The sequence below is a fragment of the Saccoglossus kowalevskii genome, chromosome 21 (genome assembly GCF_978046115.1).
Source record: "Saccoglossus kowalevskii chromosome 21, keSacKowa6.1, whole genome shotgun sequence".
In the NCBI taxonomy this organism is placed as follows: domain Eukaryota; kingdom Metazoa; phylum Hemichordata; class Enteropneusta; family Harrimaniidae; genus Saccoglossus; species Saccoglossus kowalevskii.
Genome location: NC_140661.1, coordinates 21,199,221 through 21,427,934, shown reverse-complemented (window position 1 = coordinate 21,427,934; position 228,714 = coordinate 21,199,221). Strand labels below are relative to the sequence as shown.

The 228,714-nt window shown below is 35.9% G+C and overlaps 11 protein-coding genes and 2 long non-coding RNA genes across 17 annotated transcripts; 7 read left to right on the top strand and 6 right to left on the bottom strand.

Moving 5' to 3' along the window:
* Positions 1-20,402: 20,402 nt before the first annotated feature.
* LOC102802210 (von Willebrand factor-like) lies at positions 20,403-23,657 on the bottom strand. Its single transcript, XM_085494891.1, has 8 exons — positions 23,525-23,657; positions 22,726-22,744; positions 22,267-22,410; positions 21,979-22,102; positions 21,677-21,741; positions 21,182-21,426; positions 20,803-21,089; positions 20,403-20,673 (listed from the first exon to the last, which is right to left on the bottom strand). Exons 1-8 carry the CDS (start codon positions 23,582-23,584, stop codon positions 20,664-20,666), a joined length of 954 nt encoding a protein of 317 aa, XP_085351017.1. The 5' UTR covers positions 23,585-23,657; the 3' UTR covers positions 20,403-20,663.
* Positions 23,658-31,536: 7,879 nt separating this feature from the next.
* Positions 31,537-46,935, bottom strand: LOC102803903 (zonadhesin-like). Its single transcript, XM_085494801.1, has 8 exons — positions 46,671-46,935; positions 37,633-37,651; positions 37,177-37,317; positions 36,910-37,042; positions 36,660-36,724; positions 36,186-36,430; positions 35,894-36,077; positions 31,537-33,288 (listed from the first exon to the last, which is right to left on the bottom strand). Exons 3-8 carry the CDS (start codon positions 37,244-37,246, stop codon positions 33,179-33,181), a joined length of 807 nt encoding a protein of 268 aa, XP_085350927.1. The 5' UTR covers positions 37,247-37,317; positions 37,633-37,651; positions 46,671-46,935; the 3' UTR covers positions 31,537-33,178.
* A 2,385-nt stretch (positions 46,936-49,320) lies between these two features.
* On the bottom strand, positions 49,321-52,530 carry LOC146729792 (von Willebrand factor-like). The gene is made up of 8 exons (XM_085495070.1): positions 52,424-52,530; positions 51,639-51,657; positions 51,180-51,323; positions 50,892-51,015; positions 50,589-50,653; positions 50,093-50,337; positions 49,721-50,007; positions 49,321-49,591 (listed from the first exon to the last, which is right to left on the bottom strand). Exons 1-8 carry the CDS (start codon positions 52,481-52,483, stop codon positions 49,582-49,584), a joined length of 954 nt encoding a protein of 317 aa, XP_085351196.1. The 5' UTR covers positions 52,484-52,530; the 3' UTR covers positions 49,321-49,581.
* Positions 52,531-53,828: 1,298 nt separating this feature from the next.
* Positions 53,829-54,844, top strand: LOC144364009 (uncharacterized). The gene is made up of 2 exons (XR_013422793.2): positions 53,829-54,053; positions 54,552-54,844. It is a non-coding gene; the product is annotated as an uncharacterized LOC144364009 (long non-coding RNA).
* Positions 54,845-70,865: 16,021 nt separating this feature from the next.
* Positions 70,866-109,015, top strand: LOC144360029 (leishmanolysin-like peptidase). Its single transcript, XM_085494944.1, has 16 exons — positions 70,866-71,010; positions 74,619-74,747; positions 75,647-75,729; positions 76,409-76,523; positions 91,046-91,233; positions 91,779-91,884; positions 93,213-93,307; positions 94,685-94,802; positions 95,652-95,759; positions 95,974-96,161; positions 96,556-96,688; positions 100,174-100,263; positions 100,669-100,738; positions 101,558-101,688; positions 104,261-104,483; positions 105,047-109,015. Exons 1-16 carry the CDS (start codon positions 70,885-70,887, stop codon positions 105,142-105,144), a joined length of 2,001 nt encoding a protein of 666 aa, XP_085351070.1. The 5' UTR covers positions 70,866-70,884; the 3' UTR covers positions 105,145-109,015.
* Positions 109,016-110,541: 1,526 nt separating this feature from the next.
* Positions 110,542-125,808, bottom strand: LOC100370136 (GTP-binding protein 4-like). The gene is made up of 14 exons (XM_006823839.3): positions 125,709-125,808; positions 122,906-123,076; positions 121,660-121,763; positions 119,645-119,882; positions 118,813-119,055; positions 117,932-118,039; positions 116,893-116,982; positions 116,621-116,731; positions 115,500-115,793; positions 114,821-114,867; positions 114,426-114,513; positions 113,513-113,572; positions 111,627-111,758; positions 110,542-111,047 (listed from the first exon to the last, which is right to left on the bottom strand). The coding sequence occupies exons 1-14, from the start codon at positions 125,754-125,756 to the stop codon at positions 110,895-110,897; spliced, it is 1,887 nt and encodes a 628-aa protein (XP_006823902.1). The 5' UTR covers positions 125,757-125,808; the 3' UTR covers positions 110,542-110,894.
* Positions 125,809-126,021: 213 nt separating this feature from the next.
* Positions 126,022-136,898, top strand: LOC100370286 (chromobox protein homolog 5-like). 3 transcript variants are annotated; one of them, XM_002740566.4, is made up of 6 exons: positions 126,022-126,131; positions 126,804-126,846; positions 133,570-133,735; positions 134,443-134,593; positions 134,978-135,075; positions 136,605-136,898. In XM_002740566.4, coding segments are annotated over exons 2-6 (558 nt in total). In that variant the 5' UTR covers positions 126,022-126,131; positions 126,804-126,845; the 3' UTR covers positions 136,747-136,898. The 3 variants fall into 3 exon arrangements, with proteins under 3 accessions (XP_002740612.1, XP_002740610.1, XP_085351289.1); XM_085495163.1 differs by lacking the exon at positions 126,022-126,131 and adding an exon at positions 126,503-126,544; XM_002740564.4 differs by lacking the exon at positions 126,804-126,846 and having other exon boundaries at positions 126,031-126,131.
* Positions 136,899-142,520: 5,622 nt separating this feature from the next.
* On the top strand, positions 142,521-144,071 carry LOC146729791 (uncharacterized). Its single transcript, XM_085495069.1, has one exon. The coding sequence runs from the start codon at positions 142,521-142,523 to the stop codon at positions 144,069-144,071; it is 1,551 nt and encodes a 516-aa protein (XP_085351195.1).
* A 245-nt stretch (positions 144,072-144,316) lies between these two features.
* Positions 144,317-144,883, top strand: LOC146729790 (uncharacterized). Its single transcript, XM_085495068.1, has one exon. The coding sequence runs from the start codon at positions 144,317-144,319 to the stop codon at positions 144,881-144,883; it is 567 nt and encodes a 188-aa protein (XP_085351194.1).
* Positions 144,884-145,986: 1,103 nt separating this feature from the next.
* On the bottom strand, positions 145,987-167,985 carry LOC102802573 (src kinase-associated phosphoprotein 2-B-like). 2 transcript variants are annotated; one of them, XM_078014276.2, is made up of 7 exons: positions 167,775-167,985; positions 167,522-167,650; positions 164,714-164,833; positions 157,825-157,902; positions 157,261-157,457; positions 150,374-150,452; positions 145,987-148,539 (listed from the first exon to the last, which is right to left on the bottom strand). In XM_078014276.2, the coding sequence occupies exons 1-7, from the start codon at positions 167,812-167,814 to the stop codon at positions 148,091-148,093; spliced, it is 1,092 nt and encodes a 363-aa protein (XP_077870402.1). In that variant the 5' UTR covers positions 167,815-167,985; the 3' UTR covers positions 145,987-148,090. The 2 variants fall into 2 exon arrangements, with proteins under 2 accessions (XP_077870402.1, XP_006823917.1); XM_006823854.3 differs by having other exon boundaries at positions 164,714-164,836; positions 167,775-167,984.
* Positions 167,986-180,014: 12,029 nt separating this feature from the next.
* Positions 180,015-182,782, top strand: LOC144341576 (uncharacterized). The gene is made up of 2 exons (XM_078014271.2): positions 180,015-181,496; positions 182,255-182,782. Exons 1-2 carry the CDS (start codon positions 180,015-180,017, stop codon positions 182,780-182,782), a joined length of 2,010 nt encoding a protein of 669 aa, XP_077870397.2.
* Positions 182,783-190,647: 7,865 nt separating this feature from the next.
* LOC100373336 (IQ calmodulin-binding motif-containing protein 1-like) lies at positions 190,648-211,746 on the bottom strand. 2 transcript variants are annotated; one of them, XM_085495354.1, is made up of 12 exons: positions 211,538-211,746; positions 208,357-208,519; positions 207,478-207,704; positions 205,084-205,183; positions 204,067-204,237; positions 197,697-197,805; positions 197,454-197,563; positions 196,844-196,986; positions 195,556-195,704; positions 193,816-193,947; positions 192,717-192,873; positions 190,648-191,098 (listed from the first exon to the last, which is right to left on the bottom strand). In XM_085495354.1, exons 1-12 carry the CDS (start codon positions 211,638-211,640, stop codon positions 190,896-190,898), a joined length of 1,767 nt encoding a protein of 588 aa, XP_085351480.1. In that variant the 5' UTR covers positions 211,641-211,746; the 3' UTR covers positions 190,648-190,895. The 2 variants fall into 2 exon arrangements, with proteins under 2 accessions (XP_085351480.1, XP_085351481.1); XM_085495355.1 differs by lacking the exon at positions 211,538-211,746 and adding an exon at positions 208,603-208,623.
* Positions 211,747-211,980: 234 nt separating this feature from the next.
* Positions 211,981-215,742, top strand: LOC102810189 (uncharacterized). The gene is made up of 2 exons (XR_438580.3): positions 211,981-212,087; positions 215,587-215,742. It is a non-coding gene; the product is annotated as an uncharacterized LOC102810189 (long non-coding RNA).
* Positions 215,743-228,714: the final 12,972 nt, after the last annotated feature.

Below are 228,714 nucleotides of genomic sequence, written 5' to 3'. Positions count from 1 at the left end.
AGTCCGAACGCACTTGATTTGGCGGCGGTCCCAATGAGTCGTACTCGATCAAAACTTCAACTCGAGAAAAACGCGAAAAACAGTTTGGGTTAATAAAACACTGTAGATTTGCTGCATTATTATAAATATACACTAAAAATGGCCAAACATATTAACCACTGATATCATAGAACTCATAAAGAGTGTCAGATAATGAATAATTTCAAGCTCGAGCGTGAAAAATGAAGAAAACTGCTGGCATTTGAGTCCGTACTCAGGAACGTTCGGGTTTTCCATTGTTATGCAAACGAACAACGAAGGATAATCCTCTGACAAACATTACTGTCCCACTGTACACGCTGACAGTTTACAAACAAGCTAATCCTTCAAGTGTCTCCGATAAGACATCTAATAAAACGGTTTTCATGGTGAAACAAAATGGCCGATGTTTGAAAAAAATTGCTGTGTCAGAGTGCGACACTGAGTGGCAGATTTTTCTTTGCCTCGTCTGTCAACGCTTTCTTTCTTTTCTTCGCCATTGCGTTAGAAAAAAAATGTATTAGTAAAATAGAATATTGACTTGGAAAATAAAACGATTTAAAAGAAAGTTGTGCAAAGTTACAGTACTCCTTTCGCACAACCTCCCACCCGCTTCCGCTTTCCAATCACCTTTTTCTCTCGCTTTTGCGACCGCTTGTTGAATTCGACCGGACAATTTCCGCTTTATTTTCGACCGCGCAAACCCTGAAATATCACCGCCCACCTGCTCGCTCGCGCGCATTTAAAATTCGGACTAACAGAATAATTTCCGAGGTTCATATTGTCTTATAATTGTCTTTCTGTTTTTTATAGATGTTGAACAGCTGACAAAAGTTCAAATACTTTTTGTTTTAACTATCTATAATTATATGCACGCAACCTGACCCTTTGACCTCGATTTGGCCTGGACTGAATATTTTATTTTAAACAATATTCTGGCGTGAAATACAAAATGCATTTCAACACAAGTACGACATGGTTGTCTGAGGTTTCTTTCCTGATTGTTGAGTCTTCGCAATGTGTTTTGTATAACTATTGTTGTTTCCCCCCGATGCTGAAGGATCGTAAATCTAAATGGCAGTTACATGCATGGGCTGAGTGAAAGAAAATATTTCTAAGCCTAAAATAAAACCTAATAACTTCTTTGTGTATTTGTTAATTTTACATATGTTTGTCATGACAGTATGTTTGTAAATATCTAGAAAAATCTCGTCTTTCGTTGATAATTTCGATTGTTTGTTTGGAATGTCGATCCCCGTTGGTGTCTCCATACTCAGGCTGAGTTTAGGAAGCGGTCCTACTATTTAACGCCCGGACACGCGAGGGAGTGTCCGGGCACGCGCGGAGGCGAACAGGGGGGAATACCTAACGCGCGGGGCAGCGGCAGCAATCCTTGTACTGTATAATATTCGTTTATGCTCAAAATTTGAACCGGAGTGGCGAATTCGAGCAGCTAACCACACTTTTTATGATCGACGCCCGGGCATTCCGGCGAGTCGAGTCCGCCATGTTGTTTACTAATTTTGGTTAGCGTTTAACAATAGGACAATACCATTCGATCCATGGGGGTGACGGTACGGTAAATATCGTTTTAGTTGACTTGTACTTATTTTTAATAAAAATATTTTCTAAAAGGGCGGTTTGTTTACTATACATGGTTTACAGTGGGCGCAAACAAAGCGAGACTTTCTTAGCGGCACTGTTTTGAAAACGATTTGCTACATTTTGCGACAATCTCACTTTTTCTTGCAACACTCGATTATCGACAAATTATGTTTGGTCTCGATACGTATTATGGCTGAGTGGTTGTCTGTTTTCACATTGTAACATTATAACACAACCACGAAGCTCTTGGATGCTAGCCCTGAATACAGTGCTGTGTGTACGGGAGCGCGTTTGGTTGATAGACGACCCCACCACAGCCCGGCGTACCTCCATAGACTGTACGCAGGACTACCTAGATCCATGATACGATACAATATAGCACAACAATGAGAAACATGCTTTTTTCACATGAGGTAAATAATTTCCGCGTAACTACGGGAGTCTCGCCACACTTGCACAAACTTTTCCTGTCCTTGTCCTTCGACAATGTCGGCACATTCGTAGGACTGTCACCCCCATGGATCGAATGGTATTGTCCTATTGTTAAACGCTAACCAAAATTAGTAAACAACATGGCGGACTCGACTCGCCGGAATGCCCGGGCGTCGATCATAAAAAGTGTGGATAGCTGCTCGAATTCGCCACTCCGGTTCAAATTTTGAGCATAAACGAATATTATACAGTACAAGGATTGCTGCCGCTGCCCCGCGCGTTAGGTATTCCCCCCTGTTCGCCTCCGCGCGTGCCCGGACACTCCCTCGCGTGTCCGGGCGTTAAATAGTAGGACCCTTAGGAAGAGCGTCGATCAACACCGTGACAATCAGCCGAGAGAAGACAAACATTGACCGTAATTCATGGGGATCATGTCCGTAATTTGTGGGCTGAAACCCCAAATAATTAAACAAGTATTATTATATAAATAGTATTATTATAGATAAAACCTCTTATTCGTGTACAAAATGCAGCAGCCCGCCTTGTCACTCGTGCTCGAAAATATGACCACATTACAGACATTTTTATTAAACTTCATTGGTTACCAGTTGTACAAAGAATCAATTTCAAATTACTTTTACTAGTGTATAAATCTTTGTATGGTTTTGCCCCAAATTATCTATGTGAATTAATCGAATTTTATGTACCTAGTCGTAGTTTAAGATCTGAATCAAAGTTTCTTATTAAAATTCGTCAGGTGTGTAGTAAAAAGTCCAAGGTGTTATACAAAGACCGTGCTTTTGAAAATTTAGGTCCTAAACTTTTTAATGAATTACCTCTGTCTGTTCGTTCTAGTCCTTCAGTAGACATTTTTAAATCCAGACTGAAAACGCACTTATTTAAATGTGCTTTTAATATTTGACTGATTGTTTATTGTATCAGCGCCTTTGATCTTCATATGTTGGAATTGTTGCGCTTAATTAAATAAAGTTATTATTATTATTATTATTATTATTATTATTATTATTATTATTATTATTATTATTATTATTATTATATATTTTATTTTACATCGCAAAACTAAACCATGCAAAAACAGAGCTAGAGTTGTTCGCGGTGAAACAACCGCATTGAAGACAATGCAACTTCAACTAGCCATTTCTTACCTTGAAATAAAAAAAAAAAAAAATTCGAAGAGCATCGGGGAAAATATTAATAATCATCCTTATCAATCGCTTGCTTTATTTTATTCGAATCTATGAAATTCACGATTTTTTTTTACATTTGTTGGCAACTTCCGCGCTAAAAAAGTTATGGCTATAACTAAATTTGACACGTTAATTAAATAAATAAATTATTCATATATGTCAAGCTCTGTTCGATTCTTTCAGGGCATATGGCCGTTTTTAGTCGAAAATATTTGTTGTGGGAACACGGTATAGACCGAACTCGTTCAATGATCGTGACTTAATTTTAAAAATTCAATGTCAAATTTTACCAGACGTGGACCGATGTGGATTCGGTATCGTTATTTTTGGAATTAATCACTAACATTTCCTCGTTTCTCTGCTCTCTCAAAAGGAGTTAACTAGGCTTTTTTCACGTAACTGTCTCATTAAAAAAAAAATATTACATCTAGAACAAGCACCCAAAACACGTAACAAGAGGTCCCAGTTCAGTTGTTTTCACGATACAAGTGTAATACAACTATTAGATTTGAAGTGTCGTTCAGAATGTAATAATAGTTAATACTAGTTGTATGTTCACACTTTACTATCCAAACCACCATATCGACCACCCATGTGCCAGTGATCAGTGTTTGGGCGAGCGGTCAATGTTTTCAATGAGCGAGCGAGCGAGCGAAAACAAAACGCGCTTAAAATGCGGTCGGTTTCCGGTCGGACAAGACCGCGTGGTCGGAAATTAAGCGATAAGCGGTCGATGTAAAAGCGGAAGGTTGGGCGAAATGAGTACTGTATGACCATGTTTCTCGGTCGAAGTCTCGACTGACAATAATGCTGACAATGGACGTTAGATAAACACGCATTGTTTGCAACTGGAAGCTTATCACCCGTTATATCAGAATCGTCAACAACAGAGTAAACAGATAAGATGTTATCATTTAAACCCTTTCAAAGATAAACATTATGCAAATATCCACGAAACGCCAGTTGTAGTCTTTTCTGCTAGTGTTTTAAAACACTAATTTGAGCAACGTTATTTCGCAATTTCGATCTTTTGTAAACCTGGGGTGATGTATCAAGGTCTAAAGTAACCGTTTTATCAATTTGTGAAAAATCAAGAAAAAAGTGAAAATTTCCCTTCTCGCTACCTTAAGTACTGTAAAGGGGGTAATTATTCACTGGGTTTTAATTTAGCTTATTTCGCTGACTGGAAAAATGCGCTAAATTAAAATCCAGTGAATATGTAAAATTTAGCATAGAACACATTATCTAAATGACGAAACCGTGAATTTAAAACCCACTGAATATGCCTGAAATGGTAAATCAGTGAAGTTTAAACCCAGTGAAAATTAGTCATTTTACAGTATAGCTTTCCAAAAAAGCCTCTAAACACGTATTGGTTTTTGAAATTATTTTAGTGGAGAAACTGAAAATAGATAAAATCACACTGTTTTTAAGTTGAGGTAACATGAATTCATGAGATTCCTCTTTTCACACCTCATTTCTATATTCGAAATTATATCCGGCTTCAAGTTCCAATATGATTTACAAGCAAGCTATCATACAATAGAACCAAGTAAAAAGTGAAAAAGGATAACATTACAACATTTATGCTACATCAAATGTAAGTCGACCCTTTATTTATATATTTTTTAAAATATTCGACCCTAAACACGCGTATACGCGTCAGATAATAATAATAACAACCTTTATTGATATCGTATCCCTTCTGGGATCTAGATTAGAATACAATAAGGATTTAAGGAACAATAAAATACATAAGTAATAATAATAATAATAATAATAATAATAATAATAAAGAAATAAATAAATAGTAATACTGTGAAAATATTATTATATAAATATTTTTTGGTGTTATTTTGAGGCAGCTGGTAAATTGCTTTTCATGAAATTCTCATTCAGATAACTAAATAACACTTTTACGCGTTTTTTTTTACTTCAGCTTGCGTACCATATTTTATTCAGAGACGCCCCACCCCCTTTGACTGGCCTAGCTGCGGCAATTATATGTACATTTTTTTCTTAAATTTTGCTTTAATTTCTGAAAATAGGCATTTTCACATTGAACCAAAAAAAAGAAATCCAAAATCAAATTGTTCAATTTTTGTGGCAGACGACCGGCCCGTGTCTTTCATGCATTACGCGAAATGAACGGAAAATCACCCACAGCTTTTCGTTTTATACTGTTGTATATGAAATTTATTTTCACTGAACTCTGATTAGTCGAATGTCAAATATAGGAAAAAGGTTTATCCACTGGCTTTTATTCCCACCGATTCATCCCTCCAGCGAAAAAAACATGCACGTGAAAATAATGTACTTTACAGTATAGGATAGAAGAGAAAAAAAAAACGCGACATTGTCTTTTACCGTTATCGAATAATACTATCGTCTATTACATCGATAATGTAAGTATAAATAACCTGTTGAATAAATATAAAATATGGGACTTCCATTAATATACCTAACTGTTTCTATTATATCTTATTATAATATAATACTAGATTGAATTTACATTGGTGTTAGATGGTGTGGGATCCAATAGAGAATATTATTAGTACCTGCTTCGAATTCGCATAGGGTAGTTATTCTCCGATAATATTGGATAAAGTTCGATGATAAATCGAATGGGTTCTATTAGATCGAATAGAGAATATTATTAGAGTCATCTCCTAAGTCGCCATGCACAGACATGATTAGTTTTGTGGCCATGTATGTGCATATAAATTAGCTAATTTGCATATTAATTATTTCTTTTCAGCCTGCATAAGCAATAACTCGAAAACTTCCTAGTGAATTTTGATCAACTTTAGTACATAGGTATCTTGGGGCAATGTGCAGACACAATTATTGTTTGTAACAAGATATAATACAGCTGAGATGTAGAAAAACACGATCGTGTACTTTAGATCAAGTTACGGAAGTATCCGTTATCTCGATAAAACATCTTTTTTTCTTTGGTGGGATTTTTCTATAATATAAATTTTATGATTATAATCCTTTGGAGTATGTAAGTGATAGTCGGGTTACCTGGGTTTCGCCATTTATACACTTCCATATATTACTTTATTGAAAAAAAACACACAACACAAACAAAAAACTATATACAGGTGCAGTGTATCAGCTTCCATTAGTATGCAAATTAAGTCACTTGGCCTGGTTATGTAAATGTACGGTGGAATGTTTACCTACGAAAAAAAACAAGAATTGAAATTACGCATCAAATGTATTGTATTGTATTTATTTACACCAGAAAATGAAAATATACATAACACAATTAATTTTTCCTTTTTACCACTGCAAAGGATTCTGGTGTGGGTCATGGAAATAGCTTATTTGAGCTAGTCGAGTCCTTTGACCCGGAATAAGAAATAATATTGTACTGACATGAGGATTATTATAAAATTATCATATACATATATTTATATCGTGATATGGCGCAAAATTATAGTTCAATTACTAGATCTCAAAATTAAATAAATAAGTCATTGAAATTGCCGAGTGAATATGAACACTATTTGTCTCATAATGAACAAATCACTAAATTTAATAAACTAATCACTAAACTACAAAATCAAGCAAACAATCAGTCAGTCGATCAAACAAATATCACAAGGTAATCATATATATGTATACGTGATTTTTATGTTCTATACCGATATGGTGAACAATCATAATTCATTTGAATAAATATGTCACTTAATTGCAAAATAAATAGATTAATATTTTTCTAATCGTAAAACAATCAATCACATTGTACAAACTATCAGTCAATTAGTCGGCTTTTCAATCAGTTAATCAGTCATTCCGTAGTGAGTTGTCAATCAATACACGCTTGTCCTAAATATGTACCCACAAACTGCACATATCATGACATGTCATAAATACTAAAAAAACTCATTTGTAGTAATGTTCCACTTTATGTAAGTTTAGAGCCTTTTTCTTGTTAATTTGATTCGGGGAAAATTACCTTTGATGAATTTGATGTAACTAATGTTAGTAAGGCCGGGGATATATTTTTCTGTTACTTTTCAACCTTTATGTAGATAAAGTATTAAGTACTGTGCCAACACAGTTCATAGTTCATACAAACTATTTAATTTATGCTGATGATGACCGTCATGAGGTGAAACTATTAATTATTACAAATGAACAATATACAGCTGATCATGCTAATATATTAAACATTTACAAATATGTTTGTATTTATATCCTTTCTAATCAGATGCAACTTGCAATGTGTATCTAAAGTTCTCTTTGTTATCAATTGTAAACGAGTGTTTTCCTAGGATTATTCTTTGACTCAGGATGGTACTCATAATGATTCTATAAAATAATATGTTTTCGTAAATTTTATAAATGTTCTTGTGATGCAAAATGTACTGTATGTAGTTATTGTTTTAATATATACTGTAAGTACTTCGGCTCTTTTTACGGCATATGATCTTTCATAAAGAAACAATTTGACTATGAGGTGAAGGATAAATGATGGCTGACACATGAGGAACATGAAGTGCCGAAGTGCCAAATCATCATGCATCACTTTCTTTATACCATGGTGTTTATAGATATTTTAATTACTAATTTGACTATAATGTCTCAAGTATATATCAGTTCTTTTGCTCTGGAAGATTTTTGTCGTTTGCGGTCAGTCATTTACCTATATTGATATATGATTGAGTATTATTTTCAGTTTAATTATATTTTTTGTGTGTACAAATTACGTAACAAAATCGTGCTCTGATAGCTTTTGGGATTCGAAGTGGATTGTTGTCATATTGACATACCAAGCATCATGTGGAAAGCATCTACTTGCAATTGCTTAATGTCTAATAGTGATTGTTGACACTAAATACAAACCATCGCAGTTGCAACATATTGAAACTCAAACATGCGCATTTCTACATTTTTGTTATTGAACTAACCTTGTTTAGCAGTACATGTTTTACTTATCTACTAATTTCTCGAAGATTATGATCAATCACGTGTTATAATGCCATTAGTTATAATACCCACACTGCCTAACTTCAAATCCAAATATCTGAATTGTTGTGTATTTCACATATAACCATCACAAGAAAATGCCGAAAAATATAGATTTCTAAAAACTAATCTGGCTGTAACCATGCTTGTCCTTTCGTCAGTTGTGGAATTCCTAGAAACACCTATAACATGAGAATACAAAAAATGGATTAGCTTTATGAATTGTCAGAATACTGAAATAAAACTTATCTTTATAATATCTCAAAATAATGTTTAATAAATGTTCGTGGAGCATTCACTTTATTTAATATACAGAAATATACAAAAAACTTACTTTTTGTCATTCACTTTCCAGCTGTCACCAAATTCAAGAACGTCTTTGGCAATGCTACCATCTGGATTTTGGAAGTCATTGCGAGTATCACCATCTGCATTACCCATTAGACCGCATATCTTTCTGTTGTAAAAGGAGCCATTGTAGGATACATCCAATGTATGATTTCGCAGAGTCCAATTAAAAGTGAATGTCGTGTCTTTCGAAGTGAAGTACAGTTTAATATTATTATCCCCTTCCTGGATTGTTATAACTTTTGAGTCAGTCACCTGTCCACCTGTACTTCCCTGTGGATTGAATAATTCAGTATCATTTTATGATCGTTAAATTCAGTTATATTGAATGCAGTAGCTCTTGTTCTAACTTATTCTGGTGTACTATCTTCTCTTGGTTCAAACTTAGTTGTGACTTCAAAACGAGACTTTTCGGTGCAGTCCTTGAACAGAGTGTACCAGCATGTGCCTTGGAATGTATAAGCACGCCCATCAAATGTCCTCAGATGAGGATCACCTCTCAGACCACTAGGAGAGCCTAATAAAACATTAACGCACACGTTATGTATAATTGTTCTGCTTCTGTACATGATACAAGTGAAACACAAGTGGAAAACAAATATAGGTTTTTTGAAAATGTTATTCATAACATAAAACAATCAATCAATCCGAATGTATGTTACAGAAATGATTTATTTGACAAAGGCTTGGGTTGCCACCAATATATTAGAATGATATTACAACTGACATTATTGTGGAGATAAATCAAACACTATACTCACACTCGCAGATTGCACCATCGTTATTAAGAGCACACATATAGGTACCCCATGATGAATCGCTAACCCTACAAATATAAGTTCATTGACTGCATTATAACTGTATAAGCTACAATAAATCACCATACCGTCTTTCGTCATTTGGAAATGTTTTGTACCACCGAGATTGCATTCGTGGTCAATCGGTTATTGAGTAATATATTGTAATGCAGAAACAAACAGTCACTCCAAACGATGATTTGTCAGCATTATTCTTAACTATGACCGCTCCATATTTTAGGTGACATTACCATTACTCACCTAATCTCAACACAGTGCCGGTTAGAGTATTCTGAATTCACAATATTGTATACGTTTTGGCCATCTGTGTAGTAAGTGAATCGCCCTTCATGGTCCTGATCGGTTACCCCGATCCAAAAATAACCTAATGAAATGAAAATAAAACTAGGCAAGTGAAAGCAATTACCGGGGTAAAAATACAACGTAACACACTTGTAAATAAGTTCTATTGTTTCATTATTAATAACCTTAATTCACAACGGCTAGGCTTGCTACAATTACGACAAATCTATGCCTGTAAATATACCTGTCCCAGGCATTACTGCTATCATAGCGTTGTTTTCTTCCGCTGATCTTGGTTCTGCTAGTATACAGCCCATAGCTTCACATCTATCTTTACCTTCATACCAGGTTATGTGGCCTTTCACAACTTTATATTTACTCGTGAGACCTGCAACAAACATGGTTAATGGTTAATGACATACCGATAAATTAATATCCAATGACAACAAAAAGAGTAAATATTCGGTGTAGCTGCTGAAAATGTTGATAATATTTCTGATTGTGTTATAAATAACCAATACATCTGTCTTGATACAAAGTGATACAGTAACAGTATTAATATGAATATCACACGATAGAACACGACAGCTTAAATTGAAGCATTGAAAACTGTCGCATACGACTTATTTACCACTTCCGTGTCACTGAGAATGTTCTAGAACCGTACTGTGTCTGGGTGGAATATTCTAGATTCTTTTTAGAAACTGGTTGAATAGGTAATAGAACACTGTAGGAGGCAATAGAAGGTAATGGAACATTCTAGAAATTTATAGTAAATTCCAGACTCATTATGTATGCTGATGTAATGGTCTATTTATAGACAGTGTGGGTATATATAGGGGAGTTGTTCTGCACTGAGATCAGATCGGAGATCTCTTTGAATTGTATTGGAGTTTAAGTATCTAGTTATTGGAGTAGTGGAGTTTTACCGCGTTATTGTACTTGATGTTTGCAGAGTATAATAATACCAGTACCAGTTCGAACAGTTCCGTGTTCGTATTTTATCATCGCTGCCAGGGAAGTCTTTCTGTTACTGTTGCCATTTTGGTATTTGAACCATCACACCTGTACTATACCAATTACGGTAATATTACGTTGCGTGTGACATCTGGGGGCTCGTCCGGGAACAGTGAAGACATATAGAAGACAACATGGCCAGCGAGATGAAAGATATATCGAAACAAGAGTTGATGGAATGGGCGGATGAACTGAGAATGACTGGAGAAGACAAAAGGAAATTTATTTTGGAGCAATTGAGTTCTCAGCGGGCTGACAGACAAGCGGCGAGGGAAGAGAGAAAGGCAAAAATGGAAATAGAAGCAGAGGTGAGGAAAATGGAGATTGAGGAAAGAAAGGAAAAGTTACGGCTGGAAGCGGAAGTAGAACAGCGAGAAAAGGAAAAGGAAGCAGAGGTAAGGAAAATGGAGATTGAGGAAAAAAAGGAAAAGTTACGGCTGGAAGCGGAAGCAGGCGAAAGAGAGAAATTGCGAATGGAAGCAGAACAGCGAGAAAAGGAAAGAGAATTTGAGTTGAGGAAATTAGAGCTAAAAGCAGCAATACCGGGGTTCCAACAGGCTGATTTTGGCGGTCAACGAAATGTGGTCAGTGATGCACAGTCACCAAAGCTGCCTGCATTTGTTGATGGTAAGGACGAACTTGATAGTTATTTATTGCCGTTTGAGAGGTTTGCAACAAATTCGAGTTGGCATAGAGATGGATGGGCCACAAAATTGAGTGCGGTAGAGCACTGGAAGTATATTCCAGGATGTCCGACACTGATGCAGTTGACTATGATCGTGTGAATGTGGCGCTGGATGGATGGCGATTTCACAGAGGATGGGTACAGGAAGCCATTCCGTGAAATTAAATCTGAAAGTTCCGAGAGTCCTGACCAGTTAATTGTGCGGCTTAAGAATTATTTTGCTAAATGGGTTAAGTTGTCAGGCACTGCAGCAACATATGATGGTGTTACCGACTTGATGGTGAAGGAGCAGTTTATTGGTGCCTGTACAAGAGATCTTGCAGTTTATCTTAAAGAAAGAGCACCCAAAGATTTAGATGAGTTGGCAGTAATAGCAAAGCAGTACCTAGTGGTACTTGTTGTTGGCATCGGGGGAGCAGTTAAAGGTTGTGAATGGTGCATGTATGGATCGAAGTGGTGTTGTGGAGGACAGGACTTTGCCTGTCGGTCAAGGGAAGGTTGGTGACACAGCTGTGACCATGTTGAGAGACACTGGGTGTAATGGCATTATAGTCAAGAAGGGCTTGGTACCAGATGACCAGTATACAAAAAAGATGGGTCATATATTGATGGTTGATCGTACTGTAAGAAGGGTTCCAGTCGCCATGGTGGAAATTGATACGCCATATTTGAGAGGCACGGTTGAAGCATTATGTGTGCAGGACCCAATCTATGAGTTAATTGTTGGGAATGTGCCCGGAGCAAGACCACCAGATGATCCGGATCCAGTGTGGAATGTGAGTGGAGCAGTAACAACCAGAGCGCAAGCGAAGAAATCTGGTAAGGTGAAGCCGCTCAAAGTGTGTGATGTAAAGACTGGAGCACATGTAACAAAAGACAAATTAATCGAGATGCAGCAAGCAGACACATCGTTGAAGAAGTATTATAATAAGAGAGAACCAGAAGTGAGAGGGCACCATACAACCGAGTTCCAGGTATATGGAGGCTTGCTATATTGTGTGTATTGGGATTGTTCAGTTCCAGGAGGCAAGACGGTACGTCAAGTGGTTGTGCCGAAACTGTTGAGGACTCGTGTTATGGAGATTGCCCATGATTCAATATTTGGTGGACACATGGGGATAAAGAAGACAGAAGACTGGATTGTGACTAGCTTTTATTGGCCTGGGCTACATCAAGATGTTACCAGTTTTTGTAGGTCGCGTGATGTGTGCCAGAAGGCTGTTTCAAAGGGATCAGTTGTGAAGGCCCCATTAGGTAAGATGTCTTTAATTGATATGCCATTCAAGCGTGTGGCTATAGATTTGGTTGGACCAATTACGCCAGCCAGTGATGGGGGTCATCGATACATCTTAACTATGGTGGACTATGCTACACGGTATCCAGAGGCGGTTCCACTTAAAAATATAGATACAGTGACTGTAGCCGAGGCGTTGATTGACTTTTATAGCCGATTGGGGGTTCCAGAAGAAGTACTAAGTGACATGGGGACTCAGTTTGTGTCAGAATGCATGCAAGAAGTATCAAGATTGCTCAGCATTAAGAGACTGACGTCTACGTCCTATCACCCCATTTGTAATGGACTGGTGGAAAAAGTTTAATGGTACTTTGAAGAAGATGTTAAAGCGGTTGTGCCATGAACAACCAAGGCAATGGCATCGGTATATTAGTGCTTTACTCTTCACATATAGAGAGGTACCACAGGAGTTAACTGGTTTTTCCCCATTTGAGCTGTTATATGGTCGAACGGTTAGAGGCCCAATGAAGATCCTTAAAGAGTTATGGACCAAAGAAAGCGATACTCATGAGATAGTTAATAGTTACCAGTATGTGTTTGAGTTGAGAGATCGGCTAGAACAGACTTTAGAGATTGCTCGAGAGGAATTACAGAAGGCACAGAAGCGATACAAGTGTTACTATGATCGTAAAACGAAGAAACGAGTGCTTAAGGAAGGAGATAAGGTGTTAATTTTGCTGCCAACTGACAACAACAAGCTGTTGATGCAGTGGAGGGGTCCTTATGTGGTGGAGCAGGTAATAGGTGAAAAAGATTAGCGAGTGAGGGTAGGTGACAAAGTGAAGACGTATCATGTAAATATGTTAAAGTTGTATGTTGAGTGGGAGACGTCACCTCAACCAGATGGAAGTGAGGCAAGTTACTCACCAAATACGGCCATAGACCTGATGAATGCTGTGCGTGCAGCTACAGCGGGGTGCAACGAGTCAGATGAAGAGAATGCTGTAGACGAAGATGATCTTCTAGAGTTAGGAACTTGTAAACCCAAGGAGTCAGGTAAAGATGTTCAAATTGGTACAGACCTGACGGAACACCAGAGAAAGGAACTGGTGGGTTTAGTCAATACCTATGATAAGGTGTTTACTGACTTGCCAGGAAAGACCAAGATAATCAGTCATAAGATTGACCTGACAAATGATACACCAATACGATCTAAGCCATACTCACTACCATATGCAATAAGGGAGAACCTTAGGCAAGATATTGAAGACATGCTAAAAATGGGAGTAATCAGGAAGTCCACATCACCCTATGTGTCACCGGTGGTGATTGTAAAGAAGAAGGATGGATCAAATCGCATATGTGTAGACTATAAGAAATTAAATAAGGTCACTGTAACCGACCCTGAGCCAATGTTAACAACAGGGGACATATTTCAGAGGCTACATAATAGTAAGTTCCTGTAAAAATTGATTTAAGTAAGGGTTATTGGCAGATACCAGTGGCTGAAGAAGATATACCAAAGACAGCATTTGTCACCCCCGATGGAACTTATGAATTTTTAAAGATGCCATTTGGAATGAAGAATTCAGGAGCTACTCTGGTGCGGGGACTCAGGAAATTATTGTCAGGTATGGAGGGGGTTGGAAGCTATATAGATGACCTGATAGTTTATTCAAGCTGCTGGGATGAGCATGTTCAAGTATTATCTGAGTTGTTACGAAGACTAAGGGCAGCGGACATAACAGCTAGACCATCCAAGTGTGTTCTGGGTGCAACATCGGTAGAATTCCTGGGTCATGAAATTGGACACAATTGGGTGAGTCCAAGTCATGACAACATGGAGAAAATACGAGAAGCGCAAAGTCCAGCGACCAAGAAAGGTGTCCGATCACTCGTTGGGCTGGTCAATTACTACAGAGACCACATCCCCTTATTCGCAACTATTACAGCACCCTTGAGTGACCTACTAAGGAAAGGACAACCTAACAAAGTTGTATGGGGAGAGGCCTAGGAGAAAGCATATAACACTTTGCGGGAATACTTATTGGGCAAACCAATTTTGAAGTTGCCAGACCCACAGAAACCATTTGTGTTGCGGACGGACGCGTCTCAGGTAGGAATTGGAGCAGTACTTATGCAGAATAATGGTGAGAAGCTTTATCCAGTTGCTTATGCAAGTAAGAAGTTATCCGATGCAGAAAAGAAATATTCAACTGTAGAAATGGAATGTTTAGCCATTGTATGGGGCGTGAATAAATTTCGCCTATATTTAGCCGGTGTGGAGTTCATTTTGCAGACGGATCATAAACCATTGTCTTACCTGGATAAAGCCAAGTTTGCAAATGACCGAGTGATGAGATGGGCGATGACTCTGCAAGGATATGATTACCGTGTTGAGGATATTCCTGGACGGGACAATGTGGTAGCGGACTACCTGAGTAGATTGATGGACTGAGAAACTTTTGAACAGTATAGTAGAATGTTATTCGTTTATGACTATATTTCATATTTTATTATATTCTACTGTATGTGATTTTCGAATTTATGTACTCAGTGCTTTATTCAGTTCGATTTGATATATATATTGTTGTTTTATTTGAAATTGTTATCGTATTCGTATTATTGACGTCGTTGCTAGTCATGTAATATTATATGTTATAATATTCTTGAGAGGGGAGGCATGTCGCATACGACTTATTTACCACTTCCGTGTCACTGAGAATGTTCTAGAACCGTACTGTGTCTGGGTGGAATATTCTAGATTTTTTTTTAGAAACTGGTTGAATAGGTAATAGAACACTGTAGGAGGCAATAGAAGGTAATGAAACACTCATTATGTATGCTGATGTAATGGTCTATTTATAGACAGTGTGGGTATATATAGGGGAGTTGTTCAGCACTGAGATCAGATCGGATATCTCGTTGAATTGTATTGGAGTTTAAGTATCTAGTTATTGGAGTAGTGGAGTTTTACCGCGTTATTGTACTTGATGTTTGCAGAGTATAATAATACCAGTGCCAGTTGAAACCTCATCTGTTGGCTCCGTGTTCGTATTTTATCATCGCCGCCAGGGAAGTCTTTTTGTTACTGTTGCCATTTTGGTATTTGAACCATCACACCTGTACTATACCAATTACGGTAATATTACGTTGCGTGTGACAAAAACGTTGTATTCTCCAACACTATGCACAAATTTGCAGTAAATTTAAACACGATATGGCACTTTCAGTGATTTGCTAACACAGAGGGTGTACTTACTCCTCTTCTCAACCAATCTCTGTATACAAAAAAAGAAAGAATACGTGTTAGGTGTTAATCGCAAGTGACCATTGTAATTCTGTATCGTTTCAACTTCTCATCATTCAATTCTCTATTGGCGATGCAATAATTTACGTGAAAATTAACCAACACAACATTAAGACATAAACATGGTAAAACGTTTGTTTGATCTGAACAATGGTGTTTACATTAATTTATATATTTGTGTATTTGGCAAAGACATTGTACGTTTTACCGTTTAAAATAGTTTGCTCAGCAATAATACTTGTATTAGAAACAAATTTGGTTGAAAATGCTGAAATTCAATTCCATTATGTTATGCTACCAACCCCTATTAAGAAATTAATTCTGAAACCAAATATTGCATGTAAAAAGTGTGCGACAATGGACTGCGGTCGTTGATTTAGTGGTGTAAATGTATATTTTAAATTGCATTTAGAACATATCAAATGAACAAAATAAAATCTACATGAATGTTGCACACTTTTGATGTCACAAATCAACGTGTACGTAACATGAATTGTTCTAATTTGCTTAATGTTATTGTTTGGTTTGTATCACGTCATTACGTGTCCACAAAGTAATAATCTGAATACAAGTTAAAACCATAAATTTCCATAATGTAAGATTACAATTGGTGAACGCATACTCTTAACGTCACTAGGAGTTGTGCTGTCTAGTCGAGGAAGGATGGTATAAAACCGAAATAATGCTGGTAACGTGGCAATAGTGATGATAGGTGAACATACACAATACATCGTAGATTAATAAAAGATTAAACTTACCTGGTGCGGGGCTGCTAGCGTCAGACTGATAACAGCAAGGTTCAATAATAATCGTCACTGTCATGATCACTGCCAACACCAGCATTTATGTTTATCGCCATGAAATAATATGAGGTTACGAGGAGGATACCTCAAAGTATGCACGAAGACAGTACTTGAGGTGTCCTCTCTGGTGGGACCCATGTCTGTTTTTTATTATTGGAGGACGGTTACACGCGTAATCATTCCATATTTGGGATTCACATTTCTTATATGGTAGGATGAAAATACCCAGTAAAATACCGCAAAATTACGGCACGCTGTAACGTATGGCGTTACGGTGACCGATGTATAATAATATCTTAGGACAAGACATTAATAGGTGAATCTCTACAAACTGACTGTGGATTTTCATGGACGATACCACACCCATCTTTCTTTTCTCACTTGTGACAGCCACTCACACTTGCATGTAAGTGTTGATGGACAGCCATTTCATCCGATGACTTTCTTCGTCACTGAGCGAATCACCTTAATCCAATAGTGCACGAAGTTTCCCAGCTACCCAGACATTTTACTAGTCTTAGAATTATGGAGATAAGGGCGGTATTCATGAACATCGTATTACACGTCATATCTTCATCTATTTTGAGGGCTAGATATTCGATATTTATTTTGATCGTGAAGAAATCATACACAGCATATTATAGTATTATAGAAAGTATTATTAAAAAATGCAATGAAATGAATTAAAAGATAAATTGAGAACACCATATTTAGAATAGAGGAATAGTGTAGCAAAATAAATTAAATTTGCCATATATGCCTTCATTGCTAAACGAGCTTGCTACATTTACCATTGACTTCTGGAGGTAAAGGTTTTACATAATAAACGAGTTTGATATTTTCAAAAGAAACTGCCGATCGCTCATAAATCAAACTGTACGCATACACAGTATGTAGACATTATAACAGGTGGTTGCAAGCTGCCTGCAGACATGTTGTATTTATTCCGATTACGTATTCCCTGATCACAGCTCACCTTTGTCGCATCTGTAGATATTGTTCGACAGATTTCAATTTCGCTAGCAAAACCGTGCAACGATGGCGGAAGATCCAGTAGCTGCTGTTATAAAACGAGAACGATGTTGAAGAAATGTCACGGGAAATATGTTTCCACTTGACTGACATCAACACTCATATGTTCACATTTATTGAATTAACCTATATTCTCATAATCACTCATCAAACAATCTCGCTTAGTTTATTCATCATTCCCTCAATTGCAAAAAATAAATAAATAAAAAGCACAAAAATAAAATGAATGACAAATAAATAAATAAATAAATAATAAATGAAAACAGGAATAAAAATAAAAAATAAATCTTTAGTAAACATTCTAATTGGCGATTTTTTGTTGCGCTGATTTTTGCCTATCATTGTTGATAGCTGTACGACAATGAACTCTTCTTGTCGTACGTATTATGTAAATTGCATGTTTCATATACATTCTTTATGTTCATGTAAATTATAAAACGTGACGTCAGAGGTGATACATAGCGCATCAAAAAATGTCATAACTATAATTTCATTGCACTATACACCTTAAAAAGTATACACTCACATTGGGCACACATTAACAGGGACCGTTAACAGATTCTCCGTCTTGGTAAAATATAATAATAAATTACCAATGTGATTAATGTATGAACAATAGGTTTTTTTTGACATTAAGACGATATGTCTGATTGGGATCATATATCGTAATTTGGAATACATGTTTTTTTCAGTTTCAAAGACAATCATATTTCGTCCCGCATTGTGTCAAAAGAATTATCGTTACATCGAATGTGTAGTCACGGAATACTAAATAATTTGTATTTATTGCCTGGTTTCATTGCAAAAAGGGCTAGTTACATTTATTATTGTTGGAGGTAAATGCTTTAAATAATAAAGGAGTTAGATATTTTCAAAAGTGTGACATTTAACTGCATATCGAAATATAAATCAAACAGTGCACATACATATTGTGGTAAACAACACAACAGCTGTGTGCAGATATATTGTATATATACCGATGCCGTTTTCCCTGATCGCAACTCAACTTTGTCGCATCTGTTGTTGATATTTGTCAAAGGATTCCAATTTTGCTAGTCGACCGGAACCGTGCATACATTTTTTGGCTTGGTTTACTATTATAAGAGCATTAACATATATTTTCACCCAAAATGACAACAACTTCGCTTAAAATAGAGATTTGTCAATTATTGTGAATAAGTTCGGGATATTTTCTTTTGCAGTACAAACGTTATGTAGTTGATAAAAACCGTTGAAACCTTACAGTGCATGCTGTATTGAAGGGATTATTCTGACAAAACATAGATATCCCGACTTGCTGTGAAACCGTTTGAGGGATAAACTGAGAGGACCATTTTTGTATACACCCTATAGCGTAATATTAATCTCTATGCTTCCATCGGTGCAAAAGGTAAATGATTCAAACTACATGCTTCTTAAAACATACTGGTATGAATTGCATTTTAGAGACTGTCAACTAATTATAAAGCAGCCAGCAGCAGCAATACAAAACATGCATGATTAAAATACTCCATACATACACGCTTGTCCTAAATATGTACCCAAAAACTACACATCATGACATGTCAGAAATACTAAAAAAAAAGTCATTTGTAGAAATGTTTCATTTTATGTTTAGTTTAGAGTTTTGTGGGATTGGTATAGAAACAAGTCTTTTGCTTGTTAATTTGATTTTGGGGAAATAACCTTTGATGAATTTGATGTTAACTAATGTAGTAAGGGCGGGGATATATTTTTCTGTTACTTTTCAACCTTTATGTAGATAAAGCATTAAGTACTGTGTCAAAACAGTTCATAGTTCAAATTTATTAGTTATTACAAATGAACAATATACAGCTGATCATGCTAATATATTTAACATTTACAAATATGTTTGTATTATACCCTTTCTAATCAGATGCAACTTGCAATGGGTATCTAAAGTTCTCTTTATTATCAATTGTGAACGAGTGTTTTCCCAGGATTATTCATTGACTCAGGATCGTACTCATAGGTGAAGGATGAATGCTGGCTGACACATGAGGAACATGAAGTGCCAAATCACCATGCCTCACTTTATATATAACATGGTGTTTATACATCTTTTACTTACTAATTTGACTATAATGCCTCAAGTATATATCAGTTATTTTGTTCTGGGCGATTTTTAGTTGTCAGCCAGTCATTTCCCTATACAGATATATGATTGCGTGTTATTTTCATTTTTATATTTTTTTGTGTGTACAAATTATATAACAAAATCATGCTCTGACAGCATTTGGGAAGGAGGTTCGGAATGACATAGTGTGAATAGTTCTTCTTCGAAAGTATGCAGTATATCAACTACCGCATCACCAGAAACAGTGTGAGTTATCACTTATCGACGTACATGCTATCTGATAGTCAGACTCGCGGCTTGTAGTTGGAATGCTGCGTCCTCTCAAAAGATACACAAAATTGTTGATTCCATTTGACGTTTTTTTCCTGTTTTTTGGCGTGCTTTTCGAATGATCAGTGGATTGTTGTCACATGACTGTTGAATACCAAGCATTATGTAGAAACCATCAACTTGCAATTGCTAAATGTCTAATAGTGATTGTTGACACTAAATACAAACAATCGTAGTTGCAACATATTGGAACTCAATCGTGTGCATTTCTACATCTTTTTATTGAACTAACCTTGCTGAGCAATACATGTTTTACTTATCTACTAATTTCCCGAAGATTATGATCAATCACGTGTTATAATGCCATTAGTTATAATACCCACACTGCCTAACTTCGATTCGAAATATCTGAATTGTTGTGTATTTCACATATAACCATCACAAGTAAATGCCGAAAAATATAGATTTCTAAAAAACTAATCGGGCTGTAACCATGCTTGTCCTTTCGTCAGTTGTGGAATTCCTAGAAACACCTATAACATGAGAATACAAAAAATGGATTAATGGATAAAATTATCTTTGTAATATCTCAAAATAATGTTTAATACATGTTCGTGGAGCATACATTTTATTTAATATACAGAAATATACAACAAACTTACTTTTTGTCATTCACTTTCCAGCTGTCACCAAATTCAAGAACGTCTTTGGCAATGCTACCATCCGGATTTTGGAAGTCATTGCGAGTATCACCATCTGCATTACCCATCAGACCGCATAGCTTTCCGTTGTAAAAAGAGCCATTGTATGATACATCTAATACATGCTTTCTCAGAGTCCAATTAAAAGTGAATGTTGTGTCTTTCGAAGTGAAGTGCAGTTTAATATTCTTATCCTCTTCCTGGATTGTTATAACTTTTGAATCAGTCACGTGTCCACCTGTACTTCCCTGTTGATTGAATAATTATTCAGTATCAATTTGTGATCGCTAAATTAAAAATTTTCTTTACAACATCACAATACTACATATTGACAACTCACTGTAGTAACATCCAGTCCATTAACGATCGCGTATTGGTTTCCAACAGTTATATTGAATGCGGTAGCTCTTGTTCTAACTTGGTCTGGTGTACTATCTTCTCTTGGTTCATACTTAGTTGTGACTTCAAAACGAGACTTGTCGGTGCAGTCTTTGAACAGGGTGTACCAGCATGTACCTTGGAATGTATAAGCACGCCCATCAAATGTCCTCATATGAGGATCACCTCTCAGACCACTAGGAGGGCCTAATAAAAACATTAACGCACACGTTATGTATGATTGTTCTGCTTTTGTTCATAATACAAGTGAAACACAAGTGGAAAACAAATATAGGTTTTTTGAAAATGTTATGTTCACTCATAACATAATTCAATCAATCAATCCGAATGTAAGTTACAGAAATGGTTTATTGGCCAAAGGCTTGGGTTGCCACAATATATTAGAATGATATTACAACTGATAGTATTGTAGAGATAAATCAAACACTATACTCACACTCGCAGATTGCACCAGTGTTTTTAAAACCACATCCATAGGCACCCCATGATGAATCGCTAATCCTACAAATATAAGTTCATTGACTGCATTATAACTGTATAAGTTACAATAAATCACAATACCATCTTTCGTCATTTGGAAATGTTTTGCATCACCGAGATTGCATTCGTGGTCAATCGGTTATTGAGTAATATATTGTAATGCAGAAACAAAACAAACAGTCACTCCAAACAATGATGTGTCACCATCATTCTTAACTATGACCGCTCTATATTTTAGGTGACATTAACAGTACTTACGTAATGTCAACACAGTTGTAGTTACGATGTTCTGAATGCACATTATTGTATACGTCTTGGTCGTCTGTGTAGTAAGTGTATCGCCCTTCATGGTCCCGATCGGTTACCCCGATCCAAAAATAACCTAATGAAATATCAAAATAAAACTAGGCTAGTGAAAGCAATTACTGGGATACAAATACAACGTAACACACTGGTAAATAAGTTCCATTATTTCATTATTAATAACCTTAATTCACAACGGCTAGGCTTGCTACAATTACGACAAATCTATGCCTGTAAATATACCTGTCCCAGGCATTACTGCTATTATAGCGTTGTTTTCTTCCGCTGATCTTGGTTCTGCTAGTATACAGCCCATAGCTTCACAACTATCTTTACCTTCATACCAGGTTATGTGGCCTTTCACAACTTTATATTTACTCGCGAGACCTGCAACAAACATGGTTAATGGTTAATAACATACCGATTAATTAATATCCAATGACAACAAAAAGAGTACATATTCGGTGTAGCTGCTGAAAAGTTTGATAATATTTCTAATTGTATTATATATAACCAATAGATCTGTCTTGATACAAAGTGATAGAGTAAAAGTATTAATATGAATATCACACGATAGAACACGACAGCTTAAATTGAAGCATTGAAAACGTTGTATTCTCTAACACTATGCACAAATTGTTCAGTAAATTTAAACACGATATGGCACTGCCAGTGGTTTGCTAACTAAGAGGGTGTACTTACTCCTCTGCTCAACCAGTCTCTGTATACAAAAAAAGAAAGAATGAGTGTTAGGTGTTAATCGCAAGTGACCATTGTAATTCTGTATCGTTTCAACTTCTCATCATTCAATTCTCCATTGGCGATGCAATAATTTATGTGAAAATTAACCAACACAACATTAAGACATGAAAATGGTAAAACGTTTGTTTGATCTGAACAATGGTGATTACATTAATTTATATATTTGCGTTTTTGGCAAAGACATTGTACGTTTTACCGTTTAAAATAGTTTGCTCAGCAATAATACTTGTATTAGAAACAAATTTGTTTGAAAATGCTGAAATTCAACTCCATTATGTTATGCTATCATCCCCAATTATGAAATCAATTCAAATATTGGGTGTAAAAAGTGTGCGACAATGGACTGCAGTCGTTCATTTAGTGGTGTAAATGTAAATTTTAAATTACGTTTAGAACATATCAAATGAACAAAATAAAATCTACAGAAATGGTTCACACTTTTGATGTCACAAATCAACGTGTACGTAACATGAATTGTTCTAATTTGCTTAATGTTATTGTTTGGTTTGTATCACGTCATTACGTGTCCACAAAGTAATAATCTAAATACAAGTTAAAACCATATATTTTAATAATGTAAGATTACAATTGGTGAACGCATACTTCTAAAGTCACTAGGAGTTGTGCTGTCTAGTCGAGGAAGGATGGTATAAAACCGAAATAATGCTGGTAACGTGGCAATAGTGATGATAGGCGAACATACACAATACATCGTAGATTAATAAAAGAGTAAACCTACCTCATGCCGTGCTGCTAGCGTCAGACTGATAACAGCAAAGTTTAATAATAAACATAACATCGTTGATGTATTCGCTGCAATACTCTTCAAATGTTATGCCAAGAGCAATTGTGCAACTGGTAGATTAGATCCGCTCGTTCGATTTTAAAGATTATTTTTTGCTGACGCGCGTTTGTATAATCCCTCCATTTGTCAGAATTTCCATTGGCCAAATAAAATAGTGGACATGCGAGTGATTTAATTCACGCATGCTCAGTTTCATTCTTTACGCGACGAAGGCTGGGAATGGTGGATAGTCGAGAACATAGAGTAATGCACACTACTAGGTAAAACAATATTCATACACAACATTTGTACTTATTATTTTGTGCTACGGATTGCTTTTAATACTGTATATGTTATGGTACAAACATTTTGTCAAGATTGAATGAAAATAAGTCTCCATGCATTTCTATATGTACGCCAAATAAATCCATCTTCCTTTCACTGCGACGATATGAATCGGCATCTTCAATAATTGTTTTTTTTTCTCAGATTTTGTTTTCAATATTTGCCGACCATGTACATTTCCCTGATACGTTGAAATAAATTAATCAAATTGCCTACTCAAAATATCAATATTCAATATCAATGATTCGAAAACCGTTGTATCTACCTTCGGTGGATTTGTTTCTCGTGATGTATGAAGAAACAAACTTTAACATATCTATTAGTCTACAGAGTTTGGTATATTATGTAGTATTTAAATTAAACTTGTGGAAAACCACAATGTCAGTTCAATTGAATTTAGTTGTAAATTGGTGTAGTGGAATCTTTCTTTCAAACTGCATTAGCATTACTTACTTACAACACTTATGTTTATCGCCATGACATAATATGAGGTTATTGGGAGGATACCTCACAGTATGCACGAAGACAGTACAGTGGGAGCCGTGTCTGTTTTTATTATTAGAGGACGGTTACACGCGTAATCATTCCATATTTAGGATTGGCATTTCTTATATGGTAGGATGAAAATACCCCGTAAAATACCGCAAAATTACGACACGCTGTAACGTATGGCGTTACGGTGACAGACGTATAATAATATCTTAGGACAAGACATTAATAGGTGAATCTCCACAAACTGAATGTGGATTTTCATAGACGTACCACACCCATCTTTCTTTTCTCACTTGTCACAGCCACTAGCCGCTAAGCGAATCATCTTATTCCAATAGTGCACGAAGTTTCCCACCTACCCAGACATTTTACTAGTCATAGAATTATGGAGATGTATTCATCAACATTGTATTACACGTCACATCTTCTTTTATTTTGAGGGCTAGATATTCGATATTTATTTTGTAAAATACAAAATAAAAACAAACGTGCAGAAATCATACACAGCATATTCGAAGAAGTATCATAGAAAATGAAATATATAGTAAAAACAGTGAAATAAATTTTAAAAAATGCAATGGAATGAATTAAAAGATAAATTGAGAACACCTTATTCAGAATAGAGGAATAGCGAGGCAAAATAAATTAAATTTGCCATATATGCCTTCATTGCTAAACGAGCTTGTTGCATTTACCATTGACTGCTGGAAGTAAGGGTTTTACATATTAAATGAGTTTTATATTTTGAAAAGAAACTGCCGATCAGTCATAAATCAAACTGTACGCGTACACAGGTGGTTGCAAGCTGCCTGTAGACATTTTGTATTTATACCGATTACGTTTTCCCTGATTACAACTCACCTATGTCGCATATGTTGATATTGTTCGACAGATTGCAATTTTTCAAGCAGAATCGTACAACGATGGCGGAAGATCCAGTAGATGCGGTTATAAAACTAGAACGATGTTGAAGAAATGTCACGGGAAATATGTTTCCACTTGACTGACATCAGCACTCATATGTTCACATTTATTGAATTAACCTATACTCTCATAATCACTCATCAAACAATCTCGCTTAGTTTATTCATCAATTGAAAAAATAAATAAATAAAAAGCGCAAAAATAAAAAGAATGACAAATAAATACAGGAATAAAAAAAAATCTTTAGTAAACATTCTAATTAGCGATTTTTTTGTTGCGCTGACTTTTGCCTATCATTTTTGATAGCTGTACGTACGTATTATGCAAATTGCGTGTTTCATATATATTCTTTATATACATGCAATTTATAAAACGTTACGTCAGAGGTGATACATAGCGCATCAAAAATGTCATAACTATAATTTCATTGCACTATACACCTTAAAAATTATACACTCACATTAGGTACACACTAACAGGGACCGTTAAAAGATTCTCCGTCTTGCATGGTAAAATATAATAATGAATTACCAATGTGATTAATGTATGAACAGACACATCAATAGTTCTTTTTGGACATTAAGACGATATGTCTTATTAGAATCATATATCGTGATTTAGAATACATTTTTTTTCTCAGTTTCAAAGACAATCATATTCCGTCCCGCATTGTGTCAAAAGAATTATCGCTACATCGATTGTGTAGTCACGGAATACTAAATAATTCGTATGTCTGGTTTCAATGCAAAACGGGCTAGTTACTATTATTATTGTTGGAGGTAAATGTTTTAAATAATAAACGAGTTAGATATTTTCAAAAGTGTGACATTTAACTGCATATCGAAATATAAATCAAACAGTGCACATACATATTGTGGTAAACAATACAACAGCTGTGTGCAGATATATTGTATTTATACCGATGCCGTTTTCCCTGATCGCAACTCAACTTTGTCGCATCTGTTGTTGATATTTGTGAAAGGATATCACTTATTCCCTATTTTAAGCAAAGTTGTTGTCATTTTGGGTGAAAATATATGTTAATGCTCTTATAATAGTAAACCAAGCCAAAAAATGTATGCACGATTCCGGTCGACTAGCAAAATTGAAATCCTTTGAGAAACATCAACAACAGATGCGACAAAGTTGAGTTGCGATCAGGGAAAACGGCATCGGTATAAATACAATATATCTGCACACAGCTGATGTGTTGTTTACCACAATATGTGTGTGCACTGTTTGATTTATATTTCGATATGCAGTTAAATGTCACACATCTGAAAATATCTAACTCATTTATTACTAAGGTAGCAGAATAGTTTTTTGGGCACTTTTCACATTTTTTTTTGAAAATCACACGAATAGCTCCCTAAGGCATGCTACATACATGGGTGTATTTATTTTATTGAAAAAAAAATATCTTGTACAAGTAAACTGATTTTTTTCTAGTGTGCAAACAAATGGCCAAGTTTTTGTTTATCCAGTGTACACCCAACTAGTGCATCTCATTAATATGCATGGTTTACAAACATAACTGAACTGAGGGTAAATAGTTTTAAGTTGGGCCACTTTCTTTATTTGCTATTTACAAACAACTGATAAGATATCTGTTTGTAGTTTACACACAGCTGATAAGATGTGTGCACTGCTGCCTTTCTAGACAGGAAGTACAGCAAAGACAAAACAATCGCTTTAGAAACAACAAATTTTGAATAATCAAAAAAAGTACATGAATGTACCACTTCAATGTAATTATATGTTAACAGAATAAAAACTTACAATAAATTTCTGTAATATTTTTTTCTTGGCTTTGTCATTGAAAGGTGTCTGACCACGGGGTTACTTTCTTAGTCCAGAAGTAATGCAGTTACATTGGGAGGGGGCTCCCTTTTACAAAATATGGTTGCAAACAATAAAATACGGCCATCTGTGGTGGCTATGCATTGCATGAAAATTCAGGCCACAAACTACATGTAAAGGTTGATCAATGATAAGAATATGCTTGGACCTGGTTTATATAATCCATTTTTCAGAGGAGTTTTCACCAAGTAGCCATACTTGCATGCTTAGGTTTTTCTAAATTCGTAAATTATGTTACATGTAATAAATCTGTCTGATAAATACTTGGTTGTTTTATCTAATGTACTCATGCGAACAAAATGCACGGCAACGAAATAGTAGCGTGCCATCCCCCCCCCCCTCCGCCCGGGCCGACGTCTTGACATCGGATAGTGGGCCAGTGTTTCACGCAAGGCAAGGGTAGATCTAGGTAGTTTTTATAGATGATAACAGTGAGTCCGGTTACAATTAAATTTTGAAGAGATTCATCTACAAGTATAAGACCTGAGGTTACTGCGACGGTTAAACGGGGTTTGATTTTTAATAGCACAGGAAATGCTACATGCCGGCATACATCACTGGGTCACATTTTACAATTATTATCAGTAATTCTTTAGTTTAGTTGTCATTCACTAATTATGGACGAGATAGTAAGCACGCGAAAATTTCCAAGAAAAAGAAAGCGAGGAAGAAAGAAGAAAAACATCAAAAGAATGATCACTCCTGTCAAAAAAGATTGTGAAAGAGACGATGCTGGGTTCGTACAGAACGGATTTCCCCGTCGAAACCAGTGTCAGCCATGAAGTGGGCGAAGAAAGTTTTACCGTGACACTGGGAGTCCGATGAATCAGACTTCGATATAGTGGGTGATACTCCTGTTCAAAACGTTCGAGAGATGTCTGTATCTCGCAGGAAAATATTGTTAACTTCCGACGTAGAAGAAGAAAGTGAGAGTGAATGTCACGGCCGATCGTTTGAAGACGGCGAGATTCGACTCGTTGACATGTCACTGTTGAATGGCGCCCTAGAAAAAGAGATTTGTCAATTTTGCAAAGTAGGCAATATCTCAATAGTGGAGCGCAGGCGTCACGGTCTAGGCAGTTGTATTCGATCGAAACTGAGCCAGCCTAGCTTCCCGTCATCTCGAAAGAAGGGAGCAGTTTTCTAAATAAATAAAAAGGCTGCCATTGGAATGCGAGCGATTGGAAAGGGACGGTGCGCTCTGGTGAAACTGTCAAGCTATTAGGGGTTACCTCAACCAGTAACGGGTCCGCCCTTTCGCCAGTATGTACGAGCTGCCTCCAGGAGACTCCGAAACTCGTGGCATGCTTGAACTAATAAGTTTACAAACACAACGGCCCAAAAATAAATACACTGTATTTGTAAACACTTCAACTGCCAAGTGTAGTCTCTGTATTGTTTGTTACTCGCAAACAGAACCGCCCACTTTGCATAATCCAAGCTTTAATGAATGACGTCACCGTTCGTTATCAGCACAGACCGTCACAAAACTCCATAGCGTGAAAGAAAACGGCCAAAAAACAAAGTTTTTCACAGATATAAATGTCGGTTCATGATTTTTCTCGAAAACAACTTTCAAAGCATTTTATTTACAGTTCGGTTTTTGGCAATTACCGTTGACCTAATTTTAAATGGCGTTTCACTGAATAGCGCTACGATGTCGCCGTTTAGATTTTCTTAATCTTTGATATGTTGGCTTCATATCCGTATTTGCATATTTGCAAAATTCTGTTGCGTTTTTTCACAAACCTCGCGCAAACCAACGGTATACTCTAACTTTAACACCAAAAAACGTGCTTGAAATTTGTGATTTTCGGAAAGAAAAAAAAAACTTAATGCAAAAAATAGAAATACGGATTTAAACTTCATATCCTTTGCTTCAAAACAGTGTAAAGTTTTTGATCGCATGAATGACTGTAGAGATGACAATTAAAATTTTATTTACGTTAGTTAAATTATCAGCCCCGCTGATTTTCAGAATCACGTGACGCTAAAACAAACACAATGTTCACAAAATATTAATAATAGGAAAATACAAGTCAAGAGCTTTCCAAACATATATAGATTGTATGGTTTCTTGTAAAATTTATTCCGATTATAGGTGTTTACATTTTTCATGCAAAAAAACTATCCTGCTACCTTAAAACATTTACCTCCAACAATAATAAATGTAACTAGCCCGTTTTGCAATGAAACCAGGCATACAAATTATTTAGTATACCGTGACTCCGCACTGTTTTGGTGTAACTATAATTCTTTTGACAATTTGGGACGGAATAAGATTGCCTTTCAAACTTTCAACATGTATTCTAAATCACGATATAGGTTCATTGTGTACAGCTATCAAAAATGATAGAAAAAATCAGCGCAACAATAAAAATCGCCAATTAGAATGTTTTTTTTATTCCTGTATTTATTTGTCATTCATTTTATTATTGCACTTTTTAATTATTTATTTTTTTAATTGGGGAAAACCAAGCGAGATGAGTGATTATGAGAATATAGGTGAATTCAATAAATGTGAACATATGAGTGCTGATGTCAGTCAAGTGGAAACATATTTCCAGTGACATTTCTTCAACGTCGTTCTCGTTTTATAACCGCAGCTACTGGATCTTCCGCCATTGTTGCACGGTTCTTCTAGCAAAATTGAAATCTGTCGAACAATATCTACAGATGCGACAAAGGTGAGCTGTGATCAGGGAAAACGTAATCGGTATAAATACAACATGTCTGCAGGCAGCTTGCAACCACCTGTTATGTTGTTTATCATACTGTGTACGCGCGTACAGTTTGATTTATGAGCGATCCACAGTTTCTTATCAAAATATCAAATTCGTATAGTATGTAAAACTTTTACCTCCAGAAGTCAATGATAAATGTAACAAGCTCGTTTAGCAATGAAGGCATATATGGCAAATTTAATTTATTTTGCTACACTATTCCTCTATTCTAAATAAGGTGTTCTCAATTTATCTTTTAATTCATTCCATTGCATTTTTTTAAATTTATTTCACTGTTTTCACTATATATTTCATTTTCTATGATACTTCTTCGAATATGCTGTGTATGATTTCTTCACGTTTGTTTTTATTTTGTAATTTACATAATAAATATTGAATATCTAGCCCTCAAAATAAAAGAAGATGTGACGTGTAATACAATGTTGATGAATACATCTCCATAATTCTAAGACTAGTAAAATGTCTGGGTAGGTGGGAAACTTCGTGCACTATTGGAATAAGATGATTCGCTTAGCGGCTAGTGGCTGTGACAAGTGAGAAAAGAAAGATGGGTGTGGTACGTCTATGAAAATCCACATTCAGTTTGTGCAGATTCACCTATTAATGTCTTGTCCTATGATATTATTATACACCTGTCACCGTAAGCAATATGTTACAGCGTGTCGTAATTTTGCGGTATTTTACGGGGCATTTTCATCCTACCATGTAAGGAAATGCGAATCCCAAATATGGGATGATTACGTGTCTAATAATAAAAACAAACATGGCTCCCACCAGAGAGGATACCTCAAGTATGCACTCAGACAAAAGGCGTCGGTCGATACTGCTGTACTGTCTTCGTTCATACTTTGAGGTATCTTCCTAATAACCTCCTAATATTATGTCATGGCGATAAACAGAAATGTTAGTGTTGGCAGTGATCATGACAGTGACGATTTAGTAAGTAATGCTAATAACACCAATGGCAGGTAAAAGAAATATTCCACTACACCAATTTCCATTTTTCATCCCAATAGACATTATTGACATATTTATCGATAAATATATATGAACGTCCAGCGATGTATTAACACTCAACCAACTACGGAACGAATAAAACAGTGTGAAGATGGACTGAAATCTGCTTTAACATATTGGAATCTTTCGACATTATACAAGTATATGATAACACCACATTCCGACAAAAGCCTTCAATTTGCATATTTTGAGGTATAATCTACAAAATAACTAGCTCAGAAAATAGCACTTACTCATTTTTACCATTAGTTCATATAAACTACTAAGTGACAAATTTCCGCCCCCTTACAATACAAAACATAAATGAAGGTTATTCATTCTGTAAACAATGGGCTGACGACCTCCGCCGAACACATAATATAAATGCAGGAAGACAGAGAGTGTTTTTGCTTGGCAGGTACATATCCTTAGAAATACGATGAATTATATCATCTTTTAACGTATGTATATATTAGATCTCATTAACTGTCTCACACATTCTATATACTTGTAACTATTGTTCAAGTGCATTTGACAAGACACAGTGAACATTCAAATATACACTGCATCTAAACCTATCTAAGACAAACATTAAGCAAAAACACGGCAGTTCTAGTTTGTTTATTTTTTTCAAACATCCATTTGAATAGCATCTTAATGTAATTTAGATTTTTTAATTACCTATAGTGATTCATTGAAGTTTAAAGAAATGTTTTAATGTGTTTAAAACAAATATTAGAAAAACAATGTCCCCCCTTACCTTAAACAATTTACCCTTTTTGTGACCGCCGAAGCTCTTCTAATAAAAGAGCCTGACACAAGTTTCTGTATACTGATATTCCGAAATTGGCGAGGACAAATTAACAGAAAAGTCAATCTATTTCCACAACACGTTCACTGGTAGTCAAAACAAACTGCAGTGTTCATAATATAAAAGTGGAAAGAACGTAAAAACTGAAATACATGAAAATACAAAGTCATAAGTGTAAATTACAAGGCAAATGAGCAAAATTAGAAATGACGCAATCTTTGTACACTATATGTGAAGCTTGTCAGGAATTTGATTGAAATATTCACATAAAGCTAGCCATATTTCAGAAATGGTTGTCAAAGTCATAATTACCTCGCTGGCGACCTATAAAGATTTCGGGATCGGCAAAGTCGAAGATTCAAATGCTGCAAAGACGAAAATACGAGAAGTATGAGTACGAGCCATCCATCTCAACAGATTCTTACGAAAATGAACGGAGTAACATGAAATTCGTAATGAGTCGGTCACATGTACGTTTTTTCTCCAAAATAAAACAAATTAAGAGTCACAACAAACTTCAAAAAATACAACTAGTCATCCCGACATGGATTCTCATAAAGAAAGTGTATCCGTGGCATCAAATCTCTCAACGAAACACAGGAACTACTTTACGTGTAAGTATACAAGCGCAATAAGACGACATACTATCCAAACTGCCTGCATGGTGCCCTCTATAGCTAAAACAAAAGTTTACTTCGCACGGCGACAGCCACACTTTCACCAGACGCATACACATCTTGTCAACATAGGATTTACCGAGAGATCTGGTATATGGTACGTTTTATCAATGACGCATGAAATATATATATATATCTGTTTAAAGATCCAATGGCAGTGCTGTTGAGACACTATTCTCACAAGTTAAGCATATTAGTGAAGGCAAGTTAATTACGACTCACTGGTCACCAAAACCCTATTTGTTAAATTGAACAAGTAGATTTGAATACTGGAAGTATACACTGGCCAGCTTGCTATCCATTTAGTCCCAGCAAGCTTCTGTTTGTCTATTTGATTAATTGTATCAATCTAACTGGAATATGTCATGAAACCTGACACACTGAAGCTAGCCAGGAATTTGTGAATTTTGTACGGTAGTCAGACAGTACATATTCAAATTTCATGAAAATAAGTCCCTATATCCTAGTTGGTTCAATTGTAAACATAACTGAAATACATGACAAATATTTATGCCAGAACATCTATTTCTAAGAGCACTTTTCCATGTTGTTTTTAAAAACCATATTATCTTTATTTATCAGTTATTAATTATGCAGAGGCTCGTTCAACCCTTCTTATGTGGTGGCACATTTTTGGTAGATGGTCACGAGACGCAGATTACAGAAATGTGCCACTGCATAAAATGACAGCAAATCTTCCCAGAGTGGGAAAACATACTAGTTTAATAATATCAGTGTATAATCTTGATGCATCTCAATGTTAACAAGCCTTCCACATATATTGGTGAAAATGCGTCTTCAACCTCTGCACTGGATTCTTCAAATTGTTTTGCACTCCCATGTAAAACACTTGTTCGACTCCAGAACAAGCTGAAAACAAACAAAAAATGTTTTTCAATAAAGATATGAAGAGTCTCGTAGTAGAGGGCGCGACTTATTGGATTTTCAGGTCACCAACCATATCGATACTTACAGAAATTACGTGCCACTATTATTGTCATATTATTCAATCTCAGTGTTGTAGCTACTTTTGTGATGTAATGTTTTACAATGGTTTGTGTTTCGTCGCTAGGGGGCGCGATATATTACCATACACCCATTTAGAGAGTGTACCAGCGATGTCAACTCCCAATATTTCTACAGTACCAGTGTTTTAGAATTGGCTTAATGTTTAGAACTTTCAATTTATATGACGACCTGTAAAAATGGAAGAATCTCAACATTGATATTCTGCTGAGATTATACTCAAACAAAAATAAAATGACAAAATACACGATATTTACTAGCTTCTAGGTTATAGAATATTGCATACAGCATCACACTGGTGCAACAAATCGTTAAATAACGATGCAACAGATGCTGCTGTTCTTATAAACCCTTCCATCATAATGATATGTCTGTGTTAAATATTGTCTATGATTGTATACTATGTTCTGATTGACATATCGATTAATTATAATTACAAGGACGTTCAAAATATCTAAATACTATCGGTGGTTTCATGCCCCACTACTGAACCACCAGATGAGGCAGATATGCAGTCGTGTTAACAAGCGATATAATGAAGTTAAAAGGAGAAATAGATGCGATTTATTACAGAAAAGTCGCAAAATAAAAAGGAGAGAATAAGTAACCCATGTTTACACGATTCTTGCATTGGGGAGACTTGAAAGGCAAACTTATAGTTTAAGTTATTGTGTATCGCTGCACAATCTCCATAGAATGTATTGTCTTAAGACAATAATTTCAATCGAAAGTTGTTTTGCCAGATATAAGTTTGGGGTAAATACAATAACACTCACAAATATGATTTCATTTAACATGAGTGTCACTTGTGTGGAGAAACAATTTGGCTATGAGGTGAAGGATAAATGATGGCTGACACATGAGAACATGAAGTGTCAAAATCGTGCTCTGATAGCATTTGGGAAGGAGGTTCGGAATGGCATGATGTGAATAGTATCACCAGAAACAGTGTGAGTTAACACTTATCGACAATAATGAAGTACATACTGTCTGATAGTCAGACTTGCGGTTTGTAGTTGGAATGCTGCGTCCACTCGGAGGATACACAAAGGTGTTGATTCCATTTGACGTTTTTTTGCTGGGATACAAAAAGATTATTTGGCGTGCTTTTCGAATGATCAGTGGATTGTTGTCATATGACTGTTGCATACCAAGCATTATGTGGAAACCATCAACTTGCAATTGCTAAATGTCTAATAGTGATTGTTGACACTAAATACAAACCAACGTAGTTTCAACATATTGAAACTCAAACGTGTGCATTTCTACATCTTTTTATTGAACTAAGCTTGCTGAGCAATATGTGTTTTACTTATCTACTAATTTCCCGAAGAATGTGATCAACCACGTGTTATAATGCCATTAGTTATAATACCCACACTGCCTAACTTCGATTCGAAGTATCTGAATTGTTGTGTATTTCACATATAACCATCACCAGAAAATGCCGAAAAATATAGATTTCTAAAAACTAATCGGGCTGTAACCATGCTTGTCTTTTCGTCAGTTGTGGAATTCCTAGAAACACCTATAACACGAGAATAACAAAAATGGATTAACTTCATGAATTGTCAGAATAGTGAAATAAAAATTATCTTTGTAATATCTCAAAATAATGTTTAATAAATGTTCGTGGAGCATTCACTTTATTTAATATACAGAAATATACAAAAAACTTACTTTTTGCCATTCACTTTCCAGCTGTCACCAAATTCAAGAACGTCTTTGGCAATGCTACCATCTGGATTTTGGAAGTCATTGCGAGTATCACCATCTGCATTACCTATCAGGGGTAAAATCTTCTTTCTCGAGGTTCTCCACACGTGTCAGGGGGGGAAACTCGTCTCGTCTCTATATCTCGTCCCCTTGAGGTACGGGATCGGCAATGTCACTTATACTTTATAGTCAAATAAGGCACACACAACGAAATACGTTTCAACTCTCGTCTTAGTCGATCTTTTGGAGCACTCTATAAGACACAGCGCCCTGGGGAAAAGTCCCCAAGACTCTCACAAGGCTGAACCAAGACTCGCCCAAGACTGGACTGCGTCAAAGCTCGCCCCAAGACTCTCGGCTGCCCAGGACTGCGTCTGTCGTGGAGTATTCGCCAAGACCAACTCAAACTCTCTTTATTCATTTTCACAACTCTAACCAATTACAAAACAGTAAAAGACTCTAGGGCGTAACCTTCAATCATAAAGCCAATCACACTAAGTACTGAATACGTCATATCTTTTGATTAATCGTTCACTACATTAATAACTACGGATACCAACTGTCAGAATGAGTAGTCTAAAAAGCTATCTGGTAATTAGTTCCAAATCACTGAGCCAAGTTCCGTCCAAAATTTCAAATAGGCCTACACGATGACAGACATAACACAGCAATTCGCTAATAATCAGTTAATTAAGTCGGTTAACAGATACGCAAAAACAAATTCATGACATACCCATCAGACCGCATAGCTTCCCCTTGTAAAAAGAGCCATTGTAGGATACATCCAATACATGCTTTCTCAGAGTCCAATTAAAAGTGAATGTCGTGTCTTTCGAAGTGAAGTGCAGTTTAATATTCTTATCCTCTTCCTGGATTGTTATAAATTTTGAGCCAGTCACCTGTCCACCTGTACGTCCCTGTTGATTGAATAATTATTCAGTATCATTTTATGATCGCTAAATTCATAAAAAAAATTAAATTGAATTTTGTTTGAAACATCACAGTGCTACATATTGACAACTCACTGTAGTAACATCCAGTCCATGAACGATCGCGTATTGATTTCCAACAGTTATATTGAATGCAGTAGCTCTTGTTCTAACTTGGTCTGGTGTACTATCTTCTCTTGGTTCAAACTTAGTTGTGACTTCAAAACGAGACTTGTCGGTGCAGTCCTTGAACAGAGTGTACCAGCATGTGCCTTGGAATGTATAAGCGCGCCCATCAAATGTCCTCATATGAGGATCACCGCTCACTCCAGGAGGACGGCCTAATAAAAACATTAACACACACGTTATGTATAAGTTTTCTGCTTCTGTACATGACACAAGTGAAACACAAGTGGAAAACAAATATAGGTTTTTTGAAAATGATATGTTCATTCATAACATAAATCAATCAATTGTATGTTACAGAAATGGTTTATTTGGCAAAGGGTTGGGTTGCCACTAATATATTACATCTGATTATTATGGAGACAGATCAAACACTATACTCACACTCGCAGATTGCACCATCGTCTTGAGCATCACAACCATATGCATACCATACGAAATTGTCACTACTACAAATATACGTTCATGAAAGACTGCATAAGCCACAATAAATCACCATACCATATTTCGTGGTCTCTCAGTTATTGAGTAATATATATAGAAACAAAACAAACAGTCACTCCAAACAATGATTTGTCAGCATTATTCTTAACTATGACCGCTCCATATTTTAGGTGACATTAAGATTACTTACTACATGTCAACACAGTTGTAGTTTTCGGAAGCTGTTGTTACCACCACACTATTATATACAATATCTTGGTCGTCTGTGTAGTAAGTGTATCGCTCTTTATGGTTCTGTTCGGTTATCCCGATCCAAAACCAACCTAATGAAATGAAAATAAAAAAAATAGCAATTAATGGGATACAAGTACAACGTAACAAACTGGTAAATAAATTTCATCATTAAAAACCTTAAATCGCAGCGGTTATTCTTGCTTCAATTACGACATATCTATACCTGGTGGTAATACAGCCTTTATAGCGTTGAATTCTTGTTCAGATTTGGGTTCTGCTAGTATACAGCCCATAGCTTCACATCTATCTTTACCTTCATACCAGGTTATTAGGTCTTCCACAACTTTATATATACTCGTGGGACCTGCAACAAACATGGTTAATGGTTAATAACATACCGATAAATTTATATCAATTGACAACAATAAGGGTACATATTCGGTGTAGCTGCTGAAAATTTTGATAGTATTTCTGATTGTATTATATATAACCAATACATCTGTCTTGATACAAAGTGATAGAGTAAAAGTATTAATATGAATATCACACGATAGAACACGACAGCCTAAATTGAAGCATTGAAAACGTTGTATTCTCCATTACTATGCACAACATGTTCAGTACATTTAAACACGATATGGCACTGCCAGTGGTTTGCTAACTAAGAGGGTGTACTTACTCCTCTGCTCAACCAGTCTCTGTATACAAAAAAAGAGAATAAGTGTTAGATGTTAATCGCAAGTGACCATTGTAATTCTGTGTCGTTTCAACTTCTCATCATTCAATTCTCCATTGGCGATGCAATAATTTATGTGAAAATTAACCAACACAACATTAAGACATGAAAATGGTAAAACGTTTGTTTGATCTGAACAATGGTGTTTGCATTAATTTATATATTTGCGTGTTTGGCAAAGACATTGTACGTTTTACCGTTTAAAATAGTTTGCTCAGCAATAATACTTGTATTAGAAACAAATTTATTTGAAAATGCTGAAATTCAATTTCATTATGTTATGCTATCATCCCCAATTATGAAATCAATTCAAATATTGGGTGTAAAAAGGACTGCAGTCGTTCATTTAGTGGTGTAAATGTAAATTTTAAATTACGTTTAGAACATATCAAATGAACAAAATAAAATCTACAGAAATGGTTCACACTTTTGATGTCACAAATCAACGTGTACGTAAAATGAATTGTTCTAATTTGCTTAATGTTATTGTTTGGTTTGTATCATGTCATTACGTGTCCACAAAGTAATAATCTAAATACAAGTTAAAACCATATATTTTAATAATGTAAGATTACAATTGGTGAACGCATACTTCTAAAGTCACTAGGAGTTGTGCTGTCTAGTCGAGGAAGGATGGTATAAAACCGAAATAATGCTGGTAACGTGGCAATAGTAGTGATAGGTGAACATACACAATACATCGTAGATTAATTAAAGAGTGAACCTATCTCATGCCGTGCTGCTAGCGTCAGACTGATAACAGCAAAGTTTAATAATAAACAGAACATCGTTGATGTATTCGCTGCAATACTCTTCAAATGTTATGCCAAGAGCAATTGTGCAACTGGTAGATTAGATCCGCTCGTTCGATTTTAAAGATTATTTTTTGCTGACGCGCGTTTGTATAATCCCTCCATTTGTAAGAATTTCAATTGGCCAAATAAAATAGTGGACATGCAAGTGATTTAATTCACGCATGCTCAGTTTCATTCTTTACGCGACGACGGCTGGGAATGGTGGATAATCGAGAACATAGAGCAATGCACACTACTAGGTAAAACAATATTCATACACAACATTTGTACTTATTATTTTGTGCTACGGATTGCTTTTAATACTGTATATGTTATGGTACAAACATTTTGTCAAGATTGAATGAAAATAAGTCTCCATGCATTTCTATATGTACGCCAAATAAATCCATCTTCCTTTCACTGCGACGATATGAATCGGCATCTTCAATAATTGTTTTTTTTTTCTCAGATTTTGTTTTCAATATTTGCCGACCATGTACATTTCCCTGATACGTTGAAATAAATTAATCAAATTGCCTACTCAAAATATCAATATTCAATATCAATGATTCGAAAACCGTTGTATCTACCTTCGGTGGATTTGTTTCTCGTGATGTATGGAGAAACAAACTTTAACATATCTATTAGCCTACAGAGTTTGGTATATTATGTAGTATTTAAATTAAACTTGTGGAAACCCACAATGTCAGTTCAATTGAATTTAGTTGTAAATTGGTGTAGTGGAATCTTTCTTTCAAACTGCATTAGCATTACTTACTAAATCGTCACTGTCATGATCACTGCCAACACTTATGTTTATCGCCATGACATAATATGAGGTTATTAGGAGGATACCTCACAGTATGCACGAAGACAGTACAGTGGGAGTCGTGTCTGTTTTTATTATTAGAGGACGGTTACACGCGTAATCATTCCATATTTAGGATTGGCATTTCTTATATGGTAGGATGAAAATACCCCGTAAAATAACACAAAATTACGGCACGCTGTAACGTATGGCGTTACGGTGACAGACGTATAATAATATCTTAGGACAAGACATTAATATGTGAATCTCTACAAACTGACTTTGGATTTTCATGGACGACACCACACCCATCTTTCTTTTCTCACTTGTCATAGCCACTTACACTTGCATTTTAGTGTTGATGGACAGTCATCTTATTCCAATAGTGCACAAAGTTTCCCAGCTACCCAGACATCATATTAGTCTTAGAACTATGCAGATAAGGGCGGTATTTATAGATATCACATCTTCGTTTATTTTGAGAGCTAGATATTCGATATTTGTTTTGTAAAATACAAAATAAAAACAAACGTGCAGAAATCATACACAGCATATTCGAAGAAGTATCATAGAAAATGAAATATATAGTAAAAACAGTGAAATAAATTTTAAAAAATGCAATGGAATGAATTAAAAGATAAATTGAGAACACCTTATTCAGAATAGAGGAATAGCGAGGCAAAATAAATTAAATTTGCCATATATGCCTTCATTGCTAAACGAGCTTGTTGCATTTACCATTGACTGCTGGAAGTAAGGGTTTTACATATTAAATGAGTTTTATATTTTCAAAAGAAACTGCGGATCAGTCATAAATCAAACTGTACGCGTACACAGGTGGTTGCAAGCTGCCTGTAGACATTTTGTATTTATACCGATTACGTTTTCCTTGATTACAACTCACCTATGTCGCATATGTTGATATTGTTCGACAGATTGCAATTTTTCAATTTTTCGTACAACGATGGCGGAAGATCCAGTAGATGCGGTTATTAAACTAGAACGATGTTGAAAAAATGCACGGGAAATATGTTTCCACTTGACTGACATCATCACTCATATGTTCATATTTATTGAATTAACCTATACTCTCATAATCACTCATCAAACAATCTCGCTTAGTTTATTCATCAATTGAAAAAATAAATAAATAAAAAGCGCAAAAATAAAAAGAATGACAAATAAATACAGGAATAAAAAAATCTTTAGTAAACATTCTAATTAGCGATTTTTTCTTGCGCTGACTTTTGCCTATCATTTTTGATAGCTGTACGTACGTATTATGCAAATTGCGTGTTTCATATATATTCTTTATATACATGCAATTTATAAAACGTTACGTCAGAGGTGATACATAGCGCATCAAAAAATGTCATAACTATAATTTCATTGCACTATACACCTTAAAAATTATACACTCACATTGGGTACACACTAACAGGGACCGTTAACAGATTCTCCGTCTTGCATGGTAAAATATAATAATGAATTACCAATGTGATTAATGTATGAACCGACACATCAATAGTTCTTTTTGGACATTAAGACGATATGTATTATTAGAATCATATATCGTGATTTAGAATACATTTTTTTCTCAGTTTCAAAGACAATCATATTCCGTCCCGCATTGTGTCAAAAGAATTATCGCTACATCGATTGTGTAGTCACGGAATACTAAATAATTCGTATGTCTGGTTTCAATGCAAAACGGGCTAGTTACTATTATTATTGTTGGAGGTAAATGTTTTAAATAATAAATGAGTTAGATATTTTCAAAAGTGTGACATTTAACTGCATATCGAAATATAAATCAAACAGTGCACATACATATTGTGGTAAACAACACATCAGCTGTGTGCAGATATATTGTATTTATACGGATGCCGTTTTCCCTGATCGCAACTCAACTTTGTCGCATCTGTTGTTGATATTTGTGAAAGGATTCAAATTTTGCTAGTCGACCGGAACCGTACATACATTTTTTGGCTTGGTTTACTATTATAAGTACATTAACATATTTTTTCACCCAAAATGACAACAATTTCGCTTAAAATAGAGAATAAGTGATATCACGGCGAAAGAAACAAATCTGACAGAGATCCGCTTAAGGTAATATTTGTTACCATAAGTGAAATGATCGACAAAAATAAAATGATAATAATATCGTCACGAAATAAACAAATCGGACGATAATGTAATTGACGACAGATAACGGACAGTCACCTATATTAATATAGGTGACTGTCCGTTATCTGTCAACAATTACATTTGTAAATTCTTTTTAAAATATACCAGCTCGATACTGGTAGTCGCGTAGTTTGGGTAAGCTTTCGTCTGATGTGTTTATTTCGTGACGATATCATTATCATTCTATTTTTGCCGATTAGTTCACTTATGGTAACAAATATTACCATAAGGTAGAGATGCAGGTTGGGAGACTATATTTCTAATTGGCTCTAATTACTGTAATTACATGAGTAAAATATACTTTTTACCCATCAAGTTATATATCATTTGAAATAGCTTAATTTAAACTTTCGAGTTTTATGGTTTACAATAATGTACTATGATACCATATTATGTGGTGTTGATTTTGGGTTAAAATCATGCACTTTAGGTGAAAGTGCACTTAAAACTATTTAACTTTTGAATGCATATCCTGATTTTAATTTAAAAACACTTATTTAAAACTTCTGTTTACTAGGAACATAATGGCTTATTTAGTGTTTCCATTGAAAAGTTTTTACACAGTGCTCTTTGAAACATTCGCATTTTATAAATCGTTCACAGTTAACAGAGCTGCTAATTGGCAGCTCTATTTTTTCTGTTCCAGTGAAGACAGTGAAACCAAAACGAAGTCATTTAATCAGGATATACCTGAATAATGACCCCTGAAAATGTCATTGAAAACAAATGAACCGTCTAAAAGTTTTAAAGTTGAAATTTTGAGTAAAAAATGAAACTGAGATAATCGCCATTTTGTAAAAAAAAGTTTTAAAACGAACCATTCGCTTCATATGTGTAACAGAAATTCCTAGAAATACACCATACACCGTAATTTGCTGATGTTAAATCGTCAGGTAAAAAATAAAATAAAAATATTTACAATTCGAGGGAAACTGACGAAAAATCGTCCGCGAAGTCTCAACCTTGCGTGAAAACTGTCATAGCGTTGTGTTATCAATTCCACTGAGGGAGGGACACAATGGATTACGTAAAGCCGATGAGATATTCATACAGTTATATAAACATAGCGATCGCCATTGGGTGGATTGAGTCTAAATTTACCTTCCCTCAAACCTTTAAAAAATACTTTGTATGACGCAGTTGCCGTGGACAGTGAGAGGTTAGACGACCAGGTTGAAATGGACCCTAATATTTTAATACACAACGACTATTCGCAAACGCCGGTGAAACAAATTCGAAATAAAGTCACATTGGAAAGAGAACTATTGTAAATCGATGCAGGTTTCATTCAACTACAGACGACACAGGTCGATGCAAATTAATAAACCCTGACCACTGGAAATACCTCATTCATAGAGTTCCTTGGTACCAGAGGTCGCCGATCACGGCCATACAACGTAGTTTGCGACATCGCTACCGGTGCATTATTTTATTTTTAATTAACCGAGCATTTTATGTTTGTGTATTTTGACACTGAAAAGTTAGTTATCGCTGACAGCAACAGCTGTGTTGTTTGTCAATTGCATCGCAATTCTATCAGCACGATAATCGTTACAGCGAAACGAAAAATGTTTACTTCAGTGTTAAAATGCCGTTGGAGTAAAAATGGTTGGAAAATTTTTTTAGTTTCGCCCACAATGCGAAAAAGCTTGAAATCTATGCACCAAGAAAACAAAAGAAATTGTGGTCTTGTTTTGCGCGAAAATTAAAACGCCCTATCGACGCTACCTCCTATGAAAATGAATGAAAAAAATTCTGCTTGCATGCTGGAAGCGTCTACGTCTTGTCTGTTTGTGTAGTTTGCTAGTTGATCGCGCTTGGGGTAAGTAAACAGAGAGGCAGGACAGGAAATCGCACACCGGCTGCTCCGTAACTGAGACCAGCAATCATTTGCATATAACATCAACGCAACGCAAACAAACTTTCAGGACTTTTAATCACATACGCGTGCCTCGGTTCCCTATATTTTAAAATTGATTTTTGAGTATGTTACGACAATAACAATGCTCCGAAATTTTAACACTGTCTAGCCAAGACTGTCTGGGTAAGAAAAAGCAAAAAAAAAATTCACTCTGAGTGCCCATGAACCTGCATCTCTACCCTAAGCGGATCTCTGTCAGATTTGTTCTTTCCGTCGTGATATCACTTATTCTCTATTTTAAGCAAAGTTGTTGTCATTTTGGGTAAAAATATATGGTAATGCTCTTATAATAGTAAACCAAGCCAAAAAATGTATGCACGATTCCGGTCGACTAGCAAAATTGAAATCCTTTGAGAAACATCAACAACAGATGCGACAAAGTTGAGTTGCGATCAGGGAAAACAGCATCGGTATAAATACAATATATCTGCATACAGCTGATGTGTTGTTTACCACAATATGTGTGTGCACTGTTTGATTTATATTTCGATATGCAGTTAAATGTCACACATCTGAAAATATCTAACTCATTTATTACTTAAAACATTTACCTCCAACAATAATAAATGTAACTAGCCCGTTTTGCAATGAAACCAGGTATACAAATTATTTAGTATACCGTGACTCCGCACTGTTTTGGTGTAACTATAATTCTTTTGACAATTTGGGACGGAATAAGATTGCCTTTCAAACTTTCAACATGTATTCTAAATCACGATATAGGTTCATTGTGTACAGCTATCAAAAATGATAGAAAAAATCAGCGCAACAATAAAAATCGCCAATTAGAATGTTTTTTTTTATTCCTGTATTTATTTATTTGTCATTCATTTTATTATTGCACTTTTTAATTATTTATTTTTTTAATTGGGGAAAGCTAAGCGAGATGAGTGATTATGAGAATATAGGTTAATTCAATAAATGTGAACATATGAGTGCTGATGTCAGTCAAGTGGAAACATATTTCCAGTGACATTTCTTCAACATCGTTCTCGTTTTATAACCGCATCTACTGGATCTTCCGCCATCGTTGCACGGTTCTTCTAGCAAAATTGAAATCTGTCGAACAATATCTACAGATGCGACAAAGATGAGCTGTGATCAGGGAAAACGTAATCGGTATAAATACAACATGTCTGCAGGCAGCTTGCAACCACCTGTTATGTTGTTTATCATACTGTGTACGCGTACAGTTTGATTTATGAGCGATGCACAGTTTCTTATCAAAATATCAAATTCGTATAGTATGTAAAACCTTTACCTCCAGAAGTCAATGGTAAATGTAACAAGCTCGTTTAGCAATGAAGGCATATATGGCAAATTTAAATTATTTTGCTACACTATTCCTCTATTCTAAATAAGGTGTTCTCAATTTATCTTTTAATTCATTCCATTGCATTTTTTAAAATTTATTTCACTGTTTTTACTATATATTTTATTTTCTATAATACTTCTTCGAATATGCTGTGTATGATTTCTGCACGTTTGTTTTTATTTTGCATTTTACAAAATAAATATTGAATATCTAGCCCTCAAAATAAAAGAAGATGTGACGTGTAATACAATGTTGATGAATACATCTCCATAATTCTATGACTTGTAAAATGTCTGGGTAGGTGGGAAACTTCATGCACTATTGGAATAAGATGATTCGCTTAGCGGCTAGTGGCTGTGACAAGTGAGAAAAGAAAGATGGGCGTTGTACGTCTATGAAAATCCACATTCAGTTTGTGCAGATTCACCTATTAATGTCTTGTCCTATGATATTATTATACACCTGTCACCATAAGCAATATGTTACAGCGTGTCGTAATTTTGCGGTATTTTACGGGGCATTTTCATCCTACCATGTAAGGAAATGCGAATCCCAAATATGGGATGATTACGTGTCTAATAATAAAAACAAACATGGCTCCCACCAGAGAGGATACCTCAAGTATGCACTCAGACAAAAGGCGTCGGTCGATACTGCTGTACTGTCTTCGTTCATACTTTGAGGTATCTTCCTAATAACCTCCTAAAATTATGTCATGGCGATAAACAGAAATGTTAGTGTTGGCAGTGATCATGACAGTGACGATTTAGTAAGTAATGCTAATAACACCAATGGCAGGTAAAATAAATATTCCACTACACCAATTTACATTTTTCATCCCAATAGACATTATTGACATATTTATCGATAAATATATATGAACGTCCAGCGATGTATTAACACTCAACCAACTACGGAACGAATAAAACAGTGTGAAGATGGACTGAAATCTGCTTTAACATATTGGAATCTTTCGACATTATACAAGTATATGATAACACCACATTCCGACATAAGCCTTCAATTTGCATATTTTGAGGAAGTATAATCTACAAAATAACTAGCTCAGAAAATAGCACTTACTCATTTATACCATTAGTTCATATAAACTACTAAGTGACAAATTTCCGCCCCCTTACAATACAAAACACAAATGAAGGTTATTCATTCTTTAAACAATGGGCTGACGACCTCCGCCGAACACATAATATAAATGTAGGAAGACAGAGAGTGTTTTTGCTTGGCAGGTACATATCCTTAGAAATACAATGAATTATATCATCTTTTAACGTATGTATATATTAGATCTCATTAACTGTCTCACACATTCTATATACTTGTAACTATTGTTCAAGTGCATTTGACAAGACACAGTGAACATTCAAATATACACTGCATCTAAACCTATCTAAGACAAACATTAAGCAAAACCACGGCAGTTCTAGTTTGTTTATTTTTTTCAAACATCCATTTGAATAGCATCTTAATGTAATTTAGATTTTTTAATTACCTATAGTGATTCATTGAAGTTTAAAGAAATGTTTTAATGTGTTTAAAACAAATATTAGAAAAACAATGTCCCCCCCTTACCTTAAACAATTTACCCTTTTTGTGACCGCCGAAGCTCTTCTAATAAAAGAGCCTGACACAAGTTTCTGTATACTGATATTCCGAAATTGGCGAGGACAAATTAACAGAAAAGTCAATCTATTTCCACAACACGTTCACTGGTAGTCAAAACAAACTGCAGTGTTCATAATATAAAAGCGGAAAGAACGTAAAAACTGAAATACATGAAAATACAAAGTCATAAGTGTAAATTACAAGGCAAATGAGCAAAATTAGAAATGACGCAATCTTTGTACACTATACGTGAAGCTTGACAGGAATTTGATTGAAATATTCACATAAAGCTAGCCATATTTCAGAAATGGTTGTCAAAGTCATAATTACCTCGCTGGCGACCTACAAAGACTTCGGGATCGGCAAAGTCGAAGATTCAAATGCTGCAAAGACGAAAATACGAGAAGTATGAGTACGAGCCATCCATCTCAACAGATTCTTACGAAAATGAACGGAGTAACATGAAATTCGTAATGAGTCGGTCACATGTACGTTTTTTCTCCAAAATAAAACAAATTAAGTGTCACAACAAACTTCAAAAAATACAACTAGTCATCCCGACATGGATTCTCATAAAGAAAGTGTATCCATGGCATCAAATCTCTCAACGAAACACAGGAACTACTTTACGTGTAAGTATACAAGCGCAATAAGACGACATACTATCCAAATTGCCTGCATGGCGCCCTCTATAGCTAAAACAAAAGTTTACTTCGCACGGCGACAGCCACACTTTCACCAGACGCATACACATCTTGTCAACATAGGATTTACCGAGAGATCTGGTATATGGTACGTTTTATCAATGACGCAAGAAATATATATATGTCTGTTTAAAGATCCAATGGCAGTGCCGTTGAGACACTATTCTCACAAGTTAAGCATATTAGTGAAGGCAAGTTAATTACGACTCACTGGTCACCAAAACCCTATTTGTTAAATTGAACAAGTAGATTTGAATACTGGAAGTATACACTGGCCAGCTTGCTATCCATATAGTCCCAGCAAGCTTCTGTTTGTCTATTTGATTAATTGTATCAATCTAACTGGAATATGTCATGAAACCTGACACACTGCGGCTAGCCAGGAATTTGTGAATTTTGTACGGTAGTCAGACAGTACATATTGAAATTTCATGAAAACAAGTCCCTATATCCTTGTTGGTTCAATTGTAAACATAACTGAAATACATGACAAATATTTATGCCAGAACATCTATTTCTAAGAGCACTTTTCCGTGTTGTTTTCAAAAACCATATTATCTTTATTTATCAGTTATTAATTATGCAGAGGCTCGTTCAACCCTTCTTATGTGGTGGCACATTTTTGGTAGATGGTCACGAGACGCAGATTACAGAAATGTGCCACTGCATAAAATGACAGCAAATCTTCCCAGAGTGGGAAAACATACTAGTTTAATAATATCAGTGTATAATCTTGATGCATCTCAATGTTAACAAGCCTTCCACATATATTGGTGAAAATGCGTCTTCAACCTCTGCACTGGATTCTTCAAATTGTTTTGCACTCCCATGTAAAACACATGTTCGACCCCAGAACAAGCTGAGAACAAACAAAAAAATGTTTTTCAATAAAGATATGAAGAGTCTCGTAGTAGAGGGCGCGACTTATTGGATTTTCAGGTCACCAATCATATCGATACTTACAGAAATTACGTGCCTCTATTATTGTCATATTATACAATCTCAGTGTTGTAGTTACTTTTGTGATGTAATGTTTTACAATGGTTTGTGTTTCGTCGCTAGGGGGCGCGATATATTACCATACACCCATTTAAAGAGTGTACTAGCGATGTCAACTCCCAATATTTCTACAGTACCAGTGTTTTAGAATTGGCTTAATGTTTAGAACTTTCAATTTATATGACGACCTGTAAAAACTGGAAGAATCTCAACATTGATATTCTGCTGAGATGATGCTCAAACAAAAATAAAATGACAAAATACACGATATTTACTAGCTTCTAGGTTATAGAATATTGCATACAGCATCACACTGGTGCAACAAATCGTTAAATAACGATGCAACAGATGCTGCTGTTCTTATAAACCCTTCCATCATAATGATATGTCTGTGTCAAATATTTTCTATGATTGTATACTCTGTTTTGATTGACATATCGATTAATTATAATTACATGGACGTTCATAATATCTAAATACTATCTGTGGTTTCATGCCCCACTACTGAACCACCAGATGAGGCAGATATGCAGTCGTGTTAACAAGCAATATAATGAAGTTAAAAGGAGAAATAGATGCGATTTATAACAGAAAAGTCGCAAAATAAAAAGGAGAGAATAAGTAACCCATTTTTACACAATTCTTGCATTGGGGAGACTTGAAAGGCAAACTTATAGTTTAAGTTATTGTGTATCGCTGCACAATCTCTATAGAATGTATTGTCTTAAGACAATAATTTCAATCGAAAGTTGTTTTGCCAGATATAAGTTTGGGGTAAATACAATAACACTCACAAATATGATTTCATTTATCATGAGTGTCACTTGTGTGGAGAAACAATTTGGCTATGAGGTGAAGGATAAATGATGGCTGACACATGAGGAACATGACGTGTCAAAATCGTGCTCTGATAACATTTGGGAAGGAGGTTCGGAATGGCATGATGTGAATAGTATCACCAGAAACAGTGTGAGTTAACACTTATCGACAATAATGAAGTACATACTGTCTGATAGTCAGACTTGCGGTTTGTAGTTGGAATGCTGCGTCCACTCGGAGGATACACAAAGGTGTTGATTCCATTTGACGTTTTTTTGCTGGGATACAAAAAGATTATTTGGCGTGCTTTTCGAATGATCAGTGGATTGTTGTCATATGACTGTTGCATACCAAGCATTATGTGGAAACCATCAACTTGCAATTGCTAAATGTCTAATAGTGATTGTTGACACTAAATACAAACCAACGTAGTTTCAACATATTGAAACTCAAACGTGTGCATTTCTACATCTTTTTATTGAACTGACCTTGCTGAGCAATACATGTTTTACTTATCTACTAATTTCCCGAAGATTATGATCAATCACGTGTTATAATGCCATTAGTTATAATACCCACACTGCCTAACTTCGATTCGAAATATCTGAATTGTTGTGTATTTCACATATAACCATCACAAGTAAATGCCGAAAAATATAGATTTCTAAAAAACTAATCGGGCTGTAACCATGCTTGTCCTTTCGTCAGTTGTGGAATTCCTAGAAACACCTATAACATGAGAATACAAAAAATGGATTAATGGATAAAATTATCTTTGTAATATCTCAAAATAATGTTTAATACATGTTCGTGGAGCATACATTTTATTTAATATACAGAAATATACAACAAACTTACTTTTTGTCATTCACTTTCCAGCTGTCACCAAATTCAAGAACGTCTTTGGCAATGCTACCATTTGGTTTTTGGAAGTCATTGCGAGTATCACCATCTGCATTACCCATCAGACCGCATAGCTTCCCATTGTAAAAAGAGCCATTGTATGATACATCTAATACATGCTTTCTCAGAGTCCAATTAAAAGTGAATGTTGTGTCCTTCGAAGTGAAATGAAGTTTTATATGTTTATCCTCTTCCTGGATTGTTATAACTTTTGAGTCAGTCACCTGTCCACCTGTACTTCCCTGTTGATTGAATAATTATTCAATTTGTGATCGCTAAATTAAAAATTTTCTTTACAACATCACAATACTACATATTGCAACTCACTGTAGTAACATCCAGTCCATTAACGATCGCGTATTGGTTTCCAACAGTTATATTGAATGCGGTAGCTCTTGTTCTAACTTGGTCTGGTGTACTATCTTCTCTTGGTTCAAACTTAGTTGTGACTTCAAAACGAGACTTGTCGGTGCAGTCCTTGAACAGAGTGTACCAGCATGTGCCTTGGAATGTATAAGCGCGCCCATCAAATGTCCTCATATGAGGATCACCTCTCAGACCACTAGGAGGGCCTAATAAAAACATTAACGCACACGTTATGTATGATTGTTCTGCGTTTGTTCATAATACAAGTGAAACACAAGTGGAAAACAAATATAGGTTTTTTGAAAATGTTATGTTCACTCATAACATAAATCAATCAATCAATCCGAATGTAAGTTACAGAAATGGTTTATTGGCCAAAGGCTTGGGTTGCCACCAATATATTAGAATGATATTACAACTGATAGTATTGTAGAGATAAATCAAACACTATACTCACACTCGCAGATTGCACCAGTGTTTTTTAAACCACATCCATAGGCACCCCATGATGAATCGCTAATCCTACAAATATAAGTTCATTGACTGCATTATAACTGTATAAGCTACAATAAATCACAATACCATCTTTCGTCATTTGGAAATGTTTTGCATCACCGAAATTGCATTCGTGGTCAATCGGTTATTGAGTAATATATTGTAATGCAGAAACAAACAAAAACAGTAACTCCAGACAATGATGTGTCACCATCATTCTTAACTATGACCGCTCTATATTTTAGGTGACATTAACAGTACTTACGTAATGTCAACACAGTTGTAGTTACGATGTTCTGAATGCACATTATTGTATACGTCTTGGTCGTCTGTGTAGTAAGTGTATCGCCCTTCATGGTCCCGATCGGTTACCCCGATCCAAAAATAACCTAATGAAATATCAAAATAAAACTAGGCTAGTGAAAGCAATTACTGGGATACAAATACAACGTAACACACTGGTAAATAATTTCCATTATTTCATTATTAATAACCTTAATTCACAACGGCTAGGCTTGCTACAATTACGACAAATCTATGCCTGTAAATATACCTGTCCCAGGCATTACTGCTATTATAGCGTTGTTTTCTTCCGCTGATCTTGGTTCTGCTAGTATACAGCCCATAGCTTCACAACTATCTTTACCTTCATACCAGGTTATGTGGCCTTTCACAACTTTATATTTACTCGTGGGACCTGCAACAAACATGGTTAATGGTTAATAACATACCGATTAATTAATATCCAATGACAACAAAAAGAGTACATATTCGGTGTAGCTGCTGAAAAGTTTGATAATATTTCTAATTGTATTATGTATAACCAATAGATCTGTCTTGATACAAAGTGATAGAGTAACAGTATTAATATGAATATCACACGATAGAACACGACAGCCTAAATTGAAGCATTGAAAACGTTGTATTCTCCAACACTATGCACAATTTTTTCAGTACATTTAAACACGATATGGCACTGCCAGTGGTTTGCTAACTAAGAGGGTGTACTTACTCCTCTGCTCAACCAGTCTCTGTATACAAAAAAAGAAAGAATGAGTGTTAGGTGTTAATCGCAAGTGACCATTGTAATTCTGTATCGTTTCAACTTCTCATCATTCAATTCTCCATTGGCGATGCAATAATTTATGTGAAAATTAACCAACACAACATTAAGACATGAAAATGGTAAAACGTTTGTTGATCTGAACAATGGTGTTTACATTAATTTATATATTTGCGTTTTTGGCAAAGACATTGTACGTTTTACCGTTTAAAATAGTTTGCTCAGCAATAATACTTGTATTAGAAACAAATTTGTTTGAAAATGCTGAAATTCAACTCCATTATGTTATGCTATCATCCCCAATTATGAAATCAATTCAAATATTGGGTGTAAAAAGTGTGCGACAATGGACTGCAGTCGTTCATTTAGTGGTGTAAATGTAAATTTTAAATTACGTTTAGAACAAAATAAAATCTACAGAAATGGTTCACACTTTTGATGTCACAAATCAACGTGTACGTAACATGAATTGTTCTAATTTGCTTAATGTTATTGTTTGGTTTGTATCACGTCATTACGTGTCCACAAAGTAATAATCTGAATACAAGTTAAAACCATATATTTCAATTATGTAAGATTACAATTGGTGAACGCATACTTCTAAAGTCACTAGGAGTTGTGCTGTCTAGTCGAGGAAGGATGGTATAAAACCGAAATAATGCTGGTAACGTGGCAATAGTGATGATAGGTGAACATACACAATACATCGTAGATTAATAAAAGAGTAAACCTACCTCATGCCGTGCTGCTAGCGTCAGACTGATAACAGAAAAGTCTAATAATAAACAGAACATGGTTGATGTATTCGCTGCAATACTCTTCAAATGTTATGCAAAGAGCAATTGTGCAACTGGTAGATTAGATCCGCTCTTTCGATTTTAAAGATTATTTTTTGCTGACCCGCGTTTGTATAATCCCTCCATTTGTAAGAATTTCAATTGGCGAAATAAAATAGTGGACATGCAAGTGATTTAATTCACGCATGCTCAGTTTCATTCTTTACGCGACGAAGGCTGGGAATGGTGGATAGCCGAGAACATAGAGTAATGCACTCTACTAGGTAAAAAAAATATTCATACACAACATCTGCACTTCGTACTACGGATTGCTTTTAATACTGTATATGTTATGGTACAAACATTTTGTCAAGATTGAATGAAAATAAGTCTCCATGCATTTCTATATGTACGCCAAATAAATCCATCTACCTTTCACTGCGACTATACGAATCGGCATCTTCATTAATTGTTCATTTTATTCTCAGCATTGTTTTCAATATTTACCAACCTTGTACATTTTCCTGATACGTTGGAATAAATTAATCAAATTTTCTACTCAAAATATCAATACATATGCATACATACATACATACATACATACATACATACATACATACATACATACATGAAAGTCCATAGTTTGACCATTAATGAGCCGCTCACAACATCAATGGAAAATAATTTTATGTCTTTGTGTTTATTTGTATGTATGTAATTAGCATTGACACGTCGTTGTCCTGAGCTCCAGAAAAATCTACGATTTTCACCTTTCAGACATCTAAGTAGTTATTTTTGTTGGTTCTATTGGTTTTGCAAATACTTTGTGATTCAAGGCACTACCTTTATTTTCTAATTCAGCATAAATCTACTGCATTTTTTGGTTGTTTTCCTTTCTGTGTTTTGGGGACTTGCCGGTACAGTGAGCCTGCCAAGATGGCCGTTTCCACGGCAAGCCCTACAAATTCACTGACACGTGGTGTGAAGTGCGAGTCGATTGACGGAGTCTCAATTATATTATTATTAGGACTTCAGGCATTGTTGAGTCTAAAAATGTTTAGGTGCCTCTAGAGCAAATAGAAGTGTTTTAGTTTTTTCTTAGTTATGTTTCATGCGTTGACCTGGTGTGAGCTCCAGGTACAATAGGTCACACATTTATTTATGTTGAGCCGTTAGTGAAACCGGCGACCAAGTTCATTCTCTCTGGTGTACCGCCTTTTATTAAGAATGATGTACTTGAGCCAATCTGATTAAAATCTGATGTAGTGTACGGGTTTTAATTATTTTGCCTATAAACTTATTTTAATTTTATTTTTTATTACTTTTGTTATTAATGCCCTTTTATTTTATTATTTTACTTTGATTTTGATTTTGTGATTTTTTTTAATTCCGCCCTACCTACATCTGACCCGATGCCTATGTAACGAGATTTCAACGAGACCCACTATCGACGATTTTAGTCAACGAATCACAGACCTCCTTCTATAGCGCACATGATGACGTCACCGGGCGGAGTCGGGTGGCAAACACACTCAAATAAAATGGCGGATTTACCGACGTTAGCGACCGAGAATAACACGGTTTTTCGGTAAGTTTATCATTGTCAAATGCAAAGAAAGTCATTTTTATGTTAATATTGTGGCTCGAATGGTTCGACTTTAGATCGTTATTTTGCATAGTTATATTTTGGGAGTGACGATTTTGTTTCCACCGTTTCGACCGAACACGAGTGTCTTTTTCCAGTCGCCTGCCCTGGAGACGGGTGATTTTTTTGTTGACGATCGGGCCAACATCGTCTACGGTATTGAAGCCGTAGCTGTAAATATTCATCAAATTGTATCAACATTTTGTACATTATACAATAACTCTTTACTAAGGTAATTGAGCTGATTTGGACTGGAATAAAATATTTTTTATTGGAACACATCGCAATTGATCAGGAAATATTTTTTTGCTCCAATTTTTTTGCGTCGATGCCGTGGGGCGGTGACCGTTATACAATTTAAAATCAGTTTGCATTGTTTACTATAGCTGTTTACAGTGTTCTAATCATTATGATTTACTTATTTTTTTGCTTCCATTCTAGATAATTATGCTCAGTGATGTAAAATTGAAGCGATGACTGAATGAACGAACCTTGGCTGGCGAAGATGTATCTGGAAGTGCACACATTTGTTGGAAGTGAAAAAAATATTCAATGTAATTACAAAAATTGTAAAATGCTGTGGAATTTCTTTTGCAAATAAAAATATACTAGCAATTTTCTATTAATGGTTCATTCAAGTGGGCACAATATAATGTACAGAAAGATTGCCCGTAGAGTGTCGCTACACTGAAAAGTACTAGTAAGCAACCGACAGCCTGTATAAAAGGGGGACTGTGATTGGCTGTTACTTACGCGAGATTTGAACGGGACTTACATAGGCGTCGGATCAGATGTAGGTAGGGCGGAATTAAAAAAAAAATCAAAATCAAAGTAAAATAATAAAATAAAAGGGCATTAATAACAAAAGTAATAAAAATAAAATCAAAATAAGTTTATATTGAAAATGATAAAACCGACACAACATCGGAACATGTAATAATACAAATGATATAAATGACATAACTGCAAATAATACTGATGAACACACTGATACAATTATAACTGCTGATAATATTATTGAAAATGTACACGATGATACTGATGATAAAAATACAAATAATCTGAAAAAACGACATCGACGCTATAAACACTACAAACTTTAGAAGCACTAATAGAATTGATGAATTGATCACGACTATGGATACTGGTGTTAAAGATTATACAGCTGTTGTCACGCGTGTCATACCTGATTTCCAATTAGGTGGCACGCGTACTGATCATTGTGATGATAATACTAGGTACCAGGTACTATTGTTTACAGTGATGAATTTTCACGATTATCTTCTAAAGAAATTGACGAGCAAAGGGTACGAACCCCTTACTCAATACCCCTCCCTCGGAAGACACACCGTCTCCTTCACATCTTTTACATCCACCTGATCCAGGTGAATTACACGATTCTAAAAGTGTGGATGTGTTTGATTCAAAGTCGATAGTGTCGGCCTATGATGGAGACGACAATGAATTTGCTATGTCCTATATATCAGACATGAGTGTTGCTTCCATTGAAGATGGGTTATCTGAAGAGTCATTGATGGTTTTTCATACTATACAATAATGAATAAACATGGCAGCACGGTTACTAAAAAGATTTAGTAACAGTGATGGCAGCTACAGTTTGAAATCAAAATCTCGTTTTTTTGTTTTTTGTAGTGAATATGGATTTTAAACTATACGCGCATTTTCACGAAACCGATATAATCACACAGAGACTTGTAACTTCGAATGAAATTTACCGACTTTGCTTAAAAACACTCAATATTTGTAGACGTAACACAGAACAGAAATGCTTCAAATGAGCCCAAAGAAAATTTTATGACGTCACCGCTGTCTCCCCAAGACGCACTATACGCGGGACTACAAAGCTGATTACATCTACCCTGGGAAAACACCCTTCTCAGTAAACAATTGATAATGTGAGCAAGGAGGCGCGCAATAATATTGACTGAATGGATAATGTTTTGGAGTGGATTTGGTCCTGACCAGCAGATTTATTTTGGTCCAATTTAGTGATTTCAGTTAAAATGTCAGCCACACAAACAGGGTGAAAATAGAATGAATTAATTTGATTATTGTTAAGATATTTTCTAAAATCACCAACATTAGTTATATTAGCTGCGAGGTTAGGTTGGTGAAGAATTCATTAAATTCCTCACCAATATCGATATCAGCACTACTGATCAGGGGCGTACCGTCTGCTGGATTTAATATAATTGAGTGGAACTACCTTTACTTTTGTTTAACATTTCATTAATTACTTTCCAAGTTGTATTGGTATTGCCGTGAGCAAGTGAAAATTTATTTGAGTAATGCATTTTTTTGGCTGACTTGAGAAGCTTGGTAAGTAAATTTCTGTACGATTTATAATAATTTATATTTTGGTGGTTTCTTTTCAATTTGGTTAATGAACTACGTTTTTTAATTGATTTAATGAGCCTTTTCGTTAACAAAGGCTTAAGAGCTGAGCTCTGGTGAGACCTTCGAAGAGATGGCATAAAATTGTGTATATGCCATATTTGGGTAAAAACAATCATACACCTTTTGCCAGGAAACCTTGCCCAAGTCAGTCAAAAATGCGTCCACATTGTAATTCTAAAAATCGTATTTAAATACGGTATTATCTTGTCTGAAAATATGAGCAAGGATCTTAATTATGCCAAAATGGGGAAATGATCGGTGATGTCAGAGTGTATATATATAATACTACCACAATCAAAGAAATAGTCCTAGATATTAGTTACCAGATGGTCGATGGTTGTTTATATAGTACCAGTAACCTTTGTAGGCGTTGTAGTAATTTGAGCGAAGTTATATGTACTGAGGAGGTTGAGATAATTAGTAGCAGATGTAAAGTTAACTGAAATATCAATGTTCACGTCACCAAGGATTAAACAATGCTCACCATTAGTGGACAGCTGGTTAAGACATGCCTCTAAACTGTCAAGATATTCATGATATGGCGTGTTCGGCTTACGGTACTTAACACTAATGATGAGTTTGCTATTGTTGATTTCAGTTCCCACGGAGATTGAATCACAGTGCATAATTTTAAAGGCGTTAATCGTTCAAAAGACAAAGAGCTGTGAATATATAGTGTAACTCCCCCACCTCGTGAGCCTTCTTTGTTACAAGTGATTAGATTACAGTTTGGTATATTATAAAGAGGCAAGTTTGAATGAGAGTTTAACAAAGTTTCACTAAAGTTATGCTTTAAAATGTTTAAAGTCATCGAAATTTTTGGTTATGGATCTAATATTTGAATGTAGGAATGAACATACATTCTGGTGGGCTATTATGGAATTAAATTCATCACAAGGGTAAGAACTGCAGTGATATTGGTGTTGGGATGGCGGGTAAATGTTCATGACTATGCATGGGCTATAAATTAGAGATGGTTACCATATAAAATAGAAAATAGAAAAAGAAAGGCAATACGCTGCACATCTTGAAGGAGTTGATTTTCACTGCAGGAGATCCATTTTCTTTCCTGGCATAAATTTTCCCTCTCTCAGTATCTACAAATATTGCCATTTTGCCGACTTGCGTTTAATATTGTCTTCGTAGAAAAGTTTCTTGTTGTTGTCAGTCAGTTTTTCATTTATGTAAATTCCCTTATTTGATTGACGTAGTTCTGGGATGTTTAAGTGCGATGCTGTTTTGCTGTATACATTTTACTTTGCCCTGTATAATTTATTTCTGATACTTCTACGCGTGAAACTCACGATGATACTGGATGACTGGTCGTGTTTTTGTGATAATCGATGTGGCTGATATCGATGTCGGTCTCGGACATTTGAACACTAGCTAATTCGGCAACTTTGATTATAATATCATCTGCGCTCTCATATTGTCTTTCTCGTATTCCTTGGATAATTAAATTATTGTGTCTAGTGTAGTGTTGTAGAGATTCAACTTCACTTTGCACCACTTTCAGTCTGTCCTCAGTTGACAATAGCTTCCTATGCAACGCCTTATTTTCACTTTTGATATCTGCCATCTGCTTCCTGTAGGTCTCAAAGAATGAATTCATAACTCTTCTGGTTTTGTTGACACAGAAATTAAAAAATCCACCTTTTCGACCAAAAAGGCAAACTTTTCTTCAATAGTTGGTGGCCTTGCTTCGTCCGCCATTTTGCCTTTGTCTGTCCTGTTTTTCTCATTGCGAGGAAAAAGTTTTGATTCCGTGTGCGTAAGGGTGCCTCTAAAGGTGGTGGTTTCGCGTTCACCCCACCCTTCGCAAAACTATTTTTTCCAATTTATTTTATAACAGAAAAAAATCACCACAGCTCGGCCAGTATAGTCTGGGTGATTTCGCGGTTACAGGGGATTTCGCACCACAATTTCGCTATTTTTTCATTTAATTTTAAATTTAAAAAGAAAAAAACGTCCAGACTGTGCCAGTCTACTGATTGTATACAATGTTTTGTTTTGATCACCCGCAAATATGGACAGTGTGTCGTCCCCTATTCCATATCCATATATGAAAATATAATCTTAAGATCTGGTTTTTGTTAATCATACAAAATGGGGTGACAGGTTGCTTCCCATAACACTCGGCATGCCAATCAAACCATTGTTTACCCTCACAGACAATATAGTCATAATATCATTATGCTAGCTGGTTTAAATTACAGCTGTACCCCGATTAACAATTCAGCGCACCAATATTCTGTTATTAACAATATTTCAGAACCAGAGGTTTAATTTTATAATCAAGAAACTCTGTAGTGTTTGTGTGTGTAGAACTGGACACTATTTTAAAAACGTATAGTATAACACTGTCATTATTGTATGTACTTATTCTGAAAAGCTGATATTGTACAGTTTAGATTGACTCGACAACGGAAACTTTCCCAATTATTTTACATTCCCAAACCTGTACACAATTACAATCGTTTTCACTAAACATTGGACAATCAGATTGTGGTAAATGTTGATACATCAGAGCAAGTACCTAATAAAATTGCCACTGAATTTATCCCAACTAATCAAAACATTATAACTGTAGCATAAACATTTTTGATACAATGTATACCTGTCTGAGTCCAAGGCGCCATTTTCTCTTTTATTGTTTGCGCAAGACATTTCGTTTTTTTAGCTTGAACAGTGTGAATTCTGACCAGCATTGCTGATTTACAATGCTCTTTGGACAATGGCTGAATATCTTTTCAAGCTACATTTTACTTATTACACGGAGGACAGAATTGTTCCCATCTATGTTAAAGAAGACGAGTTTATGTGCATGTCATATCAAATTTTTTTTGACTATCTATGCGAACAGATTGCTTTTTTAAGGCGAATGCAGGCTATTCGTCTGCAAATCATCAAGGAAATACAAGTGAACATATATTGTTTTAATACTGGTACAAGTTGCCTTCCATTTCAGTTCGTATTGACCTATTTTTGGCGGAAAGCAAATCACACTTTCTCTATCAAAAATTTGACTTGCCCCGGGCGTGATGTGACCAATGGCGTCTGCTGTAGCAAACTCAGTAAATCTATAGGAAAATTCCTGGTTTCCCCCCAAATACGATTTTATAGACCGAAAACATTGTTCACAGATATTATACTCGGGATTGTATGGTGGTTGAAAAATTAGGTGCACTCCTTGCTGTTGTAATAAATGTTCCAAATTAGGTTCGACAATCCTGGCGTGATGAAAACCACAATTATCCATGATTACACAATCTCCTGGTGCCAAACAACGATTTCCAACGTGGTCTTCTACATTGACTGCTTCAAAGAAAAAGTTCATCATTTCTATAGCATTGGAAGGTCCAACAATGATATCAGATTGTTCGACACCAAATATACTTGTAAGCAGGTTTATTGTGTAATTAATATTAGACGCAAACCGCTGTATTTCTGTCGCCGGTGTACCAATTTCTGTATGCCCGTAAGGGTGTATGGAAAACGAAGACCCTGGAAAACGAAGACCGAAGACCTAAGACCCTGGAAAACGAAGACCATGGAAAACGAAGACCCTGGAATGTTCCTATGACGCCAATGATACACGAATTCGCCCAATATCGGGCATTTACATATGTTACATATGTTTAGTAAAATGCAATTATACATATACGTATTATTTCGCATTCAATATACGCACGTTGTGAGTTCACAACGAAAATAAGTACTTCACGTTGTAATTTCACAATTAAAAGTAGTTAGTTTAATTTATTATGAAGAATTTCGTACGGGAAGTTAGTTCACAATGAAAGTAAATGCCCGATATTGGGCGAATTCGTGTATCATTTGCGTCATAGGAACATTCCAGGGTCTTCGTTTTCCAGGGTCTTCTTTTTCCAGGGTCTTCGTTTTCCATGGTCTTCGTTTTCCAGAGTCTTCGTTTTCCAGGGTCTTCGTTTTCCATACACCCATGCCCGTAACGCCGGTTTCCAGTAGACTAAGTACGAATGACAGACGCCTCGTCAAACCAGTGCAGCTGTTCTGGTCTAAAACCAGAAATGTTATCGATAAATTCAAGCATTCGTTGTTCGTTAATGTCAGTCGTTAACTTTGCAGCAATTACAAGGTCGTAGGAAGCAAAAAATACTAGTGTTTGGTCCGGCCATCCATCGAAGGCCGTAGGTCCGAGGCGTATGTTGACGTGGGCCTAAGGACCACGTCTGCTAGGGGGCGTGCAGAAGTGGTCCGGCCATAGCCGGTATGGCCAGTACGGTTCCTACGGCCTTGAATTATAGGTTTTAACTTTTTCCTCGTCATGTTTAGGTGGTGAACGAGTAAACCGTGGATGAACTAAGGACATGTGGCACACATTATCTTGGCGTAACTTTGACCGAATTTCACGCCGATAAATACAAGGCTGTCGCCGTTTATAAAATTCAATATGCTGTAAAATATTGCCAGTCAAGTATGTTCTGTTACCATGTTTTCGTCCGTGCTTCCCAGCTGAAACATCACCGCTAGTAATAAGTTTAGTGCATATATTATTCGCAGTACTTTTTGACACCCTAGTTTGTTGTGCAAATTGACTACACGACAGCCAATTTAAGTAAAGTTCAACAATTTTCTGTCGTACACTAAATTGTGTGTCGAATTATGAGACTGCATTTTGTCAACAAATTACATGTACTCCCGACTTTCCCGCGTTATATGCTCTGGGTGTCTGGACACACTACTGGGACACACACAAACGTAACATTTTATGTAAATGAGTTGAGTACAGACAGTTATACATTGTATCAAACATGTTTAGGCTACAGTTATGATGTTTTGATTAGTAGGGATAAATTCAGTGACAATTTCATTAGGTACTTGCTCTGATGTATCAACATTTACCACAATCTGATTGTCCAATGTTTAGTGAAAACGATTGTAAATCGGGGGAGTCGTCGCCTGCGCATGCGTCAGATGGCCATAGCGTGTGTTGTTGTCGTCGCTTGGAACTCAATTCCCGTGCGTGCGCAGGTGACGACCCTCCCGCTTTAATATGAAATTCACTATTATTATTATGTTTATAATCACCATCTTTGGCAAATGTCTAGGTAACTAACATTCAATAATTAGTTCTCTACATAACTTGCAATGTTTTGAAATTCTCTTTCAGCATTTGCTAGGAAAGTATATTTTGTTCTAAACAGTCCACGTGACAGTAAATTCGTCGGCGAGGGCGCTGTATCCCATTTCATGCTTTTGTTTGAGTGATATGCCGCCAGCCGGTTCTGGTGAAGTAAGAACTCATGAGTATTTGGATAAAGTCTAAACATACTCGCACAAGTTACTACCCCCCCCCCCAAAAAAAAAAACACACACACACCACAGTGAGTATGCTCCCACACGACCTGAGGAAGTCTCTATTGTGTCGGACCTCAAACTGCGCTCAGCTCTCGCTAAATATGGCTTATTTTACCGCTTCATATCATATGGATATCAATCTAAACAACAATATTACACACTCAAACAGCACGTTGTCGAATGGACATCTGATGATCTGATGCTACAAAATTTATCATAGTTGCTGTCGATGAGGATCTGATTTTAAATTTGTCGTAAGCCTCAAGCTTTTCCTCCTCGTCAGAACCTATAATAATAATTAATAATAATAATAATAATAGACTTTATTCAAAGAGAATAAAAACATGTTAAGCCAAAGGCTTATCTCACCTCACACATGGTCCTCAAAAATTAGTACAAAATACAGAAATTAGTAATACATTTTTAAATAAAGGAGTACAGAAATATAACATAACAACTAAGTCTTTGACATGGACCATTTAAAATAGTTACTTTTAATGGTACGAATTGATAGAGGTATTTTATTCCAAAATTCAGGAGCCGAGAATTGGAAGCTATCTGAATATACTTTAATAATTTTACCAGGAGTCAAGTATAATTTGAAACTGTCTGAATTTCTGGTAGTCCTAGTGCTGACTTCTCTGGTCAATTTAAACATTTGTCTCATATAAGTTGAAGCAAGATTATTTAATGATTTATGACAGAGCGCCGGTAATCAACACTATCCATCACAGTCATCCATCTCAATTTTTGAAATAGAGGTTTAGTAGGAGTTCGCGAAGGGAGATTAAAAATCATCCTAGCCGATCTTTTCTGTAGTGTATATAGTCTGTTTAACTAGTCTGATCCCCTAACTGTGCTACAGTAGTCCAAATGGGGAAAGATGAAAGCATGACAAAATTTGATACGGATAGCTGTGGAAAGATACAGTTTTATACCCCTAAATCGAGCTAGAAGCATACTCACTACTCTATGAACTTTATTAATATGATCTTTCCATGTTAGATTTTGATCTACCATGACACAAAGTAGTTTTTCTGACTTGCTCTAATTTTGAATCATTTACTGAAATGTTAAGTTCCTTAACAGGTAACTTATGATATTTTTGAGAAGTTGTAACTAACATTGTTTTACTTTTCTCACTATTTATGATCATCTTATTAGTTTTACACCATGCTTCTACATTAGACATGTCCGAGCCCAGTTTCTGCTGCATAAGTTCTACGATTTCTCCAGAAGTAGTGAAAGTACTATCATCGGCATACATGTCGAGTACTGACTGTTCCGTTTCCAAGGCAAGATCATTCATGTATATTATAAACAGCATTGGACCTAGTGTTGGAAGTGACTCAGATGTGGCTCTTTTAAATTTAACAAATTGTGACCTGTCCGTTAAATATGATTTGAACCACTGTAGTGATTGGTCACTTACTGTATACAAAAATAATTTGTGTAATAAAAGATCATGATTGATCATGTCGAAGGCCTTGCGTAAGTCAAGAAGGACCAATCCTGTCAAGTCACCCTTGTCTATATTGGTAGCCCATTAGGATGCCATCTTAGCAAGGGCGGTCTCGCAGGAGTGAAATTTCCTGAAACCTGATTGAGCCAAATGTAACAGGTTATAGTTAGTTAAGAAATTATACAATTGGTTGTGTACATGTTTCTCCACTATTTTAGAAAGTATACATAAATTGCTGATAAGTCTGTAATTAGACGTTACATTAGAGGGGTCACTCTTGAAAATAGGGCTGATTCTACCTTTTTTCCCATTGGGTTTGGAAATCGCTTAGTAGTAATACTTAGATTAATAATCTTGGTTGCACCATCAGCAATTATGGGTGCAGCAATCCTGAATATCTTGGAAGACAACCCATCTGGTCCTATAGATTTTCAAGGATCTAGGTCCTGTAAAGCTTTCAGAACGAATTCTTGCGTGATTTGGAGAATGGTAAAAGTAGCAGAATTGGGAACTTTAGATGTAACAAAATTTGTCAACTTTTTGAAATCAGGTTGAGATGGGTTGACTTCCGCGAGATATTCAGATACAATGTTGCTAAAGTAGTTGTTGAAAAACATGGTAATCTCATTGGGATTCGTTAAGACTGCCTCCCCATCTTTAAGTTTGAGTGGAGGGGGAATAGTGGGCTTGGGTCAAGTTCTCTAAAGTGTTTCCAAGTTTGCCTATTATTCGATTTGTTTTGATCAAATAGATTAATGTAGTATTCACGCTTTGCAGTTTTTATCATATTAACCACCATATTATGTCAGATCTTATAGTTTGTGTGATTATGTACCTTAGTGTAATTGTCTCTGGTATGCATAGCTTTTAAAATGTCATTTGATATCCGATCTGGCTGTTTATTTCGTTTGAAACGTTTCCTTCGCCATGGAGCATGTTCATCCAAAACCTCTTCAACTAAGATGGTAAAAGTATCCAGGGCTTTATTGACTTCACTGAACATGTCTAGGATATTCCATGGCAGTTTTTCTAGATCTTCATTGAATTTCATTAGGTCAAAACCTAGGTGAGTGTATTGACCTCCCCGTCGTTTCAACGGCGTTCAACATGTTATATTTGTCGATATTGTTGAATATTCACCGTCTGATGACTGCGTACGACGGTAGAGGGCGTGGTTATTTGCCAGGGCATGGTCATCCCCGTCACCAGTAAACCTTATTTTAACCTACCTTGGCATGTTATACGGACTACCACTCATAGTCATGCAACCTTCCAGTCCCCTGGAAACAAAGTTGCTCACTAATGAAACATCAGTAGTTGAAATAGTATTCTGTCTCGATATCGTAACAAAGCTCATCTGTACCACCGGCGTCACGTGCTTCCCAAGCCGAGGGTAAAGTTCCATCATGAGTTTCTGGTAATGAATGTGTGGCCACATAGTAACCGATGCGCACACATACCGATCCTCGATCGAACACGGAATCTGGTATATTTGATTCATTTCTGTGTTAGGGTTGTCTAGATTTTATTTTACTTTTTTGCCGGGTCGTACATATATATTACGCTTCAAGTTGTTTTTTTCTCGCCATCGTTGTCAGTAAATTCATGGATGGATTAACTGTTTTTTTTATTTACATCTTGTTAAACTGGGCCTGAAAATGCAATAAGAAATACTGCTTCTATATGTTTTCTCTAAATCCATAACATGAAATGGACTTGTGTATAGTTACAACTGAAACTGTCAGGACTGACCATCGAATGGAATACAAATGCATTTAGAGTAGGATAAATATATCTCAATCAAAATATTTTGTCTTGTCAGGACTAAACTCTGCGTTTTCAGAAAAAAATGGTCTGGCCTTTGCACACAGAAACTTGGTCTACCCTCACTACATATGATATATAGAACAGAGAACGATCCGGTAAAAAAACGCTTGGTATACTTTATCTTATTACTGCCGCAGTTCTCTCATCTCTAGTCCACCCACCGGCTTGCCTGTGAAAACACATAAAAACATTTGTTAATTTTTTTCATTCTGGGAATTTCGTCACTCGCTGAGATATCATCTCAAACGCTTTCTATGAATGCTTGTGTTGATACCGGGACTATATTTATTTCAGGTATGTTTTGCGACATATGTATATACAGACTTGTCGGTTTTCTATTTCACCGCAAATAGATAAAAACGGTACAAAAAAAATACTTCCATCGATGAGGGCGATAATCACTATGGCGAAGATAAAAAAACATCCTGTTTCTGAGATCAAAGGCGATTCGGTGGCAAATATAGGGAAGTTTCCTGGAAAGCGATGACGATAGGACCCACTTAATGGTATTCAATAAAAGAAATCATACATTAAATAGGAAGTCAGTGTTTTAAGAGGGAAATGAAATTGCCACAGTAGATAGTTTTAATTACCTGAGCTTGAGTATAATTTTCACACCGAATGGAAAATTCAAAACTGCGTCCAATACTTTAAAAGAGAAAGCTATGAAAGCTATGTTTCCACTAAAGCAGTCTTTATTAACATTATCACACATTATTAAATTAGCACAGCATTGAATTTATTTGATAAATTAATTGTACCAATTATTAATTATGGGTGTAAAGTATGGGGAGAAGAATCAGCAAAACATAGTAACATTATAGAAAGTGTACAGTTTGCATTCTGTAGATTTTTCTTAGGTGTCAGCAAAAATTCAACAAAAAATGCTATTCTTGGAGAGCTGGGTAGATATCCAATGAACGTCAAAATTGAAACACATATGTTAAAACATTGGTTGAGACTAAAATCCCCGAAATTCCCAACATTGTAGCAACTGCCTTTATGGAAATAAAAACTTGGAAAACAGGATGGGTGGAAAGAATAGAAGAGATAACTTAAAACAACAATCTTTCAGAATTATCAAAACAAGATGAAAAAAAGATAGGGGAGGTACTCAGAGAAAATTATGTAAAAACATGGAGAAGGGAATTATTTAATGACAGCAGAATGAATGTAGCAACAAACAAACTAACTTCATACAGAAAATTTAAAACTACTTTTAATATGGAGAATTATTTAAATGATATAAAAAAAATTAAGGCGATTATTTTGCAAATTTAGAATTTCTGATCATAAACTACTCATTGAGACTGGCAGACAAAAGAAAATTCCTAGAAACGAAATATTATGTAAACTCCGCACAGATGTTAAAATTGAAGACGAGTATCATTTCTTATAAAGAAGGATGCAGTAAATATGACATACCCGTAATAAATTATTTACATATATACAGGACAAAAAATCTGACTTCTTCAAAATGAATGAAGACGAAAAATTCCGATTAATTATGACAAGCTTTGCAGGAATAAAAACTGCACAATTCATACATACAAGTATGAACTTAAGAGATGAAACATAGCAACTCCATCAAATTAGTCTGCAGGTAGTTTTAATGCAATGGCATATTTGGTAGCTTAGTAGTTTTATTGTTATACTAATTTTCATGAATAGTTTTCTCCCGTACTCAGTTACATTTGTTCAATGTTTTATTCGTGATTTTGGTGGATTGAACTGTACTTCAGTTTTGCTTTGTTCTAAACAATAACATTAGCTTATGTTTTTCCTCGTTCTATAATTTATGTACTTAATGTGCTATTTGTGATATTAGTTGTGTGAAGTATTATTTCTATCTTTGTTTTACAACCATAAAATTACTCTCTGTGGTAGATTTTCGTGTTGAATAGATGTTGTGGGTATCACTGACTTCCGCCATGCTGACACACCATGACTTCCTACATAAATATAAGCTATAGGTTATCTCACACTGCATGAAAATTCGAATTTCCGTCGTAACCGCTTGCGGGATTGGCAACCGTGACGTGTTTTGCAGTAAATCCGTTGTTTACATTTGGGTGTGTAAATGTTCGAATTTGCTAATTCGCTAATCCTACGTGCACGAAATATGTTTTGAGGTTAACCTCAATTTGAGATTTACTGGATCCCGGCAGGACAGGATTCCGGCACACATTATCTCAGAAAACATGTGTTTAGGCAATGTACTTTTTAAGTTACTGCCAACACATTACAATACAACAAAATCGTAAAGGAACGTTGATGTAGATCTAAAAAGTCACCAATTTCAATCTTTATTTTAAAATACAAATAGTCCTATTGGGGCTTCATAAATCGCGCGACATAAACAACAATATTTCGCTAAAAACATAGGTGGTTTAACAATTAACATATTATGGCACACTCGCTTTAATGTTTTTAAAATTGTTAAAATCCGGCATAACAGGCAATATTTATAACATTATAAAAGAAATGTACAGTAAAGTAAACTATAAAGTCAAGGTTAATGATGGATTAACAACTGAATTCACATCAAATACTGTGGTGTAACTTAAGTCCAACTCTTTTCAATTTGTTTATTAATGACCTACCAGGAATGTTTGATACTGCAACATGTAATCCACCCACACTGGGAAACAGTAAAGTTGGGTGCCTCCTCTTTGCAGACGACATTGTCATCCTTTCAGAAACAAAACATGGATTACAAAATAGCTGAGATAATCTCTCCACTTACACAAAACACTGGAAGCTGACTGTTAATACAGAGAAAACAAAAATAATGGTTTTCAATAAAAATAATCGTCTATTAGATAACAACAATATCTTCTGAAAGTAAAGAAACTAATGTGGTTAGACACTACAACTATTAGGGGTTGTAATATATGTTCGAACGGAAAATTTAAGGAGGCAATGAAAACATTAAAACTAAAAGGCCAAAAAGCTTTATTTAGTTTAAAAGCAAAACTTGGACATAAGGCAAATTTAAATCCACTTACAATGCTACCCTTTTTCGATAAACTAATTAGACCCATACTAGTGACATCTGGGGTCATGAAAGCACACACAAATCGAGTGTGGAAAAAATCCACCTAAACTTTTGTCGTTTTGTTTTAGGAGTCAGCAAGAACACATCTATCTTGGGTATTTATGGGGAACTGGGAAAATACCACTCGACGTATTCATCAAAAAACAATTAATTAAATACTTCAACAGAGTAATGAATACATCAAATGAATTGGTAAGTGAGGCAGCAATTATGAACAAACAATTAAACAGCAAATGGTACAGTGCCATAACTACACCACAAATTATCGAAACAACAACTATACTGAACGACAGAGAAACCAAGAAATTAGGTTTGGAAGTTGAAAAAAATATATATAAATTATACTGGAAAAGGGAAATTAACATAGGGACTGATGTTAACCAAAATGACAATAACAGAAGAAATAAACTCAGAACGTACAAAAATTTCAAAAATGAATTTACTTTAGAAAATTATGTGATCAAAATAAAGAATGCCGAACTTCGTGAATGTCTAAGTAGGTTCCGTCTGAGCAATCATAAACTAAAAATTGAAACAGGGAGGTACACCAAACCAAAAACCGAAATAGGAAAAAGAATCTGCGAACTGTGTTCAAATAACAAAGTAGAAGGTGAGTACCATTTCATGATTGAATGCCCCTTCTACGAAAAATCGCGGACAACATTATTTGTAAGCACACTACTAAGCACATTATAAATTTCACGAATATGAGTGACTACACAATTTTTTTAAAAATTAATGGGTGATACAAATCTGAATGTACAAATACCAGTTACCAAATTTATCAAAAATAACACGAACCTTAGACAGCAACATCTTCTGGCAAATTAACATAAATACGTGTTTTCTCATTTCCATCTTTCATTGATTTATTGCTTTTTTTATTATTATTATTTCATCTATTTTTTTTCAATATTATTACCAACATATATCAATAGTTTTTTTGTAATTGTAGTCTGTTGATTTATTTTTTAAACCATTGTTGTGCTTTAGACAGTACATGTACATGTAATTCTTGTAAAATTTCTATGTTTTATATATGTGTTTTAGCAGTTAGTGTAACCATTTTAATTCCTTCTGAGGAATTTTAAGTGTTTCAATAAACCTACATGCTAATGTTTCAAATAGTGTCCAAAGCTGCGTTCCCATTTTGAACATTTGTGCTATCCCCTGACCAACATACGCACTGTCAACTGAGTTGGGGGGGGGGCGTTGTTTGTCCTTGCAGTGGCATTGTAGATGTGGGTTTCTAGAGATTAGTCAAAATAAAGACGGGAAAGTAACTTGAAGTCAACAGCGAATATCTACTTTTAAGGTATCATTTTTGTAAAGCATTATTTGAAAACATTTTTGTTTGTTTTAAGATTGTTCTGGGGTCGAACATGTGTTTTACACGGGAGTGCAAAACACTTTAAAGAATTAATGGCTCGCTAAATGACTAGGACGGACACGGGTTATTAATACCCAGTGCAATAAATACCGTATTATACGCTCGAAAAACAGTAAGTTGTACAAAAAAAAAAAAAAAAAACAACACAAAAAAACACACAACAAAGACAGACGTATACCGTAACATATATCGTTATCTGGACGAAGTAGACAGTTTTCAACGTACGTTGATAAGGCGTACATGGACCTGTATAGAATAGAATAACAACTAAACCACACTGAAAATATACTATATTATGTGAAAACGGATGCATTTGGCTGAAAATGGCAGCTCTTATATGCACAGCTGGGTCAACGCTAATTTTTACCTCTTGATTGTCTGCTCCGATTATTATGAGCGACGCCCGACAAGGAAGTCTGGGAAGTATTCAAACGAGCCACGTTATATAAGCCCGAACGTTTACTTAATGAAGCTGTCTTGAAAGGTTCGTATAGACTTCCTATGTCGCCTTTACTGGCCGGCTATAGTCTCGTAGTAATGAAATCAAGTACCCTGCAATGTATGTGCCTTTTTTTTTTTGCAGACTTTGCTCAAACCACATTTTACGCCAGTCTAGACTTTGGACGCCAGTATTTAGTTGATTATTTCAATTCCGTATCTTTAGATTAAAATGCAGACGCGTTTAACCTCGAACTACTTTTTAATTTCACAGTCCTTCAGATGTCACACAAGGTCACACATCCTCGTACTTTCTGGAGAGGGCCCCAAAACCACAATAATATTCAATATTATACCTTAATTTCTTTTTTTTAACTCCAACAATGAGTGTTTACTATTTTTTAAATATAATCGAGAAATTCCCGTCTTAGTAAATCCGTGACCCAGAAGTAGGGTGTATAGCTTCTTGGGGTGTCATGCATTCCTGTTGCCTAAGATGTTACACTCCTGGACTCTTGGCAAGTTATTCATTTCCGCAAATCAATAAATCATACTTATAGGCTCGGGGGGATTCTTTATCTTGGACGCGGTGGTTTCGCGGCTGGGGGGGGGCTTTATCTGAGGACTCGGTCAGCTGATTTAATTCAATTTTTTGAGTAATCTTAATTTTATTTCTTAAGTAATACTATTTTTTTATTCTGTTTATTTTTTCGTAACTTTATGCCCCGGCTGCGCGCGTTTCTTCTGACTGTTGTGTGTATGCCAAACGACCCTGAAATTTCCAAATAGAAAGCGCCCTCTAGAGATCACTTATCTTCACACAAGGCAAGAATCACAAAAAATGGCGCTGTGCTTGGCAGGTAGTGTTTACGATCGGACGGTGAAATGTGCGTTACTGGTAACTCTGCTTTGTAAAATGACATCCATTGCTCACAAATGTAATCACCAATATCCAGGAATACACGAGGTGAGGTTTTTATATATGTGAAATTGTATACAGACTGTCAAATACGCCGACTTCCGCGTTGCAGGTGACCCGAGTCGATTGATTATTGCAGTGCCCAGTCACAGTCCCTAGAGGGACTGTGGCCCAGTGTAAACAATATCATGTGAAGATCTGTCAATTTTTCTTATGTTCACTTTACTATATTTTAACAAGACCATTCCATTGAATCACATATTATTATGTGTAAATGTATTTGTTTCCTGTTGATTACTTGTAATGCTTCTCAAATTCCGAAGTCTTTGGCTGAAGACGTGATGTACTGTATGCCATTGAGGGGTTGGCAATATAAACCCTGGGAGGGGATTAAACTTTCAATTTCTTTTTCACCCATATTTGATGTTTGATGTACTTTTTCTTGCTTTCCTCTGTCCTATGCATGTGCAGATTTTTTTATTTTTTTTTTTTTATTTTTTTTTGTAATCCACTCGCCTACAGTTTTCAATGGTTTTCCCCTAATGAGTGGAATATGCACATTATAAAACCAGGGCTCTGTCTCACAGCTAGGATGAGTCATCGTTGTAAACGACTTTAAACATAATTTTTTGCAGACCTTGATAGTTGCATTATACTATGTACACATTCTTTGTTGACTTATGCTGATATAAGAAACATTTTTTTTTCTTGCCCAGATTATCTTATTTGTTTGTACTAATAGTATTAGGCAATTACATAAATTACATAAAAGGTGCACAGTAAAAAATAAGTCTTATTTTAATGATCAAGCAAACAATAAATTTTGTGTCTCATGTGGGCTTTTATTAAAAAATATTTCTAGCCTAGTAAATATGGTAATATTTTGTTCCAATAGTATGGAACGTCTGAATGGTTTGACGATGTTATCGTTAAATTTTCTGTAAAAGCATTATGATTATATTTTTTCAAAACTGCATACATGTTACTATAATGAAACAAAAAATTATATTTTTATACTATTTGATTTATACTTATATTTATACCCGGTTACTTATTTATATTTGAACATTTTTGATGGAAATTTATAAAACCTTCACCCCGGCAGTAGATTATCAAAATATGCAAAGCGCAAGAAATTGTCAATGGCTCCAGAGCTGTGTGCAGTTTACAAAACCTGATCAAATTTATTATTTAATATTTCACACACATATTCTTGAATTTAAAATGAAATTTAAAAAGTAGTATTATCCCTATAGTTTGGCAAAAACAAGTAAATTACTGTAAAGGGGGTAATTATTCACTGGGTTTTAATTTAGCTTATTTCGCTGACTGGAAAAATGCGCTAAATTAAAACCCAGTGAATATGTAAAATTTAGTATAGAACACATTATCTAAATGACGAAACCGTGAATTTAAAACCCACTGAATATGCCTGAAATGGTAAATCAGTGAAATTTAAACCCAGTGAAAATTAGTCATTTTACAGTATTATTTAAACATTTATTTTCATGTAGCAAGGATATTTTCATAATACATTACAGTTGTTTACATAAATTTACAGTTGTTTAATTTTACATGGACGACATTCATCATTGTGATTGATCAACGGGTTTTCAACCCACATTCAAAATTTATAATCGTTTATACATTTTTCTCTAAAAGGTAGTGTAGTGTGATAAGCTCCTTGTTGTCATTTCACTCTGACTCTCATTCTGATTTAAACTTCATTCTCTCTTGCAATGGGGAAGAATTTGATGAAACATAAGGTTACATTTAAACCTTATTATATACCTAAAATAAAGTAGGACTTCCCCAAAGTTTCAGTATACCACTTGTGCTGTTAATTTCCATCGCCTTCCTTGTTTAATTATTTATGGTATCTTTATACAGGGTGGTGGGGGCAGTGTCAGCATGCTTTCAAATTTGTTGTTATGTGTTGTATGCATTGCATGGAAGTTAAACATGGTGCTTCACAACAAATACAAAACCACCTTTGTTGGGATTTATATTTAATAAACGTTTTAATTTCTCATGAGTGGCAATTTAGTCAAAGATGAGAAAACTGCACAAGAAATTTGTCTTTACACGTATCGGCAATGCGAGCTGCCCAGCAAGTTTCTATTCTGACGTCACAAGGGGAATTTCTATATGCAAATGAGAAGCTAATGAGGAGCCTCGTTTTAAAATACACAGAAATAAAGTTGCTGTAGACTGAGTTTAAAACACTAAAAAAATAATTTATTCTTAGAAACATAAAAATTATAATATTTTGTATCAATGGATAATTTTAGGCGAGAAAATAGCAGCCATTTCACAGGCACTTTAACTTCATGTATGGGATATTTTTACTGTGACAGACAATTTGATATTATTTAGCGAGATGGAATTGGTAATGTGACAAACTGTGGCGACGTCTGAGTTATTTAATTATAACACTAACATAATTCACACTGTTTGCAAATTAATGTGTGTAAATTTTATCAGATAGATCAGATGTAATTCAGTCTAGTAATCCGATATTATAGGAAATTTAATGAAGATATAATATTGACTGAATGTATATTATACAAATGTGAATAGAAAAATTGTTGTGAGGCATACTGAATTTGCACTTAAAAACGGATCTTCAATGGACGTGAATATACCGTATGTGAACAAAATATTTTTTACCGAATCATTAAAGAAACAATAGATTTTGAAAAAATTTTTGTTTAAATGCAACATAAAAATTACCAAATCTTTTCGAAATATTGTTTTAGACAAAATTACTCGTGCAAAGTGCCCTTTTACGAGGCTAATATCTCATGAATTGTCATGAGAAACATTGAAATAAGTGGCATGGTGGTGAAAAATATGACATACACACTATTATTATACTTCTGTCACTGTAGCGACATTTTGTGGTATTGCACTGTATTTTCATCATACCATATTAGAAAACGAGAATTTCAAATATGGAACGATTGCGCGCATAAGCGTCCTCTAATAATAAAAAAACAAACATGGCTGCCCCCAGGGTTTAACCGGACCCACACAAAGAAGTTCGCTAAATCTGTTCTAAACATTTTAAATTTCGGCATTCCCATGATGTATTCCTGGGAGGAAAAGATGTATAATAATACGGTTATTACGAGGATACTGCAAAGTATGCACTCTGACAGTACACGGTCGCAATGACTTTCGCTGCACGTCACTCAATACTCCCGCTGTACTGCCTTTGTGCATACTTTGCAGTATTCTTGTAATAACCTCATATTATGGAAAATGACACATAAAATCATCAGTGAGAGGTAATCCAATCCATACCATTTTGAAGAAATTTTAATAACATAGCTCCTCCAGGCATTCACAATACTTTGTTCATCAAAGCCATTTTTACTGCCAGGACATTTTCAAAAGTAAAAGGCATGTGAAAAAATAAAATAAAATTGCCCAGTACCACACAGAAGTCATTTTTATGGTGTTTGAGAAATTCAGTCTTCTCACTTGTATTAACAGCTCTTGTCCATTAACGAGGCTACAATTAATGGTTCTATGTATGGGATATATAACTTTGTTTTCCCCTAGAGAGCAAGTTAATACGAAAGCAGCTGTTAGTTACATTGCAATAAATTATGCTTGCACTTTAACCTTTGACCTTCTATGTTCATCATCAGGTTCGACACACTTATCTTGAAGCGCATCATGTGATTAAAAAAAGAACGGCGGATCAATCTATTCGTATATATGTGTGGTATGATGGCAGTGTCAATGATTTAGAAAGTCCCAAGAGAAATTTAATAAAGGTATTTAAAATGAGTTTTTTAATGGAGATTTCTTGCTTGTGTCATTAATTGAGCAGCCCAACGATCATTTGTTAACTGATCTTGAGTTCTCTGTCATCATTTTTGTCTTTTTCTAGCTAGGTTGCCATGACTCTAAAGAATTGCATCAGTTTTGTTATTTTCTGTTATGGCTCTTTGAACAGCAACTTTAGTCAACCGCTCAAAAAATATTACAAACATATTAACGTTTGTTTCACATGTTTAACAAATTTGTAATTGTAAAAAATGTCATTTATAAAAAATGACAAGTATTTGGTCCAAAATTGGGGACAAATGTGACATTTATGGCAGTTGATGAATAATAATAATAATATCTTTATTATACCGTAGGTGAAAAAAAAATTATATATCATTTCATTAATTAAAAATGTTGCATGTATCAGATATTACTTACCTTATATGGGTGCGTATTACCTGAAAACAGGATGTCATAGGAAGGACGAATGTTCTTGTGCAAAGGCACAATTACACTCATATTAGGAATATAATATTATATTTTATATGTCTCAGTTAATATGAATTTTGACAGATATCGTCATTTTAAATCAAGGGAGTCGTCACCTGCACATGAGGAACGCAGCCATAGCGTGTCGTTGTTTACAAATAAGCGTCTACCCAGTTATTGCATGCGCAGGTGACAACTACATTGCAGTGGTTCGCACAATGGTCATTACATGCTTCACTGGACCACAAAATATTCTGAATGCTCCATAATTATTAACCATGTAGTAAAATTTGTGTGAAAACTGAAGGCATGTAATAATATTCCTAAATGCTACATGCACCTTGTTCAGGTTTGATTTAAATCTTCGCTTTGTCCACTATGATAAATGCACATTTATTAACATTTTTTTTTTCAGAATGAACTGATACCTCAGGCAATAGATTATTTTTCTAATGCTTTTCAAGTCAAACCTACGGGTGTTCCTATTAGATTATCAAGGTAAGACATATAGTGTGTTTTTATCTAGATTCTGACTGAGTAAAACAGTTTATGATTTATTTATTATAAATCTTTTTGGTCAAATAAGCATATGAAAAGAAGAGAGGATGTTACAAGGTGGAGAGCAAGGGTGTTATGCGATGGGAAGAGAGGGTGTTGTGAAGTAGGAAAAGAAGGTGTTATGAGGTGGGAAAAGAGGGTGTTATGAGATGGAAAGAGAGGGTCTTATGAGGTGAGCAGAGAGGGTGTTTCGAGGTGTGCAGAGAGATTGTACATTTTTTTTTCGGACTGCATTGAAAATGGTCAACTGGTTTTCATTTTGTTTCAAAGAATGCAGTTCTATATGCTCAACTTGCCTGGACTGATCAAGTTCAAACTTCACACATACACCGTTGCATTTTTTCACAATCAAATCCAAAACGGCTGACTGGTGGTTGACAGTTTTGCAGAGCCATCTCATACATGCCTGGACCAATCAAGTTCAAACTTCACACATACACCATTGCATTTTTTTCACCATCAAATCCAAAACGGCTGACTGGTGGTTGACAGTTTTGCAGAGCCATCTCATACATGCCTGGACCAATCAAGTGTTAGGTCATAAATATATATATATATATCTTACATCTATAATACATACGATGACAGAGACTGTTATTGTTTTATTTATTTATTTCAGAACATGTAGCAATAGTTATCAAATGCTTCCAGGTGAACCTTATGAATATTGTACAGATACGTGTGCTGAGGAAACCACCTGTGGTTACGTCACAGTGCCACAACAACATTTACAAGTATGTATATGGGCATCATTCATACAGCAATTAGTGCTGTTGTCATCGGCGAATGGAAAATCACCCATTCCTTTGACACTTAATATGTATGACTACTGGTCTTCAAGAACCTTTCCATTCCATTCATTTCCATTCAAAAATAAAGCAAGCGCATTGTTCACTTCTGTTACTATTAAATACACATATATGTCCTTCTGTTAATAAAGACAAATTATGGGCAATGTTGTCAAAGTAGATCTTTACTTTAATAGTGTTGACCATTGAGCGATATCAGAGGTACATTACTTGGGGTTTGCAACTACGGTGACATGATACCAAGATCCCGTTTCAATCTCGCTCTCGCATAAGCGTTCCAACTCAGAAAAATGCGAATGCGCATGCCCGAGGTAACTAGAATACTGAGATGTCCAGGTGGATCAAAATAGCTGCCCACGGATGACGGATTACGATAACTATATTTACTGTACATTTTTGATGTATTACATTTTTTCACTATGAATGTGGTAATACATGTTTTATTGTTTTATTACAAACCGCCTATGTCATGTCAGAAGGTCGAAGCATCAGTCTCACTATCTACAAGAAGTGACTTGAATGGGATCTTGGCATGATGTTACCATACAGTACTATGCGAGTTGCAAACCCCAAGTATTGTACCTCTGGCGATATTTATTATATCAGACATCTGCATGGTTGTCAAAAATGAAAACAAGTGATATGAAAGTATGATGACTTATAAAGTGCCAATGTTCTGATATGATAAAAACACGAATAACCCTGTAAACGTCCGCATTTCATTGTACGCAACACAACCAATTTAACTTAGTTGACAAGAAAATTATCTTCTAAGCCTTTAGGACTATTTTAGCTGTTGCTTGCTGCCAGTATTTTCATATTTTTTCATTCAAATAATCCTGAGCAAAATGGTATCAAATGGGTAAATATATGCGACATGATTTATATTTATGGTAATGAAATGCAAATAGCTGCAAAATAAAAACACACCTGTAATGTATTTATATTTCTAATTGAGAAAAAACGATGCATCACCTTTCATGGATACATTATTGTGACCGTATCCCAAGTTTTCTTAACTCAATTCATTGGTATTAATTAATCAAGAAAAATTAGCTTAGGTTCCTTACAGAGGTTGTATAGGCAAATACAGTGAAACCTGTGTTTGTGATCACCTATATATAAAGACAACCTGTCTAGAGTGACCACGTTTAGGCAGTCCCAAGGCATAATGTATGAGCAGCCTGTGTATAAAAACCACCTGCCTGTAGCAACCACTTTTAGGCAGTCCCAAGGCATAATGTATGAGCAGCCTGTGTATAAAAACCACCTGCCTATAGCAACCACTTTTAGGCAGTCCCAAGGCATAACAACAATTTATTAACTCATAACAACCTACTGAAGGAGGTTAAAGGTTACAACAACAACAAAAATTACAGATAAAAATTAATCAAATTACAATGGCTAATAGTTTAAAGACAACCAGAAACAGACTAAATTGAAGTTAGTAACGGAAATATATAATAAAGTAAAATGAAACACCAACAAAAAACTATAAACTGAATATAAAAACAAAAACCCAATGAATAGGTGTAAAAAAAAAGTTAATGACTAAGTAGGTGCTGCTGTCTAATAGCAAAGCTGTATTTCAGATATTGTGCCAGAGGAATTGCTAAGTTATTATTTGACATTATTTTTATGAATTTATTTTCAGGTGCGAGATTAGTAAAGTCAGGAATAATCTTTTCAGCTTCATTGTATAAAATGACCCTCTCTTTACTATATACTGGGCATATTATGAGGAAGTGATGTTCATCTTCAATATCATTTTTATTACACAATTTGCAGATTCTGTCGCTACTTTTGATTCTGTTGTGTCTTCCTTTTTCAATGTATGAGCAGCCTGTGTATAAAGACCACCTGCCTATAGCAACCACTTTTAGGCAGTCCTAAGGCATAACGTATAAGCAATCTGTATATAAAGACCACCTGCCTATAGCAACCACTTTTAGGCAGTCCCAAGGCATAACGTATGAGCAGCCTGTGTATAAAGACCACCTGCCTATAGCAACCACTTTTAGGGAGTCCCAAGGCATAATGTATGAGCAGCCTGTGTATAAAAACCACCTGCCTATAGCAACCACTTTTAGGCAGTCCTAAGGCATAACGTATAAGCAATCTGTATATAAAGACCAGCTGCCTATAGCAACCACTTTTAGGCAGTCCCAAGGCATAACGTATGAGCAGCCTGTGTATAAAGACCACCTGCCTATAGCAACCACTTTTAGGCAGTCCCAAGGCAAAACGTATGAGCAGCCTGTGTATAAAGACCACCTGCCTGTAGCAACCACTTTTAGGCAGTCCCAAGGCATAACGTATGAGCAATCTGCGTATAAAGACCACCTGCCTGTAGCAACCACTTTTAGGCAGTCCCAAGGCAAAACGTATGAGCAGCCTGTGTATAAAGACCACCTGCCTGTAGCAACCACTTTTAGGCAGTCCCAAGGCATAACGTATGAGCAGCCTGTGTATAAAGACCACCTGCCTGTAGCAACCACTTTTAGGCAGTCCCAAGGCATAACGTATGAGCAATCTGCGTATAAAGACCACCTGCCTGTAGCAACCACTTTTAAGCAGTCCCAAGGCATAACGTATGAGCAGCCTGTGTATAAAGACCACCTGCCTGTAGCAACCACTTTGAGGCAGTCCTAAGGCAAAACGTATGAGCAGCCTGTGTATAAAGACCACCTGCCTGTAGCAACCACTTTTAGGCAGTCCCAAGGCATAACGTATGAGCAGCCTGTGTATAAAGACCACCTGCCTGTAGCAACCACTTTTAGGCAGTCCCAAGGCAAAACGTATGAGCAATCTGCATATAAAGACCACCTGCCTGTAGCAACCACTTTTAGGCAGTCCTAAGGCAAAACGTATGAGCAGCCTGTGTATAAAGACCACCTGCCTGTAGCAACCACTTTTAGGTAGTCCCAAGGCAAAACATATGAGCAGCCTGTGTATAAAGACCACCTGCCTGTAGCAACCACTTTTAGGCAGTCCCAAGGCATAACGTATGAGCAATCTGCGTATAAAGACCACCTGCCTGTAGCAACCACTTTTAGGCAGTCCCAAGGCATAACGTATGAGCAACCTGTGTATAAAGACCACCTGCCTATAGTGACCACTTTTAAGCAGTCCCAAGGCATAATGTATGAGCAATTTGAGTATAAAGACCACCTGTCTATAGTGACCACTTTTAAACAGTCCCAATTGCAAGGCATAATGTATAAGCAACCTGTGTATAAAGACCACCTGCCTGTAGCAACCACTTTTAGGCAGTCCCAAGGCATAACGTATGAGCAGCCTGTATATAAAGACCACCTGCCTGTAGCAACCACTTTTAGGCAGTCCCAAGGCATAATGTATGAGCAGCCTGTGTATAAAAACCACCTGCCTGTAGCAACCACTTTTAGGCAGTCCCAAGGCATAACGTATGAGCAGCCTGTGTATAAAGACCACCTGCCTGTAGCAACCACTTTTAGGCAGTCCCAAGGCAAAACGTATGAGCAATCTGCGTATAAAGACCACCTGCCTGTAGCAACCACTTTTAGGCAGTCCTAAGGCAAAACGTATGAGCAGCCTGTGTATAAAGACCACCTGCCTGTAGCAACCACTTTTAGGCAGTCCCAAGGCAAAACGTATGAGCAGCCTGTGTATAAAGACCACCTGCCTGTAGCAACCACTTTTAGGCAGTCCCAAGGCAAAACGTATGAGCAATCTGCGTATAAAGACCACCTGCCTGTAGCAACCACTTTTAGGCAGTCCTAAGGCAAAACGTATGAGCAGCCTGTGTATAAAGACCACCTGCCTGTAGCAACCACTTTTAGGCAGTCCCAAGGCATAACGTATGAGCAGCCTGTGTATAAAGACCACCTGCCTGTAGCAACCACTTTTAGGCAGTCCCAAGGCATAACGTATGAGCAATCTGCGTATAAAGACCACCTGCCTGTAGCAACCACTTTTAGGCAGTCCCAAGGCATAACGTATGAGCAGCCTGTGTATAAAGACCACCTGCCTGTAGCAACCACTTTTAGGCAGTCCCAAGGCATAACGTATGAGCAATCTGCGTATAAAGACCACCTGCCTGTAGCAACCACTTTTAGGCAGTCCCAAGGCATAACGTATGAGCAGCCTGTGTATAAAGACCACCTGCCTGTAGCAACCACTTTTAGGCAGTCCCAAGGCATAACATATGAGCAACCTGTGTATAAAGACCACCTGCCTATAGTGACCACTTTTAGGCAGTTCCAAGGCATAACGTATGAGCAGCCTGTGTATAAAGACCACCTGCCTGTAGCAACCACTTTTAGGCACAATCCCAAGGCATAACGTATGAGCAGCCTGTGTATAAAGACCACCTGCCTGTAGCAACCACTTTTAGGCAGTCCCAAGGCATAACGTATGAGCAACCTGTGTATAAAGACCACCTGCCTATAGTGACCACTTTTAAGCAGTCCCAAGGCATAATGTATGAGCAATCTGTGTATAAAGACCACCTGCCTATAGTGACCACTTTTAAACAGTCCCAATTGCAAGGCATAATGTATAAGCAACCTGTGTATAAAGACCACCTGCCTATAGTGACCACTTTTAAACAGTCCCAATTGCAAGGCATAATGTATGAGCAGCCTGTGTATAAAGACCACCTGCCTATAGTGACCACTTTTAAACAGTCCCAATTGCAAGGCATAATGTATAAGCAACCTGTGTATAAAGACCACCTGCCTATAGTGACCACTTTTAAACAGTCCCAATCCCAAGGCATAACGTATGAGCAGCCTGTGTATAAAGACCACCTGCCTGTAGCAACCACTTTTAGGCAGTCCCAAGGCATAACGTATGAGCAACCTGTGTATAAAGACCACCTGCCTATAGTGACCACTTTTAAGCAGTCCCAAGGCATAATGTATGAGCAATCTGTGTATAAAGACCACCTGCCTATAGTGACCACTTTTAAACAGTCCCAATTGCAAGGCAGAATGTATAAGCAACCTGTGTATAAAGACCACCTGCCTATAGTGACCACTTTTAAACAGTCCCAATTGCAAGGCATAATGTATGAGCAGCCTGTGTATAAAGACCACCTGCCTATAGTGACCACTTTTAAACAGTCCCAATTGCAAGGCATAATGTATAAGCAACCTGTGTATAAAGACCACCTGCCTATAGTGACCACTTTTAAACAGTCCCAATTGCAAGGCATAATGTATGAGCAGCCTGTGTATAAAGACCACCTGCCTATAGTGACCACTTTTAAACAGTCCCAATTGCAAGGCATAATGTATAAGCAACCTGTGTATAAAGACCACCTGCCTATAGTGACCACTTTTAAACAGTCCCAATTGCAAGGCATAATGTATAAGCAACCTGTGTATAAAGACCACCTGCCTATAGTGACCACTTTTAAACAGTCCCAATTGCAAGGCATAATGTATAAGCAACCTGTGTATAAAGACCACCTGCCTATAGTGACCACTTTTAAACAGTCCCAATTGCAAGGCATAATGTATAAGCAACCTGTGTATAAAGACCACCTGCCTATAGTGACCACTTTTAAGCAGTCCCAAGGCATAATGTATAAGCAACCTGTGTATAAAGACCACCTGCCTATAGTGACCACTTTTAAACAGTCCCAATTGCAAGGCATAATGTATGAGCAGCCTGTGTATAAAGACCACCTGCCTATAGTGACCACTTTTAAACAGTCCCAATTGCAAGGCATAATGTATAAGCAACCTGTGTATAAAGACCACCTGCCTATAGTGACCACTTTTAAACAGTCCCAATCCCAAGGCATAACGTATGAGCAGCCTGTGTATAAAGACCACCTGCCTGTAGCAACCACTTTTAGGCAGTCCCAAGGCATAACGTATGAGCAACCTGTGTATAAAGACCACCTGCCTATAGTGACCACTTTTAAGCAGTCCCAAGGCATAATGTATGAGCAATCTGTGTATAAAGACCACCTGCCTATAGTGACCACTTTTAAACAGTCCCAATTGCAAGGCATAATGTATAAGCAACCTGTGTATAAAGACCACCTGCCTATAGTGACCACTTTTAAACAGTCCCAATTGCAAGGCATAATGTATGAGCAGCCTGTGTATAAAGACCACCTGCCTATAGTGACCACTTTTAAACAGTCCCAATTGCAAGGCATAATGTATAAGCAACCTGTGTATAAAGACCACCTGCCTATAGTGACCACTTTTAAACAGTCCCAATTACAAGGCATAATGTATGAGCAGCCTGTGTATAAAGACCACCTGCCTATAGTGACCACTTTTAAACAGTCCCAATTGCAAGGCATAATGTATAAGCAACCTGTGTATAAAGACCACCTGCCTATAGTGACCACTTTTAAACAGTCCCAATTGCAAGGCATAATGTATAAGCAACCTGTGTATAAAGACCACCTGCCTATAGTGACCACTTTTAAACAGTCCCAATTGCAAGGCATAATGTATAAGCAACCTGTGTATAAAGACCACCTGCCTATAGTGACCACTTTTAAACAGTCCCAATTGCAAGGCATAATGTATAAGCAACCTGTGTATAAAGACCACCTGCCTATAGTGACCACTTTTAAGCAGTCCCAAGGCATAATGTATAAGCAACCTGTGTATAAAGACCACCTGCCTATAGTGACCACTTTTAAACAGTCCCAATTGCAAGGCATAATGTATGAGCAGCCTGTGTATAAAGACCACCTGCCTATAGTGACCACGTTTAAGCAGTTCCAAGGCATAATGTATAAGCAACCTGTGTATAAAGACCACCTGCCTATAGTGACCACTTTTAAGTAGTCCCAAGGCATAATGTATAAGCAACCTGTGTATAAAGACCACCTGCCTATAGTGACCACTTTTAAACAGTCCCAATTGCAAGGCATAATGTATGAGCAGCCTGTGTATAAAGACCACCTGCCTATAGTGACCACGTTTAAGCAGTTCCAAGGCATAATGTATAAGCAACCTGTGTATAAAGACCACCTGCCTATAGTGACCACGTTTAAGCAGTTCCAAGGCATAATGTATAAGCAACCTGTGTATAAAGACCACCTGCCTATAGTGACCACGTTTAAGCAGTTCCAAGGCATAATGTATAAGCAACCTGTGTATAAAGACCACCTGCCTATAGTGACCACTTTTAAACAGTCCCAATTGCAAGGCATAATGTATAAGCAACCTGTGTATAAAGACCACTTGCCTATAGTGACCACTTTTAAACAGTCCCAATTGCAAGGCATAATGTATAAGCAACCTGTGTATAAAGACCACCTGCCTATAGTGACCACTTTTAAGCAGTCCCAAGGCATAATGTATAAGCAACCTGTGTATAAAGACCACCTGCCTATAGTGACCACTTTTAAACAGTCCCAATTGCAAGGCATAATGTATGAGCAGCCTGTGTATAAAGACCACCTGCCTATAGTGACCACGTTTAAGCAGTTCCAAGGCATAATGTATAAGCAACCTGTGTATAAAGACCACCTGCCTATAGTGACCACTTTTAAGCAGTACCAAGGCATAATGTATGAGCAACCTGTGTATAAAGACCACCTGCCTATAGTGACCACTTTTAAACAGTCCCAATTGCAAGGCATAATGTATGAGCAGCCTGTGTATAAAGACCACCTGCCTATAGTGACCACGTTTAAGCAGTTCCAAGGCATAATGTATAAGCAACCTGTGTATAAAGACCACCTGCCTATAGTGACCACTTTTAAGCAGTCCCAAGGCATAATGTATAAGCAACCTGTGTATAAAGACCACCTGCCTATAGTGACCACTTTTAAACAGTCCCAATTGCAAGGCATAATGTATGAGCAGCCTGTGTATAAAGACCACCTGCCTATAGTGACCACGTTTAAGCAGTTCCAAGGCATAATGTATAAGCAACCTGTGTATAAAGACCACCTGCCTATAGTGACCACTTTTAAGCAGTCCCAAGGCATAATGTATGAGCAGCCTGTGTATAAAGACCACCTGCCTATAGTGACCACTTTTAAGCAGTCCCAATTGCAAGGCATAATGTATGAGCAGCCTGCGTATAAAGACCACCTGCCTATAGTGACCACTTTTAAGCAGTCTCAAGGCATAATGTATGAGCAATCTGAGTATAAAGACCACCTGCCTATAGTGACCACTTTTAAGCAGTCCCAAGGCATAATGTATGAGCAGCCTGTGTATAAAGACCACCTGCCTATAGCAACCACTTTTAGGCAGTCCCAAGGCAAAACGTATGAGCAGCCTGTGTATAAAGACCACCTGCCTGTAGCAACCACTTTTAGGCAGTCCCAAGGCATAACGTATGAGCAATCTGCGTATAAAGACCACCTGCCTGTAGCAACCACTTTTAGGCAGTCCCAAGGCATAACGTATGAGCAATCTGCGTATAAAGACCACCTGCCTGTAGCAACCACTTTTAGGCAGTCCCAAGGCAAAACGTATGAGCAGCCTGTGTATAAAGACCACCTGCCTGTAGCAACCACTTTTAGGCAGTCCCAAGGCGTAACGTATGAGCAATCTGCGTATAAAGACCACCTGCCTGTAGCAACCACTTTTAAGCAGTCCCAAGGCATAACGTATGAGCAGCCTGTGTATAAAGACCACCTGCCTGTAGCAACCACTTTGAGGCAGTCCTAAGGCAAAACGTATGAGCAGCCTGTGTATAAAGACCACCTGCCTGTAGCAACCACTTTTAGGCAGTCCCAAGGCATAACGTATGAGCAGCCTGTGTATAAAGACCACCTGCCTGTAGCAACCACTTTTAGGCAGTCCCAAGGCAAAACGTATGAGCAATCTGCGTATAAAGACCACCTGCCTGTAGCAACCACTTTTAGGCAGTCCTAAGGCAAAACGTATGAGCAGCCTGTGTATAAAGACCACCTGCCTGTAGCAACCACTTTTAGGTAGTCCCAAGGCAAAACATATGAGCAGCCTGTGTATAAAGACCACCTGCCTGTAGCAACCACTTTTAGGCAGTCCCAAGGCATAACGTATGAGCAATCTGCGTATAAAGACCACCTGCCTGTAGCAACCACTTTTAGGCAGTTCCAAGGCATAACGTATGAGCAATCTGCGTATAAAGACCACCTGCCTGTAGCAACCACTTTTAGGCAGTCCTAAGGCAAAACGTATGAGCAATTTGAGTATAAAGACCACCTGCCTATAGTGACCACTTTTAAACAGTCCCAATTGCAAGGCATAATGTATAAGCAACCTGTGTATAAAGACCACCTGCCTGTAGCAACCACTTTTAGGCAGTCCCAAGGCATAACGTATGAGCAGCCTGTGTATAAAGACCACCTGCCTGTAGCAACCACTTTTAGGCAGTCCCAAGGCATAATGTATGAGCAGCCTGTGTATAAAGACCACCTGCCTGTAGCAACCACTTTTAGGCAGTCCCAAGGCATAACGTATGAGCAGCCTGTGTATAAAGACCACCTGCCTGTAGCAACCACTTTTAGGCAGTCCCAAGGCAAAACGTATGAGCAATCTGCGTATAAAGACCACCTGCCTGTAGCAACCACTTTTAGGCAGTCCTAAGGCAAAACGTATGAGCAGCCTGTGTGTAAAGACCACCTGCCTGTAGCAACCACTTTTAGGCAGTCCCAAGGCAAAACGTATGAGCAGCCTGTGTATAAAGACCACCTGCCTGTAGCAACCACTTTTAGGCAGTCCCAAGGCAAAACGTATGAGCAATCTGCGTATAAAGACCACCTGCCTGTAGCAACCACTTTTAGGCAGTCCTAAGGCAAAACGTATGTGCAGCCTGTGTATAAAGACCACCTGCCTGTAGCAACCACTTTTAGGCAGTCCCAAGGCATAACGTATGAGCAGCCTGTGTATAAAGACCACCTGCCTGTAGCAACCACTTTTAGGCAGTCCCAAGGCATAACGTATGAGCAATCTGCGTATAAAGACCACCTGCCTGTAGCAACCACTTTTAGGCAGTCCCAAGGCATAACGTATGAGCAGCCTGTGTATAAAGACCACCTGCCTGTAGCAACCACTTTTAGGCAGTCCCAAGGCATAACGTATGAGCAATCTGCGTATAAAGACCACCTGCCTGTAGCAACCACTTTTAGGCAGTCCCAAGGCATAACGTATGAGCAGCCTGTGTATAAAGACCACCTGCCTGTAGCAACCACTTTTAGGCAGTCCCAAGGCATAACATATGAGCAACCTGTGTATAAAGACCACCTGCCTATAGTGACCACTTTTAGGCAATCCCAAGGCATAACGTATGAGCAGCCTGTGTATAAAGACCACCTGCCTGTAGCAACCACTTTTAGGCACAATCCCAAGGCATAACGTATGAGCAGCCTGTGTATAAAGACCACCTGCCTGTAGCAACCACTTTTAGGCAGTCCCAAGGCATAACGTATGAGCAACCTGTGTATAAAGACCACCTGCCTATAGTGACCACTTTTAAGCAGTCCCAAGGCATAATGTATGAGCAATCTGTGTATAAAGACCACCTGCCTATAGTGACCACTTTTAAACAGTCCCAATTGCAAGGCATAATGTATAAGCAACCTGTGTATAAAGACCACCTGCCTATAGTGACCACTTTTAAACAGTCCCAATTGCAAGGCATAATGTATGAGCAGCCTGTGTATAAAGACCACCTGCCTATAGTGACCACTTTTAAACAGTCCCAATTGCAAGGCATAATGTATAAGCAACGTGTGTATAAAGACCACCTGCCTATAGTCACCACTTTTAAACAGTCCCAATCCCAAGGCATAACGTATGAGCAGCCTGTGTATAAAGACCACCTGCCTGTAGCAACCACTTTTAGGCAGTCCCAAGGCATAACGTATGAGCAACCTGTGTATAAAGACCACCTGCCCATAGTGACCACTTTTAAGCAGTCCCAAGGCATAATGTATGAGCAATCTGTGTATAAAGACCACCTGCCTATAGTGACCACTTTTAAACAGTCCCAATTGCAAGGCATAATGTATAAGCAACCTGTGTATAAAGACCACCTGCCTATAGTGACCACTTTTAAACAGTCCCAATTGCAAGGCATAATGTATGAGCAGCCTGTGTATAAAGACCACCTGCCTATAGTGACCACTTTTAAACAGTCCCAATTGCAAGGCATAATGTATAAGCAACCTGTGTATAAAGACCACCTGCCTATAGTGACCACTTTTAAACAGTCCCAATTGCAAGGCATAATGTATGAGCAGCCTGTGTATAAAGACCACCTGCCTATAGTGACCACTTTTAAACAGTCCCAATTGCAAGGCATAATGTATAAGCAACCTGTGTATAAAGACCACCTGCCCATAGTGACCACTTTTAAACAGTCCCAATTGCAAGGCATAATGTATAAGCAACCTGTGTATAAAGACCACCTGCCTATAGTGACCACTTTTAAGCAGTCCCAAGGCATAATGTATAAGCAACCTGTGTATAAAGACCACCTGCCTATAGTGACCACTTTTAAACAGTCCCAATTGCAAGGCATAATGTATGAGCAGCCTGTGTATAAAGACCACCTGCCTATAGTGACCACGTTTAAGCAGTTCCAAGGCATAATGTATAAGCAACCTGTGTATAAAGACCACCTGCCTATAGTGACCACTTTTAAGTAGTCCCAAGGCATAATGTATAAGCAACCTGTGTATAAAGACCACCTGCCTATAGTGACCACTTTTAAACAGTCCCAATTGCAAGGCATAATGTATGAGCAGCCTGTGTATAAAGACCACCTGCCTATAGTGACCACGTTTAAGCAGTTCCAAGGCATAATGTATAAGCAACCTGTGTATAAAGACCACCTGCCTATAGTGACCACGATTAAGCAGTTCCAAGGCATAATGTATAAACAACCTGTGTATAAAGACCACCTGCCTATAGTGACCACGTTTAAGCAGTTCCAAGGCATAATGTATAAGCAACCTGTGTATAAAGACCACCTGCCTATAGTGACCACTTTTAAACAGTCCCAATTGCAAGGCATAATGTATAAGCAACCTGTGTATAAAGACCACCTGCCTATAGTGACCACTTTTAAACAGTCCCAATTGCAAGGCATAATGTATAAGCAACCTGTGTATAAAGACCACCTGCCTATAGTGACCACTTTTAAGCAGTCCCAAGGCATAATGTATAAGCAACCTGTGTATAAAGACCACCTGCCTATAGTGACCACTTTTAAACAGTCCCAATTGCAAGGCATAATGTATGAGCAGCCTGTGTATAAAGACCACCTGCCTATAGTGACCACGTTTAAGCAGTTCCAAGGCATAATGTATAAGCAACCTGTGTATAAAGACCACCTGCCTATAGTGACCACTTTTAAGCAGTCCCAAGGCATAATGTATAAGCAACCTGTGTATAAAGACCACCTGCCTATAGTGACCACTTTTAAACAGTCCCAATTGCAAGGCATAATGTATGAGCAGCCTGTGTATAAAGACCACCTGCCTATAGTGACCACGTTTAAGCAGTTCCAAGGCATAATGTATAAGCAACCTGTGTATAAAGACCACCTGCCTATAGTGACCACTTTTAAGCAGTCCCAAGGCATAATGTATAAGCAACCTGTGTATAAAGACCACCTGCCTATAGTGACCACTTTTAAACAGTCCCAATTGCAAGGCATAATGTATGAGCAGCCTGTTTATAAAGACCACCTGCCTATAGTGACCACGTTTAAGCAGTTCCAAGGCATAATGTATAAGCAACCTGTGTATAAAGACCACCTGCCTATAGTGACCACTTTTAAGCAGTCCCAAGGCATAATGTATGAGCAGCCTGTGTATAAAGACCACCTGCCTATAGTGACCACTTTTAAGCAGTCCCAATTGCAAGGCATAATGTATGAGCAGCCTGCGTATAAAGACCACCTGCCTATAGTGACCACTTTTAAGCAGTCTCAAGGCATAATGTATGAGCAATCTGAGTATAAAGACCACCTGCCTATAGTGACCACTTTTAAGCAGTCCCAAGGCATAATGTATGAGCAGCCTGTGTATAAAGACCACCTGCCTATAGTGACCACTTTTAAGCAGTCCCAAGGCATAATGTATGAGCAACCTGTGTATAAAGACCACCTGCCTATAGTGACCACTTTTAAGCAGTCCCAATTGCAAGGCATAATGTATGAGCAGCCTGCGTATAAAGACCACCTGCCTATAGTGACCACTTTTAAGCAGTCCCAAGGCATAATGTATGAGCAATCTGAGTATAAAGACCACCTGCCTATAGTGACCACTTTTAAGCAGTCCCAAGGCATAATGTATGAGCAGCCTGTGTATAAAGACCACCTGCCTATAGTGACCACTTTTAAGCAGTCCCAAGGCATAATGTATGAGCAACCTGCGTATAAAGACCACCTGCCTATAGTGACCACTTTTAAGCAGTCCCAAGGCATAATGTATGAGCAACCTGCGTATAAAGACCACCTGCCTATAGTGACCACTTTTAAGCAGTCCCAAGACATAACGTATATGCAGTCAGTGCCTAAAGACCACCTGCCTATAGCAACCACTTTTAGGCAGTCCCAAGGCATAATGTATAAGCAGCCTGTGTATAAAGACCACCTGCCTATAGTGACCACTTTTAAGCAGTCCCAAGGCATAATGTATGAGCAATCTGTGTATAAAGACCACCTGCCTATAGTGACCACTTTTAAGCAGTCCCAAGGCATAACGTATGAGCAACCTGTGTATAAAGACCACCTGTCTATAGTGACCACATTTAGGCAGTCCCAAGGCATAACGTATGAGCAACCTGTGTATAAAGACTACCTGTCTATAGTGACCACTTTTAGGCAGTCCCAAGGTATAACGTATGAGCAACCTGTGTATAAAGACCACCTGCCTATAGTGACCACTTTTAGGCAGTCCCAAGGCATAACGTATGAGCAACCTGTGTATAAAGACCACCTGCCTATAGTGACCACTTTTAGGCAGTCCCAAGGCATAACGTATGAGCAACCTGTGTATAAAGACCACCTGCCTATAGTGACCACTTTTAGGCAGTCCCAAGGCATAACGTATGAGCAACCTGTGTATAAAGACCACCTGTCTATAGTGACCACATTTAGACAGTCCCAAGGCATAATGTATGAGTAACCTGTGTATAAAGACCACTTGTGTATGTAACCACTGTTTCAGCAACATTTTTGCAGATTTCCTGCGAATTTGCTTTTGTGTAGAGACCAAAATAATCATAATCATAAGCATTCAGTTTATAAAACAATTTCCTTAAGTTAAACTTATTTGATTTCCCCCAACTCAAACAAATATGTTTTTATTGCATCAGTACCATCTCATTATTTTCCAGACCAATATTTTGTCAAACGCATGAGTTAATTGGGGATCCATAACAAAAACATAATCCTATCTTTATAAAGAGCACCTGTCCATAAAAAACTTGGGTCAATGCTTTACGCAGGTTTTTTTTTCCATTTTTTTTTTATCTCAGCACTGTCGGGTATGTACTTACGTAGATGGGAAGCGGAATTGTGGTCTAAGTTCCACGTCCACAGAAGGCCAAGGTGTGGATGGGTACGATTTTATATTATATGTAACAGCATTGCAGACTGAGACGTGTGGATATGATGATACTATCGGGTTTGCTACTTGGTGCCAGTTAGAAACCGCATTAGATAGGTAAGTACAGACTTGTTTATTCTTTGTGGGAGGGATCAGATCTGGACGTTAAATACACCTGTTACCAAGGTCAAAATTAGTTACCTTTTGCAAAACTATATTTTTCCATTTTTTTTACAAATTTTGATTTTTCATCAAAATTAACAAAAAAATTCCAGAAAACTAGAGAAATTTGCTGAGTGACACTGACAAGAAAAATTAGTTGGTTTTCACAAAAAACAAATCATCAGATTTCTTTTCAAATACATTTATTTCATTCTGTTATCATATTTCATTGCACAACGAATGAATCAAATTTAATTTGGAATTATGTTTTTAAAGCTGTTCAACATTATGTTTGGTAACTAATATTGTAAAAAAAATATGCAGGTTTTTCATCATTGTGTGCAAACAGTTAAAAATGTGCAGTTTTTTGTAAAATGTAGGAAAAAATCAAAACTCAAATTTAAAGTGAAAAAAACCCCCACCCCACATCAATTTTGAAAAGCAAACTGACCAAAGACTTATTTTTTTTCTGCATTTAACGAACACCCCTTTCCTTATAGACCAGTGGCTGGGTTTGCTAATCTGTGTCCAGAGTCTCTGTCCTTGCAAGAAGCTCATTTTAATAATATTCTTGGTTCCTTGAAGCATGAGATTTATCATGCATTGGTGAGTAGTATTTTATTTACATTTTAGACGCTTCGCGATGAGCGTCTTTCGCCGTCATTAATATTTACAAAAATATTTGTTCACAATTGGCGATTCCCATTAGATAGTGTCACAGCATTTCGGTTAAAATTTCTTTTAACTTTGCATGTGTACTATGATTGCATTTGAAGTTTTCATAATTTTTGTGACTGCACTGCAATAACATCACAGACTGCACTGCAATAACATCATAGACTGCACTGCAATAACATTACAGACTGCATTGGAATGACATCACAGACTGCGTTGGAATGACATCACAGACTGCACTGCAATAACATCACCGACTGCATTGCAATGACATCACAGACTGCATTGAAATAAATCACTGACTGGACTGCAATGACATCACAGACTGCACTGTAATGACATCACAGACTGCATTGCAATGACATCACAGACTGAACTGCAATAAAATCACAGACTGCATTGCAATGACATCACAGACTGCATTGCAATAGCATCACAGAATGCATTGCAATGACATCACAGACTGCACTGCAATAACATCACCGTCTGCATTGGAATGACATCACAGACTGCATTGAAATAAATCACAGACTGCACTGCAATGACACCACCGACTGCATTGAAATAAATCACTGACTGCATTGAAATGACATCACTGACTGCATTGCAATGACATCACAGACTGCATTGCATTGCAATGACATCACTGACTGCATTGCAATGACATCACAGACTGCATTGCAATGACCTCACACACTGCACTGCAATGACATTACAGACTGCATTGCAATGACATTACAGACTTCATTGCATTGCAATGACATTACAGATTTCATTGCATAGCAATGAAATCACAGGCTGCATTGCATTGCAATGACATCACAGACTGCATTGCAATAGCATCACTGACTGCATTACAATGACATCACTGACTGCATTACATTTCAATGACATCACAGACTGCATTGCAATGACATCACAGACTACATTGCAATGACATCACAGACTGCATTGCAATGACATCACTGACTGCATTGCAATGACATCACTGACTGCATTGCAATGACATCACAGACTGCATTGCAATGACATCACAGACTGCATTGCAATGACATCACAGACTGCATTGCATTGCAATGACATCACAAACTGCATTGCAAAATGAAAAAAAAAATTATAGATTCTTTGCAAATAATTAAGAACATTAACAAGAACATGAATGGATAGGTGATTCGGTCAGAATTTAATCTTTGTTTTAAACAGAGAGCTAAACTTTCTCTTCAAATAGATTAAGAATTGTTCATGTATTTTTTTTCCAGGGGTTTTCTGCTAGTTTGTATGCATTTTATAGAGACAGTGATGGCCAGCCATTAACTGATAGATCAGCTGATGGAAAACCCCCACGTAATTATGAGTGAGTATATGCAAATTTCCATATCGTATATTACCTTATTATTGCCATGGTTGGTGTAATCTATTGTTTTCATGGTGATCATCATTCATATATTTCAATGTATGCAGTGATTTGACCTCACCGTATTTATAATTTGAAGATGATTTGATTGCATGTGATAATTTGACCTCACTATGGACATGATTTGATTGCTTGTGATAACTTGACATTTGACCTCACCATGGAGATGATTTGATTGCACGTAATTTAATAAATTTAAAACCCCTCATGTTTGCCTTCCCTCCTAGCCTTTAAAATCCCTCATGTTTGCCTTCCCTCCTAGCCTTTAAAATCCCTCATGTTTGCCTTCCCTCCTAGCCTTTAAAATCCCTCATGTTTGCCTTCCCTCCTAACCTTTAAAATTCCTCATGTTTGCCGTACCTCCTAGCTTTTAAAATCCCTCATGTTTGCCGTATCTCCTAGCTTTTAAAATCCCTCATGTTTGCCGTACCTCCTAGCCATTAAAATCCTTCATGTTTGCCTTCCCTCCTAGCCTTTACAATCCCTCATGTTTGCTGTATCTCCTAGCTTTTAAAATCCCTCATGTTTGCCGTACCTCGTAGCCTTTAAAATCCCTCATATTTGCCTTCCCTCCTAGCCTTTAAAATCCCTCATGTTTGCCTTCCCTCCTAGCCTTTAAAATCCTTCATGTTTGCCTTCCCTCCTAGCCTTTAAAATCCCTCATGTTTGCCTTCCCTCCTAACCTTTAAAATCCCTCATGTTTGCCGTATCTCCTAGCCTTTAAAATCCCTCATGTTTGCCGTACCTCCTAGCCTTTAAAATCCCTCATGTTTGCCTTCCCTCCTAGCCTTTAAAATCCCTCATGTTTGCCTTCCCTTCTAGCCTTTACAATCCCTCATGTTTGCCGTACCTCCTAGCCTTTAAAATCCCTCATGTTTGCCATACCTCCTAGCCTTTAAAATTCCTCAAGTTTGCCTTCCCTCCTAGCCTTTAAAATCCCTCATGTTTGCCGTACCTCCTAGCCTTTAAAATCCCTCATGTTTGCCGTACCTCCTAGCCTTTAAAATCCCTCATGTTTGCCTTCCCTCCTAGCCTTTACAATCCCTCATGTTTGCCGTACCTCCTAGCCTTTAAAATCCCTCATGTTTGCCATACCTCCTAGCCTTTAAAATCCCTCATGTTTGCCATACCTCCTAGCCTTTAAAATCCCTCATGTTTGCCTTCCCTCCTTGCATTTAAAAACCCTCATGTTTGCCTTCCCTCCTAGCCTTTAAAATCCCTCATGTTCACTGTCCTTCTTGCCTCCCTCTTATGCTTACCACCCCCGTCCAACATAATCTGTACAACATAATCTGCAGTTCTGTATTTCTCTTCTAGAAGCAATATGTATGAATGGAGTGACAGAGTTGTACAGACTGTTAAAAGAGTAGATTGGGATACAAGAAATGGTCCTGTAGAACACAATGTACAGATGTTGGTGACACCTAAAGTAACTGTAAGTAGAAGTTTAAGAATAATATAGAATTCTGCAGCAGATTACAGTACAGTACGGCATTCATACAACTTTTCATATTCGTACCGCATATATATTGAATACATTGTAATCTCACTTTTATTCCCATCATTTATTGATCACATTCTGGTTGTGCGTTTAGTGTTTTTTCATCATATACATGTATATTAATATACACATTGTAGCCAATGTAGTCTTGGAAAACACAAACATCTCCACCTAACTGTAATCTCCATTGTATTAGAGATTATGTACTTCTTCCATAAAATTCCATAGAATAATAAATCACATTACTAGGCTATTATTTGAAAAAAAAAAATATTCATAACGAGGCATGGTTCGATAAAAATCACAAAGCAATACCTGATGTGAAAAGAACAAATTAGATAAATGTGAGACGCGGATGTGATAAATATGTGATGAATGTGTGAGACAGACGAAACGGAATTAAATTGAAAGCAAAATTGTTTGAACATTTACATGTGTATGCTGCATTTATTCAGATCATCACAGTTGTTGCAAACCTGCTGGCATATCTATATCCCATCATACATGATATTGAGAATTCCGCTGAATCCCCTTATAAATATGGTTTCCTTTCCATGTTTTTGTAATTGGAATGGGTGATTATTTTGCCGATGTGTGTATGCATTTAAGGGCTATTTTTAAAAACCATGTTCGAACATGGGTACCCATGTTTCAATTCAAGTGCCACCCCTATTGTTTCACAACGAAAGCATTAACAAAAAGTGAAATTCTGTTTTTTCATATACTGAAAACTATTATGTGTAGTAATTCATTGACGATATTGACATGCTATTTTTTTGGCAGAGAGAAGTCCGTCGCCATTTTGATTGTGAATTATTGGAAGGCATTGAAATCGAGAATCAAGGTGGAAGTGGTTCTGAATTGTCACATTTTGAGAAAAGACTTTTAGAAGTAAGTTTATTAGGTTTGTAGTCAATCACTATTTGAAAAACTTAATTTGGTCTCTGAAGAGATGTGCATTCTCACAAAATTTGTTGAAAATATGGTGTACCCATTTCATTATAGTGAAATTGAAAGTACTGATGGCAAACCCTCATATTGCCTGAAATGTACCCAGCGTATGTTTTGACAATGATGCAATAATGAGTTTTCTGTTATATGGCAGAATGAAGCAATGACAGGAATCCACTCACAAACCAGAGTGTTCTCGCGCATTTCATTAGCTCTGATGGAGGACACAGGATGGTACGTTTGCAATTATGATATGGCTGAGCCATTACTATGGGGAAAGGACCTTGGCTGTGATTTTGTTAAAAAAAGTTGTAAAACATGGATTGATATACGAAAAAGTCAGTAAGTACATTAGTTGAGTAATTCCAGGAAACCATAAGATTAAATCATTTTCTGTATTACCCGGTATATAGAAGCGCATCTTCAATCCGTGAAAAATATTTTAACAATGCTGTAGTTCTAGGACTATTGACATGTTAGTGTGATGAATGAGTTGAATCTGAATCTACATATGCGTAATGTCAAAATCAACGTATACATACATGTACATGTGCTCTTTCATGCATCATTAATCAAGGAAATGGATGGTATTTTAGCGAGATGGTCATGTTCACTCATTTGCATTAACACAGGGATCCCCATGAACATTTTCCTGCTAGTAGCAATTTCACTTCACCTATTTTGAAAGTTGTAGTGGATACTATCACCAATGTTGACTGATTGTTTATTTTAACAGAGACGAGGAAACTGAACCATTCTGTGATACGGTCAGTTCCGTTGAATTCAAGCTACAGTGTAATATAGATCGATCATCGGTAGCTTTGTGCAATATACATAAATACGACACTGAACTACCCGCTGAATTCCAAGTAAGTAACAGAAAAAGATATCAGGATATTTTTATGCATATTAAGTGACTCATTTGCATATCCATTCCATATAAGATTGTACTAGATATACTTGTATTATATAAAATGGATTAGACCATTTTTTGATGTTGTTTTATACTGTACTGTTATCTAACACAACTAAGTACATGTACTCAAAATGAATAATGTCAATAGAGTTATATTAAAAGGGTGAGGTGGGTGGGAGAGAAAACACAACGTCTGGCTGGCTTGGCGATACGAACTGAGTACTGAATTAAAAAAGCCGGCAAACACATAGTTTATTTATTTATGCTAATAGGGCAGCATAGTCTATATGATTGGTCACAATTGAAATATGCAGATTTGACCTTTAAATCACTAACCTCCCAAAGGCGCCACTAGCTCTTCTGTATTTAAAACTCGTTAACATATTAACATTGCCTTAAATCCAGGTACGGCCTGTGAGGGCACTGCACCACAGCAATAGGGACAGGCAGTTTGGGAGGTCAAAGAGAATAACGCACACATACACATAGATGTCTTGCATCCATATAGGGGGTAGTTTATTACTAAAACACTATGAACTAAGAAACCAGTGTTTTCACAAGGAATATGCAAATTTATGCAAATGATATGTAAATGTGAACATGCTGACTCTGAAAACACTTGTAACATACATATCTCGAATGTGTGAATTTTTAGTCCTCGTTCGGACGCAGTCCAAAAACGGGGACTTATGTTTTGACCTCCGTGTGTCCATGCGTGCGTGCGTGTGTGCGTGCGTGCGTGCGTCTGTGCGTGCGTCTGGACCTGTATCTTAGAAATGCCTGGACCAATCACAATCAAACTTCACACATACATCATACATGATATTATACATATGCACGTCAATTTGTTTCACGATCTGATTCAAGATGGCCAAGTGGCGGCCATTTTTGTGCTAAAAAATCCTAAAAATCAAGCATTTCTCGGCTGTTTACAGATGGATTTTGTTCAAACTTGGTATATACATTAGACATTATAGGACCTTGATGCAAATAATTTTGTTTTTCAGATAAGATTCAAAATGGCCGACTGGCGGCCATTTTGTTTTAATGAATGTGGTTCTCGTGCCATATCTCTGACTTGCTTTTACTGATTATGTTCAAATTTTAAATATTTATTATACATCATGTCATAGATAGACAGATATATTGGTTTGACGATCCTATTCAAAATGGCCAAATGGTGGCCATTTTTGTGCTAAAAAATCATCAAATATCAAGCATTTCTGGCATTTATGGATGGATTTCATTCAAACTTGGTACATATATTAGACATTACAGGTTCCTGATGCACATCATTTATTTTTCAGATCGGATTCAAAATGGCTGTCTGGTGGCCATTTTGTTTTAATGAATGGGCTTCTAGACCCATATCTCCGACTTGTTTTGACTGATTATATTCGAATTTTAAATATTCATTATACATCATGTCATAGATAAACAGATATATTGGTTTGACGATCCTATTCAAAAATGGCCGAATGGTGGTCATTTCTGTGCTAAAAAAATCATCAAATATCAAGCATTTCTGGCATTTATGGATGGATTTCGTTCAAAGTTGGTACATACATTAGACATAACGGGTTCCTGATGCACGTCATTTTATTTTTCAGATTGGATTCAAAATGGCTGACTGGTGGCCAATTTGTTTTAATGATTGGGCTTCTAGAGCCATATCTCTTAAATGCTTGACTGATTATATTCAAATTTTATATATTCATTATACATCATGTTATATATATACATGTATTCAAAATGGCTGATTTTGAATGCTGTTCCAGAACAATATCTCTCAATATGGACAAGTACTTGTTTGACGATCAGATACAAATGTCAATCATTTTAATATTAAAAAAATCATTTTCCTGACATGGTTATATTCCAGCTATATTACTATAAACAAAACTATATATCTTAAATTTGATAACTAATGGGGTCTGTGCCATGCATGGCTTGTTATAACTACCTTGGCATCACTTACCAATCAAATGGGAAATTTAGTGCAGCCACAGCAAGGTTGTATGAAAAGCTCACAAAGCATCATTTAAAATGTATAAAATGCTTTGGGATTCAAATGAATGCCATTCAGTGAGTCTAGCCTGTAAACTGTTTGATTCTGTTATTAAACCAGTTATTCTTTATGGGTCAGAAGTTTGGGGTAGTTTTCTGACTAATCTATTTAGTGGAACTGGCAATAGCAAATCAGAGATTGATAATACTGTTTTTGTATCAAAGCTATTCTCTGACAAAATATTACCAGAAAAACTTCATATAAAGTTTTGTAAGAGAGTTTTGGGAGTACACAGGAAGGCATCAAATATTGCTTGTAGAGGTGAACTAGGTCGTTTCCCACTTGTGATTGATGTTTGTACTACTGTTATAAAATTTTATCAAAGGTTGTCATGTAAGAAAACAAACAACATAATTATCGAAGCTGCTTTTAAAGAAAGTAGTGGGTTTAAATACGATCCTTGGTATAAATTTGTCCAAAAACTTCTACAAATTACAAATATGACAAATATAGATACTAATCAGGCAAATTTTTGCAATCTGTTTAAAGAAAGGTTAATCCAAATTTACTCAACAAATGTGGAAAGTCAGTTGAACAAAACTGGTCATAATAAACTAAGTACTCATAAAACATTCAAAAATAATTATAAATTTGAAAAATACTTGGATGATATAAAAAACAAAAAACACAGAGTAGCATTAACCAAATTTCGTATTTCAGCCCACTTCTTGCCAATTGAAATAGGCCGTCACAGGGGAATAAATAAAATTGACAGGGTATGTAACAAATGTGACTCTAATTATGTGGGTGATGAAAAACATTACTTTTTTCATTGTGACAGTTTTTCAGAACACAGGAAAAAATTCCTCTACACATTGTTCAAATACTCATCTGACTATCAAACCTTACCAAATGGAGAATTGTTTATTAATGTTTTCTCTAGTGTAGACAAATATATTTGTAGTATTTTAGCTAATTTTGTTTTTCAGATTTTAAAATTATTTTAGATTAGTTGTGATACTGTATGTTTCTTATGTTGGACTTTACTCAAGCATTGTTTTTGTGTACGTTCCAAATAAAATATCCTATCCTATCCTATCCTATTCTATTCTATCTACAAAAACTACAGACTAAACTAATGGACTAAAGTGACATTCATGTCTTGTTTTAGTATGTACGATAACAATCACTGCACATGTTTATTGGTCATTTTCATCAAACGAATATTATTATGCATGATGCCAAATCTATTTTGGTCGTCAACATAAAATATTTGCCAATAATTTCATTAATAATCATAATTCTAATTAATCAATAAATTTAATCACAGTCCCTCTATAGAGGGACTGTGATTTAATACAAAACATAATTTTTGATGATTTGAGAATAAATACTTTTAAGAATTGATTGTTTTTTTGTTTGAATTCTAGTATTTTTCATATTTGGATGGTGTCGAGTCCACAGATCTGGGTAAATATGGTGGCGTTGTAGAAATGGCAGACTATTGTCCTTACCATCAGGTAGGCCTAGTTATTAAAATGAAATTTTGTTGGCGACTCGCCGCTAGGATTGCCATTAAAATCACTTTTGTGTGTGTGCATATTAATTTTTCTGTGATTTTTTTTGGCTTGGTCGATTTAGCTTTAAACTTAGCAGGCAGGTCACACTTTCACTCTAGTTAGGTGGTACAATCTTTTTGTTTGTGTATTCTGGGACTAGTATTTTAGTCTTCTGCAGTGCTGGGGACTTGACAGAACCTTAAAATATATTTTTTCCCAATAACACAATTTATGCCAATTCCTGAATAACTGTTTTTGTCTTGTAGAGTATGGATCAATGTCTACATTGATCAAAGTTTCATTGTCCAAAATTAGCAGTGTATACTTAGGGATTCTTGGAAATGACATCTTGATTATTTCTTATAGGAACTGGAGTGGGAGTCAGATTCTGATATTATCAGGACTTCACATTGTAACAACCCTAACAATGCACCAGGTAAGGAGAATTGACATTTGTATCTTTATTTACCGCTTATATAATGCCTGTTTTGTGTGTGGACCTTTTCTAATTCCCCAAATGTGTTGTGAAAAGTTGTAATGTAAGACATGGACTGTAATTTTTGGATGAGGGTAGAATTGCAATAAAAAATAAAAAATTGCCTTCTTAGAATTGACTGCCCCTCACTTAATGAATAATGGCTCCCATATTTACTCAATCAATAGTAGCTCCTATTCATGCAATCAATAATGCCCTTATATTTACGCAATCTATTATTCCCTCTATTCACCCAAACATTAATGGTCAAGCCCTGACAGTTCTAGAAATATTTGCACAGCCCAAATAACCACCTCATAAATAATGGTTCATCCCTAAACACTACAGAAACAATGGTTCATCCCTAACCATCATAGAAATGATGGCTCATCCCTAACCACCATAGAAACAATGGTTCATCTCTAATCACCATAAAATAATGGTTCAGCCCTGATAATTCTGGAAATATTTGCACAGCCCAAATAACCACCTCATAAATAATGGTTCATCCCTAAACACTACAGAAACAATAGTTCATCCCTAACCATCATAGAAATGATGGCTCATCCCTAACCACCATAGAAAAATGGTCCAGCCCTGGCAGTTCTATAAATAATTGCACAGCCCAAATAACTCATAAAATGGTTCATCCCTGACCAAAATAGAAACAATGGTCCAGACCTGATAGTTGTAGAAATAATTGCCCAGCCCAAATTACTACCTCATAAATAATGGTTCATCCCTAACAACATAGAAATAATGGTTTTCTCAACATTGTAGATTCCAGATACAGTTTCTCATTAGAACATTATGGAGACAGTGCAGTCTGTGTTGAGCAAGGGGTGGCATGGATTAAACAGCAATGTAATCTCATATCAACACAACACCAATGGGGGAGTGGATGTTATAAGGTAGGGGCAATATTATGGGACAACATTTTGGCATAAAAAATGTAAAAAATATTAATGCTTTTAAAGTACATTTGAACACTGTATATAATCTGTAATTGTTCTTGGTTAGAGTTATAAATTATTTTATGTGCTTTGGATCAGTTTATATAACTTTCAAGTATGCAAGTAAATAAATTATTATTATTAGGATTCAATAATTATGTAATTACATTGTTCTGTTAGTCAAAACATGTGATAGAAGCTTTTGGTTATCTCCAAGTAGTATGTAATAATGTGCCCTTTTTTGTCAAATTCCATGATAACTAATAAATTAAATTACTGAAAATACACAAATCATATATCTTAAATAAATGGTTTAAGGTAGCGAGACTATTATTTGTGTTGAAAATTACGATTTTCACATTTATTTATTAATTGATGAAATGCACTATAAACTTTCATATGATAAAGTCAACATAACATAGAATGTCATGTAAGTTGGTTAAAATGTATATTTTCTGAAGGGAAGCAAGGCAGCCTCAGTAGTGTTTTCCAAAATCAACAATACAGGTTTAATCTGTGTGCCTATAAGTTTCAAAGATAAACTCAAGACAAAGCAATGTTAGGATGTGTTATCAGTAGCTATCTGACACACAATGAGTGTTTCCAAACATTCAAGTGGTTTGTCTCCGCCCCTGTTTGTTTCACAGATTAGCATTTGCATATGAATGTGTCAGACACAAGGTCACACAGCCACTGAAAAAAATGGGCTAATCTGCACTGGCTGGAAGGTTGTAAATGATTAGCTAGTTTGAATTTGCATAACAATACTGACAATGAACGTGCATTCAATGCCACAAGTTTTTTTGTTTTTTTAGCCAATCAGAATTCATCTTCCGAGCCAGTGCAGATCAGCCGAAAAAAATCATTGATTTTGGTGTTTTCATATGCCGAATTTATCCAATTATAGCTATCCCATTCCTCTATTTTTTTGGTTTCTAATAGCCTTACACATTTGGATGCCCCTACACATGGTAAAACAGACCTTGATGGGAAAACAAATTGATTGTGCCGATAAACAAGCTTGAAAATCTTTGCTGTTACTTCATGGACGTTTTCTAGGAGTTTATGTTTTTCACAATACAAGGTCTTTAACAAAAAATAACGTATACTTATTGTCGTCGGATTAACACCAAATTTTCACAGCTTTAAGGTGACAATGAGAGGAACTTGAATGTGTCCAGACAAACTATTTCATCGATTATTTACCAACGAGTTGTGGTTTGAGTTGGGGGCAATGCGACTAAAACAGTAATTGAAATTCAGCACACTATTTTTTAAAACGTGTTGCTTGAATAAAACTGACCAGACACATTCAATTTACCAGACTATTGAACAACTAGGAAAAGTGAAAAAAATACTTCTTATCGCCAGCGTAAATGCGTAATTATTTTTTTTACAGAAAAAGTAATTTTTCACCTTTGACTGAGTAACGCGTCGTAGAATGCAGATACGGGCATGCAAAATACACTTGTGAAAAGCTTGAAGTCTGGCGATTCTAAAAATATATACTTTCCCGGGTCTATTTGTAGTCATTTAGTCACAATTAGAAGATGAAAACAAGTATGCAAATAATAGTCTCGCTACCTTAAATACATGTCTACATTATCAAAAAAAGTCAGTAGAAATAATCAAAAAACATTTACAGATTAAAGAGCGCCCTCAATGGCCAACTTTACTTAGCTCACATATATTGTATTACACAGCATCTTGGGGAAACAACCCATATCTCACTGACAATATATTGTGAACTTTGTTAACAAACTGGATTAAATTGTCAGTGGAAAACACTCATATTGTGATAATTGTGTTGTAAGGAGGTTTACTACGTAGTTAACATGTGAATGCTTGGGGACACTTCCACACCAACATTGGCTGTCTTATGTAGCTGTAACGTTCTCCCAGCATGCTTTGCACTTTGTAAAACATTTTGAAAATAGCTGCATTTCAGCAAATTTGACTGAATGCATGAATTATAAAAATTATAAAAATCATAATTTAGCTAATGTCCTAATAATCTCATTGTAAGAATATACTCTCTTTTAAATTAGTGATATCATAAATCAGCAACCTTACAGGGTAGCTGAATTAGTAAAAAGTACAGCTAAATAGAAAGTAAAAAAATTGAATAAAGTATTTTAAAGTACTGTGGAATACTTTATTTTCGCTGGAATTAATTTTGGCTGAAAAGGCTTTTTGAGCATTTTGTATGGAATTTATTTTCACTGATTTTTGATGAGTTTAATGTGAAATATAGGAAAAAAAGTATATTCGCTGGATTTTATTTTCACGGAATTAAGCCTTCAGCGAAAATAGCGAAAATAAATTCCAAGCGAAAATAACGTATTCTACAGTATATTTTGTCTCAAATGACCATATTCTGATTTGTAAGCAAAGAGATGTTGAGGGCGCTAGACTTATGAAAGGGATCAGTGCAGCTGTTATCAAAGCAGGAAACAACAAAAGAAAGGATTCATAATCTTATCTGTGATATAAACATCAGTACTAATTATTTAAATTTGGTTTATTTTAGCATTTTTGCGATGCTGACAGGGGATTGGTTTTACAGTTAGGCGATGAAGAATACCAATGTTTTTACAAAGACCAAATATTATTTATAAGAATTGAACATAATGATGCACTACATGAAGGCTCATTAGTGTGTCCATCTTGTCAAGAAGTCTGCGGTGATCAAATTGTATGTCCAGTAGAGGAACTCAATCCACCACCAGATAATAGAACGTCAAAGGTATATGGTAAGTGGAGATTCTATTGGGTTAATATGGTTTGTTTTTTATTACCCATTTATGATTGTGCCCATCTTGTCAAGAATCTGTAGTGATCAAATCATATGTCAACGAGAGGAACTCAATCCACCACCAGATAATAGAACGTCAAAGGTATATGGTAAGTGGAGATTCTATTGGGTTAATATGGTTTGTTTAAATTACCCATTTATAATTGTGCCCATCTTGTCAAGAATCTGTAGTGATCGAATCATATGTCCACGAGAGAAATTCAATCCACCAGATAATAGAACTTCAAAAGTATGTGATAAGTGGAGATTCTATTGGGTTAATATGGTTTGTTATTTATTAATCAATTTTGAGTGCACCCATTTTGTCAAAAAGTCTGTAGCGATCAAATAGTATGGGGGAATTCAATCCACCACCAGATAATAGAACATCTTAAATTTATAATTTGAAATACTCCCTAATTCTACCCCATATGTCTCCAATGTCATCATCACAAAGGATTTGTTTCTAAGCTTTCTTTGGTTTTGTGTAGTCTCATTTTTATCTTTTCTGCTTTTTTTCAGTTATACCTTGTGTTGCTGGTGCCACAATGATATCGGATTCACTTTTCTCAAGCATTTTTCGAACAATATTATTAATATTCCTGATGGTAATTCTCTAGAGCATGGATTAAAATGTCATGAAATGGCCAATAACTGATATGCATCACCAATAGTGTCATGGCGTACCAAGCCACAAGAGGCTGGTAATGAGTAACGAATCCGGCATTCTGATTGGTCCATCACTTTCTTGTTGCTTGTTTTATTTCCCTTGGTTACCTGACGTCAGCGCTTATGCTCGTGGCCATTCAGGGTTTCCTTTTACTTTAGAAAGTTGGGCGAATAAAAAAACTCTCCCTTTTGTTATAAATGTGCACAGAAACATCGAGGAATGACAGAAACATCTCAAATAAGTCTAAGCAGGCAGAATGTATGAGCATGGCTTTATTGTAGTATTACAGTCACGTTTACGCAGATTGTAACTTGGAATGTTTTAAAATTACATCACTCTGTCACGTTCTTTCCGGCCCAGTGGAACAATATGGCGATTACTAGTTACCTACGTCCTACTTGTCATTCGCAAAGGACGCCGGGAACCAGCAAACACCAATAGATAGACAGAGTTATGACAGAGGTCACCACTAGATGGCAGTAATTATGTTAGAGGTCATCACTAGATGGCAGTAATTATGACATGATGGAGGCAGCCATTTTATGGCAATAATTGTGATGGAGGTCACCACTAGATGGCAGTAATTATGTTAGAGGTCATCACTAGATGGCAGTAATTATGACATGATGGAGGCAGCCATTATATGTCAACAATTGTGATGCAGGTCACCACTATATGGCAGTAATTATGTTAGAGGTCACCACTAGGGGACTGTAACAGCTATTTTCATGAAACTTTGAATGATATTGTTTACATAAATGATACACTAGGGATAGTTACTACTAAACTTGTAGGTAAATGTATATCAATTGTTTTGAAGTTATTGGTAAAATCCAAACAAAAATCACAACAATGTAGAAAAGCAAAAATTACTGTTGCCAAATTATATACATATAGCATGTGGTTTTGTGCAGTCTTTTTACCATCTGCTTTAGAATCAAATGTGAAGACCAAGCCAAGAGTTATTTTCATACAGTGTGTTCCCATTCTAACATGTTAGAAGATCGACAACTCTATCTTTGGTTACAATTTTTGCACCAAAACCACAAGATCTAAAGATGTTGATAGAAATTGTAGAAGTGGCCTGACAGATAGTTCAAAACTGACATGTTACACACATTGAACAATAAAACTAAGCCAAGTATTAAAATTATTTTGAATCCGATCAAGAGCAATAAACCTGGTCATTGAAAATGTGTGTACTTTCGAAGATGTCCCAAGTTTTGCGACCAACCCATACATTGTGTTATTACCAAGCATTGGGGGATGACCAGAAAAATGTTATCATGCGTTGCTGTTGAATCATTAACTGATGAAAACCAGGGATCCTCGGGGCGGACATCCGGACGTTTTCAACGCTTGGCAACCCTTGCGGTGAAAACAAAGACCAAAAACTCACAGAAAACGGTACTTTGTGATGGTTGTTGAGACTCCTGTGAACAGTGTAACAAGATTAGCCTTGCGTGTGTAACATATTTAAATTTGGTTGTTTGGGATTACTTCAAAGTTGAGTTTGTGTTGTTTTCTCGAATTTTCACCAGCCCGACCGACGTTCGTCAGCAGCGCGCACAGAGCCCATAGAAATACATGTACAGTGGTGTGCGTCTTAGTAACGTGGAACGTCTTGTGATGTAGTTCCGTCCCCGAGGATAGACACTGGCTTTTATGGATGTGGTTGAACAGCTACACTAGTTTTGTAGACTCCTCCTTTGTACAAACTACTGTAAAAGGATTAATTATTCACTAGGTTTTAATTTTGCTTCTTTTGCTGACTGGAAAATACGCTAAATTAAAACCCAGTGAATATGTAAAATTTAGCATAGAACACATTATCTAAATGATAAAACCGTGAATTTAAAACCCACTGAATATGCCTGAAATGGTAAATCAGTGAAATTTAAACCCAGTGAAAAATTGGTTATTTTACAGTATGAGAAATCATCATTTTGACCATTCTGTATGGACTGCAGAACCTACGTTGTTTTGATTTTACTAATAACTTTATAACATGTCAGAGCAAGTTTAGTAAAGTTTTGTGAAGCTGACGTATGATCTGAAATTATTTGTAATCAATGTGTTTATCACGAGTATCACTAAGTTTGAAAATCAACATAGAATTTTTATCATTGAAAATTAACTCACATTGTGAAAGGATTCAAAAAGTGAGGTGATCTTGCATCTTTTTTTTTATTGTCCTTGTATATTGACATTTATGGAATTGTTACTCACTATCATGTAGTACTCATTCTCAATATCCCCACTAGAGGGCAGCAATATTGATCACAGTCCCTGAGATCTTAAGATTTTCTTTTTTTATATTTATTGTGGATTGTTATGATATAGATAATGTGTGTGTTTGTATAAATCAGGTATTTTTAAAAATTTATTATCTTTTCAAAATACATTTAAGATAAAATTTCTAGAACGGTTAATTTAAAGTCTACACTAACAGTTTGATACTCCTAGATGAAAAAACTCCACAAATACATGGGAATGCAATTTACAGCTTCACTATACTACTTTCCGTTCTATAAATATTCAACTATATTACTATACATTGACCTCCATTTTGAATTTTCCTGCAAGGAATTGTGAATCCATAACTGATTCAAATACTGATGCAATTTAGTTCAAAAAGTTCAGTGTGAATATTACTTGTTCATATAATTATTATGAAGAATATTATTTTGGTTGTTAAAAATAGAATGACTTTTTAGTCCCCGTTCGAACGTAGTCCGAAAACGGGGACTTATGTTTTGCCCTGTGTGCATCCATGCGTCCGTGATCACCTGTATCTCGAACATGCATGGATCGATTAAGTTCAACCTTCACTCATACATCACACATTATATGGGACATATGCACATGCATTTTTTTCATGATCAGATTAACGATGGCCGAAAATGCATCAAAATCGCATTTTTTCACCATTCCGGACCTGGATCTCAGTTATGCATGGACGGATTTTGTTCAAATTTGGTACATACATTAAACATGATAGGACCTTGATGCAGGTCATTTTTTTTTTGGATCGGGTTTGAAATGGCCGACTGGCGGCCATTTTGTTTTAAAGAATTCAGTTCTGGATCCGTATCCGAGACATGCCTGGATTGATCAAGTTCAAACTTAACACACACATGGTACATCATGTCACAAATATGTATGTGCATTTGTTTCATGATCTCATTAACGATAGCCAAATGGCGGCCGCTTTAAGGCCGAAAATGCATTGAAATCGCACACTTTAACCATTCCGGACCTGGATCTCAGGTATGCATGGATGAATTTTGTTCAGATTTAGTACAATGTTTTGTACATATACAGGTGCATTTCGGTCATGATCTGCTTTGAATGTATATGTCACTCAAATATGAACGGAACGGGGACGTATCATTGACAATGACTTGTTATATATTATTTTTTTTGTAGTCCACCGGTTATAAATAACTCATCAATAAATTGTACAAAGAATTATAAAAATAAATATTTTCAGTTCTGTTGCCATGACAACTATACATGTATGTTTGGTTGGCACTGTTATGCTACCAAGTTCTAAACTTTTCAACCAATTTGAAGTCCTACTCTAAGAGTTATAGTTGGAATCATTTCCCTAATTTTTCAAAACAGATTCTATGTCTATCTATAATCCTTTGCTGGAGAATCAAGATGGACTACATACATATTGATGAAATATGATATAAAAAACTGAAAAGTGCATTTTCCTGTATTTATAGAGCTCTTTCTTCTGTAATATTTTGTAAAGACAAAATAAAGAATCAAACCCTGTTACCATTGCCCAAGGGTTGTCACCACCCACAAAATAGTCCTGTGTATATTAATTTGGTTGTTTGCATATCATTAACCTTTTCATCACACTGTCAACTGTTGGCACTGGTGACAATCTGTCATTGTCAACGTTTGTCACCTTCCACCAAATTATTCATGTTTGCAATTTGCTTGTTCGATATTTATCCATGTTTTTATTGAATAATACATGTATTAATTTTGAATATTTGGCAAAACCTCTAAACAAAATTCAAAATTTAGTGCCAATTGCAGAACAATGTTTGCGCTAACAGTTACGAGAGGTGATCAGTAAGTTCTCAGCCTTCCTCATAAAACGTTACAGAAGGAAGATTTTTCTTACACTATTTTTCAATACACTATGCACTTTGTCCATCAATGTTCCAGTTTTCCTATTCCCAGCTGGAAGAAGGTTTCATCTTGATCCTTTAGATAGGCCTCAACAGCTTGGATGAGTCTCAAAATGGTGACCACGCAAGTGGGACTTTAGTTTAGGAAACAGGTAGAAGTCCAACGGCGAGTAGAAAGGGTGAGGTAAGAGTTCAAAGCTACATTGGGTTCCTGCTGCCAATGCCACCTGTGCTGTGTGGACAGGAGCATTGTCCTGAAGCAACATCACACCAGCTCGAAGCTTTCCTCTCCTTTTCTCTTTGATTGCTGCTCTTAACTGTCAGTTCTGAAGCACAGTACTCTCCATTGATTGTTTGACCATTTTGCAAGTAGTCAATCATGATGACTCCCATGCTGTTCCAGAACACTGAGACCATCATTTTGCCGACTGATGCCACTCGCTTGAACTTCTTGTGCGGCTGTGAACCCTTGTGCTCTTTTGATTCTGGATCAAAGTGGTGAACTCATGTCTCATCTTGGGTTACAAATCTCTTGAGGAAGTTGCCAGGATTTGACTGGAAACGGGCCAAAAGCGTCCTTGAAACTTCCAACCTGTTCAACTTCTGATGTGAAGTCATCATTCGGGGCATCCACCTTGCAGACAGCTTGCTTATCTCCAAGTTGTTTGACAAACATTTTGAACCGCGCCATAACTGATGCCTAAGGAATTCCTGGTATGTCGGATAGTGACACCTTTGTCATTTATTACTATGTGATGGATGGCCTCAACCTGATTGTCCGTGGTGGCAGATTTTGAAAACACTATCGCAAAGCAGTTGGAAATAATAAATGTAACAGCAGAATGAGTCCTAGTAATAAAGTACAGTGACTTCTAAAGAATGAATGTTTTTGAGAACTTCATATACAGGGCCCGGTTTCAGTTATAAACTAACGTTAGCTTCATGTTCATGTCCTACCATGACAACAGCCAAAAACATCTTGCTTGTTTTTTTTGAGCGGAGCGGATTGCCAACCGGCTTGTAGAGAATTGTCAGTTATTTCCCAATTATACTAAGGAATGTTCAATTAGCCTTCACAGCTGCTAATGAATTAGGATGAAATATTTGGATTTGATTACATACATTTGTATTTTACTATATCATTTAGTGCTGAAACCTACGATGTTCTATTGAAAAGCTAAAAGACGGTACAATTTGTGACAATGCTAGTTTATTGCAACCAGAATATTATGACAGAAGTAAAATAATAATCAAATAAAATAATATAACCAATAATTTATCTTGGATTACCCAAGATAGAATTTATCCCCAGCTGATCAACATACCATATATATAGAAGTACATAAATATATATGGGGAAAGGCACAACCATATATGGAAATACACAATCATATACGGAAGGACAGCTATATCCAACCAAGGAAAGCCATGACATTAATGTGCATATCAGTAAAATATAATAGCATGAAATTGAAATATATAGACTTCAAAATCAAATATTGTCTCTGTATAATACTTTAGCAATTGAGGATTTGTGGGCTGATTGTTAGCGCCTGTCAGTTTTACCACCCTTTCGCTTGCCAGCAAACAAATGTTTAGGCATCTTTGTTGTAATAACTCTGTCGGCTTCTCCGGCTTTACCAAATCTGTTGCGATTCCTCTGTGATAGTTTCCCCATTTTCTTAGTTTTGTTGAACATCTAGAAAATAAGAGAAATTGATTTATAATCATGGACCTGTCTGACCAGGTGGGGAGATTTTATTTGGCTTTCTAACTCATGTAGAAATATACAATACTTGAAACTGATTGAAGGCAGTATATGGAAAGCTAAATATATTTATGTGCAAACTTTCTACTGAATCAGGCGATATATTTAGAATGCTAATATTTCTGGGAAAGCTATGAAAGTTTAGAAAAGCTACGAAATTTTAGAAGACCTATAATTGATTAGGTCATTGTGAATGTTTGAACAGCTCAGAAAATGAAAAGAAAACTATGAAAGTTGGGAAAGATCTATAAATGCTTGGAAAGTTACAAAAGAACTAATAATGCTAGAAAATCAAAGAACATTATGAAAGGTGTATGATATCTACCGGTATAGACAATTTTCTAGAAGGAAGAAAAGCAATGAAAACTGTGCTAGAATGATTGTTCCAGCAGTCATTACTAAGACCCTGGTTCTCTAAATGATGGTTTTCACCCTGTTGGAATCCTTAAATAGATTGCATCCATTTGGAAAATGGAATAACCCAGTCACCATAGCTGACAGAACACTTACCGTCTCATCACGTACTCCTGACAGATCACGTGGTGTTCGAGAACTGCTACGGGCCCTACCAAGAGAGTCTGTACGTTGGCGCTTCTTGGCAACTGGAGTTTTACTTCGTGATCTACTGCGAGTGAAATGACCCTAAAAAGACACACGACTAAGAGTCAGACTTTACAAATAGTTTTCATGAAATTGATCAAAATTAGAACTTAAGTCGAAAACATATATGAATGACAAAGACTAAATGAAAATTGGGACCATCAAACACTTGAAAAACAAGTCATTGTCAATGACACGTCCCCGTTCCGTTCATATTTGAGTGACATATACATTCAAAGCAGATCATGACCGAAATGCACCTGCATATGTACAACACATTGTGCTAAATCTGAACAAAATCCATCCATGCATGACTGAGATCCGGTTCTGGAATTGTGAAAATATGTGATTTTGATGCATTTTCGGCCTTAAAATGGCCATCATTCCGCTATTGTTAAGCAGATCATGAAACAAATGCACATATCTATTTGTGACATGATGTACCATGTGTGTGTGAAGTTTGAACTTGATCAATCCAGACATGTCTTGGATACGGATCCAGAACTGAATTCTTTAACAAAATGGCCGCCAGTCGGCCATTTCGAACTTGATCCGAAAAAAAAAAAGACGTGCATCAAGGTCCTATTATGTTTAATGTATGTACCAAATTTGAATGAAATCCGTCCATGCATAACTGAGATCCGGGTCCGGAATGGTGAAAATGTGCGATTTCAATGCATTTTCGGCCTTAAAGCGGCCCCCATTTGGCTATCGTTAATGAGATCATGAAACAAATGCACATACATATTTGTGACATGATGTACCATGTGTGTGTGAAGTTTGAACACGATCAATCCAAGCATGTCTCAGATACGGATTCAGAAGTGAATTCTTTAAAACAAAATGGCCGCCAGTCGGCCATTTCGAACCCGATCCAAAAAAAAAAAATGACGTGCATCAAGGTCCTATTATGTTTAATGTATGTACCAAATTTGAACAAAATCCGTCCATGCATAACTGAGATCCGGGTCCGGAATGGTGAAAATGTGCGATTTTGATGCATTTTCGGCCTTAAAATGGCCGCTATTCGACTATCGTTAATCGGATCATCAAAAAAATGCATGTGCATATGTCCCATATAATGTGTGATGTATGAGTGAAGTTTGAACTTAATCGGTCCATGCATGTTCGAGATACAGGTGATCATGGACGCACGGACGCACACAGGGCAAAACATAAGTCCCCGTTTTCGGACTGCGTCCGAACGGGGACTAACAATGACTGTGATTTCTCTATGGTTTTAAACCCCTACGGTACTTCGGTGGCCATTTTGAATATAAAATTAGTGAAAATGGATGGAGCCCATAATTCCAAAACTTCAAAATACTAATTATGATCGCAATGACAGGAAAAAAAATTCATGTTCCTGGATATCACTTCCATCTGATGAAAAAATTGTTATTGATGAATTTGACAGAATTTCCAAAAAATATAATATAATTTTAGCAATAAAACAAATAATTATTAATATATTGAGAGTATGATGCCGCGAACAGTTTTCCATTCTCTACGTCCACAAATACCATGATTACATAGAGTTAGGGGAACAGTGGAGAAAATAATGAGTGGGAGAATAGAACACAATTTGAGGGGCAACAACAAGTTTTGTGGCTGTAGCTCTCAACAAGACTATTTGTGAATGTGATCCAGTGACCAATAAGTTATTATTCAGTGTCTTGTATGTCTTCTAAATTCTTTGAAGAAACTATTTGTATACGTGATATTTTGTTGACTTTCTAAATTGAGTGTAAATATGCATAACCATAGCAATCAGTGTGACACATCACATGACTTACCCCAGGATTAGGTTCAACACCAAGTTCTCCCATTTCTCGTTCAAAGCGACTTCGTTTACCCTGAAAATAAAAAATAAATATTTATTTAACAGTTATATATAAAATTAAAATTGGAATTTCAATAATTATTAAATTTTGTTGAATTGGTCAATTTTAAGATTTCAGACAAAATGACCATCAATATGACAAATTTGATTAAGTCACATAAAATAACACAACCCATGGTTTTACCTATAAGCATAGTATTTATGTGCAAACTTTCAAACAAATTAGGCAATATATTAGTGAAAAACAAAATAGATATGAATAAAAACAAAATGGCTGTCAATTGGCCATTTTTGTATGAAACTCAGGAAAACATGATGTGCACCTTTAACTCAATATGTATGATCCTCATACAAAGTTTGAATGAAATCACCCTGTTCATTTCTGAGAAATGGTTCTGGAAATGCTTGAGTATCAGAATTTAGCAAATTTAAAGACCAAAATGACCGCCAGTCAACCAAATTGTTGTTTTTTTGTCACAAGAATTTATTTGTAGTTCCCAAGCAAGTACAAAGCAACAAATCTCTGCTTCCTTTTGACTCTATCATAAATCAACTTCAGATCGATGCAGCTAACAAACATTTGACATGAATTTTGATTTGAAAGTTAGATGAAAAAACTTATCTAATATATGAACCTTAATTCAGAGCAATTGTTGAATTTAAAATGGCCACAGATTATGGATAAATCAGTCATTGTTCCCATGGAAAAAAGTTAACCCTTAACTTTTTATTTTGCTTTTTGTCATTTGATGAAATTTCACACCTCAGCGGAATATTAGGAATTTAGATTATTTTCAATTCTTCGCATCTTTACCAGAATGCATCCATTCTCCAACATTCTTTGTAAAACTATAATAATTATTTACCTTGATAGCAGTTCTGGGTAAAACAGGTTTCTCCACTTTTCTTTTCTCCTTTGATTCCATCATAACTATCTTCCTTTTGTTACGGATTCTGTAAAAAAGCAAATACAAGTATGAAACTATCTCCATGACAACAATATAATTTGCCTACTTTACCCTCTATATATAGCGATTAGATGGTTCAAAACGTTGACTGCCATTTCTCTACAAAATTTTTAAATGTTGATGAAACTTCACAAACTTTTTTTTTAATTTTTGAATAAATTGACATCGTTTTTCATTGGTTATAGGTCTGGATCAAAATTTTTGAAATATATATAGAAAAATTTAGATCAATTTCTTTAAATATGTAATTTGTAGAACTAAATCAGTGGAAATGTCCACCGTTTTAAACTTACTTTGATGCAATTTTTCTGATTTCTCTCATTTCTTCATCATCTGATGACTGTAAATATTAATAAATATTATTATACATATGTCACCGTAACGCCATAAGTTACAGCATGCCGTAATTTTGCAGTATTTTACGGGGTATTTTCATCCTACCATATTAGGAAATGCGAATTCCAAATATGGAATGATTACGCGCATAGGTGTCCTCTAATAATAAAAACAAACATGGCTGCCACCAGGGTTTGACCGGACTCAACACAAAGAAGTTTGCTGATTCTGTTCTAAACATTTTGGATTTTGGCATTCCCATGGTGTATCCTTGGAAGGAAAAGAAGTATAATAATAAGGTTATTACGAGAATACCTTGAAGTACGCTGCACGTCGGTCGATACTACAGCTGTACTGTCTTCATGCATACTTTGAGGTATCCTCATAATAACCTCATATTAATTAATAACAAGGCTGGTGAAATAGAGGGCACCCTGAAGAGGCTAGACATATAGAGAATGCCCTGAAATGGCTAGACAGATAGAGGGAGCCCAAACAGGGATAGACATACAGTGGGCACCCTAACATGGCAAGTCATAGGAAGCAATATTTTAGTCATTGTACATTTGTACAATCTAGATTTTAATAATTTGTATTTGTACAAATACAGATATCAACAGAACTTAAATCACTCACCATATCTTCGTCATACTCGCCCGCTCCTTCTCTTAGCAATTCTTCCTTCTCTAGTTCTTCCAATTTTTTTTCAATTTCTGGATCGATATAATCCGCCAAATTCTTGCCCTCCCACAATTCGGGAATAACGTCATATTTCTCATCCTCTGGAATCAAGTAATGTTTATTCAAATCCAAGACGTACAAGTCTTCTTCCTCTATCTCAATATCACGTTCTAACTTCTTACGTCTGCCCTCAATCTGCATGGCAGATTTCTTCTTCTGTACGCCTTCTGGTATACATGGTGGCCTCGTCTACAATCAGAGATAATCCAACATGCTTAAAGGCACAAATGTAATTTATACAGTAAATGTGCTATGCTAATATCAGCAATTCTTGGGATGGACACACAGACATTTTCCCTGCCTGGCAACCAAAATCGAAAGTGTTTATACCTACATGTGCAACAAATATATAATATAATAATATAATATAATAATATATAATATAATATCAGGATTGTCTCATAGTTGAGTTTGTCCAGTTTCCTTGACTTTATCTTTTTTCACCGGCTCTTTGAACGGTATTCCACAGCTGCTTGCACAGAGCCCATAGAAATGCATGGTACAGTGGTGCATGTAACAGCAACGTTGAATGTTCCATGACTTATCCTCAGCCCCCCCCCCAATACATCATACTTTATTTTGGGTATTCTATATAAAAACACAGGGGTGAAAATTAAAAAAAAAAAAAAAAAAAAAATGGTTGTCCACTGGGCTGACCATGGCATCTTAAACTGATTGTTCACTTGAAAATAGTTATCTAACAATTTTTGTGCATTTAACTTTATAAAAATGAAACAAATTGTTGGCGACTACAACGTCAAAGTCATCTCACTTTGCAGACAACTGCTCAAAACATGTTCAAACTTTCAATTAATAAAAATACAAGTCGTGATACTACACGGTTGATTCTACATTGGATTACGTAATACTGTCAGATTTCTGTTTTATTTATTTTCACAGTGGCCAGCCACTATTCCTATTTGGTTGCCCAATAACAAAAATGGATGATGCACGGAATAACCGAACAACGGCTAATTTTGAAATCTGCTTCGTTAATCGATTGACAGAACACTTACTTTCTGATCCCTTTGTTGAGGAACAGCGAGATGTAGTCTATTCAACACATCATTGACTTTTTTTCCTTTTATCTTTGTATCCACTCTCTGAGCTAGCAGCCTATCACACGCCTGCAATCAATTCACATGGACCAATCACAGCAAGGTAATATTCAATCAATCATTTGGAAGTTATCCAATTACGCATTAAGATTTTTTAAAAACATAAATGTATATTCAAGAAGGACACAGCATCCACAAAATGTAGTTTATCTAAAAAGTAGCATACATACCTCTGTTTTCACATCAATGACACCTTCTTCTGTCACGGTACTCATTGGTAATACTGGTATTCCCTCAGTCTGGAAGTCGGATAATAATTTCTGTTGGAAAAATAAACTGAATATTATTAACACTAATGATTAATGGTTGTTTAATGTTAAAATGATTGACATTCAGTCATCTTGTTTCTGATTGTCGAACAAGTACTTTTCTATATTCAGTGATATTGCTCTGGAACAGTATTAATTAAAACAAAATGGCCACTGGTCAAACCAATACACAAATGTAGTTAAACATTGCCATCATAGAGTACAGTGGGTAATGGGAAATGTTTGAAATGTATCTACAGAAATTAGCAAGATTATCTATACTCCAAAACTCATGCACTACACGCTTAGTAATGACATTTGTAACACATAAACACTACAACTAGTTCTTTCACAGAATCACTCTATTATTCAGAATCACTCAATGCACTGGAAATTATCAGTACAAAATATCCATGTGATAGCAGTAAATTTTATGTTATAAACAAATCAAACCCAACATTATAGCATGCAAATACAGTGCCATTGTTATGATACAAAGTTTCAATCAGAAAACTGTAATAATTTCGCTGGCAATGCACAACAACACAGTGAACAATAGTCTAATCATTTCTGGCTTACTGCCTGGTTTTTGATAAGGTTATAGTTTGTAGCCTTCCTTATGAAAAATTAGTGTGGGCTACCCTTTTAGATATATAATAATCAGGGATTTTTCTAGAAAAACTGCAAGAGGGAGCACTGCAATTCAGCGGCGCCACCAAGTGGTGGAGATAGGGTTTTCCCTACCAGAGTGTGGAGTTTATGATAATTCTAAGTTAAAATGGAGCATTCTATGGCTTCCTTGGGGCCAAAATTACTATCAGACAAGTCACGGTTGAAGACTGTGGTCATTCAGAATTTTACGGTTGCCAGAGGATCTGTTCCCCAGGGTAAGGGAGCACATGGCCATGGCATGAGGGCGCTGCGCCCCTGTTCCCTTGTTTAAAAAAATACCTTTACATACCTTTTCATCGTCTCCAAGTTCTTCGGGCTTTACAACATCAATTTTGTTGAGTATTATAAGAAGAGGTTTGTTAGCAAACAATGGCTGGATATTCTTGAATAAATCAACCTACATTGAGAAAGATGGTGATTAGAAATGATACACAAACAAAAACACTGAACTTTGGTTAAAATTCATTCTTACATGGCAGGAACAATGGAAAATGGAGACAGTAACAGAAACACAATAACCATATTGGCTCTTGTAGTAGCACATACAATGGAGAAACACAGGAGAAATGCGGTATTTATTAAGGGCCAGAAACAAGCAAAATGTATTCCTGGAGAATCAGTTTCTAACGCCTTTCTTTGAGAACATGTATCATACTTTTTCAACAAAATGTCTCTATTAACTCTTTGAGTACAAAGGTCAACTTTTGTCACCATTCAAACATTTTAAACCCGCATAATTTTTTCATTATTTTTCCAAAACTTGTAGTTAATAGGAAAGTATGTCCATTTGGTTCAAAATTATCAAAAAAATGTATAGTAAAACTCATAAAAACTATTTTTAGATCCAGTTTGCAATTTTTGTTTTAGATGCACTTTTGGTTGGAGATGCGCTTCTAATACTGTGGAATACTTTTTTTTCGATTAGAATTAATTTTCGCTATTTTTGCTGAAGGAATGATTCAGTGAAAATAAAATCCAGCGAATATACATGTACCTTTTTTCCTATACTAGTATTTTATATTTAACTCATCAAAAATCAGTGAAAATAAATTCCATGCACTCGAAAAAAATTTTCAGCAAAAATTGATTTCAGCTACAATAAAGTAATACAGTATAGTGTAAATACGATATTTGGAAAATATTGCGATGAGCAATAAATATGTTCGTTACCTGTTCTTCTATAGTATGACCGCATTGTTCACTCGTGTCCATTATGTACAGAACAGCGGCTCTAAGATGCGCTAAAGCAGTTATCGCCTGCATTTCAATGGTATTCCTTTCCTCCAATGAATGGTCTAATATTCCAGGTGTATCTACCACTTGCCATCTCAGGTATTTATAATCGGTATGACCAACAAATAATGACTTTGTTGTGAATGCATATGGTTGCACTTCTACGTCCGCTCTAGTGATCTGTGTAGAACAGACAGGAATTTTTTCATACACGTTAAGGTATCATGCCACGAATCAACCAATCACCGTTCGTAGCCTTGCAAGAACCAATTAAATTTTTTTTAATATTTTTTTTCTCAGGTGCTCCCTGTTTGAGGGCGTGATCACCTGGGTCAGAGGTGAGACCAACATGTGGTCTTTTGTTTACTACTTGGCAACTGTGTTGGTTTATTCTGCGTGTATTTGGATGTTCTAATCTTGGTGTTTTTCCAGTGATTTCTCTAGGTGCAATCCAAACACAGTAAGTGTGTATTGTTTATGTACGTTTTTTTAATGGCATGTTGATTTCTCATTTTAGAGCCATGTTTGAGCCAACTTTGTTTATTATTTTCATATAGCAATCTCATCATAGATTAAACTTTGTCGTCTATGGAGTTTCAATGCACGTCTCATGCAGGATTTCAGTGCCCTCATGTGACAAGTTACAAATAAATGTATATATACATGTATATATCAAGAACAACTATGTTTCCCAGTCAGAATGACACAAAATTCTGTGATTTTTTTGGCAAAATTCACGATCATTTTTCTTAGAACTAAAGCTGGTTACCTTATTGATGAAACTTGATTTTCCAACATTTGGAAATCCACATATAAGTAAAGTTCTTGTGTTCGGATCAATTGATGGTAATCGCGATAGATGCTGTCTAACTTGCTCTAAATACTCCAGACTCTGATTCTGTCGTTTCATAACTGTGCACATCCTCCCTAAAGCTGCTTTTTTCAACTGCTTACATCGATACAATGTATCAGCATATTTCATTAATCTGACATAATCTTTAGAAACACTGTAAAAAAATAATTAAAAAAATAAAATGAATTTGGAGATAAAATTTTGATAAAGTAGAGCATGTTTAAAAGCACTGATTTTTAGTACTTTATTGAATAAAATGTTTAATCTGAAAAATGAGCAAAAAGCAAATAAAAATCAAAGATTTTCAAATAAAAACTTTGTGATCCCACAAATTGCATTACCACACCACCAGCTGAAAGCCTCCATGAATGAAAAATACAACAGATAATATGATGAGTTCAAAAAATATTTTCTCTAAAAGACAGGAGGCGATTAATTTAGCAAAGTTGTTAAATATCCTATGACAGGTTTAGCAATCCACTTTTTCAAATTTTGACAAGCTAGCTACATTTCGCAATTGAACCCTCCCTCCCCCACTACATTTTGGAGAAAATCCAATTCTTGTTGACATTTTCAATTGAAAATTGGTCAAAATATATACAAGTAAAGCTCACTGCGAAGCGACTAGAAGATATTTCAAGTCCATAAATCCATCCTTAAGTGATTTCAACATATGAATGAAGGAATGGAAGCCGACAAAATTAAGGTGAATAGGAAAATTCCATGCAAGTGGCTAAAGACCAATTCGCATGGTTTTGCTGAAGCAGACAGACAGACAGACACACACACACACACAGACAGACACACAGACACATACACACACAGACAGACAGACAGACACAGACAGACACAGACAGACAGACAGACAGACACACAGACAGACACACAGATAGACACACACACACACACACACACACACACACACACACACACACACACACACACACACAGACACACACACACACACCGACACACACACAGAAACACACACAAACACACACACAGAAACACACACAGAAACACACACAGAAACACACACAGACAGACAGATTTAAGAGGGAATGCATCAGTCAGAGTTTGTATTAAGGCAAATTTATGCATCTAGAACATAAATCTTTGGATTCACAAAAATAAATACACACACAAAATCTTACTGACAGGTCACATCGACTTCAAGCATGAGACTCTGCCTTTTCTATTTTTAGTTAATGTATTAAACTAAAAATCTCTCAAGAAAATATATGGAAATTCGAATCATTTTCAAATTGTACATCTGTTTATTTTATTATTTGTACAATGCTGATCAGATTACAATAATTATTTAAAGAGAAAGTCAAGGCAAACAACATAATGCTCCCAGATGAAAGAAAAAAAACTTTAAATTGCATTCACCTACATTTGTGGAGACAAATTTCAAGTTTTTTTTATATCACTTTTAATTCTCTAGATATTCACTTTTTATCAGTAATATGTAGTCCACCATATTGATTTTTCAACAAAGGATTATGGGTAAAGTGTGACATCATAGCCACTGAACATATAGAACATATTTAACAAATAAAGTTTTTATATGATGTCCTGTTATTTCATGCACATATGATTATTTTGTAATGATTGGAGATTAAAAATACATAGCAACACATTATTTTGATAACACAAACCCAATTCTTCAGTCATCAATAAAATATGAACGTACTTGTTACCACGGTTATGTCCGAGTGACAAGGTGGAAATACCAACAACATATGCATTGATCACATGCAGTTTAGATGAGTCTTCAAGAAAGCTATAACTTATAATCAGTATGTGAAAGTTAATGGGACTATTCTGTGGATGGTTTCAAAAGTTTACAATAGTGGCACACCTAGAATACTAAACAAATGCAACAGAAAGCACCCTTAAGATTGGTGAATATTTGTGGTAGGACTTACTTGTCTATGAGATGTCTGGCTGTATTGATCTGTCCGAGGGCAAGTTTATAATGATCTTTATCATATAAAACATTCATAAGATCAGCATAGAAAGGATGAATATCCTGCAATAGAAAAAAACCCAGAATTTTTAGGTTGAAAATTTAATTTTCCTCATTTTCATGGATTTCAAAATATAGAATAATTTAGGCACATTATTGCAAGGTGACAAATTAACTTTTAAATGTTTAAAGTAAATATAAATGTCTCAAAATGTAACAGTTTCCTGTAACAGTTTTTGGTTAGGCATGCACTCATGATACTTTCCTTTTACCCTTTGATCACCGTCAATTTTCTAGTCAAAATTTGCCTGTTATTATTAATTTTTCCATATTTCTTAAAAAAAAATTTGACAATTGAACATAATTTTCTATTGATTATAAGTCTTGATCAAGATTTTGAAAAAATTAAGAAAAATTATTAAAAAATTTGTCAATGGTTGTTGAAGTAGATTTTGGCGAGTGAATACAGATTCAAATGTATCTCATTTAGTGACAGAAGTGATTTTGTAAGGATCCTGAGTCAAAACAGAATCCTAAAAAGCAAGTATGTTTGTTGACTGCTAAGGAAGTCAGGTTGGTCTTCAAGAAACAATTAAAATATATACGTAAAATAACATGTATACCTTCGTACATGTAGATACTGTACTGAGTAATCATAGTTGAAATGACAGAAAAATTGTTGTATATTCTTAACAAGTTTGGGCTTTCCTTACCACAGTTTTCTCAAGTGCATGAATGCAATTGGATCTATCTGATATGCAATCATTTCGTGAATACTACTAATGTAAGATGCTGGCACACAGAATTAACACATCCGCCAATGTTTGCATGTATATAGCAAGCAATAGGTAGGCCATTGAAAATATATTTCCCATGGAACATTCGGGCAATCTAGGTGTCACACTCCAATCTCGAAAATTTGAAAATTCTTAGTGACGAAAATATAACGATACAGTGAATCAATACTTTTCAATTACTGTGAAATACTTTATTTTAGTTGGAATTAATTCTCACTGAAAAAGCTTTTTGGGTGTTTTGTATGCAATATATATTTTCACTGATTTTTGATGAGTTGAATGTGAGACATAAGAAAAAAGTATATTCGTTGGATTTTATTTTCACAGAAGCATCGCTTCAGCGAAAATAGCGAAAATAAATTCCATGCGAAAATAAAGTATTCTACAGTATTTAAAAAAAGACCTTACCTCTAATTTTGGAAATTCATTTAAAACATCTGATAGTTTATCATGAAAATTTTGCTGTGTAAATTTCACTTTTCGCATGTAAAACTGTCGTATTCGATTAATCTTATAATGCTTGTGTACAACAGTTGGTGTTTTCCGCTGGGTTCGTGATAGCACGATATCCACAAAGTCCTGCAATGAATGACAGACAAATTAACGCATTGTAGTCACTGTGATGTTTTGTGTACGATGCGCATCCGGACAAATGTCAAATACAGTGTTATTAATTAACATGAAATTTTAAATTTAAAACTGCACAGCTACCGTACCGGTATCTTTAAGACGATTCAAGAACGTTAACAGGGAATTTTTTGGAGAAAAAATAAACAAGAGGGAGCACACACAGGCGATAGACCTTGAAACATCATATCGGAAGGTTTCTGTGCCGTTTTAACAGTGTATCTATTGCCATTGAAATATTTGGGGTACAGACACATTGTTAGCTGGTGTTGCTGAGAAGTTTTCACGGAGAATAATATATTTGAGAAAGATTTCATGTTGTACGGCATCACAGAAGTTCACGGCTCTAAAATATATTTATGACTTGAAAGTTCAATCGGCAATTCGGTCAGAAGCCGCCAGTCGAGAGTATCAGGGCACTGTGCCTTGTTCCCTGGTTTAGAAAACTCCTGGTTAAAATTTATTTATTTTTTCATTTTATACAACATTAGCACTATACGTTTATACTTTAATGTGTAATCATGTACCCTATTGTAGTCTCTATACATGAAATAACCAGTTGCCTCAGTCCACCAACCAGTCCGGTTGTCCAAATACTTTGAGCAGTAGGACATACAATGTACATGTGATGAGCGCCAGTAAATTAATAAACTTTTAATAAACCAGTTTCGATTCCTACTCCTTTGAATTTTCCATTATAGCTTGAAACAAACGTTTGTCACTTGTAGGTTTTTTTTTTGATAAGAAACAGTGCCTGTCACTTCCCTAAATGGGGAGTGCTGGAGAGTAGGGGTAGGGTTAGGGATGGGGGGTACAAAAAGAACTCTTTCTGCAGATCAAGTGTTCTATATTACCGGATTCTGCCGTAAATTCGCCCATCCGAAAAATTGCTCTGGGCGGCTGGTGGGCCCTTATTTGGGGTTAAAATTTTCAAAAAATTATCATCAAATATTTTTAGGGGCTTATATTTTCATTGAAAAATCTACCTACACCGACTTTCAACACCGGCAGTTGGACCACCCAAAACGACAGAAACTAAAATTGTATACATTTTTTTCTAGCTGGATTAATAAGTAGACAGCGCATCTTTCTCCAAAAAAATCACATTAACGAACATTGTGCGCCAAATACAATTATTTTGTTTCATTTTACTAGTAACGAAAGTATATTCTAAAAGAAGTTTCAAATAACAACAAACACAACTGCATTGCTTAGTAGCGAATGATCGTGATAGCGCAATCCGGTCATGCTGCGTTTTACAATTGTTGATTATTACCTAGTAATGATTATAATAACGTGCAAAAAATAATTTCGTTGAATTGTTATGAAATGCAAATAGATTTCAACTTATTTCATCGTAAACGAATGATTCCGATCGTATTTTCAATGATCGATGCTGTAGAAATGAATATCCGCCATGTTTTGACCTGACCTGACCTGACAGGTCAAATTGATAATTAACTAATGAAAACGATGGATTATGCCAACGTGTTGAAATTACCATAACACTTTTAAATATGTTAATTGTTATTGATATACGATCTTTTGGCTTGGATTTTGATGGGAAAGCGGCATGATTTGTTTTCAAACAAAAAACTGAGCATTTGAAAAATAATTTAACATTATTTACAGCGATAACAACTCATTGTCGAAACGAAGCTAACTTATTCACGCCAGTCGCAATAAACATCAATACTCTTGAATGGGCGTCAATAACTACAGCGAAACTTTTAGGCATCAGAAAAAATCAAAATAACACATTAAAAAACTGTCGAAAAATCGCCCTGGGCGGTTTCTTGGTCCCAATTTATTTTTTTTAAAACCCAAACTGCCGTTTAACGGCCCTGGGCAATTTTACGGCAGAATCCGGTATGTAGGTACTGACTGCTAAACAACTGGAATCACAGGTCATCTCGTCTTTTGCCATTGTGTTTGCCTTACCCAAGATTGGAGAGATTGTTGTACAGCTGTCAATTTCACTTGTAACTGGTTGATATTTCTGCATTTCTATTATTTTTTTAATCCTACTAGGTAGGTACATATATTTCGGAATATCAAAAATGTTGCTGAGCCATTGATGGTTTGGCATCAAAATTTGACATATTTTTGATGTAAAAAACAACATATTAGAAAAAGAACCCCCACAAAAATAGTGAACAGCATTTACAAACTTGTATCATTTCTTATACACAAAGGGGAAACCAATATCCGATGTTTGATAAGTATTGTATTAATTTTTATATTACATATACAAGCACTTCACATTTCTTATCAACAGCAAAAATACTATCCTTGATTTCCAAAAATGTTAACAAGAAACCCCTTGACCTTTTTGAAACATAATTTATAGATCCATTGTATGCCTCGCATACCCGTTGCTAAATTTCTACTAGTGACCCACCCTGGTGTGAACGAACAAATATGTTGTGGTTATATACAAGTATGCAACCCGATTGAGCAATTTTTAAATAGTCACTCGAATCTTGTCGGCTTTTGAAAGACAATCATCGGATACTCGCCGGTTCACATGAATATATGAACAAATTACGTGATATTCATATAAGTGAAAAACACCAGAACATACCTTCCCCGAAGGAACAACTGTTATTTTCTTGAAGTTATAATGCGACATGTTTAAAAACCATGCATCTGATACTGGATTCTGAACATGTGGAAATGTAACCTTTGAACTTCTATGTGAACAGCGCCCTCGAATATTGACAGCGTTTAATGTCCGATTTTAATGTTATGGACAATTATTTTTGTTTAGTTTCAAGAAAAAAAAAACGTAAACAATTTAATTAACATTGTACGTAATCTAGATTTTATTCGAGAGGTCGAATATATTTCGAATGCAATTTTTGACCAAAAAACGAAAGCGGTTTTCTGAAAAGGGCGCACTTCGAGTTGAAAAGGCCCCGGATGAAGATATCTGCGTCTGCGCATACTGACGATTTCCCGCTTCGATCTTAGCAATTATTTCATTGTGTTGATATCGTTGAGAAAGGTAAACCTTGTTAATTTCCAATTGTTAAATCTCACTGTTGTTGACGCGATTGTATTTTATTTACAAGTTTAGTGTGAGAGTATGCGTTATTATGAAAAAATGAACTTCCAAAGTTCACTACTATTGAAAACATATTTTCAAAATGGCCGCCGATTTCGAAAACTCGTGAGTTGGTACAAAAATCGACGCATTTCGTTACTTTGTCTTATCATTCGGGTTACTCGAACCCGCTCGTCGCGTTGTTGATGTATGTTGAAAGACTGCTTGATAAAGTAGCTAACTTCTTTTGAAATCATTGTGTTTTTATTGAGCTGTCAATGTTTCATGACGTCACCAAACTCTTCACCTGAAGACAGCTGCTTTCCCGCATGTTGGACACATTCGTGAGTGACCGCTCGCAGTTAAACCATCAAGTACTTGTCACCTATATGTTTCATATGTCGTCTTGTTATGTCGGTTTATTTTTAGTGCTAATGTTTCATTTCATGATGCTGGTTTTTACTCGTTGAAAACTGCTGAGATTGTGCATTTTGTCAACAACCAGCAGTGAGTGCACATGTCATTAAGATCCATTAGACTTCACCATTCATTGTTAAAACTCTAAACATGTGCTAATGAATATGTACATCTACACTGCATGTTACTGGTAGTTTCTGATTTGTATACTTGCAGAAAATCCACTTGCGACTCCTGGGAGATTTGAAAGAATTTGCAAGTAAATAAATAAATTTCTTTCTAGTTCTACCAGTATTCTTGCTAACTTTAACATGGTCTGAAATAGTAGCACATCGGAAACGTTTCATTTTGTCCATAGAGGTAAAGAGGTGGTCAAACTGCCTTTGACTCATTGTTTATGGTGCTAATTGTTTCAGAGTCTATAGTTAATTGCTGGTCCTTTAAGCAACCAGAAAATGTTGCAACAAAAGCAAAAAGTTGTGTTTGTTTCTTTTTGTTGGTCTGTATTTAAGGATGCTGTACACCTTTTTTTGCTTTGAAACCCAAAATTCTACTTTTTTGTATTTTTCAATGCTGGACTACAAGGAGCAAACACTCAGTAGGGAAAAAAAGTGAATTGAATGTTTTTATAGGGTGTAAAAATCAATTTTTGTTAATTAAAAACAAAAGCACATGTCATTGTTTTGAAAGCTATGTTTTAATTAATCAGCCAAAGACATAATAGACAGATAATTTGCATAATAGTCACCACCCATAGCAAATATAAACAGTCTCTTGCATTCAGTACCAGCTCAGACTAGTAATACAAGTACATTTTTGTATTAGTAGTGCGAGGTACAAGTTACACGCACTCCATAAATTTAATTTCGTTGAATTTCTTGCTCTTCAAGCAGTTGACTATGAAACAGTCTTGGGGTCGACTATGACAGTGACGAAAGAAAACGAATGCAAGGAAATTTTGAGAAGAATGTCGACAGTGTGTAAAGTGATTATTATGAAAATTTAATCACGGAAGGTACCTTCCACGATTTAATTGATCAGACCATGGAGGTATAAACAGAAGGTAGAAAATTTGAGCACATGGCAGACTTAGTTTTCGTGACCAAATTACGTGTCATGGACTCCGACCACAATGAGTCGGAAGTGAAACACTTGGGCCCGGACTTGGCTACACCATGGCTACGCGTAAAGCCCGAGACAAGCAGCTGTAAAAATGTGTGTGTGAGCATCCTTGTTTTACCTGTTTTATAAATAATTTGATGGATTCAATGAAGTTAGATTTGTTATACATGATATAGAAAGTGAACTAAATGTTAAATACCGGCAGTAGTCCCCACCAGCAGTTGTTCCGGTACTATGTATTACGCATTGAAGATGGAAAAAGAATCATCACACTAATTTTGTCAACAGTTTTAGGAACTAAAAAACGGAAAACACGATTTATGGCGAACAGGTTATTTTACAAATCAACAAAATAATAACGGAGCAAACAAACTGAAAATTCACCGCCCGATCGACAGACAACTTTAAACCTAAGCGATCACATCTCCCGATTCAGTTCATCACCCGCTGTGACTTCTATCCCCCTCATTGCCATTCAAATCAGATAATACAGATGTTCGTCGAGACATCTCGCGCAGTAAAACAAAAATCTTGGAAAGAAAACTATATGTAGTTGACTCTGGTGGTGCTTTTCAGCCACGGATATTGGTTCAGCAGCTGAGCAAAAGAATGACCTTCCATGGAGGGCAATGTATGGTAATGAGTCTTCCAGAAAAGGAGTGTCTCCTCCCACAACGTATTAATGAATATGTAAATCATGACGTCATTTTGGCGTGGCTTTGTCAGGCCGTGAAACAGTGTTTCCTATTGGATTCGAGAGCATAATTTCGTACTTTATAACCAATTGCGACCACGCATATCCACACATCTGCGTGATTATGACAGACAGATACCATGACTATTCGTTATGAGTTTGTTTTGATCCATGGGACAAACGGATTTTGAGTTAGCCGACGATACGTTGCTGCTAAGTTGTTTTTGCCGTTTTCTCGGTGAAACAAAACAGCGATTCACGGCAACTGCAGGCCTTTGATCTCGAGTTTTAGTGGACGCATTATACTAATTTTTCGCACACACTCTTCGATATGTTCCCTCTCAAGTCGCGCTGGGATTTTTCTATTTTCCTATTTGTTTCGAAATTACGTTCTAATTTCTGAATACCGAAAAGAACCAGATCGCATTGTTTTTTCAAGATAGCTAAATTATTATTTCTTCTCCAACTATCATGTCGATATATATCTCAATTAACGCGGAATGGTGGTGAGCGTCGTCTGAAAAACTGTTTTGTTGCCAATGTTAAACTAAATTTGTTTATTCATTGGTTCAATTATTTGTTACCGAAAATGGCTTTCTGTGTTTACACAGAGATCACGTGACTATACACGTCCATACACACACTATCTTGTCGATTTCATATCCAGTGTGAAATAAGCTTTCCATCAATATATAGCTTTGTGTGGTTCAGTAAATATTTTATATGAAAATATCAGTTTAGATACCAAAATACCAAAAACGTGTACAGCATCCTTAACTAGGTTTCACTTGACTAGTCATCCAGTTGTCAATCTGGTAGTATAATCCTGGGTCAAAAGTAAATTATTCTGAAATTGTTCTTGATTAAAGTTTTTCGCTTGAATATCTTTTTTTTTATGCACTTTTTGATATGTAAATCACAGTCCCTCTATCCCTGGTCTGGAAACGACTAGCGTTCTTATGTCTCGAACCGCGGTGCGGGTAAACAAACAGTTCACACCCGGGCCAAGGGAGTCAGGAAGTCAGATTACAATACCGTCAAAATATTCATTAAAATCGGAAAATTTACCATCATGCAAAGCGATACCCCATTGTGTGACTTCACTTTGACTTCAAATTCGGGCAACCACAACGTAAACAAACATGTAAACAAAATTATCACTATGAAATTTGAGTTTTTTTAACGGTGATGCACATCAAAACCAGCCTACCAACTCATAAACATCCAGTTCCTACAATGTAAAGATTAATATCGGGAATTATATTCATCTTCTACAGTGTTCTCCCCATAATATAATGATTAGCATATAATTAGCATAAATTAACATATTGTTTGTCATATGGACACATAAAACAAAACCATTTTTTTTTCCTTTTTTTTCTATTTATTTTATGTACAATCTGTATCAATCTGATTAAAATCTGATGTAGTGTACGGGCTTTAATTATTTTGACTATAAACTTATTTTAATTTTATTTTTTATTATATTTGTTATTAATGCCCTTTTATTTTATTATTTTACTTTGATTTTAAGATTTTTTTTTTTTTAATTCCGCCCTACCTACATCTGATCAGACGTCTATGTAAGTCCCGTTCAAATCTCGCGTAAGTAACAGCCAATCACAGCCCCCCTTTTATACAGACTGTCGATTGCTTACTTTTCAGTGTATACGGGCAATCTTTCTGTACATTATATTTTGCCCACTTGAATAAACCATTAATAGAAAATTGCTAGTATATTTTTATTTGCAAAAGAAATTCCACAGCATTTTACAATTTTTGTCATTACATTGAATATTTTTTTCACTTCCAACAAATGTGTACACTTCCAGATACATCTTCGCCAGCCAAGGTTCGTTCATTCAGTCATCGCTTCAATTTTACATCACTAAGCATAATTATCTAGAATGGAAGCAAAAAAATAAGTAAATCATAATGATTAGAACACTGTAAACAGCTATAGTAAACAATGCAAACTGATTTTAAATTGTATAGCGGTCACCAGCCCACGGCATCGACGCAGAAAATTGGAGCAAACAAATATTTCCTGATCAATTGCGATGTGTTAAAAAATAAAGAATAAAAAATATTTTATTCCAGTCCAAATCAGCTCAATTACTTTAATAAAGAGTTATTGTATAATGTACAAAATGCAATACAATTAGATGAATATTTACAGCTTCAATACCGTAGACGATTTTGGCCCGATCGTCAACAAAACATCACCCGTCTCCAGGGCAGGCGACTGGAAAAAGACACGGGTGTTCGGTCGAACCGGTGGAAACAAAATCAACACTCCCAGAATAACTATGCGGAATAACGATCTAAAGTCGAACCATTCGAGTCACAATATTAACATAAAAATGACTTTCGTTGCATTTGACAATGATAAACTTACCGAAAAGCCGTGTTATTCACGGTTGCTAACGTCGGTATAATCCGCCATTTTATTTGAGTGTGTTTGCCACCCGGTGACGTCATCATGTGCGCTATAGAAGGACTTTACCGCTATGTGATTCCTTGACTAAAATCGTCAATAGTGGGTCTCGTTGAAATCTCGTTACATAGGCGTCGGATCAGATGTAGGTAGGGCGGAATTTAAAAAAATCTCAAAATCAAAGTAAAATAATGAGATAAAAGGGCATTAATAACAAAAGTAATAAAAAATAAAATTAAAATAAGTTTATAGCAAAAATAATTAAAGCCCGTACAATACATCAGATTTTAATCAGATTGAATCTGTATACAATTATTGCACTGCATGTTTAGTATTGCAAATGTCCTGCAGAAATACTGAGTTTTCTGTTCCTTTGCTTGGCCCAGCAATCAGCAACTTTATAAATCCCTGTTCAGTCCCGGTAAATTAAACATGGGGTTGATTATTCTCATTGCTTGTCTTCCGTTTCTGTTGTTTTCCGGTTAAGTACAACAACTGTTACGAGTCACGATACTTACGCTACTATGTTCGAGCAATAATAGTTTTTCTGGCTGAAATTAGCCATCTTTATGTATTTTTTTTAATCATCGATGTTGTCTGTTCAACACAATTGTGAACAATTTGAGACAACGGAGGTCTGAATTACGAATTGTCGCCATTGTTATACCATGTAAAATTGAGGCTTTTCTTCCAAGAAATAACACAAGTGTCACTCCAATTTCCACACGTTTCTTGAACTGCTTTGTTTTTTTAAAACGATATCCAACCAATGAGAAATAACAGGGGATTATCCCGGGAAATTGGCGTTAATGCATTTGTAGAATTTAAAGTTAGCCAGGAAACTTACAGTCTGCGAGAGACTGAAGAAATCAGATCACGGGATAAATAATAGCATCGCGGAGGAAACACATAGCGTCGCGGGCAAATCCGATCGCGTCGGGGCCCGCGACGCTGTTTTGGCCTGGGGAGAACACTGTTCTAGTTTTAATAGGGAAAAAACTTCGCGTGCCAACATGCTGACATCGCTAAACAAATCTTGTCAAAATGGTGTCGTTCATGTTAACGTGATCGATCGAAAAACCTGTGATATTTCTGATTCTTGGGGGTTCATAACAGTTTAAGTCAACTATACAACAACTAATGACTTTATTCTATGCAAAAGTATATAACAATGCTTGTATGTAAATGATTTTTTTAGCACAGAATTGAGTACATTGTCATTTCAAAACATCGCCATTTGCATTTACGATCTAAAAAGCATCCATAAAAGTCACTCAATTTAACATTAATAAAATGCGGTGTGACAAATAACAAATCAGCCCACCAATTTTTAATGATATTTTTCGATCATAAAATGTCAAAATCGAAGACAAATATTGGTTTTGCGCCGAGAAGTATGGTAAATAAAATAGAGTTCATTTCAATCACCCCAAAATCAAAAACGACAAAAATCTGGGTAAAAGTATGAAAATTTGTTGCGAAAATGTGTTGCTGCTGGTAAAATAGATGAATTGGAGAACTACTCGCCGGCTAAAATATGACCTTATACAGATATCCTGATTATAAAAGTTTTTAAAAAAGCACGAATTCTGGAATAAACAACTAAGTTGTAAAAAAAATACACAACACTGACGATGTAAAAAATAGTGGCCGGCTGTGTACTGATCACGTGACAATGCTTTGCCCAACCCCGCAATGCGCCTTTGCCAGGGAAGGAGGCCAATTCACACCTAATACAATGACCGTTTCCAGACCGGGGATAGAGGGACTGTGTAAATCAAGCTGTCAAATAGCATTGATGGTATTATGCAGACTGCCAATACCTGAATTGAAGCTTTCAGCTGTGTTATACTGTAAACTGATTATAATTATAGCATTAACGAAGAAAACAATTTCAGAAAGTAGCCAAAACTGTGTTGTTAAGACCCCAGAAAAATTGTCACTGCAACAAAATTTCCCTGATAAGCAAAAATTTCTCTTGTGAAATTAAAGCCGTTTTACAGTAGCATTTATGTACACAGCCAACCGTCATGAACACGCGTCTAAATTCAAACAGCATTGAACTTTTTACCTGGATAGACTGTACTTGCTTTCCATTGTTTTTATTTACAAAAAGCAATAACAAATCTTGCAGTTGATTTCAAAATTTTAACTGCCATTGTTTATTTACGAAACCAGCCTGAAGCATATCAGTGATGTTTCACTTCTGACACAAGTGAATGGTGACCACGCTCACATTGGTATGGTCAGATTTTAAATTAAGTTCCCAATTGCTGTTAATGTTGCCCTTTTTCTCAAAATTTATGTCATTGGAATTATCAAGTCAGTCAAGTATCCTCAACACTTTGCATAATTTTGTCACCATTGATGCTTTCAGATAATCAAATTTTTTTAAAAATATTAAAAGCAAATTAGTATTACCACAATGTGATTTAAAGTTGCTTTCCCACTTCAATTGTAAAACATCTTCCCACAATAATAGCTCATATCGTGCCTTCTCCTTTCCCGACATTTTATTTTGAGAGTATTGAAAGTTCTCGTCTCTTATCACTAACATGTCTACAATGTAACCTTTAAGGACAAGCAATGATTTTTAATTCTGTGAGTGGTTAACAAATCAAACCTAATTTAAGAGGCATACTACCTCAGATTTGTGAAGTGGAAGGGCAACTTTAATCATTGAGTGCATTGCATAGCACTGTACTGTACTGTTGCTGTTTTGTTTGTAGTGGCTAACATGGGTAAAAGTAAGGCCAAGGCAAAAAGGAAGGAAGATGATATTGTTCTAGCAGAGGAAGAAGAGGAGGAAGAATACCAAGTGGAAAAAGTGGTCGATAAAAAAGTAAACAAACATGGAAAGATAGAGTACCTGTTAAAATGGAAAGGTTATAGCGAGTAAGTATTTTTGGTCCCTTTGGTAACACTCGTGGACTCTCCTGTTTAGTAATTTTTCCATTGGCCATGGACATTAGCTAGTAGAATTTTTTAGAACTCTTTAGAGGGGTAGTTCAGACTGTTAAACAGTACATGCTGCATTGATAGTGCGTCAGTGGTCATATTATATTTTTTTTAAAGCAGGAAGTGCTCTATTGTTGTAACATCATTGGCAGATAGGTTACCAGGTTCATGAATAAAATCATCCCCTAATTTTGGCAGTCATAAAAGATTTACTATAAAATGGCGTATTTGCTTGCGAATCTTTTTCATAGAAGCACTCTCCACATTATTACTATTCAGTTAACTTGTAGCATCTCCGTACCAAGTGAATTCGAGTTTGATAATCTCATTATAATTGATCACATGGTTAGGTGCTATATTAGATCAACTGATACTAATCTGAAATATTTTAAACTCTATCTTGCTACATAATGCTCTACTTAATGAATCTTAGTTTGTCAAATGCATCAGAAAATGTGGCTGTCTCCATTTTGAATTGAATGCAAACACTGCTCCAACTTTCCATCACTTCATAAACCTGAAGTTTTTATCACAGTACACACCATCAGAACCAAATATGAAAAGTACATGCGAACAACAACAACACCACCACTCCACACTTTGGACCGCTTACAGCATTGATATTCTTGCGTATTTGCTTACAGTGCTGAAAACACTTGGGAACCAAAAGATAATTTAGACTGTCCAGACTTAATCTCAGAATTTGAAACAAAACTAAAAGACAAAGAAACAAAAAAGAGGAAATCGGCATTTAATGGTTCAGAAGAAGCCAAGAAAAAGAAAAAAAAGGAAGAAGTAAGTTATTTTATCAAGTTAGTCAATCTGGGGAATATCGAGCATGCAGTTTTACAACAAAACAGGCTATATTAATTGCTATATTAAGTTAATGAAATATCAAACTATAAATGAAAGGCTACCCATTTACCTACAATTTTTCTTCAACCATTGTGTTGAAAGCTCTTTTTGTACAGCTTTTAAGTTTCTACTAAACCTAGTGGACTACCCAATATTACCATGGGGCTACCAACTTTTAAACTGGTAGGCCACCAACTTTGAACAAATGTTAATTTTGAGTCCTGAAGTCTTGTACAAGTTTTATGTTGACGGGCTGCAAACATACAGACCTTGTTCTTATTCTTGCATACTGCAACAATACTTGTACCTCTCATTGTATTATAGGATGAAACTGCTGTGAGGGGTTTTTTAAGAGGTTTGGATCCAGAAAGGATAATTGGAGCCACAGATTCAAACGGTGAACTTATGTTTCTTATGAAATGGTAAGTAGTGTTTTGTACTCAACAACCGTGTGATGATGCTTAAGTTTTGAAAGTTGAAGGTTTAGATGCAAGTTCGAAGTGAATTTGTAGTCTCTGTTCAAACTCGGTCCAAAAACAGCGACTTATCGATTTGACTTCTGTGTGTCCGTATGTGGGTTTGCCTGTTTTGACCTATATCTTAGACATGCCTGGACCGATTACATTCAAACTTCACACATTACATATTTCATGATCTTTTTCACCATTTTGGGGCATTTCTGGCATTCCAGAACCGGGTCTCTGCAGTTTACAGATGGATTTTGTTTAAACTTGGTACATACATTGGACATTATGGGACCTTGATGCAGGTCATTTTGTTTTTAAGATCAAATTCAAATTGACCAACTGGCTGCCATTTTGTTCTAGTGAATGCTGTTCTTGCATTCTTTTATTGATTATGTTCAAATGTTATATATTCATTATACATCATGTCATAGATATACAGATGTATTGGTTTGACTTTCTGATTCAAAATGGCCGACCATTGGCCATTTTGTTTTATTGATGCTGTTCCAGAGCAATATCTCTTATTGTGGACAAGTACTTGTTTGATGATTAGATATAAGATGACTAAATGTCAGTCATTTTAATGTTAAAAAATCTACGTAATTAAGCATCAGCTTCTGGATCCACATCTTTGCCATGTTTATGTTCAAACTATATTATTATAAACAAAACTATATATCTTAAATTTGATGTGTAACTGGCACTATGCCATGCATGGCTTGTCTCCACTTGTGTTTTCCAGTTTGCCATGGATGTTCAAATCGAAAAAGCTCTCGCAATTGTTGTTTATTTCAAATGAAACGTTCACTCTGTTTATCTGTTGTTTAATAACAAATGGGTGTCCAGGCGTATAGATAGCATGTTTTGTTTTCATATTACAAAGTTGTCAAGCAGAATGTTTGCTTTATATTCAATCCCGGTCAGTATTTCACATTTAGGATGGCATTGTGCAAGAATGCAAAGCTTTACTTTACTATAGCAGACATTACTCTAGCTAAATAATTTTCAATCTCTCTGACCAACCAGAAAACACAAATGAAGATAATGCCTGTTTTATGAAAGTGATGTTTATCGTCCACAAAAATGCTTGCTGATGTTCAATCGTGATGTAAAAAAATAAAATAAAAAATATTTACAATTACTGTTTGCACAATACTCTATCGAATCACCAATTACTGGTGTTATGCATAAACTTCTCACCAAACCTTTCAATGTTAGATCAAATCGTGACAAATGTTCAATTATTTGAATCATTCAAGTTGTGTAGTTTCAAATTTTGGTGCACTTGAAAAAAATAATTTGTATTAATGACTGCAATTAAAAAGAATAATTATTTTAACTACTGTGATCTACTAGTTTTTAGAACCACGTTGGTGGTGGCTACCCAAATTTACACATACTTCTAAAATCCTATTTTTGCACAAACTATGATACAATGTATGTAGCACACTACCTAAATAGTGATTCATGTTTTTGTATTTCAGGAAAGGTAGTGATGAAGCGGATTTAGTTCTCGCGAAAGAAGCAAATGTCAAATGTCCACAAATCGTGATTTCATTCTACGAAGAAAGGCTCACATGGCATTCATATAATAACGATGAAGATGAAACCGAAAACACTGTTTGATGTTTTAAGAAACCATTTTCTTGTCTTTATTCAAACCTATGGACCTTTTTTATTTTTATTTGAGTTAAAATTATTAGCCTTCACTGGTTTAACAAGAGGTCTGTAGAGAAGAAAAATGCGTGTAGACAATTAAAGGTGTACAGGAAGAGGGATTCATGGCTGAAGATCATAACTCTACTGATTCGTACTTGTGATAAGACACCCATTTTTAACATTAGATGACACTCCCACTTTTGTATTTTCAGAAACCAGTATTGTAATCAGAGAGATTCTATTGTGTAAACTTCTAAACTGTAAAAAAAAAGTTTCAGTGTCTATCCTTTGAGCTGAATTTGATGCGAAATTCACTTATTCATGATTTTCGAATCTAGTGAAATGAACATTCGATGGACTTGGATGTTGAGTTGCAATCCATCTTTTCTTTTTGATTTGTTCATCTACAAGCTTTTGTAATCCCTGCATTATAACTGGTATTTTGTATATTGTGCTCACCAAGGGAGTGGCTTTTGTATCTGTAAAACAAGGCTTCAAATAATTCTGAGTCACAATCCATCACTTCCTTGCAAACCATGGGAGTCGAGAGAGTTTACCAGCAGCTGGAACTCGCTCAACTCGCTGAGAATGGGGTGGGGTCTAATGAGCTGACCAAAAGGGGGAAATTTATGGAGTCTATCAGTTTGTGATCAGTTGTAAGCTTCTATCGCTGTACCAGTTTAGACTGATCTTTTTAAAGTTGAAAACATAATCATGATTGTTGGATTATTTTTATAACCATTTAAATAGAATTAGTGTATTTCATTGTTTCTTTTGAATCTGGTGTACCAAAAAGACAGGCTCGGATTTTTCATGTTTGAAAGACTTCCTTATTCAATGCAATATAATTAAACTGTCAGATGTGGTGCCAAAATTGTAATTACTCGTATACCACCTGCTCGTAGTTTTTTATTTGTGGCGCTAAATCAACTGAGCATCAAATTTGTTTTGCAATTGGATGTATGAAGGTAGGGGTTGGGGGTTGCTTGGCATCCTCCTGTCATGTTTAGATTAAAATCTTCGGTGGAGATTTAGTGCAGCTTAAAGCAGGTATTTGTAGATGTAATCTGCTAAAGTTTAAGAGAAGTTTTATTTTTTGCATTTGTCATAGATGAGAATCCAGTCTCCTCTTTTTGTATGTTAACACCATTTTATTAAATGTGTCAGATTAAAATATTATGTGTTTATTTCTTTCAGATGTCGGCGTCTTGATCATTTGCTCACTTTGTGTTAATAAATTCCAACCTACAAGTTTGAGTTTCTTGTTGCGCTTATCGTTTATAAAGCTTAATCTTAGTTCTGGGACTATTTGGTCTGAATCTATGGGGTAAATCATAGACTGGAGGGTCTATGGGTAAATGATGTTAAAAAAACTTTCTAATTTCCGCATATTTAAATACTTGGTTTAGCTTCCCATTTAATTGTTAAAATTGCATTTGTTAAATCATTCAAATTGCGAAGATTTGTTTCAACAAGGGTAAATCCAAAATTTTCTAAAATATTTGCACATTGTCAAATGCATGTACGAGGGGGCGTTCAATAAGTAATGCCCCTGACCCTTTTCCCATAGCAGATTAATGATAATTGGCAGTTATTAGTCTTTCTTTACATAGGAACCACCCAGAGTTGTGCATTTCTCATCGTTTGATGCAGCTCTGGACAGTTTTTGTAGAACATCCTAGGTTGGTCCTCCAACCATGTCGTAACTTCAGAAATCGAGGCTGCATCATCTTGGAAACACTTTCCTTTCAAAAACAACTTCATGGCTGGGAAAAAATGAAAGTCTGAGGGTGCAAGGTCAGGAGAGTACGGGAGATGGGGGAGAATTTCATAGCCACACGCCCATGCTTCTGTTCTGGCGACGTGAGAGTTGTGGACCGGAGCGTTATCATCCTGGAGGAGGATACCTTTGATCTTGCCCCGCTTCTCGATTTTGATAGCTTCTCTCAATTTCATCAAAAGTGATTGTGGTACCCTTTGCCAGGAAATCTGTCATCACTACTCCGTCCTGGTCCCAAAAAGACTAAGCATGACCTTGCCAGCGGAGGGCTGCACCTTTGCAACTTTAGTCTTTTCATCACAAATTAACTGCACTTTCCTTCAGATTGATACAAATTTGAGTAAAAACTGAAAATTTATTCAAATTTTGTTGGTTCCAAAATTAATATTTCCAGAAATATTGAAGATAAGTAAAAAAGTGCTGAACAATTTGGCTGAGAAGTAATTAAATATAAATTTTTTTCATGTTATGCATCTCAAATAGACAAAAATTAGTTGCCAAGCTTCTTCATTGAAAAAGCAAATCTGAAATTTTGAATTAATTTTTAATTGCTCCAATGCTCTCAAAACACAGCAGTTCTTTCTAAGCGTAAAGTAGGATACTATTCTTTTAGAATACCATCCTGCTTTGATTGTTTTAAGCATATGTAGTACAATGCAATCATCCTGCCATGTGATTGCAGGCATGTATTGGAATACTAGTAGAATGCTATCATCTCGCTGCGATTGTAAGCGTGCAGTGGAGTATCAGTAGAATGCTATCATCCTGGTGTGTGATTGTAAGCATGTAGTGAAATACTAGTAGAATGCTATCCTGCTCTGTGATTGTAAGCGTGTAGTGGAGTATCGGTAGAATGCTATCATCCTGCTGTGTGATTGTAAGCGCGTAGTGAAATACTTGTAAAATGCTATCATCCTGCTATGTGATTGTGAGCATGTAGTGAAGTACTTGTAGAATGCTATCATCCTGCTATGCGATTGTGAGCATGTAGTGGAATACTAGTAGAATGCTATCCTGCTATGTGATTGTAAGCGTGTTGTGGAGTATCAGTAGAATGCTATCATCCTGCTATGTGATTGCAAGCATGTAGTGAAATACTAGTAGAATGCTATCATCCCGCTGTGATTGCAAGCATGTAGTGGAATACTAGTAGAATGCTATCATCCCGCTTTGTGATTGTAAGCATGTAGTGGAATACTAGTAGAATGCTATCATCCCGCTGTGTGATTGTAAGCATGTAGTGGAATACTAGTAGAATGCTATCATCCCGCTGTGATTGCAAGCATGTAGTGGAATACTATCATCCTGCTGTGTGATTGCAAGCATGTAGTGGAATACTAGTAGAATGCTATCATCCTGCTATGTGATTGCAAGCATGTAGTGGAATACTAGTAGAATGCTATCATCCTGCTATGTGATTGCAAGCATGTAGTGAAATACTAGTAGAATGCTATCCTGCTCTGTGATTGTAAGCGTGTAGTGGAGTATCGGTAGAATGCTATCCTGCTGTGATTGTAAGCGTGTAGTGAAATACTTGTAGAATGCTATCATCCTGCTATGTGATTGTAAGCATGTAGTGAAGTACTTGTAGAATGCTATCATCCTGCTATGTGATTGTAAGCATGTCGTGGAATACTAGTAGAATGCTATCCTGCTATGTGATTGTAAGCGTGGAGTATCAGTAGAATGCTATCATCCTGCTATGTGATTGCAAGCGTGTAGTGAAATACTAGTAGAATGCTATCATCCTGCTATGTGATTGCAAGCATGTAGTGAAATACTAGTAGAATGCTATCATCCTGCTATGTGATTGCAAGCATGTAGTGGAATACTAGTAGAATGCTATCATCCCGCTGTGATTGCAAGCATGTAGTGGAATACTATCATCCTGCTGTGTGATTGCAAGCATGTAGTGGAATACTAGTAGAATGCTATCATCCTGCTATGTGATTGCAAGCATGTAGTGGAATACTAGTAGAATGCTATCATCCTGCTATGTGATTGCAAGCATGTAGTGAAATACTAGTAGAATGCTATCCTGCTCTGTGATTGTAAGCGTGTAGTGGAGTATCGGTAGAATGCTATCCTGCTGTGATTGTAAGCGTGTAGTGAAATACTTGTAGAATGCTATCATCCTGCTATGTGATTGTAAGCATGTAGTGAAGTACTTGTAGAATGCTATCATCCTGCTATGTGATTGTAAGCATGTCGTGGAATACTAGTAGAATGCTATCATCCTGCTATGTGATTGTAAGCGTGGAGTATCAGTAGAATGCTATCATCCTGCTATGTGATTGCAAGCGTGTAGTGAAATACTAGTAGAATGCTATCATCCTGCTATGTGATTGCAAGCATGTAGTGAAATACTAGTAGAATGCTATCATCCTGCTATGTGATTGCAAGCATGTAGTGGAATACTAGTAGAATGCTATCATCCCGCTGTGATTGTAAGCATGTAGTGGAATGCTATCATCCCGCTGTGATTGCAAGCATGTAGTGGAATACTATCATCCTGCTGTGTGATTGCAAGCAATGTAGTGGAATAGTAGAATGCTATCATCCTGCTATGTGATTGCAAGCATGTAGTGGAATACTAGTAGAATGCTATCATCCTGCTCTGTGATTGCAAGCGTGTAGTGGAGTACTAGTAGAATGCTATCATCCTGCTATGGGATTGCAAGCATGTAGTGGAATACTAGTAGAATGCTATCCTGCTCTGTGATTGTAAGCGTGTAGTGGAGTATCTGTAGAATGCTATCATCCTGCTGTGTGATTGTAAGCGCGTAGTGAAATACTAGTAGAATGCTATCATCCTGCTATGTGATTGCAAGCGTGTAGTATCAGTAGAATATCATCCTGCTTGTGGGGACGTCTTTGTAAACCAGTTGTCGAGCAATCAGACATGCCACATACTTTAGGTTTATTTAAGTACATGTCAACAAAACCTGTAACTAAGTGAAATGCATTAAGCCTCCTTATGTAACCTTGCAGGAATTCTGCGTTTACCCCGGTAAGCGGCAAACAGGAAGTGCATTTGGTTTGTGGTTCATCTGTCATAGTGCATTGTTCAATGTCTAATCCTGTAGTAAGTAAGTGGTATCGGTAGTAAGTATTCCATATATATTTCCATTTCTGGATATTGCCGCTAAAATCAAATCTGATTTTCTAAGAGGTACATCTCAACCTTTACAGTGTTCCCTCAGCCATATTTTCCTGAAATGTTCCAAGTCTGGTGCACCTTGGTTTCTTGAAATTTGAGAAACATTCTTTTTAAATTCCTGCATTTGTATTTTTATACCACTTTTTGTCAGTGTACTCTCACAGGACTGATTTTGGAGAAAGTAGAAGTCAGTCAGCCTGTTGACTGTCGAAGGACGGTCTTTAAAAAAAAATGTTTTAGCCCCTAATTTGTTTTTTGTTTACACTTATTTTACTTAAAAAACAAACTTTAAATTTTGGCACATCGACTTTCAAAAACTATACAAGTCATCTATTCGTACAGATTGGCAAACTTTATCTTTATATATCATTATTGAATTTGTTGTGTCAATAAAAACAGTTCACAGTTACTATGTTCACGTTACGGGATCTCGGCACGTGCCCAAATATTTAATGTTTTGTGTTTGCACATGGATTACTGCAGTTGCGTTCACGTTATTCGAGACCCACTGAGGGCCGACTCGGCTTGTGCTGAAATCACGCCCTCATTCGTAGATCAGTTCATTCATTACTACAGCATCCGACCATATACTAGTATATCTGCATTGTCATTTCATACTAGTGTGATTCTGCATATAAATTTACCACTGAGGGCGTGATTTCAGCTAGTATCGAGCTTTGAGTCGGTAAATCTCAGTTTCGATCCCAAGCATGTATCGATACAGAGTTTTTTTCAGCACGTGCCGAGATTTCTAATGTGAATGACAATGGTATATACCGGTATTTACATTTTGCCACTGCTATGACTTTCCCTTTGGTTCATTACAAGCTAGAAAATAAAATTAATGGGAGATTAATGTTTACATTAAGCTGTATTTATGACGCAGTACATTTACATAATCGCGCGTGCTTTGAACAAGGTCAGTTTCGCTTGCCTCTTTGTTTTAGTCGTCGTGCATCTCGACCTTCTCTGATTATAACCAACAAATTTAACCCTTCATTATGGAAAGGAATCAAACAACCAGTCACAGAGGTCGTAAACGCCGTGCTGTCGTTACTGCGCCAGACGCTGAAGTTGAAGTTCTGCCTAGAAGAAGTGGAAATTCTACGAATAATACGAGTACTCGAGGAAGTTTGCAAGGACGCAGAACACGATGCATTTGAGGAACTAAAACGTTTGGGTGCCGGTGCTCACATGAATAAATTCGATATCACGGATGCATTTAAGCAAATACCCTTACACCCATCCATTTGGAACCTGCATGGTATTAAATGGGATGGCAGGTACTATTTCTTTGTGAGACTGGTTTTTGGGTCTAGATCAAGCCCAAAAATTTTTGACAAGCTTTCACAAGCTATCTGCTGGATAGCGGAATACAAATTTGATGTGAAATTTATTCTCCACCTGTTGGATGATTTTCTGACTATTGATCAGTTTGAAGAAACAGCCTTACGCTCAATGTCAGTGATGACCATGTTATTTAAATCACTGAACATACCTTTGGCAGCGCATAAAACCCTGGGGCCTACACAAGAACTTGAGTACCTGGGTATTATGCTCAACTCTAGAGATTTGCAGGCATTTCTACCAACTAACAAGAAAGAAAGAATTATAATCATTATATCAGAGTTTACCGTTAAGAAATCAATTACAAAACAGGAATTGCTATCCCTTCTTGGGCATCTCAACTTTGCGGCCAGGGTTGTAGTACCGGGAAGATCATTTGTTTCTCATTTATTGAAATTGAGTACTTCAGTGTCAAAATTACATCACCATGTCTCGCTTAATCATGCCTGTCGTTTGGAACTATCTATGTGGAAATTTTTTCTAGAATCCTGGAATGGTTTCCATTTATTTCTCAACAGTGAAGTGGTTAATGCATCTGACTTGCAAATTTTCACAGATGCTTCATCAACAATCGGGTTTGGTGGCTATTTTCAAGGACGTTGGTTTAGTGAAGCCTGGCTTATAGAATTGAAGATCGATCATTGTGATGATTTATCTATGGCCCTTTTAGAACTATACCCCATAGTCATTGCTGCAATGTTATGGGGGCCACAATGGTCTCAACAGAGAATTCAATTTAATTGTGACAATCAGGCCACTGTCCAGATAATTCGCAAAGGCAGAGCATCTTCACGTTGTCACGCTATTAATTCCTTAATGAGGCATCTCACTCTAACATCTATGCAGCACAATTTTATTGTCACGGCTCAGTTTCTCCCAGGTACAGAGAATTCAATCGCTGATGCCTTATCTCGATTTCATTTCCAGAAGTTCCGGAGTCTGGCACCCAAGGCTCAAAAGAACAAATCACTGTGTCTATCATATTGCAAAGTGACTCTTATTTAGAACAAGAAATGCACTGCTTTTGGAATTCTGTTGTATCACCAAACACTAGACAAGCATATAAATCTGGCTTGGCTCTTTTTGTTAATTTTGTTAACATGCACCAGATCTCATGTTCAGCTGTTAACTTGCCAGCAATTTCTGAAGAGTTACTTGTACTTTTTATAACTCATTGTTTCAAACATTTTCAATTAAGTGAGTCTACAATTAGACTTTATCTTGCTGGGATACGCTTTAGGTACATTGAAATGGGACAGCCATATCCTTGGCAACACAGCAAAGGACTGTTACGGGTAAATCTATTGCTTAGGGCCATCAAACGTTTACAAGGACAGAGTCGGAGAATTCGTCTTCCCTTTACAGCGGATCTTATTTTCCTCATGTTTTCTACTTTAAAAGCTGGTGTATTTGATCCTTTTACTGATGTCCTCATGCAGTCTGTTATTTTGCTGGCTTTCTTTGGCTTCCTCCGTTGTGGGGAGTTCACCATTAATTCCAATCGTTTTGACAGGTCTGCTCATTTATGCATTGAGGACATCAGTTTTGAGGGTGACACCCAGGCTTTTCTGAGACTCAAATCATCCAAGACTGATCCTTTTCGTAAAGGTGTTTTAATCAAATTTTTCCAAAACCATCGTATGTGCCCTGTGGCTACCATCCTTCAGTACTTGTCCTTAAGACAGGCAATGGTGCCAAAACCAGCGTTGGGGGACCCTTTGTTTGTGAGTAAAGATAATCGCCCACTGACTCGGTCAACCTTCCTAACTTACCTGCATAGAATTTTGAGTGTTTTAGGGATTGATTCAAGCAGGTAGTCTGGTCACTCTTTCCGCATCGGGGCGGCTACCTCAGCGGCTACAGCTGGTATTCCTGATCACATGATCAAAACACTTGGGCGCTGGAATTCATATAGTTACTACAGGTATATACATACCTCTGAGGTTACCTCGAGTTCTGCACAAGCCTCTTTAATTCAGAGTTTTTAATTAAGTGCACATTGCTTATCTTCCAGTACTGTATGATTTCAGAGGCAGGTGTCAGCTTTTCTTAAGAATTTTTTTTTTTTTTATATTTATCTTGGGGGTCATTGCTGCAATTTATTTATCATTGCAGCATTTTGGGGGCTTCGTTTCACTTTCATTTACTCATTTCCCCCCAAGATGGGGAGATGCTATTTTTTTTACTGGGTATTATTTACAGTTATAACCTGCATTAACCTACCATGCTCGTAGTTTCAGCTCCCGCTGTCTCTACCATTACTGGGGTAGCATCCGCTGCCTCCATCACTAGCGTAGTTACAGCCTCCGCTGTCTCTACCGGTAATTCGCAGCTTCCGCAGCATTTACCAATAACACGGTAACTTCACGTAGTGACAACCTCCGCAGTCTCTACATTAACAACTGGTAGTTTCCTACCTTCATTTCATCCGCTAACGACTAATACCAGTACATTTTATCAACCAATTGGCATTTTGCAGTTTTTTATGCTTTGTATTTTCTTAGTTCTTTTTTTAGGTCATTTATTTTAGTGCAATTTTCATTTGCTTTAAGTAGCTAGCAATCTTTTGATACGATTCTGTTTTAGGGGCCTGCTGTGGGACTAAGTTCTTGCTTTCCATTTGTGCGGGCTAAGTACGGAGGTGTCCCACAGCGTGCCCCTCTTTTTGCCAAAATAAATTACGTTTTATCATTTACATTGTTTGTGTGGTGTCATAAATAGAACAAAATGACGTGCCTATATACCACAAGTATACGTACCAAATGTGGTATATACCACATGTGATAAATAATAAAATACTAGAATGGTAAAACATGAATTGTATAATAGCTCCTAAATAGTACAGCAAAATTTGGCAGGAGAAATAGCGATGTGATGTGTTGACTCAGGAACAGACGTAACATCGGAGAAACCAGAGAGATTTCATGTTTAACTTCTTAATGTTTATTCCGCCATTTTTAGTTACACTACTTTTTACATATCAATACACTCAGGTGATCAGGTGACATAACACCATTACAAAAGTATGTATTCTGACGTATGAATAAAGTAGTCCCAAGTGGTCAGAATTTCAGTGATAAAAATACAATATTTATATACCCCGGTACATATCTAGTTACTGCACTTTTTAAGTACTGAAAAGAGGTTAATTATTCACTGGGTTGTAATTTTGCTGACTGAAAAATGCGCTAAATTAAAACCCAGTGAATATGTAAAATTTAGCATAGAACACATTATCTAAAACCATGAATTTAAAACATACTGAATATGCCTGAAATGGTAAATCAGCAAAATTTAAACCCAGTGAAAATTAATCATTTTACAGTAACAGGTTTCAAGAAATAATAAACTTAAGATTAGGATTAAAAAACATTTAATCTAGCCAAATTTTCATGCATATCTTAAAAATTACACACTTATCACACCAAAATTGAACTTAGCTGACATTTCATAGTGATTGATAAGATTCAAAGTTCAAAGATAATCTGATAAATTGTTTGAATCATTGTAACCACAAAAAAAGTAATTCTAAGTTACACTTTTTACGAATAACTTAAAACATAATGTGAGATGTGCCAAAACTTTGCTAAGATCTTAAAATAGTTAATTATATTTCCAAGTTTGAAAAAAAGATTTGATAACCACAATCCTGTTATATATAATGATACAAGCAAGGTAAATAGATTCTTGCAAAGTTTTGGCACATCTTGCATTGATATGTTTTAAGATATTCATAAAAAATCTGTATTAAAAGCTACATCCCCAACAGAAGTTGCATCCATTTTTTTCAATCCCACACCTTAATATTGATTGCTGGTGGTTACTGCACTGGTATGAGTGAAATGTACTTCCCATAATAATAAAGATGGTTTATTTAATTGTTGCGCAGATCAACATGTACGAAAGAAAGGACACTACCAATATATTCATTATACAGGCTATTTCAAGCCGACTTTTTGGGTCAGCGAGTGTGGTTCAGTTGTCAGTGTGTCCATCTGCAGTGGCAGGAAACTATATTTTGTTTGAGAAGTATTACAAGTTGCTATGTGAATGTTCATTAGACTGTAATAATTTAATTATCTTTTATATCAGTTTATTAGTTTGGTACTTGTATATTCAGTAGAAGTACGTTTTTTAGAGGGGAATAATACATCAATTAATTTGAACAACTTTGCATAAACTCTAAAATGCAATAATAAGTTTCTCTGTTTATAACGTGTTTTGTTATGAAAAATGTCTCGCACACCTTGGGTGAAAACAAAATTGTGTGATCAATCTCATCCTTGCCTCTTGTTGGTGTGGGTTTCTATTATTAAACAGTACATATCATATGGTGAATCTCAATTATATTTGAATATATATTACAGAATTCCTGCATGACAGGTTATTGTCAGCAATATTTTTTTTTCACGTTTCGCAAACTAATTCTGGCACAGCACCCATTCATTTGCAGACACTGTGTGTGCAAAAAAAGTTGAAATTCAGTTTATTATTACATCAGTGATCCTACATTTTTTACCCAACTGTAATCTTGCATGCAAATGATGTTTGTAGTGCCTTCTAGGAAAACAGGAAAACTGTATCTTAGTTTTTTTTTGTTATGTGCATAGTACAAAGATGAATGCTGATGCTAATGTTATAATTGCCATGGAAACCATTAATCTTGGGACTACACAACATAAAGGCATCATGGCCAGTTTTCCAAAGTCCCATAAGCTGAAATGAGAGGTTTGATTCAGAGTTAATTTAACTCACCATTTAAAAACATGTGAAGAGAATAAAGGGCGGTTGTCATCGTGCAGCATGTGTTTGAATTTCATGGAAACAAACAATATATTTTACACACGTTGTGTACGTTGCTATGAGTCCCATATCAAACAGGACGTGGTACAATGATCACCACCCTTTAATCTATAAAGTCAAGTATATATGTTACACAACTGAATGCTTTCTATTCAATTATTGTTTTTAATTTTATCCTTATAAACCAATTCTGCTGAAGACTGAAAATGTGTATACAAGACTCAGCTGATTTCGTATGCCTGCATAATATATTCTGATGGCACAAGCCCTACGTCTGTCTTTGTTTCCCCAATCCACCATTTGTAACTAGAGAACTCCTCTAATTTATTGATGATATGAATGAACTCTCCACGTTTAAAACTCAGTTCATCGTCCTTGGCACCTTTGCAATCCCACATCGCAACAAATATATTCACATAATCGTGTTTCCAATTGCGAGTCTGCATGACTCCGATTTTCTTGCGCTCAATGACAGGCAAAGGCTTAGGTTCTGGAATTTCTTCTTGTATGACTGGTTTAATTGGCTTAGGTTCTTCTCTGATGACAACCTTTTTGCTTGCAGGTTCAGGAGTAACATTTTCCTGCGGTATTTCATAAACATCTTGATCATCTTCTTCAACTTTTACTTCTGGTATATCATACGTTTCATCATCTTCCGTTGCTATGGCATCTAATAAGATACAACAATGTAACAAAATCAACATAGTTGCACCAAATAATTAAACCCAGGGTACTACATGTACGTCAGGACTGGCTAATACTACTGTAAAATGACTAATTTTCACTTGGTTTAAATTTCACTGATTTACCATTTCAGACATATTCAGTGGGTTTTAAATTCACGGTTTTATCATTTAGATAATGTGTTCTATGCTAAATTTTACATATTCACTGGGTTTAAATTTCCCTGATTTACCATTTCAGGCATATTCAGTGGGTTTTAAATTCATGGTTTTATCATTTAGATAATGTGTTCTAAGCTAAATTTTACATATTCACTGGGTTTTAATTTAGCACATTTTTCAGTCAGCGAAATAAGCAAAATTAAAAAGCTAGAAAGCTGGCTATAAATAATATAACATCTTCATTGGTGATTATCAACAATCAAGAAGCTATCAGTGCATGGTCGGTCAAATTAAAACAATATTTTTTTGTGTTTCTAGACTGCCTATATCCAAATACCTTGGTCTGTAATCAGATATTTTTCACTTCCCCTTTCTTTAGTGAAGTCAAAATCTGACGCATTTTTGGCTCATTCATCATTAATGAATGAATGAAGTGTAATGGAATTTATTCCATGGAATGCGATTATAGCAAAGACCTTAAAATATCAATTGTGACAGTGCCCTCTACAGTCCTATAACAGGTAACATAATTTAATGCAGCGCCCTCTAAAGTCACATAATACTGTAAATGCAATAATTATTCACTGGTTTTTAATTTCACGATTTTTACTGAGAAGTAAAATTTGCTAAATTAAATCTACACGAGACTCATTGTTTCCTTGACAACTTTGTGAAAAACCCAGTGAATATGCTCAAAACATCAAAATAATGAAATTAAATGTCAGTGAAAATAAATGGTTTTATAGTAGTTATTATATAAATTGTTGCAGTGCCCTCTACAGTCAAAATAAGTTCATAGTTCCAGCTAGTTGTGAATTGCTGAAAAATGAATGGGTCTCGTAACAGGGAAATATGCAGGTTTAATGAATCTTTCGTCAGAGGTGTTGCCTGTACACTGAATAGAGAGACATTATGATCACCTAGGTCCATTATACATGTATAGTCAGAATTATGGTTTAACATATTAATTGTTGCAATGGCCTTTAACTTAATATATCAATTGTCCCAGCTGTAAATTGCTGCAAAATGGATTGGTTTCCATCCAGTCTCGTAACAGTGCAGTGTTTAATGAATCTCTTGTCAGAAATGTTGCCTGTGTACTATTAGAGACATTGGGGTTATATAATAATTGTTACAGGTCTATAACTTAATACATAAATTGTTGCAGCTAGTTGTAAATTGCTGAAAAATGGATAAGTTTCCAGTCTCGTAACAGTGCAGTGTTTAATGAATCTCTTGTCAGAAATGTTGCCTGTGTACTATTAGAGACATTGAGGTTATATAATAATTGTTACAGGTCTATAACTTAATACATACATTGTTGCAGCTAGTTGTAAATTGCTGAAAAATGAATGAGTTTCCAGTCTCGTAACAGTGCAGTGTTTAATGAATCTCTTGTCAGAAATGTTGCCTGTACACTATTAGAGACATTGGGGTTATATAATAATTGTTACAGGTCTATAACTTAATACATAAATTGTTGCAGCTAGTTGTAAATTGATGAAAAATGAATGAGTTTCCAGTCTCGTAACAGAGCAGTATTTAATGAATCTCTTGTCAGAAATGTTGCCTGTGTACTATTAGAGACATTCGGGTTATATAATAATTGTTGCAGTGCCCTTTACAGTTCTATAACTTAAATAGATACATATTTCTTACCTGCATTTTCTAATTTGTTAACAACATTGTTTATGCATTTAATCCAGTCATCCATGTCATCTTTACTTGGTGCAATGAACTACAACAACAAACAATTATTATTATTGGTTACTGATTTTTAACGTGGTCGCAATCAGTAACTTAACAGCCATGAAATTTGAATATAGTGTCCCAACACTGCATGGCGCATTTTTAAATCCATGCTAATCAGGTCTTGAAGCTTGTTGCTACAAAGTAAACTTAATTGCGTGAAAATTCACGTACCTATGTAGTATATATAATATCAAAGCAATTAGACTTGTGGTTTTTAACAAGAAGTTGAAAATATCACTTTTTACCAAAAATGACAAAAATAATTATGAAAACAAGTCATTGAAAATGACACAGTCCCCGTTAAGTTCTCTTTGTGCTCGTCATATTAAAGCGGAGGGGTTGTCCGAATGTCGCGAGCGTGTCCTTGAAACTTGAGTTCCAAGTGGCGTATACAACAGATTGTTTATTTACATCAAAACACGTGTTTTGTGTCATAGTAATATGGCCAAAATAAAAACAGCTGTTATTCAGCCATCTTTGATCTGATTATGAAACACACTGATATGTATGATGTATGTGCCAAATACGAATGAAAATGGTACATAAATTGTGGAAGTAGTAAGGCCAAAAAGTCAGATGGCTGTCAATCGGCCATCCTTGACCAGATTTTGAAACAAATTGTCATGGACATGCATCCTAACATGTATAAAGTACATGTATGTGCCAAATTTGAATGAAAACTGACAGAGCACGTCCAAGATACCGCATAAAAAAACAAAAACAAGATGCCTGCCAGTCGACCATCTTTGATCCAATTGCGAAATAAATCGTCATGGACATGTATCCTAACATGTATAATCTACTAGTATGTACCAAGTTTGAATGACAACTGACAAAGCATGTCCAAAATACAACATTTTCAAAAAACAAGATGGCTGCCAGTCGGCCATTTTGAATCGAATCGCTAAACCACTGCATGTGCATATGTCCCACATAAGGTACTAGGCACATGCAAAGAATGAACGAAATCGGTCCACAGGATTCTGAAATATGACGTTGGATAGACTGACGCACGGACAGACGAACACACGGACGGTCGGACGGACAGACTCAGGAACTCACGGACGGTCGGGGACATGTATCCTAACATGTATGATCTATGTACTAAATTTGAACGAAAACTGACAAAGCATGTCCAAAATACGACATTTTCAAAAAACAAGATGGCTGCCAGTCGGCCATCTATGATCCAATTGTGAAATAAATCATAATGGACATGTATCCTAACATGTATAATCTATGTACCAAGTTTGAATGAAAACTGACAAAGCATGTCCAAAATACAACATTTTCAAAAAACAAGATGGCTGCCAGTCGGCCATTTTGAATCGAATCGCTAAACCACTGTATGTGCATATGTCCCACATAAAGTACTAGGCACATGCAAAGAATGAACAGAATCGGTCCAAGGAATTCTGAGATATGACTCCGGACGGACGCACGGACACACGGACGCACGGACGCACGGAGACCGAATTATAAGTCCCCGTTTTCGGACTTCGTCCGAACGGGGACTAATAAGAGAATTAAAGATATCATCACGAAATGAACAAATCTGAAAGAGGTCCACATGTAGTACCTAGATATGTAATACAAGACATTACATGTCATGTCATAGCCCCCGCTCAGAAAAAAATTTAAAAACTTATATTGAACTTAGTTTGTGTCAGAGTGAATTAATTCATTATGAGCTGTATTAAAATTCTGTTATTAAATGTTCAGAATTGATGTGTTACAATTTTAGGGGGTGGGGTAAAAATTTATTCATTTGGCTTTTCTGAGACAATTTATAACTTGTTAAACATATAATGCGATGTGCACTTGTAAACAATTATTACCTGTCCCTGTACCAACTTGAACAAAACTGGATGACATATCTGAGAAAAAGCTGTTAACAGCTAGAAAAAGCTTGTTTTTTTAAGATTTTTGAGGGAAAAAATGGCCTCCAAGTCGTAAAACTTTATCCAATCAAACAGGTCATGAATGACACTGAAAGTTGCAACATATAATTTGTCCAGCTTTTGGTTTGGATGTAAATTGGCAAACATGATTTCTATGGCATTCTCAGCAAGAACACCAGAGAGCAACAAACGAGTACAACAGGTAAAATGACATGCAAGTATGCAAATCAGATCTGCAAATATGTTAAAGAGTCAGTGTTGTGTCTGTTTGGATAAACTTCTTTGTACAACTGTATTCCTAATACAAGAACACCGTCAATCACAGAACTGTTCCAGCGAAAAACTTCTGATATTTCAAACAGTAACAGAGCAAAGATACCGTTTGTCATACAAGTACTAACACCAGATGAAGAACTGAGAAACTGCAATGATCCTTGGTGTACATTACCTGTGTCAACAACTTTACTTCCCATGTACTTCATGTACAGATCTACATGTAGTTTATGGCCCTGAATTAGTTTCAATATCTCTAAATAAGGACAAGAGTACTTCTCATATGACAATGATACAAATAAAGTGCAAGAATCAAGAAAAAATATTATCAAGTTTTTATCAAGTTATCATACATTAATATTAACAAATCATGTGAAATTGAACTTTTATGTACAGAGAAACACATATTTATGCTTTGGTTGACAGCACTTCTCAAAAAAAAAAAAGACGACCTGCAAAACTTTATACAATTGTCAGACATGCAGCGAATAGTATGCTTTTGTAATACATTGTATATGCAGTTTCAGTGGCTTTGCTTTCCGAGAAAAAAATTCTGGCTCTGCACCTGAAAAAAACAAAAAAAACATTTAGTCAAAAGTAAGCAGAGATTGTAGCATATATGCTCCCATTAGCTGTTAAATTTAATTAAAAAAGATATTTTCGTACTGTCTTTTCAGTACGAAAATATATTACTTAATATATTTATACCAGCCAGAAAGAAATTGCAAGTTTTCACTGAGCAATTAGGAATATACATGGACAACAATTGATGCATTTCTAGCAATATACTGTTTGAAAGGCTGCAAGATGTAATGAAGTAGCGAAGTAGTCTGACTGGCTGGGAAACTGCACAGTACATACAAAAATGTATGCTCATGATATATGAGCAACTCCACCAAATATAAAAATATTCTTTCCATAGTTATGACTCTAATGTGAATGTGATTTTCCACTCCTTAGCAATAGTAGTTAGAGTATTGTATTGTACTGTATCGTACAAGTTTATTGTGAATCTATGTGTTTGTAATATTATTTAGCTTTATTTAGCATTCTGTTTAGTTGGTTAACTTTACTGTATCTTAATGTAGTTCATTTTATTTTTATACGACCATAGAACAACTCACTGTAGTTTGTTTTAATGTTGAATAAAAATTAAAATCAGTCACTGTATAGTGGTGACGTATTGCGCAAAATTGTTGCAAGGAAAATACTTTTCTCGATTTGCGTGTCGTCGTGCGTCGATAAAAAATGCATGGAATAGTCGGCAGTATCGATCAAGTTCGTCTAGTGTGACATTCGTGGCTGGCGACAAGATGCCGTCTAATCGTTTAAATAGGCGTCAAGGAGGAGTGAAAAGCCCTAATTTAGTGCTACAATAGACGTCATGGAATGTTGGAAAATTACAGTCAATCAAAAAAACTGTTCACATGACAACAACAAATATTCACTATATTCATTATGCATTATTTTTTTGTTGGTAGCACGGTACGATAGCTTACTTGTTTTCGAAGTGTTGTAATTGTTGATTAGTACTCAGTAGTGATTATATTAACGTACAAAAAATAAATTCGTTGAATTGTTATGAAATGCAAGTAAAATTCAACTTAGTTTTATCGTAAGCAAATGTTTTCGGTTACATGTTAATGCTCGATGAGACAATATCCGCCATGTTATCCATGCCCACGACGCGTGTTTATAATGACCAGATAGGTCAAGTCGCTAATCAACTAATCAAAATGCCGGATGGTGCCCATGTGCTCAAATTACCATAAAGCATTTAAATATGACAGTTCAGCGACCTCATGGTGAAAGCAACACGAAAGACCAGATTTACTGATGTTTTAGTGCGATCTTTTGGCTTCGTTTCTCATGGGGAAAAAGGCAGGATTTTTTTAATCGGATTTAGAAAAATAAATAAACGTACCGTCCCAAATAAAAATGTGCCGGATGGAATTTTTCTGTGGAAAAAATAAACGTACCGGTACGTTTATATTGGGACATTTAGCGTTGTGGGCAAGCTCTCCTGAGTAGCGACATATTTTTAACTTCGCCTATTGCGTGATCAGTGATTACGTAAATAAACCAACACTTTCAATGAGTACATGCCGACCCAACTAAACTTGTTTATGGCTGTTTATGAACAGCGAGGACGCATCTCATAGAACAATAGCTGTGGAAATCATAAACAAATGTAAATGTTGCGGAAATCAAGCATGGCGATAATGATTTTGAGTGAGGCAGAGTCTGGCAAGCGTCTCAGAGCAGCATTGCGCCGACACCACCACGACGTTTGAATCCCGGTGAGAGCACTGCAAACCTCTTAAGTCACGAGGTAAACTTTCAATTTACACAATACATACCGTAAAATCTGTATTAGAAGTCGCATTCCTAATAGAAGTCGCACCCATTTTTTTAAAAAATTGGGAATCAAAAATTCATCATTTCTCATATGTGTAGATGCTCTAATAGAAGCCGCATCCTCTCTGTTGTATTGTACCATTTTAATAGAAGCCGCGGCTTCTAATACAGATTTTACAGTAATCAGTTCCTACAACCATAATAAAAAGGCAGTTTTTCTGGCGAAACTCTCGCCAGGTTAGCAATAGTTTCTCACGATCACCAAACCGGAGACACAAACGATAATACAAAGTGTATAAATACCATAACAAGCACAGTTTCTTACCTTTGAAATTGACGAAACACAATTTTGTCCATAGAAGCGTTGCGCAAATAAAGGTTCCGGGATACAATATCCTCACAAAATTGACTGATTTCCACCGAGACGAGAACTGCGTAAGCATCATCAAAACTCGGATTAAACTCGGGTAATTTCGGGAAAAGTCGGATTTTGAAGGAAAAATGTTAAAAATCAAGGAAAAACACAGTGAAACTTTGAAGAATCGAAAAAATAACTTGATGTGCACCGTAGCACCATCAATTTCTGTCTCTGTACCAACTCTGAACTTAATTGGATCACACATGTGTGAGAAAAAGCTGGTAACATGAAAATGTGCACGCACATTGCACAGACACAACCCAAATTAATACCCCCCGCCCGGATCGCAGATCCGGCGGGGGCTAATCAAAGCAATTGGAATTCAGGTTTTTAACAAGAAGTCGAAAATATCACTTTTTACCAAAAATATTCATCAAAATTAGAGAATTAAAGATATCATCACAAAATACACAAATCTGAGAGAGGTCCACATGTAGTACTTACATATGTAATATCTAAACAATAGGACTTGAGTTTTTTAACAAAAAGTCGAAAATATCACTTTTTACCAAAAATGACAAAAATATTCGCTATAAATAAGACAATTGAACATATCCACATGAAATGAACAAATCTCAGAGAGAACCACACAAGGTACCTTCCTAGAAAGTTTCACAGCTATACAGTTTGTGGTTTTTAAGAAGAAGTCGAAAATGTAAAGTTGACTACGGTGACGGCGACAGTGGCTATGGTGACGGCGACAGTGGCTATGGTGACGGCGACGGCGGCTACGGCGACGGCGGCTACGGTGACAGCTACGGTGACGGCAACGGCGACGGACGCCAACAGACGATCAGTAATACTATAAGCTCCACTCGACTCTGTCGAAAGCGGAGCTAATAATCAGTGGAAAGTAAAGCATCCAAAACTAATCAGGCCTTAGCATAGTCCTAGAGCATCTATGAACCATTGAAATGTAATGATCAGTGCTTGAAATAACAGTGGAATAGCCAAACAAATTATGGAGATTAGGTAATAAATATGCACAGATATTAACTCAAAACCTATCAGGTCTGTGCATATTGAAATATTGAATGAATGCATAATTAGTAATTAGTATGCACAGATTTTTACTCCAAACTATTCAGGTCTGCACATTGTCCCAGAGCATCTATGTGCCAAGTTTCATCAAAATCCAATGAGTGGTTCTAATAGATATCAGTGGAATGGAACAGCTAAAAGTGATCATGCAAATTAGCTAATTATCATGCATGGTTTAATTAATATGCATGGTTTAAACCTAATCAAATCTGCACATTAGCCCAGAGCATCTATGCATCAAGTTTCACCAAAAATCATCATATTGTTCTCGAAATCAGTGGAATAAACACACACACACATATTCATGTCGTACTAACGTTGTGAAGATCGACACATATTCAATTAACTTTTAATATAGTTGCGATTAAAACGCGTTCCTATATAGGGTTGCTTTTTAATTGGAGTTTAATTAAACTCAATTACAATGCAATTTAACGTAGAATTGCTTTTTAATTAAGTTTAATTAAATAAAAGTTGAATATCCCGTGACTGAACATAGAAATGTTTGCAATGCTTAGGTTTAGTAAAGGGGGAAGGTACGGTACAATTATATTAATTGTAATATAAACTAAACCATACCTTCCTCATTTACTAAACCGAAGCTACATAAACTTGACTTAAATTTGATTAAATATTAATATAAAATATGAAAATAGTCAGGGTCGTCACAATGTAGATCCTGTCATCACAAGTTGGTGTAAAGTTAAATTGAAGTTGTCACAACATTGGTACCACACACGCTCACATACATACATACACACATACCATTGTGTGCTTTGCACACAGGCGTAAAAAATACAAACCATAAAACAGCGCTCTTTGGAATGTGATAATTCAAAACTGAAATCTTTCTTTTTCTTGCTTGCTGTTTTTGCCTCATAACCCAGGAGTGAAAATGCATTCAGTTGTTCTTTATCAGTAGACTTCTTATAGTAATAAAAGATATTGTCTTTAACCACACACCATCTCTTCTGCCATTTTGTTAAACCAAACTGTCCATCTGACAAAAAAATTGATATACTGTAGAATACTTTATTTTCGCTTGGAACTAATTTTCGCTATTTTCACTGAATCGTACCTTCAGCAAAATCCAGCAAATATACCTTTTTTCCTATATTTTACATTCAACATTCAAAAATCAGTGAAAATAAATTCCATACAAAATACCAAAAACGCCTTTTCAGCGAAAATTAATTCCAGCTTAAATTAAGTATTTTATAGTACTATAACATTATACAGTGATTTTACAGAGACCTAATTTACAGGGCGACACAGACAGCATGCAATATGGCTGGGAAAGTTCTATGTCCTTAGTGTGTAGCAGAAATTAGTGTCCTATATACATATTCATTAAACCACATGCTCACCTTTTCTCTTCTTCCCCAACATTCCTTCTTTTGCAGCTGGTTGTAACTCACTTGCAGGTGTTAATGGTACTATAGAAACTTAATAGAATAAATGAATATAACCTCATGAATAACCAAACAACTATACTAGCAATTCACATACCATCATCAATGGTTAATAAAATACTAAGTTTATTAATCACACAGGGTCTGACAATACCAGCAATTCACATACCATCATCAATGGTTAGTAAAATACTAAGTTTATTAATTGCACAGGGTCTGACTATACCAGCAATTCACATGCCATCATCAATGGTTAGTAAAATACTAAGTTTATTAATTGCACAGGGTCCGACTATACCAGCAATTCACATACAACCATCAATGGTTAGTAAAATACTAAGTTTATTAATTGCACAGGGTCTGACAATACCAGCAATTCACATACCATCATCAATGGTTAGTAAAATACTAAGTTTATTAATTGCACAGGATCTGACTATATCAGCAATTCACATACCATCATCAATGGTTAATAAAATACTAAGTTTATTAATTGCACAGGGTCTGACAATACCAGCAATTCACATACCATCATCAATGGTTAGTAAAATACTAAATTTATTAATTGCACAGGGTCTGACTATACCAGCAATTCACATACCATCATCAATGGTTAATAAAATACTAAGTTTATTAATCACACAGGGTCTGATAATACCAGCAATTCACATACCATCATCAATGGTTAATCAAATACTAAGTTTATTAATTGCACAGGGTCTGACTATACCAGCAATTCACATATCATCATCAATGGTTAGTAAAATACTAAGTTTAGTAATTGCACAGGGTCCGACTATACCAGCAATTCACATACAACCATCAATGGTTAGTAAAATACTAAGTTTATTAATTGCACAGGGTCTGACAATACCAGCAATTCATATATCATCATCAATGGTTAGTAAAATACTAAGTTTAGTAATTGCACAGGGTCCGACTATACCAGCAATTCACATACAACCATCAATGGTTAGTAAAATACTAAGTTTATTAATTGCACAGGGTCTGACTATACCAGCAATTCACATATCATCATCAATGGTTAGTAAAATACTAAGTTTAGTAATTGCACAGGGTCCGACTATACCAGCAATTCACATACAACCATCAATGGTTAGTAAAATACTAAGTTTATTAATTGCACAGGGTCTGACTATACCAGCAATTCACATATCATCATCAATGGTTAGTAAAATACTAAGTTTAGTAATTGCACAGGATCTGACAATACCAGCAATTCACATACAACCATCAATGGTTAGTAAAATACTAAGTTTATTAATTGCACAGGGTCTGACTATACCAGCAATTCACATATCATCATCAATGGTTAGTAAAATACTAAGTTTATTAATTGCACAGGGTCCGACTATACCAGCAATTCACATACAACCATCAATGGTTAGTAAAATACTAAGTTTATTAATTGCACAGGGTCTGACTATACCAGCAATTCATATATCATCATCAATGGTTAGTAAAATACTAAGTTTATTAATCACAGGGTCTGACAATACCAGCAATTCACATACCATCATCAATGGTTAGTAAAATACTAAGTTTATTAATTGCACAGGATCTGACAGTATTCGCAATTCACATACCATCATTAATGGTTAATAAAATACTAAGTTTATTAATTGCACAGGATCTGACAATACCAGCAATTCACATACCATCATCAATGGTTAGTAAAATACTAAGTTTATTAATTGCACAGGGTCTGACTATACCAGCAATTCACATACAACCATCAATGATTATTAAAATACTAAGTTTATTAATTGTACAGGATCTGACTATACCAGCAATTTACATACAACCATCAATGGTTAGTAAAATACTAAGTTTATTAATTGCACAGGATCTGACAATACCAGCAATTCACATACCATCATCAATGGTTAGTAAAATACTAAGTTTATTAATTGCACAGGGTCTGAGTATACCAGCAATTCACATACCATCATCAATGGTTAATAAAATACTAAGTTTATTAATCACACAGGGTCTGACAATACCAGCAATTCACATACCATCATCAATGGTTAGTAAAATACTAAGTTTATTAATCACACAGGGTCTGACAATACCAGCAATTCACATAAAACCATCAATGGTTAGTAAAATACTAAGTTTATTAATCGTACAAGGTCTGACTATACCAGCAATTCACATACCATCATCAATGGTTAGTAAAATACTAAGTTTATTAATCACACAGGGTCTGACAATACCAGCAATTCACATATCATCATTAATGGTTAACAAAATACTAAGTTTATTAATTGCACAGGGTCTGACTGTATTAGCAATTCACATACCATCATTAATGGTTAATAAAATACTAAGTTTATTAATTGCACAGGGTCTGACTTTATCAGCAGTTCACATACCATCATCAATGGTTAATAAAATACTAAGTTTATTAATTGCACAGGGTCTGACTATATTAGCAATTCACATATCATCATTAATGGTTAATAAAATACTAAGTTTATTAATTGCACAGGGTCTGACTGTATTAGCAATTCACATACCATCATTAATGGTTAATAAAATACTAAGTTTATTAATTGCACAGGGTCTGACTATACCAGCAATTCACATACAACCATCAATGGTTAGTAAAATACTAAATTTATTAATTGCACAGGGTCTGACTATATTAGCAATTCACATATCATCATTAATGGTTAATAAAATACTAAGTTTATTAATTGCACAGGGTCTGACTATACCAGCAATTCACATACAACCATCAATGGTTAGTAAAATACTTAGTTTATTAATGGCACAGGATCTGACAATACCAGCAATTCACATGCAACCATCAATGGTTAGTAAAATACTAAGTTTATTAATTGCACAGGGTCTGACAATACCAGCAATTCACATACCATCATCAATGGTTAGTAAAATACTTAGTTTATTAATTGCACAGGATCTGACAATACCAGCAATTCACATACAATCATCAATGGTTAATAAAATACTAAGTTTATTAATCACACAGGGTCTGACAATACCAGCAATTCACATACAACCATCAATAGTTAGTAAAATACTAAGTTTATTAATTGCACAGGGTCTGACTATACCAGCAATTCACATACAACCATCAATGGTTAGTAAAATACTTAGTTTATTAATGGCACAGGATCTGACAATACCAGCAATTCACATGCAACCATCAATGGTTAGTAAAATACTAAGTTTATTAATTGCACAGGGTCTGACAATACCAGCAATTCACATACCATCATCAATGGTTAGTAAAATACTTAGTTTATTAATTGCACAGGATCTGACAATACCAGCAATTCACATACAATCATCAATGGTTAATAAAATACTAAGTTTATTAATCACACAGGGTCTGACAATACCAGCAATTCACATACAACCATCAATGGTTAATAAAATACTAAGTTTATTAATTGCACAGGATCTGACTTTATCAGCAGTTCACATACCATCATCAATGGTTAACAAAATACTAAGTTTATTAATTGCACAGGGTCTGACTGTATTAGCAATTCACATACCATCATTAATGGTTAATAAGATACTAAGTTTATTAATTGCACAGGGTCTGACTGTATTAGCAATTCACATACCATCATTAATGGTTAATCAAATACTAAGTTTATTAATTGCACAGGGTCTGACTATACCAGCAATTCACATATCATCATCAATGGTTAGTAAAATACTAAGTTTAGTAATTGCACAGGGTCCGACTATACCAGCAATTCACATACAACCATCAATGGTTAGTAAAATACTAAGTTTATTAATTGCACAGGGTCTGACTATACCAGCAATTCATATATCATCATCAATGGTTAGTAAAATACTAAGTTTATTAATCACAGGGTCTGACAATACCAGCAATTCACATACCATCATCAATGGTTAGTAAAATACTAAGTTTATTAATTGCACAGGATCTGACTGTATTAGCAATTCACATACCATCATTAATGGTTAATAAAATACTAAGTTTATTAATTGCACAGGATCTGACAATACCAGCAATTCACATACCATCATCAATGGTTAGTAAAATACTAAGTTTATTAATTGCACAGGGTCTGACTATACCAGCAATTCACATACAACCATCAATGGTTATTAAAATACTAAGTTTATTAATTGTACAGGATCTGACTATACCAGCAATTCATATATCATCATCAATGGTTAGTAAAATACTAAGTTTATTAATCACAGGGTCTGACAATACCAGCAATTCACATACCATCATCAATGGTTAGTAAAATACTAAGTTTATTAATTGCACAGGATCTGACTGTATTAGCAATTCACATACCATCATTAATGGTTAATAAAATACTAAGTTTATTAATTGCACAGGATCTGACAATACCAGCAATTCACATACCATCATCAATGGTTAGTAAAATACTAAGTTTATTAATCACACAGGGTCTGACAATACCAGCAATTTACATACAACCATCAATGGTTAGTAAAATACTAAGTTTATTAATTGCACAGGATCTGACTATACCAGCAATTCACATCCCATCATCAATGGTTAGTAAAATACTAAGTTTATTAATCACACAGGGTCTGACAATACCTGCAATTCACATACCATCATTAATGGTTAATAAAATACTAAGTTTATTAATTGCACAGGGTCTGACTATACCAGCAATTCACATACAACCATCAATGGTTATTAAAATACTAAGTTTATTAATTGTACAGGATCTGACTATACCAGCAATTTACAGACAACCATCAATGGTTAGTAAAATACTAAGTTTATTAATTGCACAGGATCTGACTATACCAGCAATTCACATCCCATCATCAATGGTTAGTAAAATACTAAGTTTATTAATCACACAGGGTCTGACAATACCTGCAATTCACATACCATCATCAGTGGTTAGTAAAATACTAAGTTTATTAATTGCACAGGATCTGACTATACCAGCAATTCACATGCCATCATCAATGGTTAGTAAAATACTAAGTTTATTAATCACACAGGGTCTGACTATACCAGCAATTCACATACAACCATCAATGGTTAGTAAAATACTAAGTTTATTAATTGCACAGGGTCTGACTATACCAGCAATTCACATACCATCATCAATGGTTAATAAAATACTAAGTTTATTAATTGCACAGGGACTGACTGTGTTAGCAATTCACATATCATTATTAACGGTTAATAAAATACTAAGTTTATTAATTGCACAGGGTCTGATTGTATTAGCAATTCACATACCATCATTAATGGTTAATAAAATACTGAGTTTATTAATTGCACAGGGTCTGACTATACCAGCAATTCACATACCATCATCAATGGTTAGTAAAATACTAAGTTTATTAATCACACAGGGTCTGACAATACCAGCAATTCACATGCAACCATCAATGGTTAGTAAAATACTAAGTTTATTAATCACATAGTCTACCAGCAATTCACATCCCATCATCAATGGTTAGTAAAATACTAAGTTTATTAATTGCACAGGGTCTGACTATACCAGCAATTCACATACAACCATCAATGGTTAGTAAAATACTAAGTTTATTAATTGCACAGGGACTGACTATATTAGCAATTCACATATCATCATTAATGGTTAATAAAATACTAAGTTTATTAATTGCACAGGGTCTGACTGTATTAGCAATTCACATACCATCATTAATGGTTAATAAAATACTAAGTTTATTAATTGCACAGGGTCTGACTGTATAAGCAATTCACATATTATCAATGGTTAATAAAATTTACATGCAGTTTAATTTATTCCAGAGCACCTCTACCACAAGTTCAATTTAAATCTGATTTTTTGAGATATAAGAAATTGGCTAATGATAATAAAGTAATCAATAGATATGCTTTTCAACATAAACTAATAACATCTGTGGATTACCCCATTAGGTATGCGTATTGTTACAGGCACATATGTTCATTATAATGTAATGATTAATCCTTAAAAAAAACTGGAAAGGCACAAAAAAAATATTATGCAAATTAGGTAATTATTAAAATGTATTATTGATATATAATTCCAAAACTAATTAGTATTTATGTACCAAGATTCACTGAAATAAGATAAGTACTTGAAATATTGATGAAATCTGACTAAGTATTATACAAATCAGGTAATTAATATATGCAGATTTTAATGAAAAACTAATAATGTCTGCGCAATGTCATAGAGCAACTATATACCAAGTTTTATTGAAACGTGATTAGAGCTTGACATATCGATGGAAAAGTCGAAAATTGAATAATTATGCAAATCAGGTAACTAATCTGCACATATTTTAACAGATACTTATTAGGTGAGTGCATTCGTCTAGAGCATTTATGTATCAAGTTTTCACTGAAATGTAATGATTAGTACTTGAAATATCAGCAGAAAGCTGAAAATTAACTAATTATGCAAATAAGATAAATAATATGCACAAAAACTATCAGGTCTGTGCATTGTCCTATGACATCTATGTACCAAGTTTCATTGAAATGTGATGATTACTACTTGAGATTTTATTGGAAAAGCCAAAAATTGACTAACCATTATGCAAATTTGGTGATTATTATGCACAGACTTTTACCCAAAACTAATCAGGTCTGCACATTGTTCCAGAGCATCTATGTGCAAAGTTTCATTGAAATCTGACCAGCAGTTCTTAAGATAATGTTGGAACAGACATATAGACATACAAGTTTATCGACTGGCCAAGACCTGACTGCAGCAATAATTGTCATTAATTGAATACCAATTTTATTAACTGCCTAGGATCTCATTACTCAGTAAGATAGTAATTTACATACTATTGCCATAGGGACAATCATCAACACTTTTTGAGTCATCCGTACTATTTTCTGTGACACATTGGGAAATTGTGTCAGTCTCCTGCGACGTTGCTTCATCATATATATCTTCTGTCACTGCTTCTAAAATGAAAATAAAATAAAATATTAGCCGGGTAGACCAGGGTAGTTGCGACACCAAAGATGATCGTCACCGGTATGGGGTTCAGTGCATGATGTAAAGATTGACAAGCTCAATTAATTTCCACCAACCAGCGTTGAAATCAAAATTTGTCTCAATAGATAGAAACCATGGATAAAAATCATGCTGAAATTGTACATTTTTTGAGATTTGTTCATGATGGCATTTCAAGGCAGTTTCAGAGGTGTAATATAAGATACTGGGACATGTACATTGTACATCGCTTTGAGAAAACAATGAAAAGTCATTGATTCATACACCTATAGCTAATTAATATGCAAATTAGGTAATTAATATGCACAGATTTCAACTAAAACTAATCAGGTCTGAGCATGATAAAAGAGCATATGTGTGCCACATTTCACTGGACGGACGGACGGACGGACGGACGGACGGACGGACGGACGGACAGACGGACAGACGGACAGACAGACAGACAGACAGACAGACAGACAGACAGACAGACAGACAGACAGACAGACAGACAGACAGACAGACAGACAGACAGACAGACATATCAAATACAGAGTTACCATCACTAAGTTCTGAATTTCTGCACATAAACTACTAATAGAGAAATTAAGATATTTACAAGTAAAAATTCCTAAAATAGTAGTACAGCAACATATCTAAATAAAATTTGGCAAGAAAAATACAAGCTAACTTGTTCTTAAAGTACCAGTAATACTACATGTACTGTATTAATCTCAATATCCCTTATAGAATAATATAACATGAGTTACATAAAAATTCCTAAAAAAATAATACAAAAATTTGGTGATTAAAAGATACTTTTAGAATACATACCAAACTGGTTAATATACCAATGTGGTTAATAATGTTAGCGAAGTTTGCGAATTGTCATTTCATGACTTGCGTAAGATCAGATCAATGAAAAATTGTCTAAGAAAAGCCCAATTAGATTCCTGTAACAGTCTTCTTTATGATACAACAAATTCACAAAAATGTCAACAATTACAGAATTCTGCAGCTAGACTAGTCACTTGTTGCAGAAAGTATGAGCATATTACAGGTACCGGTACACCATATTTGATGAGGCTACCTATTAGATTTAGACATACTGTTAAAGAAAAAGAAAACCTATGAGCAGTATTGGAATATAAGCTCATTGTTTTGATAACAAAGTTGGAATAATATAGATAGCAGTATTCCATAGCAAACTGTTACATTTTAACTATTAATATTGCTATTTTATTTTTTCACCATATTTATGGATTGGGATGCTAAATTATGTTAGAAAAAGATCTGACCTTTGTTTATTTAAAGTTCATTTAACATATTTATTCAAAAAGACGTATCGTTTGCAGATATTTTTTTATTTTACATCACTATCCAGGGGTCGAAATACTAGTGCAAGTAAACTCAAAATATAATGCGCACGCTGTGTATGTAGAAATTAACACAACATTTTCTCATTATATTCACTAAACCTAAATTATGTTCAACCAATATTGTAAGACAACTCAAAAAAAAGCAAATTCTTTCGAGATCGCGTCAATCGAGAACATGTAAATTTTATTTAAACTTTAAAAGTGGTGCATTTCACAACAAGTTAGTGCAGGTAAATTTCAAATTCAACATGCACTAAGCATGCAGGGAAAAGATTCTATTTCAATCCCTGTCATCATATATTCAGTTATATTTCTCTTATTATTAGTATTGTTCTTTTTATTATGTAACAATTTCCTTGTTTTGTACTATTGATTAGTTTTCAACTGTAGAAAGTGCAATAATAATAATATATAATAATATATCTATATCAAATATATTGTATTTACCAACTTGTCTTAGTATTATGTCTTCTCTTGAACTCGTCTATTTAAATATTTGGACATCACTTTTTAATTCTTCTAATATATTGATACACTTAATATGAGTAATAAAATTATTATTTTAACTGTTTGAGTTATTGTAACCACAAGAAAAAGTTATATGAGGGGCGGCAAGGGGAGTAGCTGGTACAGTTTTACGGGAAATAAATAGGGCTTTTTACAATTTACAAGGAAAAAAGACGTCTTTACAGTTTACAGTGAAAATTGAATTTTGCAGTGAATTGTGTCATCTAGTTGTTTTACATTTTCGAAAATGTAATTTCCCTGGATTATTCTTTACGACTTTTTTTATTTGGATGTAAATTCTAGTACGTACCGAGAAAAATGGCACATTTTTACAGTTTACGAAAAAAATATTTGATTGATTACGTTGTACGTCTAGCCTGTGATTACAGAATTACTGAATTTATTTTTTCAATTTACGTTGTACGAACCAAAAAATATTGCAATTACGTTGAACGAAAATAACCCTAGCCTCCCCCCTTTATATGACATAGTCAACAATAATAACAACAGACTTTTCCCCCGTATACCTTGATCTTCATCTATGATGATACAATACATACCATGCTAGGCAAATAATTGTCACTTTTCTACTTCAACATAAACACATACATTGACAATCAAAGGTTCACATTACACTAAACACGGAAATTGTAAATCTCACTTTTTCAATTGCTAAAATTGCACGAGGTGGTGCCAGTGCTTATGAATAAGTTTTAACTGTGATAGAGGGACTGTGGTTTTAAAAAAAAAAAAAAACATCGACAGTACCTGTCCTATCTTCAGTCTCCATCCTTTTTTTCAGTGAAGTTATTTTTTTGATTAGTTCATCTCGTTTTTTGTTGGTGTCTCGGCTCAGTTTTTCTTTTTTCAACACCATAATCAGGAAATTCTCGACATCTTCCAAAATAAAAACAGAAACAAAAATTTACAAGCGAAACGCCCAGTTTTATAACTTTAATAGCCGGGCTGCAGGCTACAAGGAAGTGCCACTCACGCTTCGGAAGGTATGAAACGTCCTTACCTTCCATTAGACACTTCACCTCCGGGATAACTGAATCCATTTCGACTTTCACAAAACGAAATATCTCGGTTTTCTAATCAGGCCAAAACTCATCTGACGCAGAAATAAAGTTGCGTCTTGTTCTAGAAAACGACGATGTTTAGAATTGCACTTCCCTACTTCCTGGTTATATACATCACGTGACTAAGAACAACAAGACACGGATCCTGTCATTGGTGTAAATCCTACACAGCCGACCAATAAAATGTCGCGTTACACGCCAAACTGGACGAGCTATTACATTACATCTCCATCTCAGCGCTAGACTGAGATCTCTTATGAATGCTTCAAACACGATGTCTCCATCGAAAAAGAAATTGTTTTTCTTTAGCGTTTCACGAAGGTAATTATCTTTCATTTTTGTCACTTCGTTAGCGTCAGATATGTACATTTTCCGAAATCGCCAACACTTAGTTTTGGAACCGCGATGAGGCCTTCGAAGTCCCGTTTTTTCCATGGCGAAGTTACCCCCACGAAAACTCGAAATTCGCGACCATGGGCTGTCAACTCGTGGCGATTCGATTGAACTCTGAAGTCCGAAATGCCCTCCTGCCAAAAGTCTTCTGCTGTTATATTGTCTGCGCATGTGCGAATTTCCACCCCGAGGACTATTTCGCAGGGCACCGTGACAACTCAACCCTGCCCTAAGCTGTCAAATAAACCCGGAGGTGCTCATCGAAGCAGAATTTTAGCAATGGCGCATATTAAACAGCGAATGCAGTGTAAGCGTTTACCTCCTGGAGCCCCCCATCACAAAGAAACACTGATAGGCGCTCCATCGGGTGAAATAACTAACACCACACATATTTTGAAACAAAACTGTTTCACAATCAAAGATTATTATTATCAATGAAATGTCTAGATTGTGAATAAAAAGAAAGACTAAAAATTCCGCAGTAATACAGTATGTCAATTGAATATACACAATTATGTCAAGGTCCTCTATGAAAGCTGTAGATTTTGTCTTTTCTTTCAGAATTTCACTCGGTATTCATAGTGATGTTTAGTTAGGTACAAAACAAATAAATAGATTTCAAAGAGTCCAATATAAAATGTACTAGTTCGTTATCGTGATTGTAGCATGCATCAGTATTTGAAAAGGGCACCATTTTGAAACTCAATTGAGAGCCTGGATTGTATAGGTTTTTTAGGTTGATCTAAAAAAAAATGTATCTGTTTTAAATCTGTTGACTTTATTGTGCGAATACATCCAAACTGATTATTAATTATTAATTCACGCAATAGACAATATATTAAAACAGTCTGTTACTGGAAGATTTTATTTTATTATATGGCTTGTTTACATAAAGACACTGTCTTTTTTTAATAATGGCATAATGGTGTTGCAAATTACATATGACTGTGAATGCATTATTTTCATTGGAATTTGTTTTCACTAAAATAAAAAAATAGCCATGATTGTCATGCATTTATGGCCGATTTGTGGAAATAAATTGCATTCAAAACCATAGAAAAAAAAACACATATTCAATCAACAAAAATGCGCTGAATATACAATTTTCGCCATAATTGGTATGTTATTTATGGCAGATTGATAAAAAGAAATACTATACTAAACCTTGGAAAATAACAATGTTTTCATGTGGCTGTCATTCCTGGCAGATCAGTACTAAAGGGACTGTGGATGATAAAAGCATGTTCACAGCAAATGTAATCTTTTCGTTTACAATTCTACTTCTTCTCCTTAAGGCCCACTCCTAAAGTGTGAAAAATAATGTGAAAACAAACTTAAAAAAACAACTAAGTGTGATTTTACCCACAGTAATTAATTAAAATCACCTTTCACTCCTCCCACTCCTTAACAAAGAGATTATGTTTACTGTGTGCATGTTTTAATTATCCATTGCTTCACATGTGTGACAAGCAAAATGTTGTTTTTCAGCAGAAATTAATACCAGCTAGAATAAAAGTTATTAACAGACAGTAATAACAATTTTAGATTTTTTTTTTTTTTTTTGGTGCTTTTGAGAAGTTTGTTTATAATGATTATCTCTTGAGTAGGATTTATAGGTGACAAAATGTGGATGAGAAAAGTGCATGCAACTAGGGTGATATGTCAATGAAATACCTTGGAATTATTCAAGAAATCTTATGGTCAAACCACATTCGGTTATGACTTGAAAACAATCTACAAAATAAATGAATGAGCAAATAAATCAAAATTGTGAAAAAAAAATTAATATGAAAAAATTGCAATTATTGTATACTGGATAGGTGAAATAGACAAACCTAAGTTTGTTCCAAAATTGTAAATTTTCATTTGCAGAGATGGAAGTTTGTGAAAGTCACTGGCTTGGTCTCGGTGAACTTTCTACACAAGTTTCGCGCTGAAACATATGTTAATTTATTTAAAAAAATAAACTTGAATAAGGGGTATTTGAATAAAAAATGCATGAAATTAAAAAGATTATTTCTCATTTTGGTAAATTTCATTGAGATACTCACCTCACTGAAAAAATCTCAGTCTGAAAGTTATATTCCCACTTTATATGATCTTTTACTGTCTCACAACATTTTTTCTTGTCAAACTAAAGGGCGGTAGTTGTTGCGCCACGCATGCGCGAGATATATGGGTCTCATATAGACAAAGATGGTGATTTTGACTATTGCGCAGATCAACGAATACAAACTGAGACGTTACCAAGCTTTAATCAGGTATTTTTTTAGGTGATTGGAAGGTTTTGAAGGAGTCACAGGCGTTAATTAGTGCAAGTCACGCCCAGGTCAAACCTCATACTTTTTCATTAGAAGAACGCATTGGATTATGGGAAAATCAATGTTTATCAACACAAATGTGGCACATGCGCAGTTTACAGTTTCCAAATCTGATTAAAATAACATCTTAGTTTGGGACTTTTTTTTTTTTTGATTTTTTTTAAATGTATTTTATTTTATTTTTTATATACCTTATTAGAAATCATGCTTAAGATATGAAGCATCAGCAGCCAATCAAATCTATTGTTACATAACATTCTTTAGAACAGGAGATACAACACAACTAAAAACATTTGTGGGCTTTTGCAATTACTAGAAATAAAATAAAATACATGAAAAAATAAAAATAAATACCATATTTGCTCTATTCAGAAGATCCAGTAGAATACAATGTCTCCAATAGAATCGCATATAAACCAAAATTACATTTGTTATTTACTAAATCATGAAATTATCACTTTTTTTGACCACCGATTATCCACTGTCGTTAACTCTATTGCTTTTTTACTTCGTACATATGTTCCGTATTTTAAATGAATATTTTCTTAATCTTTGGTCAAAAATGTTATTTTCAACTTCTTGAAAACTTCCACTCCAATTGATTGGTTTGATACTTAAGTGGAATAGTTTTATTAGTCCCCGTTCGGACGCAGTCCGAAAACGGGAACTTATGTTTTGCCCTGTGTGCGTCCGTCCGTGCGTCCGTGCGTCCGTGATCACCTGTACCTTGAACATGCATGGACCGATTAAGTTCAAACTTCACTCATACATCACACATTATATGGGACATATGCACATGCATTTTTTTCATGATCTGATTAACGATAGCCGAATAGCGGCCATTTTAAGGCCGAAAATGCATCAAAATCGCACATTTTCACCATTCCGGACCCGGATCTCAGTTATGCATGGACGGATTTTGTTCAAATTTGGTACATACATTAAACATAATAGGACCTTGATGCACGTCATTTTTTTGGGGGGATCGGGTTCGAAATGGCCGACTGGCGGCCATTTTGTTTTAAAGAATTCAGTTCTGGATCCTTATCTGAGACATGCTTGGATTGATCGAGTTCAAACTTCACACACACAAGGTACATCATGTCACAAATATGTATGTGCATTTGTTTCATGATCTCATTAACGATAGCCGAATAGCGGCCATTTTAAGGCCGAAAATGCATCAAAATCGCACATTTTCACCATTCCGGACCCGGATCTCAGTTATGCATGGACGGATTTTGTTCAAATTTGGTACATACATTAAACATAATAGGACCTTGATGCACGTCATTTTTTTTTTTTGGATCGGGTTTGAAATGGCCGACTGGCGGCCATTTTGTTTTAAAGAATTCAGTTCTGGATCCGTATCTGAGACATGCTTGGATTGATCGAGTTCAAACTTCACACACACAAGGTACATCATGTCACAAATATGTATGTGCATTTGTTTCATGATCTCATTAACGATAGCCAAATGGCGGCCGCTTTAAGGCCGAAAATGCATTGAAATCGCACATTTTCACCATTCCGGACCCGGATCTCAGTTATGCATGGACGGATTTCATTAAAATTTGGTACATACATTAAACATAATAGGACCTTGATGCACGTCTTTTTTTTTTCGGATCAAGTTCGAAATGGCCGACTGGCGGCCATTTTGTTTTAAAGAATTCAGTTCTGGATCCGTATCCGAGACATGTCTGGATTGATCAAGTTCAAACTTCACACACACAAGGTACATCATGTCACAAATATGTATGTGCATTTGTTTCATGATCTCATTAACGATAGCCAAATGGTGGCCGCTTTAAGGCCGAAAATGCATTGAAATCGCACATTTTCACCATTCCGGACCCGTATCTCAGTTATGCATGGATGGATTTTGTTCAAATTTTGTACATACATTAAACATAATAGGACCTTGATGCACGTCTTTTTTTTTTTTTCGTATCAAGTTCGAAATGACCGACTGGCGGCCATTTTGTTAAAGAATTCAGTTCTGGATCCGTATCCAAGACATGTCTGGATTGATCAAGTTCAAACTTCACACACACATGGTACATCATGTCACAAATAGATATGTGCATTTGTTTCATGATCTGCTTAACAATAGTGGAATGATGGCCATTTTAAGGCTGAAAATGCATCAAAATCACGTATTTTCACAATTCCAGAACCGGATCTCAGTCATGCATGGATGGATTTTGTTCAGATTTAGCACAATGTGTTGTACATATACAGGTGCATTTCGGTCATGATCTGCTTTGAATGTATATGTCACTCAAATATGAACGGAACGGGGACGTGTCATTGACAATGACTTGTTTTATTTGTTGTTACCCTTGGGGGTATCAGCTGAAATAAAATTACTGGAAAGAACACATACTTATATAAATGGAAAAAAAAAACAGACAATTTAAAACTTAAAGGAAATACAAAAAAATTAATCTTTAGCTCCGCTGTCAACTTTGTCGAGCGGAGCTTATATGAGTGATTGTCCGTCGTCGTCCGTGTCAATGTTTTACTTTTTCGACTTCTTCTTGAAAACTACAAGCCTGAATGCTTTGATACTTGGTGTATATGTACCTTGGGTAGACCTCTCTTAGGTTTGTTCATTTCATGTTGATATCTTCAATTCTCTAATTTTGGTGTATATTTTTGTCATTTTTGGTAAAAAGTGATATTTTCGACTTCTTGTTAAAAACCGCAAGTCCAATTGATTTGATACTACATATATAGGTACTACATGTGGACTTCTCTCAGATTTGTTCATTTCGTGATGATATCTTCAATTCTCTAATTTTGGTGAATATTTTTGTCATTTTTGGTAAAAAGTGATATTTATCAACTTCTTGTTAAAAACCGCAAGTCCGATTGCTTTGATATTACATATATAGGTACTACATGTGGACCTCTCTCAGATTTGTTCATTTTGTGATGATATTTTCAATTCTCTAATTTTGGTAAATATTTTTTTAATTTTTGGTAAAAAGTGATATTTTCGACTTCTTGTTAAAAACCAATAGTCCGATTGCTTTGATATTACATATATAGGTACTACATGTGGACCTCTCTCAGATTTGTTTGTTTTGTGATGATATCTTCAATTCTCTATTTATTTTGGTGAATATTTTTGTAATTTTTGGTAAAAAGTGATATTTTCGACTTCTTGTTAAAAACTGTAAGTCCGATTGCTTTGATACTATTCATATTGTTCATTTTCTAATGATGTCTTCAGTTCTTTAATTGAAATGTGCATTGCTAACAGCGGAGCTATCTCAGCCGATAACCTGCTTGTTTAAACTTAAAGTAAATGAATCTAATCTACATAATTTTTTCTATAATCCATGACATCAATACGATATCTTTTCACAACGCTATCAATTCCTTCACATATCTCATATTTGTAATGCTTGGTGCTATCGTCTAAAAGGAAACATAGTTCTGCTTTACTCTTTGTAATATCCTCATAAAGATTAGTTTCACCATTGTTACATAGGATATGACTATAAATATTTTTCATCATATTTTCCCTATGTTCTTTGTAGCTTTCACACTCTAGAACAAATCTATTAGATTTGAACCGTTCATGACAATATCTTGAAATTTTTTTCATTTTTGATGAAAATGCTATTTTCGACTTCCTCTTGAAAGCTTCTTATCTGAAGATATCTTCAACTCTGTAATTTTATTGATCGCGTTTTGACTCCCGTGTGCGAAGCACAAAAGGGTGTCTTTGCAGTTACCCTGTCTGTATGTCTGTATGTATGTATGTCACTTTTTTTGTTCCACCGTTATCTCAAGAACCACTAATCAAATTTTGATGAAACTTGGTACATCGATGCTCTGGGATAATGCGCAGATTTGATTAGTTTTGAGTAAAAATCTATGAATATTAATTACCTAATTTGCATGATAATTAACTGATTTTAAGCTGTTCTGACTTTTCCACTGATTTTTGAAGAACCACTCATTGGATTTCAATGAAACTTGGCACATGGATGCTCTGAACTAATGCACAGATTTTATTAGTTTTGGGTAAAAATCTGTTAATATTATTAATTACCTAATTTACATAATGATTAATCAATTTTCGGCTTTTCCACTGATATCTCAAGTACTAATCATAACATTTCAATAAAACTTGGTACATAGGTGTCATATTACACTGCACAGACCTGATAGTTTTTAGGGTAATATCAGTACATATTAATTACCTAATTTGCATAATTAATTAATTTTCAGCTTTTGATATTTTGAGTAGTAATGATCACGTTTCAATGAAACTTGGTACATAGTTACTTGAGGACTGTACAGAGACCTAATTAGTTTTTTGGTAAATATTTGTGCATATTAATCACCTTATTAGCATAATTAGTTAATTTTCAGCTTTTCACCTGATATCTCAAGTACTAATCATCACATTTCAATGAGACTTGCGACATAGATATTCTAGGACTATGCAGAGACCTGATTAATTTTGAGATAAATAATTGTGCCTATTAATTACCTAATTTGCATAATTAGTTAATTTTTTTGCTGTTCTATGGCTGTTGCACTGATGTCTAAAAACCACTCATTGGATTTCAATGAAACTTTTAAATAGTACCCATCACATTTCAATGAACCTAAGACTATGCACCATATTAGTTTTTGGTAAATATTTATGCTTCTTAATCACCTAATTAACATAATTAATTAATACTAATTAATACAATACTAAGTATTGATCATCACATTTGAATAAAACTTGGTACATAAATGCTCTAGGACAATAGACAGCCTGATTAATTTTGGGTTAAAATCTGTTCATATTAATTCTCTAATTAGCATAATAATTAATATTTTTTTGGTTCTAATCACATTCCAATGAAACTTGGTACATTGTGCAGACCTTATTAGTTTTACATCTAAATCTGTTCATATTAGTTACCTTATTTGCATAATTAGTTTTCAGCTATTCCATCAATATCTCAAGTATAAGTAATTTTGAATTAATTTTTAATGTGTCTCCAAAACTCTCAGCACACCGTCACGGGAGTTCTTTCTAAGCTTTCTTTGATCTAATTTTTGGTCAGAAATGCTATTTGACATCTTGATGAACTTGATACTTGGTATATATATATGTACATGTACCTTGGATTAGATCCTTTTGTGACATAAGAGGAACTAATAGACCATTTTCCGTTCACTGCGAGAATCACGCGTTATGCGTGAAATCGAACGTAAAAGCAGGACAAACAAAGGTCCTAGCGTCGTAGTGGCGTCAAACATCGCGTGGGATTCTACAAACGCGAAGTATTTTGATGGACATTTCCATGCTTAGTCATGTGCTGCCCACATTTCATGATAGGCAATTTCGATTAAGTAAGTGTATTCCGAAGCAATATTCCTTTGTCGAAGATCGGTCGGTCGATGTGAGTTATGAAATAAAGAAATTCTAGTTCAAAATCAAATCGTTCGACTTTTGCGGCAGACGTTCGATGCGCATCTTTCATACATCTCGCGAGATCTCGCAATTGTACGGAAAATCACCTATTCCCAGACATATCTTATAACTGGGGTTAATGAACCCAAAACCTGGCTACTAATAACCTTATCCATATCACTGATAAGGTCTGAAGCAGGATTTGCAATATTTAAATAGAATATAAACAAATCCATGGTTATTTATTTTCCCACTACAATGTATTATGTTTATATAGCTATTTGCATGCACTTATTATCACTGTGCTCTGTAAAACAGTGGAGCTATTTTTACCATCAGGTCGCTTGTTAGTACTTTTCTTCTATTTTGCATGTTGGTAGAAGTCCCTTCTGCATTTTGTAAAAAAAAAAATTAGTATTCATACCAGGAATTGTCATCTAATTAGTAAACAGTAACTATTTTATGAGCATCCAAAACATCATTTTTTTGTTTTGTTTGCAATTAAATATTAGCTCCGATACAGATGAAGTCCAAAAGTGGAAACTTATCTTCAGAGTGTCTGTACATGCATATGTGTGTCCCCCACATACATTGGATATATTAAGATCTTGATGCACGTAGTTTTGTTTTTCAGATCAAACTCAAAATGGCTGACTGGTGGCCAATTTGTTTTAACAAATACCTTTGCCATACCTTTGACATGCCTTGAGTAATCATGTTCAGACATTGTATATATGTTATTTATAATTCTGCAGACACATTTATGTACATATATTCGTTTGATGATCAGATTCAACATGGCTGATAAGCGGCCATTTGAAATCAGCAAAATCAAGCATTTCTGCTATTACAGAAAGGGATCTCAGTTGCAAATTTGTTCAAACTTGGTACATTATTGTTGCTCACTCCATGGTAAAAATTGTGTTTATAATCACAGTATTTATCCAAGGTCTTTCAAACTTTGATTTTATATTGACCAGTTTGGGATCTCAGTCAAGTTTGATTTTGATTTGTGTTCTATGTATATTTTTAGCTCCGCTGTTGACTTTGTCGAGTGGAGCTTATCATATGAATGATTATCGCCGTTGTTCGCATCAACTTTTTATTAGCTCCGCTGTCGACTTTGTCGAGCGGAGCTTATCATATGAGTGATTGTCCGTCGTCGTCGTCCGTGTCAATGTTTTACTTTTTCGACTTCTTCTTGAAAACTACAAGCCTGAATGCTTTGATACTTGGTGTATATGTACCTTGGGTAGACCTCTCTTAGGTTTGTTCATTTCATGTTGATATCTTCAATTCTCTAATTTTGGTGAATATTTTTGTAATTTTTGGTAAAAGTGATATTTTCGACTTCTTGTTAAAAACCGCAAGTGCAAATGTTTTGATATTACATATATAGGTACTACATGTGGACCTCTCTCAGATTTGTTCATTTTGTAATGATATCTTTAATTCTCTAATTTTGGTGAATATTTTTGTTATTTTTGGTGAAAAGTGATATTTTCGACTTCTTGTTAAAAACCGCAAGTCCAATTGCTTTGATACTACATATATAGGTACTACATGTGGACCTCTCTCAGATTTGTTCATTTCGTGATGATATCTTCAATTCTCTATTTTTGGTGAATATTTTTGTCATTTTTGGTAAAAAGTGATATTTTCGACTTCTTGTTAAAAACCACAAGTCTGATTGCTTTGATATTACATATATAGGTACTACATGTGGACCTCTCTCAGATTTGTTCATTTCGTGATGATATCTTCAATTCTCTAATTTTGGTGAATATTTTTGGAATTTTTGGTAAAAAGTGATATTTTCGACTTCTTGTTAAAAACCGCAAGTGCAATTGCTTTGATACTACATATATAGGTACTACATGTGGACCTCTCTCAGATTTGTTCATTTCGTGATGATATCTTCAATTCTCTATTTTTGGTGAATATTTTTGTCATTTTTGGTAAAAAGTGATATTTTCGACTTCTTGTTAAAAACCGCAAGTCTGATTGCTTTGATATTACATATATAGGTACTACATGTGGACCTCTCTCAGATTTGTTCATTTCGTGATGATATCTTCAATTCTCTAATTTTGGTGAATATTTTTGTAATTTTTGGTAAAAAGTGATATTTTCGACTTCTTGTTAAAAACCAATAGTTCAATTGCTTTGATATTACATATATAGATACTACATGTAGACCTTTCTCAGATTTGTTCATTTTGTGATGATATATTCAGTTCTCTAATTTTGGTGAATATTTTTGTCATTTTTGGTAAAAAGTGATATTTTCGACTTCTTGTTAAAAACTGTAAGTCCGATTGCTTTGATACTATTCATATTGTTCATTTTCTAATGATGTCTTCAGTTCTTTAATTGAAATGCGCATTGCTAACAGCGGAGCTATCTCAGCCGATAGGCTGCTTGTTTTTTCGACTTCTGCTTGAAAACTACAAGCCTGATTGCTTTGATACTTGGTATATATGTACCTTGGGTAGACCTCTCTCAGATTTGTTCATTTTATGTAGATATCTTTAATTCTTTAATTTTGATGAATAGTTTTGTCATTTTTGGTAAAAAGTGATATTTTCAACTTCTTGTTGAAAACCACAAGACCGATTGCTTTGATATTATACATATAGGTACTATAGGTGGACCTCTCTCATATTTGTTCATTTAGTCATATCTTCAATTTGTCTTATTTTGCTGAATATTTTTGTCATTTTTAGTAAAAAGTGATATTTTTGACTTCTTGTTGAAAACCGCAAGTCCATTGCTTTGATATTATACATATAGGTACTACATGTGGACCTCTCTCATATTTGTTCATTTCGTGATGATATCTTCAATTCTTTAATTTAAATGTGCATAGCTAACAGTGAGGCTATCTCAGCTGAGAGCCTGCTTGTTTAAGATAATCATTGAATTTTAGAATCTTATAAATCACTATTAAATGGCAACTAAGTTCAATTTTGGTGTAACAAGCAAGCGCAATTTGACAATTAGATAAGTGGAGTAAAAAAAAAATCACCTGTCATCAAAGATGACAGACCGGTGATTGTCCGTCCATCTGTCTGTCTGTCCTTCTATCAGATGTTTGTCTACAATTGCACTTTTGACTTTTTCTTGAAAACAACCAGCCTGATTTCTTTAATATTTTATATGTAGACACCTCAAGTTTTGGGTGGATATCTCCAGATCTTTAATTTTGATGAATATTTTGGTCATTTTTGGAAAAAGGTGATATTTTTAACAGCTAGTCCGTTTGCTTTGATATTTTATATGACACCTAGAGTTGGCCTTTTATGATACCACTAGTTTTAGTGACATTTTACAAAGGTCGTTTGTTCTGACATCCATGCTAGTTTCTGTGTCTGTCTGTGTGATTATACTCAGTCTGTCTCTGTACTTCCAGTCATACTGCATTAAAATTGACATACAGATGATGCATGGATCCCTTCAGTTGATATGTAAGTCTTCATGTGACTGGTACTAAACTACCCGTAATGCTAAACACGGACACTGCTTGTGTTTTTGAGACCATGCATGTTGTATATTCACATAATAATGTGATCGTATTTTATATTATGTTGATCTCTAGACATAGGTCTTTCTGGATCGCTTTGTGATTTCATTCAAAGGCTCAGGCAAACTATTATAGACTAGTTTCAAAGTTTTGGGCTCAGCCAAATTTATTTAATTTTTCATTGGAACTTTGTGGCGACCTTCACTGCGGCGATTACTGCATTACACCGTCCATTTGATTTCCTAATCTCCCCTAAAACAAATTCCAAAATAGTAAATTTATAGCAAAAATATATATATATGAAATACAAAAATACAAGCTGTGCACAATACGTTGTTTCATCTTTATGTTGTAATTTTAAATGTTGTAATTTTTTTAAAACTTTGATTTTAATTTCTAGGGAATAAATGGTATCACGGCAATATATGACAAGTCTGCTATGTCATTTGGACGGTAACTTTCATTTCATTTCATCTTATTAATTCGCATTGACATCAGTCTTCAACTCATTATGGATAACCAGCCGGAGATGAAGAGACTAAAGACCGGTTACCATAGTTATTATCAGGACAATCCTGAAACAGAACTAGATGGACCTTTCAAACGTGTTCCCGATACTACATTCCCCAAAACCGAACTTGACATCAGTCCTCAGCCAAGCATGGACTATCTGAAATACGGTAATCCGAGTAACATGGCAACAAGGATGTCCTACCCAAATTATTCTGAAGTTAATCATCAAACGAGTATGGCAGCGCGAATGGCCTACTCGAATTACCCAGGGACCACTGATCCAGCCAATATGAGTTCGTGGATGGGATATTCTAATTATACTGGTGTTGCCGATCCAGCAAACATGACGTCAAGGATGGCGTATTCGAACTATGCCGCTGCTGATCATGCAGGTGTGAATTCGCGGATGGCGTACGCGAACTATGGTGTTTCTGATCAAGCTAGCGTGGCTACGAGGATGGCCTACTCAAACTACGCAGGTGTTCCCAATCAGGCACGAGTGGCTTACACGAACTATCCTGGCATTAGCGACCAGCCGAGTATGGTTGTGCGGCCGCCATATCCAAATTATGCTGGCATTGCTGATCAAACAAATGCCTCTGCAAGGATGGCCCAGTCGTATGACAGCGGCGTTGTGGACCACACTGTCGCTGCATCAAAGGGTTGGGGTTCAGCAAGTCTTGAAAGTACTCCAACATCGAGCCCCGGGTATTTTAACTGGAGGGGAAATCCAGTTCAATCTGAGAACTCACCGGCGGCCAACTTAGGAGGTTATAGCGGTATGACCTCTGTGAATCACGAGGCCAACAATATGATGAGTCATCAGTCTAACTCAGTGGATTTCACTGATAGAGGCGAGCTACCTCATGTGCATGCGTCTCTAAAAACTGAAGGGTATATCGATTGTAGGTATGATAATAACGGAGAAACTGGGGACTACGAGTCTAAAATAAAAATGCAACATAGCAAATTGCCAGTCGCTTACGACGAGAGAGTTTCATGCATGCCAGGTATGGCATCCAATCAGACAATACTTGAGCATAGAGGCATTCACTTACCTAATCAGAAATCTGTAATTGTGGAGAACCAAGCAGCCAATCATTATCCTGGATTTCAGTCACATGGTGTGATGCTGACCAATGACACGATGCCTGGTAAGAACTCGCCATCTAATGAAATATCAAAAGGGCAAGACTGGCGAGATATTGTGAATGCATATAAGCAAGAAAAATGTAAAACTGAAGCTCTTCCTGTGCCGATTTATGACGGGGACATCGCTGATAAAGTACTGGAAATTGAGGATAAATTGTGTCAGGCGTTGAATCACCTGCTCTTTACTGAGCCAGTTACTCACATATATAATCCATTAATTTATGCAAGTGAGACACATCAACAGTACGTAAAGAAGTATTGCACATCTGTTAAACCGATTCTATTTCTTGGAATGAACCCTGGACCATTTGGCATGGCACAGAATGGGGTAAGTAAACATTGTGACCACAATACGCTACCATATGCATGACCTCCAAAAGGTCACACATCCTGGCACCTTCTGGGGGGGGGGGGTACAACTTCAATTTAATGAGAAGTGCTCCATTACTTTTAACCAACACTGTGAACACTTGTACCCCTTATTTAAGTTCCCAAAAAATGAAATGTATAATATTGGAAATTTTTATAGGGCAACAATACTCCCAGAAAGTACCAGTATGTGTGACCTTTAGGGTCAAAGTACCAGGATGTATGACCTTAAAACGTTAAATTATGCAGTAATCCGATTGTGCTGAACATAGGGAAACATGTGAGAAGGGCGTGTCTTTTTTTAACCTTTTTTTTTTTGTACCGCAAACTTTTCTTTTTCTGTAGAGGTGAGGCAGGAGTGTTAAAACAAAAAATTACCTTTATGTGTACATTATTCCTATTTATAAATCACTACTATCAGAATCAGAGGTTTTTATGATGTCATAACTTTACTTTATCACCGATAATATAAACCTCTATTTGCAGGTAAATTCAAATTTAACTAAATTTGTTTTATTTTGATAATGGTGCTTTATGACAACAATAATAACACTTTCGTATGCGGAGTTGTGAAGGATTCATTATTGTTTAAATAAAGTATTAAGTATAATTGCTATGCATGTTTGTATCGGAAGTCAATTAATTCAATTTTGCACTTTTCTGCATAGTTAATCTATAAATCTTTTGAGAAATCAAACTAAATTTTTGTTTTTGCAGGTGCCATTTGGTGAAGTTTCGTATGTTCGTGATTGGTTAAATATTACTGGAAATGTTAATCAGCCAATAAACGAGCACCCAAAAAGACCAATCCATGGATTGCAGAGTACGCGTAGCGAAGTCAGCGGTCTTCGTTTTTGGAGGTTTTTCAAAGCATTGACTAAAACACCTGAAATGTTCTTTAAGTACTGTTACGTCCACAATTACTGCCCTCTAGTGTTCATGTCCAAGACTGGCAAGAACGTTACTCCGCCTACTTTGAATGTTGCACAGCGAGCTCCGCTTATGACAGTTTGCGATACATCACTGTGCGAGACAATACAGCTGTTACAAGTGAAAGTAATTATAGGTGTTGGACGATTCGCGCAGGAAAGAGCGAAACATGCGTTGAAGGAACGTGGGTTAGATGATATTAGAATTGAGTTCCTAATGCATCCTAGCCCCATCAATCCGTTAGCCAATAAATGTTGGGACTCCATCGCTACACAGCAGTTAGCAGACATTGATGTACTCCGTTATTTAACGTAGGCCGATAATCATTGACTGAAATGTATCTGTTTTGAAGTCGTTGTTTATAAATGTCCAGTGCAAGTCTTGATTTGTAATGTGTAACGTGCTATGTTATAGACAACATTCCCAAAACTGTAGTTAATTCATGGCTTCATCGGCTTCCAGTATTTTTTTTACCTGCATGTGAAAAGCGATGATAATACTGTATGATCATAGGTCTCACAACAAATTTAAAAGACTTCATTTATTTCACTAGTTTCTTTGCCAACTCCACAAATTTTAAAATTAGATTTCATATGTTATTTATTTCATTGATATCTTCAGTTACTACGCTTACACTTCATGAAGAAACATTCCGACCATTCCGCGTTATTTGTCATTTGCGAATGAACTACGCTTTGAGAATGTTCTTATACATCCTGTTCGTCCATTTGTTACATGGGCTGAATTGTGCCATTTCAGTCTTCTGTGATGTTACCCAGCAAGCCATCTCTGAACAAGTCGTATTCTTCAAACTGAAGAAAATGATATTGCAAGGGCAACGATCATTACTACCGTTTCTGAATATCAAATTTATTTCTAATTGCCTACTGTAGGTTTCAGCTTCTGTCAACTTTCAGTAGCAGTGCTACAAAAAATATGTGATATTATCCAGGAGAAATCTGTCTACAAATCTGCAAGAGTTTAGTCTTGGCCATTATTATCTCTTACCAGTATATATGGCTAGTATTTTTGTAACACCAGACTTTAAGTGAGAGCGGCTGCAGGGATGTATGTGTGTGTTTGAGGGTTGCATGATAGGCTTGTCTGGATTACATATTAACACCATTTGCAGGTTTCAGTGTCATGTGACATCTTTGTCTGAGTAATTCATCAAATCCACCATTTTGTTCATTCCATGGACATTTATAGGGTTCAGTATTACATGGTATTATTGTCTGGGTACACCATCAAATCCACCATTTTGTTTATCCTATATTAAAAATGATATTTCGTATTTATTTGCAGGAATATTTACTGGTTTGTAAAGAAACAATGCTGTTAATTGTTGAATTAAATTATTCACTGGTTTTAATTTTAAGTGCATTTAGATATTGCTGACATACTCAAACAGAAATTCATGTGCACCAGAAACTTGCAAATGGTTTTATCATTCAGTAATTTTTAAAAATTCATGGTGAGTGGAATTTTTATTTAATATATTTTCATTATAAATTAACAATCTCTACTCGTGACACTTTTCATGTTGCTAAAATCACAGCAAAATTCTATTCCTCAAATCAAGACGATGAAAAAATTTAGATTTGCAGTTACTGCTCCCTCTAAATTATTTTTGAGAAAAATGTGTCAAAAAGTTGGTTTTTTTTGGGGGGGGGATGAATTTTAGCCTCCACAAATTTTGCTTAATATATAATCTGGAAATGAAAATAAGATGTTTATTTATTTACTCTGAATTTGAGAAAGTTTGTCATGAATTTTTTTATAAATTTTCTGTTGTGAGTAGAATTCTACCTCAGTGATAAATGTAGCGATTTTTCATTTAGGTTTAATTTCAAATATACAACTGACTATATACAACTTGCATTCTACTTGATATACTGCAAACTGCTTTATTTTAGCCGGAATTAAATTTCGCTGAAAAGACTTTTTGACTGTTTTGTATGGGATATTTTTTCGCTGATTTTTGGGAAATGTTAAAATATAGGAAAAAACATTATTAACTGGATTTTATTTTCACTAAAACATTTCTTCAGTGAAAATTAAGTCCAAGCGAAAATAAAGTATTTTACATTATGTCACAATTTATAGTGACTTCTACAACTGAACATTTTGAATGCCAACTTTTATGATTGGTTTCTATGGAGATGAGAATTCTTGATTTCAATATGGCAGCCTTTATGAATCATAGCTGCAGAATTTTTTCTATATTTTTTTCACAAATTGTGTTCAAGCTCTCGCAAAATTAGTTTTCAAAATTAGCTGTCGCTAAATTAGTTTTGTTTATTTTTTGCCTCCATTGATGAGAACATTCATAAGGTGCAAATATATACTGTGAAATCGCAAAAATACCATTGCCATGAAAACATAATTAGGTACCTCTTTATTATCTCTTGGACATTTATTTGATTCAATCAAGAATAAGTTCATGCATAGGCTCTTGTTGAACATTGAAACCCTCAAAACAGGCATGGATTCTAGGTTTGTACTGGGATCTCGCGCCAGAGTTCTTTATTCACATTTCCAATTGTCATAATCTTTTGTTCATGCAAAATAAATTACTTTTCGTTGATAAATTTGAACAAACTGACAAAATTCAACATTGCCGTCAGGTTTGTACCACAATTTTTTTTAAAAACATGGAAGAAATTCCGCAGTCTAGTTCAGAAAATATAAACCTTTTATAAAACTTATACTTAAAGCAATTCCATGCTCAGAATTGAAAGATTTACTAGAACTGTCACAAAACTGGCGCATTTTTATTATTCACAAAAAATATTTATAGGTATCGGGCTTATTGTAGTTTGATAGTTTTACCAGAAAACATATATATTACAGATTTGTATGTTTTTAATTATGTATATGTATGAGTCACATGACTTGATGATGCAAGTCGCATTTATTGCCATATATGGGCGTCTGACATTTTTTTATGTTAATGAGACACCCATGATTGTCCAATCAGCAGTTTATCCAATCAGCAGGTACAATATATTTGTGTTAATTCTGTGCGGTTCATCCCTTTTGCCATCCATGTCAACTTTGTTGTGTCCAGGACACAAATCACATTTATTGCCATATTTGGGCATGCAACATTTATTTTATGTTAATATTACCTTTGACTGTAACCAGTTTATCCAATCAGAGAGAATTATACATTCATTCATGTTTTTTGTGTGTGCTCCATGTTGTAGTATGTGTAGGGGTATATTTTGGTTGTGTCCATGAGATGTCACGGCTGGTTAGTTTATTAGCTTCAATATCATTTTTTAAGCCACCTATGTCAACTTTTGTAGGTTGTCTATTCAAATTCCGATCATTTTGTAAAAACTTACGTTCTGAATACTGTAAACCGCTTTAATTTTGCGAATGTCAATTTTTTGTGAATTTCATGCGTCAGTTGCAAAATTTTGTAGCAGTGAAAAATTAAGCGGTTTACTCTATATTGATCAAAACATTTCAAGTACTGTCAAATTGGATTGGACCGAATTTGGAGAAATATTTTGTATCGATAACCAGGCTATGACAGGATTAAAAGACTACTTTTTTTTACCTTTCGCAAATTACATCTGAATATCTTCAAAACCTAATTTATAGTAAAATTATATTTTGTTATAACTCCTGTAGCCAATGGAAACGAACGTGTTCTCGATCTTGCTATCACCATGACAACCACAATTATTATAAATCGTCTCAATACATTTAAGTAGATGGTAGATGAACACTGTACAAATGTCACATCAGTTGGAATCAAATTATATAATTATTGTCAACAACTGCCAAGGTTTTCAAGTTTATTAAAACTATATCTATATTAACCTACCAGGACCTGTAATAGCAAGTAAATGTACTGCAAACAAAACAGTTTATACATTTTTTTCAATTCAAAACCTTCCAAGATGACTACTGTATAATCTGTATTGGAAGCTTCATTCCTAATGGAAACCCCTTTCATTATTTTTTTACAATTAAGACCCAAAAATTTCTCATTTGCGCAGTTGCTTTATTAGAAGCTGCATCCCCTCTGTCATATCATTTAAATAGAAGCTCTGGACACAGATTTTGCAGTACAAATCTTCACAAAAAGTAACCAATCTTTGCCTGAAGAACACAAAAATGTTTGCCTTGACTCAAGAAATTGGAATAAATTTGGCTCACAAAATAAAGTGGCCTAACCTTCTCACCACCAGACTTTCTCACCTAAATTTGACTGCATTTTTTTTCTTATATTCTTCAATATTTCAAGAAATGAACCCAAATTTTAGAGGCAACAGACAACATTTGAGTCAATTTTCACTTTTTACTCAAAAACTTTGGCTATCTTTGTCCCAATTTTCTGAAGGAAAGTGCAGACTATAAGCAGGACTATTTTGTGAGTTTGTGATAAAGAGAGAACTGGTGGTGAAAGGTTAAGGTCGAAGGTCATCACATGGTTCACAGCACGTTTAAACTTAATGTCAATGTATTTCACCCATGTTGCATGGAACCCATATCTGTACTTGTCTCGTCACGCCGCCCACCAGCCTTTAACCATATCTGAAAAATAGGGCTACCGGGGGGGTATTAAACGAATCAAAGACTTTTGATTACTGTGAAAACTTGCCGTTGTTGTATTGCTGATACTTTTTAAGTGTTGTCTCTATGTAAATCATGCGTAAATTGTCTGAAAATAGTGGAAATCCTTTTATGAATGAATTCTATCTCTTCCTGTGAGTTTTATCTTCAATTTGTATTTTACTAGAAAAATTAAAAACAATTTTAACTTCTTTACGTTATAACCATATATATGTATAGTGTATATATTAGTATCAAAGTGTTTTTATTACAATAAAAAATACAAAACACAAATATTTGTTGCTTTTGTTATTGTAACATTGAGTGTCTAGGTTTTGTCATCACAAAATGAACTTATGTAAAGTTCGGAAGATGTCAGACTCGCTATTTAGTTGTATTTATTACTATGTAACCATGGGTACTAGACGCCGTCTATTATTATTACTATGAATAATAGACTAGTGAATCTGTCTTTCTGCGTATGCGAGTTCTCAAGGTAATGTACTGAATTCACAGAGTCGGCCAATCAGTGATGATGCAGAATTCTACGTCGTTTATGTATTTACGTAGCGATACACCAAGCCATTCTTGAGTGCACTGGAATGGGACTCTGAATGGCTGGATTCCAGGCTACCTTGGTACCTATCACTCCAAGGTACTACTAATTACCCATAATTCTTTATTTGTATTATTGGACATTGATTTTTCTAAAACTTCATTGGCTTACTATTTTGGACCCTATTACTCTTAGTACCGATATAAAAACATCAAACTATTCAGTAATTTGAAAAAAAAAGTTCTGTTCTGTGTACTGGTGACTTTTACCATTCAATACATCGGTAGGATTGTGGGTTATCACAGACACTGTGCACTCTCTATTGTAGCAAGTTGTGTATAAACCATTTTATGTTTGGGGAAGGACATTATTTAAGCATGGGCTATTTCAAGTTGTTGGATGAACAGGAAATATATGTAAAAGGCTGATATAGAGCAATGTCTATAGAGAGACTGAATTGAGTATATGTAAAGAAATTATCTCCTCTCAGGTTCTTTCATTTCCTAATATTGACCAAGAACCTGTTTCGGAATAAGACATGTATTAGGCTTTAAAATGGCTACCATAGAACTTAGCCATTTTGAATTGGATTGTGAAATGAATGCACAAGTCTCTGTTTTGATACTTCACCCCAACAGAACCCAAAAGTGCCTTAACTGCCTTTTATTTATAAATTAGTCAATGTTATAGCGCCCTCTAGAAATCAGCTAGAATATGAGGAAGGTAAGACTGGCGCAGTCGGGGCGATAATTTGTGTAGTTTAAATAAAATTAAAAAAATCGCAAAACAGAGATGTTAGCACAAAATCAATTAAATATTCATGATGCACATATCATAATGAGGTGGGCGCGGAAATACGTGCATAATGAGGTCAACATGGTAAAGGTCACACTGCAGACCCAACAAGGCGGCACGTTGAAATTCAAGTTTGTCGTAGCAGTCGTAAACAGACTTAGAATGTAGCATAGAAACTGTAAAACGTAGGTTTTAATGTAGTTTCTAGTCGTAAAATTACAGTGTCGATAGAGGGCCATGCAGAATAAACCAGTCGGGGTGATTTCGCAGTTACAGGGGATCAAACCTCCATTTCGCAAATTATTTTTATTTTATTTAAACTACAAAAACAAATTAATCGCCCCGACTGCGCCAGTCTAGTGGAAGGTTTTACTTCTTGAATATTGCATTGTGTTTACATGGAAGTAAAAAAAAATTTCAAATTAATATAGAAACCACCTGCTTCAGTCAATGATAAAGACAACATATTTTGTAATCATTTTTAGCTCCGCTGTCGACTTTGTCGAGCGGAGCTTATCATATGAGTGATTGTCCGTCGTCGTCGTCCGTCGTCGTTCGTCGTCCGTGTCAATGTTTTATTTTTTCGACTTCTTCTTGAAAACTACAAGCCTGAATGTTTTGATACTTGGTGTATATGTACCTTGGGTAGACCTCTCTCAGATTTGTTCATTTCATGATGATATCTTCAATTCTCTAATTTTGGTGAATATTTTTGTCATTTTTAGTAAAAAGTGATATTTTCGACTTCTTGTTGAAAACCGCAAGTGCAATTGCTTTGATATTACATATATAGGTACTACATGTGGACCTCTCTCAGATTTGTTCATTTTGTAATGATATCTTTAATTCTCTAATTTTGGTGAATATTTTTGTCATTTTTGGTAAAAAGTGATATTTTTGACTTCTTGTTGAAAACCGCAAGTCCAATTGCTTTGATATTACATATATAGGTACTACTTGTCGACCTTTCTCAGATTTGTTCATTTTGTAATGATATCTTCAATTCTCTAATTTTGGTGAATATTTTTGTAATTTTTGGTAAAAAGTGATATTTTCGACTTCTTGTTGAAAACCGCAAGTCCAATTGCTTTGATATTACATATATAGGTACTACATGTGGACCTCTCTCAGATTTGTTCATTTCATAATGATATCTTTAATTCTCTAATTTTGATGAATATTTTTGTAATTTTTGGTAAAAAGTGATATTTTCGACTTCTGGTTGAAAACCGCAAGTCCAATTGCTTTGATATATTATACATATAGGTACTACATGTGGACCTCTCTCAGATTTGTTAATTTTCTAATGATATCTTCTGTTCTTTAATTGCCATGTGCATTGCTAACAGCGGAGCTATCTCAGCCGACAGGCTGCTTGTTATTTCATTTTTTGTTGGATGGGCAAATACAGCATTGGAACGATTTGGAGAGCAAAATACAAAAATCATGAAATTTAATAAAGTATATGGTAAAATTAAATATTAGACTGCAGAACTAAAGAAACATTTGATGAATTACAAAATAATAAATAAAGAATATAAAACAGGTTTATTAATTTAAAGCAATTCACATTATATACAAATAATTTACATGAAAATGCAATAAACCATTTTATTTTTGTCGCCATCAATATTTGCTATTTTGAAAGCATTACTAAGGGTAAAATGTTGTGAAAGTCATCAATCTTGAATTAAATCTTTATAGCTACAAAATTTCATTTTTATTACAAGATTTACAAAATATGTGAACATTTGTTTGTCACAAAACAGTTTATGATAATTCAAAATTTTTTAACTAAACAAAGCGCCCTGTTCGATATGGGACTCATAGCGACGTATACAACGTGTGTAAAATACATTGTTTATTTACATGAAATTCAAACACGCGCTGCGCGACGACCACCGCGCTTTAAACCTCTCACTGACCCTTGACCCATGTAAGCATCATGGGGGTTTTGGATTCAGAATAGTTCTTAAGAAATCATAACAATCAAAATCTTGAAAATGAATTTTTAAAATAAAATAAAGTAGTCATGTGTTATTGTATCAATAAAAATTATGTTTGATTAGGTGATTAGACACCATAACTTCAGTGTACACCAGATTTAGTGTTCTTATATATTCAAGAATTTGTTGCCATAGTAACTGATTTAATCATTTTTTTAATAGAGATCGCAGTAATTAGTTGGTGCAAAATTTTATAATTTTTCTATAATTTTTTTTCTTCTTAATTTTGAATTAAATGAATATCTTGACCAAAATTTTTAAAATACAATTATGCAAATTTATTTTATCATTCAAAGAGCTAAACAGCAAGTACTTTAAACCGTTTCATTTTAACTGCTATCACGATTTTAGGATTTTATGGCATTTGTGCAGACAAAAATTTTACGAAAGTCACTGACACACTTTACTGACTCACGAAATGTTGTCTCACACAAAATTGAAGCAGTATACAGTATCTTTTTGATATACAGTATCTTTTTGATATACAGTATCTTTTTGATATTTAGAATACTTTAAAATCATATTCTTCTTCTTGGAATATTTCATTGTCCGGTAAATCATGCTCGTCTAATTTCTTCCACCATGGTTGCTGTAATCTTTTAACAGTTGCATTGTGATTCTCTTTGGCTTTCGTTGCTATCGGCAATGATCTACTCATATACATGAAAAGGTCTCTTTCGGTGGCATCCTTCACTTTGGGTGAATCTGAAATAACAATCGAATAACAATATTTTCATCCATTTAAATCTAATTTGCATTGATTTAAGTTATGCCATTATCACCTCATGAATATGCACGAGGTAGTTGTTTGATTTATATTACCTCATGAATATGCATGAGGTAGTTGTTTGATTTATATTACCTCATGAATATGCATGAGGTTGTTGGATTCATATCACCTCATCCAAATTTATTTTCACTTTTTTCTTATAATTTTCAATATTTCTCGAAATGAACCCTAATTTTGGAGCCAACAGACAAAATATGAGTCAATTTTCGGTTTTTACTCAAAAAATTGGCTATTTTTGTCCCAATCCTCAAAAAGAAGGTGCAGGCTATAAACGGGACGGGACTATTTCGCGAATTTGTGATGAAAAGAGATAACTGGTGGTGAAAAGGTTAACACTGTACAGCTTCTATTATGGTAGCGTCTGTTTTATTTTTAATAAGATCTTGTGGTCAATGCTATAAAAGAATTTTTATGGATCAACATTACTGAATTGTTATTTATTCTTGTTTTCTATAAAATGTGACATATCTACTTACTACAAGTGAACTAGGGTCCCCTAACTCAGTCTAAATTTTTGCATTTTAAAATTGTTTCTACAGTGAGGTACATACACCACTATGAAGAAATTACTGAAATCGTTTCACCATGGAAACAAGCTATATTATCTTATGTTCTTGATATCACCAACAAAATTGAAGTAATTTTATTTTATTTTAGTTATGAGCTGACTGGCTACCCTGAGAACGTGGCTGCACATCCACAGATTGTCGAGTTGTTGAGCAGGTGCTTATTTGCATACTAGATGAATGGGAAAGCAAGGTACTACCCGGTAATATAAATCATTTTCAGTGAAAATTGAAAGGTAAAAATTATTGAAACACTGGTTTATTTCATAAACAATTTTACCTCAAACAAAAACTAATACTTTTGGTTTGTAAAAATTTAAAACATATCTGCATATATTTTAGTGCTCATCACAGCTTTAGACATAATTAACTTTTGTTGTTTTTGTTTCAAATGTTTTTTTTCTACATATATTATTATGCATTTATACAATTTCTCTTGCCTTAGATATATCGAGAGCAAATTTGATCAGCTCTTAAGAAATATTTTTATTCATAAAGGGATTTTTTTATTTTTTTTAGTTTTATCCTGTTGATTTTCGGAATAAATGAAATAAAAAAATAAAAATAAAATAAAACATGGCACTATGGTATTTGTGTCTATCCTCTGGGGCTAACATCTGGGCATTTTCACCGCATGGCAACCATCACGGTGAAAACAAAGGTCGAAAACTCAGAAAACGGTACTTTGGGATGGTTGTTGAGACTCTCCTGAACACTGTAACAAGATTACCCCTGCGTGTGTAACGCATATAAATTTGATTGTTCAGGATTACTTCAAAGTTGAGTTCCTGTTGTTTTCTTGAATTTCACTGGTTCTTCGTTTGGCATTCCACATTCCTCAGCAGCGCGCGCAGAGCCCATATAAATACGTGGTACAGTGGTGCGCATCTTAGCAACGTGGAACGTCTTGTGACGTAGCTCTGCCCCCCGAGGATATGGTGAAATATGGGGTACAAAAATCACTCACTTGTAAATATATCAGCATCAGATTTCAGTTGGGCTAACAAGGCTTCCCTTCTTTGTTCCGTTTTCCGTGTGATGCGACTCAACATCAAATGTCTCGTCAGCATGGCTTGTGCTTTTTCATGTAGCTCCTTTACTTCATCCATGTTTTTACACTGGGACTGAAACAAAGAGTAGTCAGTTATCGGTTTTATATATGATGTACAAGTGGCAGGATGACTGCTATGACTGATATACTTCAACACTTTTGTTTTGGATTACGGAGTTTGTTCTATTGACAGAGGTATGTCTATGGTCAAAATATGTCATATTGTAATGATCCAGTATACAATATTGTATTTGCTCTATTAGTAGTAGATGCACTTGTAAATGAAAAGAAGTGAGACAAAATAGTTAAAACAAGCAGCCTGTCGGCTGAGATAGCTCCGCTGTTAGCAATGCACATTTCAATAAAAGAACAGAAGATATCATTAGAAAATGAACAATATGCATAGTATCAATGCAATGGGACTTGCTGTTTTCAACAAGAATTCAAAAATATCACTTTTCACCAAAAATGACAAAAATATTCAACAAAATTAGAGAATTTAAGATATCATCATGAAATGAACAAATCTGAGAGAGGTCTACCCAAGGTACATATACACCAAGTATCAAAGCATTCAGGCTTGTAGTTTTCAAGAAGAAGTCGAAAAAGTAAAACATTGACACGGACGACGGGCGACAATGGACAATCACTCATATGATACTGGTAAGCTCCGCTCGACAAAGTCGACAGCGGAGCTAATAAAACAGACTTCAATAATCTAGCATACAAGGCAATCATGGATTCATGTACACTTCTATTAGAGATGCACTTCTAATAGAGCGAATACGGTATTATCTGTTGGTAAGTGGCTGCTACCAATGTACGACAACCTCTCGTACTGAATACCGTTGTAAATGTAGTACCGGTAAGTAACATCTGTGCTTTTGATGCTGGTATAAATAAGTCAATAACCAAGTGTGTAGCATTTTTCTTCAAATGGAATATATTCACAAACAAACTCACTTGACATTTAAACAAAAGTTTTCTATATTCTACCTCTAGAGGGGGTACTTACAGGATGTTCTTCTCTTCTCTCATTTATCATCTGCTGTATTTCAACTCGTCGTTCGTCTGTCAACCCTGGTGGCGCTCTCCACGCTATCACTTCATTTTTCTTGGCGTCAATCTTCGCTAGAAACTTACGAACCTGTGAAAATGAATTATTGGCAACTGTTTCAATAGCATTTCTTTCAAATATGAACATAAGGTTTCGTAATTCCACCTAACTATTTTGTAGATTTTATGGCTTCTAAAATTTCAACCGATCACTGAATGGTGCTGTTTTTAGTTCTCTAAAATGTTGTCGACCTCAGATTTGTATTCTTGGATCAATCGTTCAACTCTAATTTAGGCTTCACCGGTAATTAATAAAATTGTTGAACTGACAGTATGCAGTGTTACATCATGCAAACGATCACCTACTACCAAACACACACACACAAATTTAATTTCTGAAGTTCTCATAGCATTGCTTATTGTTCAGTCATGGTTTCATACAAAAAATATTATCTCTTTGGTTTGCTATGAAATATATGTGAACTTCAAGTCTGTTTTATCATGAAAGCATGTATTAGAACACACGATTGATTCTGTACAAATGATCTACCATGGTGTCCTTTCACCTGATCAGAATGCCATTAACCAATCAGAATACCACATGATACTACTGACATATTCCGAGACTTGACAAATGCAAAGAATGCATCCCGGGAGTTAATTTTATTATTATAGATGTTGAAGTATGATGACCTGTTGGTGTTGATTTCGCTGCCTTAGTGAGTGAGTACTGAGGGAATTTCATGATGATAACAAATGAAATGTATTTTACTTATTAGCACTGTACAAATGTATGTCTGGTATTCATAATCTTTGGGGGGGCATGACTATCGCAAATGAAATTTTGCTTTCCGGGAACAAATGATTCACCATGTATGCGAGCTTCTTGTAATTAATGATTTTTACTCTGTATTCTAAAAATTCAACCGATTTAAACAAATCATTATTTAAAACTGGTACTCATCTTAAAGCGGGGGAGTCGTCACCTGCGCATACATCAGATGGCCATAGTGTGTCATTGTTTACAAACAAGCGTCTACCCATGAGCTTTTGCGATTTTAGCGTGTGTTGTTATCGTTGCTTGGAACTCAATTCCGGTCTGTGCGCAGGTAACCACCCTTTTGCTTTAAAAAACCCACCAATTGACATGACAACTTCAAGTGATTATATTCAGAGGGACAGGAAAAGGTATGGGTAGTTGCTAAGTTAGACAAATTTACATTTGATTCTAGGTTGCCTCAGACCTTAAACAGTGTAAGTTCACTCAAACTAAATGGCAAAAAGATTAAAGAGAGTCATCATTGAAATTCTGAAGGAGGGCTATTCTGAATATTAATCAAAAGTCTGGTGTGCATCGCAGACCAATTTCAATGGAAAATGTTTCATATCAAATTTTGATTTTGTGATAGAGCAATCTTCAGATCAGAAATATCAACCAGAGTCACTTGATCTGCAAACTCTATCACAAAATAATTTATGGACATTTTTGGTAATTCTTCAACAAAAAGTTTCTGATAACTATTGCATAAGGTATACATAATATATGAAATACAGTTTCAAGGGTGGGGTGGCAGGTGGAGATTGGCTCATCACTCCAAGGTTTATACACACAATAGAACCAGCATTACCTTTGCTAACACAAACGATATTACCAAAATTTGAATATGACTTTGAAAAGTAACTAATGTCAGACACTTACAGCCCGTTGTATAGCTATAGCTGCTCTGACTTGCTGAGCAGTTGCTTTCGTCATTCCATATCTTTTCCTGGCAAGAACTCCTTTCCATATGGCTTGGATTTTTATGGCTGCATGAATTTGTGCCAATTCAAGGTGTTTGTTGACTTCACCTGTAATTATTAAGATCAAAAAACAAATCAGATAAAGAATTTCAAAACGGCTGTCCATCACGCAATGACCTCAAATAAGCTTTGTGTATGCACGGCACATATTACAGTATATGCAAATTATATTGCACAAAGTTGTCTGTATCACTAATTAAGAAGATTTGAATGGTTGAACTTGAGTAAAGCCGTTCTATCAACATGCGTACAATACTAAAACAAGCCTGGTCAAAAATTTTAAAAATCAACGTAATTAAGAAAATTAGCTTCAATATGCATCCAGCCTTTACAGACATGTGTGAGAGTGTGATATATGATTGCTATGACAATGACCATATCTTCCATATCATTTTCTAATGTTTATTATTATTTTTTTTTATACTTTTGAGCCAGAGACTGACACATCACTTTGTAATTTATTTAAAAATTACAAGTGTTTTCCACAGAAATCATTTTCCATATTTAGGACCACTTAACAGGGCATTTTGGCAAGTTGAACTTTTGAGGGTCTATGACAGAGTATGTGACTGTTAACAAAATCCAACACATTCAAATTATCCATTTTATTCAAACATTTTGACCAAAATTATGTCTATTTGATCAAAAAATAACAAAGATATTCAAGAAAAATACAAGTGAAACCAATTTTTTTGGCAGGAAAATTATGACATTCAAAGGCTAATATGCTATCCTAGTGTCAAAACTTTATCTTGTGTTTCACCAGTTGCATCTGTCAGTGAATAAATCTAGATCTGTGGCTTTGAACTTCCTTTAATTACGCTACTGGTGATTGGTCACTTTAAGAATTTATATAATTTTAGATTTAAAAAGATGTTTGACATAATTTGTTACAGTTTATTCCAAATTTTGAAAAGAAAACTAGCAAATAAAAGAGGTCTTTCATAGTACACCCTAAGGCCTCCAAGATGAAATGATACACACACAAAACTGATGGAGTTTATCATACCTAGTTTATGGACAGCTATATTTGATCAACAATGTTCAAGTAGAGGTGTATATTTCGATAATACAATTATAGGAATCATTGTCTGCTGCCATCAAATTGTACACCTCTATTTACATGCTAGCCTAACATAAGTAAAAGGAATGTAGTCGTTCTAATGAGGGTATGGCTGTGTACGTACTTGGGTGCATGGCTGCTATCATGTTGAGTTGTTTTTGTCGTGTTTCACGGATCTTCTTCTGATGAGCCACCAGCAACTGATGTTGCAATTCACGTTCTATTCTTTTATCTTCTAATTGTTTCTGTTTGTTTACTTGATGTACTCTGAAAAAGAACAAAATTTTTTATCCCAACTTTCTATAATTTTGATGTTAAAAAAAGCTGGAAATGTACATTCCTTACAAGTTTCAGTCAAATTTTTTGAAGATTTAGTTTACAGATCAGAAAGGACCAAGATAGACTTAAACATGACTACTTTTTATAAAATGGTAACAGAACTAGACAATGGCAGTGAAATTTCAATGGTTGGCATACCTCCTTTCCATAACACATACATATCATTATGATGAATAAATAACAAGAAAACTGTCATTAGTCGTTAACAAAATATCCATTGTCAAGGTGATATAAAACCAGACAAAGAAGAGCCATCATGATATCTATGAAAACAAAATCTCATGAATTATTGTCTGAAGTGCGATTTTTAGTGAAAATTACTACACATTGCTATGGACACTGCAAGCCCTTCTTTTCATCCACCCTTTGAGATCACTGTAGAATACCGGGCTCACCTAAAACTTCTCTGAAATGTCTTTATGCCTCTATCAGCTTTCTTTAATTTTTTTCTAGTGATAAATCCTTTGTAGATGGCTTGGATGGTGGTAGCTGCTCGATGCAATCTCTATAAAATATACAAATATTACTCTGTTATAACCAGTAGTTGAAAACAGGTTAAAAACAATTGAGTATTTTGTCACGGTCATATTCTACTACTAATCATAATTATTCATCTTAATTTTTATTTATTTTTTTACCTGCATTTCAGCCTCTGCAGCAGATCCAGCGTCCAGTAACATTAGCAATTTTTGTAGATCTCTACCAAAACCTTTTCCGGTCCATTTACTCAGCAATGGACGCAAGCCTCTGAAAAATAATTTGATTGTCATATTTACAATAAACATCATGTGACCGAGTTGTACCTGGTATAGAGTACTACCATCAGCTGATGTATAACAGTCATAAAAGCCCATCATACAGTAGCAGTGAGGGACTTCCGCGATTGCGTCTATTGTTACTAACCGGTAGTCGATCAGCTGGCGCCCAATTAACTGACAAATACGACAAAGACAAATACAAATACGGTACTTATATCTGGTGTATAGTGATTCTATTATTGATTGGTGTATATCAGTCATGTGATCTATCATGTGACTTACTTATATCTGGTGTACAGTAATTCTATCAGTGGCTGGTGTATATCAGTCATGTGACTTACTTATATCTGGTATACAGTAATTCTATCAGTGGCTGGTGTATATCAGTCATGTGACTTACTTATATCTGGTGTACAGTAATTCTATCAGTGGCTGGTGTATATCAGTCATGTGACTTACTTATATCTGGTGTACAGTAATTCTATCAGTGGCTGGTGTATATCAGTCATCTGACTTACTTATATCTGGTGTACAGTAATTCTATCAGTGGCTGGTGTATATCAGACATGCAACTTGTCATGCGACTTATCATGTGACTTACTTATATCTGGTGTACAGTAATTCTATCAGTGGCTGGTGTATATCAGTCATGTGACTTACTTATATCTGGTATACAGTAATTCTATCATTGGCTGGTGTATATCAGTCATGTGACTTATCATGTGACTTACTTATATCTGGTGTACAGTAATTCTATCAGTGGCTGGTGTATATCAGTCATGTGACTTACTTATATCTGGTGTGCAGTAATTCTATCAGTGGCTGGTGTATATCAGTCAAGTGACTTACTTATATCTGGTATACAGTAATTCTATCAGTGGCTGGTGTATACCAGTCATGTGACTTACTTATATCTGGTGTACAGTAATGCTATCAGTGGCTGGTGTATATCAGTCATGCGACTTATCATGTGACTTACTTATATCTGATGTACAGTAATTCTATCAGTGGCTGGTGTATATCAATCATGTGACTTACTTATATCTGGTGTACAGTAATTCTATCAGTGGCTGGTGTATATCAGTCATGTGACTTACTTATATCTGGTATACAGTAATTCTATCAGTGGCTGGTGTATATCAGTCATGTGACTTACTTATATCTGGTGTACAGTAATTCTATCAGTGGCTGGTGTATATCAGTCATGTGACTTACTTATATCTGGTGTACAGTAATTCTATCAGTGGCTGGTGTATATCAGTCATGTGACTTACTTATATCTGGTGTACAGTAATTCTATCAGTGGCTGGTGTATATCAGTCATGCAACTTGTCATGCGACTTATCATGTGACTTACTTATATCTGGTGTACAGTAATTCTATCAGTGGCTGGTGTATATCAGTCATGTGACTTACTTATATCTGGTATACAGTAATTCTATCATTGGCTGGTGTATATCAGTCATGTGACTTATCATGTGACTTACTTATATCTGGTGTACAGTAATTCTATCAGTGGCTGGTGTATATCAGTCATGTGACTTACTTATATCTGGTGTGCAGTAATTCTATCAGTGGCTGGTGTATATCAGTCAAGTGACTTACTTATATCTGGTATACAGTAATTCTATCAGTGGCTGGTGTATATCAGTCATGTGACTTACTTATATCTGGTGTACAGTAATTCTATCAGTGGCTGGTGTATATCAGTCATGCGACTTATCATGTGACTTACTTATATCTGATGTACAGTAATTCTATCAGTGGCTGGTGTATATCAATCATGTGACTTACTTATATCTGGTGTACAGTAATTCTATCATTGGCTGGTGTATATCAGTCATGTGACTTACTTATATCTGGTGTACAGTAATTCTATCAGTGGCTGGTGTATATCAATCATGTGACTTACTTATATCTGGTGTACAGTAATTCTATCAGTGGCTGGTGTATATCAGTCATGTGACTTACTTATATCTGGTATACAGTAATTCTATCAGTGGCTGGTGTATATCAATCATGTGACTTACTTATATCTGGTGTACAGTAATTCTATCATTGGCTGGTGTATATCAGTCATGTGACTTACTTATATCTGGTGTACAGTAATTCTATCAGTGGCTGGTGTATATCAATCACGTGACTTACTTATATCTGGTGTACAGTAATTCTATCAGTGGCTGGTGTATATCAGTCATCTGACTTACTTATATCTGGTGTACAGTAATTCTATCAGTGGCTGGTGTATATCAGTCATGCGACTTATCATGTGACTTACTTATATCTGGTGTACAGTAATTCTATCAGTGGCTGGTGTATATCAGTCATGTGACTTACTTATATCTGGTGTGCAGTAATTCTATCAGTGGCTGGTGTATATCAGTCATGTGACTTACTTATATCTGGTATACAGTAATTCTATCAGTGGCTGGTGTATATCAGTCATGTGACTTACTTATATCTGGTATACAGTAATTCTATCAGTGGCTGGTGTATATCAGTCATGTGACTTACTTATATCTGGTATACAGTAATTCTATCAGTGGCTGGTGTATATCAGTCATGCGACTTATCATGTGACTTACTTATATCTGATGTACAGTAATTCTATCAGTGGCTGGTGTATATCAGTCATGTGACTTACTTATATCTGGTATACAGTAATTCTATCAGTGGCTGGTGTATATCAGTCATGTGACTTACTTATATCTGGTGTACAGTAATTCTATCAGTGGCTGGTGTATATCAGTCATGTGACTTACTTATATCTGGTGTACAGTAATTCTATCAGTGGCTGGTGTATATCAGTCATGTGACTTACTTATATCTGGTGTACAGTAATTCTATCAGTGGCTGGTGTATATCAGTCATGTGACTTACTTATATCTGGTGTACAGTAATTCTATCAGTGGCTGGTGTATATCAGACATGCAACTTGTCATGCGACTTATCATGTGACTTACTTATATCTGGTGTACAGTAATTCTATCAGTGGCTGGTGTATATCAGTCATGTGACTTACTTATATCTGGTATACAGTAATTCTATCATTGGCTGGTGTATATCAGTCATGTGACTTATCATGTGACTTACTTATATCTGGTGTACAGTAATTCTATCAGTGGCTGGTGTATATCAGTCATGTGACTTACTTATATCTGGTGTGCAGTAATTCTATCAGTGGCTGGTGTATATCAGTCAAGTGACTTACTTATATCTGGTATACAGTAATTCTATCAGTGGCTGGTGTATATCAGTCATGTGACTTACTTATATCTGGTGTACAGTAATGCTATCAGTGGCTGGTGTATATCAGTCATGCGACTTATCATGTGACTTACTTATATCTGATGTACAGTAATTCTATCAGTGGCTGGTGTATATCAATCATGTGACTTACTTATATCTGGTGTACAGTAATTCTATCAGTGGCTGGTGTATATCAGTCATGTGACTTACTTATATCTGGTATACAGTAATTCTATCAGTGGCTGGTGTATATCAGTCATGTGACTTACTTATATCTGGTGTACAGTAATTCTATCAGTGGCTGGTGTATATCAGTCATGTGACTTACTTATATCTGGTGTACAGTAATTCTATCAGTGGCTGGTGTATATCAGTCATGTGACTTACTTATATCTGGTGTACAGTAATTCTATCAGTGGCTGGTGTATATCAGTCATGCAACTTGTCATGCGACTTATCATGTGACTTACTTATATCTGGTGTACAGTAATTCTATCAGTGGCTGGTGTATATCAGTCATGTGACTTACTTATATCTGGTATACAGTAATTCTATCATTGGCGGGTGTATATCAGTCATGTGACTTATCATGTGACTTACTTATATCTGGTGTACAGTAATTCTATCAGTGGCTGGTGTATATCAGTCATGTGACTTACTTATATCTGGTGTGCAGTAATTCTATCAGTGGCTGGTGTATATCAGTCAAGTGACTTACTTATAGCTGGTATACAGTAATTCTATCAGTGGCTGGTGTATATCAGTCATGTGACTTACTTATATCTGGTGTACAGTAATTCTATCAGTGGCTGGTGTATATCAGTCATGCGACTTATCATGTGACTTACTTATATCTGATGTACAGTAATTCTATCAGAGGCTGGTGTATATCAATCATGTGACTTACTTATATCTGGTGTACAGTAATTCTATCATTGGCTGGTGTATATCAGTCATGTGACTTACTTATATCTGGTGTACAGTAATTCTATCAGTGGCTGGTGTATATCAATCATGTGACTTACTTATATCTGGTGTACAGTAATTCTATCAGTGGCTGGTGTATATCAGTCATGTGACTTACTTATATCTGGTATACAGTAATTCTATCAGTGGCTGGTGTATATCAATCATGTGACTTACTTATATCTGGTGTACAGTAATTCTATCATTGGCTGGTGTATATCAGTCATGTGACTTACTTATATCTGGTGTACAGTAATTCTATCAGTGGCTGGTGTATATCAATCACGTGACTTACTTATATCTGGTGTACAGTAATTCTATCAGTGGCTGGTGTATATCAGTCATGTGACTTACTTATATCTGGTGTACAGTAATTCTATCAGTGGCTGGTGTATATCAGTCATGCGACTTATCATGTGACTTACTTATATCTGGTGTACAGTAATTCTATCAGTGGCTGGTGTATATCAGTCATGTGACTTACTTATATCTGGTGTGCAGTAATTCTATCAGTGGCTGGTGTATATCAGTCATGTGACTTACTTATATCTGGTATACAGTAATTCTATCAGTGGCTGGTGTATATCAGTCATGTGACTTACTTATATCTGGTATACAGTAATTCTATCAGTGGCTGGTGTATATCAGTCATGTGACTTACTTATATCTGGTATACAGTAATTCTATCAGTGGCTGGTGTATATCAGTCATGCGACTTATCATGTGACTTACTTATATCTGATGTACAGTAATTCTATCAGTGGCTGGTGTATATCAGTCATGTGACTTACTTATATCTGGTATACAGTAATTCTATCAGTGGCTGGTGTATATCAGTCATGCGACTTATCATGTGACTTATATCTGGTGTACAGTAATTCTATCAGTGGCTGGTGTATATCAGTCATGTGACTTACTTATATCTGGTGTACAGTAATTCTATCAGTGGCTGGTGTATATCAGTCATGTGACTTACTTATATCTGGTATACAGTAATTCTATCAGTGGCTGGTGTATATCAGTCATGTGACTTACTTATATCTGGTATACAGTAATTCTATCAGTGGCTGGTGTATATCAGTCATGTGACTTACTTATATCTGGTATACAGTAATTCTATCAGTGGCTGGTGTATATCAGTCATGTGACTTACTTATATCTGGTATACAGTAATTCTATCAGTGGCTGGTGTATATCAGTCATGTGACTTACTTATATCTGGTGTACAGTAATTCTATCAGTGGCTGGTGTATATCAGTCATGTGACTTACTTATATCTGGTGTACAGTAATTCTATCATTGGCTGGTGTATATCAGTCATGTGACTTATATCTGGTATACAGTAATTCTATCAGTGGCTGGTGTATATCAGTCATGTGGACTTACTTATATCTGGTGTACAGTAATTCTATCAGTGGCTGGTGTATATCAGTCATGTGACTTACTTATATCTGGTGTACAGTAATTCTATCATTGGCTGGTGTATATCAGTCATGTGACTTACTTATATCTGGTATACAGTAATTCTATCAGTGGCTGGTGTATATCAGTCATGTGACTTACATATATCTGGTATACAGTAATTCTATCAGTGGCTGGTGTATATCAGTCATGTGACTTACTTATATATGGTATACAGTAATTCTATCAGTGGCTGGTGTATATCAGTCATGTGACTTACTTATATCTGGTGTACAGTAATTCTATCAGTGGCTGGTGTATATCAGTCATGTGACTTACTTATATCTGGTATACAGTAATTCTATCAGTGGCTGGTGTATATCAGTCATGTGACTTACTTATATCTGGTGTACAGTAATTCTATCAGTGGCTGGTGTATATCAGTCATGTGACTTACTTATATCTGGTGTACAGTAATTCTATCAGTGGCTGGTGTATATCAGTCATGTGACTTACTTATATCTGGTGTACAGTAATTCTATCAGTGGCTGGTGTATATCAGTCATGTGACTTACTTATATCTGGTGTACAGTAATTCTATCAGTGGCTGGTGTATATCAGTCATGTGACTTACTTATATCTGGTGTACAGTAATTCTATCAGTGGCTGGTGTATATCAGCTATGGCCAATAAAGCCCTGGTAGCAGCAGCTCCAATATCAGCATCTGTAAATGCTGAAAGCTTATAGACAAGCTCATCTAGTAAACTGAACAATACTTTCTCATCCAATGAGTTGAGAACTTGCCTGGAATGTAAAGAAATCCATAATAGTGAAACTGTAAATTAAGAATCTAAGTTATTTTAAAAAATATGATTACCAGAAATGTCCTTTTAGATGCAAGTTCAAGCCAAATTGAAGATTATGGCATTTTTGACTTACTTTTATTATTATAAATTCATGCCATCAGGCCACTAAGGATGGACCAAAAATTGTGATCACTGAACAGTTTTTTGCAATATTTTAATGATTTATTAAAAAAAAATTAGAATTTTTGGTTTATATAAGCTTCTATTGGAGATTTAATTTTAGTAGAGACAATGACATAGTCCCCGTTGGAAATGTTATTCATGCCAAAAATAAAGTAATATGGACCAAAAGCATAGTTAGTAATTGAGAGTGAATTATTGGCTGGTCTAGTATGAGTATCATCTTCGTTCGAACAGGGACTAAAAATATGGTATACTACTGGAAAGTACAGCTCTAAACTCGTTTACCAAAATGCTCGCGTGGCTTTAATGCACGTTAACGCGATGTTAGCTTTGCTGCTGTTTACTTGACATATACAGTCTGTTTATCCTAGAATGTTACTCTGTGTACTGTATTTACTCTATGCACTGAAATGAATGCCTTAGATTCGTCTATATATGGTCAAATCAAGTTATATTTTAATGATCTGGTGTTTAATAAATGCAAATAACGATTTACAAGGATTAGATCCCCCGGAATCTCATGAGTTCTATGGTGTGTTTTTACCTGAAGCTAGGATTTTTCAAAAAAAAAAGTTGAAAAGACAAAACAAAATGGTGGTACAAACATAGTTGAACTAAAGCAGAGGAACCAGTATAGACTATTTGATATTATTTGACTTACATATTGGCTCTAATCATGGACTGAATGAGATACATCAGAGCAATGGATGTTTCTTTATCGTCTGTTATCATCATCTGCATCAAATAATTAGATCTGAGGACTAGAAACATAGAAACCAAACTTGACATAAATATTCCTTACGTATTTGTTCTATTGAGTCAAACTCAAAATCTTGAACTCTGTTCAAATAGAGTCTGGTTGAAACTCAGCAAGCGTGGCACGAGTCAAAATCGTTCTGTGTATGTTTTGATACTGTATGAATCACAATGGTGGCTTGAATACCAGCTCATAGCGTGTGCGCACACATCTGCAGAACATGCATCTCGTCTGCCATGTTTGGGTCAACAGATTGACGAATGAGAGTGTGATTTCAGCACAAGCCCAATAGATCCCAAGAGAATCCTGATGCGAGTCACATGTGATTAACATGAGCGTAACTGTTGTAATCCCTTTACAAACATGAAGAATTGATAATATTCAGCATGTGCCAAGAACATGTATCGTAAGGGACGACGACAAAAGATCGATGTCGGATAAAAAACTTAATTCTTTTAGTTTTTTTCCAAACCTCCCTACCCCCCACTGAAACTTAATTGATAAATATTGGTCATGGCGTCAGACTACCTTCACCATTAAATACAAATTGATAATCGGACAGTAGTATAGCATAGCAGTTGGTTGGGTGGGTGTAAAAAGATTTTACAAATGCACCTCATTTGATGCAGATTTACACTGTTTTTTTTTTCCCTTTTCGATTATTTCTGTCCATGATTGGATAGAAAAAAAAAAAACTACAAATACTCCAAGATTTTTTTGACTTCATTAAAAAATAAAATCGTTTTTGTAGGATGGAAACTTTTTGAGGTCAAAACCCCCCACCCCCAAACTAAAGGAAATAAGTTTTTTATCCGACATCGATCTTTTGACGTCGTCCCTTGTCGCATACGACTTGTTTACCACTCCCGTGTGACTGAGAATGTTCTAGAACCGTACTGTGTCTGGGTGGAATTTTTAGAAACTGGTTGAATAGGTAATAGGACACTGTAGGAGGCAATAGAAGGTAATGGAACATTCTAGAAATTTGTAGTAAGTTCCAGACTCATTATATATTTTTATTAGACGCATAAAATCCTTAGGAAAGGATAAAAAGGGTCTTACAGAAAGAAAATAAAAAAAAAAAAAAACTACAATCTAAAAAATAAAACAAAAAATAAAAACATTTCTAAAAAAAAAAAAAAAAAAACAAGTCAAAAACAAAAAAATACAATTTGCAGCCAATGGTGAATACAGAATATAGAATGAACACAGAATGTGGCCTAATACACTGATAGTTGTTGCTGTTTTGTTCCATTATGTATGCTGATGTAATGGTCTATTTATAAACAGTGTGAGTATATATAGGGGAGTTGTTCAGCACTGAGATCAGATCGGGGATCTCGTTGAATTGTATTGGAGTTTAAGTATCTAGTTATTGGAGTAGTGGAGTTTTACCGCGTTATTGTACTTGATGTTTGCAGAGAATAATAATACCAGTACCAGTTGAAACCTCATCTGTTGGCTCCGTGTTCGTATTTTATCATCGCCGCCAGGGACGTCTTTTTGTTACTGTTGCCATTTTGGTATTTGAACCATCACACCTGTACTATACCAATTACGGTAATATTACGTTGCGTGTGACATCCCTAAACGATGTTAGTGTCTACACCAATATACACACATGGCCTTCATGTGACATAGCAGCTGTAATCACCCACTCATTCAAAATTAAACACTATTGATTGGACAATGTTAAACAAACTCATTAACCTCCCCAGGTTTCTGCCTTTCACTGTACTGTAAAATGACTAATTTTCATTGGGTTTAATTTTCACTGATTTACCATTTCAGGCATATTAAGTGGGTTTTAAATTCACGGTTTCGTCATTTAGATAATGTGTTCTATGCTAAATTGTACATATTCACTGTGTTTTAATTTAGCGCATTTTCCAGTCAGCGAAATAAGCTAAATTAAAACCCAGTGAATAATTACCCCATTTACAGTATTTTGTAAATTTAGAACATCCAGACATGCAGGAGACAAGTTTCAATGTTTACTATGTCACAATTTTTATGATATATCCTTTCCTGTTAAACCTAAAGTGACATTATTTCTTTCTTTTTTTACATATTTTTCACATTTCTAAATTCCATTCCGTTGATGTTTGATATAATTGTTGAGTTAACATTAAAGGTTGTGAAAGGCCAAAATAAAAAAAAAAGGTTAAAAATGAGCCATGAACCTGGATCTCATCCTCAGTGAGGTGTGTGAGAGAGTCTGAGGCAGAACTTAGAATAATAAGTTTTTCATCCTAGGTTGGACTTTTGATGCAAAGGAATCAACTTTCCAATACTTACCATTGGTTGTTAGGAATGAATGTCCACCAGCTAGATATTTAATCTGATCAGTAATTTCATTAAAATTCTTTATCAAATCATCTTTCAATGCCAAGGTGTTTTCTGGTATCTTGATATATCTATGTTGTATGTTTCGACACATTATTAACAGTCTTTCTGTGATTTCAGGTAAAAACACACCATAGAACTCATGAGATTCCGGGGGATCTAATCCAACAGAAGCTTGACTGAAATATAAATATAAAAAAAATGCTTAATTTCATGCAATAATGATGTAAACTTAAACTTGAATAAATAAATATAGAAGTTCATGATTATAATTATCATGCACAATTTCTGGGACAACAGTGGATCAATAAAGTTCAGCTGGTCCCCGGATTAGGATTTAGAGTTAGATTAATTTTTGAGTGACTGAGTATTTTACTCATGATTTTTATAGATTTTGAAAAACAATACAAATCGTATTCATGTAGTATAAAAGGAAGACTGTCAATCCCTGGGATTGCACTAGGTAATCATGAGACACCATTGTGTATGTTGTTTACTCGGTAAACTCTTGTTTCCCATTGTATTTTAATCCAATAAGTGCATTTGCTGCAACTTCAGGCTTAACTAGAGGTGCTCATTCAAGAATATTTAAAAAAGTCCAACCAGTTTTAAAAGCATTATAATAATGTACCACTAAATTATATTCATATGGGTTGAACATTAGAAATTCTGGTATGCAACAACGGTTGAACTGTCGCAAAAATCAATTTTGATGCAATAGTTGCACTACATCATATTGTAGAAGGTAGTCTGCTGAGGGCTTTAAATTATACAGTTTTTTCCATATATTTGTAATATAATTCTGTGTGAATAACCGTAGAACAGACATACCATAGAATCTTTGTAAGTGCTGCTGCAGTGTTCCATTTTCCTGAGATTTGTGAGAAGTCTTGTTTCAAAGCAATAAGTACACTTTGTAGTAGTTCAAATTTCCATATATCAAGTTTAATGGCTTCAATCTTTGGTGATCCTGGCACAACGCTATCAAGTATGTCTGAAAAATTGAAACATAGCATTATGATCGTAAAATACTAATACATTATAATAAAATATTGTTGTAAAATAAAATTCTCTCACTTCTCATGTGTTGCAAATGAAATGAATTTAGGTTCCTTTATACTAAAAAGCGCCCCTAAGTCATTGGTTACCAGAACATGACGTTTTCATCTGAAGGTAACAAGTCATTGTCAATGACACGTCCCCGTTCCGTTCATATTTGAGTGACATATACATTCAAAGCAGATCATGACCGAAATGCACCTGCATATGTACAACACATTGTGCTAAATCTGAACAAAATCCATGCATGCATGACTGAGATCCGGTTCTGGAATTGTGAAAATACGTGATTTTGATGCATTTTCGGCCTTAAAATGGCCATCATTCCGCTATTGTTAAGCAGATCATGAAACAAATGCACATATCTATTTGTGACATGATGTACCATGTGTGTGTGAAGTTTGAACTTGATCAATCCAGACATGTCTTGGATACGGATCCAGAACTGAATTCTTTAACAAAATGGCCGCCAGTCGGCCATTGCGAACTTGATCCGGAAAAAAAAAAGACGTGCATCAAGGTCCTATTATGTTTAATGTATGTACCAAATTTGAACAAAATCCATCCATGCATAACTGAGATACGGGTCCGGAATGGTGAAAATGTGCGATTTCAATGCATTTTCGGCCTTAAAGCGGCCCCCATTTGGCTATCGTTAATGAGATCATGAAACAAATGCACATACATATTTGTGACATGATGTACCCTGTGTGTGTGAAGTTTGAACTTGATCAATCCAGACATGTCTCGGATACGGATCCAGAACTGAATTCTTTAAAACAATATGGCCGCCAGTCGGCTATTTCGAACTTGATCCGGAAAAAAAAATGACGTGCATCAAGGTCCTATTATGTTTAATGTATGTACCAAATTTGAATGAAATCCGTCCATGCATAACTGAGATCCGGGTCCGGAATGGTGAAAATATGCGATTTCAATGCATTTTCGGCCTTAAAGCGGCCGCCATTTGGCTATCGTTAATGAGATCATGAAACAAATGCACATACATATTTGTGACATGATGTACCTTGTGTGTGTGAAGTTTGAACTCGATCAATCCAAGCATGTCTCAGATACGGATCCAGAACTGAATTCTTTAAAACAAAATGGCCACCAGTCGGCCATTTCGAACCCGATCCAAAAAAAAAATGACGTGCATCAAGGTCCTATTATGTTTAATGTATGTACCAAATTTGAACAAAATCTGTCCATGCATAACTGAGATCCGGGTCCGGAATGGTGAAAATGTGCGATTTTGATGCATTTTCGGCCTTAATCGGATCATGAAAAAAATGCATGTGCATATGTCCCATATAATGTGTGATGTATGAGTGAAGTTTGAACTTAATCGGTCCATGCATGTTCGAGATACAGGTGATCACGGACGCACACAGGGCAAAACATAAGTCCCCGTTTTCGGACTGCGTCCGAACGGGGACTAAAAAAAGAAGGGCCCATTGTTAACTATTGCTTTTATTGTTATTAATTCAATATATTGATACATGCATGTGTGAGCTATTGCTGATATGTGCAGATTTCTTGTTAAATATGCACATACTATTTTGGCAACAATGCAAACACATTATTTCACAGCATTGGCCGCTGGGAATGACTCCATGATAAACAGCACCCACCAATGGCAGGCCTGTAACAAGTTCAGATGTGTTGAAATGCATAGCAAACCAGTCATAAACTTAGCAGGCAATGTTGCTGTTTTGGTGTTTGAAATAATATGGCAGTGTCAGTAAAATCTTATTCACTCTGTGATGCCAAGGTGTTATTTCTTTGCTTTACTTCCTATGTTAGCAACTAATATTGTAAAATCATTTATTTTTGTTGGCATTTAATTTCACTATTTTTATGTTTGAGCCTTTTCATTGGGTTTTAATTTCACAAATTTAGTAGAGAAATGTTCACATGGATTTAATTTAGCGAATTTTACTTATCAGCGAAATGAGCCAAATTGAAACCCAGGAAATAATTAGCAGGGTAATGCCTATACAGTATACACTTTAACTTTGTTTACTTATCCCAGATTTGCATTGTAGCTTACAGCAAGTTTCAGAAGTATTGGAGCAGCCAGTTTGCAAACTCGCTCGCAAATTGGCTAACTGCATGGATTTTGACTAAACAGTTGGCTTTCAAATCTTGCTGGCGCCGACTCGTAGTCGCGTCCACTCTGGGTGAGTCTATATTGCATTAGGGAACATGGAATGCTTTTACGTAGCCTGGTACATGTCTGGATTCCCCTGAATGATTTGCTTTGCGAGGCGTGATAATGTGAAAGTAGTTTCCCTGGTCAGCCTGAAAATGGCCAGAGAGCGATGGCGTACAAGTGATAATATGATAAATGTGATTAATCCACCGATATTTACTATATGGAGGTAATAGCCATCTTGAATACTGATTGAAACTAAATAAAGAGAAAAGTTGAGAAACAGTTGCCTACAAATCAGAGGAAAAATAAATTTCGTCGTTGGGTTAGCATTAAACCAACCACTAATAAAATTCATTCCTCGTGTTTGCATGGACAATCCCTGTATACGTACACCTCATTACACAAAGAAAATAGAACACTTTCCCTGGTAGATTTGAAAGTATGACGGCCCCTACTGTTATATAGATTCACCCAGAGTGGGCGTGACCACAGGACGGCGCCAGCGAGATTCAAAAGCCAACCTTTCAGTCAAAACCCAAGCAGTTAGCCAATTTGCTAGCGAGTTTGCAAATTGCCTGCCCCAATACTTCTGAGACTTGCTGTAAATTCTGGGTCCCGTCATGGAGGGGTGACTGCTGCAGCGTAATATTTTGCAGACCAGGATGATTCGCTTGAGAACAACCTCCGAATATAACCCATGCACTGATTTGTCTCACACATGATATAAATATTTCAGCAATACACAGTCACCGAGGGACTGTAGCAACCACAAAACTGAAGGCTGTGTATTCTTACTTTGTAGTCCAAGGAGTAAAATGGGTACGTTGCGGTCCGTGGTTTCAGCCACTTGTGCGGCAAGATCCGCAACTCTCTTGTCTTGAAATACATCGGATGCCATTATTAAACACTATTTATCCTTGTTACAAGACGTATGAGAAGCAGAAATGGCAAAAACACCCGTTTTCCACAGACGCAATGTACGTCCAGACTTGATTTTGTTTTGGAATTTGCGCTCTAAGTGTGACATTTGCAAACTGTGTACTCGTAGTTGAATCACCCCGGAACTTTAAAAATGAGACGCAGCTTAGATAGAATTATAATTGGGTTATATATTAGTATTATAATATTTAGCACTTATTACGCATATTATTTTATGTTATTATAATATTATTCGTTTTATTTAGCAGAATAAGCAGTCAAATTGATGTTCGAATATCGTACTGAAAAAGTATTCCACTAAAACGTGTTTCCGTGCGTGTTGGTGTTGTTACTCCTGTACTAGTTTCTGTGTCAGTGTTTTTAACTTCTGAGCTTGTGACTGTGATTTAACTGATTTCCTTTGAAGGTAAGTATTTTTTGTACTGAAACAGAAAATCGATCTCTTGCGGGAAAGAAAATATTCGAGGCAAGAATACGAGTTGGAAATGTTTGCTTGTGTACGTGACGTCCACCCAATTCAAATTTCTATTTCAACGTTTATATGGATAGAACTCGGACAATTATCACTAGTTGACAACAAACAATTAAGTTATACCAGGAAAGTTTACTGAACAGTCCGTCAAACAAATCTACAAACAACTCTTAGAAATCAAATCTCAATATGATAAAATCAACATACGACATAACAAATAACCTGGGGAATCAACAAACATTGCTTCAAGCAGAAAGCATACGAGTACATGTACCATATACAAAAATGAAAAACTGACTATCAAAATATACAGAATCAGGACTTTAATTAAGTTTTGAATTAACTTGTCCAGAATGTATTTTGCCTTTATAGTACGATAGTTATTTTACGTGGAATTAATTTCTTTTTTGAACTATTAAATTTTACTTGCCTGGGTCATATGACTACCTTTAGTGTCTAACCCTAGGAGTGATATATGAGATTCATCTTATTACATAAAGCATAGAGGTAAAAAGAGAAGCAAACTAATAGTATATACTGAACCTAGAAATACATTGTATTCAGCTTCCTAAAATCAAATAATATCTTTAAACATTTCAAAGAAAATATAGTATACTGGAATACAATAATTTCTAGTACACACATGTATTTGTAAAATATTGTATATTCAAAATGTAAACTCACAAAAAACACTCTTTTGTATTCAAAATTACAAATTGATGATTTAAACTTAAAAATTAGCTGACTGACTTTATCACGTAACCTACCGGTAATAATTAAATGATTTAATAATAATAATAATATTTTATTGCATCCTTAGAAATACAATTTTTTCTGTCTGTTAATAGCAATATCATTCATATTCATTTCATTGAAAATATATCCATATTTCAGAAAAAGATCAGAAGATAATAATTAGGCATCGTCCGCCTGCACGGTGTTGCTCCGTTCGAACATTTCTCTCTCCACAACACCGTGCGGTAATTCTATTCATAACCGTGTATGTCACGTGGTTGCGCGATAGAAAGTTTACCGACCAATAGAAAGCTTTGTTACAATGACTACCAAAAAAGCGCTTGGGGCTTTGCATTTCTGATGTCTTCATCTTCGGCTTCATTTCTGTCAATATATGTTGCAGTGACACCATGAGCTTTGAGGTATAACACCTACTCTTTTATAATACTCAACAGTGGCTCAACACTATTACCACGCTCGATGGTCGCAAGGCTGGTAAAGCATAATAACATAATGATTTACCATTTCCAGTGCGGCTAAAAACAAACACATCAGACTCGGAACTAAGTATCCTGAACGGCTTTTGTCCGAATATTGTATTGCCTCGACATCCACTGCAAGCCAACACAGCTTCCACTGTGCGAGCATTTTCACTGCCTGGCAACCATCATGGTGAAAACAAAGGCCAAAAACTCTCAGAAAACAGTACTTTGGGATGGTTGTTGACACCCCCTGAACCATGTAACAAGATTACCCTGCATATGCAACATATTTAAATTTGGTTGTTTAGGATTTCTTCAAAGTTATTAAAGTTTGTGCTGTTTTTTCGATTTTAGCTATTTTCAACGGCTTTTCGACCGGCGTTCCACAGCAGCTCGCGCAGAGCCCATAGAAATACATGGTAGAGTGGTGCGCGTCTTGTGAATTAGCTCCGCCCGACAATGTTGATAGCTTGGCCAAGCGCGTTGATGAAAGAAGCAATATGATTGGCTGTTGGTAAACTGATTCCAAACTGTGAGGGCATTGTCACATACACATATTCCTAATGAAATACTTCAAGGTGATAGTGGAGTGCTTCGCCGGAACATTCACCTTGAAAATTCAAGATGATAATTAGGTTATTATATTGTATGCTTCAGCATTGTTCTCAAAGCTATGCGCCAAGGTAAATACTTTCGCTGTATGACATAATCGAACATAAATTCTTGTATTATGTTAATAAGCTTATAATTTAGTTAACACAAACTAAAGCAATAAACTCTTACTGACTAAACAAATTAACTATAAAAACAGTAACAACAATAAGAAAACAATTTCTTAAATTTAGATGTCAGTTTACAAGTTGGGCAAAATTTAAGGTCGATTCTTGCCCTAAAATTTGATAAGGCAAGTAAGTCCTTATAATTATGGTTTTATTTAAATCAAAGTGTTAATCCAAACTGTTGTGACACTACTTTCTTTTACAGCAAGTTTCAGAAGTATTGGGGCAGCCAATTTGCTAACTTGCTAGTAAATTGGCTAACTGCTTTGGTTTTGACTGAACGGTTGGCTTTCGAATCTCGCTGGCGCTGTCCTGTGGTCACGCCCACTCTAGGTAAATCTATATAACAGTAGGGGCTGTCATACTTTCGTTGGATGGCGATTTCACTTTCAAATATACCAGGGAATATTTTCTATTCTCTTCGTGTAATGTGCGTATGCAGGGATTGTCCACGCAAACACGAGGAATGAAGTCGAATTTCATTAGCGGTTGGTTTAATGCTAACCAAGCGAATCGTTTGGATGTGAAAATTTATTTTCTCCCTGATTTGTAGGCAACTGTTTCTCAACTTTTCTCTTTATTTAGTTTCAATCAGTGTTCAAGATGGCTACCTCAATATAGTAAATATCGGTGGATTCATGGCATTTATCATATTATCACTTGTACGCCAGCTGACTGTGGCCATTCTCAGGCTGACCAGGGAAACTACTTTTACATTATCACGCCTCGCAAAGCAAATCATTCAGGGGAATCCAGACATGTACCAGGCTACATAAAAGCATTCCATGTTCCCTAATGCAATATAGACTCACCCAGAGTGGACGCGACCACGAGTCGGTGCCAGCGAGATTTGAAAGCCAACTATTTAGTCAAAACCCAAGCAGTTAGCCAATTCGCTAGTGAGTGTAAATATGTGCGTCAAATTAGGTCAATTTCAGGGCATGAACCTAGAGCATGCGCAGAACCCAGAAAAGTAGTTTGCGTATGCGTATATTCCCCTTCATTACTACAACCAACTGCTATGCCATACTACTGTCCGATTATCACATTATTATATTATATATATTTGTATTTAATGGTGAATGTAGTCTGACGCCATGATCATTATTTATCAATTAAGTTTCAGTGGGGGGGGGGGGGGGGTAACTAAAGGAATTAAGTTTTTTTATCCGACATCGATCTTTTGACATCGTCCCTCAGGAAAACAAGATTATAAATTCTGGAGTGTCAGCTACGTTGACCTTTAGTACAAGTGTTAATTTTTCATTGTTAGATTCTGTCCATTTTCTTAATATAACAGGTATGTTGATCACTAGAAGCTTTGCAGTGAGTGGCTTTTATAGTGAGTAGCTTTTGCAGTGAGTAGGGCTTTGTCACAGTAACTGGTTATATCAGGAGTTTAATGTTTCCATGATGGTATTCGTTTTTCTTTTCCAGCACTAGAAGACATTAATTCAAGATGGTCTCCAGGACTCAACTAGCTAATTTTGGTTACAAGACATTCACGGTCTGCATGTTGGCGATAACTGGATACAGCGGTGCTTTATTAGCGTCCCTCGCATATAACCACTTTAAGAAACAAAAACAGATAAAGATTGAATCAATGTCAGAGAAACCATCAGCAACAAGTTAACTTAATCTGCAACTCTACATGGTTGAATGAAAGATCCGCAAGAAATGTAGTCCTTCATTCAGTGAACTCTTGAAAAGCTGAGAAGAACTTGCACATGTTGATATCATGTACGAATAGTTTTTCTGCTGTATCCCAAACGCAGTCTGGCAGATTGGAAAAAAAAACTGCTTTTGAGAATGTGTGATACTGACAAACTTTTTTATTATTTTGTTTTGATTACTTTGGTTTTATCAGGAGTATGTTCAAATTTATGCTAATCTAGCTTTGATGAATCAAATCAGTTTTGGTCGTACAGTACAGTCTCATTAAACTATGGTCTTGGGAAATGTTACAAAGTCACAATATTAGTGCAGTGGGTCACTAATGACTTGCATTGTTGTTGTAGGATGGGCTTCTGCTAAAAATCTAAAACCAACAAAGATGTTATTTGGGGTTGGGGTAAGGAAAACAAGACTGGAATTTGAATAGTCCAAAGCAAGGACGTACTGACATGTTAGTAACTTACATGTATGTCCAAAGTGACAGCAGATTTGACTTCTAGTGTAAATGTTAATTATTTAGTGGTATGACAAATTTCTCCTAATAGAACAAATTTTACTTTGATTTCAACATCCTTGCTTGTGTTCATAAATATAACTATGGATATTTCACCTTGCTTCTGTGCCCATAAGTAACAAAAATTTGGGTAAATTGCGAAAGAAACTACATGATCCCCACAAGAAGCTAATTAATCAACAAGCATCTGAGGTCATTACTAAAAATGCTCATTTTATAAAGCACTTGAAGTGTTTAAACAGTGCATGTAAATTAAAAGTATATGACTATATTTGAATAATTTTGTTTTATATTGTATTTTTATTTTGTCATCAAACAGCGGCGTTTGTCGCATATTATACACACATTACTACCAAGCCAATCATTTGCATATTTAATTAAGTATGGTTAAAAAACATCTCTCTTTAATGTGACTGGTTCTTGCATCACATGTCTGCCCTGATTTCAGATCATTTAATCCAATTTTTAATCCATTTAATCCAATTTCCTGTTAGTCTGATTAAAGAATTAAATCAACAAATAAAATATGTATTGCTGTTATTAAAAATCTATATATCCTGAACAAGTTTTTTTTTCTGTTTACCATAAACACTAAATTGTTTTGTAATAGATAAAATATTATCTTTATTATGTAGCTATTATCTGCGAATTAGCCAGAGTCACCAAAATGTGGTTTAGCTAGGGTAACCAGTTATTTGGTGTAACCAGGATCTGTGAGCCAGGGTAACTAGTATATTCAAGTTTAATAGTCAGATGAACAGGATCTTTGTATTAGCCAGAGTAACCAAAATCTGAGATGACCAAGGTAACCATATTGCATGAGCTGGGCAGTATGTGTTATCCAGTGTAACCAGGTTGTTTAACCCAGGATTAGTGAAATAACCAAGAACATTGTGTTTGTCAGTGTAATCACGATCTGTGAAAAATGCATCCCAGGTATCTCAGGATCTTCAGGTTCAGTTGCTCAGGGTAACTAGAGTTTTTACGTTAGCCAGTGTAACACAAAATATGAGAGTCGGCCAGAGTAAACAGAATCTATGAATTAGCCACAGGATATGATATAGCCAGGGAAACCAGGATATCCGAGTAAACCACTCCAATCATGATTCATTAGGCAGGCTCTCTGTTAACTTGTGATCTTTGTATTAGATTATCCCAGTTTCTGTGAATTCAGTTGGTCAGTGTAACCAGGGTATGTGTAACCAGATTACCCAGAATGTGTGTGTTGCTAGCAAAGCTGTGAGTTAGTGAGGATAAACAGAATATGTGTGTGCTAGCAGGGGTAACCAGAATCTGAGTTAGGTAGGGTAACCAGGATCTGTGAGTTGGTTAGGGTAACCAGAATGTGTGTACTAGCCAGGGTAACCAGGATATGTGAGTGAGTTGAGGTAACCAGGATCTGTGAATTAGTGAGAGTAACCAGAATATGTATGTTCTAGCCAGGGTAACCAGGATCTGTATGTGCTAGCCAGGGTAACCAGGATCTGTGAGTTAGTGAAGGTAACCAGAATATGTATGTGCTAGCCAGGGTTACCAGGATCTGCAAGTAAGCCAGATTACCCAACAATATGTATGTTCTAGCCAGGGTAACCAGGATATGTAAGTTAGTCAGGGTAACCAGGATATGTAAGTTAGCCAGGGTAACCAGGATCTGTAAGTAAGCCAGATTACCCAAAATACATATGTTCTAGCCAGGGTATCAGGATTGTAGGTTAGCCAGGGTAACCAGGATATGTAGGTTAGCCAGGGTAACCAGGATATGTAGGTTATCCAGGGTTACCAGGATCTGTAAGTAAGCCAGATTACCCAACAATATGTATGTTCTAGCCAGGGTAACCAGGATATGTAAGGTAACCAGGATATGTAAGTTAGCCAGGGTAACCAGAATATGTATGTGCTAGCCAGGGTTACCAGGATCTGTAAGTAAGCCAGATTACCCAACAATAAGTATGTTCTAGCCAGGGTAACCAGGATATGTAAGTTAGTCATGGTAACCAGGATATGTAAGTTAGCCATGGTAACCAGGATATGTAAGTTAGCCAGGGTAACCAGGATATGTAAGTTAGTCAGGGTAACCAGGATATGTAAGTTAGCCATGGTAACCAGGATATGTAAGTTAGCCAGGGTAACCAGGATCTGTAAGTTAGCCAGATTACCCAAATACATGTTCTAGCCAGGGTAACCAGGATATGTAAGTTAGCCAGGGTAACCAGGATATGTAAGTTAGTCAGGGTAACCAGGATATGTAAGTTAGCCATGGTAACCAGGATATGTAAGTTAGCCATGGTAACCAGGATATGTAAGTTAGCCAGATTACCCAAATACATATGTTCAAGCCAGGGTAACCAGGATATGTAAGTTAGCCAGGGTAACCAGGATATGTAAGTTAGTCAGGGTAACCAGGATATGTAAGTTAGCCATGGTAACCAGGATATGTAAGTTAGCCATGGTAACCAGGATATGTAAGTTAGCCAGGGTAACCAGGATCTGTAAGTTAGCCAGATTACCCAAATACATATGTTCTAGCCAGGGTAACCAGGATCTGTAAGTTAGCCAGATTACCCAAATACATATTTTCTAGCCAGGGTAACCAGGATATGTAAGTTAGCCAGGGTAACCAGGATATGCAAGTTAGCCATGGTAACCAGGATATGTAAGTTAACCAGGGTAACCAGGATATGTAAGTTAGCCAGGGTAACCAGGATCTGTAAGTTAGCCAGATTACCCAAATAAATATGTTCTAGCCAGGGTAACCAGGATATGTAAGTTAGTCAGGGTAACCAGGATATGCAAGTTAGCCATGGTAACCAGGATATGTAAGTTAGCCATGGTAACCAGGATATGTAAGTTAGCCAGATTACCCAAATACATATGTTCTAGCCAGGGTAACCAGGATATGTAAGTTAGTCAGGGTAACCAGGATATGTAAGTTAGCCAGGGTTACCAGGATATGTAAGTTAGCCAGGGTAACCAGGATATGTAAGTTAGCCAGGGTAACCAGGATATGTAAGTTAGCCAGGGTAACCAGGATATGTAAGTTAGCCATGGTAACCAGGATATGTAAGTTAGCCATGGTAACCAGGATATGTAAGTTAGCCAGGGTAACCAGGATATGTAAGTTAGCCATGGTAACCAGGATATGTAAGTTAGCCATGGTAACCAGGATATGCAAGTTAGCCATGGTAACCAGGATATGTAAATTAGTCAGGGTAACCAGGATATGTAAATTAGCCATGGTAACCAGGATATGTAAGTTAGCCAGGGTAACCAGGATATGTAAGTTAGCCAGGGTAACCAGGATATGTAAGTTAGCCAGGGTAACCAGGATATGTAAGTTAGCCAGATTACCCAAATACAGATGTTCTAGCCAGGATATGTAAGTTAGCCATGGTAACCAGGATATGTAAGTTAGCCAGGGTAACCAGGATATGTAAGTTAGCCAGGGTAACCAGGATATGTAAGTTAGCCATGGTAACCAGGATATGTAAGTTAGCCAGGGTAACCAGGATATGTAAGTTAGCCAGGGTAACCAGGATATGTAAGTTAGCCAGGGTAACCAGGATATGTAAGTTAGCCATGGTAACCAGGATATATAAGTTAGCCAGGGTAACCAGGATATGTAAGTTAGCCAGGGTAACCAGGATATGTAAGTTAGCCAGGGTAACCAGGATATGTAAGTTAGCCAGGGTAACCAGGATATGTAAGTTAGCCAGGGTAACCAGGATATGTAAGTTAGTCAGGGTAACCAGGATATGTAAGTTAGCCAGGGTTACCAGGATATGTAAGTTAGCCAGGGTAACCAGGATATGTAAGTTAGCCAGGGTAACCAGGATATGTAAGTTAGCCAGGGTAACCAGGATATGTAAGTTAGCCATGGTAACCAGGATATGTAAGTTAGCCATGGTAACCAGGATATGTAAGTTAGCCAGGGTAACCAGGATATGTAAGTTAGCCATGGTAACCAGGATATGTAAGTTAGCCATGGTAACCAGGATATGCAAGTTAGCCATGGTAACCAGGATATGTAAATTAGTCAGGGTAACCAGGATATGTAAATTAGCCATGGTAACCAGGATATGTAAGTTAGCCAGGGTAACCAGGATATGTAAGTTAGCCAGGGTAACCAGGATATGTAAGTTAGCCAGGGTAACCAGGATATGTAAGTTAGCCAGATTACCCAAATACAGATGTTCTAGCCAGGATATGTAAGTTAGCCATGGTAACCAGGATATGTAAGTTAGCCAGGGTAACCAGGATATGTAAGTTAGCCAGGGTAACCAGGATATGTAAGTTAGCCATGGTAACCAGGATATGTAAGTTAGCCAGGGTAACCAGGATATGTAAGTTAGCCAGGGTAACCAGGATATGTAAGTTAGCCAGGGTAACCAGGATATGTAAGTTAGCCATGGTAACCAGGATATGTAAGTTAGCCAGGGTAACCAGGATATGTAAGTTAGCCAGGGTAACCAGGATATGTAAGTTAGCCAGGGTAACCAGGATATGTAAGTTAGCCAGGGTAACCAGGATATGTAAGTTAGCCAGGGTAACCAGGATATGTAAGTTAGCCAGGGTAACCAGGATATGTAAGTTAGCCATGGTAACCAGGATATGTAAGTTAGCCAGGGTAACCAGGATATGTAAGTTAGCCAGGGTAACCAGGATATGTAAGTTAGCCAGGGTAACCAGGATATGTAAGTTAGCCAGGGTAACCAGGATATGTAAGTTAGCCAGGGTAACCAGGATATGTAAGTTAGCCAGGGTAACCAGGATATGTAAGTTAGCCAGGGTAACCAGGATATGTAAGTTAGCCAGGGTAACCAGGATATGTAAGTTAGCCAGATTACCCAAATACAGATGTTCTAGCCAGGGTAACCAGGATATGTAAGTTAGCCATGGTAACCAGGATATGTAAGTTAGCCAGGGTAACCAGGATATGTAAGTTAGCCAGGGTAACCAGGATATGTAAGTTAGCCATGGTAACCAGGATATGTAAGTTAGCCATGGTAACCAGGATATGTAAGTTAGCCAGGGTAACCAGGATATGTAAGTTAGCCAGGGTAACCAGGATATGTAAGTTAGCCATGGTAACCAGGATATGTAAGTTAGCCATGGTAACCAGGATATGTAAGTTAGCCAGGGTAACCAGGATATGTAAGTTAGCCAGGGTAACCAGGATATGTAAGTTAGCCATGGTAACCAGGATATGTAAGTTAGCCAGGGTAACCAGGATATGTAAATTAGTCAGGGTAACCAGGATATGTAAGTTAGCCAGGGTAACCAGGATATGTAAGTTAGCCAGGGTAACCAGGATATGTAAGTTAGCCATGGTAACCAGGATATGTAAGTTAGCCAGGGTAACCAGGATATGTAAGTTAGCCAGGGTAACCAGGATATGTAAGTTAGCCAGGGTAACCAGGATATGTAAGTTAGCCAGGGTAACCAGGATATGTAAGTTAGCCAGGGTAACCAGGATATGTAAGTTAGCCAGGGTAACCAGGATATGTAAGTTAGCCATGGTAACCAGGATATGTAAGTTAGCCAGGGTAACCAGGATATGTAAGTTAGCCAGGGTAACCAGGATATGTAAGTTAGCCATGGTAACCAGGATATGTAAGTTAGCCAGGGTAACCAGGATATGTAAATTAGTCAGGGTAACCAGGATATGTAAGTTAGCCAGGGTAACCAGGATATGTAAGTTAGCCAGGGTAACCAGGATATGTAAGTTAGCCATGGTAACCAGGATATGTAAGTTAGCCAGGGTAACCAGGATATGTAAGTTAGCCAGGGTAACCAGGATATGTAAGTTAGCCAGGGTAACCAGGATATGTAAGTTAGCCAGGGTAACCAGGATATGTAAGTTAGCCAGGGTAACCAGGATATGTAAGTTAGCCAGGGTAACCAGGATATGTAAGTTAGCCATGGTAACCAGGATATGTAAGTTAGCCAGGGTAACCAGGATATGTAAGTTAGCCAGGGTAACCAGGATATGTAAGTTAGCCATGGTAACCAGGATATGTAAGTTAGCCAGGGTAACCAGGATCTGTAAGTTAGCCAGATTACCCAAATACATATGTTCTAGCCAGGGTAACCAGAATATGTAAGTTAGCCAGGGTAACCAGGATATGTAAGTTAGTCAGGGTAACCAGGATATGTAAGTTAGCCATGGTAACCAGAATATATAAGTTAGCCAGGGTAACCAGGATATGCAAGTTAGCCAGGGTAACCAGGATATGTAAGTTGATAAACATATATGACATCGAAAATGTGTTCACTATTAAGCTTGCATAAAAAAATCTTGTTTGGAAATTTATCGAATCTAACTTAAATAGGCAATAACATACTGGTGCCGTGCAGAAAAGAATGGCAAGTGCCATCATATACATTTGTCAACCGAAATTAAGGCAGTACCATTATAAATGAAATAAACACTATGATTTTCCAAGTCTACTTATTCGCCAACATGTGTCAGTGGACATAAGAAATTATTTAGATACTGCAATAAACTGGTGTGCGAGTGGAAACAAAGAAAGTTTCTGAATGGCTTCACCTTGGCACCAGCCTGGATGTTAAACTAGTGCCCCCCCCCCCCAACGTTTAGTATTTTACCACCTATCGTTTTTTCCGGATTGTATACCAAAGTTGAAGCATGGAGGTAAAAGACATATGTCTCCATGGTTGAAGAGAGTGTTTGCATGAATTGGGATTTGAGGCAATTTATTATCTATTACACAGATCAACGGGCAAACTTCCTTATAGATCTAATAATGATCTAATAATACAAGAAATTCCTAAACTTTGAATAACTAGACCCAGGCGGAGATCGCCGTGGTTGGTTCTTTTGAACTAACCAGATTTGTGAGACAATAAAAACGATCCTACGCACAAAAGTTGCAAGAAAGATATTATGTTTACCTATTGGCAAATAGCATGTATCCACCTGTTTTACGGAAAAGTACTGCTATGTAATTTAAATGTAATTATTTCCTTACAGAAGCTATATGCCTCATTTTGAAAAGTAGTTTATTCCATTTATATTGGGGCAGCGTTTGCAAAGGAACGAATTCCATGGGATGTGTTGACTGTTTTAACGTGAAGAAGTAACTGTGATTTTTTTGCCTTGTCTGCAATGAAGTGAAAATGAAGTTTTTGGGTTAGCTTGTCTGTTTGGCTTCGTCGGTAAAGGGCAGTTGTCGTCGCGCCGCTCATCTGCGACATCTGTGTTGATGAACATTGATTTTTCCATAACTCAATGCGCTCTTCTAATGAAAATCAAGAGCACGAATTTCGACCTGGGTCCAACGTGCACTAATTACCGCCGGTGACTCCTATACTTTCCAATTTATTGTGTCCAGGACAACTCAAGTATTTTTTTTTAAAAATCTTTGACAAACTTGTATACTAGTATATTGTCATGAATTTGTTTTTGCGTATCTGTTGACCGACTTAATTAGTTGATTATTAGCTGAATTGCTGTGTTATGTCTGTCATCGTTTAGGCCTATTTGAAGTTTTGGACGGAACTTGGCTCAGTGATTTGGAATTAATTACGAGATATCCGCCGCGATTTTGACAGTTGGTATCCATAGTTATTAATGTAGTGAACGATTAATCAAAAGATATGACGTATTCAGTACTTAGTGTGATTGGCTTTATGATTGAAGGTTACGCCCTAGAGTCTTTTTACTGCTTTGTAATTGGTTAGAGTTGTGAAAATGAATAAAGAGAGTTTGAGTTGGTCTTGGGGAGCACAGCACGATAGACGCAGTAGAGAGAGTGCAGTCCTGGAGAGTCGAGTCGAGTCCTGGAGAGCCTTGGGGCGAGTGTTGACGCAGTCTAAGAGAGTCTTGGGTCAGCCTTGTGATAGTCTTGGGGACTTTTCCCCAGGGCGCTGTGTCTTATAGAGTGCTCCACAGACCGACTAAGACGAGAGTTGAACCGTATTTCGTTGTGCGTGTCTTATTTGACTGTAAAGTATAAGTGACTTTCCCGATCCCGTACCTCAAGGGGACGCGATAGAGAGACGAGACGAGATTCCCCCCTGACAAGTGTGGAGAAAGAATTTACCCCTGATAATATCATCAATTTATGTGAAACCATGGTTACCGTACAGTTTAATGTTGGAAAGTCTGGCACATATATTTTTGGAGATATTGATTAAAATATTCAAAATATTAGCGTAGCATAGGCTGTTAAGAATGCCCTCAAATTGTAGAAAATAACGTTTCAGAGGGTCTAGATTTCAAAATTGTTAAGGGGGCATGCACCCAGACCCCCTACTAGTAAGGTCGCGTCTTCGGCGCTAGGTTGATGAGCAGAACTCGTCCCATCATCCAAAATTTCGTGACACCGCCCTCTGTGATACATGCTTAAGACCTATCCATATATAAATATACTTGTGATAAACACGTGGTGTTATACTGTGACTCTCCAAATATGTTACTTATAGTGAGTGGCTATAACAATCATATACGTGATTGTATGTGTCCCGTTATATTTTAGTCACCATTAAATGTTGGTCATTTCTCTCCAGCCAAATTTGTCTTTTTATATATTATTGTTTGAGAACTTGTTTACAGTTCATGTTTTTTTATGAGGGACGTCGAGGTTAGCACAGTTTTTGTAATATTATTGTATTCATTCTCTACTTATCACTTTTTTATCTTGATATCAGATGTTAAACTACATATTTTTGGTCTCGTATTTTTTTTCTTTGTACTTTGCATATATTTTATCCATCTAAATTTGCTTTATATCATTACATGGTTTAGGTACTTTATACAGGTGATTTAATATTTATTGAGGAATTTATATTTATTGTTTTTGTAATTGCATTAATTATTCATAGGGTTAAAATTTTGCAGTTTTCGTCGATAGACTATGATCATATTGAACAATTGTTCGTAGATATATATTTATAAATATTTATTTATGCACTTTTACATTGCAATACAGTTTGATAAAATTCTGTTTTTATTTGTTTATTGGTAGACTAGTACTGTAAAATTGTTTGTTTTTATTAAGAAATTGTGTTATACACAGTCACTGTCAAATATTGTTAATAGACAATTCCCTGTTTTGACTGTTGTGTTTATTCTGCTGTTCGTGTCTGGGTGCTCACCGTGTCACCATGCAGTGTGTATCGCCTATTGTTATGTTTCATGTCTGGGTGCTCACAGTGTCACCATGCAGTGTGTATCGCCTATTGTTATGTTTCATGTCTGGGTGCTCACCGTGTCACCATGCAGTGTGTATCGCCTAGTGTTATGTTTCATGTCTGGGTGCTCACAGTGTCACCATGCAGTGTGTATCGCCTAGTGTTATGTTTCATGTCTGGGTGCTCACAGTGTCACCATGCAGTGTGTATCGCCTATTGTTATGTTTCATGTCTGGGTGCTCACAGTGTCACCATGCAGTGTGTATCGCCTATTGTTATGTTTCATGTCTGGGTGCTCACAGTGTCACCATGCAGTGTGTATCGCCTATTGTTATGTTTCATGTCTGGGTGCTCACCGTGTTACCATGCAGTGTGTATCGCCTATTGTTATGTTTCATGTCTGGGTGCTCACAGTGTCACCATGCAGTGTGTATCGCCTATTGTTATGTTTCATGTCTGGGTGCTCACAGTGTCACCATGCAGTGTGTATCGCCTATTGTTATGTTTCATGTCTGGGTGCTCACCGTGTTACCATGCAGTGTGTATCGCCTATTGTTATGTTTCATGTCTGGGTGCTCACCGTGTCACCATGCAGTGTGTATCGCCTATTGTTATGTTTCATGTCTGGGTGCTCACCGTGTCACCATGCAGTGTGTATCGCCTATTGTTATGTTTCATGTCTGGGTGCTCACCGTGTCACCATGCAGTGTGTATCGCCTATTGTTATGTTTCATGTCTGGGTGCTCACCGTGTCACCATGCAGTGTGTATCGCCTATTGTTATGTTTCATGTCTGGGTGCTCACCGTGTCACCATGCAGTGTGTATCGCCTATTGTTATGTTTCATGTCTGGGTGCTCACCGTGTCACCATGCAGTGTGTATCGCCTATTGTTATGTTTCATGTCTGGGTGCTCACCGTGTCACCATGCAGTGTGTATCGCCTATTGTTATGTTTCATGTCTGGGTGCTCACCGTGTCACCATGCAGTGTGTATCGCCTATTGTTATGTTTCATGTCTGGGTGCTCACAGTGTCACCATGCAGTGTGTATCGCCTAGTGTTATGTTTCATGTCTGGGTGCTCACCGTGTCACCATGCAGTGTGTATCGCCTATTGTTATGTTTCATGTCTGGGTGCTCACCGTGTCACCATGCAGTGTGTATCGCCTATTGTTATGTTTCATGTCTGGGTGCTCACAGTGTCACCATGCAGTGTGTATCGCCTATTGTTATGTTTCATGTCTGGGTGCTCACAGTGTCACCATGCAGTGTGTATCGCCTATTGTTATGTTTCATGTCTGGGTGCTCACCGTGTTACCATGCAGTGTGTATCGCCTATTGTTATGTTTCATGTCTGGGTGCTCACCGTGTCACCATGCAGTGTGTATCGCCTATTGTTATGTTTCATGTCTGGGTGCTCACCGTGTCACCATGCAGTGTGTATCGCCTATTGTTATGTTTCATGTCTGGGTGCTCACCGTGTCACCATGCAGTGTGTATCGCCTATTGTTATGTTTCATGTCTGGGTGCTCACCGTGTCACCATGCAGTGTGTATCGCCTATTGTTATGTTTCATGTCTGGGTGCTCACCGTGTCACCATGCAGTGTGTATCGCCTATTGTTATGTTTCATGTCTGGGTGCTCACCGTGTCACCATGCAGTGTGTATCGCCTATTGTTATGTTTCATGTCTGGGTGCTCACCGTGTCACCATGCAGTGTGTATCGCCTATTGTTATGTTTCATGTCTGGGTGCTCACCGTGTCACCATGCAGTGTGTATCGCCTATTGTTATGTTTCATGTCTGGGTGCTCACAGTGTCACCATGCAGTGTGTATCGCCTAGTGTTATGTTTCATGTCTGGGTGCTCACCGTGTCACCATGCAGTGTGTATCGCCTATTGTTATGTTTCATGTCTGGGTGCTCACCGTGTCACCATGCAGTGTGTATCGCCTATTGTTATGTTTCATGTCTGGGTGCTCACAGTGTCACCATGCAGTGTGTATCGCCTATTGTTATGTTCGCTGTTTTTTCTAGTGTAGTGCAGCTTAGGTGGGACACGGTGAGCGTCCCTTATGCCAATAAAATATTTTAAACTGTAACTTGAGTGTTTGTGTCGTAAATGTAAACTAACGTCAGAACACCAATGCTTACGTGTATAATAATACCTAATGATGAGTTATGGCACGTGCACATACAACAACAATAATTCATGTCAAAATCCGTCTATAATTATTTAATTTATTATTAGTCAACATTACGCGCTCGTTTTTGTTAATTGTTAATCTATAAAAAAAAAAATGACAAATGAATTGAAATACATATAATGACAATATAATTGCAAATTACCCACAGCTTACAATGAAAATGCATTTCATGAGTAATATAATACAAATAATATAAATTTTAGATTACATCAATATGTACCTCGTACGATATCATTATTTTATTCTATTTCACAGAACAAATATTGAAATCTATTCTTTTTTTTGAAACAATGGTGGATGCCTTAAAGCGCACCTTTTTCAGTTTATTTTCTACATCAATTTTCTCTGTATATCACACCTACAATTGAATAGTACCTTCTTCAAATTTCTTCCTTGCAGCCTTTTACAAGTGTAAATTGAATTAGATTATTTTTAATTTTGAGTAGAATTCTACCTTAAATTTGGAAGGAAACTGTGGCCATGACAGAAGTGTGTTTACACACCCACCCATTGGATCATCTCTGGAGAATTAAAAAGGTGAACCCTCAATAACATCCTCAATCAATTTCTATAACAACCAAAATGCGAAAATAGATATTCCTCTATCACAAAAATATATATTGACACAACATACCCATTCTTTTTATAATTTTTTTTAGAAATATTTATAAATTTCACGATTCAAACTGCAACGAGAGGTTTCCATGGGGCGATGGAATAACTTTGGTGAATTTTGAAATGACGTCATTCCTTATTGCACTTGCTGGCTGGATTCAACTGCCATTGAAATTTATAAATATTAATAAAAAAGTCGATCGATATTAAGTCGATAGTATAGATTTATATTTTGTTCTTTGGATTTGTAGGTTACGAGCTGCGTTCCCGCCATCCCACGTTTTGTTTACGTGTAATATTGAAGAGCGCCGTTGACTGTCAAGCTGGCACTAGCACAGGTGTTGAGCTAGTCTTTGAATTATGATCCCACAATTGTCAGTTTTATTGTTTCCATGGAAGTGAGTTC

What these genes read in the sequence shown, in the direction of transcription:
- LOC102802210 (XM_085494891.1), bottom strand. Translation starts at nt 23,584, where the DNA reads ATGTTATGTTTATTATTAAACTTTGCTGTTATCAGTCTGACGCTAGCA. An exon ending in TACAACTGTGTTGACATTAC is followed by an intron (nt 21,742 to 21,978) that starts GTAAGTACTGTT and finishes TTATATTTGTAG; the next exon opens with GATTAGCGATTCATCATGGG. An exon ending in ATGGACTGGATGTTACTACA is followed by an intron (nt 21,090 to 21,181) that starts GTGAGTTGTCAA and finishes TTCAATCAACAG; the next exon opens with GGAAGTACAGGTGGACACGT.
- LOC102802573 (XM_006823854.3), bottom strand. Translation starts at nt 167,814, where the DNA reads ATGGATTCAGTTATCCCGGAGGTGAAGTGTCTAATGGAAG. An exon ending in TGATTGTCCCTATGGCAATA is followed by an intron (nt 157,903 to 164,713) that starts GTATGTAAATTA and finishes TATTCTATTAAG; the next exon opens with TTTCTATAGTACCATTAACA. An exon ending in CCAAAGAGCGCTGTTTTATG is followed by an intron (nt 150,453 to 157,260) that starts GTTTGTATTTTT and finishes TTGTTGTTGTAG; the next exon opens with TTCATTGCACCAAGTAAAGA.
- LOC146729792 (XM_085495070.1), bottom strand. Translation starts at nt 52,483, where the DNA reads ATGTTCTGTTTATTATTAGACTTTTCTGTTATCAGTCTGACGCTAGCA. An exon ending in CACTGGTGCAATCTGCGAGT is followed by an intron (nt 50,338 to 50,588) that starts GTGAGTATAGTG and finishes TGTTTTTATTAG; the next exon opens with GCCCTCCTAGTGGTCTGAGA. An exon ending in ATGGACTGGATGTTACTACA is followed by an intron (nt 50,008 to 50,092) that starts GTGAGTTGCAAT and finishes TTCAATCAACAG; the next exon opens with GGAAGTACAGGTGGACAGGT.
- LOC144360029 (XM_085494944.1), top strand. Translation starts at nt 70,885, where the DNA reads ATGGCGCTGTGCTTGGCAGGTAGTGTTTACGATCGGACGGTGAAATGT. An exon ending in GTTCCTATTAGATTATCAAG is followed by an intron (nt 75,730 to 76,408) that starts GTAAGACATATA and finishes TATTTATTTCAG; the next exon opens with AACATGTAGCAATAGTTATC. An exon ending in TTGAGAAAAGACTTTTAGAA is followed by an intron (nt 95,760 to 95,973) that starts GTAAGTTTATTA and finishes GTTATATGGCAG; the next exon opens with AATGAAGCAATGACAGGAAT.
- LOC100373336 (XM_085495354.1), bottom strand. Translation starts at nt 211,640, where the DNA reads ATGGCATCCGATGTATTTCAAGACAAGAGAGTTGCGGATCTTGCCGCA. An exon ending in TCCATGATTAGAGCCAATAT is followed by an intron (nt 204,238 to 205,083) that starts GTAAGTCAAATA and finishes TTTACATTCCAG; the next exon opens with GCAAGTTCTCAACTCATTGG. An exon ending in GATAGCAGCCATGCACCCAA is followed by an intron (nt 195,705 to 196,843) that starts GTACGTACACAG and finishes TAATAATTACAG; the next exon opens with GTGAAGTCAACAAACACCTT.
- LOC100370286 (XM_002740566.4), top strand. An exon ending in AAATGGAAAGGTTATAGCGA is followed by an intron (nt 133,736 to 134,442) that starts GTAAGTATTTTT and finishes ATTTGCTTACAG; the next exon opens with TGCTGAAAACACTTGGGAAC. An exon ending in AAAAGAAAAAAAAGGAAGAA is followed by an intron (nt 134,594 to 134,977) that starts GTAAGTTATTTT and finishes ATTGTATTATAG; the next exon opens with GATGAAACTGCTGTGAGGGG.
- LOC146729791 (XM_085495069.1), top strand. Translation starts at nt 142,521, where the DNA reads ATGACTTTCCCTTTGGTTCATTACAAGCTAGAAAATAAAATTAATGGG.
- LOC146729790 (XM_085495068.1), top strand. Translation starts at nt 144,317, where the DNA reads ATGGGACAGCCATATCCTTGGCAACACAGCAAAGGACTGTTACGGGTA.
- LOC102803903 (XM_085494801.1), bottom strand. Translation starts at nt 37,246, where the DNA reads ATGGGCTGTATACTAGCAGAACCCAAATCTGAACAAGAATTCAACGCT. An exon ending in ATGGACTGGATGTTACTACA is followed by an intron (nt 36,078 to 36,185) that starts GTGAGTTGTCAA and finishes TTCAATCAACAG; the next exon opens with GGACGTACAGGTGGACAGGT. An exon ending in GAAGCTATGCGGTCTGATGG is followed by an intron (nt 33,289 to 35,893) that starts GTATGTCATGAA and finishes GTTTGTTTTCAG; the next exon opens with CTTGTTCTGGAGTCGAACAA.
- LOC144341576 (XM_078014271.2), top strand. Translation starts at nt 180,015, where the DNA reads ATGGATAACCAGCCGGAGATGAAGAGACTAAAGACCGGTTACCATAGT. An exon ending in TTGGCATGGCACAGAATGGG is followed by an intron (nt 181,497 to 182,254) that starts GTAAGTAAACAT and finishes TTGTTTTTGCAG; the next exon opens with GTGCCATTTGGTGAAGTTTC.
- LOC100370136 (XM_006823839.3), bottom strand. Translation starts at nt 125,756, where the DNA reads ATGTCGCATTATAACTTCAAGAAAATAACAGTTGTTCCTTCGGGGAAG. An exon ending in GCCAGACATCTCATAGACAA is followed by an intron (nt 119,883 to 121,659) that starts GTAAGTCCTACC and finishes ATTTTTTTACAG; the next exon opens with TGTTTCTAAAGATTATGTCA. An exon ending in GTCATACTATAGAAGAACAG is followed by an intron (nt 118,040 to 118,812) that starts GTAACGAACATA and finishes TTCTCAATGTAG; the next exon opens with GTTGATTTATTCAAGAATAT.